General features: G+C 42.1%; 1 protein-coding gene across 6 annotated transcripts; it reads right to left on the bottom strand.

The window, feature by feature from the left end:
* Positions 1-59,438: 59,438 nt before the first annotated feature.
* FSTL4 (follistatin like 4) lies at positions 59,439-285,448 on the bottom strand. Of its 6 annotated transcripts, none has more exons than XM_042014623.1 (16): positions 285,408-285,448; positions 280,748-280,883; positions 268,647-268,680; positions 217,698-217,946; positions 165,202-165,392; positions 160,684-160,804; positions 100,016-100,182; positions 88,914-89,034; positions 80,654-80,815; positions 79,496-79,630; positions 77,951-77,977; positions 72,651-72,769; positions 69,633-69,782; positions 68,926-69,033; positions 65,878-65,987; positions 59,439-62,731 (listed from the first exon to the last, which is right to left on the bottom strand). In XM_042014623.1, the coding sequence occupies exons 2-16, from the start codon at positions 280,874-280,876 to the stop codon at positions 62,029-62,031; spliced, it is 2,526 nt and encodes an 841-aa protein (XP_041870557.1). In that variant the 5' UTR covers positions 280,877-280,883; positions 285,408-285,448; the 3' UTR covers positions 59,439-62,028. The 6 variants fall into 6 exon arrangements, with proteins under 6 accessions (XP_041870557.1, XP_041870560.1, XP_041870558.1 ...); XM_042014626.1 differs by lacking the exon at positions 285,408-285,448 and adding an exon at positions 285,189-285,210; XM_042014624.1 differs by lacking the exon at positions 285,408-285,448 and adding an exon at positions 283,497-284,130.
* Positions 285,449-288,358: the final 2,910 nt, after the last annotated feature.

The raw sequence follows: 288,358 nt of genomic DNA, 5'->3' as shown, positions 1-288,358 counted from the left end.
TAATTTTGAATTCCACGACTTCTCCATCTCCCAAGCTTGGGATGCATTTTTCAGGGTTATTCTTTTTAATAGCAGTTCTATGCACGAATATGTCTTGCTGGTTGTCACACCTTGTTATAAAACCATAATTTTGCTTAACATTATACCATTTTACTATCCCTAAGGTCTTAGTTACTATGATCTTTTCCTTTTTCCGAGTGGCTGCTGTTTTCTGTCTCGCTGCATCTTTGCTCTCTCTTTCGGTCGCTCCCGTGTTGGAATTGTCGGGGCTGCTGGTGCCTGCGCACTCTTCCCGGGGTCGCGTTCGGGGCTGCGTGGGCCGGGCCGGGCCGCGCCGCTCAGTTCTCCGTGCGTCGCCTCCTCTGGTCGCAGCTTCGCTGCCGATGCCGGGCGCTGTACCCACGTCTCGGCCGGGTCCCCGAGCGATGACCCCCCCGAGCCCTGCTCCAGCGCACGTCTCGGCTGGGCGCGGCTCTGCTCCACTGCCACCGCCGCTGCCAGCCGCCGCCCGCGCGCCGCCCCTCTCGGCCGGGCATTCACGGCGCTCGCTCCACCACGCGCTGCACGCGGCCGTGCGGGCACCGCCGGATCCCGCCGCTCCCGCCGCTCCTCGCTCCGCCGCCGACACTGCGGCTCACGTGGCTCCGCCCGCGCGCGGGAACTGCCTCGCTGCTGCTCGCAGAGCGCTCGGTGCACGTGGCCTGGGCCGCATGGTCCCTGCGCCAGGCTTCCCTTCGCCAGGACACAGCTGACATTGCTCAACAGTCTCGGTAACTAAATAATATTCACGAAAATATTCTTCCATCGGCATATATTTTGACTCCAGTATTAACTGTGTCCAAACGGTTTTCCAAAAGCCCTTGGTAAGAATTAAATCCCAAGAAACATAGAAAAAGTTCTTAAACAACCATGCCAGGAAGTGTTTCAGTTCTTTTTGAGCTTGAATCAAGCTAAAATTCACAAATCGTTGTTCAAGAATCATTTTAAGTTTAAGATAGATGTCCATATGCGGCTCTGAGAGCCAAGAGTCTTCCCACGGTTCCTCCATAGTTTAGATATGGAATAGCAAAGCAAAACCAAGAAGAGGAATCCAAAGTTTCCAGGGTTTACTCACACAAATCAGTCGCTTAGGGATCGGAGATCATTCTGCTCTCAATTCTCCACCATTATGTTGCAGTGGGGATACTGCAACATGCATCTATCAAACCAGGAGTCCCGTGGAAAGGAAATATATACGGACAGACAGATTCTTGATAGCTGTTTCAGAGAGATGTTTATTTCTCCAGCCGCATGGCCGGGGCTCTGCCGAGGAACTGTTCCAGTCACGGGACCAAGGGTCCTTCTGCCCGCGCAGGGAACACAAACCAACCAATGGGAACGAGGCTGAGCAGGGGCAGGGAAACCCCGTGTCTGTGCCCTCAGGGCCCCTCTCCCAGGGCTACATGGCAGGGGAGGGACCCCAACAACTGCAGAACAAAGCAAAGTGAGAATGGGTTATTTTGCTATTAGAGCAAACCATGGGTTACTGATTGCTTTTTTATATGTCATTCCAGCTGTCCTAGAATCATGGAATGGCTTTGTATTGGAAGACGCCTTCAAGATCATGCAGCTCCAGCCCCCCCTGCCATGGGTAGGGACACCTTCCACTAGACCAGATTGCTCAGAGCTCTATCCCCAGAGAAGCAGGAGTCTCTAGTAATTAGAATATAATAATAATAATAATAATAATAATAGCAACAACAAAAAAGACAATGTAATGTTTTCTGCTAAACAGTATTCTAATTACTTTGAAAAGCTTGTTAACAAGCATTAATTACAGCTTTTAAAAAACATTTTTTCATAATTGGAATTCTCATTCCAACAGTTCACATTGCTGGATTCCATTAGGAGAACAAGAAAAATCTCCTGGTTTAGTCCTGTTGGTAGTGAATGGAAGGAAGCCAGTGGATTGCAATATATCAAGAAAACTGATCCCTGGAGAAGTGTTTGTTTTTTGCCAAGACAGAAAATACCACTGGATGAGGTGTCTATGGGCACTGCTCCTGTTTGTACAGGCATTTTACATGAAGCTGGCCAAACTTTGTTTACTGAGCACTGCTTTTAGAGCAGTTATAGATCTCAACTGCTGTGCATCAGTGCTGGACAAAACCCTCTAATAATTATGATAATTTAATATTTATTACCTACAAGTCTTCCATTTGAATGGACCCCCATCAACCCCCCATGTTGATTCCACATACGAATTCTTTAATCTACAGAATTACAGGTAACAAGACCTTTGATTGCATTGAAGTCATAATATTGTCCTGTGAATCATCTTTGCATCTTGTGCTTTGGACAGCTGGAGTTGCAGTGAAGGCCCATGGCTTGGCTGGAGTGAGACAGTGACACCATCTCAAGGTGGAAAACAAAGGAAAAAGGAGCAATGCAATGAGCTGGCCTAAACAAGGGGTATCTCTTCTGTGACTATTAACTAAGTAAGATTGTTGGCTTGATTGAGAAATCTTTGATGGGGGGATTTAACCATGGAAATTTGATTTCTTGGTTTAAAAATCCTATACTTAGAGATTTAATTCAATCACTTGCTCTCAGGTGTTTCCTAGGTAGCACAGTGAGATGCTATTGCTAGTCAGCATGTTGTCAGAATGCTGCTGCTTCCTTCAGAAGGTTATGCAAAACAGCTACGTTACCAAAATTAAGAAAACTGAAATGTTAAAATGCAGGGATTGGACTCAGCTCCCTCAGAACGAGATTCTGAAATGCTTTTTATAACCTCCTGCTTCACTCTCTTCATATTGACTCATATCATTATGCAAATGCCATAAATTGCAATGAAATCAATTACAGGGCTGTTGAGTCTCATAAAAATATGTACCCATTAGTTTTGTGCTGACACAGTATTTCTGCTCTGCTTGCTTTTGGCCAAGGCAGAGAGGAGTGCACAGCACTGGGAGCGCTGGGTACCATCTTGCCACAGTGCCAGAGCCCAGGTGACCAACATCCTGCTCACATCCTCTGAGCTGAGAATGCACAGCTGGGGAGAGGGCTTGTGTTGGGTGCCAGGGAGTTTGGAGAGGGATATTTAATAAGGGCATGGAGTGACAGGACGAGGGGGAATGGCTGCAAACTGAGAGAGTAGGTTTAGATTGGATATTAGGAGGAAATTCTTCCCTGTAAGAGTGGTGAGGCACTGCCACAGGTTGCCCAGAGAAGCTGTGTTTGCCTCATCCCTGGAAAGGTTCAAAGCCACGCTGGAGGGAGCTTGGAGCAACATGGTTCAGTGAAAGGTGTCCCTGCCCATGGCAGGGGGTTGGAACTGGATGAGCTTTAATGTTCCTTCTAATCCACATCAGTCTGTGATTCTGTGATTTCCAGACCTGCTCCAAAATCCGGCCATGCAATCTCTTCACTTCTAACCAAGAAACTGCACCCCAAAGAAAGGACCTCAAACACCTGCCTGCAGGCTGCAAGACAAGCTGTTGTGAGCCATAACTGGATAGAAAATGTGGATTAAGAAGTAAGTCTTCAATATTTGTGTTTCCTGGAGAATTGTATCCTGGCTGTGCTTAGAGGTTTCTTCTGATCCCTTCTCTGTAGTACCTTTGTCACAGAGAGCCCTGATTAATTTCTTAGGTTTTTAGGTTTTGGTTTTTCCTTCATTGTGCAAGGGAAAACTCTACCTGCAAAAAAAGAGGGCTCTGCAGGATACTGTGCAGTGTCTGGGTTTTACATCACTTTGGGGAGAACCCCTGTAGCTGAAAAACTTCACTGCCAGGCCGGGAAGGCTAATGCCTTTTCCTGCAGACCACAAGGACTACGTCACAACAACATAAAAATTATGCAGCAAATCACTGCAGCCCTCTGCAGTGCAGAACTGGTGCCATTTTTCTGTGAAAATAAGGTTTGCATGGACCCAGTTGGTACCTGAGCTCAACAAGATCCCCAGATGAACTCTTCTAGTCAGTATTACTGTGGAAAGAAAGGGAGTCTGGTTTTGTCCCATCATTTTGAAAATGTAGAGGTCATGATACATTAGGAAATACCATCCAAAAAAGGCAATAAAAATTAGATGAAGGGAGGTTTATGTAAAATATGTATGTGCCTCTAACCCAAGAACCAAGTAATGTCATTCTCAGAGTGCTACTTTGAAGGAATTTTACTTGGACATGATTTAATGTAAAACTGGTGTATCTGCATTGTTGTATACAACCTTATCTTATTTGGATTTAAAAAGACCTTAATGTGAGTGTCCAAGGCCTGACCCGTCTGAAGGGTAGCTTAGGAGAAAGTGCAATTGCACTATAAATAATTCACTTTGGTGCCTTGGCTACCAGTCACTATAGCCCTTTTAATATCCCATAAACTCAAATGTACCATGCTATTTCTCTCCGTTTCAAACTGCTCTCCCAGGGACAGCAAATGGTATAGCACCATCAGACCATATGCTGTGGAAACCAGGGAGCGCATGAAATTGCAGAGGTACTGACACATGCTGGATTTTTCTGGCTGTAAAGTTCACGTGATAAAACACAGCTCATCCCTATACCTCTGTGTGATATGCACTGAGTAAGTTTTAATATCACAACTTCTGTGTGGGATGCAATGTCATCTAGAGTGAGGAAGGAGAGTTCTCCCTGGGTATTTTGGTGAGCTAAGAGTGTGCTTGTCCTTCCTCATCTGCTGCTGAAACAGGGAGAAAAGGAACCAGTCTCACCCTGTTGGGCAGCTGTCCTTGGCTCAATAACTTAGGCATGATTATTTCTGTAGTCCTGGTGTTGCAGATCTGGCAGAAGTTATTGGGAATGATGAGTGCTTCAGACAAAAGATGCAGCTCTCTTTAAAGCATTGCTAGTGTCCTTGCTCATCCCACATGGTCATGTTCCGTGACGGAATTCTGGAGGTGTTAGACCCAGTTCAGTGAGTGTCAGGGAAAGAGAAGGGAGAGCTCAAGCCCTGAGCTGGTGTTTGCATCAGAATCCTTTATCCATCTACATTTGGATTTAGTTAAAAAAGGGGGGGTTCACCACAGCCCCTGTCTGCAGAGTCCCAAAGTTATCACCATGACCTGTTTTCTCCTTGTTCTTTCCCTCCCTTCCTCCCTATGGGTTAGTGAATGGATTTTGGGCTTATGCTGGAGTGAGAGGACTCTGGATTGTGGGCACCTTGAATCTACCTATAAGGAATCTCAAATGAGTTTTTCCCAAGTTATGAAATGCATGGCACCTCTAAGGCTATTGTCCCATCTGGCAGGAGACCTGGAATCCCTACTCTGCCTTGTACAAGCTTCCATTAAGCAGTGTAAAATCGGTCTATTTATAATTCATTTTAGGGTCTAAATCTCAGGATGAAGTTGAAATGACTAGAGCTTCCTGGAAGGTGGCCAGGATTTGTCTTGCCCTTTTCTTTTTCCTCTGGAAGAATAAAACCCTCAATTAGGACAGAAAAAGTAAAGTAGAGCAAGGGGGAAGAAACAAGCTAGAGCTGGAGGGGGAGAAATGCTGCTCCTGGGCCACAACATCTTTTTGAAGGTTTTGCAGATAAGAAGTTGTGTTGGGGCCTGGTGTGAAGGGGACGTCTTGAAGGATGATTTTGGTACCAAATTCCAACCCCTTTCTAATCAGGCTTGGTATTCCTACTCCTAACTGTACATTGGCCTCCCTTCTCTTAGTGTTAAATTAATTATTTTCTTTCCCAATTTCTCAAGTTATTAATTATTGCTAAAATGAGGTGTGAGAGCAGAGCTCCATGTGTGTTATTTGGTGGCAAATTCCAGGTTAAGCTGAAAGCAATTTCCAATCTCAATGAGGTTCCAAACACAGCAGTGACTCAGTTTCTTGGGTTTGCAATAATTTCAGTTTAGTTTTTCACTGCAGACTGTTTTCCTCAGCTGATTTTCTAACCAGGCTCTGCCCTCCAAACCCTGAAAATCACATACTACATCACAAGACCCCTCCTCTCTCCACTGCAGCACTTACATTTAATGCAATTCTCTCTGAAGTTACTCATTTGCCTTGGTTATTATTGAATAAAACCCTCTTTTCTCACCACCAGCTCCTTCTGCTTCCTTCTGCCAACAATGACAACCCAATGTAAGGTGATTGCAGCTTCTGTGACCTGTGATGTGGAAAAGGCAATGGCAGCATTGTGGAATGAAACTAAGAGGATGAATTGGGCACTGAGAAGGGAAAATGCACCTGTTTGCAGACAGTCAAGTAACCAAGAATGGATAGTAATGAAAAAATTGGGGGTTTAGTAGTCTGGTAGTGTGAGCAGTATGGAGATGAGTCTCTGTCCTCTGCTGCAGGTTCAGGCTGGGCTCCACCAGGGTCCCTGGCACCTCCCTGGCTTTGAGTGGTTGACTCTGTTAATGTCTACACCAGTTAGCTCATCTTTAGAGACTGATGCTTCTAAAGGAAAGCAAACGCTGGGATGAGTGGCATCCCTATAAGGGACTTGTGAATTCTGCAAAATGGTCCATCCCGCTTCTGAAAACAGCATCCCTTTTTATCACGTTGCTTGCTTTACTGTAGCTTTCCTATAAGTTTTGGGGTCAAATGGGCCCCAAATGTCCCCTGACTCAGTGTGCTTTTCTCCACTTCGTGTCACAAGCTGTGAATATCACATCCTTCTATTGCGAAGTGGTAAGTCACTGCTGCCTTCTGACCATGGAGACAGTGGAAGACATGACTAATATCCTGCTGTTGCTGGCTGGCAGCAGGTTTTTGGCATGTTGAAGGAAGTAAGCTTTGTAATGGGTTAATGCCCCCTTGTTCATAAGCTTAACATTAAACACATGCTTAATAAATTTGTTTTCTCAAAGTGGGGCCTGCAGCAAGTGACTGAGAGCTGGACTTTTCTAGGCTCTGTGCTTTCACTGGCTCTTTCCATAATGCTGTGGAAAGTCGTTTAAATGTCTCCAATACGTAAGTTTACCCAGCTGTAAAATTGGGTATAATAAGGTTTGCTTACTTTACAGCTGAGGTTTAATTCAATAATGTTTGTTGTGAGTGTCAGGTCTCGTCTAGGAGGTATAATAGCAAAGGTGTTATAAATGGGCGGCACAGGGGGATGGCCATTAGCAAAGTCATTGTTATAAGAAAAATCTCACTGGAACAACACACAGAAATCAAACAGCAGCTGACAGAATCAGATAATGATCTTTCCTGTAAAATGTAACCTTCCAGATAATGAGATGAAGGTGTTAGGAGGGGAGTTGGTATGACAGAATGAAAAACGTCACTAACCACCTGGAACCAGTCTGTGTGCCAAACACAACACCCATCCCATCACTGTCACTGTTGCGATGTACCTGCCTGGCACCTGCCCAGCCCTTTGCCCTCTGCACTTCTTCAGGTCAATGTGGCAGAAAGACTTTGCAGGGTAAAGCAGAAATCACGTGGTGGGTTGGGAAACCTGCCTGCTGCACACACATCTAGACCACAAAAATGCCAATAAGAGCAATACATTTATTTTAGCTCAGCTGCCCTCCGGCAGCTTTGTTATGCTGAATAGCCCTGTTGAGCAGAGCATGTAGTTTGTTTTAAGTGCACATTTATCACCTTCATGGGTGATTTATAATATGAAGCACATTCAAAGAATAAGGAACGTGGTTTGTCCTGCCATATAGGTTTTTGTTTGTTTGTGTTTTGAGTTCACTGCAGAGAGAATCACTGGGGGGTTTGTGGGAGGTGGTGTTTCACTGAAGGCTGTTGGTTTTTATTAAACTCCTCTGTGTTACGTTAAAGGCTGGAGAAGAGCCAAGCTGGGCACTGTCTTGGTTGGCACATGGAAAAATTCATTGCATCAAGGTGCCAAAAGTCGAAAAAGTGGTAGTAATGGAGTGATGAGGGATAAATTGCTCTGAATATAGGTGAGAATAGAAAAAGATCATCTGTGGGCAGTGTTCACTGGTTGAAATCCAGTTGTGCCACACCCAGAATCTGGCTCCAGCAAGGACAGGCAAATGATTTGGGAGTGGTTGGGGTAGCCATCCTTGCTTTTCTTCATCGCTCAGGTGTAATCATTAATCTAAATAATCTAACTAATGATATAAGGATCCAATTTGGCTGTAGCAGGGATGGTGTGGAACTAGTGCTGTGCAAGGCAACGTGTCTCCCTATGACTGCTGCCTGCAGAACCAAGGAGGTTCCATCTCTAATTTGGCCAGCAATTACTTTGTAATGTGGAAATCCTGAGGCCAGATAGGTCTTCCTTATCCTCCAACACTCTGTGGCTTTCCTGCCTTAAATGTTTTATTTGTTCGTCTGGTTTTGCAAAAAAATTTGCCTTAGTCCAGCTGAGTATTTTAGATGTATTTGTGGACCATGTGGTGTTCAAAACACTTGGTGTGAGTTGTAGTAATGTCCAGAGGCTGTAGCTGTTTAAATTATAATAACAGATCAATCAGGCAGTCTGGAAAAGGTGATCCCAGAGAAAAACATCCTTCTGGTTCTGCTTTTCCAAGGAATTCAACAGCTACTTGCCGTTACTATATATTACCGTCCTTTTCTTGAGTTTTATATGCTTCCACTACATAGCTCTTTGTTTTCAGTGTTAGGAAAATGTGGCCCACTTCTCAAAAATTAAGGGCTTCTGAGGGCTTCAATTAAATCTGACTTTCTAAAGAGCTTCCTCTACTAAGGGTCACATCCTCTGCTTTTCTTTCTCAGCCTCTCCACAGTGGAGAATTCTGCTGGGAAAGAACTGTATTACTGACTGTGATATTTGTTATGTTACTCTTATAAATACCTCCTCTGTATATTAATCTTCCCATTGAACATTGACAGAAGCCAGGGACTCACTGCCTGGGATGGAGGGGGGAGTTCCCCTGTGCCTGGCTTTGCACAGGGCTGTGATGGGGATGTTGCAGAGACTCCTGAAGGCTGCCGGCCAGGGACTTACTGAGGGGCTGGACTCAGATATGCATGACAGATCCTGTGTAAATGTCCTTCAGCCAAGCCTCCCTCTCACACACAGAGTGGGTAAGATAAAACATGGTAAATGGATAAGAGAACATCTAAATAAGCAGACAAAAATAAAAAGTTTAAATTCAGCCAGGGCTCAGTGTGGGAGTGTGTCTTGTTTGGTTCAGTCCGGGTCTCCCCTTTGGGTTTCGTGTTACTGTACCATCCCAGTTTATACCCCCCTGGTTTCGTGTTCATAACCCTGCTTTCTCTATTTGTCTCCTCCCAGACCCCTGCCAATCGCTCCAGCACCCCTCCCAAGCTTCTAGAAAGTTCTGGCAGGGGCGTCGAGTGATTGGTCTTGGAGGGAGGATCCCTCCCTTCCTTTCCCAAGATAGGTTCCCTTGTGTGTCCCTCATCCCGCAGACCCGTCCTTCTCCTTCCCTGATTCGATGCCGTTGTCATCCCCCCCCTGTCACCACCCCCCCATAAAACCCCTGGCAGGCGCGTTCAGGGTTGCTCATTTCTGGACACCCCCGGGGGGTGAGGTCCTCTGTTCGGAGACACAATAAACCTTCCGGATTTCATCCACAATGGAGCCTGCCTCCTTCTTCCACCACCTGCCTCTATTGCCGAGGTCCTGTGGAAGGACCCACGAGCCAGACCTCTGGTCTCCCGGATTCCGGAGGCTGGCCCCGCAGCCTGCTGCGTCCAGAGCTGACCGGGCAAAGTGGGAACTGCTCCAAAAAGGACGCAGAGGCAGCTCAGATTTCAATCTGAGAGCACAATGCATTTCATTGCACTAAAGGGCAAGGGATAGAACAGGTCTCACCTCTTTCACAAGTGTAGCACACAGGACATGGAAATCAGTCAGCCCCTCTGTGTGTGAAAACAGGGCTGGACCAGCAGGGCCCTTTAGTGACACACAACAAGACCCACAACAAGACCCAAAACTGGACTATTGCTACAGAGACTTGGCACATGTGAAACCTGCCCTTTGGGGATGATGCTGATGGTACCATGAATGAGGAGCTTCATCTGTGTCTGCAGGCAGAAAGCGAGCAGGAATGCCTGGCTGTGCCAGAGGCATGGTGCCCAGCCAATGTGATTCCAAAGAAGATGGCTTAAAATTGAAGATAAATCAAAGGTCTTGGACCTCAGGAATGGGCTGAATAATATTGCTGCTAAAGGGAACACCACAGAGCTCTGACCAACAACTCCTTACGCTATTTCTCCCAGCACATTGCTTCTACCATGGCAACCTGTTTAAAGTTGCTGCTGCTTCTCATTCTTTCTCCCTCCTCATTTATTTTGAATGTTGCCTAGTGTTTATCTCACTATCCAACTGACCTTTCACTTTTGCTCCTCATCTTAAGACAATCTCTTAAGAGATTGTTCAGTTTGTCCTTCGCAAGTGGTATTGGAAAGCCCACATGTTCATCCTGGTCTGTCTGCTGCCTGTGCTCTTCATCTCATTCCGTGGGAGCACTGAGGAGTCTTCGGCTGCCAGCCCAGCTGTTTCCTCTTCTCACCCTGGCAAGGACCAGCAATGCCCATGAGCAGGTTGTCAGAGGTGAAACACAAACTTTTATGCGCTCTCTGTAAGTGTTAATGAAGCTTGTAAAGCAAAAGCTCAGTGAAGTATATCGAGCCCCAGCTGTTCTCCCTGGGGAAGAGAACCTTGCAAAAATTGCATTGCTATTTGCTGAAAGATTCTTTTATTTCTAAGGCTGGTGTGGATATATAGGAGGTTGTCACGGGTTCGGTTTGTAACCGGGCAGAAACACCAATTTAGTGTAGTGGTTTGGTCCAAAATACTCATTACTGTTTATCTGCTGTGAGATAAGAGTTAGGAGAAATGCAAAACAGGCACCAAACTTGAAAGAATATAAAGAAGTTTATTAACAGACCTAAAAGAAGAAGGAAAAAAAATTATACCACCTTCAGAACTCTCCTCCTCCCCCCACCTTCCTCCCTTCTCCCACTGACAATGTGAAAAGACAACCCTTAAGATGTTCAGTCTGTTTACCACTTCCATAATAACCTTGTTCAGTCCATTTAGAAAGAGAAGTCTCTTCTTGCTCATGCTATGAAAACATTATCACAACGAGACAGCCGCCCACTTCCAAATATTGTTCAGTCCATTTAGGAAGAGGAGTCTCTCTGCCTGCGTGTGAGTCCTTTCCCCCGACTTGCAGCTTTTCCCGCAACTGCTTTCGAGGGTCCACTCTTGAAGTTTTTTGGGGTACAATTTTAAGGTTGAGCCGTTCAGAAACAAAAACAGAGGCCCTTCTCCTTCCCTGGGAGCAAAGGGTCTTCATCATCTTCATCTTTAGGACTATCTCTGGGAGCATCTCTACGGACTGAGGTTTTCTCCTTTCCCGTTCGGAGCAAAAGTCCTCATCTGGTTCATCTCTACGGACTGAGGTTTTCTCCTTTCCCGTTTGGAGCAAAAGTCCTCATCTGGTTCATCTCTCCCTGTCCAAACTTCTCATGAAATTACAGCTGCGTCAGCATCTGCCTATCTCAGCGCAGGTGCTTTTGCTCACGAGTTGAACACTCCACCCCCCATATCTTCATGAAATTACAACAGGATACTCTGATATATCATAGCTTCACAACAGAATTTCAGCTTTAAGCATCTCCTCTCTCTCTTCCCTCAGGTTTTCAGCTCTTCACAGCAATAAAAGGGTTAATCTCACCTCGGCCTTGCAGCTTTGCAGCTGGAATGTTGAATTTTTCTTATCGCAGTGGAGAGGGGGGAGAGCCGAGCCGCTCCGGCTGCCCACGGCAAGGCAGTGGGGGGGGTTTCACAGCTGGAACAGGTCCATGGCTTCAGGATGGCCGTGGCCCGGCCCGGCCTGGCCCAGGCAGGGCCTGGCCGGGCCCGCTGGCCCCCACACGGGGCCTGCAGCCACTTGTCCCAGCGCCGGAAACGAGAGAGAGCTTGGAGGGGGAGTTTGCCTATTCTTAAATGTGGATCACAGAGGTGATCACAACTTTAAGTGGCTTAGAGAATTGTCCATATTCAAACTGGCCAGCTGATAGGTTCTATCAGTTCCCAGAGGAAACTGTAAGCACCCCTTAGCAAGGACGTCCCTTCCGGGACTATGCTTGCTAACCTATGACAGAGGTGCTTGCAGAGAGAGATGCTTGCAAGGAATTGCTACCCTTGGAGCACTAGGTTCCTTCCAGCACGATGATGTTTCCTTTTAAAAAAGTCTTCTTTTCCCTCTTTCTCTTTTTTTTTTCTTTTAAACTCCTATGCCTGGTCACTGCCCTCAAACCCCCTCCAGTATTCTTTCTGATGTTCAGGAGGGGACCCAGCTTTATCCACCCCAGAGAGGCATACTCGCAGAAACACAGAATGGGTCATGGTAGAAGGGACCACAGTGGGTCATCTGGTTCAACCTCCCTGCTCAGGCAGGGCCTTCCTGGGGCACACTGCACAGGATTGCAGCCAGATGTTTCTGGAATATCTCCAGTGAGGGAGACTCCACAACTGCTCTTCCCACAGTCAGGTTTTGGAACTGGTTTGTGAGTCTTTACTGGGCAGAATCAGGTTTCCAGTAGTGCATCTCAGTGCGCTTTTGGAGAAACAGAGAATTTTGTTCCCTCGCTTGTTTGACTGGAGCTGACATAAACACAGCTGACATTTTTGAAGTGATCATAGGGAGCGCTTGGAGCTGAGCTGAGCTGAAGGGCAAGATAATATCCACTGCAGCAGAGGATGCATTTACCTGCTTCTTTGTCCTAGGAACTGCAAGTCCTAGGACAAAGGCAAAATGAAAATAGAGGAATGGAGTGACACTAAAAGGGAAAATCTCTCTATTTTAAAGTCAATAACTGAAATGTTAAGGCTAAGCAGCTTCTCTGAGTTAGTTATTAATAACCTACAAATGACAATGAATTGACAGTGCTAGCCTGGTTGTTTGCAGCTCTCTTGGTGAGTACCTGTTGCGTAAGTTAAGATGGACAGCTTTATTTGAGTTAAGTTACAGCCAAGGGGCAGGGTTATGCTCTTACAAGCTACCCACTAGTTCAACTCTTCAAACAAAAAATTTTCTTGATTCACTCTAATACTTAAGACAACAGGAAGCCCTTTTGTCCTTAGAGGAAAAAATGCTCCAGCTTTATATAAAATATTTTTGACATCACAAAAGATCTACTATCATCAATTATTCCTTTATAGTTATTAATTGTCACTGTTGCAATTTTTACATTGGATATTTGTAGTGGGTTTGGTTTGTAACTGGGCAGAGACACCAATTTAGTGTAGTGGTTTGGCCCAAAATACTCATTACTGTTTACCTTCTGTGTGATAAGAATTAGGAGAAATGCAAAGCAGGCACCAAACTTGAAAGAATATGAAGAAGTTTATTAACAGACCTAAAAGAAGGAAAAAAAATTATACCACACCTTCAGAACTCTTCTCCTCCCCCCACCTTTCTCCCTTCTCCAAGTGACAATGTAAAAAGACAACCCTTGAGATGTTCAGTCTGTTTACCACTTCCATAATAACCTTGTTCAGTCCATTTAGGACGAGGAGTCTCTCTTGCCCATGCTATGAAAACATTATCACAACAAGACAGCTGCCCACTTCCAAATAACTCAGTTCAGTCCATTTAGGAAGAGGTCTCTCTGCTCGCATGTGAGTCCCTTCCCCCGACTTGCAGCTTTCCAACAACTGCTTTCGAGGGTCCACTCTTGAAGGTTTTTGGGGTACAATTTTAAGGTTGAGCCATTCAGAAACGAAAGTTCTCTTCACCCATCTCTGGGAGCATTTCATCTCTAAGAACAGAGGTCCTTCTCCTTCCCTGGGAGCAAAGGGTCTTCCTCATCTTCATCTTTAAGACTATCTCTGGGAGCATCTGTAGGAACTGAGGTTTTCTCCTTTCCCATTTGGAGCAAAAGTCCTCATCTGGTCCATCTCTCCCTGTCCAAACTTCTCATGAAATTACAGCTGCGTCAGCATCCGCCTATCTCAGCGCAGGTGCTTTTGCTTACAAGTTGAACACTCCACCCCCCAAATCTTCATGAAATTACAATGGGTACTCTGATATATCATAGCTTTACAACAGAATTTCAGCTTTAAGCATCTCCTCTTTCTCTTCCCTCAGGTTTTCAGCTCTTCACAGCACTAAAAGGGTTAATCTCACCTAGGCCTTGCAGCTGGAATTTCGCTTATTGCTGTTGGTCACCTGATCCTTTGCCAGATATCAGTGGGCAGCTTTCAGCTGAATCTTGGCTGCACTGGAGAGAGGGAGCCGGGCTACTCCGTCTGCCCACAGCAGGGCTGTGGGGGGGTTCCGCGGGTGGAACAGGTCCATCGGCTCCAGGATGGCTGTGGCCCGGCCTGAGCAGGGCCTGGGCCGGACCCACCAGCCCCTGCATGGGGCCCACAGCCACCCGTCCCAGCGCCGGAAATGAGACAGAGCCTCTGTCTCAGGGTTTCTATTCTTAAGTGTGGATCACAGAGGCGGTCACAACTTTCAGTGGCTTAAAGAATTGTCCATATTCAAACTGGCCAGCTGATAGGTTCTGTCAGGTCACAGAAGAAGCTGTCAGCACTCCTTTGCATGAACATCACTTCCAGGACTATGCTTGCTAACCCGTGACAATATTTCTAGAGAAATAGAAGATACTTCCTTCTGGTTCTGTTTTGTTTTATTAAATTGCAAGTTGTGATTTAGGTTTCTGCATTGAGGTTTATTTCTGTCTCCCATTGGGATAATATAACCAACAATACCTACTATTGCTTTCATTCTTAAGAGAGGATCGATGAACCAGCTCTCCTACATGTCCTGTATGAAGTTAAATTAAACACGTATTTTAAATACATATTTTGATAGTTCCTTTTTTCTTTCTTTAACAGCAAAAGGATATTATTTAGTACAAGAACCAAAGATGAGAAATCCCAAAGGTGAATTTCTTACCGTAGAAATTCCCAGGCAATAAATGAAAAAATACCCTTTAACTGAGGATGAATTCTATCTTCTTCTGCAGATTGTCTGTGGACTAGTCATGAGACTGAAAAAGGCATCTATGTCCTTCACCTTATGAAATCTTATGTAATATCTGGCTGGGGATCACTAGATGGGCTTCAACACATCTTGAATGCATTTGATGGCCCATATGTTTAAAATTTGCTCATGTAGACATATGTTGAAAACTTCCCCAAATGCTACTACTTCTTATTTTTAGGCTGTTTTTAAGTTTTAAGAAAATGACAGTCTAATGGTGTGACCCCTGTTACTCCAGACTGTGCCAAACATATTGTAGTCAGTTACTCCACAGTGACCTTAAAGAAATGAAAAGTGTAGGAGTGAATGTTAGAGAAGCAGAGAGAGAAGCCTGGCAAGTAACTGCAGGGACGAAAATGAAAACAAGTGTTTAGAAGGTGCTGTGATTATTAAATTTTTATTTTCTTGGTAATAATTGTGCAAAAATTTTAATTCAGAAAGGAAGGACATTATAATTGATAACCAAACTGTAATCTCTCTGTATAAAATGTTGCAGATCACCAGCATACAATTCCCCATATGAACATCATTGTAATTTTACATTCTCATCTTTAGGGCTTGTTCATGCTCTTGCATGAATTCAATCTTTCTGTAGAAATTATTATATTATGGACCTCTTTTAAGGTTATTGCCTTCCTTTTGAACAAAAGAGATGAGAGTTGAAACTCAGAAATTATCAGTTGTCACTTCCAAAATGGCATTCACTGGTGAGCCATGTTGGACCAATGGCAAGACAAACAGATAAATGGGTGGTAGGATCCCCCTCCCATACCTGCATGTGCTTGCAGTGGCTACTGAAGCTGAATGAATAATGCAAAAAAGCGTGTCTTCTCAATTTCCTGCTCAAGAGTAAAATACATTCTACTATACATTGGGTGGGAAATGCCATTTTCCCCATCTTTTTGTGCAGGTACTGAGCAACTTATGCTGAAACTGGAAGGCAACAACCCAAAAGCATGCAAAGGAAATCACTTTATAAACTCAAATATATTAGAATATGAAGCATGGCAATGGAAAATGTCTAATCCCTCTATCAGTGCTGAGTCTTTAGTCTAAATGCTAAGTGGAAATGCCATGTGCAGAATTTAGACTGAGGACTTGAACCTGATAGAGTGATTACCTATCTGATATGGCAAAGAGAAATAACCATTGTTATTAGGGTTAACAGTTAGAAAAACTTTCTGGAGGGAGATTTAAAATCTCATACTTCTGAATCTAAATCAGTATTTGTCCAGGTCTGGGGTAAGCAAACATAGAATCACAGAATAGTTTGGGTTGGAAAGGACCTTAAAGCTTATTTAATTCCAACGCCCTGCCATGGGCAGGGACACCTTCCACTATCCCAGGTTCCTCCAAGCCCCATCCAACCTGGACTTGAACACTTTCGTGATGGGGCAGCCACAGCTTCTCTGAGTAACCTGTGCCAGGGCCTCACCATCCTCAAAGGGAAGAATTCCTTCCTAATCTCTAATCTAACACTGCCCTCTGTCACTGTGAAGCCATTACCCCTTGCCCTGTTACTCCAGGCCCCTGACAAACTTCAGTATAGCACAGACATAGCACTCAGCTGGCTGATGGCTTTGGTTCAAGTGGGACATCACCTGCAATGCAGATTAAATGAGATTTAACACAGCAATCAGTAAATAGTTGAGTGTACTGTGCTCTCTGTGCCCTCTGCACCAACACCAGAGAGCCAACACGCTTTGTTTTTGTGTCTATCTGACGAAAGCAGTCTGAAGGTAATTTTTCAGGAGTGAGTTAGAGCCACCACAGCACAATTAGCACACTGCCTCAACATATGAAGGCCTCCAATGTATTAAATATTTTGCAGTTTTTCTGCTGGAAACAAAGTTTATGTCAAAATACATTTTTTTGATGCTTAGGCACATTTCAAACACTCACCATCAGACTGATACATCTGAACAAACAGAGAAAATTAATTTATAGAGCTGTTAGCAGAAATGTTTGGAAAACATAAAACACGCTTTATCTGCTATTTCCTGTAGCAGATAGCAGAGTGAAGCTCTACATATTCTCTGCTGTACTGTTTTGTCCTGGTCACCTGCCATGGCTCCCTGTAGTTTGGCTGGCCCAGGATCTGACTGTCCAGTTCTGGCAAAATTGGGAAGAAATTTACTTTTAAATTCAAGTCATAATTTATTACATCCTTAAGCAATCCTAGGAGGCTTTGGGGGCTCTTCTGGGGTTAGCTTCAAAAAGCCCAGAATCAAATTATATTCCATGTAACTCCATTAATATCAGTCAAACTATTTAAAGGACAGGTTTTGTTATTGGTTTAGATTTTTATGCTGGATAAACACTGTACAGAAATCTCTAACAAAGAAAAAAATTGTTTCACTTTCTGCTGCAGGTTCATGTCTGTCATTTGAAGATCCATCCCATGATTAAACTCTGCCCAGTGATGGAGCAGGTCAGTCCAAGGGTCACAACTCAACATGTCCAACAACCTAAAATCAGTGCTGTTCTCCCTCAAAGAGCTATAGGTCTGCATGTACCTTTGGAAATGAGAGCTGTGACTTTAAGGACAGAGCAAAAGCAAGAGGGGCTGGGAGCTGGAGGTGAGACAGGAACTCTCCCTCCTTGCTCTTGTGATGCATGGGCTGGCTGGGTGCATGCTAATTTGGCTGAGAATTGTTTAAAATTTGCTCTGTTGACCTGAAGGCAATCTTTTTCTCCGTCTCAGACTTGAGGGAAAACCCCGTGAGAGAAGTTGTGCTGGGCATTATATAATGCAATAAAGAGGTGTGTGTGTGTATATATATATATATATGTATATGCATATATAGATATATAGTTACACAGCTCCTGAAAACTCTTCTGGCCTCAGACAGAGTCTGAGTTGAGAACACCACCCCCCCCCCCCCCAGACAAGAGCTTTGATTTTATGCCTTGGAGAGGCACCCCACAGTGTAGCAGGAGCTCAGCTGGACCCAGAAGATACTTGGCAATGTCGGGGTCCCTCCCCCCGCCGTGTCGCCCTGGGAGAGGGGCCCTGAGGGGAGGCACGGGGTTTCCCTGCCCCTGCTCAGCCTCGTCCCCATTGGTTGGTTTGTGTTCCCCTGTGTGGGGAAGGACCCTCGGGTCCTGTGATTGCAGCAGTTCCTCGGCAGATCGCGGCCATGCGGCTGGAGAAATAAACATCTCTCTGAAACATCTACCAAGGATCAGTCCATATACATTTCTTTTCCACGGCCTCCTTGTTTGATATGCGTGTTACAGTATGCGCACTGTAACATTGCAACAACTTCTTGCCATGGGGGCACCTCATGGTGGGGGGAGCTCTGCAGGTCCCCCCTGTTCATGTGTCTGAGGTTTGTTTGGGCTCTGGAAGCTCTGCCCATCAGATGCTTCCCTGCTTGGTCCCTGGAAAGTAAAGTCCTTTCATGTCTCTGGCTCATTTTACTCAGCCACAGGACTATCTAATACGTCTTTGATAAAGTTAATGCAGCATCAGGAGGAGCTTCCCAGTGCCCTGGGATGAGTGGTGCCACACAAGTGCCAAGTACTTTTATAATAAAGCACTTAATAACTAAGTGTGCCTTTAAGAGAAGAAAATCCATGAGGAGCTCTGCAGTGGAGAGGGCACTTGGTTTTGTATTGTTGTCAGCACTCAGTGAATACCCAGGAGAACTCTTTGAAACGAATGTGGTATCTTCCAGGGAGATCAGAGTACTTCCAGAGGGATTTTGCTCATAAACCTGTGAAGCTTCTGTTCCTATAGCTTTTGATGGCATATAGCTTTATTTCTGTCATAATCATTCATTAGCTTTAGTCAAACTGTTCCAATTGCTGCTACAGCAACTCTAACGAAATCTTGCTCCCTAAATAGCCACGCCAATTTTACCAGGTCAGAATCTGCCCTTTCCAACTAATTTGCTACCTTTTGACGGTATTTTTTCCTTTGACTAGAGAGTTTGCAGTGAGAAGGAGCCCAAAATTATAAAGCCAAATATTTTTTTCTCTTTTCAGCTTAAACCAAATGTTTGCTTTTTTTTCTTTTTTTTTAAATCATGTGTGCATTCTGGTAATGTGTGTGGAAAACCAAACCCTCTGGAGAAGCAAGCCAAAGCCTGTCTCTTGTTCCTGTGATACTCTTGCTGGCTGACCTCAGGATTTGGAGCAAGACAATGAAAATTCACCATCATTACAATCCAGCACATGTGAGATTTTTTTCAAACGCCCTATAAATCCAGGGAGAGGCTGTGGTGTATATTTTATGATAAAATCTCTACTATTTCACTGCAGTGAGATCTGATCTGGCTTGAATTAAAGACCCCAGCAAGCCAGTCTATATTATATGTGCAGCACCCTGAGGCACTTAGTAACCCCTTTCACATGGAAATCCAGGGCAGAATTTTGCAGTACCTTTGTTGGCATGTGAACGGGTCTATAATTGAATAGTAAATGTCCTTTTTGCTGCTTTCCTTCTGGAATAGTGTCTCCTGTGCAAAAGCAAGATTTTCTTCCAGTTTCTGCTACTGAATGAACTCTTTATGTTGTTTAATTTAAAAGAATTTGTTTAACTTTGTGGGTTGGAAGGAATAAGATGAAAATAAAAGATGAGTGGCACTCTCTGCCCCGAGTTTCAGCTGCAGCCAAACAGCATCAGTAGCTATTCCCCAGCTGGACAGAGATGAAATTATTCTCTTTGGCTGGACAAAGAGTTTTTTTGCTAAATGAATGACTGAAGCCATACCTATAAATGACAGCATCCTAGTGATAAAACCAACATATTTCACATGTTTTGAACAGAAAGCATGGAAATGTGGAATGAATTCTGCAGGTGAAATAGTCTGCGTGTTGTGTATGTATTAAGGTACTTTGAAAGGGTATGGTGAAACTTCCATTTTATCTTCCTACATTTTACATGAGCAGACACCTTCCTCTTGCCTAGCTTGTATATGTTTCTTCACAAAAGGAAATGAAAAAACTTTTTCCTTGCTAATGGAGAAAAAGGATCAAACACCCTCTAAGACAGCGCCTATGTCCCCAAATCAGAAAACTGGCTAATAAGCATAATGTTATGAAGTCTGGGCTGAAGTACTGTTTTAATTTTGCTTGCAGTCCCTCATCAATTTCAGCACTGGAATTTCATGAGGGATGGAATTTTTGAAGATATCCAAAGACTGGAATGGAGGCTGAGATCCAAGTTTTGCTAATACTCCATGCAAGTTTCATGCTTCATGTTTTCCCCTGTTGCTCATGTGCTGTGCTGCCCTGTATGCCTTGTTCCCACAGCTTTGGTGGTACATTGTGCTCCTTGTGTGCCTTCTGACCCCTGTGCTAACAGAAGGCTCCGCACAATCATTTGGGAGTGGCGTTTCAGGCTGGATATCAGGAGAAATTTCTACACTAAAAGACTGATTAAGCATTGGAACAAGCTCCTGAGGAAAATGGGGGAGTCACCATTCCTACAGGTGTTCAAAAAATCAGTAGAGATGGCAATTTGTGATATGGTTTAGTGGGCAGAGTGGTATTTGGTCAAAGGTTGAACTTGATGATCTTTGAGGTCCTTTCCAACCTTAATGATTCTATGATTCACCTACCCGGAGAATGGCATAACCCAAATGTCATTGCCATCCTCCTCAGAATCTTGCCCTGTGCTCTCAAATAGGCATGAGGAGTTTGGGAGGCCGGAGCAACACTCACTTTGTAATGGTAAAATATGATCAGAATGCAGCAGGACTCAATAACAGAAGTAAAGTTGGGTTGGAGAAGCAAGGGAATGTTGGTAACCTGATGGAAATGAGGAGTCTCTTGCTTGACAGCAAGAACTCCCCCAGCAGATAACCTTGATGAAGCTGCCCTTGGTAGAGCACTCACTGGCTTGCAGCTGTTTTTAATTTCTTCCACTCTCTGCTGAGATTTCCATCACCCACCCACATATCCTGTATTTAACCAGCACACAGAACTTTCTGGAGATCAAGATTTGTGTTGCTCTGGGGACGCACCTTGTACGTACCATCCAGCCAAAGTCTGACTCTACTGGAAGTGGTGTGTTTGTAGGAAGATGGTGCAGGTGAACATGTGTATTTTGTAGAAGTCCACAGCTTAAGAATTGCCAAAACCATTATTATTTTACATTGCAGACTGGTAGCAACCCATTAAATGAAAGGGGAAGGCTGGAGGCAGGGATGCTCAGATTTCTCTGTGAGAGCAGATGCAGAGAGAAGGGTCTGCAGGGTAAAGTCAGGAGGATCATGTCTGAAATCAAAGCAGGGTCTGAGTAAAGTGGGAATATTTTGATGCTGGGGGGATACAAGCATAGGAGATAACAAAAAGCCAAAAAAGATCTCCAGAAGCAATGTACAGATTCAAATGGTGATAGTTTAGTGACTGGAAAACATGGTCTGCAATGAAAGACAAGAATCTGATTCCCACCCCAGGAGGCTGGCAGTGCCACAATGATTGGCGTGGTTAAGCCAAACTTTGAAATTCTTCTCAGAAAAATACACCGCCCTAAATTCTTTTTCTCTACTCATGTGTTGAATTAGAAATTTGTTCACTAAGTATTTTGTAATAATCTCATGTCACCTCAGAATCTTACAGGAATATGCTGGTACTCAGGAACTTTGCTTCCCTGTGTTACAGAATTTTGATTCCCTTTGTAAGTTTCCTGAGGTTATTATACATTTAATAAGCTGTTCTTGCTGACTACATCATCTGAAATCTATGTAGTTAGCAGATGCTGCTCTGCTGTAGCTTCTGCTGGTCTTGACAAGCAACCTGCTCACATCACTTAAATAACTAATCCCATGAAATAACTCAGAGTCACTCTCTAGAGCACATAAAAACCCCAAACAAAAAACCCTCATCTAAAATGTAACATCAATCACAGAGAACAGTTATACATTAAATTTTAGCTATGAGGAAAGAAAAAGCCCAAACCTCTCAATTTCACTCATAAAAATCTTTTTAGTTGTGAGTTTTCACAAAATGCTGTCTAATTCAATGCGTTCATGATATTAAATTACCATTTACCTGTAACTCTTCTGTTACCCATAGCCATTAAATCTTCCTCAGCCTATGCCCACCTCCTCTGGGAAGAAGGTAATAGCATTTCTTCTTCTCCAATCCAGAAAGCAATAACCTCCTTCCCAGTATTTTTTTTTTCTGAGAAAGGCATTACAGAGGAATTTAGGCAACTCCACTAGTGAATATTACTTAAAAATAAATGTTTTGCTGGCTAAAAGAATTCCCTTGATATTTTCCCTTTGCCAAAGCACATTTGCATTTCTAGTCTTATTTAACTAGAATTTTTCCCATATCTGTTGCAAGAAATTAAGGGTTCATATTCTGGAAACTGTGTTTCTGGAGATAACTTTTGAAACTAGGCACATCTTCCCAGAAAGGAGGGCTCTCCCCTGTACACCCTCTGTCTCTCCAGGAATCCTTTGGGATGTAAAAGCTGTCTGGGGGCAAGATTCTCATCATCAGGATTTCAAGGAACTTGTGTTCAGCTTCTTTTTTCTTCTTAAGTGTCAGCAGCTGAGCACAGATGTCTGGATTGGCAACAATTCTGAACCCAATTAACCCAGTTAATGGCACTACAGCCCTTCGTGAAGTGACAGATTATTGCAAGCAGACAAGGCACAGCCAGTCACCCCTGTCGCATGCTCTTGTGTCACTGAGAAAGTAAGTGGAGGTAGGAGCCACCAAGTGATTAGCTGTTATAATATTGTTAATTAAGCACCAGTAGGAAGTTTGCCATAAAAATAGAACTAATTTTCATTTGTTTCTCTATCCCATGTTTGGCACTATGTTACTATATTGCATAAAATAGTCTCAGTCCAGTATCTGGACAGCAACTTCAGAAGGAGACGTGAACATGAAGCAAGATGAGATATTCAGGAGGCATAACCCTGCCATGGGGCAGTCACTGAAGTGAATGTCTGGCAAATTCAAATCAAACAGCTCCAAAATTTCACTGGGTCATCCATTTCTGCATCCCTGTGATGGTGGGTCTTGTGAATTTTAGACCAGGACAGCAAGTTGGAGCAGCCAGGAGTTGTAACCTGTCTGGACTAGATTACACCTACAACCTGCTATTGCAAAGCAGTGAATGGTTTCTCAGCTTCACAAGGACTGCACAAAGTATGTGAAAGCAAATAGCTGATTTTTTAGGTAGGTCTTCCTGCAATCTCCTCTGTCTCTTCTGTCTGGTTAACAACAGCCGCAGCTTACGTGTGTTACTGATGGATCCCTGCAGTTTTACACAAGTGGTTCATATAATTTTCCCCAAATTAACCAGCTCAGGACTCCTGCCACCCTATTCACTAGTTCAATCTCCCCCTGGAATTAAACCACTTTTTTTCTGTGCTGTACCATGCTGTGCATGTACCATTTTGCTGAGGGTTAACCTAAGCAGTGGAGTGCTGTGGGAAATGCCACAGTTAGGGAGCAAACTGCTGTTGCAGATAGAAATGCTAAAGCTGTGTTTCAGAGGAGAATTTAAGAAAACTACAGATAATATCCTGGCCTGTGTTATCCATTCAGATAAAATTGAATGTAATCCTACCCCTATTGCTACACCACTAAATGTATTTAAAGGAAGAGATTTATTTCCCCTCCTATTATCCTTCTTTCCTCCTTTCCTCTTGCACTCCATGCTACTTAGAAGTTCAGAAGTGAATAGTTTAGCAAGGAACTTCTGCTCTCCCCCTCATCCCTGGGAAATTTCTGAGGTAATGTTCATGTATTCCAATGCTTCCTTCCCTCTACTATTATGATTCAGGACTTCAGGGATCTGTTTTGTAGGCAGGCTTTAAAGGTTACTCCCTTTAGTACCTTAATACCTCTTACTCTAAGGTGTTATTCTGCCATTTTTTCTCTTAGAAGTCTTCAATTTTTGCTTTAAATGACCAATGTCTCTTCCAGCTCTTTTGAAGAGACCTCATTGTTTTGCCCTGCTTTTCCAGCTCATTGTGTTACCACATCCCATTCTGATCACAACTAACTACAGCAATTATTATGAATTCTTTAGATGTTCTGCTAATTTACAACCAGCAATGAGTGTTGGCCATGGTCAAGTAGGTCTTTCTGCATCTTCATCAAAATTCAGGCTTGACCCTATTCTTGGTATTTTGAATAAATTTTTTTTGAATAACTGAGAAATTGAGCCTTTCCAGGACAATAATGCTCATTATGTAAATTCTAATCCAGAACAGGCAGCATCATTTGGATTTTGAGTTGACAATTTTCTCTGATTTTCTGCCTTCAGGACAGCATGACCCATCACCTCCTGCTAAGCTGAAATCTCTGTATCACTTATCCCTGTGAAAAGGGCAGAATGTAATAAATTTAATATTGGAATTCATGATTTGTTGCTTAGTTACATATGTCATGAAGCAAAAGCAGTAATATCGCATGATTTCTGTAACTAACTGACCGTCCAAATTTTAAGGCTTGAACATTGACTATTCATGCCATGTTTACATGAGCTATTATCTACAGGGGGGAATGTCAAGAATAAATTCAACTTCTTCTCTTGAATGTTTTTAAGCAAATAAATTATTATCTAGTCTGAATACTTGGCTGTGTTTTACAATTAAATCTCGAAGTGTGGCTGTGCATAGGGTAAATCTTGGCTTGAAATTTTCTCACTATGGAAATTGTGAGAATCAATCTGTGATGGACAGATCCTGCTCTCTAAATTCTGCATATTAGAGTGAGAGTCTGTACAGGGACAAAGTGTGCTTTAGGAAAGGAGAGAATTAACTATTGAAGCAAAATGCCTTCAGTTCCTCAGGTAATAGTGGAAATGCATTTCTCCTTGTACCAAGTACAAAATGGATCCAGGACAATAGCAGAGGCTTTTCTCCAGAACAGCATATACTTGGGAAGCCGAAAAGAAATGCCTTCACCATGACAAATGTACAGCAGCACTTAAAAGGTACTGTCTCCTGAAATAAGGAGATTTGCAGAATAAAGAGCAAATGCATTTTCTCATTTCTTCGGATGAAAAGGCACTAAGATTTTAATTTTCAATTGAATGTGATAAATTCTTCTTTTTAGGAAATAATCTATAAATTGAAAAGACTTATCAATTCCCCTAAAATGTACACTTTCCCATAATATGCCAACAGGCAGTCTGTTCTGAGCAGTCATCAGAGACAGCTGAACTGCTCTTTTATGTCCATTTTTGCACAGTCTTGCTGTAGTCCAAGAGTATGATGCAACATCTAATGAAGTTAATAAGAACATTTCAATAGAGTCTGTATCAGGCCTTTAAACACTAAATACAGTCTCTTAAGTGCAGCTCTGTGCAACCTCCCATTTATTTTTATTAATTTTAATCTTGTTCTGTCTTGCATGTTAGGAAAGGATTTACACTAATCTGACAAGTACTGAATGATTGACTTAAATTGCTGGCTACTGCTTTAATGCCTGGAAAGAAGACAAACCATGTCAGCTTTGTTATGTGATAGAATTAAAAGATTGGAATTTAAGCGAAGTCCCAACATTTTTCTTGTGATTTTAGTTAGTTTACAAAGGCAAGTACCCTTCTGTGTTTTCATACATGTTAGAACAGTGCAAAGGCCTTCCTTCCTCAGAAATTCCATTCTGAGCTGTGTCATTGAAGAGAATCTCCCTTCCCTTCCCTTCCCTTCCCTTCCCTTCCCTTCCCTTCCCTTCCCTTCCCTTCCCTTCCCTTCCCTTCCCTTCCCTTCCCTTCCCTTCCTTTCCCTTCCCTTCCCTTCCTTTCCCTTCCTCCCTAATGTTCAAAAAACAAGTAGATGGGACACTTTACAGTATGATTTAGTGGACATGGGAGTGTTTGGTCAAAGGTTGGATTTGATGATCATGGAGGTCTTCTCCAACCTTAATGATTCTGCGATTTATCTTATTACAGGATGCTGCCTCGAGCATTTTTGTGCATGAACTGGACTAAATTTTTTCAGCCAAATGTCATTTGAACTAAGAGTCATGCAACAAAACTGAGAATAGGGGTGGATAAAGCAATGGTATTTAGGGAATTGTACATGGCCTTAACCAGTGCAGCCTGCAAGCCACATGAGAGCAGCTCTGCTCATTCATCTGGAATTCACATGGAGGCCTGAAGTAACATCAGGGTTTTCCAGTGACTGACAGCTGACTTGCCCAAAGAGCTGAGTCATTCGACCATAATAATCAGACTTCATATTGACTTCAGGACTCTGTCACAGGGTTGTAAACAATCTGGGAGCTGATTTGAACAGATGAGCTCCACCATGACTGAGCAACAAGGAAATAGACTTTACCTGCCAAAATACACCTTTGCACAGTTTCTGAGCTGACATCATTCAGTATGATGAAAGATAAACTTGTTAGGGGAGAAGGCTGCCGTCAAAGAGCCAAAGAGTTTGGGACTGCTCTGCACAGCAGACCGTGAGCATGATCCGTAGCTGGATTGGAAGGGAACTGGAGAAAAGGAGATGGGCTCCTCCCTCTGGCCTTGTGAAGCAGAGAGTGAAGGAAAGGAGGGGTTGCCCTTTGACAGCAGGAGGTAAGAAGGACAAGCACCTTTTGGACACTATAACCTAGGGTGGAGAGATCTGTTCCAAGGTACCTGTTCCCTCCCTGTCCATCTGAGGGATATTACTTAAGGTTGGAATCAACGAGGTTTCACTACACATGACAGATTTCAGCCTCAAGTGTAGAGTGAAGACATGGAGAAAATGCAAGTTTTCTGGACAGTTTGAATATATTTTCTTGGCCCATGTGTTTTTCCTTGGCTATAGGAATACAGTACAGTATTATGTGTTTTGAGGAAGCTGTGGACCTGTTTGGAAGTATAACATAGAGAAACCATCTGTGAGTGATTTAGGCTTTAGCTTCATTGTCCTCAAAAGCTGTGAATTATGACTTTTTTACTGCACTTCAAGGGTCAGAACTCTGTCCTAATCTCTACCTCCTTGTTAAGAAAAAAATGGTCTCGTACATCTCACCAGTGAAGTTTTCCATTCCTGATTCCATTGTCTTTGGTCTTGTAATGAACATCTGCTCCTTTGTCTCATTTCCTCCCTTTGCTGTTCTCCCTCTTCCAGTGCTTGATTACCAGGGACTAAATTTGTGAAGTGTATTTAAATGCTTAAACCTTTATTAAAAACCTGACTGACTTTTTTCCCTCACTGTGATTAGGATATAGGCCTAAGTGATTAATCTGTCTTCTTGAATAATGACAAAAATGTTGCATCAGCATGAGAGGATCTAACCTTTGAAAAATTCCCCCAGGAGCATCCACTTCTGCTGGGGATTTCGCTGCCAGTCAGAGCAGTTAATAAAAAAGGGAAAGCCAATAACACTGCCAGAAGTTTTTGTGACATACAAGTCAGAGAATCAGTTAGAGGCTGTCAAATGTAATATATGGCATTATTAATATGAAGAATTTCAGATCAAAATGGGGCTTACTGTCCCAGCAACTGGGTCATGTGGAAGTGGCTGAGGAAACAGGGAGTCGTCAAGTGGAACATTTAGAGGAGAGTGCTTGGGCAGACTTTGCAAAGTCATTAATCTCGGTATTTCAGGATGATGAGAAAGTGAAAGATAGGAGAGAAGATATGCTCGCTGTAATGCTGGATGTGTTTCAGCATTTGGCCTCTGAGCTCTTCAGGATGTGGGAAGCCTTTCCCTTCTGGTGGCCAGTGGGGGCTGCAGGTGCCTGGACAATGCTGAGGAACAGGGTAGGAGCCTACCCAATTACCCATCAAGTCATCTTGGCTGCCTGCAGTGCCAAGGCAACAACATCATGAAAGACAATCTTCTCAGCCTTGCCCCCAGTACTTTTTCTCCTCTTTTTTAAAATGTCACACTCTGAAAACATGGGCTTAAACCATGCAGGAATTTGCAGAGCCTGGTAAGAATTCATTATGCAGTCATGATCTTTTCATAAAGCCACAGACTGTGTATTTGTTTAAATATTTGTGTTGTTTGTTTTATATAAACGCTCCCAACTCTTACTATCTAAATACGCTGTGTAAATTCATCTCTCACCTAGAGGGACAATGCTCTAGTACAGCTGCTTGGAAAGCTGGCAGCTTAGAGAAATATTCATAAGACATCCTGAGCCTAAAAACAGCTTGGTAACCTATGGAAGCTCTTCAGCAGTTTCCGTTGAGTGCAAAATTTGTTTGACAAATCCCATCTTACTTATTTTATGTGAATTATCTACCAAAAAAAGTTGCTTTTAAAAGCACTGGTTAGCTTTAAATAATTTCTCAAATCTGCATAGATTTTCTTGTGACTGTTTCATGTCAAGATACTTCTTTGAGTGCAGAAGGGATGCACTCCTGGTAACCCTTCATTCCTTGACTGACCATAACCCTTGGAAGCAAACTTTTGCTGCCGAAGTTTGGCTTCAGAAATGTCTTTGCATGAATATTTCCAAGTTTCCTGGGCAGGTCTGTGGCTGTCCCTGGTACTCTGGGCACCCCAGGCCAGATCCATCCAGGGTGATGGATCCGGGGACCTAGATCCATCACCCTGGCCCAGCTATGGAACTGTGAGTGGATAGGGAGCCACAGGCCCTCACAGTGGGTGAGGCTGAGAACGAAAAGTGCAAAACTTGGTAATGGTTTTGCTTATATAAGCTCAGCATCGGGTCTGTGTAATCATTTTAAAGCAAAATTGATTCTTATGCTGCTGTGTTAGAAGTTTGTATTTAATTAATTTAATTTAATTTTATGACATTAAGGGCAGCTAACACACAAAAAATGATGGTTCAGGTAAGGTTAACTGCTTCCATGTGACTTTTGCAAGGAGCAGTATTGCTGCCCCACTGTAGAGGAGTGAAGGGCAGTTAATGAAGTGATTAGCAACATAAATCTCCATTCCTTTTTACCTCTAATAGCTGTTTATGACAGCAATACCAGTAGATATTAGGTTTTAGTTGGCCATCAGGTTGTGGTTTTTGGTTTTTCTTTTTAATGGACTAGGTTTTATTTCTGTAACTGTATCCCTGCCCCAGCAGTATTAACTGGTCAGCCACAACTTTATTTTCTCTCATTATGAACAGGAAGGTCTGTGACAAAATGCCCATCTGGAAAAACTCTTTAGTACCAAGACATGAATTCATTCCATGAACGCTGTGACCTTTCCCTTTCCCCTCTTTTCCCTCTGTCCTTTTCACCACTGTGTCACTGACCACTCTCTATAATTGAGCTATGAAATAAGAGAAGATTTCTCTTTCCAAGCAAAGTGAGATGAAGTGTTCCTCCCTAGAGTCCAGGGAATCGTTACTTTAATATTTTGTGTTTGATATAGATAATCTCTGAGCAACAGAAGGGCACTGCTACAAGCTGCATGCGTGTCCTGAGCCATCTTCTTTAACTCTCTTAGTGTGAGGGATCATTTGTAAGATAACAGGAAAAGCCCATTTTCCTGCCAGAAGGTTTCCCAGCTCTCTAATTGGTGATTTTTTTTTCCTCATTATGTGTCATAAGCTGTTCATCAGCTCCTGTCTGAATGCCAAGTGATTTTGAAATATCTCAGCAATCCACAGGCAGCATGCCCTTGTACCAGGGGAAATCAGAGAATATTTACTTCCTCGGATACTTTCCCTCATAATGTAATAGTGCAGCTTTTCAACAAGGATTTAAAATACTTGTTGACACAGCAAGGAAGGTCTGTTCTGCTTTTCATCCTGGTGATGCTTAGTGTCTTTAGGGGCTGTTGTATTCCTCAAGCATCCAAACTTTCAAGATTTTAAAGCTCTTTGTGCTAATAATCTTTGTCTTATAACGCTATGTTTAACAAGATAAGATGAAGTACAACTGGGAAAGGTTGTACCTGGAAGATTGCTTCTGCTATGCAGAGCAAAATACTGACTGTTCTTTATGGTGTAAGACCACTTAACTAAAATTTGAAGTGGCATATTGCATTAGATTTTCTCAAGATAAAAACTGTACAGTGTGCTTTTTGTGATGTCTTTATTTCTGTAGCATCAGAGCATCAAAATATTACTGCCTGATCATCCGATAAAAATTATCCAGCATGCCTTGTGTGAGACAATATTGAGTGCATAAAAATGTTCCTATTTTGAGTAAATCCTGCCAGTGATGGAGACACTAATTTGGTTACTTTAAATCTTGTTTGTTACAGAAAGGCTTTGGCAGCAGACCTGCAAGACCCACTCACACCGGTTTTAGTTAAAACCAATGGGGATCAAGATTTTATTCTTCAAAGTGTGATGCACCATATATTGTGTGTGGCTCTGATGTGGGACTGAACTCATCTTGGGTTTGGTGTCAGAATTATCTGGATGATGTATGAACACACTGGGCCAGCTCAGGGCTGTATGCTGGCACTTGGAGGGGAGAAAATGAGACTGCACCAGGACCTCAGCACCACCAGAGAACCTTGCCTGCATAATTTTTTTACAAGGACATGTAGTGATAGGACAAGGGGGAATGGCTTCAAACTGACCGAGGAGAGATTTAGGTTAGATATGGGGAGGAGTTTCTTCCTGTGAGGGTGGTTGTAGGGTATGCCCAGCCACTGCCCTGGAGGGATGTCTGCTGAGATAAGGAGATTGCTCAATCTCCCAGCAGAACTCCCCTGGAAAGGCAACCACTTTCAGTTACGTCGAGAAGAAGACAGACCCAGAATCCTCTGGGAGACCCTATGCAGATCCTCTGTAACCCATTGGCCCTTACCCTCGGACACCCACCCCCTGTATCCCTATAAGAGCTAGCCCCCTGCCCCTGAGAGGGCAGAGAGATGCTCGTCCCTGGCCTCCCCTTCACTGGAGTACGGATTAATAAAGCTACCTCGTGCGGAACAGCTACATGGGCCTCTCGTCTCTCCCTGGTCTGGCCTGGAGGCTGCCCTGCAGAGCCGAGCTGAAATCATGGGCTGATAATCACTAAAGACCTGACAGCTTCTGCACCGGCCCTCCTAGCTAGCAGCTGAGGGAAGACACCGGGCCTCGGGAAGATGATCCTCCATGGGACCATCTCTCCGTACCGGTCACAGCTTCCTCGGTCAGAGCTACTGACCCCTCACCAGCTGCCATGGATGGCGAGGCCCTGGCCCAGAGCAGCTGTGGATGCCCCATCCCTGGGAGTGTTCAAGGCCAGGTTGGATGGGGCTTGGAGCAACCTGGATAGTGGAAGGTGTCCCTGCCCAATGGGCAGGGGGGATTGGAACTGGATGAGCTTTAGGGACCCTTCCAACCCAAACCATTCAATGATTCAATGATTTCCTGAGAAAAAATATTACCTGAAGCCCATGGTCGGGGATCAGTTTAAAATATGTCTATTTTCTCACCTCACAGGCTGCTAACAGTGGCTGAAGAGACATGGAGGTCCCTGTCTCCCTCATTCTCCCCTCATTGCTGTGGAAGATTTATAACGAAGTTTTGCCCAGAAATGACTAAACAGCAATGGTCCATCCATCTGCCTCATGAATCCCAGAGGGAGAGAACTGACTTGCCTCATCCTGTTTTGCTACAGTGATGCACAGAGTGAGATGTCAAGACTGCACATTCACCTTGTGACTCCTAAGATCAGTGTTAAAAAAGGGGGATTTAAAACAGGGATTGCTTCAGTTAATATTGGATTCATGGCTGGAGCGATGGCTGGAAAGATCTACAGTGTATCTTTATGTACGTAGAGGATAATGCTCAGAAAGTACAGGAGTGCTTTTTTTTTAAAGGCTTTCTGGAAATTATAACCAAGATGACCAATATGGAAAAATTAAGGTCTTTGCAGCTGATTGTACCGTACAGCAAGAAATAGAGAGAAGTTGTTTTCACTCTGAAGGTGCAATACCACATTGGGTAACTGGCCCTCTGCACATGGTGCTGAGGTCTGGATCCACAGTCATGGCATTACCCACAGCTGCAACTGGTGATGAGCATCCTGTTTGTCAGAAGAAGAGACAAATTGCAGGATTTTTTCAAATCCTTCCAACATATCTGTGAGCATGAATGACACTGTTGTTATCTCACTGGGTGTTAGAAGCGCTACCTTTTTTATATCTTTTGGTTTTCACCTGTATCTCTTTATTTGAGCAGAGAAGTATTTCTCATGCACCATTGTGCAGAGATAAACCCACTGTTTCTTGTGTGTGTGTGTGTGTGCCGGTTTGGCCAAATCTAGAAATATCCTCTGAGAGAAGGCAGGCTATAACCATCCCTCCCCCACCAGGTTCAGGAAAAAAGTAAATTTTCCTTGAAGGAAAGTGAAAGAGATAAAAATTATTTCTTTAACAAACACACAGGAAAAGGGATAATGATGCTAAATAATAAAACTTCTTGATCTTCTGAGAGAAACCTGGGAAAATTTCAGACTCCTTCCGTAGATCTCTCTCCCCCTCCTTGGAGCTGGGATGGGGTGGTGGGCCCACCTCCAGGGCCAAGGCCTTGGTGGAAATTCCTCCCGGTGTATTCTGATGTTGAAACCGTCTAGCAGAGAGAAAAGGGAAAAAAACCCCAAAGTCCCAGGAAAACAAAAGTTCAACTTTCCAAAGGAAAAGGAGCTGAGGAAAAAAACTGCCGAAAGCTGGCTGGAAAGAAAAGCAAGCGGGGTGCTTCCCTTCCCTCTCACTCTCCTGCCACAGTTGGAAAAAAAAATCTCTATCTCTGTGTGACCTTGAACAAGCTGCAAACTGCTTTGAAAAAGTTTTGCTCAGTTTTTCCCTCCCCCCTCTCAGGCTCAGATTAAAGGCATAGAAAGGCACAAAATTAATTCCTGGGCATGGGGCAGCGATAGGGAATACACGTCACAAAATCACCCCAAGACAGTGGGTCTGAGAGGTACCAGTGTTGCTGGGAGCCTTTGTAATACATGATTTCTGTATTTCTCTGATGAGGTATCTATTTAAAATCTGAATTAAAATATGCCATGCAGGCAATGAACAAAGGAGAGAATAGACTGGAAGCTCCTTCTTGGAGGCAATACTTAAATATTGGAAAGGGAGAAGAAATTGCATCTGTAGTGGTGGGATCCCTGACCTAGTGTTGTTTGGGGAAGGGCAGTGACGCCAGGGCTGACACAGTGAGTAGGGCACAGGAGTGGGCAGCCACACCCATGGGCAGCTGCAATGCACGGGCTTTATTACCGGCTGTGTAGTCACTCCCCAATGACAAAATGGCAGGATTAAAAGAGGAAGCAGAATTAACACCAAATCAAAATATCAGACAGAGAATTAATCAAGGAAGGAAACTCTCTGGATTGATTACACTGAGCATAAATTCCACCTAGATGGCATTACTGAAACCAGATGAGGAGATGGGTATGACTGGAATGTTAAAGTAATTTTTTTAATGATTTATTTGGCAAGATCTGATTGGGCCAAAGGGGAGGGGTAGTGACACTGGCAAAGATGTTGCTCCTTGTTGGAGCTAGTGACCGCTCAGAAGCAAGTGACCTTTTGGCACTAGGGGTTAAAATATGAGAAGATAAAGTACAGCACTGGGTACTTGTTATACCTGCTACCAACCCCAAACCACACCATCAGAATAATCACAAGTGGTTCCGTTTCCCATCCCCTATGGCACAGCCCCTGTCATGCTACAATCACATACAGGCCAGTAAGAATTAGAGTCTGCCAGTTTTCTAATTGTTGAATCCCAAGAAAATGCAGTATTTAGACATTATTTTAACAAACCTGGAGAATACAATCACCAAACCAAAATGTAGCACTGGCTGAATGAACATCATTGTGGTACTGCCATTTCCAAGCTGGGTCCCGTGTATTTATGGGTACAAATCCCACAGCACATGTGTGTGTGCAGGTCTCTGCAGAGCACACATACACAATCACATACACACAGAGTGCACAGGCACAGCTAGGGTCAAGAAGCCAGAAAGGACTTTAAAAAAAATCAGTGTGAAGGAATTTAAACCTTTCTAATTCATGTTCCTTTGGTTTCAAACCTATTAGCAGACACCAGGGAATTAATAATTAGGTGTTCAGAGACTGAAGGATAGGTCAATTTAAGAATAAAGAGGTTGATTTTCCAGCAAAAGATATCAACAGAATCTCATTTAATTCAATTCAAACATTTCATTATATTAGAGGTAGATTTGCTATGGTACATATCTCTGGTTATCCCCATAAAGGGACATTAAGGGCATTTTGCCATTAACTCTGCAACGGTGAAATGGAAAATACAGCACAAGAATGTCCTCTTGAAATTCTTATAAATCTGAAATGTTATATTTATAGATTCCAGAAAGATTAGCTATCCATACAGCAACAAGGAATGCCCACCATTACAACTGAAGGATACAAACACTTGGGAAAGGGTTCATGCATGCCCTTTGGTTTTAAGTTAAATGCCAGAAGATCACATGGGGAGAGTATAGGGCAATACTGGGTCTATGTGTCCTCCTGTGAGTCCCCGAGGTCTGGGCATTCTGATACTGTATAAAGAAGAGAAATCCTGGATTGGATCTGTTCTGTATATATACAGAAAGGTTATATAGATACCTATATAAAGTATACACACACACAAAAATTTGAATATATTTGGTGGTGGTGCTACTGCTGTGCTTTTCTGCCCAGCGCCACTTCCCCATGTCCCACTGGTCCCCGGGCAAGCTGGGGGGTCACTGCAGTCCTCACCTTCAGCTCAGCCCTCCCTGGCACTCACAGTCCTCTGTGGCTGAGCACTGGGGAATGTTCTCATTCACTAAAAATTGCATTTTTGTGTGGAATTTGTTTCAGCTGTTCGTTCTTGTTGTCCTTATTTTCATTAATGAGGACACAGACACCAGCCCATGCACCATTACTTACTGTGCTGAATCAAATGTGAAATGGTAAGTTGGGAAGACAAAAGGCTTTCTAATGCTTTATCAATTCTCAAGATAGCTGTTCCTGGTTCTGTCTTAAGCTTTAAATATTTGCATTAAGATCCAGATTGCAAGTAACTGGTCTCAGAAAAACATATGAAACAGGAATTTTAAATGGAAATGTGGAATGGAAAATGTGGCATTCTGGAGTTGGGCTTATCTGAGCACACAGCAAAGGTGCAGCTGTCTGCTAAAGCAGTGACTCTGCTCAAAGGACATTCAGCAGGGCAAGCTGGATCCTTTTTTTCTGCCTGGAAAATACAGGCTGCCTTCCTGCCTTCTTCCTTTCATAATGCATTTTTATCAAGTCACAAGATGGTGAATTTGCAGTCAATCCAAGCAAGGAATCTATAATCTTACTGAAAATTATTTTATAAATAGAAACGATTTAATACCTTTGTAAAAATTTATGTCCACTATGTGGTTGGGATTTAATATGAAATGTGATTTCTGTGAACCTGGATGGAAAGCAGACAAATAAAAGCTGCAGGAATGATTCAATTTGTTTTTTCCTGGTTGTGTGTGGTGAGTTCATCGTGTTGATTGCTGTTCAAGGCAAGCACATTAATGAAACACCTTCTCTTGCATTCTCCATAGCAAAATCACATTAGTTGAAACAGCTCACACACAAGTGATGCTGTATCATGTATAATGAAATAATTAAAGAACCAGACATTCCCATCAAAATGTGTCATGGTGAAAGAGGAGCCAAAGCTGTTGTGGTCTCTGCCCTCTGTTTCCATGTTTCCATCTGTGAGGTGAGCAGGTAGGGGCAAATGCTGGCGCTTGTCATCCCCAAACCCCCTGATGTGACATCTCATAACCATAATGCACTGGCACCATCATGGAGCGAGTGAATGCGAATGTGTCTGATAAACTCATTTAAATGATGGTGTAGACATGTGGGTTTACTTGCAGCAAACAGTGCTGCTGCAAATGACTGTATGACCAGGGCTTCTTGCACCAGCTGAGACAGGATGCCCTGAGAGGCAGGACTGGACCAAGTTGAGTTCCCCAGCTTGCATTTGCCATTGTAAATATTTTAATTTTGTCTACATGACATTGGTGTTCCTGAGGGAATGGCATGAAACTGTATCAGGGAAGGTTCAGGTTGGATATTAGGAGAAAGTTATTCCCCCAGAGGGTGGCTGGGCACTGGAACAGGCTCCCCAGGGCAGTGCTCACAGTACCAAGCCTTACAGAGCTCAAGGAGCATTTGGACAATGCTCTCAGTCACAGGGTGGGATTTCTGGGGCTCTGGGCTGGGTCAGTGTCCTGGGTTGCAGTGTATTCTATCACCATCCTCATGAGCTGTTAAAATCAGGTGGGGCAGTGTTTCCTTGCCTCCTCCACCCAGACTATCTTTCTGTTAATGGCCCATCATTGTCCTGCTGCATGACTCAGAGATAACTCCCTCCCGACTATCTTCTGTTAATGAGCCTAATCAACACTTGGCCTCATGACTCATTACCCCATTGTGAGATGCTCCACCCAGAGGGAGGAACCAAGCATCCCATCGTGGATATAAGCTGGGACTCTGACCACCAGAGACAACCTTTCCCACTGGATTTCCAGAGGACAGGAGCTACACAGCCACCACTGGACCTCCTGAGGAAGAGCAGACTCTTTTACTACAGGATCACTGCTTCAGAGGACTGCAGCCACCATGCTACCAGACTGCTACAACAGGGAGTCAGGTTGTACCTTGACTCTGTCAGTTTGAACCAGTGTTCTCTTTTTTTCCTTTTCTTTAATTTCCCCATTAAATTGTTATTCTGACTTGGTGCCTCCCACTGGTTTGTTTTCAAACCAGTACAGTCAGGAGCTGGACTCAACAATACTTGTGGATCCCTTCCAACTCAGGAGATTCTGTGATTCTATGATTTTGTGCATGTCCATATTTCCAATCTCTCCTTTATACCCTGGGGGCATTTTCCTGCAGTCCTGCAGGGATGAGCAGCTGCTCCCATGGATCAGTACTTCTGGTGTATGCAGACATGCAAAAATTAGATTTGACCTAAAGCCCAGGAGCTGGGGAGTGAGAGCAGAGGTACCTGCTCTCACACAGCACCCACACAGAGTAATGGGGATTTCTGGGGACTGTGGAAAGGATAGAATGGAACCGGTGAGTTAAAGGTCAGTATTAGGGCTGGGAATAAAGGATAGAAAAATCATGGTAAATAAAAGAACTGCTGACAGCAATGGGAAATGCATAATTTCATACAGCAGGTATTGCTGAAAGCTCTTCCAACGGACTGGTAGAATTACTCATTGTGCTAATTCAAAGTTACCATACCAAGCCCTGGCGACTGCTGATAAGAGTAAGATCAGCACAACTCGCCGCTACCTGAAAGCGCTCAAAAAAGATGTGGAATAGCAAAGAGATGTGAAACTCATGCTGGGGCAATGTCATCCTCCACAGCAGTAGCAGCGTTGGGCCGTGGGCAGAGGTTTGGTTTTAAGGTCCAGGCCAAGTGGGGACATGGTGCAGGAGCTCACAGACTTCACTGCCAGCCAGGGACAGCTTCATAGAGGAATCTGCAGTAAACCAACTTATGGTCAATAGTTACAAACCCAGCCTTTTTATTTCCACCCACTAAGTTTTTAAAACTGTCATTAAAAAACTGTCATTAAATTGCTGCTGTAATTAGGTCATGCTATACCCTTGAAGACAAGCAGTAAACCTAAAAGAATTAGGGGGAATTTTTTTTGGGAGACATTTATAATCATGTATTTAATAGAATCACAGAATGGTTTGGGTTGGAAGGCACTGCAAGCGTATCTTGTTCCAATCCCCCTGCCATGGGTAGGGACACCTTCCACTAGACCAGGTTTCTCCAAGACCCATCCAAGTTGTCCTTGAACATTTCCAGGGATGAGGCATCCTATGAAATTCCAGCAAAATAACCCTAATCATAATGATTTTTTCCATATCCCTTGGTTAGCTCTTCCCTGGGTTAAGAGGCCAAACTGGGAATGTCTGTGCTGGTTTTGGCTGTGCAGTTCTCCAGAGAGAATCAGCTATGTGTCATTCCAAGCAGCTCCAGGTTGTCACAGAAGATAGTATCTCCAGGTTTTATGTAAGTGATTTACTTGTTATGTTTTGGAAAAGTTTTCCACTAAAGAGGCTGTAGTTAGGATACATTACTCTTTGTATATAGACAGATAAACTTGTCATTTACACACACACATATATATATGTGTGTATTTATACACACACACACATATATATATATATATACTTATGCATATATGGAAGTTATTTGAAGGTAATGACTAATGTATATTTATTTTTATTGTGCACTTTTTAACATTTTCAATTTAACCATACAGGAAGCCCAGTAAAAAGAGGCAGGGCTGTGTGCAGAGCAGCTCTTTCCCTTTCCTTTTGTGTTTACACACAAATTTATATTATGCAATTAAAGAATGTAAAAACGCCATAGTATTCAAGTAAAGTTGTATTATTTTTTAGAAAGAACATGCAGTAAATAAAAAACCAATATTGAGACTAAAAGGAAAGTGAGAACAAATATTTCTTTTTATCTGAGATACTATAGAAGTCTGAGGAAATTTTTTTGAGGTTATGTCACCCTCTCCACATATAATCAAGGATTTATGAAATGAGGCAGGATTTGGGGCAGAGCTTTTGTCTCATGTCTTCTTCTTGGCTTTCTTTATCCTTTTTCATGCCTCAGCAACCTATTTTTTATTTAATTTTCCCAGAGCAGTCAAAGAGAAAACATAGATTAGAGCCCTGAGAGCAACTGAAACCTGCACTTGGGTAACAGCATTGAGAGTAAAACTGTCCAGATACAGGAGATTGCTCAAAGTTTTACTAGACACCTGTGAAAAATATTGCTTCAGAGATGATAAATCAATATTATTACTGCTGGTTATTATTAATTTAGGTCATTGGCCTTTAAAGAGGACTTTGCTGCCTAACATTGGATGTTAGAAGGTTGAGCTACAATGAAAAAATGGGATTTGGAATGGTGGTGTATCACACAGGAATTATTATACAGAAAAGTTTTAAAAGCATCCCTAAGGTACACCAATCTTTCCTCTTCTAATCAAAAGTCCTCATTCATGGCTAGACCCTTTCATTACTAGACTGATCTATGTTTACCTTCGTTTGTTGTGACCTTGTTAAGTGTTCTGCAATAATGGAATTGCAGATACTTTCAAAAAATCACATTAATTCAAAGACAACAGATTAATTATAGGCAAATAAGCCCAGCATAGCTCTCTGCAGTGTGGGACAGCTCAGGCTGGGTACCCTGGTTTTCCACTGGGAAGAGAATGCATTGGTTTCTCCTGAGTCTGCCCACACTGCTTGCGCCCAGGGTTGATACCAAGTTTTCTTGTTTAGAAAATAAGTACTGCAAGTTCCTAACCTTTCTATTTTTTAAGTCACTTCTGTTTATTATGCTCGTAACCATCAGAGCAGCTATGTTTGCATTTTGGCCTAGAAAAAATTTGTACATTTATTTTCATTAAGAGGATTATTTTGTTCTTGTCCGAAACAATGCAGCAAAACATCGTAATTACTCTGAGTAATCATTTTGAGTGTGGCCGCTAATGAGTGACTGATTTGAGGAACAAAAAAATTCACTTGGGAAACATGATAATTACCCACGTATTTCTTTGGGTCAGGCAGCCATGTTACATCAAACACTAGATTTATTATTCCATTTAAATCATTTTGAAATAATTAAAATTTTGTTGTGCATCTAACTGAGCAGATCCGAAGTGCAAAATCATACATCTAAATTATGAACCAAATGGAGCATTGCCCAAAAATATAAGTAGTGAAGTACTTTTCTACTTCTGAGGCAAAAAGGAGTAAATATGTATTTTGTACATCACAATTTTTCAAAATAATTGCTGTTTTATTTCCATTTCTTTTCCTGTGCCTGAAAATGTGCTAAAATATAGGTCCGAGCAGTATTGGAAAAATATTAGTATCTCTACGTTGGTGGCTATCTGCATTTCTAGGTATACTTGGAGGCAATATCTGGGCCAGGGACAGCCTTGGCTGATGACAGCATTGCAGGGGATTTAGTTTATTAATGCCAATATATAAAAATTTATATTAATATCAAAGCTGGATGCTTACTGAGTGAGAGCTACAAGATGTGTTCAGTCCCAGAGAGAATCCAGTCACTCTCATGTCACCTCCTAAGCCCTAATTCTTAGGATTAAAGTAATACGTGATCTCATTTCTGTATTTCCAAAGGACAAACAAAATATGCCTGTCTTGAACTCAACAAAACAGCATTTTGGAAAAAAAAAGTCACTTCTAGATACCAATCTGACAGCTCACTGCTTTAATCTGCCATCAGTAGAATGGCAATTAATTTGGAAGGTGTCCCAAATTTTCTTCTCTCATTTTCTCTTCTTCCTCAATATATAGCAAATCCTCTGAAGATGTTTTTATAAAATATGTAATTTTTTTTTCTGGGTATAATCTGATGAGCTGGAAGCAGTGATTTTTTTTTTTGCCTTCAGTGAAAATTGTATCAGTAAGGTTCGCAGGAGAGAGCATGTGACACATCTACTCATTTTTTGAACGTTACCAGGGAGGGTGACTCCACTCCACCACTTTCGTGTGGAGTCTGTTCCAATGCTTAACCACTCTTTCTGTGATTAAATTTTTCCTAGCATTCAACCTGAGTAACAGGAAACAAATCAGATGAAACAAATATTATTTTAAGTTTGTAAAATGGCTATCTGTTAGTGGTTTTACAAACACTGCTCTGGGGGGGGACACACACAAAGCAGGCTGGGCATGGCATCACCCACTGTACCCATCTGTGGTGATGAATCCATCCTGTTTTCAGAAATCAAGCAGGGCAGAGGGATGGTGTGAAGAGATGAAGACAGCAGAGCATCACTGATACTCACAAGCTGGCTAGTGTGCATCTGCCAGCAGCGACCCCTGTGCTCCCGGGAATGATCTGCAGGGAAGGCGCAGCAGCATCTTTCTCCCATTTCAGTACTTCGATGTTTTCCCCCCAGTTTCCAGCAATTCCATTTTTCTGCCACTCTGCATCTCCAGAGTTTTTGCTGACAGAACAGAATGCTGGTAACAGACACATTATTCATTGTGATTGAATGCCTGGTAATTACGTTATATTTTTTTCATTTCTCAAATTAAACCTCTTTGCTATTAGGAACAGATGTTAAATTTGGGACTCTTGTTGATTGTTAGTGTGACACACACATGAAATGTTTTAAATGAGAAAGCTGATTGAATTTTAAATATGCTGATCACACTGGTGGAATTGAAAATAATTGAAACTGGGAATAGCTGAAATGTTTCCAAGAAGAGGAGACAGAGGTGGAGTTTGCTTTTCAAATTCCTGCTCACAAAAATCATGTTAAATTCTGCAGACTAAATACAATAATTTGCTGTATATTATAATACCAAACATGAGACTTCATTGGTTGTTACTTCAAAATGGCAGTAGAAAAGAATTTTAAAAATAAGGGAAAATATATTTTCAAATCAAAACTTCAGATATTACCCATGTTCTTGTTTGGTTTGGTTTTTTTTTCCCCCCTTAGCTTTTTTATTTACATTTTTACATTATTGCTACCAAGGAAATAGTGCCCACCATGCAGGCTGAACTGGCTCTTGCAATCCTTTCACCTGCAGAAAGCCCCAGGTCCCTTCTCCAACCTGGAGAAGCTGATGGCTTCACTCTGCAAGGGCTGATGCTGAAAGGAAGTGAGGAAATTATTGCAAAGCAGCCAGTCACAAATTCAAACCACTGGGCTGGATGTAAGGGTAACCTATACCTGTGGAACTGTTTTTATTTTCTGATTCTTACTTCTGTGGACAGATTTACCTGTACATGTATTTTGCACAAGAAAATAAAAACCTCATCAATGTATTTAAGAGAAAATCGTCTATTTTATTCACAACCAAAGATTTTGCAGCATTACATTTTCCAGTCACCCTATTGATTTGACACCTTTCTGCTGGACCAGTGAAAACTCTGGTGTGCACATTGGGAGTGATGGATGGATTCTGCTCCCACACTTGCCCTCATGTCCCCCGAGTTTTGGCATGAAGTCTGCAATATCAGTTCCACCAGTCTATGATAGGGGTTTTCCAGCTATTGGAAGCTGCTGAGTGTCTGCAGAACACTTTCGTATATTTGAATTAGCAAGATGCATGTGTTACATGTAGAGTTCTCTAACCTGACTTTGCAAGATTTATAGCATACGAGGAATGAAAATCTGAGTTTGGAAAGTGATACAGTAACAATTGCAATTAACCTTCAGAATTCCCAGGTAACCTCTGGGTGTTTAGGTTTAAATCACATAGCTTTTAATTAAGTTTAGTAATCAAGTACTGCTTTTTCTAAAACATTTCACTGGCATTTCTTCTGCAACAAATTGCTTTAAAGCGTGAATGTTGGTGCCAGCTCGACCCCATGTGATCTAATGCCAAGAGGTAACAACTTGGGGAAAGAAAATCCAGATTGAAAAAGCCATTTCGAAGCAGGGAAAACTTGTATTTGTGCCAAACCACTTTTGCGTATGTGGTTTCCTCTTACATCTGATATAATTTATAGATTTATAACACTTGTTGAACTTCTCAAAGCAAGAAAACTCCCACTGAGACTGTAAATTGTTGTTGCATCGAGTGATCCTTGACAATCTATTATCCCTATATGTGCCACATTAAAGCAGCCTGGCAGCAATACTAGAGAAAGTCTTCTGACACTCGGTGTCTTCTGGGGCCGTCATGCTTTATTATGTTCATGATCCATGGAGGAAAGGTTGCTAATAGCAGACATTGACCCACTGGTGGTAATTGCTGTGAAAACATTATTCAAGCTGATTATGTTAATGACAGAAGGGTGAGGCACTGCTTAAAGAGTTAGTACAGCATCACCAGAGATGCTTTATTTATTTAACTGATTGATCACTTAAAGGTTTGTAAACTGCCTTCTCTGTATAATAACACTGCATAATCATGTACATACAAATTAAACAATCTAGAGAGCTAAGGCAGAATGGTTGTTGCAGATCTGATTTTCATGTAAAATCTCAAGATTTTATAGGCTTATTTACATAACAAGTCATGGTCTAGTGTCCTTCACCAGCGTCAACCTGATGTGGAGTTGGCTTCAGCTATAAATTTTTATGGTTTGGAGCTAGTGGAATATAAGACAATGGTTCACATATTTTAGTAATTTGAAATACATTTTTTATTGAAGAAAACAGCATCATTTTCCTCCAGCAGAACAATCTCTTCCCTAAAAATGTGATGCTTGCACACTTTCCCAGGGCAAGGTTATGACTTCTCTCCTTCCCATTAATCCCTGCAGACTGCTCCTCTAGGTGTATTCTCTTCTTTCTCAGCAGAAAATCCTCTGCAAACCTCTGGGTCTGAGCATCCCTGATCCCATGGAGCTGGGGGTAAGTACAGCTCACTCTGCTCTCAGGCTGGTGAAATCCAAGTAGATAAAAAGATCTTTACATAGACAAGGTGTAGGATTGACATGTCCTCCAGCTGGAAAAGTGCAGCAGAAATAGTCAGAATATTTCTCAGTGAAAATGTTTCAGTCAAGAGATCTTAATGGTCTGACTTGATGATCCTAAATTTCTTTTCCAACCTAGTGATTCCATGATTTTGTGATCTTGAGGGTCTCAACCAAACTTGCTGGCAGTGGTCTCTGAAACAGACATGGCTGAGTTGGTGAAGAAATTTCAGCGGGGAAGCTCCAAGCAAAGCTGGGAGAGCGACGCTGTGCTGACCCAAAATGATGGTTAAGGCTTCTCTGCTCCAGGATCAGCCTTCAATGTTCCCTCTAGACTCAGCCTTCAGGCTCTCCACTGTCCTCACTACACAATGACTGGACTTGAAATCAAAGGACAGTTACCGCAATCCCATTTGTATAATCTTAAACTCATTTGATCATGGCCAGAGAGCTGTAGAAATAGATTAATAGATTTTCATGTTCAGAAGAGGCCATTCCCCATGTAACCTCTATATATGTTTCTACAGAATTCTACATCTTTTGAATCTATTATTGTGTTTGACAAATCTGACAAAATGGCTAAAACTAAGCAGATCTGAAGAATTTCCCCTCTCTTTCCTCCCTCCCTGCCCCATCTCATGCAGACGCATTCCTGTTCCTTCTGCTTTGCAACCCAAGGCAATTTTTGCATTTGCAACCCCTACAGCGCTGCACAGAGGATACATCACAATACTGCACCATTTGACAAGTTTTCAAACAGCGTGGCAAAAACTTACATTTATGTCAGTCTGTGTTAAATCTTTTCTGCACCTTTTTTAGCTGTTATGACTTTGAACCTCTACAAGAAACAGAAACATGAATCCTGTGCTGACGAAGCACATAAATAAACCTTTGCTTAAACATTCTTCAGACAAATCAGTGTGTTATTACAAAAAGTCCCTAGTTGCACCTCCCTCTCATGTTAGAAAAAAAGACAAAACCAGATGTTTGCTGTCTATTCAAAGGCTGAAAGAGAAAGTAGGTTTACTACCTTATTTTCCATCTTATTTTAGCTAATTCAGAGTAGAATGGGGTGAAACCCCAAAGCAGAAATTAGTGTTTTGACATACCTCAGTTCTCTCCACCTTCCCAGCATCTGTGTTACTTAATACAAAAGCAATCAGATGGACAGATGAGTTTTCATGGCTCTCTTTGTTCTGTGGACTGCAGGGGGCAACATCTGTTTCTCCTGATCCTTTTTCCCCTTGAACAGGAAATTAAATACAAATTACTCAATTAAAGTAACCCAAGGAAATAACTTAACTAAAAATAAGGAAGTGCAGGCTTGACTTTCTTCTCCTCTGTCCTTTGGAAGGTTTACATGGCTGAAGCTGAGCCGGTAGGAGTGCAGTGCAGTCGTGGCCATGCCGATAACTGATGCTCTGACAGAGCCTGTGCTTGGCTGCATGTCTGCATCACCAAAGCTATTCCAGTGCTGTCAGCTACTATCGATTAAACTGTATTTGATATTGCTATTGGTGACTGAACGGTGCAAATCAACTTCATTCCTGGCTTTGAAAAGGCAGTGATACCGTTGCAGCTCCCCCACCTGGTCCCTTGCATGAATACTGACAAAGTCCTCTCAGTTTAGACAAGAGTCATTAAAAACCCAGTTGAAATGTTGGTAATTCGAGTATTTCTGGGGAGAGTTTGCTTCTCTGAATATCCCTGTGGGAGTACCATGTTCTGATATTCGGAGCACAAATCATCTTTCCAAATAAAAATTCAATAGCTCTCCCCAGAACTACCTGTTAAAACTCAGACAATAGATTAAATATTTACTTGTTCCTTCTCAGGATCTTCTGGCTCACCAGAAGAATTTAAAGTGGTACTAAATGCTGAGGAGCAGCTGGACAGCAGCCACAGAGAACCCAGAGCTGGAGCTGTGGGCACGGGGGTGGTGGTGGCTCCTAGCCGAGCCCCACAGGATCCAGATACCACATTCCCGCATCCTCTCTTTGCACTTAGACATTGTAGATACTGCATAAACCCTTTCTTGGGATTTGGCACTACAGACTGGAAATCCAGAAGATCTGCTAAGGGCTGATTTAGCAAAGTGCTGAAGACTGCATCTAAATTCCCCTTAAAAATCACTGCAATGCGAACAAGTGCTCAGCTCATGTTGTATGAGTAGGTTTAGGTTTGGGTGTGGGGTTATACCTTGGGCTGAAGTGCTTTGAATCAGAGACTGGTTTCCTACAGTTCCTGCAATGAATTTTTATAGACTTGAGTACAAGCAGTGTGCAGGCACCTGGACTAGTAATTTTGCTATTTAACAATCAAAAGAACTGGGATTACAGACTTTCATGCTTCCCGCCATTTATTCTCAAGTAATATCTATGCAACCATTGAATATTTTGTTCTATTTCAATTCATTCAAAACTGATGTGGCCAAAGTAATTCTGTTTTTACTGTTAGTGGCAGCTAACGTTTCCTTGTGTTTCGTTATTCATTGCATTCACTTGGACTGAAATGGGTGTTTGATTGTCACGTAAACTACTTTTCAAATATGCTTCTGAAGTGCAATAATATTGGGGTGGCTGGTACAATATATTCCGGTAGTGTTAGTGCAAATGACAGAGTGTGTATTAATAAGGTCAGGCTTTCAATGGTAGCCCACCTGATGGGTGCTTTTTTGTGTGCCTTGTAAAGATGGATTATAAACACACACAACAGCATTTAAAAAGCAATTTAGACACAATGATCTGATTTCACTCAACCATATGAACTTTATATCTCTCACATCTTTTATTCCACGTGAGGTTTCCTTCTCTCTTGAAGGAATGCTTACTGTAACAATTGAGCAGTGTACAGAAAAGCCTGAGATCTGAACTAGGCAGCTCTCTGAGCTTGCATTTGCAAATAGATATGAATTTATTACAGGAGCAGGGGATAACTCTTAGGAGTTTTGCAGGCTTCTTTCTGCTTTGGAAATGGCTGGCTGAAGGTCAGTGGATATGTCGAGAGATGGTATAAGTGAACTTTGGCAAAATTGCTTTGCAACTCGCAATTTTTATGTATTCTATTTAATTAAAAAAAAAAACAACCAGAAAAAGGAACTTCAGTGCAATGTACTTTGGAATTTAATTGGAGCAGACATTCAAGTCTTAAGTAAATCAGCTCTGTATCATTTGACACACAACATTACTTCAATTAGTATGACTTTCACCATTATCTAGACAGATGAAACGATGTTCCATGTTAATCAGAATATTAAAGTGACACTAGCACTTACATATTATGAATATTTACTCAAAAAATGAATGCATGATAAATGAGATTGGTCTAGAAATCTTTCTCAGTAGAGAAGATGTGGATTCTTGCCCCCTCAGGAAATTCTCTCTTGTGCCTAATCCAGTTATCAAATTTTAAGTGCATCTTAAGCTGCTCCCTCCTTCCCCCCATAGAGCAGTTTGTGTCACAACTCAAACAGGGTTTTCTGCACATATGGGAATCGTATGCACTGTTCTGAATGGCCCATGAGTCTGAAAGCTGTTTTGAGGCAGTTCTTTTACGTGTATTTCTATACCACTTGACCCAACCACAGATAATGGAGCCAAATCTGGAGCATAAAGCCCCATATTCAAACCAGTTTTCACAGTCAGAGCATTATGATCACAGGGTTAATATATGGACTATTTAAAGCTGGACAAGTTCAGGTGCAATGACAGTACAGATGGGCCTGTGCGTAGGGCTGTGGATGCACATCTTCTAAAATGACTCAGGTTCCCTTCCCTTGGGGCTCTTCCTGGATCACACAGCAAAGTACAGATCAACATCTATGCATAAGCCTCATACTCAGTAACAGAAGTGGCTGCCATCCCTCAGAGTGTTTACAGTTGTAGGCTTTCTGTGAATTTTTCTTGATTCGGTTTTCTGGAGAAGAGGCATATTTCGCTCAGAGAAGCTGTGGATGCCCCATGCCTGGAAGTGTTCAAGACCAGATTGGATGGGGCTTGGAGCAACCTGGTTTAGTGAAAGGTGTCCCTGTCCATGGAGGGGGGGGGTGTTCAAATGGGATGACCTTCAAGGTCCCTTCCGACCCAAACCATTCTATGATTCTAATAACAATGTGATTAAAAATAGCCTGTTTCTTATATAAAGAACATCGACAAATGCTGACCTTGAGCTCCACATTGAGATGTGAACAGAATTTTACTTTGAAAATTCTAAGTTTTCAAAATGAGTCAAAATGAATTGTCAGAGTCAAAGTGAATCTTGCACAGTTTCTCCATTTCCTTCTGTGAGTACTTGCCTGGAGCAGAACACAGGACACCACAGGGTCTTCCCATCCATCAGGAAAAGGGGGAAAATATACAGGGATTGGTTCCTTGGTGCTGAAAACCCTAGGAATTTCTACTAATTCTGGTCTAGCATGGAATAATCTTCAGGAGGTAAAAAAAGAGTTTTTATAGCTCATTTCTGGGTATAACACTGAAATATGACCAAGGGCTCTGGTCCATAATCAGGGCTACAACTTCCAAGGTTTCAGTGCATCATTCCCTGGTCCCTTGGCCATCGCAGGCCCTTGTGCTGCATGTTTAAGATGCAGTTGGCTCCAATGTTGGTGTATAGCAATCACAGTGACCTTGTACTAGCATTGTCATGATCATTCCTTGGCCATCCTTCATGTCAGGATCTCTGTGTCCTTACATAGAGCAGGTGACACTTTCCAGCAGCCGAAGAACTTGGATTGCATCTTATCTAGAGCTTTACATGAAGGGTAACTCTCTAGAAGTTCTGTACTGAAGGGTAAATCCAGTGTCTGCTGGATTTTTCCACCACGTACACCTTAGGAAGGAGCTTTGTTGTGTAGCTGACTGTGATGTGACTCCTGTGTTGACTTACTTATCTTTGCTTCATGATGTTCAAGTTTGTTCTTCCCAAAACCTTTAATCTTCTTGAGGGGAAGACATTGACACAAAGTTGAAGGTGTTGACCCAAACCATCCATACATTCAGTGACCCTCACTGAAACTTGCCCCAGAGTCTACAAAGAAGAAAAAGGGGATTGTAAGAGCCCATGATGGCAGTGAAAGTGCAGGTACAAGATTCTTCCCAATTAACCTGCCATGGACCTTCCAGCAGTTTCATGCACAGCAAATACATGGATGGTTCAGCCCCGTGCTCCTGCTTGGTGCTATCCCTTTTTCCCACAATTATTACCAAACTCCTGCCCATTAATCCTATCTTGTTGAATTCCTCTTAAACAGGAGAAGTCAGCAACTGCAAAATTGAGAAGCAAGTAAGGCTCATTTTTTGCTTTGTGATGACCATTGGCAGGGTTTGCATGTGTGACTGACATGGTAGATTAATTTATAATAAAAATGTAACTTTCACATAAATGACATCAGGCGATATCTTTAGTGCTGTGCTCATCTGCCTGAAGGGACAATGTGGTTTTCCATTACTGCTAAAATGCACAATAGCATTGCTTGGCTGATTTGGTTTTATTTTTAGACTGCTCTGCCAGATCAGTTAGAAATCTAGGCAAGCTGTGTCAATGGCAATAAGGCATCCATCTGCCAAAAACCAGGTTTCTTCACCATTCAAACCATGAGGGCACCTAAGAAATCACTGGTCACTTCTGGACACAATGCGGTGTCATGGTAACTTTGAAAAAGGTGAAGTGGATTAACATGTGCCCTTTAATACATTCTTTTTCCCAACTGAAAATGTATTTGCTGATCTTTCATAGCACCCTTTGGATCTAGAATAATAATGTCACGCCCATGGCAGAGTAGAACTTTTTATGAAGAACATCCCTTTCTGTCACTCCTATTTGCCTAATTTTTGTGTTTACAAATCTTTGGAAAAACTGCAGTTCTCACAGACACAGTTAAGATATTGAAGAACTTTTAGAAGTCATATTAACTCATGTTTTTGCCTACAGGCCTGGGATGCTCCCTGTAATTTCATCCCTGTCAGCAGTGAGTATGGGAGGAAGACTGATGAAGAGGCTTGATTTTTTAGGGCTTGATTTTGTGACCTTTAGGATACCCTTTCAGCACAGCTTCTGTTTTGCCATTCCTTTGGATGTGTGTGGGGCTGAAGCTGTATTTCCCTTGCCACATGTAGGAGTGACCTAACTTCCGTGCTCTGTCTTACCCTTTTTATTAAAGTTATCGTGCCATGGGACAGGGGCTGCATGCAAGACGAGTTGAGCACAAGTTGATTCTCCTTCTATCTCATTGGCTGCAGTACATAAATCTTGAAAAGTGTGCTTTGAATAGGAAAGGATACCAACTTAATGATACATTTACTCTAACTACGGCTGGGTGTGCACAGAATCCTTATGCCTGCTGCAGACTCTTCATGGTAACAGATGTTGCTCTCTGCTTATAAAGCAAGTGTATTGCATTAGCTGCCTGTAAGCAGTTTACTCTCTAGAAGATTCATAGAGTCAATTAAAATTATCTAATTATTTGTTATCTAATTTAATAGAGAAATGGTCTTGATCTTCAGATATCACACATATATTATTATATTACAAGGCAGTATGGCAGAGGTCCCTTTCTGAGCTCTGAGCTGCTACTGAACAAGAAGAGAAACTTCTACTCACACACAGACATATCTAGAGATGGGCTGCAACAGCCTTACCAGGGAGAACTCCCTGGGCTGTGGCTTTTATTTATCGATATTTTGCTGTGCATCCCTGTGCCTCGGCCTGCTCACCTGTCACCAGGCAGAGTCCTGCTGCTCCCAGCAGGCCAGCTGGCCCTGGAGAGCCCTTTGCTGGGACATCTCTGATGTGCCCCTTATCACAAGGTCCATCTCCTGCTGGGTACCTGCAGAGACTTTGCAGCACAGAGCAAAAGGAATGCTCCAAGACTAGTCCAGCCTTTGTAGGCTTAGCTGATGGATAAAATTTTATTTATTAATATTTAACTAATTGTCCTCTCCACACATAACTGACCTTCCTTCTTTCAAGCTGAAAAAGTGCCACCTCTCTCCTATTCTCACCTCAGCTTGAATTGCGGTGAAGGAGGCTGGGTCCATCACTGGCGTTGCTCCACAAACCATGCTCAGTGTGGGGTGAGAGGGGAGTAGGTTTGGGGCAGAAAGTCCCACTTGCTTGATGGGGAGAACAAGTGAGCCCTCCTCCTATTGTCATGCTAATATGTACATCTTATCCTGTAATTTTCTGAGTCATTATGACAAATGGCTCATGCTGATGTCACTCATTTCCCCAAGGATCTCTCAGCTCTCCAGCTAGCATGTAGCAAGCTGCAAACCGTATTTCAAAACGAAAAATTGCAGTTTTTTTCTGGATGTCATCCAAAGGAAAATCATGGATTTCAGGCAGAAATCAAATCAGACCACATGGAAAGATCCCCCTGAACACCCCAGACAGTCAACAGATGGTAGTTGTGACATTACGAGTCAACCTGCTCACCTGGGAACCATGGCCAGGAACAGCAGAAGTGTACATTTAAATTAAGTCTTCTGTAAAAAGCTTTTAATAAGGTAGAGCTAAAACAGCAGAAATGCCTTGCCACAGACTTTGGTGCTGTAGGAGAAATAGAGGAAAGACTATTTTTGCTGCATGGCATATCCTGCCTGCTAAATGTAACAAAAATCCATATCATCTTTGGAGAGCCACTTGATTATCTATCAATCAATCTATCTATCTATCTAATCTATGCTATTATTAAACTACACTAATGGCTTTTGCTGGCATCTACCAGGGGAACGTCCTGGAAAGGATCTTTTGAGGTTATGTTAGCTATAGTTAATATTTGCATTGTCTTAACCAGTTAATTCCATTCTGTCCCTGATTTGCTTCAGATGTTGGGGAAGTCCTGCGTTTTCTCCTTATCCCTCTCCCCATCTGACAACCACATTTATGTATCCTTAGCAAGATTCTAATGTCTTTGGTTAAGCCTGCTGGATAAATATAATTTATATAGCCTTCACTGACACTATCTTTTTCTGATGATGGAGACATGAATAACGCAGTTATGAGAGAAGCTTACTCATGGGCTACCTGTAACTCTGAGTGAGTGCCTAAATGCTACCCTGTGTTGGACCCAGGACTGACATAAACAAAAATTAATTTCCAAAACTGAGTATTTGAATGTTTGGGTAGATGTTTGCTGATTATCCAGCTTCTTTTCACCACCAAAATGTAGCTACTCATAAAAACCACATGAAAATCTGAAAATGTATATATGAAATAGCAGAAACATGGGAGGTTTTTATTAGGAAACAAAGAGTAAATATTATTTGAATAAGGATTTGCTTATATTGAGAGACAACACTTCCCCTTTGCTGCTTCTTTTTCTTTGCAGTGACTACGGTTCAGATTCATGCGTTATTTGTGAAAACACTGTCAGAAGGTGTTTTGGCTTTAATACCGCAAGAAACACAAATCCTACATTTGTAGGAGAATAGTTTGTGTTTGGCTTGGAAAAATAGCTGTACGGAAGCTGTGGTGCTGGATTTTAATGGACCTTGTTGTTAATGACAACTACTTAATATTTTGCTCGTATATTCCTTTGGGTTCATTTAAACAGCAGCTTGGCTAAGCACTGCAGAAAGACATAATATGATAAATTAAGCTAGGTCAAAGAGGAGAAATTATTTTAAATGAATACAAACATCTAATTTGTCTGGACTTTTAATGAATTGAAATGCCAATATTACTAGAGTTGACAGCATTGTATATTCCATTTAAATTCTGTACTAAACTTTCCTTATTTTTTCCTACTCCTTTTCATGTGTTTATACAATGCATCACTGTAGTGAGACTCACTCTGCTGAAGTGGAGCCAGTTTTCTTGTCCTGGGGTACCTATGGACCACCTTTGGGTTTCAGTCACACACATACACACACCCTTCCTGGTGACAGATGTGTCTTTGGGACCACCATATGCCTCATGCAGAGCAGGATCCCAGGTTTCCCCCTTGGTGCTGGAGCTCATGTGCTCCTTCAGCTTCCAGCTCCAGACACAGCTCCAGCCAGTCATAAAGTTCATTGAGCAAATATTTTTGCTTTGAGGTGAAAGGACAGCAAACTCCTGAAGATGCCATATTCCACTTTATTGATGATCTGAGAACTGGCAGCCTGGACCCAGGGCTGGGTGACTGACTGCTTTTTCTGACATTGAGTTTTCAGCAAACTCACAGCATGCTCTGGATCATCCCAGCCTTCCCAGGGAGGTGTGAAAAGAAGTGTAAATCTTTCCATCTGTCAATTCTGCCCATCAATTGTGAGGTTCTTGACAATGATCTGAGGGGTTTCATGAGTCAGTTGCGCTACACAACCAGCATCCATTAGCTGCCTCTCTCCTTCAACACCACAAATACATTATTTTCCCCTAGTGAGCCTTTCCTTCCCAGCTTGCATTAACACCATTGCCACCACAGCCCCTAATTTACTGGTCAAGGTGTGCTTTCGGTGATATTTACAGCCTGGCTTAAAAGTGTGTCTGTTTTCTGTTTGCTGCAGATGATAATTCAGGGATTTGCTTGGCTGACTCAAAGAAACACTTGGAAACCACAGACGGAGGGTTTGATTTTATTGCTGCAAGGATCTAAATAATCACAAATCACTTCTGTATCCTTGCCTGATGTGTGATGACTGTATCAGCCTCCCTCCTGCTTTGGTGGTGTTTTTAAGGATGTTTGACACAAACCTGGTTATTATTTCTAAAATATGTGCTTCATTCAGAGTCATAGAATCACATAATCATTTAGGTTGAAAAAGACTTCTAAGATCATCCAGTCCAACCATTAACCCAGCACTGCCAAGACCACCACTAAACCATGTCGCCAGGTGCCACATCTGCATGCTTTTTCAGTCCCTCCAGGGACAGCATATTCCCAGTTTCTCTGGGCACCCTATGCCAGTTCCTTGCCACCCTCACAGGTGGTTATTTCTTCCTAATAACTAATCTAACCCTGCCCTCTGTTTGTTGGAAGCAATTCCCCCTTGTAGCATGTTAGGAGTCAGCCTGTAGCTGAAACTGCAGTAATTAAAGCAGCACCTTCCCTGCTGCCCTTTTTCCTCCCACACTTGCCCTCTGGTACATCTGGAAAACTGGTGGATGAAGTGCTGTGTCCTTTGCATGATAGCTGTTACTACCAGACATTTTTGTCCTGCTAACTTACAAGTGCTGTCACAGAACGTTGTAAGAGCTGTAGGTATAGGGTGTTTGTTAGAGCATCCCAATATCCCTGAGCCCCCAGGGCCTCAAACAGGAGAAAACAAGTGAACTGTGCTCGTTGACCATTAACACAAATTGACTGTTACTTGTGCTGATGTTTTCAGCATAATTCATTGCAGCTTGAACTTGTTGACTATCTGCATAATTTCTCCTTGAATAATTTTACTGCCATATGGGATGCTGCAGAGCTTGAGCTGCTGGCTCTTCACACAACCCCTCCACACATTAACGAGTCTCAGTTGACGAGTGGTGAACAGCAACCTCTGCATCCCTGGGATGAAACCCATGGTTTCTGCTGATGTGCTTCAAGGAGGGATGGTTTTTAACCTCCAACCTGTTTTGAGAAGAACTCAGAAGTGGTGATGGTCCTGCTGACACAGACCCTGTGCTCCCACATGCACCTCTGTGGGGTTCAAGGCTCTCCGGACCTTGGGGCAGGGCACACAGAACTGCCTGTGCTGGTGAAAGGAGTTTTTGGGATACAAAGAGGATTTCAGCCTCCAAAGTTGTCAAGTTGGGTGTTCTCATCAACACTGATTTGTGCTTCTAAAGTAAAATACTGCTCAAGAAAATGAGCCAGCTTAACCTTGTTATACAGGGAAACCAGAAATTTTTCCAAAAGGTCCTGTCCTTTACCACTTAGCCTTAACGCAAAACATAACCTCTAGCAGTATCTGCTGCAGTTAATATTGTTGATAAGCTAGGCTGTGTTTCAACCCAGATTTCATATCTTAATTAAATGGAATTTGTTTCAGCAAATAGTGCTTGTCAAAATTTTTTGCCTTAGGACTATTACAAAGATGCTATTAGACATTTTGACAATTAGCAATCTGTGTCTCAGCATTACAATAGCTCCATGTAAAGACAGACTAATTTTTCCCAGACAAAAATTATAATTATAAATTAAATACACAGACATGTCCAGCTAATCTTAAATATAAACCCACAGAGCAGTAGTACAATATGCTTGAGAACACTGGGAGCTCATCTAGTTCAGCCCTATTGCTTTTAGGAGAAGCTCTGACACCAGAACGAGCTGTAGAGGGACCAGTGCTAGGAATGGTGATAGCTGGTTGCACCGGGGAAAGTTTAGATTGGATGGTAGGGAAAATTTCTTAATGGAAAGGGTTGTCAAGCCCTGGAAGAGGCTGCCCAAGGCAGTGGTGGAGACACCATTCCTGGAGGGATTTAACAGACATTTAGATGTGGCACTTAAGGATACGGTTTAGTGGTGGCAGAGTGGAGGAATGGTTGGGCTTGATGTTCTATCTGCCCTATTGGTGTTAGAAATTGCTACCCCTGGGGGTTTTTGCCAGTGTGGTCCACATGTGAGGGAAGAAAGGGCAATGCCAAACCCTTTTCATGTGAATGCATCCCGTTCCTCCATTAAAAAAATAGAAAATAGGGAAAAATGAAGATATGAAAAATAAATTTAAAAAATCACATTGAGAGTTTTAAGGCTTGAGAAAATACCTTGCTTTGAGAGAATAAAATATACTTAACAAATCATAAACAAGCTAATGTATCTAGTGGACTGAAATAATTTTACTGAGAGAAAATACTGAGTAATTTTGGCTGTGGGACAAGGCTGGCATCCTATGTGCTAATGATAGGATGCCAGAGCCAGCCAGCTTCAAAGCTGAAGTTGTGTTTTACACAGACCTGACGTTGTGCTGTGCAAGCTTGGGAACGGGAAAAGTGCTGAGGGAGCAGGACTGGCTGGCACTTGCTGTCTGAGCCAGTGCAGGACACCTTCCTGGAGGAGCTCAGCTGTGCTTGACACAGCACGCGATGCTGTCTGCACTGGGGTTTGATGTGCTGATGGGCTGGATAAAGACAGCAAGCTGAAGCTGAGCTGTCTGGCAGGAAAGGGACCATTTCAGAACAGTCACTAGGAAGAAAGGGGTGAGGAGAGGGTTGCCCAGAGAAGTTTTGGGTGCCCCATCAGGGCCAGGCTGGACAGGGCTTGGAGGAATCTTTTCTAGTGGAAGGTGTCCTTGCCTGTGGCATGGGATTGGAATGAGATGAGCTTTAAGGTCCCTTCCAGCCCAAATCATACTATGATTCTATGATAATAAGCCAGTAGTTAGGCTCTCTTTGTGGTCCATCAACTCTTGAGACATCAACATCTTTGACACTGTATTTTAAAGTAATTATGTTGGACTCAGTGTGAAACTAAGAGTGAAACCCAATGCGACACTCCAAATACAGATAAATATAACACAGCAGCTCACATGGAACAGTCTGCAAAATAGGGCTGATTTCCAGCTGTGGAAAATTCATTGTTAATGGTCAGAACAGCTTCGACAGATACAGGAGGTGCTGGCCTGCAGGAGCAGCTGTGCCGAATAGGATGAGGATTAAAAGTAGGAAATAGTACAGTTGTTCAAAAACCCCTACCACCCCAAATTCCTAGCCATGCCTTATTTAAAGAAGAAAAGGGAGATGCCAGACTGGTTCTCCTGCCTGACCCAGCTCGGCTCAGGCTTTGCCAGCCCCCAAGCAAATCCTCTGCAGAAATGATGAGCTTTCCTCCACAGAAACTCCAGTTTGTGAAAGCCCATTAACGTTGAGTTTACTGTAGCCTTAAATAAAACATTAAAAACTCTCCCTCTGCAATACTCCTTGCAGTAAAGAAAACTCCTCTCCAGATAACTCCACGCCCTGCTCTTCCATGACTACAGGTGATTGCAGTGCCAGCTGTGTCTATACTCTCTTCTAATTAAAGAGTAGCTGAAGAGCGCACAGCTCCAGGGCTGGGCATCCAATGGCGCAGGAGCGACGTGGTCATTGGGCCATACATGGCATTACCCGTGTCCAACAGTGGGAGAAACCTGTGCTGAGAACGGGAGCTACACTTCTGGAAATGCCAGTGGTCTGACCTTTGCAAATTGGGATGGGCTGCTCATTTGATTTAGTCCTTGTCTTGTTTACGAGGCACAGCTGGCTCTCTGTTCTCGCTGTGCTCACTGCCTTAATCTGATGGCTTTGGACAAGTGTCAAAGACACCATAGACTGCCAAGGGTTAGTGCTGAAGTGCTTAATTAAACAAGCCTCTGGGATGTGGGATTTGCTTGGTAGAAGCACCACAGCAGAACTCTTTTTTTAAAAATTTTTTTCTTCTAAAGTTAGTATTGTGAACTGGAAAAATTTTTTTTTTCTTTTTCATGCGTTTTGTTTTCAGCTACAAGCATTTGGAAAATAAGACCCATAATCCCCGTATTTCCTAAACTCAAGATAAGACATGCAAGAGCCTTTTGTGCCACTGAGTTTTCATCTTTTCTCATGAATTTCAGGAATAAGGGACAAATAAAATCACAAGGGAAAAAACCCCAAAGGTAGAGAGCTTCTTTAGTAGCCAGTCACGTCTGTGAGGAATGTAAGTCACCTAAGCATCGTGTGCCAAGGCACCGAGGGTCATTAACACTGCTACATCTTCCCCCTGGGCTGCATGGTGATGACCTTTTGCTGCCACGGAACTGAGTTATGGGCATTAATTCAGCTGGTGCAGAGAGTAGATTGGGCCAAGAACTTAACAAGTTGCACTGGTCCTGCCCAAACCATCCTGCTCTGCCTGTACAGGCTGTAAATCTCACCCCAGTGTACTGGGAAGTCAGGGGGTTCAGAATTGAGGGTATTTTGGCCAATGCATTAAGCTGGGCTACACAGCCAGCTCACATTGCACGGGATAAAAAAATAAATGAATAATGTCAGGTCTGTCAGCCCCTTCATCAGATGGCCCCAGCCCAAGCTCAGCTCAGCCCCCATCACTTGTGCATGACCCCCAGGTCAGCACCTTTGCATTTTCGGGGCATCCTGATTCCTAGCAGATGTGAATAGATGTAAGATTCCTGCCTGCCTGTCACTGTTTTCAGGCTTATTAAAAAAATCTTTATAGACTTGCTATCTTATTCTTTTAGAAACAAGAGTTAAAAATCCAACCAAACTAACCCCCAGCCCTCTTGTTGGAGGCAGGTTAAAAAAGGGTGACATTTCAGGTGTGTTTTTCCTCCACTAGCAGAGAGGAGCAGTCCATTCCTGGGCTTGCACTGCTTGGCTGGGAATTTGTCTGGTCTTCAACACCACACACAATCACACCATCTCATGTGTGAAAGAAACACATGAGTCTTCCTGGTCTCCAGATGGAGAGATTTCCCTGTGTTTTATTTCAGTCTACTTCCAAAAGTCAACAAGGAAAGAAAAGAAAAGAAAAAAAATCTCTTGCTGTAGAAGCAGTTGGCAGCAGTGGGACACCACAGTGATGGGCAGGAGTTGTGCCCACATCATGTCTGGAGTGCCTTGTGCTGCAGATGCACAAAGGGTGAAATGTGTGAAATGTGGATTGTGCATGCTCCATCACTGGATGTGCTCAAGGCCAGGTTGGAAGGGGCTTGCAGCAACCTGGTCTAGTGGAAGGTGTCCCTGCCCGTGGTAGGGCTTGAAACGAGATGAACTTAAAGTCTCCTCCAACCCAAACCATTCTCTGATGATTAACTCTAGAAACAGCAGCTGCTGGTACCAGTTGTGGAAGTCCATGGCTGGCAGAGGAGATGCACTTGTGTAGGTTGGAGGTGAGGGTTGCCAGGCAGGGGGAAATGAGCTCTAGTGAGCAAATAGCAGCACTGAAAGTGCCAATTGTAACACTGATCTCCGTTTCCCATAACTTAACCATACTATAGGGGCTTTTTTTTTTTCTTTGCTTTGTTGGCCGATGAGAAAATGTTCAAAGCAGTGAGTCAGATGATCAGTGCAGGTTTCAGATGGGAAGCAGAGTGGGAATTGTAATCCAATACAGAAAGCCAGTGCTGCTGCTTGCCTTGCAGAATGCACTTCATTGAGAAAAGCAGGATTTACCCCCAGGTTTTCTAAGAAAACAATTATCTGAGGATGAGGTGGTGAATAATAAGAGTACATGGCAGATGGGGAAATCTCTGGGTCCTAGGGGTTCAGTGAAGGGTAACAGCTATACCTGTTACCCAAGAGATGGTCACAAAGCCTGATACAGGGAGGGACAAAGGGGATCTTAGGGAAAAAAATACAAAGGCATTATGGCATGCCCACATCTTTTATGAATAGATTATTGCACACATGTCTCCCCAGCCTCTGTTCCTGTGTTCCTGTTCATTTTGTTGACCTGCTGTAGGGTCATACAGGGAATTAGCCATTAATCTCCTTACAGAATTGAGATCTTGACCTTTTTATCTGTTTTACACAGCACCCAGCACACTACCAGGCACTCTGGCAATTAAGACCTGATCATGGTATAAATCAAGTAAGTAAGTACCTGTCAACAGGTCATCAGGACTGGTGTTCCTCTTGGGCAAAGCTGTGTTCATGGAGGTCAATCCAGCAAAACGGGCCAAGGCCTTCAACAGCCTCTCATGAAGGCTCTTTTGCAGGGGGGACTGACCCACACTGCCAGTTCCTATCTCCCACCCATTCTGCAGACAAGCCCACCAAAATACTTTGGTACTTTAGTTGATTTTTTTTTTAGTGGTATAAAAAAATAAAGTATTTAATGATAAGAATACATTAACTTTCACAGATTCCAAAGAAGGGACTTGTGAGTTTTGCTTCCAGTTTAAAAGTGGTTGGTTTCTGAACAGGCACTTCCATTCAGAAAGTGAAAATATTGAGGGAAATACTAAGACAAACCAGTATTTCCATCATACTGCTGTTTAACCTCAGTGATGAATGGCAAATGCATCTGATCTTTGCATTGGAGACTTATTTTTCCCATGATTCTAGTGTCAGAACACCCTGACATATGAGTGTATAGGATAATGAAAAGGTCATTAATTCAATTTAGATCAATTTCAGTTAATCATCATGATTAATTAGTAATTTATTAACTAGGAATTAAGTGTGAATTGGTGGAAAACCAAAAGGATAGGGGAAGAAACTGCCCACAAGGAAATATAGTCTCTTTTTGACAGTTGAAAGGCAAATATCAGTTTAAACATTTTTTTGAGTGTATATAAAATTTCTGTGTCATAAAAAAAAATAAAATCAGAGTAACAAATGTGCAGCACTTTAATGTCAGATTTGACTGTCATTGGAACTGTTCACAAGTAGTGTGGACAATCTAAATTATACTTCATTTTCTAAGTATGATATATAACCATTAGGATAATTTAGAAAAACACATCACCAGAACTTGGGCAGGAAAGGGAATAAAGGGAACATCTTTGGAAGGTCCAAGTGGGATTTTTTCAAGTGAACGCTATTCCAATATTTTGCAACAAACAGGAAAAAGTGAGGTCTGTTACACATCTTTCACAGCCTATATATAAACCAGCCTCAAGAATATTTACCTGAACAGATATATACAGGGATTTTTTTTTTAATATTCTTAAAAAAGTAATATTTGCTTGATCTATGACACAATGAATGTCTCTACAGGGAAAACTTACCATAATAAAATACTCAAGAAGTCATAAAAGGTAACACGAAAGCAGTGTTTGGCCTTGGTAAAACACATCTAGGATGGCTGCAATGTATGGATACAGCTTTGTTCAAGAAAGGAGCTGTGCATATTTAAAGGTACTTACAAAGCTGGTCTTCTCCTTTCTTTGACATGGAATATGTTTCCTAATGGGATGAGTACAAAATCATGGACACCATGCATTGCTAAAGGAAGGCTATGCCCATCTGTTTCACATGTCTGTGTTGCAATGATGGAAGAGTCTCTTCTAACCCCTATGGCTCGTAAGTGAAAGAAATGTAGGATTCAGCATATGGGTGTTGAAGGACAATTTCAAGGACTTCACGTTTAATGAATTCATAGGATTCAGCTCCCCTCCTTCGTCTGTCAGAACAGATTTTTATATTCTCTATAGAACTGAAATGGTTTAAAATACCTCAGGTCTACAGCCATGCTAAAATGCTGCTCTTCTGATAAAGTTAAACATTTAAAGCAAAGACTGTCAGTGTTATTCTGAATTCTTCTTGCTTAAAATCCCTCTGTGTGTGTTGTGAAATGGGTGACTTAAAGTATCTGTGGAGGAAAATGATTACAACACCACTACCTATCACTGTATGCGTTCAAGGGCAGCTTTCTACAGACTCTGGGCAACAAGGTCCTCGGCAAACCATGCTGGGTCTTTCCAGAGGCCAATGGGTGGCTCCAATGCTACTGATATTTACCTGCAGAGAGCTTTCACCCACCTCAAGACCCCATTTTTCAAGTGGTGGTTACAACTGCTCGGATGGCACCACTTCCCTGGCTCTGCTGTCACAGTGGCTTTTGCCTTCATTACGTCATGGTGATGGAAAAAGAAAGTTAGAAGAATGCAACTAGAAAAGTTTTTATATCTTCCAAGTGTGCAAATAAATGGCTGTATGTTTTTATGGGAACTTGACTGAAATTTCTCAATGCCAGCTGTTGCATTCTTGGATAATTCAGCTGCTTTTACATGAATGTCTTTGCTCATAACTAAAAGATAATTGACTATAAACAAGTGTACTATAAACAGAAAGGGGAAAAAACCACAAAGAAAAATTGTTTCCTGGTATTTCTGAAAATAAATAGGCAAATTAAGGCTATGACTAGAAAATTAGTGAGTTTTCTATTAAAAATAACCTCTGTTATTTTAAGAAAAACCAAGTGATTTCAGTGCTCCTAAATGTTTAATGAGAGTAACCAATGATTTCTAGAAGTGTTGCTGTCTTCTGTGGGAATAACCATAACTAATTCTCTGCCTCCAAAGAGTAGATTTTGCATATTGTGCCCAAACTGACCATACTCAGGAGCTGTTGAAAGACTAATGCCACCTTCTCAATAAAATTGTTTACATAAACTCTGACCCCCCATCAGTATTTTCTGGCTTCTACCCAGGCCTGGATGGGTAATGGCCTGGATATTTCATGGCAAATTTCTCAAATACAATCACACAAATATGCACTGGAAGAGGGTGGACTCAACCCATTGCCTTCAGTAGGACCAAGAGCAAAATGAAGCGCAGAAGCAAGCGAGCTGACAGTTACTATTTCTGTGATGCCTCCTTCTGAAATCACATCTGCGAATCCTCCCAAAGCCATCCTGCAGAGAAAACTGATCAGTTTTCATTAAATCATTCTCCTAGGTTTCTCTGGGTTGAAAACTGTTCTGATGTTTAGTTCCCCTCATCATCCAAAGGTGAATATTCATTGCAGTCCTCGCTGCTGCAGTCACCCTGTGCTGGGGTGGGGTAGTCAGTGCAGCCAACAGGCAAGGGATACAGGGAAGAAAACTGATGCTTGGACATAACATAAAAGCTCCTCAGTATGGAAAGTCAAAATCTGTTTTGTTCTACAGAATCACTAGGTTTCGTGGCTTATATGATATCTCAGTGGAGATATTATTCACTTCCCAGCATTTTTCTCATAACCACAAATCACACCCACAAATGAAAAATATCCCTTCAAAACCACTTCCTATTAGCAGAGCATACCTTATATTATAAAACTTGCAAGTAGACCAGTGTTGTACCATGAAGCCTATACAGGGATTTTTTGTCTTTTTTTGTTTTCCCAGTGTAAAAATGTACAATGCTACTGCTCATTTGCTGCAGTGTAAAGGTCCAACTGGTCCTTGCCTGCTGAAGGCCCCACTGCTACTACACTTTCATACCTCCCCAACCCAGACCACTGTGTTACCCCTCCTTATACCTGAAACCTCACAGCGTAATGTATTTTGCCTCCCATTTATAACAAACAATGAATCTTTAGCTGGTGTAATGAGATACTGTCCAAATAATCCACTGTCTTTCATAATTCTGTTGTAGCTGCTCCAGGGCCAGTCTTTGGATGTGATAGGGTCCTTTAAATTCTTCAGTACATTCATTCTCCCTGTTGACAGCTCTACAAAAAGCACATCTGTTTGCAAATGTGAAGTAGCATATATATAGTACTGATTGCCATCAGTGAAAGAGGGTTGAAATGTCAGATCAGATACACGTATGTTTGTTTTCAAGTCATAAATCAACTTGATTTCCCCTCGGACAGTTAGAGCCTGGACTCTGATCCTGCCACTGCCTTCATCTGCACTGACCAGGTACTGTCCGTCAGGTGACACGTGGGGTGTGCCCGACACATCACCGTTGGGGCCAATGACGGTGTCGGTGACACTGTCGATGACGAGCTGCAGTGACGCGGCCACCGAGCGGTTCCTCCTGCACTGCACGAAGTAGTAGCCACCCAGGTGTGTGTACGCCATGGCCTGTGGCACGCAGCTGTGGGCTTTGAGGTTGATGGTCTTGATGTGAGTCACGGTTTCCAGGTCAATCTTGTGAACCGCATGTTTTGACTGGTTAAAAATGAAGCCAAACCTGAAACAGAAAACAAGACACTGAAGTCACCTCTGCGGACATGGTTACATGCTTGAGCAAAGTCAGCAGAATCGGAAAGCTTTTATTCTGTTGGTTTTGGAAGCATGTGCAATAATGCTGTCTCTTTTTGTAAGAAATGTCTTGTTTTAGTGCTTCTAAAACACCCTAGAATGAGGGATATATTTCAGTTCAAATTAGCAACCTGATCCTGGAAATTCGAATATGTGCTTAGCTGTTTGAATCTTTAAAAGCTGAAATCTTTTATTGGGAAGACCAGTTTACTATAGAAATGATATCAAGGTTTGGGTGTTCAGTAGGCTAACACTGACCAGGTTTGTATTTAATCTGTCTGAGATTGCAGTCATGAAATTCAATATATACTCAAGCCTTCAATCTCAAAATAGAAAAGCATTCAAAATAAAGCATATTGCTGCCAGGTTGGGGCCAGAGAGTACCTCTATATAATAAATATGGCTGTGTACAATATAATGTATAACCACTGAATGAAGACCATGTCTAACCTCATCTCTTAACTGACAGCACCAGAGGGAAGCTGTGGTGTGTGTTTGGTACCCGTGGTGCCTGGGAACCACTGCAGGAGATGGCAAGGCTGAAGTGCAGACCAGACTCTCAAACACCATCCTGCCAGCCCAGGGAAGGTGTAAAACATTTCTTGAGGAACATAACCAGGGTGCCCTGAAGATAAGGGGTCTTTATTTTCTGTCTCAAGACAAGGCAAAAGACAGTGAGCAGAGAATAAATGTTCTGTAAAAGATATATGCTACAGCACATCTGACCTTTGCTGAAGACAAGAAAAGGTCAAGAATAGCGAAGAAAGGTTTCTACTTAATTTGAGAGGGAGCCCTTAGAAACAGCCTGTTTGTGTTCCCCTGGATTCACAGGTCACTGACACCGACTTACAAAAACTAATTTTACATGGAGTATTTTTTCATCCGTTCAATGTAGACAGAAGGAAATTAAGTGAGTGCTTAGTGTTGTATCTCTTCCGCAAAAGATGTAAAATTGCCTTGTGAAATGTGGAGGACAACATGCTTGTGTGCAGATAATACATATTTTGCTTGAAACACTAGGTTTATTTCTTTATTCTTAATCCATCTGTCAGTGAGACACTCAGCAACGATTTAACTTCTAAAGAATGAGCCACTGTAGTGTGTGATCCCATGAAAATCACTGGGCTAAGCTTTTCATCTCCCCATTATACTCACATCCATTAGAGACTTCACAAAGTATCTGCAGTGGAAAGTCGTAGCACACTGTGTGTGTAGAAATCAGATATGACACTTGTATTTCTCCTGGATGAATGCATTTTAAGTACACTTTAAAAAGTGCCTTCCCTTACAGCTTTTTTTTCCCCAAGACTTCCTTAATACTTGGCCAAATGCCTGAAGAAGTTAAGAAATGGTTTTATCATAAACTTTCATTTAAAGAAGTGGGTCAGGATATATTTTATGCGCCCACAGTTGCAGAAGAGGCTCATCCCTCGCATGAAATCTGTGATCTGAAATCTCAAAGCAAACCTTACACTTAAGAGAGTTCTAAATAGACAACAGTCTACCCTTGGAACTAATAAAAATGGATGCATTTCTAGATATCCATCTGAAATAAGAGGTAGCTGAAATACATATGCAGGAATATTTGCATACAAATATTACGTGGCTCATGGAAGAAATTACTTAAATGTTCACCTTCCTGGGAAATGCTGGTACTGCCATTTATTGTTTCTGAGTGGAGAATTTAGAACATCATCTCAATGAATCTCATTAGCCTGCAAAAAGTTATTTTTCTGTGCTGAGGGTGAGAGAGAACAGACGATGATCTGTCCCTGAACAAATGCAATAGCAAATAAGGCACAGCATTTGCAGCTTTGCACATGGAAAACTATAGACAATAATCCATATTTATTATTTCAGCTAACTAATCACACTGCAGCAAAAGGACAATTAAATAAACAAAAAAGTGTAACTGTTCCACCTTCCTGTCTTTGAATGCAATTCTCACCTTCTCAGCCCAGGCTTTAACATTCAGCAGAGTCATCTACCTCCTGGCACTACTATTAGTCACAATGAAATTGTGAAAGAAAACTGGAAATATGAAGCAGAGAGAAATTACAAATGACAGCCATGAGGCATGCATCATTATTTTGTGTTTCAGCAGGCAAAGTTATTTATTTTGGAACAGATTCAACATATAATCATTTAAGTGTAACCCCTCTCTCTTGGTGTTTCCTGCAGGAAACCTAAGATGACTGTAAGGAGTTACATTATGTTTTTGGAGTGTTTAACTTAGTTAAACTATATAGAGGACAGAAGATGGTTAAACAGTTGTTATGTTGTAACATGGACAGAATTTTGATAATGTTAATGGGAGGCTTCCTCTGCCTGCTGGGAAGCAGCCAGTATTACTCCAGGTTATTAGTATGTTAGTTACACAACCTCATTAACCACTACATCACATTTAAAACTGATGGTTCATGGAGTTGTTTGTTTGGTTTTTTTTTTTTTTTATGTGCAGTGCATACAATTTTTCTGCTCCAACCATACATCCCATGCAGAGATCCAATACTTGAACAAGTTGGAAATGTGGAAGAAACACACCTTGTGCTTCAGGCAGAGTACACTTTTACCACTTCAAGCAATATATCCTTGACACGGGTTTCTGCCCAGATCCATAATGGTTTTCTGGCAAGGAAGGTGATTTTTGGGCCATCAAATTCCTGGCACAAGGAAGCCAGGGCAGTGTGCCATAAGCTGCAAGGAGGGAAGGCTGACCAAGGTGAGATGTGAATGCTCATGTATGGTCTAAGGGAAGTCCAGGATTGTTTCTTGCTCTTTTATTGATTAGCTGAATAACTACTGGCAATTTCCTCAACCACTTCTCCATTTCATCATTTCATGTGTGAACATGGGGATAAACATAGTTAAGATTCCTTTCCTTCCTTCCTTCCTTCCTTTCCTTCCTTCCTTCCTTCCTTCCTTCCTTCCTTCCTTCCTTCCTTCCTTCCTTCCTTCCTTCCTTCCTTCCTTCCTTCCTCCCTCCCTCCCTCCCTTTATATCTGTACAGTCCTTTAAGGTGATGAGAAAGGAGCAGCATGGTCACCATTATTATTCATTAAAATAATTTCTCACCTAACATGATTAATAATAAGATTTGTAGGTGGTATAAAAAAATCATCCACTCCTTCAAAGGGTGTGCGGATAACACGTGGATTCTCCCCTGTGCTCGCCTCTGGAATTACCTACAATAAATACACACAAGGTTGAGCACAGGATAAGCACTGAGTAAGGCAGAAAGGTAAATACAGATTACATGCACGGTACCGAGTGGCTCTTTCCAGGATGTAGTAGACTCAAATTGATTAATGACTTCAAAACACTGTTTGGTGTAGTTGTCTTCAAAAGGTGTGCTAGCAAATAGTATTTGGGGCTTGACATTTGTAAGGTAAGTACACAACTTGACTTTCATAAGTTGTTTACATCTTGAGAAAGAGCAGTCAACAGGAACTGAAGCTGTATGACAACACTAGGACCATAATAATTTATCCCTCACTGTCTAAAGTAAACATTTACTTCATGGTAATATTTATTAATCTCACATAAATGCACAGTGATAATTTACCACCCTGAAGGATCAAACACTAACTCACAGCAGTTAATTATCACTTTGAAGGAGAGAAACTGTTCATCCATCGATATAAAGTCCAGGGAGGAGTGGAGAAGCGCCCTTTGGCTGTCCCCTGGTCCTGTCCTCCAGCACAGCACACATCTCCATGGACAGGGGAACTCAGCTCCTCCACTGCTCCGGAAAGGAAAAGTTTTCAAAAATTAAAATGTTAAACACTTGAATTGTTTGCTGGGTCCAAGATGACTTTAGTCCATTCATTAGGACCTTCTGCTGCTCCAATATGCAGCAGTCATTGCTTTGAATTTACAGCTACATAATTCATTAAAGATATACTAAACCCCTAAAAAGTTTAGACAGACAGCTGTTCTGGTCATGCCATTTAGATTTCTTCCAATTAGATTGCTCAAGAAGGATGCCCACCCTTGCACAGTGCTTTCGAGAGGCCAGATATTTGCTTCCAACTAGTCAGTAATGGCCAAACAACAGCATCCCATTAGCTGGTTGCACAGGCAGTTTGATAAATCCCTGACTTCCAGAGAATGAGTGGAAATTTAGATCAACTTCTGCAGCAGCATCTTTGTAAAAAAAAATATTTTACTGCATCTGTGCAACCAAACACTGCAGGTTTTAAGAAGGAACTTTGCCCAATTAGCTACTGCCCACCTTTTGGGAAAAAAAGTCAGAAAAAATAAAGGATCTGCTGATGCTAATCTCATCTCTATGTGTGTAACTGCACATCATAAAGATAACAGAAAGGACTATCTGAGACTTGGAGCCTTCTAACAAGTTTCCAGCTGTGCAGATGGTGTGTTCTTCCTAATAATGACATGCTTGGGCCATCTCTCCTTTAATTACAGAAACTTCTCACAGCTGGATGGAAGAAATTAAGTCAGAAAGGGTAAAGAGGGCCCATTTTGTCTCCTTATACCCGGTACAGGAAATTCGCATCCCCAGGTGAGACAACCTGGTGCTGCTGCCCTGGAAACCTTCATTTATTTGCCTCCATTCTGGTTTTGGCATCTTTTCCTGAAATAGCCCATGATGAGTAGCTGGTCCAGTCTTTATTATTGACAGCACTGGATGGAGCATGTGGATGGTGGGGATGGCTCATCTGGTCTTCATGGGGCAGCATCTCCAGAGGCAGCCTTGGGTAGCCCCACAACTAATGTAGATTCCAATTTGTTGGTTTTTAGGTCAGAAAACACAGCCCCCCTTCTTCTCTGCCTGCTGGGGAATGCTTTAATGTAGACTTACCAGCAAACACTTCTGGCAGAAGGAATATTCACATGACACCTGTTTCCAGAAAGGTTGGGCAGCAAGTGCCAGAAAACAACTACCAGAGAAGGGGATGTCTGTATTGATCAAATCATGTCAACTTTGTCATACAACATAGAGCAGTAGCAAAATGCCCCACTAGATGACTACTCTCCATGTTCTCTGTACTGTCAATAGAAGAGTAAATCTGCCAAGGTCATCTGGAAGTGGAAGCTAATTTAGTTATCCAAACTCATGTGTAGTGCTGTGTCCCAATATCACTGTGGGTCTGATGGTGCTGAGCATGGAGGAGCTCCAGGGATATCACTGGCACCCCTGTAGTGGAATCACTAACACCCAGTAACACAATTTGTCCCCCAGGTTTTACTTCTGATGGTTTGGTTTTTTTTCATACCCTAGAGAGCCCCTTTTTACATTTTACTGTGAGAGAATCACAGAATCACAGAATTGTTAAGGATTGAAAAGCCTTCAAAGATCATTGAGTCCAACTATTTCCCCAGCACTGCCAAGCCCACTCCTGAACTATGTCCCCAAGTGCCACATCTACATGTCTTTTCAATCCTTCCAGGGACAGTGACTCCACCACTGCCCGTGGCATCCTGTTCCAGGGCTTGACAAAGTTATCAGTGAAGAAATTTTTCCTAATACCAACCTAAACCTCCCCTGGCATAACTTTTGGTCATTTCCTCTTCTCCTATAACTTGTTACATGGGAGAAGAGACTGACTTCTACCTGGCTCCAACCTCCCTTCAGGGAACTGTAGAGACTGATAAGGTCTCCCCTGAACTCCCTCAGCTGCTCCTCATCAGACTTGTGCTCCAGACCCTTCCCCAGCTCTCTTGCCCTTCTCTGGACACATTCCAGCACCTCAATGTCCGTCTCGTAGTGAAGGCTGAACACAGGATTCAAGGTGCCTTACCAGTGCTGTAGAGCACAGCAGGCTTGTCCTGCTCACAGCCAGCTGCCAGCCCTTGCTGTACAACTTTATGGCACTTGGCTCTGTCACCAGTCTTAAAACAAAACAGACCTTGGCACAAAGCAGCCCTGCTGTCAGCCTGCGGCACAGTCATTGCTCAAAAACAAATTAAACAGCAGGAAAAATATGTGAGGATGGACAGAGGAGGGATGCATAAAACACACTGGATATGCAAATGAAACAGCAGCTTTATATCCAGACCATTAAATGCTGTTAAATACCTGCGACCCACCGGCCACCAGTCTGTAACCAGTGATGCTGAGCCCAGGAAGAGCAAAGGCTCCAAAGTGTAAGGACTTACCTGCAGTGTGGGTGATGATTGCCTCATGTCCCCCCAGCTGAGCACCCACACTTGGTCGTGGGACTTGTCATAATGTAATTTGGTTGGTAATGGGTCCACATCCAAGGACTTAAAAAAACCCGGAGAGAGTTATTTACACAGTGACCCAAATGCACATGACAAATACTACATCAGCTCACTGCAGGCAGTCCCATGCACCACTATTATGTTCCTTGTGCAGCTTTGCCTTCAAATCAAGTGGGGGACCAGCAGCAGTTGAAAAATTTGGCTGTTTGGTGCCATTTTCTGTGTAGACATCACTCCATCTTATACTGTTACTTATAGCCAGTAGATCAAGGGCCAGTTTCTGTCTGAATTGTACCCACACCAGCTCATTATTCCCAACCTGCTTATAACCCAGGTCAGGTAGCTAAGCCAGGAATTCATCCCAATGTTATTTTACCAGATTCACTGTAAGCTCGGCTGCAGATGCAGTCTTGAGACTGTGATCTCCCACCCATAGAGGAGAGGTTATAGAACCTCTTTTCCTGCCAATGAGGTTACAGAACAGTGAACCCCATGTGATCCCACTGGCGAAAGCAACACAGGCCCAGCTCTTTAGTGATCAGCAGATCTTTGCCCAGCAGATCCACCAGGCAAAGATCTGTTTTTTTTGTCCTATATCAAGTCTTTTGCCATCAGCAAATAATGTGTTCACTTGTAAGTACCTGTATGGCTTTCTGAGTCTGGATATCAATTATCATTACTCTGTTCTGCTTTGGCTGTGTCACATAAATGTACTTGTCTCTGACATTGACTGCTGAAGCCCAGAGGCAGGACTGAGTGTCTTCACCTTCCACTCTAGGACAGATCTCCTCCTGAGGGGTTAAAAAAGAAAAGGTTTAATTTTTACAATTTCAGGGCCTGGAGCAGCAAGAAGCTTAGCCTTGAAAACCGCAGGAAAAAATCCCTGGGGATTCCATTAGGATGATATTTCTTCCCTTTCTTTCCTGGAAAACATGAAATAATTAATTTATCAGGTACCACACTTCAGCCTGGCGCTATGCAATGACATTAAGCAGCTGGACCTCCTGCAAACTTATATTGAATTTAAATAACCACAGAGCCTATGGATTGATCTTTTGAAGCACGCTGTGGTTCATCAAGACTTGCAGTGCTGTCAGTGTTTATTAGCAACAGAAATATCACCCTAGGCTTTGAAAAAACAGTGATTTACATTAATTGACTCACTGCTTTATATTTTTCATAAAGTCTTCATTTTCTGTGCAGGACAGCATGCTCTAAAACACCTATGCTCAAGCAAACAGAAGCAAAACAAGCACGATCCTACAGCTACAGAAACTTCCCCTGTTCAAAAGGAACCAAGTTCTGCCGCTTTGGGCCAAATTCTGTTCACAGCTGCCTGATGCCATATTTTGTCTCTGATACTCCACTCACTGAGTCCTGTGCAGAACTGGTACAGCTACCCTGAGTTTGAAGAGTCCCTTGTGGTCTCACCAACAGCTCTCTGCATGTTGGCTACTCCTCATCGATCTTCCTTCTGTCGAGATGCTTTATTTGAAAGAGCATTTGTGTGGGACCAGGCTGTGGGGAGGAAATGGGGTAAAACAAGAATGAACACATATATATTTCAGTGAGCAGAACTGCTGATTTTAGATCTTCTGTTGGTTAATTTTAAATAATGGCCCAACTTCCCTAAGGGAAATGTGATTGGAGCTGCATCAGAGCTTGCTCAGGGAAAGAGGAGGTACAACAAAAAGCAGTGTCAACACTGTGTCTGTATTGGAGGAATAGAATAGAATAGAACAGAATAGAATATCCTGAGCTGTAAGGGACCCACACCATGTGCAACAATTATGGATAAAAAGCTGTCACCTCTAAGCAGAACAGCTCTGCTGGCTGAGTGTCTTGTTGGAGACCACGAGCAAGGGTTGAAGATACAAGACTCAATAACTTGGTTGCATTTTCTTTTCTGTCCCTCCGGCCAGGCTGGGAATCTATGCTACAAGCTAGAAGATGATACAAAAGCTCAGGCTTGGGCTTCCAGCAGCCATTCATGCAGTCAGGCACCTGCCAGCCTCCACACTGTCCTCCTCATCCTCGGCTCTAACAACACAGCATCCACCCAAGCCAAGGGGAGCAGGGAAAGGTCACCAGTCTTTCTGCTACAGGGCTCAGCTGCAGCTGCTCCACCTGCTTTTGTGCCCTCTAAGAGCAAATGAAGAAACCTTTTTTGTAGATCCATTCCTAAAGTTGGGCTTGTGTCACTGTCTATGTAGCAAACACTCAAGATAGTAAAAGGGAAAAGGGAGGAAATAAATGTCAATCCTCCCTGGACCAAGGGAAGGGCCCTATGAGATCTGTAGGAATCCCCCAGAGGTGTCTCTGAAGAGCAGCCAAGTGATATTAAAAATCCCTCTTATGTGCACCAACGTGCTGACATTATTTCCTTAAGTGCCTTCTCTCTTTTGTTCTTTTCAATCTGTTTTTCCAGAACCACCTCTTCAATATTTACAGTTCTTTGGAAAAGAAACACAGGATTTCTGTCTTTGTAAAGCAACAGCTTGGGTGTGGGTTAATAATATTAAGTCCATGTTAAGGATTAGCCTTGGGGTGAGCATCAGTCTGGACTTCTTCTAAGGTATATTAAAATCTAGTGGAAAAAAAAAATCAGTATCAACCATGAATTTACTGAGATTTAGAAAATATTTACTACAGATGTGTAAGATGATCTTGACCCATAGCAGCAGAGCTTGACCCAACCTGCAGGGGTCGTGAGAGTGATTCTCCCCTTTGATTCCTCCCAAAACTGAAATCAAGACTGAGCCCTTTTCTTCAGAAGAGCCACATTCTTGAGCCACATTCTCAACTTTCCCTTTTAAAAATTAGAAACTAAGTAAAGGAGTGACTAAAAAAGCATTTCTGGATGTATTTCAGCACCTGTGCTTTTCAAGAACCGACCGTGTCATGAAGATATACCTGATGTGTGTTCCTGTGCAGGAGTACCTAACACAGGTAACTGAGAACACTGACCTCACAGAGCCTCCAGGCACGTGTTATCCCACTGGCCATGTTGAGCCAGTGCTTGACATTCCTGACACCTGAAAAAATTTTCCTCGTGATTTCCTACAGCAAGGGTTAGGTAAACTCAGTGCTGACAGAAAAGTGCCAACAGCAAACACAGACAGTGCAGTCTCCCTTTCAGTGGCAGACGATGCAGAGGACCTCCATGGCACAACCATTTTCTGGGCATTCTTATTTGCCTCCCTGCTGCAGTTTAACATGGCAAACTACTTCCAAAGAGCAGAAAGTAGCCCAAAGTAGCTCACTTCTTTGCCTATGGAGGCATCAGTAAAAGGAGCACCAGTGAATGATGTGCACATCTCTGTGCTATTGACTTTTGTACCTTCCCCAAAGCCCAGTTACAAATTTGGAGCATGGATAAGTAAACAGATCAAACAGGACAAATGAAAGTCTTTGCTCATGTGATAACTAGCTAAATTCTCTTCAGTGTGTCAGTAAATCCTCCATTTCTAAGTCAGCCTTAGAAGTTACGTGGATCCCTTGATTTTCAAGAGAAGATGCTATACCTCAGGGATGCTGCATGAAGCCCACCAAGCCCCAACACCCCTGTGGCAAACGGGTCCTTTAGCAATAACAACCTTTGAAGAGATTAAGAGAAAGTTTCCCAGCTGTCAGCTGTAGCTGCTGGGTTTAGGACTTACATAACTTGTGAAAATCCTCTCTTCAGGCCTCATATGTCTCCGGATTTCACATTCGTTTGGCTGAAGGACTGTGATCCCATCATCAGAAAAGACATAGAACATATTCCCAACACTCAGGCCTTAAAGAGGGATAAAGAAGAAGGAGTTGTATTTTTTTTGGTATGTATCCCTAGCTGTTAGGACTTCTTTTAAGAACGCATCCTCCTCTCCCGACAAACAAAATCTGCCTTCCATAAAAGTTGGTCATTTGGATGCAGCTGGAGCATTCACAAAATCAAATTTTATGTCACAACAAGGGCTTCAAGGAGTGAAGAGGTACAGACACATTCAAAAATGCATTGCCTTGGTGGCAGTGGTTGTACCCAAATAACTATGGCTGGGTCTTGTTAATAGGTACCAAAGCAGGATTTGATCCCAAGAAACCCCTCTGTTGCACTGCTACCCCTCCTCAGATTATGAATTTGTTTTTTTCCTATGAGTTCATGAAAAACAGCTTGACAATAATTTGAGAACTGAAAGAAAAGCTTTAGTTAAAGTGAAGGTCATCCTGTCACAAGCAACTTGACCGCTGGTAACTGTGATGTTAAATAGAAGTGTTTAGCATCTGTTTCCATGAATGAAAATATATAGATTTCTCTGTTTTCTTAAACTATGTGAAAGAACTAACTACAGCCACCAAAATAAATACATTTTTGAAATCTTGCAAACTGTAATTCACAAATATGGAGTAGTTCAGCATCGCATTAGCCCTCATTTATCCAACTGGGGTATTTCAAGACATTTGGAAAACTGGCTGATTGTCACTGCTTTGCCTTTAGGAAATTGTATTTTATCACTTCTGTCATGCTACATGGAATAGCAGTGACAAGATCTTTAAGAAATATTCAGGATCTTTTCAAACACTCTAGTTTCAAAGATCCATTCATTCTATTTTTTCATACCACCACCAGTAAATGTTTGCAATGACCACTGTCACCCCTAGTAGTGTTGATAGTGTACTTTATCTGCCAACGATATGGTGATACTATAATTTGTATCTTCTAATTAATTCCATTTTCCCATGGAGAAATAAAGTCCCCATTCTATGGCTCTGAACAGTGTTCAGTGTTAAAAATACCCTTTTCTGGTCCTGTGGTGGCACCTCTAAATGCTGCTCACAGAGATAGAGTTTCTCACATTTCTTAACTGTTTGCAGCATTGAGATCTAAATCATCACAGGAAACTTGACAGTAAAAATATGGATAATTTGGACAAATGCATTTTTGGAAAATTTGTAAAACACGTATTTAGTAAGGCTAGAAGGGTTTTTTTGGTGCTAAGCCCCCTTCTTTTGATGCCAAGTAAGTCGCTTCAGAGTATAATGTGTCAGCATGTGGTGTTTGCTGTACTGACAAGGTTCAAATTGAGTGTCTAAACTATAGCACAGAAATCCCCCAGTTAGGGCATCAGGTGGGTACAAGAACTGTGATCCTCAAATGTGATGCCACAGAGCAGGATCATGCATGTAGGAAAAAAGCTAACAAAGCTCCATCAAGAGTTATTTCATGGACTAAGGGTAATTTTTTCCCCAAGTATATTGGTAAAACATTTCATTCAGGCACTTTGGACCAAAACCTGTGCTCCCAGCATCCACACAACTCCCACCTGCTTTAGTGGGAATTGAGTGAACACGTCAGAGGGCAGAATTTGACCCTGGCCTGGAATGAATGTACATATTCCATGGGTAAAGGATTTTAATCCTAAGAAGTGAAAAGAGGCAGGCAATCAATTATGACTACTGTGAAGGTACTTATTATTTTCATGCACAAGAGTAGCGTGATTTTGTCTGATGATCCTATTACAATGAGGGTGTATTTAGGAAGTAAGACCTTAATTACCCACAAATATACTTCGATTAAAATTTTTACCCCAGCAGGTTTAGAGTCAGAGACTTGGCAAGTTTCACTACTTATCTTGCAGTAAAATGAGTCCAAGTTTTTCTGCAGACTGATTAAAATATACTACAAATTATTGAGAGCATTCAGGTACTCTCTTTTTTAAAAAAAGCTTGTCAATTTAAATTAAACCACCTTTTTTCCCAGAGATTGATCTTCACACTGATATTTAGACCAAGCAGGTTTTTTACTAGACAAGCTAGGTGTTTTATTGTGACTCATGAAACATTTGCCAAATCTTGGTTGGGGTACATCCTAAACAATCTCATGGACATCAGTAAAACAGACTCAATTTTTGATTATACTGCTGCACCTACTTAGTGCTGGGAATTGGGAATTATTTCAGAACAGAGGTGGGCAATGGGGTATTTTGTTTTTTACAGTAGTGAGGCAGGTATTAAATTGGGAACTGGGGGACTAATGAGGAGAATCAGGAGGTTTTTTCTTTTTCTTTTGAATTGAGGACATTTCAGGTTAGATGACACAACTAGTTCAAAAACTAAAGGCATTATGAAAGGCAGCATACCTCATCTGTATAGCAAAAAACCCTAGTATTAAAAAAAAAAATTAAGAATGAGGATTTCCTAAACATACCAGTTCTTATTTGATCCACTCCAGATAAGTTGGCTCTAACAAAAAAAACTTCAGGAGGACACCTGATATCAACAAGAGCTTATTTCAAAAATACAGCGTCTCCATCAGTGTACATCTATACATCCCTCCTTTGAGATCAAAGGGCAAATTTTTCACCATGGAATACTCTCTTCTGATCTGATAATTAAATAATTTTCCTCAACTTAATCTAAATACTTGGAAGTATTTTAGAAATTAAATTTGGTAATGAAAAGGCTTTCAGCTTTTTAAGTCCATACATTCACATAACTGCTGATTGCCTGCTGGCATGAAATGCTCCTTTTCTCCGGGTATTAAGCAAGCAGTGCTCGCTACAGAAATGAACACTGGCATGAAAACAAATCTCTGCTTTACATTTGGGCGACTCATGGTTTTCTCTGGACAAAATTAAAAACTATTTGTATAAGTAAATACTGCACATACTTCCAGCCCCAGGTTTAACTGGCTGGTTGCCCTATGTGCACTCATTTCTTGAGGCTTTGCTTGTGCGTGGTCTGAAAGGTTTTGAGAACAAACTGACAGACTGACTTTTAAAATGACCAAATACTTATGTTAAAAGTTTGACTTGCAGCAAAAGTTTTTTCTGTACCATATTTTGTTTAGGTATTTCCCCAAGGTTTTAATTACTCCAAACCTTGGGGGGATGAGGTTGTGATCATTTTAAAGGAGCTCAAATCTACCAATGCATTTGTTAATATTGCTACTTGCACATAGTAAGGAATTGAAAGAATACATTAAAATGTAAAACCAAAAATACCATTCCTGTCTTCCAGCTTTCTCTGTGCCAAGATTTCACATGCTGAAGTATGTTCTAGAATGAATGTGTCCATGAAATACTACAGAACAAGAAAAGCAGGGTAATAAACCTGATCTACAGATACTGAATCGTTTAGGAACATCAACAGCAAATCTGTTTTACTGGCCATGTTTTGCCTCAACATTGCTCATACTTTTATTTAAAATGTGCAAGGTTGATAAGCAGTAAGTCCATTTATTTAGCAAAATTATAAGAAGACTTTCTGCAACCAACTTCTCAGCTGTTCTTTAAATATTACTCTACTTCTACATCTGGTAGGATTATCCAACTGCTTTCTTTAAAAAGGAGCGTAAGGGACACTGTATATAAACAGCCATGGAGCACCATGCAGGTGATGCTGGACTGATGAGAGATGCATTAGAGATTTCATTTCCAAGTAGATATAGCAATTCTTAGTGCCAATAATGCCATTTACAGGAATGTCAGCAGTGAAGACTCCTCACAGCCCTGCACCAGACACCTGCAGGTGGGGTATTTGGGAAGAAGTGCTGGGGAGCTATCCTAGGTGACTGCACCACCTCTCTGACCTCCAGCGAGCTGCATTTAGCTTGGGTTGGAAGGGACCTTAGAAATAAACTAGTGTACTTGCTATGTGTCTGTGGCCAACAGTGGCACCAACAGCGTGCACCAGGTGTTTGCACACCTGGACCAGGCTGCTTCGGTCACCACACCCTGGCACCTTCCTTCTGCCCCTGAAATCCTTTGCGCCAAGCCCAAGCTACCCAGAAAGCTTCATGCTGAGGGCAGGAAGCCCAGCTATTGTTTTGGGTACCTGGAGGCACTACTTACAAAGGGGCCTTTTGCACCCTCCAAAAGCAGAGTGAGCCTGAAGCCCTTCTTGGACAAGCAGCGTGAGGGAGTTCGGGTGTTTGCAGGGGGCAGGGGGATCTGGCCGAGAACAATTTTTCACTGCGCAGCAAACTTTCCCACACAGCTGGAAGGACACCAAGGTCTCAGCTGCCTCATACGCAGCTGGCAGACGCAAGAACTGTTTTACACCTCGGTTTCAACCCCAGAACCTTCCTCCAGTGAGTGGATGTCCTGCTCACAGCCCTCCAGGAGCCCAATGTCACAGGGTCCCCTCCACATACCTGGGCTCCACACCTACAGAGGCAGATGGACAACCTGTGTGAGAGCCCCTGGGGCTGTTGCATGATGCTTCTTACTGGGTGTTTTGGAAATTACGACAGCACAAGCATGTACAAAATCAGGGGATTTTTCATTCAAGTGCCTCCGTAATATCGTTGAGTCAATTAGATGCTCAGGATGGGTTTTTTCCTACTTTGGCTTCCAAGATAAACAGTTGTTGACCTTGTGGAGGGCACACTGTAACTTTGATCAAACTAGAGATCTTAACTGCCAATTAAAACAAGGAGAAACTGGGCAACCTTTACCCTGCATCGATTCAAAAGATAGAGGGAAGAAAACCTGTTGTGGTTTGGATTTCTGTTTTGCCTAACAGTCAAGAACAAAATTTCTGTTGCTTACCTAGAAAACATCAATACATGCTACTGAAGAGGAAGAGCTTGAATTGCTTGCATAAAATGCAGTATATTGAATTTATGCCTTACTTGTTCAATTATGGTAATTTGGGAGCACTTCTGACACTTGTGTGATTGCTAATGCAGCTCGAGAATCTCAGGCTGATCACACTTCTGGCAGTATATAAAGATTCATATTTTTATATATTTTATGGTAATCTATTATTTCATAGTGGGAAAATGCAAGAAGTTATAGGTACAAGAGTGACATCTCTAATTTGAAGAACTTAGCTTTTAAATGTCTGGTCTGTACTTAATCTGGTAACTGTGAAAGTTGATAGGGTTAGTGGCAAGTCAGTGGAGAATGGCCCATCACAGAATTATTAAAGCAGACAAGCACATTATCACTACGACAAAAGAACTTTACTGCAGTACCTTCCTCTCGCCACAGTATGTTTGCAACTGCAGCATCAGAATATTGGGAAAGCCAGAAAATAATCAGGAAAAGAAAAAAAAACAACAAAACAATGTCAAAACTTTCATTGTAGCAAGTAACTGAATAAATACTCATGTTTACATGAACTGTTTAATTGGTGAAAATTTTGTAACATTCATTCAAATAAAATACCAGGAAAGACAGAGAGTTCTAAACACATTTGCTCCTTCTAGAGACAATTCAGAAACTTTGACATGGGAAAAATCCTTCCTGAAATGAAGGCAGCTGTTCAAACATCAGTGACCTACTAAAGAGAAGCTGTTACCTTCAAATGCAGCTGGAGGTATGGTACAGCCTGTGATTTTCTGTGCAGGTTCAATGAGGAAACACAACATGGAATTATAGAATCATTAATGTTGGAAAAACGCTTTAAGATCATTGAGTCCAACCATTAACCCAGCACTGCCAGGTCCACCAACATCTTTCAGAAGAAGCCTGAGACTGGCAGCTACAGCAGCTACACCCTTGGCTGCGCTTTTTCTTGGAACTTCATGCAACTGCATTCTCTTTCAGGATTCACATAAGCTCTGAAAGTACACCTGCATTTGAATTTCTGTTCCAGATAGATCCAATTATTTCTCAACATACTGCAATTTCCCTTGCTCAAGTATTCAAGGGAAAACGACCAATATTAACAAGAGTACATAAATCTAGTTAATGAGAAATAGAATATATTTTCCAAAGATTCTCCTTGAGAGCCCATATTTATGGGTAACTTAGCTACCAATTCTCGCTCTATATTTGCAGCCAGAAAAGCAGCAAAAATCCCATTTGCACCTAGACTTTTAGCATCACCAATAAACCCAGGCAATCTCCTAAGCAGTTAAGATGGCAGAACTAGGAAGGATCAGGCCTCTGGAAACTTTTCTACTGGGGCAACTGATCACCTCCTTCAGCGATTGTGTTTTGGGGTCAGTGTGGTCAAGATAACACAGCTGCACTCCTATAGGAGATGTGGGAAGAGTAGCTGGGAGAGTATTTGTCTTCCAGGTGGAAGATAATTTCACACTGAGGGAAACCTCTTTTGCCAGTCAGTGATGCAAAAACAGGTAAAATAAATAGTTTAATCACAACATTTTTCAGACGTCTAAATATTCGAGAACTTTGACTGGTAACTGTCTTCAAAAGAAGTCTTGCACAGAAATCAATGAGATTTATAAAATTTGACAAAATATTACATTTTGGATTCCCTGATATCTGAAACTATTGTTAATTTGTTACTCTAATAACGCTGTTACCCATCACACACCTGGTATACTTCTGGCACATGAAAGGCACCATCTCCCTGGACAAGATTTTACCTTGTCTGCATGATTCCTACCCCAAAAAGTGTCCAATCTTCTGATCAAAGTGCAGTCTGAACTGTCATTACCTTATGTAGGATCCAACTGACTGCATGCAATAGCCTGAACTATCAAATTACATGTATATCATTACATTCAAACACTATTTAAAGAAACAGATACATGGAAAATTGAGCTTACGGGTCTTTCTCGCTGAATCTTCGATGAAAAGGGAAGATATGTCCTCATCCACTCCCACCTCATTTTTAGCAATGCAGGTGTAGGCACCAGTGTCTTCATACCGAACACTACTGATATGAAGTTCACTTCCGTTTGCTGTAAGAGAGACACTCATAAAAAGTGCTCCTCACTGCTGCTAATTGCTTTCCCTGCCTTAGTTGTCTTCCAGTGCCATAGCTGCCCGGTGATGGCTCAACTGGGTGGTTCCACCCCACTGTGTTTCCCCCTATTTAACTAGAGGTTTTTGGGGAGTCTTATGGGAGCCGATGTCTTGTCCTTTCCATCAGCACGTACACACTCCACACCAGAAGAGAACAAAGAACAATCCCACGTCAAACAATAAATTACATTTCATTTATTTATTATTCTTGTTAGAAAAAGGCTTTGGCTTTAGTGAAGAGAAATTAATTTCAATTTTGCAAACTGTTTTTCATCAGATCACCAAAACCTTCGGTTTAAAGGGGTCTCTCTACAGTTCTTCCTACTGTTTTGCTTTTTGCAGTGAGACCACTGCCTAAAACCTTTGGAACATATTGAGATATTGTATGTGACATGCAGGGATACCTGTGCTACCAACACAGGCTGAGGGCTACAATCCACCAAAGCCAGACTGGGGCATGTGTTGAGGATGGGATTAATATTTTTACACAGAAAACTACAAATAAATACTTTTGCCTTTTGCTGTGCCTGTTGCACCCTCATTTGAACATGGACCAAGAGGAATTAAGAGCCCGATTCCTTCAGCAGGGCTGAATGGCAGACTGATTCTCAGCTGACTTGCATCCAGTGTGGGCTTAGACCTGAACAAATAATTTAATAAATTTCTCTTCAAATAATCTGATGCGTTTCTTTTCTGCTGTGCCGTACACAAGAAGCAAGGCAGTGAAGAAACAGACAGGCTGTCTTTGAACAGAATGCCATTACCACTTACATCAATCAATAGTGCATTTCCTGGGAAATTCACAGGAGAAAGAGATAAAAGGGAAAAAAAGGGGTTTTATAACATGATTTCCAACAACTGTGGCTTAGCAAAGTACAAGAACTTCTGGTTTAAAGTGCAAAATAATCCTCTGTAATCCCTGTCTACAATACTTTAATTAATCAAAATTCTGTTCTTACCGAGGAGCGATAGTTGTTTGGATAGTTTTGGCATGATATCAATGCCGTTCTTTAGCCAGGTAATTCGGGGATTAGGGATGCCTTCAGCGTGACATTTCAGGCTTGCTGACACGCCCGGCTCCTGCGCTTGCGTTTCGGGGTAGACGCGGATCACTGGCGGCACTGCGGGAAACAAGGAATTGGGGACTTGAAACCCCCATGCCAGGGCTTGAGAGCTGCTGCTGTCCTGCAGTCCCACGAGGGGCTCTGAGCTGAGAACCAGCAAGATAAGCTCCGTCTGGCTATCAGTGCAAGCTACAAGAATGATTTCTCTACAGCTTGACTTTGGGGGCAGAAAATAGAAAACAGTAATTTTCCAAGCACTGGCATATGAGAGAAGGTGAGGATGCCACATCCATGCAAGTGTTCAAGGCCAGGTTGGACAGGGCTTGGAGCAACCTGGTCTAGTGGAAGGTGTCCCTGCCCATGGCAGGGGATTGGAATGAGATAGTGTCTAAGATTCTTTCCAACCCAAACCAATCTGTGATCCTGTAATTCTGTAACAGAAAAGAGTAAACTAATATACCAATGCCAGGGAGCAACCTTGAGATCCAATTTTGCATTTAGACTGTTCTTGCTTTCATTGAGTAATTAACTGAACTTAATAGTTGGATTAAGACCTAAGGTGGGTACTCACATATTTAAGAATTAAAGTATTGTTGGGGTTTTAGTTTAGTCTTAGTTTTTTCCTGTTAAAGGAATTTTCTCCCATATGCATGTTGCTAGGGGACAAATAGCTGTACTTAAGAAAGACAAAAAGGGAAGTGGGGCGGGCCTGGCTACTCCTTTGTCTACACCTGGGTGTGGGGTCAGTTTGCTCTGAGCGTCCGGAGAGAGAAGCTGCAGAGAAAGGAGCTCCTGCTCCTTTCTTTTTGGCCGTTCTTTCTTTCTGCTGGAAGCAACGCCGGGACCCCAAAAGCCGCTTTCCCTGCCCTGCTGGAGGCCGAGCTGTGGCTGCCCTGCCCCGCTGCTGCTTCGAGTTTTTCGCTACGCTGTAGCCCTGCTCGCCCTGCCTGCCTGGGCCTCCGTGGGGTTTTCCCATCTGGATACATCTCGCCTGCCACCCGGGATTTGCGTTCGTCCCTGCCACTCCAGCCTGCCGCTCTAGCCTGCCATTCCAGCCTGCCGCTCCAGCCTGCCGTTCCCGAGAGTCCGGGATCGGCTGCCCAGGGGTTTGTGAAGCCTTTGTTCCATCCCTTCCCGGGATCCCGGGGCACCGGTGCCGCGTGCTCCCCGAGCTCGCTCCGGAGCGCCCCCTGCAGCCGCGGGGGAACCATCGCACCTGCCCTGCTCACCGGGAGCCGCCAGCGCCCCTGCCGGCTGCGAGCGGAACTGCACCCGAGGGAAAAGGGCCCGACAGCCGAGAAGGCTGGGACTGGGTTTGTGTTTGCTGTTACTGCCATAGTTGTTGTTGTTTTGTTTGACTGGTTATATACATATATATATATATATATATATAGAGTAAAGAACTGTTATTCCTATTTCCCACATCTTCGCCTAAAGGCCCTTGATTTCAAAATACAATAACTTAGAGGGAAAAGGGGTTATATCTGCCACTTCAAGGGGGGGCTTCTGCCTTCCTTAGCAGACACCTGTCTTTCAAAACTGAGACAAGTATAAACTTCAGATCTTCACTGAATCTAGGAGGGAATTTGAGTTCTTGCCTACGAGAAGTAACTTAATATTCAGTATTTAACTGAATATCCATCAGGAAGTAGCCTGTGTATTCACTAGCTCTTATTCTGAACAAATGAACTGTTTATCAATTACTTCTTTTCACTGAGAGGTTTTCAAAACATGACTTACCTCGTTTCACGAAGGCCCTTCTGAACTATTTAATACACTCAATTGGCAGAACTACTAATTATATTACAATTTCAGAGATGTTAATTGATTTTCAATCATGTTGCCTTCACTGCTCAAACCAACAAGGCTTAATACCACCCATTAACTATTTCTTAACAATTTACTCATGTACTTTCAAAAATATTTGCAATATTGCAACATCAGTGAAAGATACCAGTGAGAGTTTTTCACCTCGAGGGAAAAATAAAAGGAAATGTGAGGATGTCTCATACCGTGGCTGATGGTATCTATATTTCACAATGAAGCAGCCAACTTTTGTACCAGATTAGGAGATTTTGGGATTCATGATGTAGCTGCCGAAAGCTGCACAGTTTTGTAAAACCATGGGCAGAGTCCAATGTGGATGTGATATGTGGGGAGCCCAACTTCTTCCCCAAGAAAAATGAATAACTGTTAGTGGCATTGGTGAAAGACAGGAAAATTTGTGGGTTGTGTTTGGCTTTCTTTTAAGAAAGCCTGAATGATTTAACAATAAACTTCTGGAAATCCCTGGCTTAAGGTATCTAACTCACTGCTCTGTTTTTATATAGTGCATCATTAGGCTCCATGATTATCAAAATTAAATTGTCTTAACAATTGCTTTAGAATAAAATGAAATCTGGGTTTGCAGCTTGTTATATGTCTATATATCCATGTGGGGATAGTTTAAATAAATGCATTCACTAGCATACACTTCCCATCTTTCTGTATCTATTTTTTTATGGGCCTTACCAGAGAGAGATGTATTTCACTTCTGTTTTCTGCACCAACTGCCAAGCGTGAACCAGGGCTGAGTTGTCAGCTTGGAATCAGCCATGACAGAAAGCCCTCAAGTCTACTCAGGGTTTATAGCTTTAAAAGCGAGAGATTGTTGAAGTGTAATCTGAGAGAAAATACCTACAGCCAACTGCAGAGGGAAAAAAAGAGGGACTTCTAGTAAAGGAATGGCTTTGAACTGCACCTCTGCACTGGACCTGTGGGTTTAGCTCCCTGTCTTCTATTTCCTTGAGAAGAAAAGATGTTGTAAGGTGTAGGGCAGTGAAGGAAATATCATGCAAAAACTTTTTAATCAGGGGGTTACCAAAAAGACGAGGTTTGTTTTATTGAGTTTTCAATTTCTAAATAAAAGCATTTAGGAGCATTTTATCTTCTCTTTCCCCCATTACTGTTGGGTTTGCAGTTCCTCCTGACTTCAGGAGGTGCCAGATCAAGGGGAAGGCAAGCAGGGGAAGGGACCTGCTGCCAGAGATGCTGGCAGCTGTTGGAACCATCCCTGTTCTATTTAGGAGTCAGTGCCCCAGCAATTCAGCAGAATAAGACTGAGAGTCAGGAGCTCCTCATTTCATCAGTACCTTAGAAAATTAATTTAAATTTCTCTGAGTGTCTCCAGGGATGATTGGATAAAGGTAGTAATTTTTGTCTACTTTGACAGAATTTTATGAAGGTCCTGCACTCAATGCTTGTCTTACCTATGATTTGCTTGCTACTAGTAACATTTTTTGAATGAAATGATTTAGTAAGTGAGCTCCATTGAAAGCCTACATGATTTATTTAGAAAGACAGTGTGCCTCCTACAAATGTAGAGGAAGAAGATTTACAATATCCAAGGAGGTCTGATTCTCAAATCCTGGTGAAATCAACTGACTTGGCAGAGATCTCACATGGCCAAAGGCATCAGAGCAATTTTACTCCAAGCCAAGTGTCTTCTTCTCACCTGCCAGCTCTCAGAGACAGAGCCCATCCCAGTCATCACCTATTTAATGCTCTCAAAAACATTATGGGTTGTTACTTACTTATTATTGTTTGCTTTAGGTTTTCCTGTTCATCTGGGCACCTGTGTCAGCGCTTCCCAGGATGGCCATGGCCATCAGCTCCCCAGAATCAGGGCACCTCTTCACCAAACAGACTGTACTTTCATCTCTCAGGTTTTTACCTCACACCTTGATAGTCTGCACATGAATAAACCACCTATTTTACCTTCAGGGCTGAAAACAGAATAGATTTATACTGCCAAAGGTAGCTCACAGGTCCTAGACACTGAATCAAGGCTCTGTATGAAAATTAACTTAAAATTATAGCAAGGTGTCTTTTCGAGAGTGATTAATAAGGAAACTGTTTGTTTTCACCTACAAAAAAGATGTGCTGCACCTCCATTCCTCCTCTCTTATCATTTTCCTTCTCCTTCTATTTTTAAACTTTTTATTTCTTCTCCCTTGTCTTACATAATTCACTGCACAGGTAAATTATTGCATACAAATGCTTTGTGATAACAGTAAACTGCAGAATGTATTTTTATTGTCCTTGCTACAAATTAATACATTCCAGGTAAGCACATTAAACTTGCACAGATTTCAGTTCCAGACTTTGGGATATATGGATTACCCTTTGCTTTTTCCCTTGGTGAATATATATCACTGCTAACCATTACTGTGTCTGCAGCCAAGGGCAATATAAAAACGCCATTATCTTAAGCAAAGTAGGAAAAAAAGGGCATTGAAACAAGCATGAGATTGGGTAGATTGCCTACTACTGCATACTGAGCAGCACCTCACTTGTGAGCAGACCAATTCATTACTATAAAACAGCTCAGGTGATAAAGCACACGATGAGCACAGATGGTGGCACCAAGGCCCAAAGACATTCATTGCTGCTGTAGGAGCTCTATACTCCAGGGTGTAGCAATAATTAACAGATTAATCATTTACTTGAGATGTTTTACTCTTTCCATTTATGATATGAAAGGAGTTTGCAGCATTTATGTTTTCTCCTGAAAAGCCACATTAACGAAACATCCATGTTTGTAACATCTTGCTTACTGGAAAATTTGTCTGATTGGACTCTTATAATTGGGCTGAGGATCAAACAGCTTTTTTAAAACTGTTTTCAAGGAATACAATATTCTGATTTATTCTGCTGTTTTCCTGAGTGCAAGGACCAAGGAAAATGATGCCCTACACTCAGCAGTCTCTTGATTTGCCAACTATCAATTTTCATAGTTGATTACTATTTTATGAGATCCTTTATCCTCAGCACCTCTTCTTTCCTCTTGAAAGTGATAAACTGCTTCCTCTCTACAGCTAGTGTATGCTGTACACATTTCCCAAGCAATATCCATACATGGGAGAGAACATAATTTTCCTACTGTTCTTGGCTTCTCCTGATCAAAGATACCAGAATGCAAGATGAACTTTTTGTTCTTAAACTGTTTAAATATTGCCTTTCAGCACTTTCTTTTCCTCCAAAGAAGATTTTAAGGGCAAGCTGTATAAATACACTGACTCAAATTTTACTAGTAACTGTGAGTCCTAAGACTGATGAACTCAACCAAACCTCTCACATCAAACAGGCTGCATTTCACATGTGCTTCATGCTTCCTGCCCAGATGTGAGCCAGCACGTCAGGGCATTCACCTGGTGATCTTCACATTTTCTGCCTAAGAGGATTCTCACCTCTGCTTGCCAAAATAAGCATCTGGATCTAACCATCTTATTTGGGATATCCTGAACCAGCTGGTACAAAGGGAAACACTGCATAGCATTCAGCAGTTGAGCGGTAGTAGAGCTCCAAATCTCAGAACCTTTTAATGTTGTGAATATTGGGCTGCAAACTTTCTATTTAAGCTTATATTTCCTTATTTTCTTTATTACCTAATCAATGTAAGAAGCTAGTGTCATGTTCTAAAAAGAGGCAAAGAAAAAAATAAAGAGCATCTAATATGTTGGATAAAAGCAGATTAAGAGAGCACATGTAAGTAGGATCAGATTCTTTTAAGAGCTGGACTGTTGTTTCTCAGTGGGAAAAGTAAAACAGGGCCCAGGTGGTACAAAAAAGGATCTTAGGATGCTGGAAGAGTTACTGCAGCTTTGAAAATACTGAATTAACTGAAGAACAGTCTAAAAATTAGAACCTGCTTGTACAGACACAGCAAGCTTGGGAAGAGTTAGGGATAAACCTGTTTACTTCCAGTTGGTTCTTCTTTCTCTGTTCTCTCCCAACAGACAAACTTGGGAGGTGTGAAAAGAAAAATTCTGATAATTTTCATAAAATAAAAACCCACCATGCTTTTGATGTTGAAAGTAGATCAGTGCCTCCCTAGAGGAGACAGGCAAGCACATACACCCAAGTTCTGGCTGATTTGGTTCTGTCACATTCTCTTACCATTTTAGTCCAACACAGGAAAGCAACAAAACCCTCCCATGCTGAAGATGGAGTTTTTAGTTTGATACAGACAGACAGAGAAAAGCCCCAGTGCTGAACAGAGCCCATCAACTACACTTAGATTCTCAGCATCTTAACTCAGTTTGGCTCAGTTTCTTCTCTCTACTCCTGTCAAGAAAAATTCCTCAATTTGTTCTTTCAGTTACTAAAACCCGAGGTTTCCTTGTGAAGGGCTCTGCCTTGGGAAACCCTCCAATGCATTTGAAGGCAAACAATGTTGTCCTGCCATCAGGGCTGTCACCCCTGCATCAGTTGCTGGAGGAAACTGTGCCACAGGCAGAAAAGGAGGAAATTTAGTGATGTGGGCAGCCAGCCAGCCACATCAAGAACTGCAAAAACCCAGCTTTGCAAAGCCCAATGGCTCACATGGGAATATCAGATGCTGTAAGACAAAGATTTCTAGACCCTGCAATGTTTTCTAGCAAGCCTGAGTTGATACCAGAATGTAAGGCATTTTATTCTGTATTTAGTGACTATATAACACATTAAAAAGCCCACATAGACAGTGGTTTTTGTATAACAGCATTTTTCTTTTAGTAAGAAAACCCCCATGCAGCTATGGTATGAAACTTCCACTTAAAAAGAAAATGTGGTCTTTCAACAACAAGTTAAATCTAAGTGGCAGGCGTGAGTGTGGAACAGATCTCCTCCTCCCCACACTCCATCCAGCTTTCCTCTCGTTCTGGTTTAAGTTTCAAAGCCTTTGGGCCCTCTAGTCTTAGTGATGATAAAGTCTATATTGTTGTCTGCCAACTAAACTCCATTCAGGCGTCATAATACATCACATAATAGACATAGGATTAAGTTGTTAGCTGGCTTTTCTTTCAACTGCCATTCATCAAACAAACAGCACTTTGAGGAAGGAAACCTATTTTCTCAGCTGCAGCATGCACAACTTAGTTATCCACACTGCTGAGATTTACAGTTTACTCTCTCAAAAGATGACAAATTATTATGGAGAGACATTAAGTCAGCTTTCATTCAGATCAACCAGATACTTCATGCTCTCCTTCAGGTACTCGCTGTAGTGGGGGGGAGCACTTACACACGTCCAGCAGACCTGAGCTGCAGTCAAAACAAAACCTCATGTCAACCACAGCTCTTCTTAAAGTGCATAAATATCCCTCTTTACTCTTTTTCCTCTCGCTATTAACTTGTGTGTTGATTTTCAGCTCTTACCAGCTGAAAGCTCTCCTTTGTGCAGGTCTGCACACACCTAGAGAAAGGACTAAATATTAATTTTCTTTATAATACATATATTCTGTAATAAAGTAACTGAATTTTCCTTAAAAATAAATACTTTCATACCAGAGTACATCAGAATGTACCCAGAGTTAGTAATGGGTGACCCTGTCCCCTGTTCTGGAGACACTGCTGGGCATCATCAGCACATGTAAAAATGGGTCTAAAGTTGGAAAATGCTGGTTGCTGGTAGGGAGGTGGATATTCTGTGGGCTGGTCCCTTGATGAAATGCTGGCTTAATCTAATGTAATTTTAAACTAAATCTGACTGAGTGAGTTTGAGGTCAGGAGAAAGACAGTGAGCACCTGAATAGAAGTTCCACCAGGCACAAATGTGGTCCAGGGGACGGATGTGAACGAGAATGCTGGAATATGGACTGTGTGATTCTCTCATCTGTGAAATGGTTTCCCCTCATTTTGCAACCCAGTGAGCCAGTGTAAATAGCCCTCAGCAAACCAAGCTCAGTACAACCAGGTAATATTCTGGATATATAGCTGGGAGTTAGCTGGTTTTGGAAATACTGCCATATTTATTTAAATATCCTGGGCTATTTCACGCAACAGAAATGATTTTCGGGAAGAAGAAATTATTGAGGCAACACTTCTGTTGACGAAAGTAGCAATTACTTCAAGAGATGCTTGGAAACACTGCTCTTAACTCTATGGAAATGTCACTGACAGCTTGTTTTACAGTGAGGATACCTTCTGAAGCCCAGGTAATTATACACATGCCCCCTTGATACTTTTATTTTTGACTGCCTGTGTGACAGCGCGAGTGAGCGAACCCCGAGCTGCATTTGCTCTCGTGCACAGATAATTTGGGCTGTGACTTTACACATCTCTGTGTGAATGAGGTTAACACACAACTTTTCTTAGAAAACGTTTTCATGGAATGTCATATAGGCCATTTACTAACCATTCACCTGAAGGATGTGGGTCTGATACAGCTCTTCATAGCCGTAGGCATGACAGGTGTAATTGCCCATGTGAATAGTTGTTACCTTGGTGATGTAGAGGGAATTGTCTTCTCCAAAATCCTGAATGGAACAAAAGACAGGAAAGGTGCCTTATTATTTAGTAACAATATTTTAAACACTACATGAATGGAGACTACCCGTTCAGTGGTTTTGATAGCAATGCATCCTGGGGACACAGCTTGAATTTTGAACAGTAGGTTATAAAGTTCATAAATCAACATGCAGGAAGAAAATGAGCAGCAATTTAAGAGTAAGGCAAAGTGACTCATCTGAGAATATGAACTTTTGTGCTCGTTGCTAACAAGGCGCTCTTTGCACATAAAAAAGATGGCCATTTCCAGCTGTTTCATTTATGGGGGAATTTAGTATCTACCTGTTAACCTCAGATGTGTAAAATGCTAACGTTTGGGTAGGTTAAGGTTTCCTTTATCTGTGCTGGTTCTCAGAAAATCCACTGCAGCCTTGAGACTTGATAAGAAAGAACTGAAGCTCTTTGTCACTTAACTCAGACAATATCCTAGGCAGAAGACAAGGAAGAAGACAAAAAGCCTTTTCTCAAACAAACCTGTTTAGATCTGCAACTGCTTAACAAGTATCTGTCTTCATCCCCTTCATCTTCCTAGACCTGCTCTTGCATTGTTTCTATTTTTGATTACAGATGGGAAGGATTGAGTTAGTAGACACATTTTTGGCACTTTAGTAAGTTGTACAAGCACCCTGCTTAGGAATTTATTTCAATTAATTATTTATTTATTAATTTCAATATTTGTTTACCAGATTATAGTTAACAGAACTGCAGCAGTGATGGCTATATGAAGCAGCTTCTCTTATTACTCCACCAACATTTAGACTTTCTGCAGCTTCAGAGTGTTTGTGTTTCTATGCAAACTGTGGAGGATACATTTAAAAACAGTTCATGAGCTGAAAGAATGATTTTTCTATAATCATCCCCACATGTCAAGTATGCTAAATTGAACTCTTTGAGTAATTTCACTGCAATATTATGGGAAAATTCAACTGAGTCAGGGTGGCACAAACCCAGTACGACAGGGTGAATGTTGGAGAGTGGTTCTGCTTATGAAAACACAGGACTCATTTTCAAAACTCCAGTGTGCAGCCAGAAGGGTGTGCAGGGGAAGCCCTTCCAGGAGGTCCTGCCTGCTGCCACCCTTGTGTCTGGGACATGCAGCAGTGTGTGTGGTGAGGAGTTGACAGCTCATTGCCTCCCCTGCCATGGCAGAACCCACCACGGGGGACAGACTGAACAGAAACATCACTTTGGTCTGCTGGCTCAGAGTCAAGAACTCCTGTCCTGATTTCTTTGTGCTGGAGGAAGGGAATCCACAAACAGAGCTTCTGACACTGCTCCTTCCCTGCTGCACCCATGGCAGCTCTGGCACTATAAGGAACCATCCACATCCACCTGCTGCTGCCAACCCCTGCCAGGTGCTCAGAGATTATAAGCATGAGTTGTTTGATCACTGGATGGGCTGACTTCTAACCCCCAGACCTTTTGGGCCTCCTTACATCTCACATTTCCTGCCTCTTCAGGATGCACGTGCTTTGCAGTTTGAACCTTCCTTTCCAGACACCACACTTTGAAAATTTTTTGAAGGAAGCTGCAATTCTGCAGCAGACGTGCACTGCCAGCTGGCACCCTTCAAGAGAAGTACAAAACAGCTCATCTCTTGCAGTATGGATTGATCTGGCACTACTTCTGTCAGCTCTTGAATCTTCTCCAAAATCTTTTGTCTGGCACTAAGAAGAGTCTTCATGCCTCATCTCTCAGTGGCAGGTCAGCATTGGCAGAGGGGAGAGAATTTTAAGAACTTGCATAGTTTTTAGACATGCTTTAAGGCAGATTGAAAGTGAGCACTGAGAAATATGGAGTTTACTGATAGGGCGCAACCCTTCTCAGAGCACAGACGTTCACCTGAGAGGGTGCAGACATATCCACAATCATAACCTGGTTCTGCTGGCTGTACTGCCCCAATGGGCAAATGTATGAACAATTAAAAAGAATCAGAGTAAATCCATAGATGATCTGAAATCCATTATCTATAATCAAAAGCATCTCAGATATTACTGTCACCTTGGTGTCAGGCATGTATACTATGGGATAAGTTGGTTAAGTTATCCATTACATTATTACAAATATCTACTCAAAAATCCCCATTTCAAGCATTTGCCTGTTTTCTGGTCAGTTAGATCTTTCCTGATGGAAAGCAAAGATGCATGAATAACTGCTAATAGAAAAGACACCAACCCTGTTCAAATGGTACTTGCATGAGATAGAGAAAATGCTTGCACTGGAGGGGACTTAATAACAGTTTTTGTAAGTTAAAAGAAACTAAAATTGAGTTTAGATCAATAAAAGCAGGATGGCTACTTTAATGGAATGATTTATAAGAAATTGTGGAAAAACAGGACAATATAATCTCTATTTAAGTATGTTGCTTCCTTTAAAATGTCAAAGAAAAATATTCTGAATGCTTGGTTTGTGCTCTCTAATTGTGTTTTTAAGGATGATCTGCTTTTTTCCAATGCATACAAATGTATTAATATAAGCAAAGACCCTTGCACAACCAAACAGATGCAACACTACTGTATTATTCACTTCCTTTCCAAATGTGTTTTTCTTGAAAAGAGGGGCTTATATTGGTAAAAGCACAGTTTATGACTTTTAAAAACTATTTTCTGACTTCTAATGCTTAAAGAAAGTTATAAAAGATGATTTAGGTTAACACCATTATCACCCTGTTAAGCATAGAAGGGAATTATCAACCTGAATTAGAACCTGCACACACAGTAAATTCATATATAACTATAGTATTATTAAAAGTGTTAGGTGTGGGAAGGAAAAAGTGATTGTGTCTTTAAATGTATGATACTGAACCTTTTGTTGCCAAAAAAAGTAGACTGAATTCTCTAACAAATTAATGACTTTCTGTGTTTATTGCAGCTCATGGTTTCTCCTTGTGTATCCCTGTGGATATAGTTAGTACATTAGGATTTCACTGTTACATTTTATATCTATGGATGCATTCTTATGCCCAAGCACTTTCTGTGTGTATTTCATAAGAGTTTATTTGGAAGTGCTGTAAAAACCCAAGCCCTGGAGCATTAGGAAATGATGAGTCTTTGATTCCTTAATAGCCTCTAACTTCACATCTTGCAGTCAGGAGTGCTGCGTTGCAGTTGGAACCTGTGAGATGTATTTGGGATGTGTCCCACTACCCCCCCACACCCCCCCTCCACTGCACTGCCTTTGGGAGCTCTGAGGAGCTGCTCAGCTGCTCACAGGCCATTGCCCTGTGCTAACAGGGTGTGAGTGAGCACTGACAGCTGCTGGGCTGCATGCTCCAGTTTGCTGGGATGTGGATCGAGTGGGCAGAGGAAATGGGAAGAATTCACAATGGAAAAAAGCAGAGGAAACATTTTCACATATTTTGACTTAGTTCATATAGCTTTTGCTTGTTAAGCCAGTTCTCCAAGTCACCATGAACACGAAAGCAGTCAAAACAGAACAAAAACATCTATAAAACTGATGCAACATAATTCTTCTATCCCAGCTTTAAAACTGAGTATTTCAGGGCTGTCCAGGAGGCTCAGCAAGTGCTGCACACCCCAAGGAGCTGTTACTGCTCTACTCGACCCCAGTAATGCCCCACAGTGAATTGAAAAGTCATTTAAATGTACCATCCCATGAAGAAGAACAGGCAATCAGTAGAAAGGCAAAAAAAGCAAGTCCTGAGACACGGTTTTCCTCATTTACCACAGAAGGTGAATTACCACAGAATCATAGAAAGGTTTGGGTGAGAAGGGACCTGTAAGCTCATATGGTCCAATCCCCCCTGCCATTGGCAAGGACACCTTTCACCAGACCAGGTTGCTCCAAGCCCCATCCAACCTGGCCTTGAACACTTCCTGGGATGGGGTGTCTCTGGAATGGATGTGGGTGCTCAGGGATGGGGTGTCTCACCATTTTCTTGTGAAGAGGAAGAAAGAGAAGTGATGAAACTAGAGGGAGTACCCATCTAACCCCACAGAATCATGAGCCCTGCATCAAGACAGCCAGATAAGGGCAGGGTGTTCATCACCTCTACCTTATGAATTTCATTATAAAATAATTCTTCTAATAAAAAATTCAGAAAGCTATGCTTATAATTTCTCATAATTGATAAGGTCAACTAGTGGCAGCTGATAAATTGACTTCTCCAGCAGTTCATATCACCTTTTCTCTCCCTTTTTCAAATAAAAAGCTCTCTGCCCATCAGGAGCTTCTTTCATGTCTTGCACTTACTCTTCAACCAAAGGATTGATTAAATGACCTCAGAATATGTTTTAACTTTTCAAGATTAAAAAAATGCACCACCCTGCATTTTACATTGATAACAGCTTGGTAATCTATAAAATATATATATAAAAAAAGTTGCTCTAAAAAAATAACAAAGCAGATCCTAGAAAATGGATATATACCTTTTTTTTTTGGTATAGTATTTACTTTCCTTTCCATCACTACTGATTACCCAAGGCATTGGTCTCTCCAAACACAAGATTTTTCATATTTATTTATCCCATTCCCATTCTAATGCATTCCCTGGTCATGCACTCTGCCGCGGTTCAGAGACACCACGCTCAGAGATGTGTAAAACGTTGCATATTGCTTGTAAATCTTGCTCACATTCTGTCTCAAGTGAATTCCAACATGTGATTGTAACACTACAAATCTCCTGCTCTGACACCTAGGAAGGAGCTGGCAGAGAGAAGCCACATTAACCCTGGATGCTGAGCTGGCTGTGATGCCACAGGGTGCAGGGCACTGCCACCCACCTTTTGCCTGTTTCAGATGCATTTTCATGAAGCTTTCTAACGTGCCTTGGGGTTGTTCCAACATTTAAAACCCTTTAAATTTTTGTCAGTTTCTTGGTTTTCAGGAAGTTTGAAGAGGAATGAGCATAGACGCTTATTATTTGTTAGGTTAAGTTCCAGTTGCTTGAGAAAAAATCACAAACTTGACTTAAAACTACAAATAGGAAGAAGAAACAGAAAAGTTAATCCCAGTGACATGAAGCCAGAGATTCCTCACATCCCCAGCTCTCAGGGAGGGCACACTGGCACCAGTGACCCCACAGTATGACACTATGAGGTACACACTCCTTGGACCAAGCCATTTAATCCCAGTGATTTTAAACCATCCAAGTTAGATACTGAATGCTCCTAATAAATACTGGGGGGGAGCACCAAAGAGAGTTGATACCTCCCACCATGATGGTTTAAAAGTGTTCATAGCAGAAATAATGGCAGAGGGAATGAAGTTCCCTGAGTGGTTCTTCTCCTGGGAGATTTGCTTTCCAAATACTATTACTACACCTATTACTAATAATAATTCACTTAATTTTTAACCCCTTCCATTTCAGCCCTTTCCCAAGCCCAGGCAAGCTGGAGACCTTCTCCATGTGGTGTTCAGTGCCTACTGATGAAACTAGTCCTGGCAAAGGGGCTTGCTGGTGTCACCGGTTTTCCACTAGAATCCCATAATAGTTTGGCTTGGAAGGACCTTAAAGCACATTTCATTCCAACCTCCTGCCATGAGCAGGATCACCTGCCACTAGACCAGGTTGCTCCAAGCCCCATCCAACCTGGCCTTGAACACTTCCAGATGAAGAAAAACACCATCCTGATCTCACAATCACCAGGAAAGCAACTAAGATGTATTAACTAGTTCAGACTAAAAAAGCTTGCCTGATCCTCAGTGTCCTAGAAATCTCTCTCTGATAATGTTTACAGGATTTTAAAATGAAATGTACCCAAGCATTTAATGAGATTATTATTATGCAAAATCTACAATAATGGCTATCACTTTGGAAATGACTTCTCCTCACTAATCAAATGTCTCTGATCTTTTTTACAATATATTCATGCGTGATTCATATAAAAATAATAAAAACTAAATTAATCATGGGTCCTTAAATCACTTTCTTTGATGCTTTTAATAATTCATTTCTAGAGACCAGCTGAGAACTTATGCTTCATTAATATTGTTTGTTCTTGGTTTTACACATCACTTTAGTCATTTACAAGGAGAGAAATTCAGCCTTAAGCAAATGCCAGAATGCTATTGCAAATACAGCCTGATGGGGTATTAATTTATCTTTTCTTGTTTTTCTGCTCAAAGAATTTAACACAACATAAGACTGATGGAGAGTCAAAAAAAGTTTTTGCCTTGCACATATGGAATGAACTTTTTATATAGTTGTGTAATTACAATACATGTGAAAATGTGTGAGATTTATATCCTGAGAAACTCAGAGATAACATGACAAGGAGAATTAATAGTAGGTGCATTCCTCTAAAAATACAAGTGGATACAATTTCTGTAATCTTCATTATGACAAAATGTGAGACTATATATTCAGAATATACTGTCAGTAGTAATTTTGCACTTAACCTCTATTTTAGAGCCTATAAAAACCTTAAGAAACTATAAGCAATTTCTTAAACTTTGATTTGAAAGAGAAAAAACTTGGTTCTAAATATGCAACTTTTTGTACCTTGCTCCCATCACTGCGTCACTGCAGTATCTAGGACGGCCCAGGGTTTGATCATTTTAATGGCCCAAATTCTATTAGCAGGGAATTAATGGGGATATTCACACATGATCTTTTTATTATTTAACAGAGAATCTACATTAAAAACATCAACATGAAAATATTGCCTTCATACAGACTGTTTTAATGAGAAAACTAATCCCAGTGACTTGCACTTTAAAGGTTGGCTGTTTGCTGTGGGTTTCAAATACTATACATGTAAAATGGACATTTTCATGAATATACATGAAATGTGTATCAAGGCAGGTAGGCACAGCTCTTGTAAGGGCCATGAGATGTACATGGAGGTGATTTCCCAGGTGGATGTGGAATACCAGAAATCAAGGTCTGGAGTTCCGTGCCTGTCCCTGGGTGGGATGTTTTGAGAGAGCAAGGCCACGCCATCCTACCTGACATCAGCAGAAATGAAGAACTCTGTCTTTACGCAATTGGTTACGTAAAGCCTATTTTTGAACTAATGATCCGATGCCAGTGTGAGTTAAAGTGTACAGATTAAAATGAAATGAGTAATGAAAGACACTAAAGAGCTTAAGCTATAGCTACCTGCATTACACTTGGTAATTCACCAAATTCTTATCTACCTCTACACCATATTTGTTTTCTTATGGTAATCTTCTCTTTCACCATGCTTCTGAAGGAACAGATGATATTTATAAATTTTACATTTACACATGTTTCTCTGGAAATAATGTCAAGTCATGTGAAACACTACCCTATAAATATTATATACATTTGACTCCATGAGGAGTTTATTTTATTTTCAAATTGAGGAATGCTTTCCTAATCACATACTTGAGAAAACATATCACTTGTCCCTAGGAGGCAAAAGTATATTATTTTGAAAGATGACACATTTTTACCACTTCACTTTTGTAGTCAGAAATCAATTTATAGCTATAACAATTTTATCAGTTTCAGCTACATTATAGTTATTTTCTGCATGAGAAAAGTTGATGTGACTTTAATAAAGTGGAACTGCAAAGGGACTTCTAATGGATAAATAATATGGATGGGTAATTTATGGAGAAATAATATTTTTATGCTAAAAGCAATCTTAAATGTTTGCAAGAGAAATTGTTTAATTACATGTACCATTAGGATGGCTCTTTTGCAATAGCTACGTGACAACTCATTAACAGAGCTCCCACAGACAGGACAAGACAAATTATTACTAGTTGTTTATGAAAGCTTCTGATTAAGAGAGCAATGAAAAATTATAAATATTTTGTTGCCAATCAAGATACCACATAAAAATGATTTAACTAATGCAGTTAAACTACTAGGCTTTATAGTAATCTTCAATCTTTCAGTTCTATGCACATTTAGTATTATCTAGGTTTTTGTTGATTGTCTGTCACTCCCAGTATTACCCTGGAATAGAGGTTACCTTCTCAGATCACATTTGTCATGAATCTGGAGAGAATAAAGCAACAAAGGACACTTCAGTAGTGCCTTTCCTGTGCTGCTTTCACACTTAGTTGGCATGATTCTGTTTTTTTCAGACTTGAGCTTCTAATTTCATCTGACTTCCTGAATTAGCATTTAGAAGAGAAAGAGTTTAATTGAAATATAATACCAGGATTTTTCCAAGTGTGTGACTATCCTGTAGGTCTGTATGTGATTACCATTGTGTCAAGAGCAGGGAGGATTTTCTTGAAGTTAAAAAGGTACAATTAATCTCCTGTTGCACTTCCAATTAGCCAAATTGCCAACCTTATTGTGAAAAGTAGAAATGCAATCGAGTTTCTGCTTGAGGCGTACTAAAGGAAAACTGAAGTAATTTAATTAACTGCCTTCAAGTACATTAAGAAGCACACTGCCTTTACTTTCTGCTGTCAATGCCTTTAAATAGATTATTGTTTTATGTGAGTTTCTGTACCCATGTAAGGCTGAAGCTTTGAACTGTCTGCTGCCACCCCCTGACCTGAGCTGTTAGGTGTTTAAGAAAAGACCACGATTAATAGAGCGATGGAGCACCTCTGCTATGAAGAAAGGCTGAGAGAATTGGGATTCTTCAGCCTGAAAACCAGAAGGATTAAAGGTGACCTAATTGTGTCCTTCCAGTACCTGAAGGGAACCTACAAGAAAGGTGGAGAGGGACTTTTAACAAGGGCATGTAGTGACAGAACAGTGGGGAATGATTAAGAGAGAGTAGGATTAGATTAGATATTAGGAAAAAAATCTTCTCTGTGAGGGTGGTGAGGCACTGACACGGCTCCCATAAAAGCTGTGGATGCCCCATTCCTGAAAGGTGGAATGGACACTGGACAAGGCTGCATGAAGTTTTTTGCATCCTGGTCTAGAGGAAGGTGTCCCTGCTCATGGCAGGGGGGTTGGAATGAGATGAGTTTTAAGGTCCCTTCCAACCCAGACCATGATAAATAAAAGGCCGGATTTAGCAGCTGAAGGACTGTCCTTGCTGCCACCAAGTGCTTCAGACATGCAAGTGCCCATCCTCAGTAGCCAGAAGAGTAGACATGCCTGAGGTCAAGCATCCTACATAACGCCCACCACAGAAGAGGAAAACCAAAAAATGGCAATCCCCAAATTGTGCCTCCTCAAGCAACCAGACCAGAATACAGATGGCAGTGTATATACAGAACATAAAAAAATTTACACAGTTTAATTAAAGATGAAAAAGGTGTGGAGGTTTCATTAGACTAAAAAAAGTTGATGTTCACTAGTAGTAGGTGTTATATGACAAGGTGATAGAGGTCATGAACTGGTATGTGACACATTAAAATTGAGGCATAAATCTTGTTTTTTCTCCTTGTAACAATCTCAGAGTGCTCTTTTGATATAGTTTCTCAGTGGTATACTAGTTGAAACAGATCAAAAAAAGATTTTTTTTCCTGCTGTATTACACTCCATGGGGGTGTTCAGTCATTCAGGAACCAGTCAGCTCATGCGCAAAGACATAACCCTGCCTCTTAACACAGAATCACCAATAAGAAACAGAATTACTTGTAAGCAAACCAGAAATCCACTTGGGCCAGTGCTAAATTATGTGAGGAACTGGCATTTCAGTCTGAAAACATATTCAACGTTCTGTTTAAAATAGTAGGAGTTGCAAATGAACCGTCAGAGCCAAGTGTTATCAGTCCTTCAATAATGTGCTTCTACTTTGATTCTTGGACTGTCATTTTGCGTCCAGTTCACACAGGAACTTTAATTCTTTAAGATTAATGTCATCATAACCAAAATTTCATAAATGTAAGGTAAATACCTGGAATTTTCATTATTTTTATTTATTTTTTCAACAAATCCTAAGACTGCTCTTGAGCCTCCAGAGGCTCTGCTGCATTTCCATGTCAAGCTCGAAGCAGTGACAAGAAATACAAAATATTTTAAAAGGGTAATACTTGCTGTGATAAAAAGAAAAAGATGTTTAGAAGGTTTTAATTACTGAGTTTGTGCACACAGTAATTACCTATACATGGTGCACATGATTTTCCTGCTAAGGAGGAGTCAACAAATAAAGTACTGAGATGCTGTGTGTATTTCTGTCCCATGTGCTGTAATTTTCATATTTTACTGCAGAATAATGAACCAAAGATTTTTCCCATTTCAGCAATCCTGGATACACAACAATTTAGGGAGCTATAGTATTGACTGCAACAACTCTGAACTGAGTGGTTATCAAATTAACAAGATCTGAAAAAAAAATATAAATCAACTCTTACCGTAGTGTAATTAAAATAAAACCTGATTTACCATGTACTTTAATGCAAAGAGAAATGAAATACAGACCATATTTTTTGTACACTACTTTGCACTCTCTCAGTAATTAAATGTTATTAAATAAATGAGTAAGTTTATATCATCATTCAGGTATTGTCTTTACTATCAACTATGAGTCACAGATCAGACCAGCACTGTGACTTAAAAGAGATTCATCTTTCTTCCTGCGAGGGCATTGCCACACCTTGCCGAATAATTCCATTTTTAAACTGCTTGTCAGAAATAACAGCCAAGGAATGAGAGAAGAGAATTGGCTCAAAGGCAAGTGAAACAGGAGGATCGGAGATAAAAATGGATTATTTGGTTTAGAGAAAGGAGAGATTCATTGCCAACCATAAATGTTTTGTTTCATGTTCTTGATGAACCTGTTTTGTTGTACTGGGAAAGACACCCCTGAAGAGTGAATGGTCTGCAGAGCTGTTTTCCCCTGAGTTTCGATGTCTCTGGCCCACAGGTTGCACCAATGAAAGGAGCATAATTTCATATATTCCAAGTACTCCTGCTCTCCTCTGCATGCACGTTGCTTTGCTTTTTTTCCTGAGACATATTCACACATAATCTAAATAGCACACCATCTTCCACTTTCCATAATAATAAGATAAAAGTTGCACCCTTATATCTGCCATCAGTTAAATGAGGTCATACTCAATGCCCCGATCAGACAATAACAGGAGTGGCTCAGGACGTACGTTGATGTCCTCCAGGTCGAGGAAGTTGAGGATGACGCCGTTGCGTTTCCAAACGATGGGAGGCCGCAGCGCCCCACGGATGCTGCAGGTCAGGACGGCGCTGAGGCCAACGGTGATGGTGGTCACAGTGACCCTCTGGTCCTCTGGCAGGCTCAGCCGAACCACCTCTGCAAAAGGCAAAATAACAGGGATAACATCAAATACCACAAAGGGAAGCTATTCCTCTTCTCCCCTCTCTGCCTTCCTTTCTCATTTCAGGAGTAACTTTGGAGGATTTTGGCAAGGAGATGGGGTACCTATGCTGTACAAAAAAACCCCATAAACAGTAAAGCCAAGTAAGAGACAAATTGAATCTGTCTCAATCAAACTCGCTGCATCCATTTCCTGATGCATCTTAGCTGTGGCATGAGGGCACTAAGATGGTTTGCTGGCCAGCCTGGCTGCAGTAGTTAATACAAAGCAGTCAGTAACAGGAGGACAAGCAAAGGCTCTCTGGCTTGAGGTCATCTGGGCTTGTTTCTCTAGAACACTCCTGCCAAAGTCCTTTGAAAAGGTACAAGAATAGGTCTGTTCCTTGAAAAAGAAGAATTAAGGTCAGACTGCTGCCACTGAAATGTAGATAAAACCAGTTTTTAAATTGCCCAAACACTGGAAGTCACCAAGCATGAAAACTTGTTTACCAAACACAGTCACATATGGCACCTGAGATAGAGATGTCCTAAAAAATAAATGCTTTCTAATATTTTATTTAAATAAAAACCCCAGTTATTTTGACTTACATGTGCCACACAAAAGAAACTCCTGAGGCAGCAGACCTTACTGAAAACCTTACCACTCTGAAACAACACTATGTCACATAGTTTCCTTCTGGCCAACACCACCAGATGTGGCTGCATCTTTTGCCATGTGTGGCCACACAGAAAGGTCAGATGTGATACCAAAACTACCCTGAGTGCAGATTGCCATTATGGAGTATTTTGGCAGCAGTGAGACAGTGACTGGGCAATCAGGCCACATTGTCCAAGCTCCTGTAGCCACAGCTTTGTAATTCACATGATGGTTTTTGCTTCATCTCATTCCCAAGCTCTGCAATAAGAAAACTATATTGCATATAAATGATGAAAATTCAAGGTAATGGCCCATTGAGAGGAATGGGGAGTGTTCACAGCTGGTGTTACTTTGCTTCAGCCAATTCCAAAACCTGGGCTGGGGAATGAAACAACCTCTCCCAGCACCAAGGCTCCTCCTTCCTCATGCCCACTGGCAATAACAGCAGTAAAACATAGATCAAAGAGACAGACACTACCTCACCCAAGGCCATGTGCTTTGGGAAGAACCACTTCAAGCAGTGCTGACACCATAAAACAACACATGGGGTTTAGGTTACTCCCATCAACTAGTAAAGTTACTCTTCATCCTGTCCACTTACCTCACAACTCTGTCCTTACACCCCATACAAGTTCTGAATGTTACATACATGGAACAAAAATGAAAAAAACTCCAGTATCGACATTTGCAAGCACAATTTTCCATCTCTTCACATATTGTCCAATTGAAAAATTGTTTTAACATCTCTTGAGTAGCAAACCTCTTAAATCTGTCACTAAAATATTCAGTCTATTTCAGCAGCCTTGGGCAGCCTGGACAGACTCAGGGCTCTGGCATAGCAACTGATCCTGAAGAATTAGTGCAAAACCTGCTTGTGAAAATGTACTCCAACAGTTCTGTACCCCTTCTCTTCTGCTTCTTCCACCTAAGTGAGAAGCTAATGTGTCACAAAGTATATTCACTACTGTGGATCTGAGCCTGACTTTGGGCTGCAAGGTCCATATAGCATTGCTGTGTCTGCCAGCAGTGAGCATTTCTCCCACTCAAAATTCCCAGTGCTATTTCAGGAAAAGTACAAGCTCTTTTAAATAAAAAGTAACTATAGTTCTGATAGATGGTTGATGAAAATTAGGAATGTTTGACCAACATGGTGCTACTATTTGTGTTATGGTGGCTCCCAGTGGCATTACATGAGAAGACTGACACAGTCTGGCCATCAAACCTTAAAAATCAAAAGGGGAGATGAGGGAACATTGGGAAGGAGAACATTACCCTGATCAAGATCACTGAGCAGGTTAGCAGCTAAGCCAGGAAGACTAAATCACACTGCCTTCAGGTACCTGCTGGAAGAGATCAGGGATGTGGCAACGCAGGGGCAGAGGCCCATAGGAATAGAGATGTCCCAGGGAACCACTGAATGGTTTGGGTTGGAAGGGACATTAATGACTATCTTGTTGCAACCTCCCTGTCATGGGCAGGGACACCTTTCACCAGACCAGGCCGCACCAAGCCCCATCCAACCTGTCCTTGAACACTTCAGGGATGAAGAGTCCATCCCACCACCCTCATCCAGCTGCCTGAAGCATGTAAACAGCACATAGGGGCTAGTAATGTAGTTACTTTCTACATAATGAAGAGCTTCTTTTAATGAAAAAAATATTTGCAGTGCACTTGACAGGACAAAGAACTGATAATTACAATAATTTGTAGCATGCAGTAGGCTAATGAGGACATCTCTTCTTTAGGAGAAATGAAATAGAGGGCCACTCATACAAGAGAATTGGTTTTTTAATCTTACTGCTGTTTTCCTTAATTCCCTCTACTGTTTTTCATGGTGCCTTGAGTTCCCTGGCTCATACTGGGCTCCCATAAGCTCCTTCTTCAGCAATGTTTTTTCAGTGCTCTCTTGCAGTGTAATTTAAGGCTTCCTGCCCATCTTCCAAACAACTGCTAAAAAGGCTTTGGCTTTTCCTTTTTAGAAGCACAATAATGAAAAATACATTAACTTCTAATTAAGAAGAGACCTTGCACAACTGCCATTCTTGGATGAACCATACGATGGCAAGAGATGAGTTTTTTATGTTAAAGCATGTAATTAGCACAGACCACTTTTACAATACAAATGCACTCCTTTTTAGATTATTTCTATGGAGTATATTTGAGAGCATCTTATTACCAGTACATTTGAGGGACTCTTATTAACATCTAAAAGCCTTTCTACTAATACAGAATTATTTTGTATGGTTTCAGTTATTGCTTTATTGTTTTCAATAGAAAAGATTTCCTTATACAAGTAGGTGTATGGGGAGGAAACAGGATTCCCTAAGATGATGTGAGGCCTGAGCTTTTTAAAAATTTTTAAAAAACCCCAGAATCTTGTATTAAGTTATAGAGTTTAGACACACTGCTGCTATTGGTTTAGGTGTAAAAATTATTCAAGTCACCATAATGATTTTGTGTAGAGCTTCTAGATTAAGTATTGAACACTATTCATTTTCTTTTTAAAAATCTTTAGGAAATAAAAGGATTTTTACCATGGGTATAAAACTGTACAGAACAAATATGGCAGTATTCAAAGGGTGCTCATTTGCAGAACACAAGCTGGAATAGAATTTGATCCTAAAATCAAGCAATGTTATGTTCATTTGGAAACTCTGCAGGATGATGCATACAAACCATTTTTCTACATTCCATGGGTTCGACCAGTATCAGTCCTTGCTGACCATAGTTATCAAGTTGTGTCAAACCTGATACTCTTCTCTGGGATTTCAGCTGAAGCTTATTCCAGCTGAAAATACTAAGTTCCTGCCAACTATTTTGCCATCAGAGAGAGATGGTATCATCAGAGAATGGGATGCTATCATTTTTCATTCAACTTTTAATGGTTCCAGACAGGGGTAAAGCCTTTGCAATGATCCTCTTTAAGAAGGAATTGGTGTAAGCATGTGCCTATGCATCAGAGGACCAGAAGCAATCCCTGATCACACAGATGAAAGACACCAAATGTGGAACAAAATTAAGGTCAATGAAAGGCAACCAAGACACCACAAACTCTCCATTGGTGATGGCAGCAGCTCAGTGCCTGAACACTGTGGTTCAGGAATTAGGACAGTGCCACCTTCAGACCCATCTGCCTCATTCAGGAGGGTGAGGGATCCCTCCCTGTGTGCCAGGGGTTAGTGCCAAGGGGTTATTCTGCAGAGGGATCACTCTTGTCCTGCCTCTCCCACCTTTCCTGCCTGGTACGATATTCAGCCTGAAGCACTGAGCACCTCTGGTGACTCAGCTGTCACCATCCTGATGTTCTTACATTAAATTTCTTGCAATACCAGGTCCCACGGTGACACGCGAGAATGTGAAGTCTTAATAATTCCTTTTCTTGTGAAAAAATATAAAGATACTGCTGAACATTTTCCTCTGTCCCTTCCCTTCTCCAATGTTATTTAAGGTGCTAAGCTGGAGTTACACAGCAGCTTCACAAGCTCTGCATACTAATGCAGCAGGTATTACCTGTTGTGCTGGTTTATCACAGAAATCTTTTTCTCTGCTGTCATTTGCAGCCCACCAAAGGCAATCATAATTTCACAACAAAGACATGTGTAATTGAGGTCATTACAGGGAGCAACCTGGAATGAACATCTATGGAGAAAACTTCATTGACATAGCACTGCATGGAGATAATTTACATAGCGATGTTGGACACCTGCCTTTGCTCGTGCTGCACTACCTACAGAAACAGATTTCACACTTTAAATAGTGGTTAATATTATTAATTATATCTCTTCCCTTAAATCTAAAGAAAATACATATTTTAATGTGTTGTTGCCACCTTTAATCATTATTACAGTTGTTCATGGCTATCTTGCCTTGCTGAAACAGTGTTGGGGTCCCTCCCCTGCCATGTAGCCCTGGAAGAGGGGCCCTGAGGGCACAGACACGGGGTTTCCCTGCCCCTGCTCAGCCTCGTTCCCATGGGTTGGTTTGTGTTCCCTGCACGGGCAGAAGGACCCTTGGTCCCGTGACTGGAACAGTTCCTCGGCAGAGCCCCGGCCATGCAGCTGGAGAAATAAACATCTCTCTGAAACAGCTATCAAGAATCTGTCTGTCCATATATATTTCCTTTCCACGGGACTCCTGGTTTGGTATATGTATGTTGCAGGATCCCCACTGCAACAAAACAGAGTATTGTAGAATTAAAGAATGGTTTGGGTTGGAAGGGACCTGAAAGATCATCCTCACTCCAATCCCTTGCTGTGGTCAGGGACACCTTCTGCTAGACCAGGTTGCTCAGTGCCCCATCCAGTCTGGTCTGGAACATTTCCAGGGATGGGACATCCACAGCTTCTGTGGGAATCCTATGGCAAGGCCTCGCCATCCTCACAGGGGAGAATTTCCACATAACATTTAATCTACTCTGGTTATTTAATCTACTCTGTCACTTAGATCCTGCTTATGAGACAAGGCAATACTTTTTTAATCCTGTAACTCATCCTCAGAAGGGAGACAATGAACCAAAACATACCCTTGTTTGATGTTCAATAGAAGAACGACTTTCAAAGAAAGTCTCCAGCACTGATTCTTCCCCAAATTATTGCAGAGAGACCTGTTGTTTGTGAACTGAAGCATGGGTAACACAGCTCTAAATACATCGTGTTTCTCCAGCAATAGTTCAAGTCAGGGTTGATTTAATAGGATGGAAACTTTAGTGTCTACTGAATTCCCCAAGTCCTGCAGCTGTGTTTATGCACTGCATTACATTAGTAAAATCTGTTTACTGCCTTGTGGCCATGAAGGTCAGTGGTGATTTTACCATTTGTTTCAACAGATAAAAGAGTTCTCTAGCTGAACACATTCTCAGGTGAGGAGCTAACTGAATCAAGAAAATAAAAACAATTAATAGAACACAGTTAAAAACAGGATATACCTTTTATAATTACCCTTTTCCCCAATAATTTTGATGAGATGTATCTGGCTTTACATAGAGTTTGGAGAAATTTTAGACCCTCTTAAAGCTGAGCCAACTGCAGCTAATTGATTTTAAAATGACCGTGTTATACGTGAGATGTATTTCTAAACATGCAATTGAAGGTGAAGTTTGGCCAGCCACGGAGGGACTCTGGTGATACTGCTGGGGACACACTGGGATGGGATGTCATCTGGTTAATCACAGCAGGGAGAGTCTAAAAGCAAGGAAGGGTGGTTCACACTGGATCTGAATCTGTAAAACACTGTATAATGTGCTTAAAAATTACTCATATTAGGATTTGATTTAGTTTCTACCCTACTTTATAGAAAAAATAAATTAATTAATAACAACCTCAGTACACAAAACAGCCTGGGTTTGCATGCCTTTGCAAACCTCTCCCACCGCCTGTTTTTAGGACTATCTGCAGAAGAAACATTGCCATGACATCACATTATGCTGGTTATTAAGGTTCAATAAGTTGGTCTTACCCAGACACATTTGCCATCTTCTCACCTGCCCTGAGTCAGGTGGAAGGATTATCCATCACCCAGACAAAAAAAACTCCATTTTCTGAACGCCAACTTAGAATTAGAGGAAAGCCAGTCATGCTACTAAAATTGTTTATGTTATTAATTAGTGACCTTAGAGTTGTTAATGAACATGATTAAAGTTGTTCACAATTAATGAACCCAGAGAATTCCTACAGCTCCCACATCAGTTCAGTGCAGGTGATTGGGATGAGGTTTCCAGCTTTATAACCTGTGAAAAACACCACCAGGAACTGGCTCTGTCTCTGGCCACCCTTGGTGTGACCCACCAGCTGCCACTGTGGGACATCTCAGGAGCTTGGTGTCCCTCAAAAAGACATACCTCTAAGGACTGCAAGCTTAATTAATGTGAGCAGTAAAATGATTTCTAAAGCTAAGTAGAAATGTTCATATCTCAGCTTTATTTTGCAACTGCAGTAATTCAGGTTCTTAATGTAATTTATAAATCCTCAGGACCTAGTGTGGGCTATTTCAGAAAGCATTTTATTGTAAATTCTCACTAAATTAGTAATGCTGTTTTCTAAGTCATAAAAAGGCATAATTATATTTCTAGCAGAATTTAGTACCTGAAGCACTCTTCTGTCATTACTCTTGATGGCCACAGGCTATGACTCCCCGAGGTAGGTCCCAACCTTACATTTGAAGCTATGCCCTGTCTTGTTGTAGAATTCAAAACAAATGTGTGCAAGTCCTCACGACACCCGGCTCTGGTGTGGTGGTAGAGGAAAAGACCCCACCTCTCATCCCTATCTAGTCCACGTGACCGTGACTTAGAACAAATATAAGAGAAAAGCAACTGTTGAAATAATTAAATATTATTATATTTTTTACTTTTCTTCATCAATTGTGTCCATAATATGCTACTAATGACATTCCATAGAATGGTTTGGGTTGGAATAGACCTTCAAAGCTCATCTTGCCCACCCCCTCCCACAGGCAGGAACAACTTCCACTAGACCAGGTTGCTCAGAGTAGTTGATTATTTATATAATGAGAATATGCAGCATAAAATAAAGCATAACTTGAAAAAAAATATTTACTGTAGAGTTTGGGTCATCTTCTAAGGGGATTAGGACTTCACACAGACCACACTGTCCTGTTTCTATGAAATACCTGCATGTTCCCCCCTGGAAGAGTGAGGAAATGCCCCAGGGGAAGATGAGCATCATTTCCAACAGTTGGATTTGAGAGCATCTGAGGATCAATTCAGATCTCCTGAACCTCAGATTTGGAGGCTGGTATGTCAGTGATTGAAATATTATAGTTTATGACTTAAACATTTTCATGAAGGACTTCTAAAAGTGTATTACAAAAGCTGCAGAGGAGACTACCACATCTTGAATGGGGAGCTGAGAGGCCCATAACCTCTCGCTGATGAAGATAAGATAAAGTAACAACGCAGGGCTGGGGACATTCAGAAAGCACAACCTTAACACTCAGGAGTGGAGATCACGGCCCCAGGGCTACCAGCTGCCAGGCTCACATAGACCCTCGTGCCAAAAGGTGGGGGAGGAGAGGCTTTGGGTGTGTGTTGGAAAAGCGTCTGGTTTGAGGCAGCGAACCTCCAATGTGCAGAGGAGCCCAGCTGAGGGCCCCTTCACCCGGGGAAAAAGCTGCATCCATGTGAAGGACAGCAGAGGAGGTGTCATGGCCCATCAAAGGGGTCCCCAGACCCTGCACCAGAGACGATGCAACAGACCCTCAGTGTTGCAAGGGACAGTGACAAACTAGCCCCTTCAAGGGAGGCACGTGGGTGTTCCCACCTGCCCAAAGAGTATGTTAATCCAGGGGATTCTGTACTCTTCAGCGTGTGGTGGCGTGTGGTGCAGCGTGGCGACGGGGCACCCTCACCATCCAGAAAACCAGATGGAGGGGAGCAATGAGACATTGTTGGGACCTCTGGAAGGGTGACATGCTTCCGGTCTCTCCCTGTCCCCTCACCCCCCATACACACTTCTTTCTCTCTTTCTCTCCTTCTTTTCTCTTTCTTTCTCTTTGTCTCTTTTACTATTAAATAAAACATACCAATTTTTTGGCACCAACATCTAACCTCGTTTGGTTTTAATCATGTTTTTTGGGTATATTTTGAACCTTCTAATGTCTTTCCAGTTTATACACAGAGACTTCGTTTTCTTTGCTCCTCTGGGTTTAAACCGGATTGCAACATGTTTGAGAGGGTGCTTCAATCCCCTCCTGAGCCCACCTGGGACCCTGCGTCACCCTGCCTGGCTTGGTGATCTGCTCCCAAGAACTGACTAGAGAGAATCTTAATTTGAGTAATTCTGAGCCACCTGCACTGGAAATGTCACATCTGGAGAGCCAAACTCTGTTCAAACAGCTGCTTAAACAATTATCTAACTTATACACAAAGTCCTTCCAAAGATCATATATATTTAAGAAAAGAAGTCCAGCTCTCCCATATGAATTTCTATCAAGCATATTCACTTTGCTAATAAATTTGCTAAAAACTGTTTATATTGACTTTTAACCAAACACAGCTTTTTTACGTACTTTATCCTAATGATCAATTTGTTTTCCTTTTTTTTTTTAAAGAAAACAAGCAACACACTTTCCATCACAAAATCCCATCACTGTCCTCCTGCTACTAATCAGAGGGAGAACATTGAGTTTGTGCAGGAAGGGATAATTAATTCATTCTTGAAAGTACATGAATAAATATAAGTTGTTCAGTGCTTAATTATCTAATATCCTGAGGGTAGTGATGGATTCATTATGTAAATAGGCATAAGTAGTCTATTTTAGAGAATAGTTTACATGAAAGCATTTGTTTTTATTTTAAATTCCTATTTCCCACAGATTGAGAGCAATGTTGATATGATTAATATCTGATAAAATATTCCCATGTTGTACCAAGAGTGTCCTGCCGAGTTTGTAGCAGCCATGCATTTCCCCAGCCAATTTATTAATCTGAAAAGTAAAATTGTTAATGGTCTAAGAGGCTCTCAGAATTCCTTCTGGGAGTCACAAAATCCCAGAATGATTTTGGTTGGAAGGGACTTTAAAGTTCATCTCATTCCACTGATGCCTTGGGGTGGCTAACCTGAAAACAGAGACTGGACAAAAATAAGAGAATAAAAGTAGGTATTTATTTGAAGGGCCTTCAAAGGTACACCCTGGGAGTCAAAAGCCTCCACCCAAGATGGACCCTGGGTCACGAGTTCTTTACACTGTTGTAAGTTTGGTCCATTTGCACATCAGGGTTAATTCTCTAATTTTAACTTTGATTTACCAAAATATGAATATCGATCTAATATCGATATCCACCTGAGACGGACAAAAACTCTCTAACAGTTTAGAGTTAGAAAGTGTATGTTTTATTTGGCGCCAGGCACTGCGTGGGATAGTTCCCTAAGACGCAGGGCCCTGATCCAAGCAAACACGACACTTTTTATTTCCAAATATGATGAATATCCAAAATACAAATGTATATTCATAACATTAACACCTGCCATTATGTGCTTCATATGGAAATGAGCTTAAATGTCATTAAGCATGCATAGTGTGTGTCCTGAATTGAGTCGGTGGTCTTGAATTGGGTCAGTGGTCCCAAAAAAGATGAAGTAACTCATCTTCCTCATTTTGACCTTTTCGCCTCTCTGACCTTTAACAATCCTAATTACTTTAGTGACTTCTAAGTTTCCTCTTGCATGACTTTTGAATGGGTTCCCACTGGGAGGAAATTGGTAATTGTCCTTGATCCCTACACCAACTTAGCAATGTTTCTATTCCTCGTTCTAAGCACAGCTAAGCAAACATACAAATGACAGATCATCACTTATTTGGTAATCAGTTACTAACATCTTAAAACCCATTTCAGGTCCAGCTCTCTTAACTATTTTAATTAACTCTAGCTGGGCCCAAATTCGTTCCTATTCTAACTAATTTCAACACAGCTAGCCTATAACTAAAATCTTTATGTTTCTTCTAAATCTATGTTTCAACTTCAGTTAATGATGTAATTACCTCAAGTTTGCGTCCCCTGTTAGAGGCTTTAGTTTACATATTTTGGGGCCTGGGACAACAAGGTGCCCTTGAGTTCAGGCCCAGAGAGGGTTTGCTTTGTCTAACCAGCATGAGAGAACAGCACCTAACAGGCTATATGAAGTTTCAGTTACATACTAAGCAGTACAGGATTTGAAAAATATAAAAGTTAAAACCTAAGGCATCACCACCCTCCCTGCCCTCGGCAGGGACACCTTCCACTAGGCTAGGTTGTTTCAAGCCTTGTCCAACCCGGCCTTGAACACTTCCAGGTATGGGGCAGCCACAGCCTCTCTGGGCAACCTGTTCACATGAGTTTAACATGAGACTCAAAAGACTTGTCTCTTTTTCTTAAAAAGTCAAAATCACACTACAAAGTCCTCCTCTGCCTCTCTCCAAATAATTGTGGGAGAGCAGAATTAAAATCTCTCACTGACCCCACCAAAAAATAAAGAACATTATGAGTTTTTGGGGACAGATGTGAGGTGTTGCAGCTGCTCTCTGAGATTCACATTGTCTATCCTACTGGAACTGTAAGATACAATTAACTGTTTCACATCAGTTGTTTGATTGCCACAAAAGCAACAGTTGTCTCTTTCAGAAGGTATACTTCAGCATTTTTAGGAGTTAAAAAGTTTCTCCCAATCCAGAAATTCCGTGTCTTTGAGACTGAGAACTCTGGCAGGTTCTGTCAAAGCAAAGAGACTTTGAACAGCCACTATCTATATTTAAACTACAGTATTTCAGAGTTTCAGAATGAAAAAAAACATATGAAACCACTAAACTTATTTTTGTAACTCTTCTAAGTTACAACAGCTGAACTGATTTATACCTGATTTAAGGCGGAAGAAGATAGCTTCTGGTGGAGGATGTGGCATGCCAAGTTTCTCCCTGGAGTGAATTTTTATGGATTGTCTATAAACCCCTAGGGTTTATCATGGGAATACTGTCAGAACATTAAGTTCAGCATGACTTGTGGGAACCACTAAGATGTGTACGTAAATTACTTCAAAAATAGAGACAAGTCAGGCTACGGGATATCTGGGGTTCAAGAAATATTCACATATAATTTAAAACCCCTGAGTCATCAAAAATGGCCGTATCAAACGGCTCCAATCTTTCATTCTCTGTCCATTTTCCTTTGAGTTCCTGGCCAGCATTATGCAATGAATGTGATACACAGAAACATGAATGAACCAGGAAACAAGGATCCTAGAAACTAACCATGCGCTTCTTCTAAACCTCAGATTAAGGGTTTGTAAAAAAAATCCCAAGCATTTAAAATCAAGTATACATATTTCTTTCATATTCCCACATTTACTGCACTCATAAACAACCAAATCAGGGAGAGCACACCTTTGGAGTTGTAAATAAGCATTAGTAATGTTTTTCATGAAGCTTTCATTGCTTTCTATGGATGACTGCAAATTTAGCTGTGGTGATTATCTGGATTTTGCATCTTTCCTGACTTCAGCTGCATTCAGGGATGCTTAATAAATGCAAGGATTCTGCTCTTCTGTGCTCATGCCAATTCCGAGACAGAACCTGAGATGCTTCAGGTTGGATGGGACTTGGAGTAACCTGGTCTAGTGGAAGGTGTCCCTGCCCATGGCAGGGGTTTGGAACTGGATGATCTTTGAGGACTCTTCCAACCCAAATCATCTGTGATGCATTTCTTCTCATCCTGAGGTGCTGCTGCTCCTGCCCTGGAAGGTGACCAGTTTAATGTGTGCTGCAATGATCTACCAATCTGGAGATGGCACAAACAGCACAAATTTGGCTAGTGGGGATCCTGCAAGGTTACAGCAAGGTTGCTCTGCAGCAACATTATCCAGATAACATCTTGCATATTCGAAACACATGAGTTGATAAAAACTTCAGCATCAGCATTCTCACTATGTCCTTCCCTATTCAGAACCACCTGACTGAAGTTTAGGAGAAAGTCAGGAATGAGCAGGTGAACAGCAGTGAGTTGCAAAGAACCAGGTAATTCAATAATATTTCTTTCTAGAGAGGACGGTGCAGGGAAAGCAGAAAGCGAAGAACAGTTCCTAAAGAAAATTCCTGGTTTCCTGCAATCAGCAGGAAACAGCGCACTGTTAGTTGTGGGCAGGTTTTGTCCTGCTTAAACCCTTCTCTGCAAAAGCCCTTGCAGAGAAGACCCTTTACCTGGGTCATTCATCAGAGCTCCAGTGCAATGCTGGGCAGGCAGCTGGGGCGTTGGAACAGGATTTGGAATCAAGATGGACAACAAAAGATTTGGAAGGGACCAGCAAGGAATGGGTAAGTACAGACACCAAGGTGGCTTCTTCGGTGGAGTGGAAATCTCTGCAGGGAGCTCCAGAGAGCGTGCCAAGCTGTAGTCATAGCAGGAGAAGCAGATTTAATCTGTGCCTACACAGTTGAACCCTACTCTGCCTCTGTTTCCCCCATACAAAATACCTCTCCAGGACATTCTAGGAATAAGGTGTCTGAAAAGATTTCTTAGAACCATAATAATAGGGATCACACAAATACCCACAAGCATGTTGGATTTCTCATTAAAGCCCCTCTGAGGTTCCCAGATAAAATCCACATATAAAACTGAAATTTAATTACACAAAAATACTTTGAAGCTGAGATTTGAAGCTTCTGCTGTAAGAAACTTGAATTCCAATAAAAAAATGATAAATGCTGCATCCTTGAAAGTAACAGGAAAAAAAAAATCACCCAGACTACCATATTAAAAAGCATATTGAAAAGCAAGATATGCTGGCAAAATATGGCCAGTTGTACTTTGTGTACCCACCCAACAACAGCGTCTTGAAACTTTTACATCTGCAGAACAAAATGATTTATGAAAGCTGTTCTTTATCATTCAGGCTTATAAGTCTTATGTCATATAAAACCCCCTGGCACTAGAAGAACATTCTGATTGTGACGGGAAGCAGCTGCAGAAGTGGGGAGTGGTGACAGCCTCCATCACCTGGGTTGCCCAGCACCCTTCTCATTCTGTTGGCGTACACCAGGTTTGCACAGAACAGACAGGACTTATTTAGAGAGCAGCTATTCAACAATTTTATTTTTCTTATCTTATATCCTCAACCTTATTTTCAACTATTCAAATGCAGCACTGAAGGCAGAAATGATTCATTGCTCCCTGGATTTTTCTGTAACACCCTTCACCATTAAATTGTCTTCAGAAATGCTCGTGAGCACCTTTGACATGTTTGCTTTAGCTGAGTTATGCGGCCTCAGAGAGGGATTATTTGCCATAAAGGACTTTCTAGCCCTTCTGCCTCGTTTCTGCTCAGCCTGCTCCCAGCTCCAACCTGTCCAAAATCTCCCATTCCTGCCGAGCCTCAGTCACCCCACCTCACTGACTGTAACTCTGACTGACAGTCCTCACCAGTCATCCCGTGGAGAGCTGGTCCCCATCTCCCTTCCCCACAGCCACAGCACAGCTCTTGCATCACCTCTGGATTTGATGTCTCCCAGGTCCAGCAGAGGCTGACAGAACAAAGCATGGTCTGGTACTGCTCCTGCCTCTGCAGGGATAACCTCCACCACTTCTCACCAAAGGAATTTCTCTGCCAAAACCCAAGAAGCTTTTCCCTGAGTCTGTGCAATCTGTACCTGAGTTTGCAACTCAGAACTTGGCCCCACCTGGGCTGTGCCCACCCCTCCAGTGCTCAGCCCACCTCTGCTCTCCAGACCACCAGCCTCCTTCAACATGTGTTTCATCAACTCTTCCAACCAACAGTATTTAAAAGAACCACAGAATGGCTTGGGTTGGAAGGGACCTTAAAGGGCATCCAGTTCCACCCTCCCTGTCCCGTGCAGGGACACCTTTCACTAGACCAGGTTGCTCCAAGCTCCATCCAACTTGATCTTGAACATTTCCAGCGATTGGGCAGCTACAACTTCTCTCTAATGGGCATATTTCCATTCCTTCTTCCTATGAAAATGGTCTTTTAATTTTTTCCTACTTTTTAATTTTTCCCTTCTCAATTGCCATCAATTGTATCTCATTATCTCTTTGTGTGTGACATTAAATGGCTCTGTGTTACCCACCACCTTCTCCCTGTACAAGTGATTAAAGACCACAGCACATAGATTTCTCTTGTACTGAAAGAATAGGATCCTAGATCTCACCATTTTGGTGAGAGCTGTTAATACTGACTTTTTAGGCTGATTGCAGTAGATACATAATTGTTTACATTTAATGATCACAAATTAAAATCAGCTCAACGAACTGAACATTTGAGGAATACACAGTGCACTACATATAATGAATTACTGTTGATTAAGTCTATAAATTAAATAGAAACACAATCTTTAAATATATATTTAATTTAAAACAGACCAGAAACCCAGTGGGCCAAATGAAACTGTTTAATGCTAAGTTATTTGCCAGCATAGCCACCATATGCCAAACACCCCAAATAACAATATTCATCACATCAAGTCTGGGGACAGTTTCTTTTTAAGATCTTTAGCACAGCACTCATCACAAATATTGTTGACCAGATGCTCTGTTTTTCCAAGAAATAATGCATGCTTAATGTGAAGAAGAGTCCAGAAATTCTCTCAGAATGCATGGCCATGTGCACATCACAACAACCGTATCACAGAAATGGTTAAATGGTGTCCATCCTCAGAGATGGTTCCTGCCTGAACATGAGCATTCCTCACCTGCACCAACCAGGCCTTCCTTTGTGTTGCGTTTATGCAGAGACACAGAAACAACATCCACAATATATTAATTTACTCACCAAAAGTCAGATACAAATTAATACATCATAAAGAGCCACTACCTTGGACAGAACATCAGCACTGATGGCTCGATTGCTTTTGTAATATCTTATTTAAGTAAAACCTTGGTGGCAAGAAAACTACTGAAATCAACATTAAAGTGTAGTTACTGCTCACTATGGTAACGCCAAAGTTAAAAATTTCCAATGCAAAACCCTCAGCCAACACAAATATTAATAAGAGCAGTGGTTGGCTTGTAGATGCCAGTATTTATTATCCATTGTGTAAATCACGGCCTTGCTAATTAAATGATTTTCACAAACATAACATGATATTCATTCACTAAGATATAACACATACCTGCAGGGCATGCAGTGAAAAGCCTTCTGCTGTATTTTTATTGATGTACAGTCCTTTGTGGCTAATATACCTTCAAAGTAATCTTAAATTCTACATTCTTAATTGGCTCAACTGTGTTATTATTAATTTGGGTAAACAATTAATGGTAATTTATGGAGCTATTATTTCATTAGTCCCAATGCTCTTACAGTGCCACACATGATGCCTGACAAGGTCTGGTTTGGATTTTACATGTGAGCCACAGACATCAAAGGTCAGGGCTTCACAGGGCAAAGCTGTGTTCAAAAATATATGAAAAATATTTTAGAAATGCAGCTCATGAATGAAAATATGCAACAAAGCCAGAAGATGGAATGGGAAATCAAGGCATAGCTAGGGAAAATAACTTGTGTTGAGCAGAGCAAACCTTGTCTCCCTGCTCCTGAGCTGTACTGACAAACCCCCAAAAAAGTCACAAATCAGTGTGGGAAGAATTGTTTATATATTCTTGCTGAATTCGGCTTTCATGTCTTTTCACTCTGGTGACCAACTCAGCTACAAGTATTTGGGATTTTTCTCTCTGGCAAGACCCCAGGTGCATGAGTGAATGTTCCTGTCTGTGGTTAATCCTAGGTGAAAGGGATTTAACCAGCATTAGCTAGATTGTGCTATTTAAACAGGTGACATAAATATTCTTTCATTTGTCTTACACTTATGCTTCATCTTTTGCCAAAACCCTAATTTCTCTGTCTTTTCTGCTATTTTCTCCATTCCCCTTATTAAGACTACATTGAGCAAGGCAGCAAAATGCTAACACATGGAATAGAAAAGATTGCTTCTGATCCTATAAAAAGGGCATCCTGTAAGTGAAAATGCTTCCAGCTAGTGGCAAAAGCCAAGAGACACCACTTTTTAGTCCAGGTCAGATTAAGGAGGATGTCATTTTCCACCCCCGTTTCATTACAAGAAGGAGATGACAGTGCTCCTGCCATGAGTCAGGAAAACCTCACCTCCAACCATGGACAAGATGAACTTTTCAGGAAAAATCCCTCAGACATTCTGCAAAACAGTGCTTGGATTACACCGGCTTACAGACCAGCAGGGTTGTGGTAATGCTTGATAAACCTCACCAGATAGGTTGGAGCAGAAGTGTAGGATCAGGCCTGTACCTACTCCTGAAAATGAAAAGCATCAGTGGTACCTCAAGGTGTGCACCAAAGGTTGACTTCCACAGGCATTGCTGTTCTTTGCCCCATCCAAAGCTGTGCCTGTAATTTTATAACCCGCTGCCAAAGGCATGACTGTCTCACTTAATGTACTGCAAATCATCAACTCTCAGTGTAAATCAAGAGCAATGTGAATATAGGAAACATCAAGGATGAAGTCAGGGACATACTGTGAAAAAAGGCTCTCAATGACTCAGAGTAATATATTTCAGATGTTTGAGCAAACGAAACATTCATAAACTGCAGCAGAACTGCTCCTTCCAGGCTGAATGCAGCCTCTCTTTCCAAGTTACGAATAATAGTGATTGAAGGAAGGAGAAAAGCCAAGGACACTAACACAGGTGCAACAGTGCTTCCCAATATTCTCATGCAGAGAGACACAGAAATGCTGATCTTTTGTGATGCTGCTTACTGTGGTGTGGACACTTGGTTAACCTATGTTTTGTACCTTCTTCCCTTTGCAATACCTGAAGGGGTTAACTGCTCACCAGAATTTGTTATGTGTTTAAGGGTAAAGCATCCTTATCTTCTGCAGGGTTACAGAGGTTGGATGTAAAAAGCAAGGAGATCCCTTCTTCCTAATCTCCCATTAATGTAAGGCACGTCACGTCAGTCCTGTACATCCTTGAAGACCACTCCGAGGAGAAGTCTGGCTGTCACATCTGACAGAGCACTACTTATGCAGGGGAGGAGAAACCTCCATGGGACAGTCTCTTGAGGACACAGTCTTGGGTAGACTTCAAGTCTGAAGTGGCCTCACTTCAGGACTATGTGGATCATATATATCACTGAATCTTATGGTTTGCTGCAACTTGCAGTGGGAGACACAAACCTGCACTTGCTCGAGGTGTGAACAGCATCCAGTGTCCAAGAACTCAAAAGAGTATTTCATGAGAGAAGAGGATGGGAGTTGTTTATGCTTGATGACTGACACTGAGTGGGAGAAGCTGGCATTTGCCCAGGATGTCAAGGTTAACAACCCTTCTATTACAAAAAATGTTATGGGTGAATCTTAAATGACTACAGATGGTCAGGTCTTGATTTTGCATGTCCTTTGAAAGACAGTACTGTCAGCAAAACAGTGCCTTCTAACCAAATTTTGAAGTTCAATACTCTGTCAGCAAGGAAGACTGTTGGCTCTTTAACTGACTCATCAAAATACTGTTCCTTTAGCTTCCTCTAGTGACTTTCCATTTGAGTACTGCTCTGTGGCTGGCTCATCAGGACAAGAATATCTGCACAATTCATAATTGTTTTTTTTTTCTCTCCCCAGTAATATTCCTTTATGGAAAGAACATAAAAATCCTTGCTTTACAGATGGTGAGGTGAAGCAGAGACAGACGTTATTTAGCTGCAGTTACAAAGTATATCTGAACCAGAACCAGACACATGCCTTGTTTCCCAAGGTTACTTCTCCATCCTCTCTGAGATTACTTTAAAATCCCATTATGGGTGGAAGAGCTATGTAAACACAGCTGCCTCCTTGGGTTGCTCCTCTTGAAATGTGAGCAAGGTGTGAGTTCTCAGTGATCATCATGCCCTGTTTTGGCCATGGCTTCTGTGGGGGTTTGCACAAGGGCAGAGTGGGGACAGTTACCATCGAACCTGAAAGAACAGCCCGAGAGGAGACTGGGGGCCAGGCTAAAATACACAACCACTGAATTTACAGCCTAACAGAACAAGAAATGTCAGCTTAAGATTTTCTGCACCTTCATGATGTTACATTACACTGTAAGTCATCTGAGCTGGTATTGCTGGAATCTTTTGATCCTTGCTCAGCTTTTCTATGCGCTCTGTAGACAAGCTCCCCCCCGCAAGCGGAAAACAGGATGTGCCACCCACGGCAACATTGTCCACAGGATGAGGACAACAAATCACCTTCTTTGTTGTGCTGGCACCTTTCTTGCCTAATTTCTACTTCAGCTAGAAGGTTTCCTTCAATCCCATTTCTCATTGAGAAGATGGCCCTGTGTCCTAGGGAGGGTGGGGTCCCAGCAGCACTGCTGCGGGGTGCTCTGCTTCTCCTGGGCTCCCTCCCAGCCTCATCATCCCAACATCACTGCCACATTTATCACTGAGTGATGCACACAAACAGAAAATACAATAGACTAACTCATTTATTTCCACTTGTTATTGATGACCTTTCATGACTTTCATAACTCTGCCTTGCTCTAACACTCATGAGTTATGGGGTCATCTGTAACTCAGGGAAATAAATGAAGTTTCCCATTACCCTTTTGTATATCCCCATTTATTACCTTTTTATGACCAACCTTTAAAATTTTATCCCCTAGTATCTTGTTTTACAGTGGTGTAACATTCAGATGCAGGGATGTATATGACTCAGGCCAAAACATTTCAGTTCAGTTGGGTTTCACTGGAGAAGAGCTATGGTCACCCACAGGTACAAGGGCTGCTTTTTCCACACCATCAGACCATGTCTGAGCCTCTACAATGAAATTATGCCAATGCTCAGGCTCCTTTGTTTGTACTAAATGAGCTACAGTAGTTTTTTATGACTAATTCACCTCAAGATCATTTGTGGAACAAGCTTATCCACAGAAATAACAAGATGCATCACACAAATTATTGGTTCAAAGGTTTGGAGATGTTTGAGAGCTACGGTTAGAGGGTATTATGTGCGTACAGTGTTGTCTACAACAGGCTGAATAATAATCCTTTAAAAAGCTTCAGCTACAGCATTTCTGAGCAAGTGCAGTGCTGCTTTACAGAACACGTTTTGTCTTTGACCTGTCAGTAAAATACCAGAACCCTTAAATCAGATGGTGTAGTAAGTCTCAAGGTAATACTTAAAATTCTTGGAATTTATCACAGGAGCTCCTGTGCTCCAGGTGCTTCAGCAACCAGTTTTGTGGGACAGGGCTATCCCTGTATCCACCATTACGGCTGTGCCAATTCCCACAGAGGTGCTGCAGCTCCCTTGGGGTCCTTGGCTTCATAAATCATGATTTGAGTGGCCAGTGCTGTCCTGGGGACAGCCATCCATGAGGTTGTGGGGAGAAATGTGGAGCTGGACTTGCTGGACTTGGGGCAAGTGATGTCCCTTCTCCATGCAACAGAAAACCACTAAGGTCTAGAATCATATAATTGTTAAGATTGGAAAAGACCTCTGAGATCATCAAGTCCAAATGTCAACCCAGCACCACCACATATTCACCACTAAACCATGTCCTCAAGTACCCTATTCACATGTATTTTGAACCCTTTCAGGAATGGTGACCCCACCACTTTCCTGGGAAGCCTGTCCCAGGGCTTGACAACCCTTTCCATGAAGAATTTTCTCCTAATAACTAATCTAAACCTCTCCTGGCACAACTCGAGGCCAAGGGGCTTCCTGAAGAGTGGCCATTGATTAAACCATGAAGAAGATTAGAGCTGTCTTCCAGAAGTCTTGTGTGACAAAGAAGCTGCAGGTGCAGAAATCAGGTGCTGCTCAGTGCAGGCAAAGGTGAAATAACCAGCCCTAAGCACAGACCCTGTGGTGGGATCAGCTGCTGACTGAGGCATTTGTGCAGCTCTCGGCAGGACGTGTCAATTTATTAATCTATTTTGAACAGAAACCTGTAAGACCACCAGTCAGTACACAGCAAGAAAGTCAAAGAAAAGCTATTATGCCATAAGAAAACAAACAAAACCTTGTGACTTCTCTTTTTGATTGCTATCTATACGTGGTCACAGCAAGGAGCAGTGTCACTGCTCTATCAAACAGATACTACAGGCCTAGAACCAGCCCAAGACCAGAAAGGTTGAGGGTAGGGCATAAATAAAGGACATTTCCTCTTAACTTATGAGGAAAATACTGAAACTGTCCACTGAAGCTTTCAAAAAGTTAAAGAATTGGAGACCTGATAATACTGATATATTGTCACACTTCCAAGGAGTAAGATAGTGCTATAATAAGGAAATACGGGCAGACTTCAGAACTCAGAGCAGCTTCACAAAATAAAACAAACAGATCTAAAAAAATATTTTTTTCAGGCAATTAACTCAAGTCAAGAATATGGAAAGAGTACTGCCTTGTTTCTGAAGGGAAGGCTAGAAAAAAAATTGAAAAGACAAGAAATTGTTTCTGAATCAGGACCAAATTCCACAGCTCAGGAGACCCCTTCTACTGACTTTGTGGAAAGTAATTTACTCCACAAATTCAAATGTAATGTCCTTCCTTAGACCCAAATGAAGGTTCACCCCACCTGGACTGCAGGGAGCTCCCCAACCCCAGTTCATGCTGAAGGGCTTATTCCTCACAGATCAGAAGGTGGGGGAAAGAGGGGACAGGGGACTTGTGCCAACCTTGAACCATGGCTGGGACCTGATCCTAGAAAAAGAGCAGAAGAACGTTGATCCCTTTCCTGAAAGGATGCTCAAACACATGGAAAAAAAATAATGAATACCATGTGCTTAAACACCTACAGCTCTTGGGAACAAAGATCAGGAACATGATCCTCTGCTCTTCACGTAACAAGTTCCCATTGCAGATCACACTTGTTTCACTTGTACTGGGAAAAAGCATTTCCTCAAGTACCCTTTCTTTGCAAAACTATTCCTTGTTTTGCAAACCAGCACCTTCCCAATTAACATTTCCCTGCAAGTCCAGCTAGGAAGGGTCTGGAGGAGCTGAGCAGCAGAGAATATGGCTTGCTGAACACTTTATTGGCAGTAGGATAAAAGTCTTTTACAATCCTTTACAGGTGAAGGGGGAAAACTCAATAACATTCACTATCATTATTGAGTATAGTTATTAGCTTTGAACATTTTCTAAAGTAAGCCTGTCATTAAGACAAATTTCTCATTAATGGTAGGAATTTCCCAACTGAAGCATTAAAAATCCTGCAATGCCTGCATCGTTAGCTGACTTGGAAGGCTCCTCCACCCTCTCCAGCTCCATGTCACAATGATGAGTGCCACCTTCAGCTCCATTCATCCGCTCCACATCCACCCTTGAGCCTTTCCCATCGTGATTCTTACTCTCCACAAAGCCTCTCATGGCTCTGCCTGTGTGGGTCCTTTCTGTCTGCTGACATAGAGGATCTCTGCACTAACCTGGAATGGAGCAGAACAACGTTAGAAAAATTATATGACCCCCACAACTGAAGCTCTATGTAAGGAAAAGACAACCAGAAGAAAATGGGCAAAACAATGCTCTCCTGAAAATACAGCCCAATTACCAGCCAGATCTTGCCCAAGTCTGTGCCCCTCCACAGCTCTTGCCTCTTCCTCAGCCTGCTCCCGCAGCTGCCCATAACAATATCCTCAAAACTCCCTTTTCCATATCCCAGCTCACTCTGCCTTCATCTGTTATCATTTATAATACACCAAAATGACACTATCCAAAACAACAGAGTAAGTGACTCGTAATAGATGTGATCTACAAGTCAGGACTTTGAAACTGGAGGTGTCCTCCATAATGAACACAGAAAAAGTTGGAGGTACCTGTCTCTGACTTGTGGAGGTAGAGAAAGCCCAAAGTGATCAAGGTATTAATTTAAACCCCTCAGTCAGATGTCCTGGATTAGGTGGGATAAACAGGTGCCTCAGGACACACTTACATCACCTTTCTGTAAATAAAAGCCATGTTTTCCATTACAAAATGCAATAAAAGTAAATAAATATTTTATAGCCCTGAGGGGAGCTGACATTTTTTTCTCTCCCTGCTAGGGTGAAGCCAGCTTTGTGCTCTCTGTTTCAGTACAACAGGAGTAAATATTTTCAGTATTTGTATATGCTATCCATGGAATCCAGGTTCATACCAAGTGTTCACCAGCATGTATCATGGAAAGGGTCAGCATTACAATGATTTATCGAAAGATTTAACATTTTATGTCTGTAAGTCATGATTCCTGTTTACCGTAGCTTGACTTTTAACTTTAACCTGATAATCAAAACTTTAATTGAGACAGAGGCATCACTGAGCCTCTGCTCTGGTAATACCACCTAGAGACAGCAAAGATCATCCTGCCCTTGAAATTACCTTGGCAAAGTAACTTCTATTAAAATAACTGGGCTTCCCAAGTTCTTCTCAAAATAACAGAAATACATCTTCTGTAATGTAATTTAAGAACTAGCTACTAGGCTGAGGGTAGTTTTGATTTTATTGATAATAGTTTAGTGAACATTGTATATTGTAAAACTGATAGAGTGGGAAAATTACTTCACTAGATTATCAAATTTGATGGAGCTGGTAGCTGACTGCAAACGTAAGTATGGGAACTATCACCTAAGGAGGTACCCAGTATTTCATTGTGGATTTTTTAATGTTTCATATTCAGAACAACCTAAAACAGTGGCCCTGAAAACAATAAAATATGCTTGTGCAATACTGCCATTTATGTGCAGTTACACTTCATTATCCCTGTAATCTAACATGGTGGCTCAAAAGGAGAACACGAACATTTTCTGAGTGATTTAGCAGGATGCTTTAATGATGTATTGAAAATGAACATTGACCCTGTGTAATAGGTGCTAAACTGACACTCTTAAAGCACTCCATCCGTTTCACTCAGCCTGACTATCCTCCTTAAATCATTGCTGTGTCATTTTTATGATGCAGATCCATCTATTGAGACTATGGGACTGTGAAATGTCATAAAAAAAGCAATAAGAAAAAAAAAATTAAGTTGCAGATGGCAAGTATTAGCATTTCAAAAATGTTCTGTTGCATTACACTATCATTCCATCTCTGTCAAGGGGCAACAAGATTCAATTCTCACCTTGAACAGCTCGTGTTGTTGAATGTATTAGCTCAGAGCATGAGGAGCTCCTGTGCCAGCTGAAGGGCATTTTAAAATAAAGGTAAAACATATTTAGGACTAAATTTGATAGGACACAAAGGTCAGCCTCCCCCTCAGAGGACAAAGCCACAATTCTTTCTTTTCTTCCCTGTTGTGTTCCTTAGCTCCCAGGCTTTTTACAAATTAAAGCCTTGAAACTTCTTGCTCACTAGAAAAGCTGAAATAAAAGGCAGAGGGTCAAGGAGTTAATTGTAATCCTAAAGGTCAGGCTCTCCAGCTGGCAGGGCTCTCTGCTGTTTATGCAGTGCAGACCGAGGACATCAGGACAGCACAAAAGTGGGTCCCTTCAGCTCTTTTCTAAACCCAGCTTTAAGCTGAAGTGAGATACCTGACTCCAAGTGTAGACCAACTGGCATGCTTAAATCCAATACTGCGAAACATCCCATATTAAACCTTCACACTGTAGTACTAATAAGATTTTTTTTTCCGTAGCAGGAACTAAACACTGGGCATTTTTCTAATCTTGTTACCACAAGCTGCTGAGCAATTTTTCACACAGTTTCCAGAAAGCAAATAAAAACTAAAAATTCATTTTCAGCAGGTTCCTGGCATGGAGCATTTCAGCTCCAATGGATTTGGATTGGCAAAGGTGGAACTGGAAATAAAGTCTCTATGGGAAGCAATGAGTGGATTCTGCTCCCAGCCTCATGCACAAGGCACAAGGGCAGCCACAGTCCCACAGTGGGTGGGCAGGAGTGGAAAGCTTCATCTTTTTCCCAAACTCTCCTCTTTTCTTGCCTCATTTGCCCTTTCATGGCTCCTTCTGAAACCATATTATAATTTCAAAGCCTTGTCCCTATCTCCCTCCTATGAAGTCCTCTCCTCCCATCTTGAGTTCTGCATGTCCTCTCTCCATGACCAATGCTCTGTCCATTCCACTAAAGCCATCACAGGCTGAGAGAGCTGGGGTTCTTCAACCTGGAGAAGTCTCCAGAAGACCTTAGAGCCCCTTCCATTGCCTAGAGGGAGCTACAAGAGAGCTGGAGAGGGACTTTGGACAACGGCCTGGAATGACAGGATAAGGGGGAATGGCTTTAAACTGAAGGAGGGTGGATTTAGGTTTTATTGAGATACTTAGAAGAAATTCTTCCCTGTGAGGGTGCTGAGGCCCTGGCATATGTTTCCCAGAGAAACTATGGCTGCCCCATCCCTGGACGTGTTCAAGACCAGGCTGGGCAGGGCTTGGAGCAACCTGGTCTAGTGGAAGATATCCCTGTCAATGGCAGGGGTTTGGAATGAGATGAGCCTTAAGTTCCTCTCCAACCCACAACATTCTGCAATTCTGTGATCATCAAGGAGGCAGCTGGACCACAGTACCCACTGCTCTCCTCTTGGATCTGAAGCCTCCTGCTGCCCCTCCAGCTCCAACAGAGGCAGCTTCAGTGATCTGAACAAGGATTCAAAGTCTGTTGACAACCAGGGGGTTGGAGCTACTACCCCTGCTCACAATCCAATTTATTTAACTTATTTCTTACTACAAATCTGGCATACAATGATTTTCAAGTTCTTGAACTGGTAGCCTCTGATGTTCCCGGTACATGAATGTGTGAATTCCTGTATCTATAGATGCACACATGGTTACACACTCCTGAAGCACATGTCAGTTTAGGCGCTTCCCCCTAAACCTGTTCAATTCCCAGATGGAAATGCACAATAAACACTTTTGCTTTGCCTTTTTGTGCAATGACTGACTTGGGAGTGATTCACTCCTACAGTAAGGAATTTGCAAAACACATTCTAACTGTTTACTATATCAAACGGCTTAAATTATGACTGCATTTTATCTTTCCATTCACAGAAGGCTGGCTCTTCCTTCACAGGCATTCATCTAACGGGATTCTGAGTGTGCTGCTTCTCCTGTGACTGGGAGCAGGAGTCTTCAGTCAGCAATTTCTCTCCTGGAATAGGTTTTATTTCAATGGGTTCTGGAGTACGAGTTACTCAGCAATAAATAAGAGCTAACCAAGCTGGGACGATTAAAGATCAATTAAGGCACAATAAATTTTATAATAGATTGTGGCAACAGAAGGTTGTTGTGCTTCTTGGCCTAAGGACTGAACCTCATAGCACTGGAAAAGTCAAACGATGAACAGTTTTTCTTGTTTTTCTGGACTACTCAATGGAAGATGGTCTATTTGGTTACAGTGCAGAGGTAAAATGTAAAGAAGGAAGGTGGAGAGTGGGAAGAGACCAGTATTCTCCAAGCTGTGCTACTAGCACAGTATATTGTCCTTGAGTTTCCTGAGGGATGCAGTTGAAGTTGTGCCCTTTACTCCTGCTGAAGTCAAGCAGGAAAGTCCATTTCAGGACCTACATAAATATAAAATATTACATATTTCACATATAAAATCACTGACTTCAAAGGCAGTTGCATTTCTGCTAACAAGAAGCTGACAACGTACCAAGCACAAAGCAGGTTCAATGGGCCAGTGTGATATTTTTCCTACCTGAAGCTTTCCCAGCAAATCCTTTACCTGCCAGTAATTAGCATGATGGGTGATCATATGAGCTGAGCTCTACAAAACCATAGGGCAGGGCTGTTTAAGCGAGTCATCAAATCTCCAGGGCCAACAAAAGTATCTCCACCACACTGGAGTCAACCTGCTGGCTAACTACATCCCCTGCTGCTCAGGTAAGTCACTCAGGGAGAGTCATCAATGCACATAAACTAGTTTAACTAATTCACTAACACCAACAAAACCCTCTCACTCACTCCAGAGGATTTTAGCTCTGATGCTGAGTACCCAGTCCTCTCCCAGAGGAAACTGGGAAGGAACTAAGGTTTTTCCATGTGACCATTACCTGTGTATTCTGGTAGACTTATGCAAAATATATCATAGCTAATGACTGTACCTAAGGTGGCCCCCAGTACTGCTGTTGTTGGGAAGAAACATTTAAAACTGACAACAAACACTTCATGCACACATCAGAGAGGAACTTTATGACACCACAGAGCCAAACAACACCAAATTACCTGCCCATTTTTGAGAATCAAAAGGACATATATACATTATGGGCCTTTTACCCAGCACTAGATCTTAGTATTTCAGATGACTTAGGTTTTAAACATATTTTAATCATCCTAATATTATTGTAATATATTAGTGAGATATTAGATTGCAATTCAATCAAAAATTTCATCTGGAGGTAATTTATTCCATTCTCATTACTAATGGTATGTTGTAGCCTTGTTGGCATTTTCATACAGCAATGCAACTTGCAGTACTACCCCAGAGAAATATAAATTGTATTTCATTCCTTGACAGTCATTGGAAGAGCTGGATATATCTTGCTTTGCGTTTTTTCCTGCCCTGTGCTGAAGGAATATTTAAACTGGGCGTTTGTTGATGTATCAGCATCACTGTGCTGGGTGATGCACCCAGGACCAGCATCAGGGTGAAAGCAGAGTGGATGGACATTGGGTCCTCCTAGTCAGTTTCATAAAGACCCCAGGGAACAGCAGGATGTGTAGGCAATAATAATAATATTAGGATGATAAAATGGTATTTAAATATTAAATGCTTAAAACCAGTAATGGATAAAAGGCCTTCAGCAAGTTATTCCCAGATTTTCAAAAGTCTGCTGGTTATACAGGAGCCTGAGGGACAAAGTTGAAATTGAAGATAGGTGCCTGCTAGGAAAAGGCTGCTGATAGTAGTCCAGCTGTGATAAGCCACAGCAGCAAATCTGCCTTGTCTGTATGCCATTTACAGGGCCATAAAATGAGCTTTGCTGCTACAGCTTATACCAGCCCTCAATGAAATACCTATCCTGGCAAAACACAAATGTGCTGAGTCCAATGCATCAATGCTGGGGTTATTTAAGGTATAAAAATATTACAAAAAACCTTCTACCCCGGAAGGGTGGAACCTGTCCTGATCAGTGTTCTCACTCACTGCAATGAAAAATAATCAGAGACAGTTTCTGTGCCTGAATAACTTTATGTAAATTACAGGATGAAGAAAAGTGCTGTTTTTAATTCTACTTAGCAAGTCAGTGGCATCACACCATGTCATTCAATGCTGGCTGGACCTCCACAGACATGTGGAGATCGGACAGAGGGGTGAGAGATAGCTCTGGTCCCTGATTTTGAGAACACCAGGTTGCAATCACCCAAAATTTCCACTTAGTCACCAGCAATGCACATTGCATCTTCATTCTGAGTGTGACTGACTTATGCAGTGACTGCCTCATGTGACAACAACTGCCTTGTGTGGCAATGCCTCGTGCTCCTCCCCGGGACCAGGGGGCACAGAGCACCCGACAATCTCACAGCACACAGGGAAGCCCAGCTGCATCCCACATCAGGTTTGGAGGGTGAGGATGTTGCACAGCTTGAGCAACAAGATGCACACACTTGCTGTTCTTAACAGATGAAGGGCACTTCACAGCAATTTGCACCAGAAATTTAAAAAATGCATGTTAATGAGTTTCTGTAAGTTGGAATCTTGCAGGTGTCAGGAGAGAACCATATGGATTGAGCAGAACAGTGTTATTTCTGCTGGTGGGGTTTAGACAGAAGGTTAACCAGATCTCCTCCCCCTGCCACCTCCCGCCTGCTGTGGTGACCAGTGCTGAGAGGTTTCCCTGCTCTTTCCTAATTAGAAGCAGATAATCACTGTGACAGTGATAAATGCTATCGAACACAATAAATTTAATATTACAAATATTATAGTGTGGTTTTTACTGCTGTGTCATAGCCCTCTGTAGCACATTCAGCACTTAGATTATGAAGGAAGGTTTTAAAGATCTTCCTTGTAAAAGGCAACAAACTGCAGAAAAGGTTACTCCAAGGCTCAGAGATCTAATTAGAAGACTGCTGCTTAAGCAGAGTACACCTCCAACTTTCTGGTTATGGTTCTTGCATCGTGTTTAAATTCCAGCAATATACATACAGCAGCAATTCAGCATAAACACCCTGCTGGATATTACAGATTTATTTTCATTTAGTCTGCATGAACACAGAGAAACCCCAAATCCAGGAACAAATATTGCACATTACTTGATAGGTAAATTACAGCTTTTTGGAGTGTATTTTTCTTAATTACACAGCCATGAATAAAACGATTTTGTAACAAAAAGGGATGCAAGATCCCACAGCATTTGAGTAACACTGATGGTGCCAGTGTGATGCACTGGTGTTTTGCATCCCACAAGAAGGCTGTGGATGTTTCTTATAGACATACTCAATCCATATCAGAGAAGGATAAACTCTCTCTAGTTGTTTGCACACAAAAAAGCCAGACACCGGCTTGCACAGCCCAAGAAAGACTGGGAAAAGTGTACACTGAGCAAAAATGGAGTAAAACTCCAAATTAACTGCAGGAAAATAGCACCCAGGGGCAGCACAGGATGGGAAAGGGAAGTGCAGATAATGGTTCAGTAAGGAAAACATCTCAAAATCCTCTCCCATATGGAAAACAGGACAAAGCATGGTATTACTTTTACAGCACTGTATCAAGACCCACAGCAGGGATCAATAATATTTAATTAACTAGCAGCATTAGAACTCTAAAATTATTAAAGTTAAGGTTTTCCTTGAAATATGGGCAAGGTCACACTTCCAGGAGTACAATGCCTCTTACTGCTTGATGTTCCCAGCTTAACAGTCCTAAATATCCACTTTTCTGTCAAAATCCTTGAATCATAGCTGAGCACTGATTAAGGGACTAGTTTATGTCCTTCTCTACATTATAGTGCCATGTATTAGACTGCTGGAAACAGAGAGAAAAGGTTACTCAGAACCTCCTTAGGCTCTGCCGATGTTACATACAATTTTGATTTCCCAGACTCTAAGCAGTTTATTTCCTCTGACCAGCACTTCCACCTGGGTTAGCAGCAGACCCCTGAAAACATCTAATGAAGGATCATTAGGAAAACGACATCAAATCTTAGCAATGATTTCCTTTTTTACTGTAGTTACACTATTAATGTCACACTATTAATGTCACACTTGTTGGAAGGGATTGTACATGCTACTTGAATGACAATAAGGTAATATAATTAAATTGACAGCTCTGTGTGTGGCTCTTATAGACTAGAATAGTCTAATTTTAAATTATAGTAATTTAATGTAGACATTGCCCAAGCAAGCTTCACATTTTATAGTTATCTCTTCATTTTACATTACTGCAAGGTAACATGCACAGATGTTACCTACATGCTACCTAAAACATGATATTTGAATAAAATCTCCTTGTGACAAACGTGCACTGAAAGTTGGTGTAACAGAGAATAAATCAGCAGATTGATTCCTCACAAGGCCAAGTCCACATCAGGTACCTCTTTGTCTACAGTTTTGCATTTTTAACTGAGGTACATCATCAGCCCCCCTCACTGTTGCCTTTTTACAACAGCAGTGGAAGTGACCTGCCTATTGCATTCATTTGAGGTCCCATCTGCTTATTTTCTTAGGAAAATAGAAGTTTCCTGGTCAGTACAGCCCTCCAAGTGAAATCTGCACCACAGCATGAATCCAGCAATGCCCACAGCAGGAGTGAAGCAACCTCAGGTCGCCAAAGAACATACACAGTTATTCAAATTATGGTTTGATTTTAAAGTTTTAACTAATTTCCCAGTTAAGTTATGCACATACAAAACATACCAAAAGGCACTGTTACATTTTGGGATGGAAGATAACAGTGTGAACACATCTACGTATCTTTTGCTTCGGAATATATTTGCAAAATAATTATGTGGCAGGAAAGCTAATGTAATTAAAAATAATGCAATATAAATTGTTGTGGAAATTTAATACTCTATGCACGCCTTATTTCTTACTCCACTGCAAGTGGTTTTTTCTTGATTGAGATCCAGATGGCACAAGGTTCGCAAATAAACCAAAACACACAGCACTGGTATTTCAATAAATAGCATGATACAGAAATAGTACTTTGGGACTATTAATACTGTTGAAACAAAAATATTAATGTTGGTATTCCCTTTATTTTTTCTGGAGTACTTTAATGATTTCCAGGTTGTCTGTCATTTTATCTTTCTCTTTTTTTGTTTAACTACCACATTGTACAAGATATGTAATAAATATGTGACTCTCCAATTAAGTCCCTGTCCAGCACAGAAAGATGTTCACTTAGAATTAGTGAACTTAGTTCACTTAGAATTCAATTTTCCTTAGACAGCAAAAGAAGCAGGAAGGCACAGCAGTATCCTCAGACTGGTCTGCACTATCCAGTTCAGAGTGTAATTTTTTTACCCCATCAGCCCTACTGGCAAAAGCTCTCAAGTTTATACTGCCTATACTGGTATAAAAATCACTGATACTGGAGGAGAGCACTCATCTTCGCTCCCCATGGCAGGTTTTTGCCCCAGGCAGCTTTTCCCACTCTTCGCAAGAATAGTCTTGCAGTAGCAGCTCTTCCACTCCTCAGTGTAGCAATGAAATGTTGGAAAGGTCATCTTAACTGTAATAACTCTGCCATGTCCTTCAGATGTGCATGCTCCTCTCAGCCTTTGAAGGCTTTTGAATTTTAAATTACTACAAGCCAGATTTTATTGAACTGAAGGAATTAGAAGAGATTTTAAGAAGAGATTTTATGAGATTTACAAAGGGACCTCAACCCACTGGAGAAATGAGCCACCAGGAACTACTTCTCTTTGCTTTGAAGTTGAGCAAAGAGAATTGCCAAAGATGGAATAAAGGATGTTCATTCTCAGAGGATGGAAAGACCTGACGCCCTCAACCCAAAGACTGTGCTCTCTTTGGACAGCTTCAAGAAGACACAGCTTAGTTATGGACTCATGGAAGCTGCTGACAAGCTCTGAGACCTTGTGTTCCCCTTTCCACAGGCAGCTCCATCCACATTAGGACCCACTGCTTCACCAAGAGAGAACAATGCTTTTGTCCAAGCTTGGAGCAAACTTACCTGCTTAAAAAAGAGGAGATGTATCCAAAGGTCTCTGCATGCGTTTCAGATATGCAATACATTTCCCATCAGCGACTCCATCCATCTCTCCCTTGCCATAGAGCTGTGTGCATTGTTTACAGATAAATGAGAATGAAATGTAAACTCCTCTCAGATGAGTAAGATATATAGGCTGTCTCACTGGGGCTCTGCAACAAGCATTTGGATAAAACAACAGCCTACGAATGGATAGAAGAGCAGCTACTTCTATTTTGTGGAGACACTCTTCCCTGTCTGATACAGAAATATTATTACAACAGAGCACAGCTGGAATTGCTTATAAAGTTCAGGATTTTATTTTAAGTGCACCAGTCTAATTTCACAGATGTACACGTGAGTATATGAATTTCTGCAGAGACATGATGTTACCCCAATGATACTGAAATTTATTAAATAGAGGTTCTAAAATAGCAATTTTAATATTGCTATTCCTGCAGGAATGGTATCAAATGTTGTCAACATGAATCAGTTGGTTAATCTGTAGATTTTTGTTGATGAAGAATTCAGTCATCTTTCACTGATGAAAGTAAAAATGTTCATCCCCCACCTCATCTGCTGAGCATTGTGCTCCACATGCTCAGCACCTACCACCAGATGTAGGGACTGAGATTTGGGCAGCTATGGACACTCATGGATTTGGGGAGGGAGCACTCTAAACGCCTGTTGGAGAGGTCCCATCAGAAAAAAGGATGCATAACTTAAATAATCAGCAACTGAGTCCTTCTCAGAACTTCAGAAGAAAGACAAGCAGGGTGCTAAATAACCAAACTGCCATCTCTCCACTCCTCCTGTTGCAAATTGAGAGCTTTCCATGACAGCCCCATTATTAATGCTATAAATCTGTTACACATTTTATTCAAACATGCAGACAGGGATCCACAACCCTTGTGACAGGTAATTTACTTTAAGGGACTTAGAGGAAAAACCTTGTAAATCAGTTTGCCATTTTAAAAAGGTAAAACTCTCAGCTTGAGATGAAATAAGTTAAATTATCTTTCTATGTATCTTAGATTGGTGAAGAGTTGTGGGTTTAAGAATTGTGTTGAGATTTTATTAGTGCCTGAGACACTGAGATAGTTTGCTGCACTTGAGTGCTCCCTATGCTTTGAGAAAAGATATCCAAAATAATTTATCACCTGTAATGTTTGCAGCAAGCATTTGTTCTCATTGATCCTTTTCATGCACAAATGAAAAATAAAGATGTGAACACATTTTTCTGACATGCATTTTTTTTCCTTCTGATCACTGAACAAAGAAATCAGATTCCTCTCTTCAGCCTGCAGAATAAACCCCTGAACACCAGGATTTCATATTTGAAGATGGCACAGCTCTTCATCATGGGCTGGGATAAAGACATCCTGGGCATTTTCCTTGCTTGTCCCCGGGTTTGTACCCCCAGAACCTACACCTGGTTTGCAAATTTCATCTGTGAACTGCACTCACACACCTACAACTTTGGGTCTGTTTTCAAGTGTACCACAGCAGAAGATCCATATATTAAGGCCCTAAACAGGATTTGATAAACTTTCCATAAATCGACAACAGCTAAAAAATGGGCAGAATTTTGTGGCTTCACTCGATGCAGAATTACAAATCAGGATGGTCCTTCTTTTTTTTTTTTCCTAGATCTGGCTATTTATTCTCATTTGGCTATTTATTTTTTAACATCACTTTGATTTTTATGAAACTTCAGGGACACCCAAGCAGTTCTCCATCACCCACTGAGAAGCCACTTAAAATCTGCTCTCACACTTCTGAACTCCCATCAGGTATTTATATCTTTTTGAATGTTTAAATGCATGTGACAACATGATCTGTATCACGTGGTGTTGTCCTCTAACTCTCCATGGAGGAAAGAGTGAAGACCAGCAAGATGTTCTGGTTTTCAAAACTACAGTAAGAAACAGCTTGGCAGGCAGAGCCAGGCAGGTTGCAAGAAAAAATGGACATAAATCCATGATCTTGAGAAGAACACCAAGGTTGTTCATTGCAGAGTATTCCTGTCTCCAAAACAACTCCCAGACACATCACCAGCCATCACCTAAGGTCAGAACTTGGATAGGCCATTAGGGACCATCTGTTTTTTTACCTTCTACATAAAACAGTAGTGGTAGGTACACATCACGATCTCAGCCTCACAGTAAAGAAGAACAACTTTCATTTCAATAATTAAATTTGTGGGTTTACATGGAAAATGGAGAAGTAAAACCTTCTCCAGCTCAGCGCATGCCCGTGAACAGCTCTGCTCTCCGCAGTGTCATTTCACATTCATGAAATAAATGAAATATGTAATTGGAAAACTTGAAATGAATTTTAAACCCATTAGCAACAGCATAATATTTACCCTAAATGACAATGTTTCTTATGAGATAAGAAAAACACACAGGGTCCTATGGCAGTGGTACTGTCCTGGAATGAATGAGTAGGGAGGAAGCAGCTGTGGGTTACACTGCAGGCTCTCAGCGTCAGGGCTGGGATGAAGAGGAGAAAACAGCTTGCAATTCTTACCTGGAAAAGAATTCCTTACCAAAGAAAAAAGCAATTTCTTTCTACAAGTTCTACAACACTTAGTTTATGAAATGACAACGCCACCAGATTGCTAGAGAGTGCTTTGGGTCTGTCTCCAGATTGCTAGAGAGTGCTCTTGCCTCTGCACCACCAAATGTTTCTAACAGAACATGTGATACAGACACTTGCAAATAGATCCATGTTTGTGTAGAAGGTTTAAACAGGCTGACTTGGAATAATATGGAGGATTGCTGTATTAACATTATGAATTTTTAAAATACCATAAAAATGTACACACACAAATATATATATACACACACACATCCATGGACAAATTACTGTGCTGCAGCTGGCTATAGAGCATCCTAAGTATTAATTCAGACATCCAGAAACCCAGAACTTATCACTTCCATTGCTGATCCTCACATAACACAATCAATCTGCTTCCTGATTCAACAAAAGAGGCTTAAACCACTTTTTTTCCCAATCACAGTAACTATTTTTGGTGTCCAAAGTAGGCCAGGAGGAAAAACAAGGCTGGGAGATGGAAAAAGAAATCTCAGAAGAGCTGAGATCTTACCAGTCATCTCAGAGTAGGAGTCTTTGGTCTTCAGTCCTGTGCCAGTGAGGAATACAGTGCAGTCCAATTCAGCACACACCAATAAACCAAGTAACACTATCCAAAAAAACCCAAGGGGAGCGCTACTCTCAGAATACCCTGTCCAACGCCAGCCACTATCATTTAACCCCATCTCTTCAGGATTATGTTTTCTCTCTCCCCTGCTCAGCCCTGTATTAGATATTCCTGACTAGCACAGACAAAAACTCAACACTGATAGCTCAACAAAGGCATGTGACAGACTCTGACTCTATTGCTGTCTTATTATTTACCAGGTACGGGCTGTTACAGCACCATGTACAAAATCACATGATGCTTCTCTCCAAAACAGAGGGTCCCTGCACACTAACCTGTTCTTAGATGTCAGAAAACATCTTTCCTAAACTGTCAATCCCCTGTTCAATGTCCTACTGGAAGCCACAGGCTGAACTTCTCCAAAAGAAATGTGTAACTATTCTCATTTTCCAAGAAAGAAGTCTCTGCCAATGTCCTGTGAGGCACCACCTGGTCCTTTTGCAGCTCCCAGGAACACATACTGAGCCCTTTAATTAATGCACAGAGCATCCAGTTCTGCAGCTTCCCCTCATCCTCATAAATCCCTTTGCAACTTGGGAAGAATATGTTCCTGCTGGGACTTCTACTAACCACCTTCTCTTAATCTTAAAAGATTTTTAGCACTATGCAACATATACTGCCACAACATTTATCTCCCACAATTGTTAAAGAGTAAAAAAGGATGGTGTAATGTTGAATGAGACAGGATTTGAATCTTTATCTAGTTTTCAGTTCTGATATAAGAATGCTTCTAAGCTTCCTTTCCTGCAGCTTCACAGTCATTTTCTTTCATGTAAAATATTTGCAGAAGAACCCCACATGCTGCTTACTAAATACTATCTTCCACTGAATCAAGGCATTACAAACAGCCCAGTGCTGTGTGTAGTGCAGTGGATGTGATCACCCTGCTGGAAATAGTTCACATTTGTGCCATGCACAGAAGGAACTAACAATTCCACTAATTACATCAGGTAATGAATTTTAAGATATTTATAGTTATTAACTGTGGTGTTTTCTGCAGGTCAGACCACCTGGGAAGAGAGTGAACATCTGTGCAGTGATGAACTGGGAACACTCGGATCCTCTAAGCGGTGTACACTTGTAGCATCTGTCAAGTGATCAAGGGATGTGCCCATGAGTAAATACACACCAGCTCACATGACAGATGGGACAGTCTCCAGAAAAGGCGTGACAGGAGTCAGAGCCAGCGATGCCAAGTATATGTGAATTCTGCTGCTGTGCATCAGAAATAAACCCCACTACACAATGACACTCAAACGTGGCGCTCAAGGAACCCCCAGCTGAGTCTGACAAAAGAAAGAGGTGAAAAATGAAATCTGTCTCTTCTGAAAAGATATCTGACCTTTTAGACTGAGAAGAAGTTTGGATGTTTGGGTTGCATGACGAAACAAGAAGACATGAACTGTACATTTGCATAAAGAGGTATGGATATTAGGAGACAAAAGGGCGAAGGCTAAGGCAAGCCATATTTGTAAAAAAACCCTCATTTTTTCAAATTAAAAAATATATTTCAATCTTTTAAATTAGATCTGGTTTATGGGTGATGGGCAGTTCATGCTATATACTCCTAATAATAAATACTCCACAATAATGTTAAAAAGAAAGGAAGAAGACACATGCTCCAGGGCTGCATCTGAATATCTTAAATTTAAGACTAAATCAATTCTCTGTTTACAGCAATCAGCCCATTCCTGGAGGGACAGAAGTGTTCTAGTAAACTACAGCTGACACACACAATGAACAATTCAATTTCTTCAAGATTCAATAAACGATAATCTGAAGGGTGAAGTTCCCATTGCTGACAGCTGCCAGGTGAGAAAAGGGATTTGCTTTTATTAAAGACAGAGAAAGAATCAATAGGTTTTTATTCATTGGGATCTAAACAAATACATGCTGACAAGTTTTACATTTTGGAGGGTTTTTCTGTTGTTAATTTTTGAGTATTGTCTTGGTTAATTTTTCTTTTTTCTGCAAGGTTATAAAATGACAAGGCCAGGTTGGATGGGGCTTGGAGTAACCTGGGATAGTGGAAGGTATCCCTGCCCATGACAGGGGGGTTGGAATGAGATGAGCTTTAAAGGTCCTTTCCAACCCAAGCAGTTCTGTGATTCCATGACTTTGCTGTTGACAGTAATGAGTTGCTGTGCACAACAGATCTCATGGCTTTGACCTGTCATGTTTACTACTGTCTTACAATGAAATGACAGGCCTTCCCACACAGGTTATCCTATTCCAGGCCTACACAAAGGGCTACTTTTATACAATCAGGAAACTCATGCAAACGTTAAGAGTTTTCAAGAATTTTTTCCTTCCACTGCCACAATGGAGAGGTCCTCCCTCATCACGGCCCCCGAGCACCCAAACTGCCAAGCAAATCCCTGCAGAGCCAGCGAAGAAATAAAATACCATGAGGATGGGCAACTTTGAACTGCGTTAGGCTGTTATTAATGTTAAGTCCATGAAAAATCCATTAAGTCCTGTAAAGCTCCATAAATAGCTTGCCAGGCTGTAAGAACAGAATCGTCCAAATATCTTGTGCAGCAATTTATACTCCTATATAGAAGATTTGGTTTTTGTAAGTGTTAAACCTGTGACTAGAATATTTAAAACTACGTTGCAAAATACACTATGTTCTTCCCATTTCACGGCTACTAAAAATATCATTTATAAGCCATTAATCCCTAAGAAAAAAGGCAGATATTTTAAAAGTTTTCCAGCAAAGGCTGTGTTTGCATCAACTAAAGAAAAACCCCACAATCAAGCAACCAGCCAAAAACAAATCCCCACTTTGAAACTGATAATATATAATGCTTGGAAACTGGCACTTCACCATTTTACTCAAAATATTGCTGGACATCTGGAAGTTATTAGATACAGTAATAATTTCTACTTTGCCTCCAGTCTACATTTTTCCTCTGGGTCACTCATGAAACATTTTTAATCCTATAAAATAGAAGCCTAAATCAGAAAGTATTGATTCCAGGTATCTTTTTTTCTCTCCCTGACACAAAGCACTCTCTCTGTTGGGCCAGTTCCCTGCACGGCTCCATTGCATACTCAGATAGGTGCACACCATGATCCCAGATGTGCAAGACACAGAATCCTTGGATTGGAAGGGACCCTAAAGATGATCTCATTCCAACCCGCCCACCATGGGCAGGGACACCTTCCACTATCCCAGGTTGCTCCAAGCTCTGTCCAAGCTGTCATTGAACAAGTCCAGGGATGGCACAGCCACAGCTTCTCTGGGCAGCCTGTGCCAGGGCCATTACCTTTTTATTTTTACCACCCCAAAAAAATTAACTTGGCTGAAATGTTAGCACGTTAAACAAATGTCTACATTTCACAGACACAGAAATATTTGAAAAAAGGTAAAGTTTAAAGGTAGGAGTCACAAAGGAGTCCTAAATCAGTCCTACAGTATTAACAGTGAATGAAAGGCAAAATATCATCATCTGGATGAATGTGGAACTTGGGTAGTTCTCAACGAACTATAAATATTAAAATCCTCATACATCTTCTCACTGTCCAGGTATAAATTATGACTAGTTGGCCAAATTCCAGTTTAGTTAATTACAATCTCACATAAAATAATATCCTGTCTAATTTAATTGGAGTATGACATAATAGGGGATTTATATTAATCAGAAAATTCTGGAATAATAATTCATTTAAGGAACAATTTCATTGCAGAATTCTATTAGTGGCATTTTTCACCAAAAATGTAAGCTGTAACCAGAATCTTACTATATTTTTGCAGTGACCTGTCTTTGGGTTTTATACGATTTGCATGCCTGTAGCACTTGAGTATCTTCTATGTGAAATCAATAGCAATATCAAACCCCATAACTGGATAATGACGTTTCTAAAATGACAACAGAGCTGAGATCTCTTCTCTAGCACCCTTGTTCTCTTCTGCAGTCGTTTTAACTTCAAGGTTTTGCTTGTGTGGTTTTCTTCATGTTGTTTTTGTAGATTTTTTTTACAACCACACAAATACTTGTAAAAGAAGTCTTGCAGAATATGACATCAGATCTGATGCCTGGAAAGAGTCAGGATTTTCTGTCACAGAGCTTTTAAAAAGTGGATCAAATCCTTAAACAGCAACCAAATAATTGCTGAAGCCAGGAGAACAGGGTGATGGGGTGAGAGTTTAATGGAAGGAGGAGAACACATGTTGACAGTATGAAACTGGAAATTAGTTCACAGCAGCAAAACATAGCATGGAAGAGACCACCTGACATCACTGCTCGTGACAGCTGTGTGGTGGCCACAGATGCTTCCCATCTATTGGTCATGGTGAGCATGGCAGCCCTATGTCCATTCCAGACAGACACTGGCTGCACACTACAAAAACTCCATTGACTCCAACAGCATTGCCAGTCCAGGGATGTTACACGTCCCTTTGCATTTAAACACGTCAAAACAGCATCAGTGCATCAAGTGATGCTCTTTGGGCTAGAGGCTATGGGGATGGGCAGATGGATGCCGGCCCTGATCCAGGGCAACACCTGTCTGAAGAACCCAAGCCTGTGATGTTCATTCTGCTTCTGGGCTGCCTGTAATACACCTGACACACAAAACGGGGGCGCCAAGCTAAAATTCTGATGCACATAAGGTTATCACCCTTTAATATATCTTGCCAAGGAGTCCCTAGTGCTTCGGGCAGTCAGTCCCTTCTGTGCCCGGCTGGGCACAGGCATCCAGCCTGAACTATGCATAAACCACAAGCTGGGTAATAAAAGCCCAGGATTTGTGTGGCTCAGATAAATAAATGCAACCCAGAAGAAGTTGCTGCTATGGAAAGTTCACAGCTAAAACAAAAGCTTGGTGACAGCAGGCAGCAGCACGGAGCGTGCTGGGAATGGCATGGCTTCCACCCCAGACACACATCCTCCCCTTTTATTTAATGCTGGGAAAATAAACTTTATTCTAGGAAGAAGCTTAGATAATTTCTTCACTGAGGTTAGACACTTCTTTGACTACACTGACTGCTACCTCCAGCAATAATGCCTTAAATCTCCCTGGGCAGGGTTTGATGGCCCAGTAATAAAAATATCTGTGCCCTGTTTATACCTCATGTGCTCCCCCTGCAACAGCGGTGATGAACAACGTTTGATTTTTTCCTAGTATGGAAACACTCTTGCCTGCCATCCCTATTTGCTCTTGGTTTCTTTCCTTTACTTTCATTGCTGGAAAAGCAGATTTTACAGTTTGCTGGGTGTGGCTGGCATCTCCTGGAGGGTTTGCACACAGCCATCAGCACTCTGGGTCACTGAGGTACCTCCTTCTGCAAGGCTTTCTGCATTTTTGCCCACCTGAAAAGGCATTCAGACCACGTCTCTCCAGTGAAGAACCCTGAACATCATTTCTCCATCTTACACATGATTACACAGCTCAAATGCCCATCTCATATACATCAAGTATGACAAGAGGATTCTGGCCCCCAGGGAGCCCAAAGCTCTAATTTCATTTAGCCTGCAGTCATGAGATATATTTTTTTTCTGTTGAATTATTACTGGGTAGCATTAAGATATATGGCCTGCCAAATATGTTTAAATGACTTTTTGGTCCCCATCATCACCAGGAGAAAGCTAACAGGATCCGTCCAATCTATCTAAATAGAGATGGGAGGGAGCTGGGAGGAGACTGCAGCATTTAATGAAGCAGTAAAGTACCAAGGCTTTCTAAAGAGGTGTTAGACACTAAATAAGTAAATAAAAAATGGCAACAATGGCCTGAATGCCTAATTAAATTGTCACCATAGGCCTATTTAAATCAGTTGTATGTGCTTATTCTCTCTGGTTTCTACGCAGACACAAGCAATCCTTCATCCTCAGTCCTCTGACTGAAGCAACTACAAAAATTTATTAGAAATATAAAAATCTACAAAAGAAGCTGCACAGGTCCATAGGTCACATGTTACCTGCCACCAGAGCAGAACAGTGCATCTGAAACATGTGATGAAAGATGTGGCAAAAGAAATCCCACCTCAGCCTCAGGGCACGTCACACCCTGCAGGTTCTCACCATCCCCTTAACTTGGATGTCCAAGCACAACCGGTAAGTATTTACTTTTTCTTGTGAAATATATACCTTATATATTATGATTAATTGAGGCCACAAAACCTTGATCGGAAAGCTGCTGTATTTTTTGATGAGATAATGGGCAAAGCGAAACAAAAGATAGAGGAAACAATCTACTGCCACTGGAATTGTAGAAGTAATGTAATTAAGAAAGAATGGAAAACATTCTTGAATTTCCTTGTGCTTCAGACAGCCCACACCCCCACTGTGTGCATTCTTTACCAAGATAGGCACACAGACCCAATCTTTATGCAAGCACGCATAAAATGGATCCTGGGAAAACCACAGGAAGTTGTTCTACCTGAAATCACTCAAAATAACTGGTTTTAGCTTAACTTCAAGCTGCCAGAACATCCCACGCCTGTATTTAAGTGTCGTATTAACCAAAAAGAAGTAATGAAATAAGAACTGTTTTGTACTCATTTCGGTTAGTCCAGCCAGGCTGAATCTATCCAAAAGGTTCATGGAACCAGATTTCCAACTTTTGTTCTTTACTTCCTGCATGAGATGATGCAGAAATTGTGAATGTGCTGTCACACAGCACTTAGCACTGAAAAAATTTAGATGACTCAAAAATTTCAATCATATTCCAAGAACACAGGATAGCATTGGACTGCAGTGTATAGTTTAGCTTAATACAACAATACTCAGAAGTCAACTGGTTTTCCCAACTCCCAGTTTTCTCTTCACCATGTGAACAACCAGGGCACAATTCTTGCCCTGAGGATTCTGTGGTGTGAAAGACTTTGGCATGTTACAACATGCACCAGTTTAACATAACCGTGTCTGTTTAATTTTTCCCTTTGAGGAGAGAAAATACAGAAAAACGAAATAGTTTGAATTGTATTTTATGCAAATGCAGTAAAGATAAACCCTATGTCCTCTCTTAACATATTTCTGCTTGCCCACAGGTGTAATAGAGAGCTGACTACTGAAAGCTTTTGATGCCACCAAGAAAGGAATAGACTAAAAGAGAAATTATTTCTCTAAACCATTATAAGCAGTCAATTTGTTAAGCAACAATGCAAGTTCCCTCTGCTTGGAGCAACAGAGCAATATCAACAAGGCTGCAAGCTGCCACACAGGCTGCATCAGGATTAATTACTTTATATTACAAAGTCTGGAAGTAGGGAGAGCAAAAGAATTAAATGGGACTTTATGTTTTCAGCCAGCAAGGGTGCTGTTCAGCCTATTGGCTTCTGTAAGTGAAGAGACAGCTTAAAGGGAGATGAATCTTCCTCCCTGGCCATTTGTAACCTCTTGGAATCTGAATGCTCAACAATGAGCAAAGCAGAGCTGAATGGTTTGAAACACAGCTGTGGTGAGACGTTTAATCTGGACTGGGTGAACTGATCAAACCCTTATTTTCAAAAATCTTTCAAGAAATAAGAGCAGATGATTAATAAATATCCTGTGAAAAAAACATCCCCTACCAGGGAAAGTAAAACATGGGTTATAGCGAAGTCATTCTGCTCTTACTGCTACTACAAATTAATACAGGGAGAAGGTAACTTAACAACAACCATCTGAGCATCTGTTTATGCATATGAAAGAGCATCTCTCAGCACTGGAACTGAAGCAGTTTTGTTTTATCCAGCAGCAGCCCAAGGTAGGTTGACTTTGGCATCTAAGATAATGTGAGCTCCCAAGGAAGCTCTCTGCCCGTGGGAGGTTTGGCAGGACCTTCTCACCAGTGTGTTCTCCCATGTGTCCCCAGGCAGTGAGCTTATTCTTCAGTGTTCCCCTCGGCTGGGACAAAAATGCAATTTTTTGCTTCCTTTTCAGTTGCTTTTAATGATATTTGGCATGTTTAAAACTTTTGCCTCTCATGAAACGTGACTGAAACTAGTACACAGACCCAACAATTTTAGGGGCGGTGGGAAGGAGAGATGAAGCAAATAGCTACCTGCCAAATGCATGAAAATGATCAATACTGAAATAGTGCCATCAGATCCCAGACTGAACCTTTCCAGACAGCCCATCAAGTCGGAGATGAGGGCTCCTTCCCACCTCCTGTAGGAGAGTTTGCTCAGAAAAAAATAAAAACTTTCCATATGTCCTTATTTGCTGTTTCCAGCCAGGTAACATGATGGAAAAAGGCCCATTGTTTGTACTGCCCTGACATAGTAGGTAATGTAAAGGAATGTTGCTGCTTTTAAAAAAAATCCCCTACAAGGGAAATGACAGGTGGTTCACTTCTATAAATCCAGGTTCACTGATTTAAGGACACAGAGCCTTGGATCACAGATGCTACTGCATTCTCTTTCTTACCATGTTCTGCAAGAGATGCTATTTTTCTGGGAGATAGTCAGGCTGGACAGTTCCATATTCTGCAGGGCAGAGTTACTCAATTCTGCCTCAGAGGTTTTTTTCACAGATCCTTTCTTCATCTGCTCCTGCCACTGTTACAGCAGATTTAGCTTCAGAAGAGGGCAATACAGCTGTTCCCAGATACCACAAATATTACCCTGCAGCAGTCAGGGGAACAAGGCAACTCCTTAGTGGCTGCAGCCAGCTGCCACGAGTACCCAGTGCAGGTGTGCCATCAGCTCACCTTGTGCTACAGCTCTGGTCCAACAGAGTCTTGCTTAGTTATGAAAACCAGGACCTGCCTCTTTGCCTTCTTCCACGTGACCAACCATCCTCTCCTTGCTCTAACCTGTCCCGTGAGGCTGCTCCTGTCCTTTCCTGCAGGTGTTGTCTGGAGGCAGCAGTCCCCACATCCTCCTCAAAGTTCCCAATCAGAGAGACATGCCCTAACTCTTGATGTCCATCCAGGACCCAACACTCCTTTTTCTGCATGCTCAGGAAGATGGTTATAAACTTAGTCTGTATCCTCCCCCATCAGCAGAGCTGCTTTGTTACCAACACATGGTAAACAGTTTATTCTTTTCTATAAAAATGAAACAATATTGTCTCTTGTAAAAAATTTCTTTCATGGTCCAGGGTCCTCCAACCTTTATTGCAATGAAATGATGGAATTTAAATAATTGGAAAATCTGGCACCTCTGTCCTAGGGTTTCTTTCTGTATCTGGTGAAAGGGGTCTTTGAGAGGAACCACCTACAGCAAATACACTGCTTTTAAAAATCCAGAGCATGATAGTTTACCCACTTTGCAAATTACTCCTCAGCATTACAGTCATCTTGGCTTTAAAGTCACTCCAGTCCCTGTGTGTGATACATGAGTATGGCTGTCTCACTTTAGAGAGAGATAAATAGTGGCTGGTGGCAGCGATTCCCCTGGACACCCAGCTCTCACAGCAGCTTCACGTGGAGACAGCAAGGTCAGATTCTGGGGAGAAGTCACTCTGAGGCACAGTGAAAAAGAAGTATTCTTCACAAGTTTCATTTGAAGTAGAAGGCAGTTGGGCTTTAGCCAAGAGGGGAAAAAACTGCGATGCTCAGCATGAAAACCCTTTGCAGCAGTGAGCAGCAATGTCCTTGTGAGGGGATCTGTGTCTGCCATGGCCATGGCTGGCACTGCGCATCCCTGGTCACAGCGGGAGCTCCCTGGGCCAGGGCCATCCTCAGGCACTAGCCCTGCTCGACTCCACTGACAGATCCTAACAACCGCCCGTTTGGTGCTGGCTGCAGGAAGGGCATCTTTATGGCTTCTAAATTCATCTCTGGAGGGCAGAAAAGCAAAAAGTTGAATACTATTAAAAACCCACACAACAAACACTTGCTTGAAAACTGAGAGCTTCAGTCAGACTGACTGGGCACCCAAACGCACCTCCTTGTCCGGTCCTGCTGTCCTGTGGCACAAAGGGAAGCCTAAATCGCATTTTACAGAGACTGACTACTCTCAATTCTAGGAAGGCATTAGGCTCAGTGGAAATGTGAAAGTAGCTATGACAGAGAAGTGGTTGATCCCTTTGCTGCATTGAATAAAAAAAAAAAACTGAAAAAGTAATTCACAAAGATAGGAAGACCAAGAAATTTCTTGGGTAATGTAATAAATAATTCCCAGTCATAGTTTGCAATTTTAGAAATTAAATCTTAATAATAGAAATTGCAAGCAAGTTACCCATGCAGGTCTTGCTATTTCCAGAAGTTCTTCAAATTCATTTCAATGTGTTTGCTCTACAAACTCAGACTCTAACCAATTTCTTCAGGTGATGGGTAAAGTCCAAAGGAATTTCTTGTCATTTTATTTAACTAAAACCCTGTGATCCGATGAGATTGTGATGTTGACATTGTACCAGTGTTCAAGCATACAAAATCCTGAAGACTTTATTGAATATATGGATTATTCTCTCCTTCACCTTGTGAGGACACATATTCCTGCCAGGAAGCACCACTCCCATGGCTACAGATCACACAAATCAATACTCTGACCAGAAAGACCCTGTTTTTGGCAGGGGCATTTCCATGTGGCTGACACCAACCTCCACCAGCATGGGACAGGCTACCTATGGGATGAACAGTTGTAAGAAAATCACATAATGTGAAATCTGGATATAGTCCTTGATGTGTTGCCCAGCTAATTCTGAGAAAAGAAACTCCTGAAGTATTGACACAGAAGGGAGATGCTGTCCATCCACTGGAGCAGGGATATCTCCCATCGGAATCCCTCCTTAGAAACCAGCAGAGCTTGCAACACCCAATTCAATTGGACAAAATCCCACCATTATTTCCACATCTAAGTGTGATGTGGACATGTCTAAGAAGTTTGTAGCACAGGAATGAGCAAACGTGTAACCTTTTCATATGCAGTGCCAATGTATTTCCTTCTGCACTGGACACCACAGGGACATCAGAGACAGCCCACGACCAGAGGAGGAGGACATGGCAAGTCCTGCAATAGGTAGGTTTAGAAGGATTTAAAATGGTGAAAAAATGGTTTCTTTCTTACTCTAGTTAGAAAGAGATCTGTGAGATAAGAGACAAAAGTTACCCTTGACTCTTCCAGCTTTTCAGTGTCTGTGAATTGAAGAGAGATGTTATAGCCCCTGACGTCTGGGACCCATCTGCTGTTGATCCAGAACAATTTCTGAGCAACAAAGAAAATATCTCTTGGACACCTATAGTCAACCTTTTCATGAGTTACACAAGGACAAGGCTTAGAAATACCATAATTTGCCAAAATAGGAATTGTTCATGTTCCTCTTGTGCCTTAATCTGAAAACCTTTCCCTTTATTTCCATCAGAGTAGAAAGAGGCAGGTATGGAAAAAAATAGTCTAATTGAGAAGAGGAAGCCAGGCATGTAAAGATGGGGGTGGAGATGCTGGTGGCCACGGGCAGTCACCTTCTGTGGCCCTGGACGGCAGTGAGCAGGCACAGGAAACCAGCAGGCTGCAAGATGGAACCAGCAGGCTGCAAGATGGGATGGAATGCCATGTGGAATCCCAGCTCCTGCACTGTATTAACCTGCTGAGGGTAGGAAGAGAGTAAAAAAAATGTAAATTAGCAGCTTCTGTTCCTCCTTGGGCTGTTTTTCCTGCAGGGCTGTTACTGGTTTATTTATTTATTTTTAAGGCAGACTGCACTGGTGATTGATGTTTTGTTGATTTTATGGAGTGGGCAGAAGAAATGGGTCAAAAGAGACTGCAAATATTTATAGGTAGGTGAATTGTGACCCAGGAACAATTCCACTTACAAGTAAATGAGCTCTTAAAAAATGATTGAAGTTACAGGCAGGGACAATTTCCACCAGACCAGGTTGCTCCAAGCCCCATCCAACCTGGCCTTGAACACTTCAGGGATTGGACATCCACGGCTACTCTGGGCAAGCTGTTATTCCAGCTTACCACTGGAATAGGCAAAGACTCTCAGAGTGTGCAGAATTTGTATTTAAAACACAAACCTGATACGTAACGGATTTACAAGAAGTAACACACTTCAAAGTCAGACACTGCTGGGTTTGCTGGAGACTGGGCACATCAGCTGCACAGTCCCTGCGCAACCTGGGGCTCACCCAGGCTCCAACAGCAGAACCACCCAGGAGACCAATTAGGTAAAATTTCAGCACAGCAAAATCATCTTGGTTACTCTGACACTTTATTAGGTAATTTTTCACAAGAAAATAAAAAGAGAAAGAGTAAGGCTCAGACAGCACTTCCACTGTCTCCATACAGGTGTTACAACAACTGCAGCATTTCATGGGCTACTTCCAGAGCTCAGCACCAGTCACCTCCACTGCACTGAAATAAATCTGTTATTTCAAGCAACTTAAAATGGACTTTATCTGACAGCTTTTGATGCTGGAATTTTAAATTAGCTGGGCCTCACAATCCAATTCCTATGGGGCATCGTCCACAAAATCTAATAACAAAAGCAATAATAACCATAGGAAGTCAAACATCCCCACAAGTCGTATAACTGCTTCATAAGATATTTCAACCTATTCTATGAGCAACTTGTATCTATTCCTCAGAGTAAATTATCCAGTGGGCTGACATGAGACATGTAATGAAATTGCTTTGCCACTGGCCCTGTTGATTTCTTCAAAGTTTCTTTCATTATAGTAAATTAGTGGATCACTAACACTTACTAAAGCACTTTTTGTTTCACGGGGTGCTTGCAGAACCTGATGGAAGATCTGCCCCTCAGAGTGACTGCACAGGAGGATGAAGGTGATGGCTCAGTACAGTGTGGTACAAAGTCTCGCAGCCTTCCTTTTCCCTTCCCTCCTGCTTTCTCCTTAAAGGAAATTACACCTGCCAAGTCTTCCCTTGCCTAATGTTTAACAAAAGGAGTGCTTATCAGTGATGCCTCAGAGCTGCTGATCCCCTCCCAAGAGCCAGAAGAATGAAGCTAACCTGCCACTCTCTTTTTTGCTACTTGTAAAGCTCTTGGACACATGATGCCTGGTGCAGGGGAAATCTTTCATTCCTCAACGTCCGCTGTTAAAGAGCTCTCACAGAGCAGGAATCCAACAGTTCATTACTTCTATCTGCTCAACAGACTTTTGACATAATTGTATTAGTGCGTCACTACAGGGCTTGAAAAGTGAAATCTGAAAAGTAGATTTTTGCCATTGGTTTATGTGTTTGCTGAAGCCCTGTTTATGTGCTGGAATACAAACCGCATTATTCGCAGCTCATATAATTTGTTTAATGCATTGTGTTCAGAGGCCACCTGTGCTAATGCATCACAGCAGTAAGTGGGTTATGCTCACCATGATTGAGAAAGGAAAAAACCATATTTTCTGAGCCAAAGCCCTCCCTCAATGCACTTGTTTTCACCGAATTCAAGTCAGAGAGGGTGCAGGATAAGGGAAAGGTGGAAGGGGGGAGAAGGAGGAGACACCAGCTGTGCTCACCTGGATGGCAGCAGCCAAGTTTGTTCTTTTATGTCCTAAGCATCCCTCTCCTTCATGGATAATGCCGGAGGGATGTGCTGCTCTCCAGAGGAGTTCATGCATTAGCAGCACCCCCAGCGCCCACACTGTATTTCTGCCGTGTCAGTATGTTTTGCAATTGCCAAAAAACTCCCGCTTGGCAAAGAAAATGCATTTCCATTCTTTTTGAGAGCTCTTTGACTCGGTGGGTGTCCATGTAGCACTGCAAGATGAATGCACACTCTGTCCATTCTAAACTGCTTTCATCTTCCATTCACCTACAGTCACTGCATGTCAATGTATTAATTACAATCCACAGTGCCTGTTCATCCCATTACACTGAGGTACTCAATAAATACCGATTAACATATTGGAGTCTTTCCATGAGCGCATCTTGGACTGAATGGGTTCATAAAAATACATCTTAAAACAAAATAAGGAGGATAATAGCAATTCTGTAACAAATTTAGCCTCATATACATCTCATATTTTAGCAGATGATTGCTTAGCAAATTGCATTAAAAGCCACACAACTCTCTAGACCTGCCAGAAGACACATTACGCCTCTGAGCAGACTCCAAGCCAGTCTACCTAGGAGACACACTTGTATTCTTTGTGCTTAATACTGCACTGAATATACATTAATGGTGAAAAACCCAATAATAATTAGAATTAGAGTAAGTGGAGATGTGCTAAAACAGCCAAAACATATGTCCATTTTATACCTTCTTAAGCCTGTAAATTACCATATGGACTGTTCCAAAGGCTGGAGATGAATTTGGTGGCTGTCAATGTTACAGGAATTAAGGATAGACTGGGCAGACTTTTATGCTGTTTACTGTGGGAGAATCTGGCACAGGTTTTTTTTTTTGTTGTTGTTGCTACAATGAACTGCAGTCCTCTGAAGAGAAGAGACTGAAGGCAACTGCCTCCACTATCCATAATGACCAAATGCAACCAGATGCTATCACTTGTTCTTTCAGAACTTTGCCCCCAGGTCCTACAGGAGTGTAAACCCTATCTAGTGATGCCTGCATATCAGCTACAGATGTCAGGACTGACAAGTTCTTGTTTGGGTATTTAGGACAGAAAAAGGAATTTTGGTTCCAGCTGGTTTAGTTTGTAGATGAATCTGGATTTCCCTGCTGCAGGAGGATGGGAGGTCCATGCCTCCCACCCCAGCCAAGGTGTCCTCAACAGGAAACCAAAGCGTCTTGCTGCAGAACTAGCAGACTAAAGAAAAACACATCAGCATTCTAAGAATAATAAAGAAATGAGATTCCTGTCCTGCAAATTAGGTCCTGGACAATGGTTATTTTTTTAAGTCCACTGTTGTAAACTGCAGGAAATTTTAAGTTTATACGTGAACTTATACCCACAATAGTCATCCTCTAGAGGAACCCTTTCCCAGGTGTGTAAACCACCACGTTCTTGGGAAGATGCTGAGTAGCAGGTGACACAGCATCTCATTCTGTTTCACCACACAAACATTAACAAATGCTTTTCCTCTAGCTCCTAATTTTGTTACAGGATGTGCTAATGGACAGGTTAAATACCAACAACAACATTCCACACAGACCAGCAGTAGCAAGACGCATTTCCTCTCATCAGCTTGCTAAGGGCTCCATGCACATCTCCTGAATTTTCCTGGAGAAATGATGTCTTCTCCCCACAGCAGCAATGGGTTCCTTAGATCAACAGCCTTTTGGGAGTGAGCAGAATGTAAAAGGGAGACATTTGTGAAGCAAAATTTTTACGAGTCTAACTGTAAGAGCTATCAAATAATATCTGTGAGACGTTATATTAACATATGCATATATATGTATTAAATATATGCACGTATTGCTGTAAAGGTTGGATCTGATGATCTTGGAGGCATTTTCCAACCTTAATGATTCTATGATTCTGTGAAAAACAAACAGTGCCTGACCTTGGCCGTACAGCGTCCGGACCAGTGACAGCTCTTGGGTTTTCACAGATCAGGGTCAAACTAACTTGGGTTTTTTTTTGCTCGTACATTGTGGACAGCAGGACAGCACCCTGGCTGCATGCAGAGCTTCAGCAAAGGGGTGTGATGGATGACTCTACTTGTGGTAGCCCCAAACACCGGAGAAATCTGAATTTTCTCCATGTTTACAGTGAAGCATGAATGACATAGAGAACCAGGTCAGAGCCAGACAGGAGAACAAAACCACAGGAAGAGTCTGTCTGGGCAGCGTCTTTCAGGAAAAACTTCAAAATCAGTCTGTACCTGAAAGCATTTCCAACAGCCATTCCATCAGTCCAGAGCCCTGCCCTGACACTACAGGAAATCAGGATGTGGGAGAACCCTGTGAAACACAGTTCATGTCAAAATACAGTGTGAAAGGGTATTTGAAATGTTACTCTGGTCTTTCAAGCTCTCAATTCTTTCATTTAATTTCATATTTAAAAGATGCATATATACCCTATGAAATCCCAGGGTGAGGATATTTTCATTCTCTTTTCACCCCACTCTTTTTTGGGGCTTTGCTGTGTAATCATCATCATTCCCACTCCCTGTTCCATCACCCTCTGCACTCCCCCCGCCTCAGCAGTTTTTGGGGCTCTGATATATGGTGCTACTAATCAATGCTGGGCTTCAGCTGGCCACAGAGTAGGACACTGTTCCAAGTGCTTCAGTGTCCAGGACAGGACCTGTGATCCTTACTAGTACATTATTCAGGTTTGTATGATGAACAGAATGACAAATTATAAAGAGACATATACTTAGCATATTTCTTTTTTTTTTTTTTCTTCTATTAAATCATGGTCACAAATTACTTCTCTAAGCAGCAAGTTTCTAATAATACTGCTGGAATATCAGTGTCTGGACTGTGATGAAAGCTACAGGAATCTAATTGTGGCATAAAGCATGAGTTCAGTAGTGCCTGTACTTGTTTGCAAAAAGAGAAACAAAAATTCTGCAGCTGAATTTTATATATTGCAGATGGAAAAGCTGACAACAGGAACAGTGCTTGGGAGGCACAGCAGGGCTGAGCTCCCCCTTATTTAAGTCTATCGATGGCTCTTGATATTCTTTCTGAAGTTTTGATCATCAAGAATCTTGAGAATGAGTTTTTTATGGTGGTGCTAAAGACAGATATTAACAACAGCTGAGTTTCACCTCAAATCCTGATGCCACTGAAGCATCTCTGAAGCTTTTTACTTTTTTCTAAAGGCTAGCACCCTTTTTTATTCTTTTTGGAAGTATTAAAGCAGAACCAACCTTTGAGTTCAGCTTATTCAATTTTCTACTGCTATTTTTTTTTAAAGTTTCTATCTGGGCATCCTGGATTTGTCAAGGAGACTTTCTCCTGTGAAGAACATGAAATAAAAATATCTCAGCTGTGGCTCTCCATAAATTGTATCACTACACTGGGGATATGTACTGTACTCGATAATTTTCTGATGGCTGCTCTGGCATTTTAAATACAAAATTAGCACTGCAGTTCTGTAGTGCTGTACAGTGCCAATAAAGTCTGTCCTAAGTGAACTAAGAACTGGCTGATGGACAGATCTCTAAAACCATTTCTCAGAGGGATCCATTCAAACAGGGCTGTTCCTAGAGCCATCCAAAGCCCAAATCTGTTCAACATCTCCACTGAGATCTGGAATGAACACAGAAATTCCAGCTGACATTTTGGACACCTGAGAGTGATGGAGTGGGAGGCAGGACTGTTGTGCTGAGCTTTTGGGGTTAGCCAGTAACCTGCATCTGAGCATAATGTAGCATTTTAATATAACCATGTATGCAATTATATATAAAACAGTCACCACACGACCAGGAACAAGGAAAGCAGGGCAGAACTACAAAAACTAAAACAGATGAGGTCACTAATCCTGGGAAAAGGGTCAGTAAGTGACAAATCACAGAACAGCAGCATGATCCCTGCCTGGATGGTGAGGAAAGGTAATATGGGAGGGGAAGGGTAATAAAGGAAGTTTTACCCTCTGCACTAACTCTGGTGGGACTGAGGCTGTGTTACGTAATTTTTTATTTTTGATAGATCATAGAAACTTTTTGGCCTTAAAAGCTATGAATCTGCTCAACCAGTGGAAGAAAAGATGAAGAACACTTAAATGGAGAAGCAATTCAAAGCATCCATGAGATGCCTGAAAAGGCAAAGAGACCATCCACAGCAGCTCTCCTCAGATGAAGGCAGATTTTGAAAAGAAAATAAAACTCTAGCAATTACCCACTTGGAAATACAGGGAGGAAAAATAAGAAAGAAGAGGAAAACTGCAGCTAAAATGTTCTGGACTGTATGTAATAAAACAAGATCTAGGAAAGCTTGCTCAGGATGCTACCATATCACGACTTCATGTAAAGTCTTAGGCATTTAAGTGTAATTTTGCCCATTTTTAAGAAAAAGACATTTTTGCTTCATGAAAATATTACATTTGCTTCAACAATTCCTCAGAAAGACAGAATAAGACTAAAAAGTAAAAAAAAAAAACCAAAAAACCAACACAAAGTTTGGGTCCAATTTTCATTCAGAAATGGCCTCTGGTTTTGCAACACCATACGGAAGCCATAGGAACTCCTGCAATTCTTCATTCCCAGCTCATAGAAAATGAAAATTATACTTTTTAGACCCTAGCTATATGACATGAAGGCGCACAGAGAATCATAGAATCACTTAGGTTGGAAAAGCCCCCAAAAATCATGAAGCCCAGCTGTTACTCCAGCACTTCCAAGGCCACCTCTGAACCATGTCCTCAGGTGCCACATCTACACGTTTGTTAAATGGTTGATGGTGACTCAATGTGTCTCTAGGACTGTCAGCCATTCTATGATTTCACCAATATTTCTATTTGCTCTTCACTGACATAATTTTGTGTTTGCAAGTAACCCAAAATACTATTATTTGTGCATGTGAAATTGCTTCAGTGAACATTGCTGGTGCAGATCAAATAATTTTTTGAGAAATGGTATTTGCCTGGTTTATGCGCCAGTGAGTCAGTCATAAATACTTATAAATATTTAAATATTCTCGTCCTGCAACAGTGTGTGTAGACATTCGACATGGTTTGTACTACATCACTTCTGAAGCACTATTCCACATGGCAATTTCTTGCATTTAAAACCAAGATTAACAAATCAATGCACCCTGAAAAACATTTTAAGATCAACAGTACATTGTCTTCTAGTGAGTTTTCTTTGCAATTTGTAGACAATAGATTTCCAATAACAACTTGTAATTAAATCACTTTCTCTTACTCAGTTCTTGCATATTAAACCTGTTGACATTTTATAGATGGTACCTTTGGAAATGAGAGATATGAACAACGGGGAACAGCTTTAAACTGAAAGATCCTGGGTTTAGATTAGATATTAGGAAGAAATTCTTCCCTGTGAGCATGGTGAGGCCCTGGCACAGTGTCCTGGGTTGCAGTGTATTCTATCACCATCCTCATGAGCTGTTGAAACCAGGTGGGGCAGTGTTTCCTTGCCCCCTCCCCCCCAGACTATTTTCTGTTAATGAGCCCATCAACGCCTGGCCTCATGACTCATCATCCCATTGTAAGATGCTCCACCCAGGGGGAGGAACCAAGCATTCCATCCTGGGTATAATCTGAGATTCCCAACACCACAGACACCCTTTCCACTGGGTTCCCAGGGGACAGGAGTTACACAGCCACCACTGGACCTTCCGAGGAAGAGCAGCCCCTTCTACAGGATCACCACTTCAATAGAACCACATCCATCACTTCAGGAGGACTGCAGCCACCATTTTATCAGACTGCTACCACTACCCTGACTAACAGGGTGTCAGGTTGTATCCTGACTCTGTCAGTTTAACCCAGTGTTTTCTGCCTTTTTTAAAAATTTCCCTATTAAGCTGTTATTCTGACTTGGTGCCTCCCACTGGTTTGTTTTCAAACTAGTACACACAGGTTGCCCAGAGAAGCTGTGGATGCCCCATCCCTGGAAATGCTCAAAGTTGAATGGGGCTTGGAGCAACCTTTTCTACTGGAAAATGTCCCTGTGGCACGGGGTTAGGACAAGATGAGGTTAAGGTCCCTCCCAACCCAAACCATTCTGTGCTTCCCTATTTGAAAAAATACTGGAGTTTGGCAGTTGACACTTGTGTGTGTGGGTTCTGACATGGGAACAGCCAAACCAATGTCAGGCACCCTCCTGGCTTTCCATGAAAAAAATCTGGCCTCTACTCTTGACATGAAACCACAATCATTCTAATCACATTTTTGTTTACCATTAATTCTGCTAAAATTTTATTTGAGGAGACTCTCTTAATTGAAGCTATAATGCCAAATATATAAAGTGGGTAGGCTACAAAGCTGAGCAGCAGCCCTGGTTAAATGAATTAATGTCTGGCCTGAACATGGAAACATTTCTCTTTTTAGCCCAAGACAAAACCATGTCCCTCTCTCCACTGGCAAGCATGCATCCACATACAACATAATTATTCCTGATCTGAGCACTTTTAACTTTTTCTCTGGAACCACATTTTAGCTTTTGAAGCCTTTTTGCTTAGATTAAACTTGTCTTTCTTCCTACAAATTAATTCTGATTTTTTTTCTTCTTCTGAGATGATACCTTTTGCTTTGTTCAAAATACAGCAAAAAAATTGAGACTACACAACCAACCTGATTCTGACGGCTGTTTTGTGGAACTGCAAACAATGCAGGGCACTTTGGTGGAGCCCTGAGATATATTTTAGACTTGAAGTGCAAAAGGTTCTCACAATGAGAAGAGCTTTAGAAGAGCTCAGACAGAAAAAGAAATCAATTTTTTTCTTTGCAGTGTGTTTCTTTGATAGCAAGGGAGGAAAAAAAAGAAACCCCAAGCAAGAAAATTTTCCACATTCAAGAAATAGCTGCCCACTAAAATGCAGTACAGATGAACTCACTGTGATATCCCCAGCTGAGGCATCCTACCAGACAAAAATTACATTTCCAGGTGCAGCAGGATCATTCCTAGTGCTCAAGCCAGGCATCTGACACTGCATTTATGAGTGAGGCAAGGAGTTAGGTGCTTCTGAAAATGATCTAAAGTCAAAACATATGGAGTAGGGAGATCTCAGGAGCTGATCAAAGGCACCTCCATCCTCGAGTGTGTGCCCGGAGCTCAGTCTTGCCCACTCATGAGCCTTTGGGCACTCTCTCCTGTGCTGAGCTGCTGTGTCTGCCTCCAACACACACACCAGCTCCATGCTCAAAATGCCTAAAAACCCAGCATGGGCCCATGGCTCAGCTGTGGGAATGCTAGTGACAAAATGCTGTTGCAGTGACTTAGGTGCTTGTTGGGTTCTTCTGTCATCCCTGTTCAGCCACTTGGCACTTCCTGCAGGAATCAAGCTGAATAGTTTTCAATTTCTGCTTTTTTCCTTGATTTTTTAATCTTTTTGTTTTGTTTCTGCTGTAAGATTGCATGACTAAATTAGTATTAATATACTATTAATAATAACAGTAAAAATAATAACAACAATATTATTACTACTACTACTAAATGCCCAATAAGTTGCCTTCATCCTCAGTAGCACATCTGCACACTATTCCCCAAGGCAATCAAGAATGGACTGCTTTGGCCAACTAAAGGAAACCTCATTTCTTTCCTGAGTAGCTCCTCTAACACTGCCTCAAACCAAAAGCAGAGGCCGTCGCTCCCCTGCTTGCTCAGCCGTGTTTGAAGTTTGGATATCACATCGCTCACAGGAGAAGCAATCAATGCTGGTAAGCTCATGAATTATTTCCAAGTTTGTACCAATATCTGCAGCAACATGAAAGAAAAATCACAACCCAGGGAGATTACAGTGGGAGAGGCAGAGCATGGGGCACGAACTGTCAATACGTCAGGACTATGATTTGATTCTGTAGGTAACTGTTGCTACAACATTGCTTAAGGAAACACTGCAAGCAAAACATTTTACCTCACAATATACTTGTCCAATATAATTATCTGGGCTTGACCAATCCAGTTGGAAGGAAACAGCAACAAATACCTGACCCTAGGTGCTGTGCCATCAAGAACAGCTTCATGAATTTGTGAATGAACACTTGGATTTTACAGGTGCAATTACTGCTGGAACAGCTGGCTTGCCACTTGTATGTGGAATGCATATATATACACACACACATAGACAGCAAATAGGGGTATTTGTTTTCCTCAAACAGTATTTATTTACCATTATCACTTTGTTTATTATGAGATCATAGAGTTGGATATGCTGGTATATCTACCAAGAACAGACACACTGCTGAAAGCTTCTCCTTCACTCAACATATTCCTCTCCCACTTGACCCTGCAAGCCCCTTTTTATGTTTCATTCCCTGTTTCTCAACATAGAGCTTTGCTTTTTCCTGGTCAGCACCAATCCCCACAATTTTGGGACAATTAAAAGCTCTGCCCTAAAGTAGTTTCTAGTGAATCAGAAACATGCACAACTCAAAAATAAATCCGTCTTATACTACACACTTCTAATGAGCCTCTGGAGGATGGTGGAGGAGCAGGAATGGATTTCTCCCTCCTCCACACCACACGTCTGTGGGGAATACAGCTCCTGGAGATTTTAGGATCACTGCAGTAAATCTGGAGCCAGTCCAACACTACTTCTCTGCACTGGCAGTGATTTACCTGACACCTGTGCTCAGCCCAGACCCTCAATTCATTTTTTCACCCAGTTCATTCAAATTCACTCTGGTCTCCCAGTCCCTGGTGGCGGTGCTGGGAGAGCCCCAGGGCTGGCACCATCCACCCTCCCTGGCTGCTATCCAGCATTTCCCTGACCTCCTGCTGAAAGTGTATATGTCTCATTTTCATATTTCTTCCTTGTGCTTTTTTTGGTTAATATTAAGGACATGTTAAAAAAAGGAAGATCTGACCTAAAACAGAATCAAGGAGGAAACAAAAACATCATCATGTACTCCTTAATCGGAGTTAAGAGCACATTAATCCTGCAGCTGCCGCATTCATTCCTGCATGAAAAATGTCCCTACTAAAAACCACTTGTGTTCTTTAGATAGCAATATACCCATAGATGACATGTCTCTCATCTTAGAGAAACAGCAATTTTCTGTCTACATGTAACTTACATGCAATAGACCATGGCACATAATGACTGCACTGAAAAATAACAATTCAGTATTTTTCTTTCAAACTTCCTTTGTAGGTTGTTTTGGTCCAGATACGACATCAGGACAGTACTTTAATGGGCCATGAGCTAGAATTTAAGGGGATTTTATTGTTGGTTTAATGACTCGTTATTAGCTAAACAATGTTGACAGGATAAAGGCATTTTGATGGAATGCATCTTTTCCCTCTCCCTGATTTATCTGTATTACAAACTGACCTGTCCTTATTGATGATGATACAGATCTAGAAGATTACATGGATTTTTTTTTTCTTAAGCTGGGCTTTCATTGCCAACCTGCCACTTTCCCATTAGGGAAGACAACAGGAATGCCAGAAGTGACATGCCTAATTCTAATGACTTCCAGTCAGATACAGTTCCAGAAGTTATATCCAGAAACCACCCATCTGAGCATTCTTAAAGGTATGACTCAGCTGGGTGATGTGCTTGCCAACTCACCAGACTATCTCTGTGCTGATTAATTAGATGCATGCACTGCTTTAGCTCTTATGATAACTAAGCCTTTCATTCATTAGTCATTTATTGAATCTTTGTGACAACTTACAGAAAAGACAACAGACAAATAATCTTTCTAGTACTCTATTTCTGGCATGTGAAAAATCTCAAGATCATCACAGCAAAAATTATTTTTTTAATTATGGTCCTGAGACTCCTTATCTAATAAAAATTTATTAATGAGGAATTAGAAGACACCTACAAGTGGTTCTTACCAGAGCTGCCAGGAGAGTGTTTCATCTGTTTCATGCATTACTTGTGTATGATTAAGGCAATTTGAAAAGCTGAAACTTTAATCCTGTGTTAACAGACATTTCTAGTCATCCTCATAGATGCAAGAATCATCTTAACAGTTCTATTCTTGGGATTAAGGAACAAAAGAACTTTCAGAAAATCAGAAGAAAGATCATAGGTTTAGAAGGAAGGCCACTGTTTCTGTCCATAATCCAAAACTGTGCATTAAAATGTGTATGAAAATGATTAGCATGGTTAGAAGTTATGATTGAAAATAGCACCTATTAGATGTAGTGCTTGTACTGATAAAACCACATTTCAGAAAATGTAAGACATTGGATTTCTATCATCCATGCACTTTTCATTCATTTACAGATGACCAGTGTGATGGGGAAGAAAAATACCCTTTGGGTCCCTGAGGGTCTTAGAGAGAGAGGATGGATTAAGGGAAAGCAACAGATACACATGGAGTGAAAGAGACCATTTTGTGGCTCTGTGAGTTACAACAAAGACACAAAACTCTCTAAAATGAAATGCAACTTCTAACGCAGCACAAGAATGTCAAATTGGGAAGCTCTTCACATTATCAAGGTCATTTCCAAACCTTTCCAACACTGTGACACTCCATCAGAGCACAGAGCACCAAAACAGATGTGACAGAGTTTTTGAGAGGATAAATTAGATTGAGACTTTCTCACGTCACTGAATTCTGGTAATTATGTTACTCAGCTTGCTGAGCAGCCGTGCCCATATCTTGCTGCCAGCCTGTGGCAGCCACAATTCATGGCTTGGGTGAACTTGAAGCAATAAAAGGATCTCTCTAATGGGCAAAAAATAGGAGAAATGTGCAGGATGCTGTACCTTTAAACTACTGCTGCACCTTTAAACTACTGCTGCAATCCAAATTCTGACTCATAACAAAGCAAACATCTTATAAACAAAATTTTCATAAACCAAAGTGTGCCCTTAAGTGTTTGATGTATTTTTGAGATTTTTTCCTACATCATTTAATAAAGTAAAGGGAAAATATATACTTCAACCAGGCACTAAATTTGCTTCCAGGTTCCCCAAAATTTCAAAGCAATGAACTTAGCTTTTAAATTAAAAGCTGGTGAGCCATTATCTGCTCTTGATAAAAGTGGAGATTCTGGGAGAACTTAAAATGGAGAAGTCAGTCTGGTTTTCAGCTACAGATGGTGAGAAATTCTGTTCAGATACAAAATCCCTTTGACAAACAGTCATTGCTACACCTTGGGTTTTGTTATGATAGTTTTGCGGTTTATCAATATAATAGCTGTTAATTGGCTAATATTTTGTACTTGTCTTATTTTCATTGCCTGCTTAAAATTCACTGAATCAAAAACCCATATAAATAATTCTTGGAATTTTAGAATTTAGGTTCAAGTTGATGTGACTTTGAGAACCCATTGATCCAAATATGCTCCCAAATAACTGCATGTCAAACCTTTATAGCTGGTTTACTACACTTTAGGCCTTCTTAATGTATGAGATTTTATGTTTTACTGTATATCTGCTGGTTTGAGTGCGCTGTGTTGAATTAAATGCATGTGTGATTCAAACAGGTCCAAGCTGACAACTGGGGCTAATCTTAAAGCACTTTAAATAGCCTTCCAGTATTTAAAGGGGGCCTACAGGAGAGTTGAAGAGGGACTTTTGACAAGGGCATGGTATGACAGGACAAGGGGGAATGGCTTCAAACTGACAGAGAGCAGGTTAGATTGGATATTTTATGAAGAAATTCTTCCTTGTGAGGGTGTGAGGCCCTAGCACAGGGTGCTCAGAGAAGCTGTGGCTGCCCCATCCCTGGAAGTGTTCAAGGCCAGGTTGGATGGGGCTTGAAGCAACCTGGTCTAGTGGAAGGTGTCCCTGTCCATGGCCGGGGGATCAAACTAGATGACCTTTAAGGTCCCTTCTAACCCAAACCATTCTGTGATTATTATCTAAAGTTGGGTTTCTGTAAATGAAAAGCTGTAAATCAAGAAAACAGACATTACCATCTTTAAAATGAATCCTGCTTAAGAGGTAACCAGCTGGTTATTGGCCCTTTCCCTGCACTCAACAGAGTCAATGGTTGAATCCTGCTTCAGTTTTAATGTCTTAACCACACCCACGTTCTCTGTAGCTCACTATCCTGATTACTGAATAACCCTGCCCATTTCCCTTTTTCTTTAGTATCACAAAGGAACAGGCATCAATACAACTTTCTATCACCCAGATGAAGGAGACAGTGTGGGCCTTGTCCTGGGAAGGATTTCAACAAATGCTTAACTGAAAGCGAGAACATAAATTTATGAAGACAAATGGGATAACACAAGTATTTATTATATCCCACTGTTTAAGTAGCTCTGTGATCCCCAGATCCTTGCATAGGATGCTGAGATTTGTATCACGATTGCACACTGTAATATACTTATTAACATGGAAACAAAATGCAGAAAACATAATTCCCAAGCAAAATATTCAGTAAAACACCTTCTCCAAAGCAAACTAACTCATATTACCACAGGACCTTTGGACAGGTTTCCATCCTGTTTCTTTACGCAAACCATATACTCTACAGACCTGGCCAGGCCACCATTTCTCCCTTGCCATCAACAAGAAGCACAACAAAACACAGAAGAAAACAATAAACTTGACACACCTGTACCAACCTCCTGCTTCATGCTTAGCCTGTGGAGCACAGACACCTTTGGAAATAAGCCTTCCAAAGTATTTTCATGGCATTAAAGACAAAAAAGGGATCATCTTTGCTGACCATGTGTGGGAAGACAACAGTGCCCTCACAGATATTCACATGCTTCAAACACCCAGGACAGACCAAAGCAGGGACTCACGGAAGGCCGTGTAGAGCTCCTGCAGAGTCAGGCGGCCGTCGTTGTTGTAATCATCAAACTGGAGAAGGTCTTCAAGTGTACAACCCAGTAAATCATCTTCCAGGTCCTCCTTCTTCATTAGCTATAGCAAAGAGAACGGGTAACCATACATTTAATGTAATCCTACACACTGCTGGTGTGGCTCCCCTGGCAGATTTTCCATGACATGACCTTTTTGGGAGATATCTACCTATCTATCTATCTATCCATCTATAGATATAGAGATATATAGACATATACAGATATATATTATCGTATCTATCATTACATATTTGCTTTCTATCAAGATATTTGTATTCCTGCAGCATGTCATGGACCATGGACTGAAGAGCCCCTTCCTTCATCAGTAGCACAGAAATGCATTTTCACTTTGAAAATGGACGGAAAAATAAATATTCAACATGGAAAAAGGAAAATCTGCTTCTCCTTCTCCTCTGTAAGTAAGGACAAAATTGTATTCCCTGCTTTTAGGACTAGAACAGGCAACAGTGGACGGTGTACTCAACACTAATGTGCTTTTTCAGCCCCTGACAGTTTGTTTCTTTTGTTTTCTCAACACTTCATTTGGGTTCTCTGAATTTATCATAGAACATGAAGAAAATTGCTGCAGTGTTGCATCTTCCAGACAGGAAAGCTTTTTCCTGTAGGCCAAGGACTCTTTTATTTACTATTCTAGTCTTGACCCATTATATTGAAGCAATTTAAAGTAATAATGCTAAAAAAATGACCCTTCACCTAGCAAGTAAAAAATACTCAATAAAAGTGAGATCAACCATAACTTCCAAGATCAATCCTCTATAGATGGAAATTTCCCTCTGTCTACCCTTTGTATTGAAAATTGATTAACTTTTCATAAGACTGACAAGTTTTTACCAGTCCTTTTGATTTAACGTCAGGAAAAAAAACCAGTGGAAAACACTTCAGCTGTGACACATGTAGGAGATTTATGAATCTGACTTTAAAATACATTAAATATTTAAATGGAAATAACATTCCAATTACCACCATTGTTAACAGCCTTATATATCCATGGTTGCAAAACCACATGGGAATTTCACCGTTGGGTCCAGAGGGAGAATACTGGATAGGGTCTACCAGTAGACAGGAGGCAAAACGACTCTAAATAGTAGGGGATGGGCCATCTGTTGCCATATTTTTGCTCAAAGCAATTCTGTTGTGGAGGACAAACAAATGGGTGCTGCATCGATGAAGGACCATTCTTTCTGGAGAGATTCTCCTTTGGGGTGAATCCCTCTGCAATGAGCCTCCTAAAGATCCACCTCCAGGTCTTAAAAATTACTTTTTACTGCAGCAGTGCAAGTTACCTGCCTTGAATTTTTGCTTGCAGACAAGGTTATAGTGCTAGAGAGACTATTTTTCTTTTAAATAAAACAAAGCAAAGGCACAGCACCAGCTCATCCAGCAGTCAGAGGGAACAAGATGTCACTGCATCATGTTCAGCTCAGCTTCCTCTGCCCATGGGCAATGAAATTCCCATCTTTGGAGGAAATTTAAAGTTGCAGAGAGCTTCAAAATAGAGAGCTAATGCAAATCAATCACAAATCTACCTAATGAGGCAAGAAAAGTTCTGTTAAGACTATAACCTGGGTAATTAAAAATTGCTCATTACCTAAAAAAATGTCTCTTGAAACCTGGGTGGATAAACTGGTCTTGTAAGAGCACATAAAAATCATCTTGTTAAAGAGAAAAATAAACAACTGGCAGGCTACACATTAACTGTGAATCCTGCTGCTGTGAGAGTGCAGAGCAGCCCCACAGATGTGTCCCCAGCCCAGCTGGGACTCAGCCGTGCTGCCACCAAGGGGCCCAAGACCAGAGCCACTCAGCTCAGGATTGAAAGCACTCATGGCTTATCTAAATTGTGCATTAATAGCCAATATTTTGTCTTTTGAGAGGTGATCTCACTGTCAAACCAGCCATGCTGGTGGTCAGATTGTGTGGAGAATGATTGGGTGAGAGGGCTCCTGTCTGAGGCTGAACTTATTCTGGTCCATCAAACTGTAGTGGGCTCCAGATGTTCAGGCACATTTACTGATTTGGTAACAGTGAGAAGAATTAAAATAAGAGTAGCCAAGGTCTGTGTTTGCACTTGTGAGAGAGACCTGGGCTCTAGGCACCTCTGCAAACAAAGCCCTGAGGAACTCTGAGGCAGACCTTACAACTGAGTCTGTGCTCCTTTGCAATGACAATGGCTTCCAGGGTGCCAAACCTTTATTTCCATGAGAGTTTTAAAATCACAGTGAAATAAGTTTCATGTAAAAAGGGCAAAAAAATTTAAGAGTAGAACAGACACTTAGATGTCACTATGTAAAAGCTGGCTTTGAATTCAGATAAAGGTGTTTTCTTATAGCTACCATGTCTTTATGAAAAAAATATTGCCTTCAGAGGTAATATTGGATATATTCATAGCCCCGAGATAATAAGGAAATTTACACTGACACTTTGCATTGTGTGGAAAGTATCGAGCATCCTGTCAACAGCCTGAGGACTAAAATGCAGCACAAACTGTCCTGGAAAGGAGTGAGCTCAGGGAGCAGCAGGCTCGTGCCTGCAACATGCTCTGTGTTCCCTGGGAAGTGAGAGTGCGGATGAGACACTCAAGGGTGAACTTACTCTGAACAACCTGGTCTAGTGGAAGGTGTCCTTGCCTACGGCAGGGGTTGGAATGAGATGAGCTTTTTAAGGTCCCTTCCCACCCAAACCATTCCATAATTTTGTGATGGGACGGCTTTGGAAACTGGAATAGGTCCCAGATAGGACCGGCTTCCAAAAGGCTCTTAAAAGGCATTTGCTTCTAATTCTTTTCCTGGATGATATAATGAAATGGAAAAGACATTTTACAGGACTGTTTTCACAGGTCTGCATGTGCAAAGAGCAAGTTGAAGACACAGAGTACCCAGATCGAGTGCCTGGGATGGCTGTTTGGTTCACTTTACCAATGAGATGAATCCAACAGCATAGCATGCCTGCAATTAGAAATAACAGTTTGTTGGGGTTTTTTGGAAGTTCCCCTTCTGGTTTGGTTTTTTTTTTTCCCCCTCTTGAGGAATTTTCCCATATGTGTTGCCAGGGCGACAAATTGCTGGGTACTTGTGGAGGACAAAGGAGCTAGCCACTGAGGGTGTGGTCCAACAAGCTACTCTCTTTCACCTGGGTGTGTGGGCGGTGGGTGCTCCGGTGTTCAGACTGAGAGAGAGGCTGCTGCCATCTCGTCAGCACTGCAGGCTTTCGGCTGCCTTCTTTCTACCGGAGAAACCCCGGGATTCCCAAACCCACCTTTCCCTGCCCCCGCTGCTGCGTTCGAGCCCTCGCTACTCTGTGGCTCCGCACATCCTGCCTGTCAAGACCCCCCAGGGTTCCCGCTGCAGCTCCAGAGTTCGATCCATCTAGTCTGCCACCCGGGATTTGCGCTCGTCCCTGCCATTCCAGCCTGCTGTTCCCGAGGGTCCAGCCGGACACCGGGATCGGCTGCCCAGGGGTTTGTGAAGCCTTTCTTCCATCCCTTCCCGGGATCCCAGGGCACCAGAGCCGCGGGTTTCCCGAGCTCGCTCCGGAGCGCCCCCTGCAGCCGCGGGGGAACCATCGCACCTGCCCTGCTCACCGGGAGCCGCCAGCGCCCCTGCCGGCTGCGAGCGGAACTGCACCCGAGGGGAAATAGCCTGACAGCCGAGAAGGCTGGGACTGGGTTTGTGTTTGCTGTTACTGCCATAGTTATTATTGTTTTTTTGCCTTGTTATACACATATATATATATACATACATACATATATTAATAAAGAACTGTTATTCCTGTTCCTCATATCTTTGCCTGAAAGCCCCTTAATTTCGAAATTATAATAATTCAGAGGGAAGGGGGTTGCATTTTCTTTTCCATTTCAAGGGAGACTCCTGCCTTCCTTGGCAGACACCTGTCTTTCAAACCAAGACACAGTTTTTTCAAACTCTCACCTTTTCTATCAAGTTCTGCTAATCAACATTTCAGCATTTGCCCAGGGATTTTGGGACAATAAACCTGTTGAAAAACATTCCAACTTTGCTGTCACATTACTCTGTGCTAATGCCCAGTCCAGAAGGCAGGGAGGAAGAATTAAGAGATTTCTGCCTAACTTACATGCACCTAAAAAATCTAAATTCATTCTCCCCAAGCCAGCTAACCGGAAATACTTCAGATGTCAGTTAGCAGAGCAAGGATTAGTATCTATTTTGAGAAGTATGGATGGGGCTGGAAAACTGCCATGGTTTTTGTTTGGAGATGAGCTTCAAACGTTTGAGACAACACTGACTCCTGGGAGATGCAGAGAGAGACTCACTGACTGTGTTAGATTTTCCTCCTTTACCTGCTGCTGACTGGACAGGTACAAATGACCATTCCCACACGAGTGCTGTTGTATTACATTCAATTCACACTTCGAATGAAAATCCACTTCATAATTCCATTTTCACTGAACAATAAACCCACCTGAGTAAGTTCAGAGCTGCTGAGATGCCCGTCACTGTTTAGATCCAAGTGCTTAAACAGCTCTTCAATTAGGAAGCGCTTCTGGGCTACTCTGTCCTTGGCCAAGCTGCTTGACGGGCTCGGCCGGCGAGCCTGCAGGTCCAGCAGGATGCTCTTGAGCCGGCTGTAGTCTGCCATTGTGCAGGTGTCACCTGAGAGATAAGACAGCATTACTGAAGCACATGCATTTACCTTGATCTTTTCAAAGGACTGAGGTCCTAAGGGGAAAAATTAGGCACATCTGTCTGCATATTCAGCCCCACTCAGCTCTGCACTTGAGGAGCTCCTGTAGTCGATACCTTTTGTAATAGCTGGCAGATTTTCTAATTACTGCTGTCAGGGATACTCTCCAGCATTTTACCTTCCAGATTTTATAGGACTTCAGTTACAGACTTCCACACTCAGGTTTGTAACTCCCACAAATATTAAATTGGCTTTATGCTTTTCTATATGAATAAATTTATCCTATAAAGTAAAAAATAAACCTGCACAAGCTGATGTTTAGAAAGTTCCACTAATGTAAATGGTACCTCAGAGTGTCACCCTATGCCGAAAATGGGGCTGATCTCAAGGAACCCTTGGAGGCAGCCTGGGGTGGTGGAGGTCAGAGGAAGGACAGTGAGGAGTGCAGGGCTGCAGGGAGCCCCTGCAGCTGGGGTGTCACTGGTGCCTGCTCTCATCACCCCACTGCAGGCTGAATTAAACACTGTCCTCAGCCCCTGAACAGGGGAAAAAGGTTACTATCAGGGAAAAGCCCTCAAGCCACTCTCCCTGAAGTGATTCTGGCTTGGCTGAAGAAATCAGATTGAACCCTCCTGACCCTGAAAACTCATGCTGTGCCTGCAACATCCAGCTCTCCCACAGCTCTTCTCCTCAATGAAACACATTCACATGCATGGAGTGCTGTAAGATATTATGACCCTTTTCTGCTCATCTGTTGTCTGGCAGAGTTCAGCAGAATGAGAAATGGCAACTGTCTTTTTGTGCAAATCTGTTTGCTTTAGTGCAGAGCATAGCGGATGGTGCCTTGCAGGAGCCTTGGAGCAGACCTCTTGAGCACCCTCAGGCTCCAACTGTCCCACACTCTATTGGTATCAACCATATCCCACCAACAGCATCAACACGTTCAGCTGCTCCCCTCAGATGTCCTTATGTCCATAATGTAATTTCCCTATAATGTAAATAGCCTTATTCTCTGCAATACTGGTTTTAAAACAAACTTTTTAAAATCCCATCACTGATCCTGTTGGATTAAATCTAAGACTTTATCTTAAATCTAAGAGAACATGGTCCTGCCTCAGTTTAAGGGATAATGCCCTTGTAGATCAGCTCCCCAAAGATTCTAAACATTATTCCTCTGAAAAATAACAAAGACTCTGGCACACTGACAACTAATGTTCCTGTCCTTTTCTTGCTGAGCTGCAACATTTTGGACCTCTTGGTCCCACTCCAACCAAAACCCAATTAAAATTCCAGGTGGGAGGCATTTCTCTGATAGCAAACCCATTTACTGTCAAGTTGGTTTTTTTTTTTTCACCCTTCATATTTTGTGCTCACAACTTCAAAAGCACCGTGACTTGAGAAGGTGAGAGAAGACACAGGTTGAACATGTGCTCATGCTCAGGTCAGTGCCCTCCTGCTAAATGAACAAGAACTGCAAGACAAGGCTTATTTCCTATCCTGAATTCAGTTCCATCTAGTTTGGAGAGTTTCTTGCTGCTCAGGGATATTAAGTAGCTGATAAATTTTTCCTTCCCTCTAAACAACCTCCAAAAAGCATTGGGTCCCACATGGGATCAGTCTTGTTTTACAGAAAAAACAAGGCTATTCAGCTACTATTAGTTGTGTTTATTATTCTTGACTTCTTTTTCCCAACCATGTCATTTGATGGTTTGTGAAGGCAGTATGAATTTTTTTTTCATTCAATCACCAGCTTATTTAAGAGTAAAACTTATTACTGTATCCATTTAATCAAGCTATTCTGTTGCAAATACTGTTTCAGCTACTGCAATAATATTTCTTCTCTGAGCTGGAGTTTTATTTTCAGTTAAAAGTTAATCCCAGAAAAGTATCTAGGGCTAATGAAGATAGGGAAAGCGATTTAATTTGCTTCCACTTCTGTTTCTGCTTTGGAGTTTCCATTAGTGAGCACCAGCACAGCTACAGGCAACATGCACGGTGACACCTGGGTGGGCTAACCCACTTACACTGTGCTCCCTGCAAGCACACACCAAAGAAATTCTTCCTTTACACCCTCCAGAAGTTTTGTTTTCAGCACCTGGGACTATCTTTGCACATATTTGCTGTTACCTGGGCAGGGCTTTCCCAGCCTTCCTCCCTCAATCCCAGCACTAAACCATGTCCCCAAGTGTCACATCTACATGGGGTTTTTTTTCACACTTGCAGGGATCGTGACTCCACCACTATCCTGGGCAGACTGGAGTCAATCCTTTCAGTGAAGAATTTTTTCTTAATACTCAACCTAAGCCTCCCTGGTACAACTTGAAGCCATTTCATCTCATCCTCTCATTTACTACTTGGGTGAAGAGATCTCTTGGCTACAATCACCTTTCAAGTAGTTACAGAGAGTGAGAAGGACCCCCTGCGCCTCCTTGTCTCAGGCTGAATCCCCCAGCTCCCTCAAGCATGGTGTGAGCCAGGAGACAGTGAACTCCTTTCACTAAATTACAACCCTCCTGGATTTTTCCACGCTCAGAAAACAAAGCTACCACAAAACTGCTTTTCTTGAAAAAGTACACACTGATCTGGGCTGCAAGCCAGCCCAAGGTAAATGTGTGCACTTGGGGATGTTCAGTGGGTTACAGCCATGCTGCAGCTTCCAGGCAAGTGTGATGGGCACTAAGAGTGAAATAAAGGAAAGCACAGAAGGACACAGCTGGTGACAGCCACTGGCAACAGTTCCCAAATCCTGCTATAAACACACAATACGTTTTTCCCCATCACACTGTTGCTGTGTTCAGGATCACGGATGCAGCAGACCCCCATCTTGCACAGGTGAGGCCAGTCCATGATGAACACATCAAAGAAAACCAGCAGTAAGACAATTATGTCTCTTATTTAAAAAATAAGTCCAATTTCACATGTAGTTAACATATGCTGCAGGCAGAAAGTCAGAAGGTGCTTCTGGTCCCTGTCAAAACTGGCCCAAAATCTCATTACCTTCACTTTCCTCTGGAGAAAACCACTCTCCAGCTCTGTTGGAAGTGGATCCCAAGCCTCTCTCCACAGTGTGGATGTGACAGACTGAATGGGTCTCACACCTTTGCACGTTTTCCCTGGCATCCCAGACATCTGAGGGCTGCAGTGACGCACAAGCAGTTGGTCAGACCAGCAGTGCTGAGCTGTTTAGCAGCATGCAACGAGTAAAAGCAATAAAGTTCTGTCCCAGGGTGTGAGATTGATAATTTGCTTCTTTGACTGAACTAAAAGATCTATAGAAAATGCACTACAACTGTAATATATATATGCATATAAATATATATGTATAATTTATATACTTATTCTTACTGTAGTGGAAGAACAGAGGGAAAATTACTCCAGGTGAAAGGAAGTACTCTGACCTGAAACTGTAACTTTATCCTAAGTCTGGCCAAAGTGTTAGCTCAGAAATTATCTATGCTTGGGACATCTGAGCTGATGTGTTGCTGCACAACCCAGATCTAATGCTATTTATTTCAAACAAATTAAGACACTGCAGTGACCAGACATGGATGCTGGGGGCATCCTAGAAAAGACACTGCCTGCTCAGCCAAGTTAGGGAGGAGACACATTCAGGCAACGTGAAACATACAGGAAGCCAATGCCAAAGACAGCAAGATTCTTCTGTAGCAAAGATCCTCCTCCTCATTTACTAGGCATTATTATTCCATCTTTTAACCTATGTTTCCTAGAGACTGCTGGCACTGAGCTGGTTTACAGGTCCCGGAGCGCAAAGCTTTGTATTTTCTCTCCTTCCCTTCCACCCTCTCCTGCTGTCCTGACATGTGTAATCTTCTTATGCTGTGCCAAGGATCTACCAACTTTATCTACTAAATACTGTCTCTTTAGGCTTCTGCCACCTCTTGTTCTGTTCTTCCAGGTATTATAAACATGACTGTTAAGCAAAAAGAATGTCAGAAAAGCTGTCTGTGTGCCCTCTCACTTATTCCCATTCTTCTCTCTCTCTGCTGACTGCCCCCAACAGCTTCCTTTGCAACATAAAGAACAAAAAAACCCAGTTTCCTTTGCTCATCATTAGCAGTTTATCTCATCTCAGGCTGCTCTCCTTGGTAGGTCCTGCTAATGGATGTCTCTCAGCTTGGTTTCCTTGTTAGGGCTTCCTGGGGACTTGGATTCTGCTCACCATTGCAACCCGCGTTGGGAGGTTTAGGTTGGATATTAGGAAAAGGTTCTTCCCCCAGAGGGTGGCTGGGCACTGGAACAGGCTCCCCAGGGAATGGTCACAGCACCAAACCTGACAGAACCCAAGGAGCATTTGGTCAATGCTCTCAGGCACAGGGTGGGATTTCTGGGGTTATCCTGTGCAGGGCCAGGAGCTGGACTTGATGATCCTTGTGGGTTCCTTCTAACTCAGGATTTTCTGATTCTATGATTTTAGCTGACCATCACTGCTCTTCAGAGATGGGTTTTGAAGGGTTCCTTCCCTTTCCTGTTTCTGAATATCAGAAATGCCACCACATGCGTTCCAGGTGCCTGTATGGTACTGCCAGCTGACCCCCTGCGTGTACTCAGGCACCATCCCCACCCCACAACTGGGGAAGCAACACACAGAGAGACTCCCATGCAAATTCTGGATGAGCTAAAACTGCTATTCTGTCATGCCCTAAACTGATTCTCCAATTGTAGTCCATTATTTCCCCCTTCATGCTGGGGAAGATCTCCAAAGAAACAAGCCCTTCTTATCAGTTTAGAGCATTTTCAAACCCAGTGAAGCCTGGAACTGTTTGAATTAAAACCAACAATAACAAAAAAAAACCCAACAAACCCCCAAAAAACAACAACAACAAAAAAGGAGACAGGGAAAGAAAAACAGTAAGACAGAAGATGAGTAAAAGAAAAATCCAGCATATGAAGGTCTGATTGCTAAAATGTGGCAAATAACTGTCACATTTAAATGCTCTGCTCACTCCAAGCAATGCTGCTTCTTGCTCTGTTTTGCAGCAGCGACGTAATTCATCCTGTTTAGCACTTCTGCATGCTTTGGCAGATAAAATATTGATCAGCTTGCCAAGAAACACAGAATGCCATTCCGTTTTTATGTCAGAACTCAGTAATGAACTACATTTATCAAGAGCATCCTCCCTGTAAAAGGTCAGTGGTGAATGTGGCTAAATTGTGATGACAGATCATTAATCCAGCTCCCTCAATAATTGTCCTCTTTAAAAATTTTACTCCTGGTTTCTGTGAATTGCTGCAGCATTTTGCACTTGGATCCCACAGCAATCTTCAACCCAGTTCTGACTAAAAGCAGATAATGGAGGAGCAGCAAGGCTGGAGATGAAAGTGTCCTTCAAAGGAATGTAGGGTACAAAATAAAAATAAACTGAGGAAGTGCAGAGCTTGCTTTGATGGGGAAACTAATCTCCCAGTGAAATATTACTGTGCAAGGTGCCTTACAATGCAATGATTACTCGAAATGTCAGTACTTCTTTAAATATCAAAAATAATTTGATAACACCTACAGAGCACCAATTTCTGAGACCTTGGTGTGCAGATCACCTGAGAGTAGATGTGAGCCTAAACACACACAGAAGTCTTCAGAGGATTTGAGTCCAGTCAGTTCCTGAGCTATTTCTGAGCTAAACTACACAGGCTGCAAGAATGGCTGGTGGCACCTGCAGCTCTTCCTAAAACCAGTGAGAGAAGCTGTGCAGCCATTAGCATCCAGGCTGAGAGTGTGCGATTATTAAGACACACACAAAGAGGCATACACAGAGATTCAAACTTCTTGTGACTCTTCAAAAACTCTGCAGAAGTTTCCCTGAGTGGCATCTCCACACAGCTGGAGCACGGGTACCCAGTCCATATGCTCTCACATCTGGCCTCCAGACCTTGAAAATCTGTAAATGTGTTGCCAATCCCAACAAAGGATTAGACTCAGTGTGTTATCACTGCAAGTGAGATAGGACATAACAACCAGGCATCCCATGCAGAGCTCCCAGCCCTGTTTGGCTCCTGGATCCCACCATCACCTGCCTGAAATCCACCCACCACAGCAGGACAGTGCTCCTGCTCACTGTCCCCATGGATGATAACAACCCAGTACAAATAACCCACCACTGAAGAGGGAACTCCAGTGGCACTAATTTTCAGGGCAACCCTTCACCACCACCAAATGGGGTAACAAAGAGCAGTTTGGAGCAGGCTGAAGAGTGTAATTTCCAAGGCAGGAAGCATTGGGGGTGTAATTTTATTTGACAGTTCCTCTCAGACCATGCTGACTATTTTCAGCTGTTCCTATGGCAGTTTTCAAGCTTCAGGAAGAAATTCAGTGCAGGAGATGAGAGCACTAAGCTTTGTTTTCTCATCCATATCCATAGGGCAAAAAAGATATGGTTACTGAAAATAACATTTCTAGAAAAAATTAAAGGGGTTGGAGAAAAGTTCTGTTTTCAAAACAGCCCATCCTTTACTGTGCTTCACTCAGGCTTTATCTGGCACTGTTAGAAGGATCAGAAAATTACTAAACTAAAATGTTATGAATTTATTTCTGAGTGTGGCTCCTTAATTCATGTGCCATTTATGGCAAAATTCCTCATCAGCACCAGCCCATTTTCCTGCATACAAAATGAAAGTGTTGGCATGCTGAACAGTGGAAATGTGGTCCCAAAACATCAGACTGCTGAACCTGAGTGAGACATTATGTGAACTCTTTACCCCAATGATCTATTGCCTCATGGCCTGTTTGACATGACAGAACAGGTTTACATGGGGACAGGAAAATTAAAGATGACTTCAGTTCTTCAGGGGTCTCCTTGCAAATCCCCATTCTGCCATGCAAATTTTTTATCTGTCTCTTTCTATCTGTCTTCTTCTTCCTTTAATTGCTTGTTTCTGCACATGCATGGAGAAGTTGGCTAGACTTGCCTCCTAATTTTCCTGTGTAGTTGCAAAGAAGCAAATAACTGCTTTTCTCAATAGTTTACATGAACAGACTCCTCTGAGCAAGTGCAGCTGCAGGAGGAGAACATCAAGAAACCTTTTTGGAATTGACAATTTCTTCCAATTGAGAGCTATCTGTGAGTTTTGAATCTTCCCAACTCTGATTTTTATAGGTTGTAAGTACTACAGGTTGGATATTAGGAAAAAATTCTCCATTGAAAGAGTGGTTAAGCCTTGGAAAAGGCTGCTCAGGAAAGTGGCAGAGTTACCATCCCTGAAAGTGTTTAAAAAATGAGCAGATGTAGCACTTTGCAATGGGAGAGTGGTAATGGTGATATTTAGTTGACGGTTGGACTTTATGATCTTGGAGGTCCTTTCCAACCTTAATGATTCCACGATTCTATACAAGGTCTGAGCAAACCAATTTAGGATGAAGAGAAATTAACCCAAATCTTAATCTATAAAAATTCGTGATAACAACCATTTAACTTCTGATCATTCAGAGAAAGCTTCCTATAAAATACCAGGCTGTGTTCTGCAGCAATTACACTGCAAGTAACCCCACTGCAGTCTTCCTATAACACCTGATAATAACACAGGGAGCGTTCTGCCTCCAAACATCACTGAAGACCATCACTGTGCACAAAGGAAGCCACACACCACAGATGTGACATTTAGGCAACGCTGCTAATTACATCCTGTTCTCTCACAGCACTACCTGCCTGCCTCCTTTACACACAGCCAAACCCCTCAAAGGCTGAGTACCTGTTTTATTCCTGATCTGAATTTACAGGTTAAATGAAACTCTGGTTAAGTTCCCACTAAGAGGAGCAGATGTTTAACATCATGCAAATTCATGAACATCCTTCAGCTGCCTCTGCTGAAAAAATTCAATTAACAATAAAAATCCAAACTAACTTGCTTATCTTAGGGATGTGTTTCAGCTAATAAGATGTACATTTATCAGGTATCCATATATAATTTAGCAGCAATTGGGAGCTCACCAAATTTATCACAGAAATGGAATGGAATATATGCCATGAAGTAGATACTATTAAACAATAGACATTTACAATCTGGAAGAGTTAAAGCTTGCCTCAGTGTATATTTGTTTCAATATTTCATTTTATTACAAGAAAAAGCACCCATCTATTACTCTGTGAGTTTTAAAAATATATTAAAAACGTACAGCATGAGAATATTAATTCCCAGGTCTATAAACAAAAACTCTATTCCTATCTTAAACAATTACCTTCCAAACTGCATAAAGCTAAATGAATAGTATGCCTCAGCCCCAAATGCACAGGAAGAGGTGGACAGATTTGCAGCCTTTCTTGGGAAGCCCAAGAATTACAACTTGGTTTGCCAAGTCCAAAGGCAAGTTCTAGATTTGTGTCCTGCCTGGAAGGGAGTAGGAGCAGCCCCAGGAAGGGGGGCAAAAGGAAGCCTGCAGGTGGGAAAACACATGATAAATGTAATTTATCAAGCACCTATCACCACCTAGGCAGTGTGCCACAGATTTATAGATTTTTAAAGCCAGGAGGGATTATGTGCACACTCTGACCTCCTGCACCGAATTCAACACGATTTTCCCTGCAGCAGCTCCATAATTTGTTTGCTCTATAACACACCACCCAGGAAGGCTACCAGGCCTGATTTAAGCATCTAAGAGCAATTTTTCAAATGATTGCTTAGTCTCAGTGGGCAAACATAATTTATTTTTAATTTGTTTAGCTTCAAGTTCCATCCACTGAATTTTGTTACGCATATATCTGGTACATCAAACCGTAAGTCTCATATTCCACATGTCACCATCCCAGGTCTACTCTGCTGTTGTGCTCTTCTCATGTGCTCTTCTCATGAGGAGCTGTGGGATACAATGGCTCTCACTAAGGCAGATCACACTCTAAATGACTGGGTTTTCTATATTTTCTGGGAATTTTATCATCCCATGGTTGGCAACAAAATGACTGTGGCCATGTTTGCAAGAAGCTTTGGCTTCTCGTCAGCAGTGGGTGGCTTTTCCACAATTCAGTGCCTACCCCCTGGGCTGGCTCAAGACCCTCCCTGGTACTACAAGGTGAGGCTGCACTGCCCACAAAGAGCCCAAACACATTCCCAAGCCAGGGATTTCTAGGTGATTTGATGGATGATTGCTCTCATTCCACCAGAACATCTCTCCCAAAGATCCACTCAGACAGCACTCCCAAACACTATTTAGCATAAAGATGTAACTAACAGCAATGCCTGGGCTGGGAAAGCATAAAAGCAAACAAGGCTATTCTGATTATATTTGCTGCCTGCTGAGTATTAACCCTTACTTTTCTGTTAAAAATTTAAAAATTATTGTCAAACCAGAGGGAAGAAACAATGTCATGAACATCAATGCAGATGAAGGAACACCATGCAGTCAAGGCAAACAACTTGTGAGTAACTCCTATACTGCTTGTCTCAACTATTAGGTGAGTGTAAATATAACAGAAATCCTGAGTGAATTATTCATGAGTCCTATACTGAAAACTGGCTGTTTCTAATGATTAATTTACTCACAACACAGCCTGCTCTGCTATAAATCTATTACTCCACACAGAGACGTGATCTTACCTACACACTCAACTCTCTGTGACTGTTGTGTACTCTCTCTAAATTATGTTTTGTCTTCAGATTGTATTGTTCTGCTTTTTAAAAGCTATTAAACTAAATTAGTGATGCTGCATTGTAAGGTGCAGACAAGGGAGAATGGGAGCAGGAGAGAAAAATGTCCCTTATACAGGTCTTTTAACAATAACAACAAAATTAGCTTAAGCATGTCTAATTACTTAAGATCCCAACCCAAAAAAACCAGTGTAATGAGTTGCTTCAGTGATTGAGAAACACTCAATTGAAAGAGCCTGGGAAAACAGTGAGGTTTTTGTAAACGGTAAGAAAGAGAAGAAAATAAGACAAGAGAGATGACTGGGAAGGTGCAAGGTGGGTGCTGGGGATTCTCAATTGGACTCATAAGGGATACTGTATAATACCGCTTTCCAACATGGAAAACAAAACAACATAACAAAAAAATAAAAATACCTATTTGTGAAAAGACACACTCCCAGATAGTAACAGCTGAGCAGCACTCCTGAAAACAGGGGTGTTCTCTATAAATCCAGACTTGAATTTCTGTTTCATCACTTCAGCAAATCAAAGGTAACTAAAGGCAAACCTATTGTGTATGACTGACATCTCCATTTGTATGATCTGTACTTCCTGGGGTCAAGTCATCCATCCCAGAGCCCTGATGTTCTGTGTGCTGCTCCACAGCAGCACAATGGGACACTCAAGGAACCTCCACACTCAGTCTGTATAGAGTGGTAAAACTAAATACTCTGCTTTTAGTGAGAATTAACTAGATGGTATTAATTTTACATATTTCCTCATGCTTTTGCTGTAAGGATGGTTGGGTGATGGGTTGCTTTCCATGGGCAGACCCTTTGGGCCACCAGCAATAGCAGGAAGGCTCTGTCAGTGTGGTTTCACTGTAATGGGCTATGAAGGACTATTTGTGGGACAGCTGTAGGTCAGCAGGGAATTTTGGGGTGTTGGGGAGCAGTCTGTCCTAATCTACAGACTTCTCCCTGTCCATGTCTATCCAGTCCATTTGAAGGCTCTGAGATAAGGCTCTCGCCGTGCTTTCAGAGAGCTCCTGGCAAGTGCTGCCAAAACACAGACAATAGCATAAACACAGCTCAACAGATCTGTTGGGACCCTTCTATCTGCACACACAGCAGCATCAGATGCTGCATCAGTGATGGATTACAGCCTCAAGTACAGAGGCAGTGAAAGCAGGAGATGGACAAAAAGTTAAGAGCTATCACCCTTGGCTTGATGCACATGGCCAGAGACAAGGCAAAAACCAAACCAAATACATCAAGAAGAGGAGTTCTTTGAAAGCCAGTAATATCTTTTGCAATTCTTCTGCTGTAAGCACCAGTTTACACCTGATGCTGTGCTTTAGCTTAATTTGTTGCACCTGAGATTGTTATATTTAAATGAGGAGAATTAACCTGTCAGACCATTAGTGTCTGGGGAGTGCTGCTTTGTTTATAGTGAAGCCAAATCTTCCTGAGCAATCTGCAGGACTGAAACAAATAAATGAAGTCTTTCTGGCCATTTGAAGCACCTGAAACCATATATGACAAAACCACTTGACATCATGAACTAGAAGAGTTAATTACTATACAGTGATGATTAGCTTCACTCACTCTTCACTTCAGCTGTTCTGTGAGGAAGAGTCTTGGTCCATCGGTCCAAGTGTGCAGGAAGCCAGGCCTGCCTTTCACTGTAGCCAACTCTTATTCCTCATTTCTGTATGGAAAATGTCTTCAGTACTTTAATGCAGACACCCTTTAATTAAAATTAACCAAACCAAACAGGCTTTTGTTAGATAAACAGGACGTTTGCTCATTGTGCCTCCTTCAGTTGGTGATGCTATGCAAGCTGCAGTTTGACATTTTACAAACCTCTACCTTATTCCTATTAGAGAAAGCAAAATTGTCTGGATTCCTCTGGGAAGTAACCAATGCTCGCTTTTTTATGGCTGACTAGTACATCTATCAAATACTTCTAGATAGCAAATGTGTTATTTGGAAGCTTTAATAAACGTTGAAGTCCTTTGGCACTAATGTAAATTTTGCTGAATCTGTTCTGCTCTGAAACACTTACCTTTCCCAACAATTCACTGGCTCTGCTGTCAGAAGGAATGCTTCACTATCACTCAGTGCTTGGGATTTCATGAATCTGACTCCCTGGTAAAGGTATTTTTCATTTTTACTGTCTGGTTTCTTATCTGCATGGAGTATGCATAGGAAAAGTGGCCAGCAAGGTGTATTACAAAGGCTACCGCACACCATCCTTGGTGATGGATGCAATCAAGAACATTTTTTCTTTTCCTTGGGTATTTGTGTACACAGGTTTTCCTTGATGCCTTCTTGGAGACACTCATGCTTCTATTGCGAGACCACAGGACAGCTTCATCCTCTATCGCAGAGTTTTTTAAGCAATTCTGAGCCCACTGCCTGTGGTTACCTGTTCTCTCAGGAACATCCCTACTCAGAAGGTGTGTGATGTTTACAACAGGGAGAGCAGAGGGTATGTGCACACACAGGGAAATAGTTCTGGTGACATTTTCAATCCAAAAGCAAGAGGAAAACACCCTAATTCTCCCCAGATTGTGTGTCCTTCCACATCCTCAGGCTTTCAGAGAAATCCTCTGTAAAACACTGCTGATTTACAGCACTTTCCCACCTTGCACTTGAACTGTGGAGTCTCCCATATCCTCTTGCTGAGCACTAAAGGACAACACATGTAATTACAGTAAGCAGGAGTATTTATTATTGTTAAGGATGTGTGTAATGGTCTGATAACGATGTGCTGTGCCTGTTATTCAGATGTCATTAGGAGACCTCTCAGGCATCTCATTAGTAGACCGTAACATACACCCTAAGGGCATTACTGCAATTATGAAATGTTAACTTCTGAAGAGGAAAACATGCACAAGGGAGAGAAAGCACTTCTAATGGGGAAAGAAAGCATTAAAAAGGAGTAAGAAACTTCACACAGAAAACTCTTAAATTAGTCCAGAAACAACAGATTAAAGGTAAACATTTACAACCTGCACATGTAGACATGAGAGTCTACCTACATCTCCAGAATTTAATGAGGTCAGAAGTACTCCATTTAGTAGATCCAATGGTTTGCAAAAGAATAGTTGGATTTTTTGTTTGTTATAATCACACATATATAGAGCGTCATACACATACGGCACTCCAGAAACCAATACAGTCTCCCATTACGGAGAGTCAAATTGTGCCACTTAATGACACAGTGTCCCAGCAACGTAAAGTGATAAACTCAATTCTTTCCATGTGACAAACAGTGCAGATGAGGATTCCAATTCCTACTGCACCAACCTGCCCAATCAACCAGAGCATTCAACGCAAGCTCTGAATACACCTTGACCTGCCTATACAAGGCAGCTGCAGCATTTTCAACTCTCAGCACTCCAACAAAGAGAAAAACACAAATTCATCTAGTCTAACTTCCCATTTACACCACAAATCCACATCATTGCTTCTTGTCCTCTCCCTTCGGAACTCAGGCAACAGAAACAACAAGATTTGTATTTCTACTCTAAATCCACGTTATGAACAGCAAATATAGCAGATCAAGCAACAGAATGAATAAATAAAAGTGCTACAGGCTGAATTTTGGGGATGAATTCCTCTCCTCTTCCTCTGTGGGATTTTTTTTTAGTATATTCTCTTAAGCACTATTATGATGGATGATGAATGGGACAGTTATCTGAGCACTGGAAGTGCTTTGCTACTGACAAGTCAAATAACCTTTCTGCGGTTCAGGGTTCCAGTTCTGGAGTAGATCTGCTGGAGGCCTGTCAAGATAACAATATCCCCACACCAACTGTTGGCAGTGGGATTTTCATTACATATGTCACTAAAGTACAGAGGGAAGCTTCTTACTGCAGAAATAAGGGGATGAAAACATGTTTTTCCTGAAGATTTTCAGCACTGAGAGTGACATATTCCAGGGTAAAGCATGAATGACAAATCACTGTGTTTTGATCCATGAGAGCACTACACTGAGAGGGAATTAGCACAGTTTAAGAGCTGGGACAACAGGAGCAATGGCCCCAAGGGAGGTGCCTGCCCAGGCACAGCACAACTGGTGCTGCCACTTCTGTCCCCATCTTGCAGGCCTTCAGCTCATGCTCTGCCTCAATAGGGTAGACCTCCCTAAAGAAAGGGGCTCCCCAAATTTCCACCTCTCATATGGATGAGAAATGGCAACACATCCCCAGCATCAGAGAGGGTTTGGGGGTTAGAAAAGAAAGATGGAAGAAGATGAAAGCACATCTCTAGATTCTCCCAAAAGAAGGAGTTTAAGCCATTTACAGGACAGCCTTCAAAATATTTTCCATCTATACCCCTTCCTGCCCAAACAGCACTGCAGCAGACTCCCAACTATGAATTTGTTTCACATCCCAGGAAAACTTTTCATTTCATTCTCTGCTCCACATTCACAGCACTCAATATTTATTTCAAATGCATTAACTATAACACAAGTGACAGATCCAAATGATGCATCCTTTGGCTCCCAGGGCTCTGATGAACTGACATGACTTCATGCCCTTATGCTCACAGTAACCCTAAAGTGTCAAAAGGGTTTGGGCTTATTCCCAATTTACAGCCAACCTTCATTGCCACAAAAATCCCACCTATCTGTGTCCAAACAGCACAGGACCCAAATGAAACTCAAACCCCTGGAGAGGATAAAACTCTGAGGTTTATTACAGTGGAGATTAAAATTCAATATTGCAACAGAGCAAATTGTTACAATGCTGCACAGCTTTAGCTGCTCTTTGCTCAAAAAATCAGTTAGATAACAGTAAGTTGGGTTCAACACAGTTTTATTGACATAAATTCTATTTGTTGAGGGCTCTGAGGCAGGAATTGATGCTTATGCCTTGCACTTCCACAAACTGGGTACCCAAAGTGATTTTCTTTTTTCTTCAGGAGACTAATGAAGCTCAACCTGCAGCACGAGGCATGAATAAGTTATTGCATTGCTGAGCGCCTGTGCTGGCATTACAATGACAGCAAAGGTCTGGATACCAAGTGCTCTGAGGAAGTGATGTAGTTAAGTTTTATTTAAGGAAGCCTTTCCCTCATGGCAGGTTCTGTAAGATAATAAGGCTTGTCGATAACACGCTGGTTTTCTCAGTGAAAACCTCCCCATATCATCTGGGTCTCTTGCTAACACACCCTGCAAAGCTTCAATGATAATGAGAGTCAAATCAGCTCATACATGGTCTTGTACAAATGCTTCTCTCCTTGTGTTTAGCACCACACAGAAAACAAGTGAAAGTTCCTGCACTGGAGGGTGAGCCAAAGAACCTAATGCTGGGCCAGTCCCTCAGTCATGTCAGGTCTTTCTCATACACCATGTGGTTTTGTGATGTACAAACTAAGATGTATCCTTCTAGGTTTCTTCTGCTAAGTAAAAAAAGTAAAAATAGAAATCAATGTTCAAGCTTTAATTGGAATTTAGCCAAAGCATGTGGAGGCGATGAAATCAACTTGCACACCATTGCCCCCCATCAACTTACAGCCCTGCCCAGCTTTTATGCATCTCAAAACCACAGCAGGCAATCAAAACAGCACCAAAAGTCTCCCATGTCTTTATCACTTTGCCTTTAAAGGAAATGAAAGTTAACATAGTCATGCTGCAATTACAGGGTGATCACGTTTTTCTCCCCCTGTCTGCCCTTTTTACAGGTCCCACTCTCCTCACCCCAGTTTTACCATGAGGGAATATCACTGAGTTTGCTGGACTTGCTGCTCTTCATTTGCAGCACAGAGAAGATGACTGGAATCAAGATCTGTGCTTATTTATTTCAAGATCTCTTTCTTGCAGCTAATAACTCACTCACTCACTCACTCCATTTTCTGTGTTTAATTTCCAACGCGTATAAGATACAAGTTTGGTAACTTCATCTCCCTGAGCTGGAATGACGTCTGTAAGAAAAACAACACAACATTCAGACCAATATTTGACAGCTTTGTCTGCATCCACATCAACAGAATGAAAACAAATTAACCATTCCCTCTGCTGGCTGATGCCCTCTGATAAGCAGTGGCCAGTCAAGTTAATGGGACAAAGCTCTCAGCTCAAACTTATCCAAGCAAGTAAAGCAACCTCTTGAGTTCTATTATTTTTAATACAATGGCAGCCAAATATCTGAAACTTTTAAAACCAATATTCTAAAATTTGATGCTTCATATGCTAGAATTTGTAAAACCAAAAATGTTTTGAGCTGCAATCACTGAAGTAAATATATGTATGGCTGTCAGATAAATTTATTTTCAGCTGTGAAAAAAATATATTGCTATCTCACATAAGGCAGTATCCTGGCATCCCAAATATGCCAGCCAACAGCCCGTTGGTCTAATTCATATTTCAAAGATGGTGCAAGTGACCCATACATGAAATGTGATGGTGGTATTTGTGAGTAGATTTGCAGCAGCAGTGTCCACTGGCTTTTATAAAAAAGAAATAGAAAGATTACACATCTGGATCTCTGCTAAGGGGTGCCGAAGGTCACCAGCAATGCCGCCTATGCAGTTGGAGATGTTTGTACCACAGACACAGTGAGAAACTACAGAAATGCATTCCCACACGGTTGTTTCCTTGCAAATCAATGTGCCCACCACTTACTTCCCACATCCATGGAAAACACAACACACCCAAGGCCCTGAGCAAACCAGCAAATGTCAGAGGAGCAGCATCTTTAATAATGCTCGTTAAATTCTGAACATTGTTTCCTATGACACACAAAGAACCCAGACCGTTCTCTGGCTGTGCCACTCCTTAGATCACCTTTTTTCCATGTCTTTGAAAATCTTATTTAGTCCCTTTGACTTCCAGTTCATTCACTCCCTTTAAAAAAAAATCTGCTGTTCCCTCCATACATCCAGGCTTGAGGAAACTATTACAGGAAACCATGGGCATTTGAAGCTTCACAAGAAGCCAATCCCAGAGCCTCCCAAACCCTGCCCTGACTATGGAAAGCCATGCATGGTCTCCTCCTACTAATGAACAGCCTTTTCCTGCAAGGCTTTTTCGGGATCTTTTGTCTCATGGCACATTATGGCATAATTGCCTTCTTATTGATATTCAAATGTCAAAATTTAATTCATTACATCCTACAAAAGAATTCAATTTTCATGTCAGGTAGGAGTTCTCCATGGTCTTTCAGGTTCCCTACCCATGGCAGGGTGTTGGAATGAGATGATCTTTAAGGTCCCTTCCTATCCAAAACATTCTGTGATTCTTTGATTCTAGGTTAAAAAACGCTTCAAGAAAGCTAAGCCTGCACTTTAAAAAAAACCAACCCATTATTAGAAACCAGAGAGACACAGAAATAAATTTGTTTTCCCAGTTTTAATTTGTTAACTCCTCAAAAGCCATTAAGGAAAGCTTTATCTGAGAAGGGGTTATGCTCCACGAGCACACTTTTTCCATGGATATATATTTGTAATTGAGGGAGGTGTAGTTAACACACATTTGGCTAATGCCACATTCCACGGTACTTCCCTTCCCTCATGCTCCCTTGGCTGTTCCTCTGCGAGGGAGGGATGCAATGATTACCTCAGATAAAAACCAAATAGCACCGTTCAAGATGGTGATAATGGCACATTTAAAACAACACCTGGCAGAAGTACCTGCAGATGGGACAGAGTCAGGAAAGACTGCAGCTACAGTATTTCCTTCAAGGAGTGAAATGCTGACAAAGTACAATTGCAGGAGCCTTGGCACTAAGAAGGTTGACAAATCAGGACACTTTCTAAAGAAGGATGTCACCAGCAACATCCTCCATCATTCCACCATGATGGCACTGCTGTGAGACAGTGTCAAGCCTTGTGGACGTTGCACTAGTAAACAAAAAATGGGAGCAGTCCTCAGCATCGAGCATGAAACTAATCCCTTGGCTCCGACATTATCAGCTATTGCTTATCTGTACCTCAGCTTTTCTAAATACACTGCCTATAAGCTTGAAAATATCCTAAAATTGTGTCAAGAGGTAGAGGGGAAAAGGAGTTGAGGCCACCTTTTAACAGCACTTTTTCACAGCCTTTAGGAGACTGCCTTGCATTACGAGACTGCAGTTGAAGGTTTTGACTATAAAACTTAATAAAATGAAATAATCGGCTGCATCTCTTAGATAGAACCTGGAACATACATTGATCTGTATGGCTGGGATTATTTTTATTCCTTAGAAGTTTAAATATGAAGCTTAACTAAATGTCACTCAAACACACATCATGATTCAGACCATTAAATTCCATTATTCCTTCTATCCGCTAAGGCCAGAACTGGGGTTGGGGAGCATCAAGACCTAGAAGTCAGGAATTCTTAAATCTAAACTATCCTGACCTTGGTGGCAGCACATGGCCCCAAATTCAACCATCTCAGCAGGGCATGCATATTATGTAATACCTTGATATAAATTTATGTATATAATGCACACACAAGGACACAGTGCAGCAGTCCAGACTCTCAGTGGGTCTGAGACAGGAGGACATAGGTGAGCTGCTTGCTGACCAATTCAGCACTGGCAACCTTATGGTCAAAAATCGTGCCCTAAACTGTGTCAGCCAGGTCCCTAATAGGTGTGAAACTTGGGACATACATCTTCTTTTGCAAGTGAGCATCCACTGCATGGAAAAGCTTATGCTCTCAGAAAAACACATTCCAAATCAGAAAATAAAAATCCTAGGAATGGAACTGTATTGCTCTTCCCTTAATGCTGTATTACAAAGGAAATAACAGTATTTTCTGAAGGGGAAAAAAGGCATCTAAGAAGTCAGAGCCAACAGCTTTCAAAACATTCCCACCACCTGGTTTGGATTTGTTTGCTTCATTATTTTCTTTTCCTTTACAATGTGTAAATAGTGTTCGTCAGCAGGGATCCATCCCTTCCAACTCATTCCAGCAGGTAGCTCTACTCATGCCATGGGGTGATGGTCACACTATCACCCCTCCAGCCTTAAACCCTCCTAACCTGAATGCTGGCAATACCTGGAAATGGATGTATTGGCAGAAGAACTATTTATGGTTGACACTTGCTTTAAATGCAGAGCCAAAAGAAATTTCCTTTCATTAAAATATATTAAAAATAATCTTTCTAAACATTGGAAAAAAATCCTGTCTTGTTTTAGACGAAGAGTTTCTGCTTCTTTGACTTGAAACAAATAGCGTCTGTTTTGGCAATCTCCCACCACAATCATACATCAGCTGTTAAAAACATCTTGAAAGGCACAAAATTAAATTAATCACTTCTGGAGCCAATTTTGACATGTATTTGTTTTCTAAACAGTATTAAATTCAAATTAGTATCTTGAAATGATAATATAAGCACATTGAAGTCAATAGAAATAATGAGAAATGGCCTTATTCATACCATGATTACTGTCTCTATATTCTTACCAAAATACTGGTGATTGTAACTCCTAAATAACTTCATGGAGCTAATAGGTCACAGAATCAGACTTAAATTAAAACTAAATATAAAGCAAGTCCTTCAGTGACTCTATCCAGCCTACCTGTAAGAGGTGCAATACTTCAATGTCCACCCAAGCCATGGCTACTTGGAGCAGACAGGAAACATCCTTTACTTCTGTAAAATCTATAGGTTATTGATTCCTTTTTAGTGCAATTATTCAGACACAGCAAACATGCTAGTCTGTAAAATGCAGTCCGTAGAGCTGTGTTTGCAATGACAAGCTATGTTCTCTGCACAGTCCCCAAAACATAAACCAGGTTTTTATTTGACTCTGAGCACAGCACAAAGGCAATGGCTCAGCGGGGGGTGCCTGTCAGTGTAACCCTTCCTATCTTTGATACTCAAGTAAGCAGGTGTGTACATTGCTCAGTTTCAATTCCACTCTTCTCCACCACCCTCCTCAACACTGCTCAACAGGCTCATGTCCTGAGGAGGAGGAGGTTGCAATTGGGGCCACAACATGGCACTGGGACCCACCACCACACTCATGTCCACATACACAGGCCCTGCTTCCCCCAGCCTGAGCTTTGGGGTATCTTCAAATCATCAGGACCTTCACAGAGAGATGCCTTTGGTTTTAGATGGTCATGATTTTTTGAAGTGGAAAAAGCACAACTCATGGGTTGAGTCATTTCTGGTGGTTTAGGAGAAAGGTGGGATGCTGTCAAATGCCCTTTCAAGGTGCTGGAGATGTGGAAAGCATAAAACAAATCAAAGCATCCCCCAGTAAAAAAACCCTTTCCTGTGATGATGGCTCCTGATGAGGTTCAGAGCCAGACAGGGTGCCAAACACATTAGAGTGAAACCTTCTCTCTCACAGTCCCCAGATCACACTAGGCTGACTGAGAAATAGAGATAACTCAAGTTCATAATTTGGTCTGCAGAAAACAGCATAGATAAAACAACAGGACCATCAAGAAGGGCAAAATTGCAGGTAAGATAACAAAGTTTTGGAAAACATGGTTGGGAGTATAGAACAAAGCACGACAGAAGTAACTAATATTGCCAGCGACACTCTCTGGTGGCTGGATACTTCCTGCAGAGCTTTTTCGCACTGCTTACAAATAAAACATTAAATTAACAGAAGAAGAAAAACACCCAGTTCAATTAAATATCTGTTCACATTAATCCAGGAAGTTAAGACACGTAGGGATTCAGATGATCTGTGTGGACTAAGACAGACATTTCCCAGCACAATAGCTAGACTAAAACTTACTAAAAAAATGCTCCAGTCTTGCAGGGTAACAAACTTCTGGCAGTCTTTTTATAGAGACTTTTTCCTCCCAATTATCCCCAGGGATGTTGGGCTTTCCCGGGTGCAACCAGCCACCATAAAAAAATAGAGCATCCCCCTGACATGGCCCAGCATCCACCTCGCTCTGTTGCTGGCACATTCGTGCTAGAGCAGAGGATTTTACAGATGCCAGAAATGAAGCAAAGCAAGATCAGGAGGATCTAGTCCTCATACTAAAAAAGTCTTCAGAAAAGTCTGCTGCTTTTTCACCTTTATTTCCAATTCAAGAGCATCTCTTTTATACAGGCAATGAATAAGGAGCCATATAGTAACTCACAGCTGCCCTTTCCGACCTCTGAAACAAATCTGTCATTAGAGGAAATCGGATGCTGACTTCCAGGGCAGAAAGCAAGAGCTTGTTAGAGGGCAAGTACAAAGGACCCAGAACCTGGCAAGCTTTGAAATGACCCTGTCTCACTACAAGGAAGCTGCTGGCACAGGCAGTGAACACTGGGCCCAAGGAAGAGCTAAGGCCAATGTCACATAGGACTTCCAGTGCCTTCATGAAATCCTCAGAAAAACACACTTCATGCAGTCACAGTTTCCAGAGGACTTGGCATCTCTCTCTTTCCTGAACAGGAAAAGTGTTAAAAATACAGAATATAAAAATATTTTTTTAAGATATATCCATTTTCTAAATAGGTAACCAAAATGCTGTTTCTCTGGGGCTCAGAGGAATCAAGCAACTGATATCCCTGGTACAGACAGATGATCTCATCAAAAACCCAAAAATAATGTCGGCCTTTTGAGAGAAGACAGAGCAACATCCTCAACATCTGTTGAGGATGAACTGCCCATGTCACAGGCTGACAAAGCTCTGTGCTGCTTGAGTGATGATTGAGGTCTTAACACTGGCACAGGTTGCCCAGAGAAGCTGGGGATGACCCATCCCTGGAAGTGTTCCAGGCCAGGTTGGACAGGGCTTGGAGAAACCTGGTCTAGTGGGAGGTGTCCCTGCCCATGGCAGGGGGTTGGAACTGGATGGTCTTTACAGGTCCCTTCTCATCCAAACAATTTTGTGGTTCGATGATTAAGAGTACAAAAAAAGATTACATAGCAGCAGGACAAAAAAAGGTGCTAAAATGAACAATAAAATGCAGAAGGGAAACCTGAAAGACATTCTCAAAAATATTAATTCATATGAAAATCTTAAAGAGTGAAACACCATAAATCCAAGCTTTACAGTTGTCTGATTAAGGTTTGCTGCATTGTATCCTGCAGAAGAATGGAAATGGTTATGGTCTGCAAATACATTCAGAAGGTGATAATACAGTTTTGCTTTCGAAGATAAAGCAGGAAATAATTCAATTTAATAATCAAATGGGAGGTGGGGACCCATGCTGAGGCTGTCACCAGGGACAGAGGAGCCTGGCTCAGGCACTGATCTTTTGGAAAAGAGATAAAGTAAAATAATTTTAAAAGGTTCAATCCTTCTATGCCTTTAAAAAAGAGAGCACCCATATTTCCTCAGCTACTGCTGCTGACATGACAAAAGTGTGCCCACCAGATCTAGACCAAAATTATAGAGAGGTGAGAGGGAACAAGGAGCAAAACATCTGTAGGTCAGGAGGGCCAGGACTTGGCTTCTATTTGTCCTTTGAACTCCCTGTGCCCCAACATCCATCACTCCTCCTCTCAGGGCTGGAAAACCAAACGTAACCCAACCAAGCAGCTGTGCAGCAACAGCTACCGCAGAAACTGGAATCTAGGACCAGTACACAATAAATGCTGACCTTCCCTGGGGACAATCCAAGAGAACAGAGGCCTTCCATCCCTCTTCCAATTCCTGGCACCTAAAGTGGCTGGCTCCTCCTGTGCAATGGCACAAAGAAGAAATTGTTCCCAGAGCATACTGGAACATACTGAGCTAATCTCCAAATCTTTTCACATATAATGGTCTCTCTTATATCAGTTCTCCAGTGTCTCACAAAATTCAGCTCCAGTTTTGACCTCCCACAGACAACCACAACAGGGTCTCAAAGTTCATGAAAACCGCCATCCAGCTCTGCACCACTGTTTGCAATTTGGTTGAAATTAGTCAGAAAGTTCGTAACACGTTTGAAAGCATGGGCAACTAGCAGAGACCACAATGCATCGGTGCCCAGCTACTGAAAACCAGCTGTGAATGATCCACAATATTAGGAACACATTTACTTGAACAGTAGTGAGGCACTGGCACCTTACCCAGAGAAGCTGTGGATGCCCCATCCCTGGAACAGATCCAGGCCAAGTTGGGTGGGGCTTGGAGCCACCTGGTCTAGTGAAAGGTGTCCCTGCCCATGGAAGAGGGGATGGAACTGAATGCTCTTTGAGGTCCCTTCCAACCCAAACCATTCTAGAATTCTCTGTATCTGGCCACTGAGAACTACAAACCAAGGCCACACCACTCTGAGTCCCATCTCCCTGCACAGAGCAGAGCACAAGTTATTGAGGGACTGTTGTTTCCAAGCTGTTCCTTGCACTGGTATCTCTCCTGGCAAACCAGTGAGATAAAAGGCTGATGGGGATATGGTTTCCATATCAGTGTGTGCATTACCCTGTGCCTGCAAGGAGCCAGCTACTGCTTTGTTTTCCGCTTGATCCGGAGATATTATCAATAACTTCATCTACCTGTGGCACCAGAAAACAATGGAGGGTCAGGCAGGGCTAACACTGAGCCTCTTCCATTGATTATCTGTTCATGGGATTGTAAAGAGAAAGTCACGCAGATGGGAAGGGAGAGCACTTCTCCGGACATGATTAGAAAGATGCTATTTTCAAAATGACTATAAAACTGAACAGCAAGAGAAGATTGTACTTGATCAAATAAATAAAAGAAATGCTACTGTGGCCATTCCTTCTGTGTTTCAGAACTCATTTTATTCACAAGAAGCCACACTTTCTCCAGCGATTATGCACGCAGGCTTTACATGTGCTTAATTCAGATAATCTGGAGAGATCGTTCTTAAAAATAAATCCAACCCAAGATTTTTTCAGAGTTTTCAATTTAGTGAAAGCAGCTGCAGGTTGGCACTACACGAAGCACATGAAAACTGCCATTTCTCCCCTGAAACACAGAACAAAATTCAAAACACTAAGAGCAAAGTTGAGTTAAAACCATGTTCCTTGAAAGATGTATCATATGCATGAGATATATCTATTTTTACCCAGCTTTAGCACTTGCATTCAAAGAATTAAAGTGTCCAAATCTCTTCAACAAAACTAGCTTTGCACAAAAAGGGTGGAATTTCCTTGAGGGCTATTCTCCCATTTCCTGAATGCTTATTTTTGTTTGTTTAAAATCATAGGACAGCTCCAAGGCAGAGAACATTGAGAGACAAGGAGTCCTTCAGAGCAGACTCTGAATTTTCAATGTAAAATTTTAATTAGCCCATAATTCTCTTCAAAGTTTTTTTAAAACAAAAGGATAGTTTTTTATGAGCAAGGTTACTATTTAGAAAATAAAAATATAATCAGACTCCAGACATATGCATGAACTTCACTGAATAAAAACATCTGCAAATTTAAAAAAAAAAGCTATCACAAACCACCAAACAGGTCAAGTGCTCTAAAATGAAAAGAATTTTGAATCTTTACTTTGTTTTGCAAACAAAGGCAACATGGTATGAATAGAGATGCTTTCACTATCAGTAAAACCAGGCAAAGTTCTACAATCAAGCCAACATGCTTCTTTCCTTTAAAAGATATTAATAACACCCCAGGGCTACCTTACTGTTCAGATTCACAGAGCAACCCATGGCAACCCAACCTTCCCCACATCAAAGAGTACCAAGAAACGTATTAACAATTAGGGTGTTGATTAAGAAAATCAACAGATGAGACAATTGATGCAAACCATCCTGTTCATAAAATTATATAATAGTTTGGGTTGGAAGGGACTTTTAAAGACCATCTGGTTCCAACACCCCTGCCAGGGCCAGGGATACCTTCCATTATCCCAGGTTGCTCCAAGCCCCATTCAATCTTGACTGGAGCACTTCCAGGCATGGGAAGTGTGGATACAAAAATGCTGCTAGCAAGGATTTTCTTGCTATTTTCTAAGTCTGTGAGAGACTTTTCTCTCTCACAGAAGAGGTAGCAGAGTTATGTAAACAATGAAACACCTGCAACCTTGAAAAGTCTTGTTTATAGTATAGTAGACAAATATTTTGTAAATGGATGTTTTAGGATTTTAGCCAATCACCCCCAAGGGGTGGCTGATCCTTGTCCAATTAGACTATGAAGAAAAAAGTCTATAAAAGAGTTTGTAAAATAATTAAATAAATCAATCTTGCTGCACAATTCCTGCCTGCTGGATCTTCTCTCCTCCTCCCTATGGCTGTGGGACACGGTGATATACCGTAGGAACCAGGCCTGTGGTAATATTTGGTGCTGCCCGACGTGATCTGCACTCTCTGATGTGTCCTGCACGCTGCGAGCCAAGCCGAATTCCTGTAGAGGTACACTGTTCCTTTTACCCCCCCGGGACCGGGAGGTCCGACAGAACTGAGAAATGGCGAACAGCGGCTCACAAACCGACGCTGTTGTACTGGTCTGGAAAGGTGTGTTTAGCATATTGCAAACCTCCATTCCTGAAAACTCACTTTGGGAATTATTAGCTTGGGCTACCTTAAAAGGGATTTCCATGGACAGAGATACTGCCCTGGACTTTGGATTGTAGCAGGAACTTGGCTGTGCTGTCCGGCACCAGCTCCCGTCTGGGAACCCAGGAGCGTTAGAATTATTCTCAACTTGGCGTTCGTTATTTATGCTGCTGACAGACCTTGACTGTGGCAGCAAAGCTGGCTCGCCTATTTCGGTGATGAGTGATGGAGGGATGTCCGAACAGGACCCTGCTGACCGGGCTTCAGGGGTGCGTGGTGCTGGATCCGAAAAACCCCCCCCAGCTTCACGGGCAGAGCCTGCGCCGCCTCACCCTGCACAGTCGCAGGACTCCGCGGCCCCCAGGGAATCCACGCCGGCAGAGGCGGGGTGTCGGGGCAGCAGGAGGGCGCACAGCCTGCCTTGCTGCTCGGCTCAGCAGCGGCCACGGCTTATCCAGGGCCGCGAATTAGCGGCTTAGCAAATGGGACCCCCAGAGTGGCTCCTAGCCCGTCTGCACATGCATCGGCTGCGCCAGGAACGCCCGGATCTACCTTCTTAGCCGGCGTAACACCAGGCATGACTGCACCGAGACTGCCTGGGTGTGGTCCATTGCCCTGGTGGTCCATTGCCCTGGGTGGTCCATTGCCCTGGGTGTGGTCCATTGCCCTGGACTGTTCTGCACGGCTGCAGAACCGAGCTGTCGACCTATTAATACAGTATCTGCCTTTGCTGACAGTTACCAAACATATCATGGCAGCTGGAGGAACTGCTCAGCTTGCAAAAGCAGCTGCTGCAGATGCCAGAGGCACCCCGCCATGCAGAGTGCACCGGGCCCGTGCCGCCCACACCGCCCGTGCCGCCCGCGGGACACGCGGCTCTGAACTAGGAAGCGGCGCAGCCAGCGGCGAACCCGGAAGTAGCGCTGCCATGGGAAAACCCAGAGGCGGCAGCGGCGGCTGCGGTGTCAGCGACTGGCGCAGCGCTGGCACTCCAGCTGCCTGTGGAACTGGGACCAGTGATAGAAGCGGCGGACGTGGCAGCCATGCCCTGGCTGGTGGCAGCGCTGAACACGGCCGCAGAGCAAGGGCCAGCGGCGGCGCTGGGTGCCGGCATGGTGCAAGAGACGAGCGCGGGGCCAGGCACGGCTGCAGTGCGGGGACCAGCGACGGCGCCGAAGGCTGCCGTGGAGCAAGAGACAAGCGCAGCGCTGAGCGCGGCTGCAGCCCTGGAGACGGCTGTAGCAGCTCCAGCAGCTCCAGCACCAGTTTGGTTGGAGACGGCATCCCGAAAAGAGGCTCCTGTTCAAACTGCAGTGCAGCCAGCTGTAGTCTGTGCTGTCTGTTCTGCCTCTAGCCAACCTCGCCAATGTGCCCCTCCCCGCCCACCTCTGTTCGCTCCCAGAGCCTCAGAGTTGCCTGTACCTGATGATTCCTCACTGGGAAGTGAGGTAGACGAGGTTTTGGCCCTGGGGCGTAAAGCTGCCATAGCCAGGTGGCGAAGGAAAAGGCTGTGCCGGTCTCGCCCCTGGACCTTTCCAGACTGCACGGTAACAGTGCGTCCAACCCACTACAGTCGCTTCTTAGAGTCAGTTAAAATGCGAGCGTTGGAGGAGGGACATTGGAAATTATTGGAGACCCTGGGAATGCCAAATAGATTTGAGGATTCTGGGGGTAATCGGGAAGCTGTTACACCCCATCCACAGGCTGTGCAAGCAGTTCAGGATGGTAGTGACTCCCCAAAAGGGGAGATCCAAGCTTTCCCAGTGTATAAGGCTCTCCCAAATTCAGGGGAGCATGACAAGCATGAGGTAATTGCTTGGAAGGTTGCACAGGATTTGCAATCCAAGGTGGCACAACATGGGCTAGGTTCTGCTGAGGTTATGCAGATAGTAAGGGTGATAAATACAGGTTTGCTTGCTCCATTTGATATCAGACACTTAGGTCAAATCCTATTTCAACCTATACAATTTACAGTTTTTGAGAAAACCTGGAGAAAGCTGGCCGGCAAGGCTGCATTAGGGAATATCCAGCTCCCTGCTGCCGATCCTAGACGGACAGCGGGAACATAGGCTTTGATGGGGACTGGCCCTTTCTCTGATCCCAGCCTACAGGGTACTTTGTCCTCTAGCGTCCTGCAGCAAGCTCAACTGGTTGGCATGGCTGCCCTGCTGAAAACCATAGAGTTGTCAGCACCCAGAATGCGATATACTGAAATAGTTCAAGGGAAATCAGAGTCATTCCTCTCTTTTGCAGAGAAAGTCGCTGCTTCTCTCGAGAAGCAGGTTGAGGATGACGGGTTAAGGCAGATGTTGTAAAGGCAGTTAGTGAGAGATAATGCAAACGAAGAGTGCAGAAAAATCACAGATGCCTTGCCAGGAGAACCTGAGGTAACAGACATGGTCAAGGCCTGCGCTAAGATGGGATCTGGGAACCAGAAAAGGTCTGCTTTGGCTGCGTTTCTGCAGCCTGTTCATGCATCTTCTGATCACGAACCAAAGCAACCCAAACACGCAAAAAAGCGGAAGCGGCCTAAGCTGAGCCAAAAAGAGAACACACCGATCCCCCAGTGCAAGAGGTGTGGCAGGCCAGGGCATTGCTCAGACTATTGTAGATTCCTGACTCATGCCAATGGTTGGCCGTTGTTGGGAAACTTCCACCGGGGTACAAGAAGGGGGAATTGCTCTCTGATGTAGTTGCTCCCCCAGAGAGTGGCACAGGTACAGGCACAGGCCTACCCAGCCACCCTGGAGACAGCAGCCAGGGGTCAGACGGTTTTGACGTCCACACTGCAGCCGCAGTCGTCTTAGACTCTAGCGGTATTTATAAGGTTCCCTTGGATGCATATGGACCCTTAACCCAGGGATCCAGTGCAATGCTGGTGGGAAAACCTGATGTTGCCCATCAAGGAATCTTAGTGCACTCAGGAGTTACAAACGCTGACTTTAAAGGTCAGATTTGCGCTATGGTCTCCATGCAAAAACCCCCTGTAACTATTCCTGAAAAGACCTGCCTTGCTAAATTAGTGCCTTTTAAGTCTTGTGTCCCCAGGATAGAACAACAAACTGACAAAGATAATGGCAGTGGATCTACGGGACTTCCGCAGGCCTTCTGGACTGCAGACATCTCTGACCAAAGGCCACAGATGACATGAACCCTGATCCTGCCGAATGCCCCGGATTCAGCTTCGAGGTTTGATTGATATGGGTGCTGATGTAACTATCACCTCCTTCTCTGCGTGGCCTCCCTCATGGCCACGTGGGATCAGCCATTGCAGGATTAGGAGGAACCACACAGAGCTATTTGAGTGAACGGCCTGTGATGGTGAAGGACTCAGAGGGGCACACAGCTACAATTAGGCGTTATGTTGCTACCACTTCCCTTAACCTTTGGGGACAGGACACGTTGGCAGCTTGGGAGGTACGGATTGGGACAAATTTTTAGCAGGGGTCACTGTGTGCAAGGGCGCACAGTATCCTACACTGCCTTTGCGGTGGTTGATTAACACACCAATCTGAGTCAGACTCCGCTCAGTTAGTTGAATTAAGGGTTGTTATCATGGCTTTTCAATGATTCTCACAGGAACCTTTGAATTTGGTTACTGAATCTGACTAGCAAAAGCTTTGTATACAATTAATCACCTTACAGTATCACAAAATTCAAATAATCCTGTTATTCTGAATCATTTTCTCTCATTGCAGTCTGCAGGTGAGACACAAATGCCCCGGGCAAAAGTCTGGGTATGGAATTTACTTATTAACCAGTGGGAAGGCCCACATGAGCTTATCATTTGGGGTCGTGGGTATGCTTGTGTTTCCACAGATACTGGAGTACAGTGGCTACCTGCAAAATGTGTTCACCCTGACCTACAGCACCAGAGGCAGAACAGGCAACCTCCAAATGATGACCAGAGCACCAACCATCCAAATGGCGACCAGAATGTAGATCATCAGCCTAATGACTCTTCTGATGATGACCAAGATGTCAACCATCAGGTCCTTCCACAAGCAGAGACTGAACTTTAAATTTCTTGTTATGGAGTCAGATAGTTAAAGCCTTAAGGACATATTTAGAATTAATAACTGATGTAAATTTCTATTTAGGATTAATAGTAGAGTTGTTATCTTATAAAACAAAAAGGGGGAGTTGTAGATACAAAAATGCTGCTAGCAAGGATTTTATTGCTATTTTCTAAGTCCATGAGAGACTTTTCTTTCTCACAGAGTTATGTAAACAACCAAACCACCTGCAACCTTGAAAAGTCTTGTTTATGGTACAGTAGAAAAATATTTTGACAATAGATGTTTTAGGATTTTAGCCAATCACCCCCAAGGGGTGGCTGATCCTTGTCCAATTAGACTATGAAGAAAAAAGTCTATAAAAGAGTTTGTAAAATAATTAAATAAATCAATCTTGCTGCACAATTCCTGCCTGCTGGATCTTCTCTCCTCCTCCCTACGGCTGTGGGACATGGTAATATACCCTAGGGCATTTTAATAGGGAAGTCCACAGCTTCTCTGGGCAACGTCTGCCAGGACCTCACCAGCATCACAGAGAAGAATTTCTTCCTAATATCCAATCTAACCCTGCCCTCCGTCAGTTTGAAACCATTCCCCCTCATCCTGTCACTCCATGCCCTTGTCCCAGTTCCCTCTCCAGATCTCCTGTGGCCTGTTTAGGTACTGGAAGGTGCTCTAAGATCTCTCTAAACCCTTCTCTTCTCCATGCTGAGCAACCCCAATTTTCTCAGCCTTTCCTCATAGGAGAGGCAAAAAAGCCCATCTGGCTGCTGGCATCATATTCAGGTACACTTGAAGGGCTTCAGTGCCAGCTGGGAAGCTCAGCACTGTGTGGATTCATGGATGGAGCAGGGATTGAACCTCCCCACCTGATCAATTCATCATCAATACACTGCAGCAGTCCAAAACAGCTTTCCATTATTTCACTTTTGCCTTATTAGACTTCACAAACAAATGACAAAACTCTGAAGTAAAACAGCCACTACCCTCTGCCCACAAATACAAATGCATTTAACTGAAGACAGAGTCATTCTGATCGTGCAAACATCCCCCCCAACATCACCAAGAGCTCCCTGCGCCCATCTCACAGGGACCAGAGCATCAGTGCTGCCCTTTTCATTTGGATAGGCCTTTATTCAATTAGACCTAAGAGCCTGGGAATAACCTTTTTTCATTTTGCAATATGCTCAAAGCAGTATTTGCCCTGACACAGGTTCTGAATGTTCCCGAGCTGAGCAGCAAGCAGGAATTACATGCTAATTGCAGTCGCTCTCTCAGACACATCGTAAGACAAATCTTTGTGACTAAAAGGTTTATTTCTGTCAGCAGTCTTGAGAGGGTTCATTATAAGTGATCACCAGATGTCACCAATTCTTCATAAAATACAACAGAAAGAACATTTTTTCCCAGCAAAAAACAACCCACAACCATCAAAGTGTACTGAGAGCCATAAATACATTGTTCTGGAGTAACTTTAGCCATAGTATAGATTCCCTTTTTCTGTTATGTGTCTAAAACAACATCTACTGAAAAAGGAATGAGGCATTCTAATAATGCCAGTGCTAATGACAAGCTCTCATGAACAGATATTGACTTCACCCCCGCCTCCAACACGATGATTAACACATCTACAGCAGCACACACAGCTCCAGCCCCAAGCACTGAGAATGAGCCCTCATCCATGGAAACGGAAAGGACCAGAGGAAATGGCCTCAAGTTGCACAAGGGGAGGTTTTGATTGGATACTGGGGAAAATTTTTTCATAGAAAGGGTTGTTCAGCCTTGAACAGGCTGCCCAGGGCAGTGGTGGAGTCACCATCCCTGGAGACATTTAACAGATGTGTGCACTTGGGTCATGGTTTAGCAGTGGGCTTGGCAGTGCCGGGTTAATAGCTGGTCTTGATGATCTTGGAGGGCTTTTCCAACCTCAGCAACTTTATGAAGTAACATGATATTGCATGATATTGCAACCCAATAGAGTAAAGGGACAGCTGTGAATAGGATGCATCTTCATCTCTCTTTAAAGAAAACATGCAAGATGGTCAAAAAAAAAAAAAAAGGAAAATAAGTTCGTCACACAGACCTGTGTGCTTTACCAGGGGAATTCCCCAAGATGAATTTATGTCACACTGGTGCAAATTAAAGGCAAACTGCACACCAAATGTTCACTCTGAAGCCCTGGTCACATCCTGGCATCTCCTGTTCCAGGGTGGTTAAGCTGAAGACTGAAAGGTGTTTTCTCTTGCTAACTTTCCCCTGGCAATTTAAGCGAGGAGCCTTCCTGAGGTAAATGATACACTTCAGTTACTTATATTACTTTTCCCATTTTCAGATCTCAAATCAGATTTGGGCACTGTTTTCATTATCAGCACAGAAAAGTGTCTGAGCGACTGCCATCCCAAATCCATCAGGATATGTGTCACTCATCCCTGCGCACAGTGACACGTGCTGTGGGTATGCAGGCTGTCGCTCCAAGCATTTCATCTATTTCTGCCTCTGGGTTGCTTCAAATGAAAAATATTCTGTGCACAACCGGTGCATTGCTGCATGCAGAGCTGCCAGTTATATTTATTTCACAAGCAGTTTAAGACATGACGTGAACTGAGTTGCTGGTAAGATTTTACTACAAGCTATCAAAGACTGAAGCAGACACCATCTATAACTACTCCCTTTCATCCTCACCCCCAGTGACTCACACTCCCTGTGCCAGCAGTGAGCACAGTCACAGCTTCCAAATTCCCTGCAGCATCTGCAGAGCCATTATTTGGGCACCGACAGAAACCAACTCTCACCAGGAGAAACCCAAACTTGTGATGGTCAGTCAGCAAACCCAGAAGGAGCTTTCACTTCACAGGGGACACCAGACTCAAACCCATGCCCTTCCTCCATGTGGTAACCTTTGGCCATTGGAAGAGTAACAGATACATCAATCTGAGGAAGTACTAAAGTGTCCCCAAGAATTTAGGAACAGCTACTAGGACCCATCAGTGTACTGGAAAGCCAAGAGCTCCCCAGACTTACTCCTGCCAAATGTCATAGGTTAGCAAGCATAGTCCCGGAAGGGATGTCCTTGCTAAGGGGTGCTTACAGCTTCCTCTGGGAACTGATAGAACCTATCAGCTGGCCAGTTTGAATATGGACAATTCTTTAAGCCACTTAAAGTTGTGACCACCTCTGTTATCCACATTTAAGAATAGGCAAACTCCCCCCACAGCTCTCTCTTGTTTCCGGTGCTGGGACAGGTGGCTGCGGGCCCCGTGTGGGGGCCAGTGGGCCCGGCCAGGCCCTGCCTGGGCCAGGCCGGGCCGGGCCACGGCCATCCTGGAGTCGATGGACCTGTTCCAGCCGTGGAACCCCCCCACAGACCTGCTGTGGGCAGCTGGAGCGGCTCGGCTCTCCCCCCTCTCCACTGCGATAAGAAAAATTCAACATTCCAGCTGCAAAGCTGCAAGGCCGAGGTGAGATTAACCCTTTTATTGCTGTGAACAGCTGAAAACCTGAGGGAAGAGAGAGAGGAGATGCTTAAAGCTGAAATTCTGTTGTGAAGCTATGATATATCAGAGTATCCCGTTGTAATTTCATGAAGATATGGGGGGTGGAGTGTTCAACTCGTAAGCAAAAGCACCTGCGCTGAGATAGGCAGATGCTGATGCAGCTGTAATTTCATGAGAAGTTTGGACAGGGAGAGATGGAAGCAATGAGGACTTTTGCTCCAAACGGGAAAGGAGAAAACCTCAGTCCCTAGAGATGCTCCCAGAGGTAGTCCTAAAGATGAAAATGATGAAGACCCTTTGCTCCCAGGGAAGGAGAAGGGCCTCTGTTTTTGTTTCTGAACGGCTCAACCTTAAAATTGTACCCCAAAAAACTTCAAGATTGGACCCTCGAAAGCAGTTGCGGGAAAAGCTGCAAGTCGGGGGAAGGGACTCACATGCAGGCAGAGAGACTCCTCTTCCTAAATGGACTGAACAATATTTGGAAGTGGGCGGCTGTCTCATTGTGATGTTTTCATAGCATGAGCAAGAAGAGACTTCTCTTTCTAAACGGACTAAACAAGGTTATTATGGAAGTGGTAAACAGAATGAACATCTTAAGGGTTGTCTTTTCACATTGTCAGTGTGAGAAGGGAGGAAGGTGAGGGGAGGAGGAGAGTTCTGAAGGTGGTATAATTTTTTTTTTTTTCCCCTTCTTTTAGGTCTGTTAATAAACTTCTTTATATTCTTTCAAGTTTGGTGCCTGCTTTGCATTTCTCCTAATTCTTATCTCACAGAAGATAAACAGTAATGAGTATTTTAGACCAAACCACTACACTAAATTGGTGTTTCTGCCCGGTTACAAACCGGACCCGTGACACCAAATAATTCCATTTTAATAGAGGTTGATTTGGGATAAGCCTTCAGAATCAAATGGCAAAGCTCTGTTGTAATACTGAGGCTTACAGAGATAATAGGAATTATCAGTACCCTGTCTGAGCTCACTGGGCATATGGCACTGATTTCCTGAGCAAAATACAACACATCAGTTACTTTTTTTCAGGCTGCAGGGACTTGGGGTGCAAAACCCAAGGGCTCCTCCATGAGCATCAGCCCACAGCCCCGGCCTGCAGCTTGGTTTGCTGGAGCTGTACTCCTACTCCAAATGTAGGGAAAATGCTTAGCAAATGTGTTTTAGCTTAGGCTATGGCCCCAGCAATTTCTCAGGATATCAACAGGTCCTCAGAAGAACCAGGACAAACCGCCTTCAGCTGTGGCATATGAGCAATTAAACCAGAATCCGTTAAAATGATGAAGCATTAGACAGAGTGCATGACCCTGTAGAATTACTTTGTATTAAGAATATGTTTGGCTATTTCTACACGTGAATCAGTCTGAAGATAAAGATTTATTTATTTAATATTAAGGGATTTCTGCAGATGGTGTTTCAAAGCAGCTCCTTAAAAATGTAAATTTGCCTGCAAGATAAGAGGACACATTTTATACAAATAAACATATTTGCATTTCATTTTCTAAGTTCTATTTACATTCACTTTTTCACATATTTACTGCAGTAAATATTGTTGAGGACTTCGATAATTAAGGTTTCATCCAATCATAATAAAACTCAAAACCAAAAAATCAAATCCCAAATTTTGCTAAAGTTGTGTAAGGCCCCAAAAGTCCAAGCACAACAAAAACCCTACATCCTTACAGTATGTAAAAATCTATGTATTCATATTGTCTTTTTCCCCTCTTACTCCATGATGTCTCTAAAACGTGCTCAAAACCAGCACCTGAGAGTCCTATGGGGGTTATTTATATAAAATTTTGGGTGCGGTTTGTGTGTCCAGTAGATGATGGGCATAGAAAAGATACACTCCTCCTGAAGAAGAATGAAAGCATCAACTTCTATAACACCCCACTCTTGCCCTGTGTGTCTCCTGCATGTACGCGAATTCCTTGCTCCCTGAGCACATGCCTTTGGCAAGAGACAGGCAGACTTTGATGTCAGAATCAGCACAGGTGATTTCCCAGCACCCTACGGATGAACTCTGGGTTTCCCTGCGCACGCTGCTCCTGAGGCTCCCCACAGCCCTGCTGCTTTCAGCACCAGCCACACATCTGCTGCTGCTTGCTGAGCACTGACAAATTTGGCTGTGCTGAGCCTGGCAAGGAGCTTTGCTTCCAGCTGAGACATCTTCAATTGCTCCTCACATCACAGATTGGATTTCCTGTTGCTCCCCAGTCAGCACATCTCTGCTGTTAAGCTTCCCCAGAAAAACTACAGCATCTTGAGTTACAGAAAAAAAAATTAAAAAACAGGGTGAAAAGAAGGGGGAGAGAAGGAGTGAAGAGGGAAGACAAGAGGGGAAAGAAGGAATCAACCAAGCCATGTTGGCTCCTCTTCCTTCTCTACTCCAAGCATCTGGGATACACCTTCTTGTAGATCATTTCTATAAATCAGGATGTATGAGCAATATCTAAAGGACCCAAAGTGACCTGAGACACTTGTACATGGTCTGTGGGGGCTCTGCTCAAACCATGTGTGGTTTGGAACCAACTGGAATAAGCAGTTGCACACACATTGCACTACATGGCATTACTTTACATCCAGTCTTTATATTACTCTGACTTCCTACCTGGAAACTTTTACAGAGTGGGTGGAAGTTTGGACTTCTGGAGGTTGTTTTAAACAGATGGCAGAAAATTGGGAAAAGTGCCAGCTTCCTTTTCAAAAGCTAGCTGCTAAAGCTTCCAAAGACAGCTCTGAGCATCTTCACTTGCAACTGTCGCAGCAAGAAATTACAGGAAAGGTACATAAACGAGGTTATTGAAGTATGCAAGCTTTGGAACTCACAAAGGAAAACATACATATTTTTAGAAACAATAAATAGGATGTTTTTAAGTTGCAAAATTCACAGAGCTGAGGTGCAATGCTCACCTACAGCTGTTAGAAGCTTTTTCATTGGCATAAAAGGAGAATGTGCCTCCTTGTGTTCCTCCTCCTCCCTTGTCCAAAAACTAAGGAAATTTTGACTTTTGTCTTAAGAAAAGCTGTAATGCCTCAAAGACCCCTGCTGGGGTCCCCCAGCACAAGAAGCTGAAAAAAGTGGCAAAAGAGAGAAAAAACTGGAGATGGGGAAAAGAGGTCAATGAGGTAGGAGGAAAGCACGGGTTTTCCATGGTGAGCAGCAGGCCAGAATGCCACCTGCCGACCAAGCTGCTGAATCCTTGCCACCTGTCTGCTTACATAATGCTTCCTCCAGCTTATATCTAACAGCTTGAAAACTGGTATAGAACATCAAACTCTAAATCAGTGCCTCATGCTGACACACCATATGTCAGCGTGTGCTTAGGTAGTCACCAAAAGTGTTAACAGCAATTACTTAAAAATTACTACGGTTTATTCATGTAGAGAATTCCTTCTTGTATTGACTCAAATCCCCCAAGACAAGACTTTTTTTATAAGCTGCATTTCCCCCTCAATTTTCAACCTGATTTTGTGGTCTTTAACTATTTTAATTTCATTTTGGTTTAAAACAATGTATTTTATTACTGAGGTATTCATTTACAGTGCTGTTTTGAGGTGAAGTTACTTAATGAAACTAAAATTAAAAGGTTTTCCTCCCAAGCATGGCACCGTCTAAGTGTTCCCTTGGTTCTGCAAAAGTAAGAAGACTGTCCTGTCTCCTGGTGCTGCTGTTTAGAACATCTGACCACCACATATGGGAACAGCATCCACAGAAAACCAGTACAAAACCCCCTTGGTGCCATAAGGCCTTTCAGCAGAGAGCCAGGTGAAAAAAAAGCTGCACATAAGAGCCTTTTTTTAGTGTGTAAAGTCTCCACCACTCAGCTTGATGCTTATAAGTCAAATGCTAAAGAAAAAAAATAATGGTGCATAAATGCACACAAGGAACTGAAAATAAAAATAAGGGAGCAGAAGGGAGAGCCCATTCCCATGGGCTTTTCTCCAGTGGCACAGGCAGACCTGGGAAGCTGCAATCAGCACTGACACAGGCTCTCCCTTGGATGAAGACAGCATAAATAAAGAAAAAGTAATTAGATTAATCAAGTAGGGAACTATTTAGCAGCTAATTAAAATACCCAATTAATCATAATTTCTTCCAAACAGTCTGCTAAAAATGGGTCAATAACACCCAAGAAGAAAAGAAACAGCCTATTTTGTCTTTATTTGATGCCTTGCACTGCACATCTAATGCCACCTGCCTGCCAGGGTATCCGTGTCGCAGCTGGATCCCTGAACAGGATTCCAGATCCCTCAGAACAAAACTTCAGACCGGTCTTGCATCTAAACTGCTGATCCCTCATCACACAAACAGTATACAGAAAAGTGTAAATCAGCCTAAAACAGGGGACATGACAATTCTCCCTGTTTAACACTAACAAAATCTATTTTTCCATTTGTCTGCACCTTTTGCTGTGTGGATCAGCAGTGCAGGGCTGGGGCAGACTGAGTTTTTATAGAAGTCAGTGGGAGCAGGGAGCCACATGTGGCACTGGCTTGGCAAAAACCTGCTTGTGTCATCCATCATCCTTATAGCTCCTCACTGCTTTTAAAATTTTGGGACAATTCACAGTACTAAAGGGCACAGAGGGAAAAATACCCCTTCCAGTTTCTATCTGTTACAGGTACTAAATTCCTACAAACAGCCCTTACTGACAAAAAGCTCTTTCCATCATTGAGCTCATGATTTCCTCATCAAAGATAACTGTAAACTGATGGTCGAAATATAACAGCAATAAATCAGTAGCTGATGTTTTACTTGCTCTGTGCTTTTGGTTATGAAACATCTGGGGGGTTGTTTTTTCCTACTGTAACAAGCATCAAGCCAAATGCAATAATGAAGGAAAGTTAAGACCAGCATCTTCCAAAGTGCTTGAGAGTTTCCTCACATAGAATCACAGAATCATTAAGGTGGGAAAAGATCCCCAAGACGACTCCACAGTATTTACCATTAATGTCAGAGTAGAAGATATACATAAATAATATTCTTTTTTTTGTTTGTTTGTTTTAAACCTTTAAAAAAATATGAACTTGGGTCCTAACATGTATCTTAGAAACATGCACAGCTTCAAGCAGCATAGAAAGGCAGGACTTATCAGAGAAACTAATTCATAAATACAGCTCCTGTTTCCTCAGTATCTGAACTGTCTCAAGAGGGATAAACCTCACCTGGCTTGGCTTTAGACAGCACCTGCTCACTCAAAAGCTCATACAGACCAAAACTCTAAATTAGAACACTATTTTTACAAGACTGTTAAGTATTTTCTTCAACACACTAAATTAGATTATTTTTTTACCTTTCTTTGAACAAGTTTTTAGAAGGTTTTCCAACTCTATAATTCAAAAGCCACGACAGTCCTGCCAAAGGATGTGAGCTACAGCCATCTGCAGTGCTGGAATATAATTTCCAATGCCTCTAAAAAGGCTCTTCCTGCATTTTAACTAAATATTGGTAATTCCTTTTTGAAAACAACAAACATTCACAATCCTATTCCTAACTTCCTCTGAATTTATTGATTGCAGATGCCTGTTGACATCAGGCATATTTCTGAATTTGGGTAAAGCCACTGTGGGTTTTCACACTGCAGAATACAGCTGAGGAAGACCCTGAGCAACCTGATCCTTCCACTGCTGATGCTCTCCTCTGCCCTGCACTGATTTTTTAAATTCCAGCTTCCATTTGCAGTTTATTTTTCCTGACTGGTGCTCCAGCAGCAATGCTGAGCTGTGTCCTGACTGACCGGCCCCTTTACGGAGGCACATGAAATATGGCTAAAAATATCTGTCAGGGTCCCTGCACTTCACATGGGCTGATTCCAGTTTATGCTTGGTTAGGAAATCCCCTCAAAGAGCTTGGCAGCCTCCTGCCTGACACTGAGAGTATGCAAATGTCTGATCAGTGACCAAAAGGAGGAGAAAATTAGAACAAAAAAAAAAGGGGAAAACCATAGAAGCTTAAAAAAAAAGTCAAGAAGTATGATATCCCATTCAATTACTGCATAAGTAGCCTATACTTTATCCTATACAATGATTTCACATTCCCAGATCAAAACATTTCATGAAGCATTTTGCAGATGTGGCTCCAGGCTGTTTTCTGATCCAATGAACATTATGAGATGATGTTAATGAAATGTCACTAAATAGGGTAAAGATATCTGGAGATGCAGTAATTCTACCTGATTACTTTGAAATGTCAGAGTTCTCCAGCTCCTTGTTGGGGATGATGGCTTTCTCTGGAGCCTTTCCAAGGAAGAGGAAGACAAGATTTGGGGATTCAATGCTGCTTCTTTTCTAAGTATTGTTAGCATTTTATGTATGTAAAGTGTCACTAAAAAAAAAAAAAAGACTAAGTTATTGCAAAAGAACACTTGCCCATGGGAACCTAACTTGAGAATGACAGGATTCCCCGAGCTCAGGTTACCAAAGACTTTCACTTGTGTGAACAAGGCAGTACAGATGAGATGCCAGTACAAACTAGATCCACATTCATGGGTGTAACAGGATCAAACAGGATAATGAAGCATTTCTTTAACAATTCTCCAATTCTTCATCTTTTATGAAGGTGACTGCAAGGAAGTGTTAAGTAATAAATGCACCAAGATTGAAAAGATGAAAGAGAATAAAAAAAGAGATGTCTGTTCACATAACATTGTGAAAAACATCTCAGCCCAACGCAAAAAATTAAAAAAAAATTTAAAAAGACATAGTGTTTCTGAAAACATAAAAAGAAGCAATTTGAAGAAATTCGATCTATTAGGAAATTGCCATCAATTTAAGAAAGTAGTGCAATGTGACTTAAAAAAAAAAAAAAAAAAAAGCCAAAAATCCCATCAGGCCAGAAAGAAGATGGATTTGGGAGAGAACTGCTCAGGAGGGCAGGGCTCCAATGATTTTCCTGGGCTGGTTGTGGCTGGAGCAGCCCCATGCGCTGCCTGTGCCACCTTCCGCAAAGGAAAACAAAGCATTTCTGTTTTAAAAGAGCCAAAGGAATTAGATATAACTGACGAGCCCGGAACAGAATCCTGCAATCTGTTTACATTTCTAAAGTGAGCCCAGAGTAACTGCACTCCAATTTTCCCCAACTCATTATGTAAAATAAAAGCCAGCTGAAAGCCAGTGTGGGGCCACCAAATGCCTTCATTAGCTTTCAGTTCTGTTCCAGTAAAAATACAGCCAAAATCTCCTGGGTTCAGAGAGGCTGAAATTCTAGCCTTAACAGCCTTTTACTTCCTCAACACTGTACAGCTTCAGCAAGATTTTCTGCCAGTTAGTTTGGACCTAACAAGCCATTTCCCCATTAACACAAAACACAGTGTGTCCAGGGGTATTAAGCATTTTCAACAAGGCCCTGTTTTACAGTCACTCCAAGAATGACAATGCCAAATTATGAATCTAAGACAGATGTTTTCCAGATGTGCTGAGCACCTCACTTAAATGCTGGATGCAGAGCTCTTCCAAAATGCTGTAAGGGTTGTACCAGCTACATTTAGATAGGCTGATCCCTGAGTTTCTGCTTATGGGAAACTATTCCTAAGGAAAAAATTCTCCAGAAAATGGGCACATCTCTCACATACCTATAAGAGAGTGAAGGATGAAGTCTGATGGTAACCACTGAAGGGAACAAATGGGAAAGGAATGGGAAGCCGTGGATGGAGAGGTGCAGTGCTGGGAGCATGACTTAATAGAATCATCATAAAATGGTTTGGATCGGAAGGGACCTTAAGGCTCATTTCACCCAGTTCCACTCCCTGCTATGAGCAGGGACACCTTCCACTAGACCAGGTTGCTCCAAGCCCTGTCCAACCTTGCCTTGAACACTTCCAGGGATGGGGCAGCCACAGCTTCTCTGGGCAGCCTGTGCCAGGGCCTCATGACACTCACAGGGAAGAATTTCTTCCTAAAAATCCAATCCCTGACCTCACTCATGGCATCGAGTCCATGGGAAAGAGCATCTCCCTCACCACACACCACTGTGATGTGTCTGTACAGATCAAACAATGGAGTGTTTGAGATAGAGATGAGATTTTGAGTGGACCAAAATCTCTCCCTTCCCTTCAAGCCCCTGCCCAGAAGCACCTGAGAATGTAACACCCACCCCACAGTCCCACACTGCCACAGCCTTTGCACGGCTCACAGCGAGTTCACAGCACTTAAAGTCCTTGAGCTGAATAGGTGTTCATGCCACTTCTTTTTTGTTCTATATTATTCTAGAATTCAAGTATAGATACTTGAACACTGGCCATATGAAAATAGCACTGCAGCAATTTTCTTTTAAGACTGTTTTACAACTCAAGCCAGAAGGACGCAGCAGAACCCAGAGTACACTTACTCTTCAAAAACTTACACAATACATGGGACGCTCCAACCAAAAATATATATTTCTAAATCTTTCCCTCAGCACAGCTTTGATCAAAAAAAAAAAAAGACCAAATATCAGAGATTCCTGCAAACCCTCAAGAGATGCTGCTATTGCTTCCAGTTTACCTGCAAGGCACCCAGGTGCTGTGCCAAGGGGGAGCACAGCTGATCCAGCTGTCAGTCTTTATTCAGAGATAGAACTCTTTATATCAGTTTACTCATGGGCACGTTATGAGAATCACATTTCCAAACAAGATTTGCTTTAATTGGCTATGCTGGTGCTCCCAGAGGACTGTTAAGATGGGGCTTAGATAACACTCCCACAGCAAGTAACTGCAAACCTAAAGTTAAATCTGCTTTTCCACAAATATTCAGGAACATTTGCTTCCTGGCAACATTCCTGTTAGTAAACCAATTTGCTAAAATATTCATGAATAGCGAACTTCAGGGCCATGGATACAGCCAAATGCTTACATATGACAATACAACTAAATATTCACCACAAATGTTTTCACAGTATTTGGCTTGTTCTAGATTAAATGAAAAAAAACCCTATAACAATGACTGGCATTCAGCATCCTGGATTCCACTGGAAAACCTCTAGTGAGGAGATTGTCTGGTGTTCGACAAGGACTCCCAAGACTGCCCTGTGCCCTCAGGGTCCTTGTACGTGTCTAAACACTGCAGAGAGACCATAGGGCACTAACATCTCCAAACCTGCCACAAAACCACCTGGTGAGCTGCTGTGCCAGAACAGGTAAATAAGGATCAATAAATAAAACCCCACTAAAATTTCATATATTACTCTGAAATAATTTGAAAAATAAAATCCCCCCCATTCTTGAAAACCAGCAAAACTCTGAACTAAACTGCCAGCGTGGCAGACTAAAAGCAAGGAAGGAAGAGGAAAGCCTTGACAGATCCTGACAAGAGACTGCAGTCACTGCAGGAAGAGACAAACCCCATGCACCCCATGGCAAACCTCTTCCAGGTGAGCCTTTGCTCAGCCCATCAGGCTGCTTGTATTGCAAACAACCCTCATTCAAAAGGTAAATAAAAATGTCTTCCTTTGGATACATCACACCAATCAACTTTTTACAATGAAGGTTATCTTTAAATATTTAAACACTTAGATACATTTCAATTGTGACCTCCCTCCCCATTGCATGGCTCATTCCTTCTCAATTTTTAACCTAAAGAGCAGAAGAGACTGAGCTCTGTTTTACTCCATCACAGGGGTTCATTACCATGGGGATATTTTTTTTCAACCAAGACCATTATGAGATGAGGAGGCTGCAATTGCACTTGTATAATTCCAGTATTTCCTTTCCCTTCCAGAGATGCAAATCCAAACATGGGTCATCTCTTTATACCAGGACAGCAGCTGGACGGGTTTCAGACCCTGCTGTCCTGCATGCCAAGGACAGCACAATCCCACACTTAAAGACATGGTGCTCCTCTTTGGACCACTCATTACCAGTTTCATCCCTGCTCGGGCACAAGGATTCTGTGTTCTGTAGCCCTGGCCCAACCATATCCCTCCTCCACCCCTGCAAAAACCTATAGAAAAACCAGCACATGCCAGGGGATTTTATAGGGACTTAGAATTGGGATGATTTAACAAAGAGCTCTGATGCCTTTTTCTGTGACCTTGAGAAAGTCTCTGGCTCTCCTCTAGACTGCAATTCCTCTTCTGTAATGGGTGGATTACTATTTTCCTGGCATGCAAAGGTGTTGTGAGGTCTAATTCGTTAATCTTTGTAAAGCATTCTAGGACACTTTGATGGAAAATGCAAAATATTATCAGTAAAAGCCTTCAATTTAAATCTCACCTGGAAGCCTTCCTCTTACTCCTTAATTTGTGATTGATCCCCATGCAATTAGAGGTAATGGGATTTACATGTAGACTCCAGCAGTGGAGCAGACCCAACAGGAAGGTGCCAGCAAGAGCAGCAGTGCTAATCCACAGGAAGGAGCTGGACAACCGGTGCCTGCACTGTGGGATCCATGGCTGAATGCCGCACCCCTGGACTGCACCAGGACAACCTGAATCAGCTCTGGGCAAAGGGATGGGGCACAGAGGCCCCTGCCACCGCAGCACCCATCCCTACACCACCACCCAGCAATGACAGGACAAAGAGTAATGGCTTCATGCTGTCAGAAAGCAGGGTTAGATTGGATATTAGGAAGAAATTAATCCCTGTAAGGGTGGTGAGGCCCTGGCACAGGTTCTCCAGAGAAGCTGTAGCTGCTCCATCCCTGGAAATGTTCAAGGCCAGGTTGGATGGGGCTTGGAGCAACCTGGGATAGTGGAAGGTGCCCCTGCCTGTGGCAGGGATGTTGAAACTGGATGAACTGTAAGGTCCCTTGCAACCCAAACCAGTCAATGATGATTCTATGATGCTCCTACACAACCCTGTCCCCCATTCCTACAACTGCACTGATAATTAACTGTGTGCTTTACTTTTGAAATTAATCTCTATTAATTGGGTTTTTAGCAGAAAAAAAAGTTTCTACCCAAAGAGATTTCAAGCCATGAGCAGACACAATAAATCTGCACATCACTCATTACTTCCCTATGTCAAGTTTTATTATTTGTGGGAGCAGTTCCATTTCAGGCAGGAGAGGAAAGACAGATAACCTCACCCCTGGCACTTTGTGAGCCCCTGATGAGAGAAGAGCTTCAATACTACATGCAAAAAAACAACTGGGAAATTACAAAGGGCTTTATCAGTACCCCATGCTGTGAAGTGCTCATTTTAACTAGTATTCCCATGACTTCAGGACATCTCTGGTAGGATTCAGCCCTCTCAAGCATATTAGCAAGAACTGCCTGTTAAATCCTGGAGCAGAGAGGCAGGAAAGGAGCCAAGGTTGGGGGAAGCTGGACCAGCTTTTTCCTTGCAGCCACCTAATTGAATCCAGACCATCCAGCCTGTTGGTATTCCCAGGCACTCAGAATTTCAATTTGCTCCATGGATTTTTATACTGAGCACCCAGAAAAATTAGCATTTGTGCTGAATAGCTTTTAATCAACTGTTCTCAAGTGTCAATCCTTTTTATCTTTAAAGCACTTCTAAATCTCCCTGCCTCAATCTTCCCTAGCCCTAAAATTTATTCTAGGCATTTGTTTTCCTTCATTCAGCTTCCAGCACCCTTTACCATGATCTAATCATCTTAATCTTTAATGCTCATCTTTCCCTTTTAACCTTTCCAGTTTTCATTTAAAGCAATCTCTCCATCTCTCTCAGGTTTGGGGCTTTTTTATTTACTGTGAAATTAAGGTTTTCCCTGGCCTCTGTCTCAGCACAGAGCTGGAGGTTTCCTATGGAGAGTCCCCTGCCATCAAGCTGCATGTCACTTCTCAAAAGGTGACTTGTGGGGGCCTTAAGTAAATCAGCAATTTTTTTCTACTGATTCAATTTATGTAATTTTAGAGAAATGACAGTGACTTCGAAAGTGTTACAGTATTTGTTTTAATTCATTTGAAATTACTTGGGCAATGGCATGTGCTAGCCTTTCCTTCCACTGGGAAAACTATGGATGTAGACACTTCATAGAATATTTTAGTTTGGAAAAGACCTTTAAGATAATTGAGTTGGGAAAAAAAGCAGATAAAACTTTTGAGCATCCAAGCTCTTTTCAGGACTGTGAGAGGTTCAGCAATGCAGAAGCTCAGTAAATGTGTCACTTTTTAATCATGACTTTGTAATATTATGCCCCACTTTGCTGGCATTTCTCCAGTTTTATACCACTTGAAGCATTTTGGAAAATTGCTGATGGAATGGTGAGAGCTAGTACTAGATTTAATACACTAAAAAAAGCAAAAACTTTCTTTAATGTTTCCTACATAAGGCTCTTCAGTATTTCAGTATGGTTCGAGCTCCCAAATTAATGTACAATAAACATGAACCTGACTTGCAAAGAAAAGCAATGTGGACACAGTGAGGTCAGACTGCCACCAAATCACAACAAGCATGTGTCAGATGCAAAGACCACACAAAAACAGATAGAAAGACAAACACCCCCGACATAATGAACATTGCAGATAGCAGCACCAAAGTTGGCACAGGAACTTCCACTGGTAAATACAAACCACCTCCCTGCTTCTCTTCCCACACTCTTTAATTTGATTCTCCATCCTCCTTCCTCTGTTCTGTCCCCCACCACAACCGCTAAGACTGTGCATCAAAAAAAGCTTCATTATAATCTCTCAGCTTTCCTGAAAGCACTGCAGTGAAGGTTTAGCAGATCCAGGCTTGGAGCAGATGCCACCCTAAAGCCACCTGCATCTGATTTCCCTGCCCTCAAGAACATCAAGCTGAAACTTAGGGTGCTTCAAACTGAGACCACCTCATGCCAGCATTGTCTTCCTCCACACCATGGAGATTTAGGCTGAGCTTTTCTATTTTCAACATGTAAGCAGTTCCTCTCATACTTTACATTCATGGAGGGCAGGGATTACTACACAGTACTGGGTGCTGGTGTGGTCCTCCAGCAAGGGAGCCAGGCTGCCCATTCCATTAACCATGGGCTGCAGTGACTCCAGTTCAACCACTACATCATCAAGTTATAAGGGAGAAACAAATTAGAAAGAATAATTCTCACTTTTCTTTTTTAAGATGTTAGTATTACTGCTGAAATATCCTTTAATTCCTTTGTTCATTATCTGATACCTAATATGAAGCCATTTGGTTTTATGGGAGATATTATGACCATACACATCAACACTGGCAACTGGACAAGATTAATAGACAGGCCCATAAGTAAGACGAGACAGATAACAGTCACCAAATAAAACTGTTCATGGGGGTCATGGTCATGACCGTTGTAAGCAGATCCTACACAATTTCATATTAAAAAAAAAAAAAAAAGCCACATCACAGTTACTCCTGCACTCCCCAAATGGCTATTGCCTCAAATTGGAGCTATAAAAACACCAAGAATGCTGGATAGGGATCACATTAGATAACACCACTTTTTCCACTAGCTTCATCCACGGTGTGTGTTCCTCCATTTCAGCTTCACTGACTAGAACTAAAATCTGTCACTGGTCTATGTAGAGTCCCAGCACCAGGGAAACAGAGATTTAATTTTGGCCAAGCAGAAGCAGGTAATGGCCCTGCTATGAGAAGTTCCAGTGCACATAATTCACCTTTTGATTGACTATGTCAAATTCAGTGTCCATCACAGTATTCCAGTCCCACTTTCCCTCCCACCTGTGGGATTCCCATTATGGCCATGAGGTCCCCAGCAAAGGTCTTCTGTTACTAATATGTAATGAAAGATCTCTTTTTGTTGGACTTCTTTAGGATCTCTGCTACTTTTGATTCTTTTTCTTATGCCTAAACTTTCCCCGCTCTTGTTATCAGCATTTAATTTCTAGTGAAAGCCCACCTATACGAGGGAGTTCCACAACTGACTCTTAGAGAGCCAAGATTTCCCTTCCATGAATTTCAGGAATGTAAGCATTCCATTTTCTCTTAAAATGGAAAATACTTTTCAAGATCTTAAACCTATTCCTAGAAAATTCCTATTACCAAAGCTAGGAGCAGACTAGCAGTCCCATGTTCACATCCTCACATAAATCAATGGAATTTCCATAATTTACCCCAAAGATTGATGCACTCTGTTTATTAGGTGTGAAGCTATCAGTCACATTTAAGAGCAGTCAACCTGAAAAGCCAGGTAAAATTGATCCCTCCCCAAAAGACTAAGTGGAGGGAGCTGAAAAAGCAGTGTGGGAATAGAAAGGAATCCCTCTGGAATTCAGTTTAATAAGAACTGTATCAGCTCTACTGACAGCAGACACATTCCTTCATTTTATATAGCACTTATCTCTCTTTATAACACTTCGAACTCCTAATATATTTACACTGGACACTGAAACGATCATTAGAGGCTCGACCTCCATGTCAAAGCCCCCAGTCTCCTCTCAGAGGGATTAACTGCCTTCCTCCCAGCAGCCCTGTTCCCAGCTTACTACCACTGAAGCAGTCTGTCAGCACTGCTGCAAAGTTAAATCAGCAAATATTAATTGCCAGCTGGGAAAAGTGCCATTAGTTCACACTCAGATTTTTTCCAGCTGGAAAGACAGAGAGTGTTAAATGGAGCAGATTTCCTTCCAGCCTCCAAACCAGCAATGGAGCGGGTCTGCCTGTTCTGCAAGCACACAACGAGCAAAACATTCAACACCTTCCCAGAGATGTTTTGAAATGCTATTCTGCAGAACAAATTACTCCCGGAAGTAACAAAGCACAGATCTAACACATGGACAACAAATAAAGTACAGAGGAAATAAACCACCACCACCTGAGGCTGAATTCATATGCATTTGAGATTACTGCAGTGATACGAGTTATCAGCCTGCTTGTTTGCTTTTTTCCCAGGTTTGTAATTTATTTACACTCAAGCATAGAAAATTTTCTGTCAACATGCAGAAGATTATAATTTTCCTTAATTAGAAAAAAACTTTTTCAGAACTGGAAGAAAGATAGAGTAGTTGAAAATGAAAGATGCCATTACCTAAGGTCAAGAAATCATAAGATTATGGGATGATATGGGCTGGAAGAGGCTTCCATCAAAACATTTAGTGCAGGGTCAGACCGGGTTGCTCAGGGCTGTTTCCCAGTCAGGTTCTGAAAGCTCTCAGAGATGGAGATGGCACCTGGGCAGCCTGTTCCAGCACTCAACCAATCTCCAAGGGAAAGCAATCTCCTTATATCAGGCTGAACATCTTGTTTCAGCTGCGCCCTTTGCTTTTCATTCTCTCTCCATGCAGAGCCAGGTTCCATCCTCTACTACGCTACCTGTGCATATATGTCCTGAGAGAACACATTATTCTGGCTCTTTCAATGTGCAAACACACTCACATGTGTGCACATGCACACTTTGGAAGACTTTATTTATAAATTAATGGCATGAAATATTGTTCTGAGCAACAGTGTAAGCCTCAAACCAAACAGTGGGACTGTATTGTGTAACAGAAAGGAGAAAGACAGGTGGTTTTCCACAGAGATTTCTTTTGAAATTATGTACAGAATTTGTGCAAAATTATTATTTACTATGGGGCAAGAAATGACCTTGTATAAGGAGGAAAATTACTGTCAGATACTTGCTTAAAAAAGACATATATATTTTAAGCAATGGGACAAAATTATTGAAAAATTAGTACTGACATTTCAGCAGAGAAGAAGGAGAATACCAGACATGAAGATGCTTTTAAAGCACACCGTCTCTCTGCATAAAATTCTGTCAGATTTCATAAAATTAGAGCTTTAGTACAAGTTGGACTGAATGGACAAAAAACAATACATTAAGTAATTGATACAGGTACAGTGCACTTACATAATGGAAAGTTCAAGAATTTGGTCAACTAAGTTGGATCGAATTCATGCCAGAGCACAAACTCAATCTGACCAGCTGCAGCACAAAGCTGCTGTACAGGCTGGCAAGAAAAGCTGAGATTTTTATAAAAAACTGAATCCACCTGGATAAAGGGAGGATGTCAGAACCACAGAAAATAACGAATGAGCTTGGGCAAGCAAACATGGCTGCCTTCCTCTAGCAAGGGCTTGGCTGATGCACAGGAGCTTTGAGATTGCTGATCAAGCAGAAAAAAGCAGGTAGGGAAAGAAAGAAAGAAGGGAAAAAACTACTCCCTAAATCCTGAAAATGGAAAAGTGCAGCTCTAAACAGAATTTCTCTAATGTATGTGAACTGCTAGGGAAGTGCCTTGCTGGTATTTCTGGAAGAAAGGGAAGAAAAACTATTATACAGTGTCTGCACAGCTTTTGCTGGCCAAAAATAATGAGAGAAAAGTGAGTGAAGAGACAGAGTGGGTGTAAACAGTCAAAAGGAAAGAAAAATGAACAGAAGAGGAAAAAAGGGGACTAGTGCCATGAAAAAGCAAAGCATAGTCCAAAATACTGTGCTAAAATGATATAAACTCATTATCCAAGACATTTATTCAAATAGGAACATCTTCAGGCCAAGTGCTCATTCTGGACATCTGTGGGACAGTTGTCATTATAAGCACAGCTATCTTTCCAGTGTTCATGGGTACTGGGAGAGCTTTTGGGGAAGAAAACCTTCCTTGACCAGTCTGGCACACAGTAAAAGCACTTTTATCTTTAAGTAGTTTCTTACCTTGAAAAATTCACCAACACCTAAATCAAATGACTATGGAAACTCACAAAACAGTGAAAACATAGAAAATGAAAAGAACCTGCCACATGGTAGAGAAGTCCTAAACAGAACATTTTCCTATGGGAAAACCAAACTGTATTTCACACCAGGAAAGACAATCAGATCAACGAGAATGTGAACGGCTATGAGTGGGATTGACATTTCTCCTGAGATGTCTGGATTTAGGACTTCTGCTTCACAGTATTTCCCTTGGGACTTCAAACTCCCAAGTGAAGTTTCCCACCTATTTATCATTTGCTTTGTCAACTGAGGAAAAGGGACTGCATTTATAGTTTTGTGTATGGGGAACTGTGTTGCAACAGAGGCTATAGGATAAAGCCTGGGGAGATCACTCCTGCTGAGATGTCTCATTGCTTCTTCCACATTTCTGTAAGTTTTTTCAATGTTTTGGACTCTCGGGATTTCAAGGAGCTATTTCATTCTAGGCCGGGCCAAGGAGAAATCAGTCATTTTCCCAGGGACAAATTCTCTTCTGCTCTTCCTAATACTGTTGCTGGTACAGAATGCAAATTTGGGCTACTGGAGCAATGCTTCTACTCACACAGGAGGTATGTGCTATCCACTAGTATTTACAAAGCACTTCATATCTGATAATTATGCTAAAAGACTAAAAAATCCTTTCCCAAAATACACAAAAGAAAACAAATCTCTGCTGTTTGCTTTATTATCAATTTACTGTGGAGAGACCTAGCTCAGACAATGTAGAATCAGGTATTTGATCTCTGTCATACCTTAAGACCATCCAGTTTGTCACTGATAACTGGGCAAACTGGCAGAGCACACACAAACATCCAGTCTGCAGTGCCCCTCAGCTCTACACAGGAATTTAAGTCTTAATTGAACAAGTCAACTGGAACAAAAAACCAAGAAGCAACCCACTCATCTGTCTGACTGTACTCAAATAATTAAATTATCTACTTGATCGGAAGCAGAAAGAAAACATGTGATGTACACCTGAGCAACCTGGTCTAGTGGAAGGTGTCCTTGACCACACCAATGGGGTTGGAACAGGAGGCTCATTAAGGTCCCTTCCAACCCAAAACATTTTGGGATTCTATGATTTTGCACCTTTAAGATTTTTCTCCAGTCAAAATCTTACACTTCATGTTACACTTATAATGGTGCTTAAAAACCTGTACCTTAATTGCTGACTGAAAATTTTGATTTAAAAGAAACCACTATCATTCTTGATTTAGAAATAGGAGACTAAAGTACCAATAAACAGAGTGATACACAGAAGGTTACTCAGGAACTGCATGTCAGAAAAAAGGGCTGAAGCCAAGTATTTCTATGGAGTCCCACTCTGTGGGATTATTCCCCACTTAAGGTAAACTTTTTTCTGTATGTTATCTCTGCAGACAGAGGTGTGAAGTACATTTTTATTTATTCACGTGGGAAGAGAAGTGAGCTTGTTTCTTTCTTCCCTTCCATAAAGCTGTTATTCTGCTGAAAAACAGATTTAAGCAGTGCTCCCTGGCAAGAGTTCGAGGGTTACTTTAAACTGGGACACAAAACTCCTACTTTCTGACATCATTTCATGGTGTGCTCAGGGAGGTATTCATGCGTGACATTGTATCATTAGGTATAATACAGCCACTGCAGGGGCTGATTACTGCAATAAGAACTCATTTTCTTTAACACTATATGCGATAAGGAATGAATAAAAACCCAGGCCAGAAGCACTGTCATAAAAAGGTGGGTAATGTCAAGAATGTAAAACCTGAAGACTGTTTTTTGGTAGTCAGGGGAAGAAAATCCCTTGAATCGAGTGGGGGGTGCTGAGCATCTCTGAAATTAAGACTTCCCCTTTCTTTGCAAGGTTTGTCATGATGCAGAAGCCCGCCGGCATCTTACTCAGGGATGGACACTGTTTCCAGCCTGATCCTTATCCTGATCTGACTTGATACCCAGAGGCAGAAGCACAGCAGTTGGAGCAAGGCACAACTGTCCTTTTTAAATGCTTTTTTTTAATGTGACAAGCAAAAAATTCCTCTTTGCCTTGATATGCTCGTGTGCTTGAAATATGCCTTTGGGTGACCCCTCTCTATGATTAACTTCATATAAGGTCTATTGATTCTAATTACCCGCTTTGGTAAATTTAGAGGCTGCCTGTGACTAACTAACCCAGGGTGTTCACCAAGTCAATGCTCTGACCAGCTGTGTTGTCCTCTCTACATCCAGATCTTCAAAACAAATGAGACTTCACAATGCCCTGCAAAGCAGTGCCTACATACCTCTGGAAAAATTTTTGTCACAGTCTCCAAGTCTTCCCCAAGACACAAGAAGAACAATGCTTTTCTATCTCCAATGGGTATCACAAGGACATATTAATGAGACTCTTCAAATGGGCTCCTGTTTCTTAAACAGGCTCTTCTAGCATCATGTTAGTAAAGAAGAACTAGTGATGGGTAGCTCTATATACAGCCAATCTCCTTGGGGGCTTAAGTGAACTGAAGATAAAGGAATTATTTTCATATTTGATCACGTAAATGTCACTGAATATACTTGCAACAACCCACCTAAATATTCCTGTAGGTGTATGGAGTCATATTTGACAATGAGCTTTCAAGTAAAATAATTTACAACTTCTTCCATTCCCTGGCATTTTATCACACGCTCCTACTCCTGCAGTCTCTCTTGATGACAGGATGGTACATGGCATACAAAATATTAATGGGAAAGACATGGACTGGATTTGGTGCAATGATGACAAAGAAATTTGCTATTGAACTGGTAGAAGAGCTCCCGATGTATGCATGCCACTGGTAACCAGAACTGTCTATAAAGTTATTTAACATCTGTCCCCACTCCTCTAATTTCATTTAAACAGATCCTTTCTTTTGCCTGTCATTTGCCTAACTAGGTTTTTGTTTCTTAATGTTGCAGCAAAATTTTGTTTATACCATCTACTTTTTCTGAACATCTTTGTCTTGTTCAAAGCCTTTTCAAACGAATTGGATTGTAAAAAGTTATTACACTGGCAGCTGAAAGTACTGAGCAGCACACCTACAGTGCACACAATGCATACAGTGATGTTAATTATTTACCAGTTCCCGGTATGATTACATTTTGCATGGTGATGGCACTCAGGGGCTTAATAGCTGCATAAAACATTGTGTATGTTCTCTGCTGTCCTGGAATAAATCATCCCTGAAAAATTTAGCTGTTAGAAATAAAACATGCCATTCAGCCATTTACGAGGATTACGACAAGTGATGAAAGCTCTACAGAAGTATTTATTTTCAACAATGGCCTACCTTTGAAGAAACAGTCCTTGCTGTGGATAATGTAGATTTTCTTCCTCTGCAGACACGAGGCTCGATGCAGCTGACAGTGATTTTCATAGAACCTGCCATCAGATCCACAGACGGGCATGTAGCTGGACTTGCAATCCTCGACACACCTGCATTCAGGCTGGTTCGTGTCCCTGTTCACGACACACTTGCTGCCCCGCCCGCAGTACTTCTTCTCACAGGATGCATGCAGACCATCCTGTCCATAGAGCACTGGGAAGAGCAGAAAATGCCATCGTGAGCCACATTTGCCTCAACAGACCACACGTGGCTGCTGCAGCACCACAGCCCTGACAGGAGCAGAAGCGACAAAGGTTTTGGAGGTAAAAAATGCTCCCCTTTGAACAGCAGCAGCTTGAAGGGAGTGCTCAGATCTGCACTCCCAGACGTCCAGCTCTCCCTTATCACAACACTGAGCATGTGCTCGAAGTGCTTTACTGGAAAGTGGTGGACACATGGCCCTCTGTTCTTTTAGCTCTTCACGATGCTAGAGCCTAGAATAAAACCCAGTGAGAGCACTTCCGTGCTCACACTTTGACTGTGAGTTACATTCAGAAAGCAATTCTGAAACCCTACACTACTCCAGCCACAAAACTCAGCAAAGTGCCCAAGTGCCAGCACTCAGCTCCCGTCCACATTTAGAGTCCAACTCCCACCCTGGGAGTCTAAAGCTTCCACCCAGAAGCGGAGTATCCTCCAAGCTAAAATTCACACAGGTTTCAAGGAAAGCTCAGACAAAAAACTGCTGAAAGCTTTTGAAAAAATAACCCCCAAGAAAGACCATTACTGAAAGGAATGTTACTGAATACAGTGAAGGGAATGTTATGGGAAAATGCTAGTCATTGTAAAAACGACCATCGGTACCTATTCCTACACTCTGAGTAATGACATATAGTGAAAAATAACTTTCTACTACTTTTAAGAATTCACTGGATATGATATTCTGAATATTACTGTGCTATCTGCTGTTTGATACTATTAAAAGGGTAAGGAAGCTGCCATTGTGCTGTAACATTTTCTGCTTATGAAGTTTCCTCACTTAAAGGCTTACGGAGAACATTACTATAATTCACACAGGACAGGGTGCTTCCAAAAAAGCCACTCAGAGCAATAATTAGCATTACACTCAACGAAGAGAGTTTCAGGAAATTAGATTATTCTATGTTAATTGGAGTACACCAAGTTGAGCATTACAAAGCGGAATTGCAAAAGGCATAATTATAGCAGGAATAAGCATTTCCTTGTCCAAAACCCACTGCCAGCCTTGCACAGCCTTCCAACAGCCAGAGACACTGGCTGCCCCTGAGCCAGGGACTCAGTCTGGACCAGCAAGATGGTTTGGAAGCAAATCCCTTTTCTCTACATTTACCACATGCAGGTTTGGCTCTTGGAAAGGTTTTGGTTGTGTCAGCTCTCAGAGGATGTTCAAGTGCAAGCACTACTCCAGATGTGCTGCAGCACTCAGTGGAACACATCCTGCAACAACTGGAGCACCCAGGGCTCTCCCCTTAACAGACTTTTCCAGCAGCCAAACAGTTCAGCGTAGGAGCACAGACCAGATCTCATCCATTGCACCTCATCCCATGTAAAAGGAGTGAGGAGCATCAGTACCAGCTACTTCAATCCCATTTTATCATGTTAAATTCCCTGCTAACATCAACACAGCCCCTGCCTGCCCAGCAGTTCATGCCAATATAAAATGCCTCCGTGTTGAAGCTCTGTTTCATCTACTCATGGTCAAGGGGTTAAAGCATGTGCACAGAGACAAGCAAGAGTTCCTAACAAAACCCCATTTTTCCTCCTCCCCAATAAGCCTTTGTTTTTATCACTGTAAATCTAAAAGGGAAAAAAAAGTCTGTTATTGGAGGATTAACTATTTGACTCAATAACTCATTAAAATTCCTCCAACTTGGCAAGCTAAGAAATATTGACTTTTCCTGACTTGTAATAAACTAGAAGGTCAAAGCATCTCTGAGCAGTGCAAAAAGTACAGTCCGTGGAAAGAGTATCTGACTATTCTTTACTTACTTTACTAATTGTTCCAGAAGTTTTGCAAATTATCCTCAGAAATGGAAATTTGTGACCTCAGGGAGATCTGTAAAGGCCATATTTTGTATTAGCACCTGCTCTAAATCAGAGCAGCCCAAAGCATGAAGACATGAGGAAGCTCTGGTCAAGCATCCTGTTCCTCTCAGTGGCAGGACCTGCATCTGTACAGGCACTTGCCTTTTCCATCTCAATGTGCCTCAAAAGACATATTTTGGAGACTGTTGTTGATATGAGAGCTATTTAAAAATCAAGATTCAGGAGCTATTATTATCTGTATAAATGTAATTGAGGTAAAACTACAGCAAAGACCTTTGTGGGCTGCCTTGATCACTAAAAATTGATCTCTCAGAGGTTGCACCAGCCAAGGACTGTGTCACGCATCTCACTGAATGTTATTGCTGCCTCCTCATTCAAGGTGGCCTGCTCTGATTTAATGCACCAGGTCACATCTGAGCAGGTGACAGCTGCACCCTGCCCTGACAGCAGCAAAAACGCTCTTAGGAGACTCAAGTATTTTTGGTATTTTGATTTTTAATATAAAATTTGCATAACTGAAGACAAACTTTTTTATTAGAACCAGCTTATAAAAAAATATAAAATACTTATTCTTTCCTTCATCCATCCTGGTTACTTTGGAAAAACCCCAGAAACCCTGGCTATATTTATGCCTTATCCATTTTGTTCAGAGTTTAATTTACTCTGTGTTCCCGGACAGACAACTCCTGGTTAAACAGATTAGTTTGGTAAGGAGATAAGAAAGATACCCCTCGAACAGCCAGGAAGGAAATATTCAAGTATTCGGGAATCCTGATGTACTTCTCCTAGTCCAAGTCCTCTGAAATCTGTGTGTCTGCAAGCAGAGTGCTAACATGGGTTTTCTTTGCCAGAACCCCGTAATGTTGACAGCAGCTCTTTAATGCAATTATCTTTTGCATAATCCTTTGAAGAACTGAAGTTCCCCACAAGCTCACTCAGCTGTACCAATGGACCCTCTGCCCAGCAAGGACAGCAACAGGGTGTGAAACAGAACAGAGCAGTGTAAATGGAGAGGAAAGGAAGTGTTTGACTGTACAAGCACTGTTATCTTTATCCAAGTAACTAATTAATCTGGAGCAGCACCAGGAGCCAGGGAAAAGGACTTTCCTTGATTGCATCAAGGTGGATCCCACAGGCAGGACACTGGTGTGCACCTCACAGGCATGAAACATGCCTTCCACTGCTTTTTTTTAGAACTATTAAAAGTGTCTGAATTCCTCACTCTTACAAGGATTATCAAAAACAGAAATGGGAAAGGTAATCAAGTGAAACTACCAACTACCTGCACAAAGTATTTATGAGCCCCACTGTACTGCATGGAAAAGGCATAATTTATTCAATTTATTAGTTGCAAAGAAAGTAATTTACATAGGTTAAAAATTTATCATCTTGCAAAACAAGCCACTCTTCAACACTGATTAACTATACTCAACATGGCTAGAGTCTGAGGTGTTACACTGTATTAAAGCCAGAAGGATGGACAGAGGAAGCCCAGTCTCATACATCCATGAACACACTTGACTTTTCAAATTAGCTCTCAGTTGCCCCTGAGAAATTTGGAGTTCCAGTGGAAAACTGACAAGAGTTTGGTACAGGAAGGAAATAACTGAGTTCAGGAATTTCATAAGGCTGGCTAACAGGCTGCCTGCATCTCAAAGACTTTAATGAGGAAATTAAGATGTTCCTGCCACGCTGGAGAATGCACATCCTCTAACGGCTCATTAATTCTTACAGACAAGGACCTCATCTACCTTTTGCACACCACTAAATGTGTTACAGATCAAACTAAGGCTCACGTGCTTTTTTTTCTTCACTCCCAAATACAAACCTATTCCTTACTTCCTCAAAACTCCCAAAGGAAGGTTGGGTTCAGGACAAGTACTGGTTTCACTTAGGACCAACCAGACAAACCCACCACAGATAGCAAACTCAAAAACCAAACAGCTCTATCATATCACTGCTCATTTATAGCAGAAGTGTAAATTACTACCTTTACATGTAAAAAGCGATTTTGCCCTCAAGTAACAGTGAGCTCCAGCAGGCAGCTGGGCATCCAGGTTTATTGCTGAAGGAAGAAGTTCAGACATTACATCAGAGCCAGGGCTAAAACTAGAAATTTTAATTATATATGACTGAAACTGGAAGCTTCTGTACCAAGTCCTTCCAAGGCAATGCTGCACCTTACAAGCGTTACATTAAAATAAAAATAAAATCAAACTCTATGACAGTGATACACACAGATGTATAGTTCAAGTGTGTATTTACATACATCTATTCACACACAGATTATACACAGCCACACACTTCCCTTGCCAAAACTCATTTTTGCTGATGACACAAAGTCAGATGCTGCAGCACAGCTTCCTAAACCTTCCTTAACAGCACATCTTAAGTAGATCTTGAGTACCTCATGGTTGGAAGCAACCAAAGTTGAGCTGCATATTGAGCCTGGCTTATGATCAGCAAGCAAATTGTGTGCTGCATTTGTTGCTGCTGCCACAATACAGTAAGAAAGGAAACAAAGCAGGAATTTCATAATTGTCTGCTCTTGAGCTTCTGGGTTTTTCACTGCATGCCTGACATGAGAGTGGAGAGGCAGAGAAGCCGTGGTAAATCACCTGGGCAAGGCAACAGCAATTTCATTGTCTCTGTTATAAAGCAAAAATGGTGACTTGTCCTGGAGAATAACACAGAGAATAAAATATGTTTCAACCATATGATTGCTACAGATACAAACTATTTTCTTTCGAGATGCACGAGACGACTCTGTGTGTTTGTGCACATTTTGGAGCAGGATGGAGAGGGACACATCAGCCTTGGAAGAGGAAGACAGAGAATCAATCATTTCACCATATTAAAGGCTCTACATGAAACAAAAGGCAGGATAATACGGAAATCCTCCTCGCAACAAAAGTTAGCAAGACTTCCCACACAGTCATGTGATTTCAGGAGGATTCACAGAGTTTTAAAAAATAAAACCAACCCCAAAAGGAAAGGAAAATAGACTCTGGAAAGAAGGGTTGTGACAAATAGTTGCACCAAGGACACCACAATGAAGGTAACTGCTTAATCTGTCTCTGCAGTTTAATATCAAATGAAAACAAATTGTAGTTGCTCAGCAGAAGCTCAATAACAGCAAGCAGTTATTCTGCAAACAACACCAAGGAAGCACTCAATACTATAGAAAAATTTTCTGTATCAATTTTTACATCTGAAAATGGGAACTAATGTTACCTTCTGTATCGGTTAGAACTCTGAAAACCATTGGAGGTCATATCATGAAAAGGCATTTGAAAATCAGAAGTAACTATGCTATTCTTAGTGTGATTAGCCTAATTTTTCCCCATTTCAAATCCATCTAACCACTATGAGATCAAAAGCTTAATCAAATATTATTTTTGGATGGTATTGTGGTCTGCGAGGGTACTAACAGGAAAAAAGAGACAAAAGACACGTAGAGATGAAAAGATCCAAACTATGTAAAACATACACAGAGATTACTGAGGAAGGAACACCAACCCAGGTATGAGACCATATATATTTAGATCCTTGCCATGCAACTTTACCATGCACAATTTTCCTGATTGTTCTCTTCTCAAAAGAGCTGACAAAGAGGCAATTCATAGAATTGCTCTCTATTAAATGTTTATCTTAATTTATCTTTGATAGGTATTGCACACTGAAGGCAATTTTACTACATTACTCCTGTGCAGCAAGTATAGACACAAATATAAATTTGTGCAGTCCTCATTGGCATCACACCTCTCCCTGCGTTTGTGAGCTGCTTAGCAGGTCCTCACAACCAGCTGGACAAGAAACAGCACAATTTTAGCAGAAGATTAATATATTTCCTGCATTTATCAGAAGGATTAATGTTCAGGGCCAGGCTGGACACTGTTTGGAGCAACCTGGTCTAGTGGAAGGTATACCCAGCCACGGCAGAGGAGTTGGAACAAGACGAGCCTTAAAGTCCCTTGCAACCCAGACCATTCCATGATTCTGTGATTTAATTCAATGTTTCCTTGGGCACCCATATTTCCAGTGCTGTGAGAAACCCAGTGAAGCATAGTAGCAATGTGCTTATGCACGTGCACATGTGCACTCACATGTATTTTACTTGATTGTGGTTTTCATTTTCTCAGTATTCCACAGCCCAAAAAAAGGCTGAAAATTTACAGTCTCAGATCTGGAGGGAATAGATCACATTAATACTTTGGTTCCTTTGGTATGATACTCCATATCAAATGAATAGATTCTTTGGAAGGAAGGCAATAAAATTCCCATGGGTCACTGCTCAAAATCAGTCTTGCTGCCTTTAATCTTGCTCATGAATCTTGTGTCTGTCCCATTTCTTCACTCCTACTCTCAGGACCAGCCCGGCTTCCCTTCCTTGTTTTCAGTGGGCTTTTATCCTTTGTGTCATGTATCTTTATGCTATTCCTTCAGTGAAATTCTTGTGACAGAGACTAGGGGGAGGTTACAATCCAATAATAAAATAACTATAGATGGCTTGCCTGTTTTCATGTCGATTTCTCCAATTACATTACCAGTGGAGCTCCTGAAGGGAAGCTGAACAGCCTGGATCTTTCCCAGCTGTTAACCATTAAATCTGGCCATGGATGTTGCCTTTGGTTTGCTCCCCGCTCCCCTCTCCTCCTGGACACACAACCCAAGGCTTTCCCCCACAAGATGCTCACACCTCCCCTGGCTCCTCCACCATCACCATGAACCCAGAGACCTTTGCACAGCTGCCCCCAAAGCTCCTTGGAACCAAGCAGAAGTCTCTCGCTTCCACCTACTTTTCAAAATCTGATTCCACAATTTTCACAATTTTACCCTCATTTGGATAATTTCTACTTGGAGGAGGGTGAAATGGATAAACTAAGTGTAGTGGGACATGCTGCAATGGCAGGGAACATGCCTGGCCATCACTTACAACACCTATGTAAAAACATCTGGTAGTATTATCAGTGGTTCAAAACCAAAAGACACCTAGGTCCCATCTGAGGAGCATTCTTCAGTCTCACAGAAATCTCTTCATTTCTATTTTTTCACTCACTACTTTGTGATAAGACCATTTATCAGAAAATAAATAAATTTTTTTATTGTATGCCTATTTTACCCTTATATATGCACAAACATAATGTTATTTCAGATTGGATAGATAGACCTTTCTATTTTCCTACTTATTTTCTCATTCAGACATCAGTTTATAATGCTCATTGAGGCCCAAGAACAGAAGCAGAAAGACAGCTCATCACTGTGTTTGTATCAAAAAAAAGAACATTATCCTGATTATCTCTTTTTAATTGGAAGATATTTATAATTAATACCCATTCAGTTTCCTTATTACACTACTCTTGAATTCAGCTCTACATAAATTAAAAAATCATCTGACTTGCACCAAACTGTTCAAATGCCACTGCAGGAGGTTTCACCATGACAGGTTAGAACCCTCCATTAGTGTCACCACAGTGTCAGCACTTCCAGAAGCATTTCCTTTTCTTTAAGAGGTGCATATCACACACTTCAACCTTACAAATGAAGACATGTTCTTGATGAACATCTTTAAAGCTTTGTTTAAACTCAGCCCAAAGCTGTATTAAGAGGTAGAAACATGAGATAGAAAAGGATGGAGGTTGGCAGTGGCTACAAGCTCAATATAAAGTAATTAAATCACAGGATCACAGAATGGTTCAGGTTGGAACCGACCTTAAAGCTCATCTTGTTCTAACCTCCTGCCATGTGCAGGGACACCTTCCACTAGGCAATGTTGCTCCAAGCCCCATCCAGCCTGGCATTGAACACTTCCAAGGATGGGGCAGACACAGCTTCTGTGGGCAACTAGTGTCAGGGCCTCAGCATGCTCACAGGGAAGATTTTTTTCCAAGTATCTAATCTAAATCTGCCCTCCTTGCTTGATCCCATCACTGGAGATAAGGTAGACCATACTATGAAGGGGGAAAAAAATCTTTAGGATGGTAATTTCAAAGAACAACTCAGGTGTATTGAGAAAATGAATCTATAGAGTCTTTTACTGTCACTTCCTTCTCCTGTCCCTTCATCCCAAGCAGATTAATTTACAAGGGTAAAAGCTTCCAGATGGAATCTATCAATAGTTGCATCTATGTACAACTTGCAACACTTCTGTCATTTACTACTACACATAAAGGAAGGCAGACAGCTCTGAATGAAAATTAGGGACTGGATTCACTTTGTGAGTCTGTTTCTGAGAACTGATGCCTTTCTGTAGAAGTTGACATTTCCTGGAAATAAAAGGGGACAAAATATTAAAGCTATTTAGTTGTAATGGGATTTGTATTAGTGCAGGTGTTTTGTGTTTGGGTGGTTTTTTCTCCTGGGTAAAGCAAAACTTGTATTTTACTCATGGACACTTTCCTTGACTGAGGAGCAGCCCCAGCAAAAGGATTAGTGCCCCTCCTGCATCACACCTAAATCAGCATAAACCTCCAGCTTGAAACATTTGAGGCTGCACAGTGTCTTTTCACATTTTTTTCCCCAAGACATTTCATTTACGTTTTCCCAACTAGATGCCTTAGAGCCTCACCGATTATGAGTGCCGGAGCGTTACCATATAGCCCAAGTGTGAGGCAGGAGCCAAATAGGTCCATTATGGGGAGAATAACAATCACACAAATACTGAAGAAAGATGTTTTATATCTGCATTGGGACACAGAAGAAAGGATATCTTATAAAATAGTTTTCCTAGAATCATAGAATGGTTTGGGTTGAAACGGACCTTAAAGATCATCTTGTTACAACCCCCCTGTCATGGGCAGGGACACCTTCCACCGGACTGGGTTGCTCCAAGCCACATCCAGCCTGGCCTTAAACACTTCCAGGGATGGTGCAAGGCCGACATGTGAGGCACACTGCTGGCAGCATGTCCAGGACTGCATCCCACCTTGGGATTGCCTTTAAAAATTAGTAAGAACAGGATGTGCCTTTAAAATGTTCTCTATATACATTATGCAGTGCTTGTCTGTTATGGTTCATAAAAACTCAGGAACAAAACACATTTGAATGATAGCAAATCCAAATAAACTCAACATCTTCCAATGGGACAGTCATGAAGACAAATGTACATATTGCACTGAGACTGCAGATAACCCTAAAATGAACCCAGTTCTGCTCAATGGTGGCATCTGCTCAGCAACTCAAAGGTTGTTCTCAGATCATTGCTCAAGCCAAGCCATGGAGCAAAAGCTGCACTCAGGTGTGTGCATGGCTGGGCAGAGCAAGTTGCTTTTAATTGCAATGTTACCAACATATATTAAAAAAATACGAACATCCCCCCCAAATTCCTGACTCCAGATGTGCCCCAGCAGTTCCCCTTGCTCTAGCACAAGAGACTGCAGTGTCCCAGGGTTTAATTCAGTGCTGGTCAGTGAGCGTGAGCAGGATATGCTCCAGGAGCTTGAAACCAGACCAAAACATCTCCACAGGCCAACACCGATCAATAACAATTTGCAATCCTCTTTCCCATTCTCTGTTATTGTTAATGAATTTCTGTTCCAAGACTAAGAAATAAGGAGAAACACTATTTTTAAAGCAACTGCATGCATGTCTTGTGCACCTAGTGCTACTTTTGTAATTCTCCACTTGTTTAATTTTCTATTTGTTGTCTAATCCAGCACGCCATGAAACTCCAGAACACCGGTATTTTGTGGACACACCATTTTCTTTAACTCCATCTGAAGACAATGTTAACACATGGAAACCTTCATCTCATATAGGATAAACCCCTTGAGTCTGTCAGCAAGTGCCCGTCAGACCTAACAGCCATTGTTAATACCCAGCCTTTTGAGGCTCTCTCCCCAGGGCAAATCTATTTCTCACCCCCTCCCTGAGAATTTCACTTTTGCATCAATAATGGAAATTACCCTGACTGTGATTAAAGATTTATCTCCTCTGAATATGAGATTTCAAGATCACTTCCTACTCCTGAAGTAAATAGCCCAGTACACCTTCACAGTCTTTTCCCAGTCCTGCCACATCACCCCAACCTGCACCAAGCAGTGTTAAGTATATGCATCAACATCTTAAACTCCTAAATTCAACAAAAAGACATCTTTTTTATCCCCACTTACCCTCCAGCAGTTACTTTTCCCTGTGCTCTTCTACAAAGGACAGCAGAATTAATGCCATTTCTCCTGCATTACAAACCTTTTACTCTCTCTGTATTTGCTCTGTGCTGAAGAAAGCATTTTGAAGTGCATTTACCTGATGGAAGAGTTATTGGCTACCAAAACTACTGAAAGGATAACACAGTAAGATGAAAAAAACCTACTAAAAAGCTATTTTGAAAGTGAAAAGCCTTTAAACTTCATATAATGTTAAAACTGGCTCTGAAGGTATCAGTGCAGAAATGGAGCATTAGTACCAAAATGCTAAGATTAGCTGATTTTTTTTTTTATTGTTAGGAGTAGAATATATCACTGGGTTTTCAGGTTGAAACTCACAATCTAAAAAGAAAAATTAAGAGGAGATAAAAAAATACATAAAAATCCATAACTGATTAGGGGTTTCTGCAATGGCTGTATTTTTGTTTCAAACAGTTTTAATTTAATCAGAATTTTCTTAGTTTGTACAGCTGGGCATCTGGTTTGGGAAATTACCCAGGAGGGCAGAGCCCCTTCCCCTCACCCCACAATGAGCTTTTTCCTTTCCATGGCATCAGTGCTCATCCACAGCCATGCAAAGAGTCCATCCAGGATTTATCCTGCTGCCAAACAAAGACAGCAGCCTGAGGAGTGTGGGAGCACTCCTCAGTCACCCACACCAGGAAAGCGTGGGGAGAGCTGGATCTGAAAGGGTCGATGTAAAATAAGAGTACATGTATTCACTCCCTTCCCTTTGAAAGTGCTCTGTACACTGAATAAAAATAGCAACAACTGATAAAATCAACTGAACACTGTTTCCCTTCAAATACAAAGGTACCAAAAGGAAACAAGAGGGTCACATTTAATAGCAGAAGAGGAAAAGCTTGGGATAAAAAGCTGGAATTAGGAACAATCATCAGTCATCAACATCAGAGTACACTGGGCAAAGGCAGCATTATGGGGCTTTTTATTCCTTTAAGAAAGGGAACAGAACAAAAGGCATTTTGGTGCAGGGCATGTTGTTGGGCTGACCCACATGGATATGGCACAACTACACCAAGAGAGGAGCACAAGGTGAGCACAGACACCTGGGAGCTCAAGACAGTGGTTACATCTGAACACAGGTGAGATGGTGAATGCCATGAAAACCCCAGAAAACCAGTGGCACCAGTTCAAAGCGGAGAGATGAGATGCCTGGCACGAGCCAAGAACAGGTAGGCACCATATTTTTGATAGGAGACTGGAACTGGGCTTTTCTACCAGCTTATAGTTCAAGCTCCTTCCTTGATGCCTTAGAAAAATGAAGTAAATCTCCTCATTGTAAAAAGGGGGGACAATTCAAGAAACTCCGTGGTCTGTCACTCCAGTCTCTGTCATTGCCACTTGTCCCTTTGGATCAGCACACAGAGCTCTCAGGCAGCTTGGAGGGAACAAGGCAATGATGAATCAGACCAAAAGAAAGGAAAGAGGGGCAGTGTTTCCACCAATCTCTTTGGATGACTGACCAGAAAGGAAAAAAGCAGTGAGAGTCACTACATTTGACTCTACAGGAGTAAAGGCAATAAATAAATACATACATACATACAAATAGTAAATAGGAACATCCTATGCCAAGGACACAGCTCTTTTCCATAAGCACATAGAGCTCAAGTGATGAATTTATCAGCAGAGAAGCAGCTGGTACTGCCCTTTGACAACACACCCAGGTCCCCCCACTCTGCAGATCCCATCCGGGACCTGCCAATGCCTCCCCGCCAGTCTGGCGTGCTGGAATATTCTGCAGCTCAGTACAGCAGTACAAGAGCCCAAAGCTTGCAAAAGAAATACACGAGCAGCATGGCAGGGATGACTGGAAATGCCTGGGGAAAAAAGTTCACTTCCAAAAACATTTGCTTTAGAGACAAAAATTGTGTTTGATCCCCTCCTGCCTGGCTCTTCCCATCACACCATGGCTTGGAAAAGGCTGACAGTTCCCATCTATGGCTGGGCAGTGCGTCCCCATGTGTGGCTCCATCAGACCCACTGCAGCACAAAACTACTTCAACCCATTCATAACAGAACATCACATCCAGCAGCCAAAATCCAGCTGGCATTTTGTGCTCACAGTAAATAGGATTACTGGCAGCAATGAAAAGTGAAGTCCTCTGCTGAACAACACACTGGGGATGGCAGCTGCTTTCCAGCCTTGGACTGTAAATACCACCTTGCCAAAGCTTTCTGTACTAATGGGGCCTATTTTCTCTATAGGAAAGGAAAAGGCAGGAGAGAATTCAATTTTTATGCTTCCGAGTCTCCTATTGATGTGCATGTGTTCAGCTGCTCCTGTTCCCATTAACACCCAGCATGTGAGATTCAAACAACTTCAGAGCTGCTACAAGCTGAGGTTTTTCACGATATAGAACTCATGTTAAAAAAAAAAAAAGGGAAAAAGGTGTTATTTGAAAATTTTCTGCACTAAATAATGTAGCACAGCTTTGACTTAAAAACTTGCATTTCTCAATGGAAATATTTGTGTCTACCTAATGGACAAACCAGAGCTGCCAACTATTAATGTTCATAATCCTCACTGACACCAATGGGAGCTGCCTTTGCAGAGCAGGTCCCCACAGGGATCCTGGAGGGTGATTTACCGACTCCAACATGACCTGCAGGCGCTAAATCGCTGCCTCCAGGTTACTCAGGCGGAAGAACATGCACAGTGCCCATTTGGGGGAGAAAGAGGTCTGAGACTGTCAATAAAAAAAAAACCCCTTGGGTCTCACAGTGAAATAGAGTGAATGACCAGCTGGCAAGGAGGGGAGAGGGGATGAAAAAGGAAAATGAGAAAAAGGCAAATTGCTCTCTGTGTGATGGCAGGAGTGATCCTGAACTGCAGTCAAGTTTCCCAAAGTTCACTGAGTTAAAGTCTTATTTGCCTCAACAATGCCCACTTTAGTGGCTAAAACATATAAAACAATTAAAAATTACAACATCTCTTCCCATGTAAATGTCTCTCCATTAGAAACAGCGCTTGGATTCACAGGGATGGAATTCAGGGGTGAGGAGAACGACCATTTTTCTTGGATATTTTATGTCAAAACCCAGTGTGTGTCCCTGATCAGCAAGGAAAGGCACAATGTGGGACAGGAGACAGCTTTGTGGGTTTGAATTCCCTTGTGAGACGAGAGCTACTGGGCCCCAAAAGCTGTCCAAAACTTCCTCCTGCTGGATTTGTTACACACATTTGTACTGGCAATTCCAGTTGAATTTATACTGAAAAATTGCTGTGGGAGTAGATACCACTGTGTGAGGTGCAAATGTATCTAACACAATCAGTAGCAAATACGTAATTATTAAACAGAGGGATGGGAGTATGAAAGAATCATAATTCAATACTCTTAAAGCAAATACTGTTTTTTGAGAGGAAAACCAAGGATCTCATTTCTTGCCTTCCTGGGCATCTCTCCCAGCACAACTATTCCACATGTGCAAATTAAAAAAAAAAAAAGCCTGAAAGTCTTGGAAGGCATAAATTGGGATACAGAAAAAAACCTGCCAACACCGAGTTTTGTACCAGAGGGTCCAAAGGGAGTCCACAGCAGGGACATCACAGAATGCATTAAATCTCAATTAGATCATAGCACACAACAAAGCACAGAACGTTCCTATCATATTTGCTCACCCAAGGATTAAGGGATTTTCTTCAGAGAGGTCTGTGCTCACAAAGCATCTTGGGGACCACATGGCTCTTGGCAGGGAAAAGAAGGCACCCCTCTCTCCTCTCTTAATGAACTGCACCAATTAAATGGTCTCATAACAGTATTTTACATGTATGTGTGCCAGTGACAGACTGCAGCTGTGAAGAGACACGGCTCAATACTTTGGAAATGCTTCCACAGTACTTTTGGTAAGTATATCTTATTGGTGACTGTCTGCATATGCCAAAATGTCAAAAATAGATGCGTGGAAAGAAAAAGAAGAAAACAGGAGGATAAGGAAAATATTAAAGGAAATGAAACTTTGATGGCATACTTCAGATTTTAAACATTACTCTAATAAGGTAATGTTCTAGCCACTTTTAAAGCAATGAGGCAACATCATGAAGTCATTATTTGTAAAAGCGTTCATTATACAATGCTTGCTATTAATAAGACCTCATAATTATGCGTGTAAATAGTATTACAGTATAATAAATGTAATATTGGCAGCCAAGTGCCCACAGAAGCCTGATGTGCAGCAGTGGGCAGCAGAGCTGGAAGCAGTGTCCAGCCCAGACTCCCACTGGCTCCTGCTGGCTGGTCCTGCTGCATGAGCTTCTATGGCAGGACCTCATTCTGCAAAAGGATCTGCAGGAGGATTCATTTGGCCACATAAAAGAATTTTACATCCCATCTCCATCTCCTCTGAGCTAAACCAGGATTTGCTTCTGTACGGCTTCACAAGCCTAGAAGACTTTTTCTGTGAAATCACAGAATCATAGAAAAATTTAGGTTGGAAAAGCCCCCAAGGCCATCAAGTCTGACTGTTCCCCCAGCACTGCCAAGTCCATCACTACACTGTGTCTTCAAGTGCCACATCTACATGTCTTTTAAATCCCTCCAGGGATGGTGACTCCACCACTGCCCTGGGCAGCCTGTTGCCTGACAGTGCTGTGGGTTCTCCTGTAGTAACACTTGCCACAACACCTGACTACACTCATTTCTTCCACCCAGCCATTTCCACAACTCTGAGCTCTGCTGCCTCCACTCCAAGCACGACTCATGCCTAATGTCTTCCAGCACGGGGCATTTCGAGTGCCATCAGCAAGGACAGGCTTCACCGAATGCAAACAGTTTGCACTTTCCTCCTAACGATCAGTTAATGAAGTGCAACACTTCAGAGCTGTTTGATTAAAGTGCTAATGCTTGTAAAATCAATATGCCAGGGAGTGAAGCTTTCTTCATATTTAAGCAAGAAAAAAAAGAGTCTTAATTTAATGTTGAATCCAGATGCAGCAACAGGAGTGCAGACACTGTTTGTAGCTGCCCCATATAATTTAAAACCACCTGCTGTTTGTACACCTTAAAACACACATTATTCAATAAATGCTGCAGAAATTATCTTAAAAGCAGCACTGCCTTGACTTGCTTCTACAAAAGTGCTACGATATCCACACACAGCACTGATACCTTTTAAAAGGTTTCCCTTGCAGAGGAGCAGTACCAATAATCAAAATCACAACAAGGCCAGCAGCTTGGCAGGTCCCTATCACCTTTGGAGTGTGCTGCTTTAATTTGCTCCAGGCAAACCCATTCCCTACCCACACAAGAGTATTCAGTCAACTAAGTGAATGACTTGATGAATGCACTTCACCGCCACACATTTGGGCTGGAAAACTTCAAAGCATGGTAATCATAATATTTTCATTACAGACAGGAGCTATTATTCCTCCCCACAATGAAGGCTGGAAGACAGGCTCTAATCCCCACAACGGAGGACTCTCTTGAAAGGGAACATCACACTGGCTTTCAAAAACCCATCAGGGACGCAGAGTTCACAGCTATGAAACCTTCCAGCCTCGGTGGGTCAAACCTGGCATCAAAGCACCCACCCTGCCCCAAAATAGCTCTGAGTTTCAGATGTCGTAACTCCCTAAATGGTACGGGTACAAGCTATATGGTCATAGCCCAAATTATATTACACATCCCCTGACTGCACACACTGAGATTATGATTGTTCAGTGCACTCAGCACACACACAGTCACAAGGGAACACTAAAAGCAAATTCTGGCCCTGTCTATCATCCATAATTCAAGAGAAATCAGGGTTAAAAAAAGTGCATGAGCAATTGACATAATTTATATGCTGCAAGTGGGAGAGTTGGCAGTCTCTCGCATCATAAAGTTTAAATAATGGTAGTTTAACATCAGATGTACCCACAGCTGTATTGCCATTAGCTCCATTACGCCATGGAGCAACCCCTCCCTGAGCTGGGTACCCCCACCTTGCCCCACCAACAGCTTGCTTCACACAGGATTTCACCAGGAATGATCAGTCAAGCACAAACCACTTTGTACTAACAGCAGGAAAAAGAAAAAGGAAGAAAGAACCAACAAAATTCCCACACCTTGAAAAATTTAGTGATGCAGTGGGTTTTGAAAGGTACCTTTATAATGAAAGGCAAAAGAAAGGAAAAATGTATCGAGCAGTGGCAACAAGTTTTGGAGATGCTGTTGCCAATTTTGATCAATATCATGACATTTACCATTACAGGATATGATTTCTTCTTGTTGTATACTAACAAAAAATATTCTTCTTTACACAAGGGATTATCAAATTAATTCAGTGTGTGTGCATGCTGCGGGGTATTAATTGATCATTCAGTCTAAACCAGTCAATATTTCTTATGGAAACAAAAGAAAGCTGGAATAGTGACTGCTTTGTCCCACCATTCTCAGGCTCACCCATAGTATACTGTTTTCAGTGGAAAACCTAAACTCACAGAAATGAGGGATCCCATGAGGGTCAGGCATTGGGAATGAGGCTGCCAAAAGTCCCACCCGCAAATCAGCTTTTTCAACCAATCCATTCTCTGTCTCATCAGTCCCTCTGCAATTAGTCATAGCAAGACTCTGAAGAGGCATAATATAACTTATACTATCCACAAATGCAGAATTAAACTGGGGCAATGCACAACCTAGAAACAAGCCAAGCCTACAGTCTGGCTACAGCTCCTGTTCTTCAGAAAAACTCTTCTCAACAGAGGAATTCTGCAGAAATCAAATGAGAACTTGAAAACAGGAATCCTTAAAGTAAAAGGAGTTAATGAAAATTCACCTGGTTTCACAGCACCCTGCACTTACCAGGACACCATCACCACTCTAAGTACCACTTTTCTGCAGTTAATGCTGTAATACCAGATTTTCAGGGATTTTTTTTGCTTCCTTCCTGTTGTGCTGAGCTGACAAGTCTGGCTAAGCTGTGCCAAAAGAAAAAATAAATAAAGCATGAGCACAGAGCCTGAATCTTTGGTCAAAAAGTTCTTTTTTACATCCCATGTGCAGATTCAGCACATCCATGTCCATGGCACAAAGATGAAGAGACACGTCCCAATTTAATCTTCAAACACAACCTGGTAAGCAGAAAGCAGCAAGAAAAGGTGCTTCCACCCCCCCCCCCGCCCCCCCACCCCCGCCATGATTCAGCTGACAACGTCAGCAACAAAGTGGAGCAGGTATGGTGGCAAGAGGTAACACTGACACAGCTCCTCCCTTCTGTCTCTCAGAACAGAATATGGAAGTTCAGCGGAGAGCTGAAGCCTCATGCAAGAAAAACCCGAAGGACCTCAATCTCTCTTTCTTACCTTCAGCAGCACCAGCACTTCTTAATTTCACTGCTTCCCAGGAGATGGGTCTCCATCCCCAGGTGTGCTGAGCATGCTTCATATTATCTGAAGGAACCAGAATCCCTGAGTTACTGGCCTCTTTTACCGTTTTTTTTCTTTTCTTTTCTAGGACACGATATTCTTATCTGAGCTTGCAGAGCGCATCATCTAGACAAACTGCTGTCTTTCTCTCCCAGTTGCACCCAGGAGCACATTTGTGTGAGGAAAATAAAAGGTGTCCAAGATTTGAAATATGGCAGTGAGCATCCCTTTAACGCAGCCACGGGAACTGCCAGCAGAAAGCGCTTCACAGGGGATTTACAACATGGATTTTTCTGCTACATGAGGTGGGGAGAGAAATCTGCAAAGAAGGCAGATCATAATTTAAGTTTATTTATGATTTATCTTCTTTATTCCAGTACCTGGCGAAGAATTTAAATAGGCATTTCCAGCGCCTCTCTGAACACCTGAACCACTACATGCCCATGAAGCTCAGTAAAAGCCTGGACTACATTATCCTTGACTAAGAAAACACAGTGTATGCAACCCTGCTGCCACCTTATACCGACAGAGTGTTAAAATGAGTGGCATATGTGGAAGTAGCAAAAAATTTCAAGGAAATTTATAAGATGAGCAACTTGATAAAATCTTTCTCTCTGAGCTAGACAGCCTAAGGCCGAGTCAAGAAAACAGCGGAAAAAACCACCAAAATCCTGTATTCCAACTTGAACATCCAAACAGAGGACTTCTGCAGCTTCCTTTAGGCACAAAAGGGTATCTCTGCATGAAGGTTTTAAAACATTCCTTAACTTGTTCTCTGTTGAAGGATCCCATCATCTTTTCCCAAGTCCTCTCACAGCCATGTGGAACAGCAGAGCAATGGATGCCTCATTATCAACAACAGCTGATAGTGTTGCAATGATCCCCGTGGGCTCTTCAAGGGCTATGGATGGTACAGTCACTCAAAATCATGCTCAAGAGAGAACAAGGCATCCCTGCTACAGAAGCACTTCTCACTCACCTGGGGGAAAAGAAGTCCTTCATTACAATTACAATCAGAATTACTCCACAAAGTATTTTGATCCCACTTGGATGTGCCCCCACCACGAACAAGCCAGGCTCTGTCTCACCTGCTTGAGGAGCACAAGGGAGCGCAGCCCAGGATACACAACTGCTCCTCCAGCAACTCTGAGCTTCCAGTCCCAGGCTTATTTTAGTGTTGTATTTTAGGGGGAGCAAAATTGATGCTTTCCAGCACACACAACCCGTTTCTGTTTTCCTCTGCCACCGTAAGGAGCCTGGCATTGCCTGTCCCCCGGAGCACAGAACAAATGCACACTTGACCTTCCCATGCTACATGTTTTGGGTGAGCACCAGCCCTTGGAGGGGATCCAGGACCCACACTGCACCCCTGACAAAGTCCTGCTGGGTCATGCCAAACATCAGACCACATGAATTGTCTCACCAGAGCTTGCTCACCTGGGACATCCACCCCTGCCTGGTACATTGCCTCCTGCTCATGATTCCTAATCCTCTTCCATACTGCCTCAAAATGACTAGAGGCACACCAAGGCAGCAACTCAAGGGAACAGAGACTTACCAGCACTGAAGGTTCCCCACCCCACCTTCCGTCAGCACCAGCAGGTGCAATGCAGCAGCAGGACTCAGCCTTCCTTCACCTATTCCCACCCATGCCTCAGCCCCATCACATTAATCCGACTGATGTTCCCAGGAGTCAGGGTGTAGCCAGGTTACATGGCAAAAAGGGTTTTTTCACTTCAAATGAAGCACAAAAAAATTGAAACTTCAGAAAAATTTATACTTTTCCTTTTAAAAAATTGTATTTAAAATTTTTGGAGCTTTTAAATCCACAATATTTTAGGGACAAAACAATTCTACTCATGAAACCCTTCCTTCTAAAATGGGTTGTCTGAGAATCACCTTATGAAGGCTTTCCCTTCCTGAGCCTTGCAATGCCTTTCCCATTTAGAACACCTGGGGATCACAGCCCTTACACGAGGCCTCAGCACAACCCCCTGCCCAGCAGAGCTCGATGTTCAGATACTGGCAGAAAGCAGTACAGCAGCACCAGCAGTGCCTTCAAAAAGAGTGTAGAATTCTGGTTATTTATATAAGACTGCATTTAATACCTCTGCTCATCTTCACCTGCATTTTGCCTCACATAAAAATCAAAATTTGCAATTTGTAAACTGCAGAATTTGATGACAGTGGCGTTAAAGCATGAATGTGGATAGCAGATGCTGCATTTAAACCTACCACAATGAATTATAGAATATCCTGACTTGAAAGGGACCTATAAGGATCACTGAGACCCAAGGGAAACTAAGAACCCCATTTTTTTTTTTTTCTGGAAGCATTATTGGTGTCCCAACCTTAATAATAATTTCAGAATCCCCTGAAAGTAGTGTGGGAGCGTCACCATTAAGATCTGTGGAAACACAACTCCTGGTTGTATGTATTCCCTCCAGACTGCCAAGATATATTTAAGTCCCTTTCCTCAATCAGAAGCAACTTAACCAACCTGGAAAACAACAAATCAATGCTACTTGCATTGTTTTTCATGTCTGACTCCACATTAATGCTACGTCAGACACTATCAGCATCAGACGAGGCTGCACCAGCCTTTGCCAGAACTGTTGCATTTTCTCAGTGAAAAAGGGAAATAGGTAAGAGGGAAGAGAAAATTATTAATTTCCCAGGATCTTTTTTGTGTTACATCTCCTCTGTAATTTGGGCAGGGCTCCTGCCCCTGGAAACAAGAACTAGGAGGGAGAAGCTGTGGCTGCTCTGTACCTGGAAGTGTTCAAGGTCAGATTAGATGGTGCTTAGAGCAACTTGGTCTAGAGGAAAGTGTCCTTGCCCATGGCATGAGGTTGGAACAAGATCATCTTTAAGGTCCCTTCCAACCCAAACCATTCAACGTATCCACACTGAGAATAGGGATTTCCTTACAGCACAACTGGTAGATGGAGAATTAGTTTCCTCATCAGTGAAGATGATCCCAGCTGGGAGACTCTGCTTTCTGCACCAGATCAGGACATTTCCAAGCAAATATTGAGCCAAAATTCAACATTGTGCTGTCAAAGAAAATTCTCCTAAGTGCAGCAGCCACTTCCCCACAGTATTCAAAAACCTGATAGACTGTGGCATCTATTTGCCACTGTTTAATCAGCTCTGGTTAATGGGTGAGACTTGTTTGCAGCATTTTCATGATCAGGTTAACTCATTTCAGGAGAATACAACTGCACTTAAAAGGAAACATCAAAAACAGACAGTAAAAACATAGAGGGTTTATGCACATGTTTTCCTGATGTGTTTAGTTGCATTTGAAACTGCTTTAATTGCAGATCTATACAGTTATGTGAGCTGCTCACTGCTGGGCTCCCTGGGAATCCTGAAAGCCAGAGGGACAGGTCAAAGTGTCACAGTCAAGAATTTATAGACAGCAACAGCAGAAGCCATGTGAATAGAATGATGTAATCCCTTGCTGCTGAAAACCAATTGGATATAGGGAGGGAGAAGATGTATACAGCTGTATGGAAAGGGAGATGAGTATGGAAAGGCTCCAAAACCAGTGCATTTGGTAAGCAAATGTTATCCCACTGAAATTCAGAAAAGTCTGCAAAATTATTTTATGTCTTCTCCTGTTGGGGTCCCTCCCCCGCCGTGTAGCCCTGGGAGAGGGGCCCTGAGGGCACAGACACGGGGTTTCCCTGCCCCTGCTCAGCCTCGTTCCCATTGGTTGGTTTGTGTTCCCTGCGCGGGCAGAAGGACCCTTGGTCCCGTGACTGGAACAGTTCCTCGGCAGAGCCCCGGCCATGCGGCTGGAGAAATAAACATCTCTGAAACATCTAGCAAGAATCTGTCTGTCCATATATATTTCCTTTCCACGGGACTCCTGGTTTGATATATGCGTGTTGCAGTATCCCCACTGCAACATTCTCCAATAAATTTTCAGTAGATTATAAGGAATAAAATTAATCCCTTTGTACAAAAGATGATTTAAATACATTCTATTACTAAAATTTTGTGCAGCTAAGAACTTGTAGCAAAGATTGAAAAGAGTGTTCACAAAAGCAGTGAACATTACATACACAGAAAAAATACAGTGGAGATTTGCAGACTAAGGTCCTCTATCATACCTAAATTAAAACATAAACCCATGGCAATGTATTCTCCCTGTTAGCTCTCCTAAAGCCCTAACCAGAGTACACTGCAATAGGCTGTGGAGAGAGAAAGGAATGTACCTTCGAATACAACAGAAACAGCTTTTCTGAAGGACAGGAGAGCTTATAGCTGTTTCCTGTGCATCATGGACCTTAAGGATGCTGATATTTAATAAACCTTAAGGACCAATAAAGAATGTAAAATAATTCTTAAAAAAAACACCTACAGGGCCTTCAAGAAACCATAAATAAAATTCCATGCGATTTTCACAGGTTTACAGCACATCATCTTGGCTGTGCACTGAGGGGAATCCCTCTGGCTGCAAGCCAAAACCTCATCCCAAAGGCCCAGCATCCAAGCAATGCTCTCACAGGTCCTGCTCCTGCTGAACTCACACCACAGACGCTGGAGGAGCTGAATGCTGCAGCAGCAGGTTCACTCATGCCACAGCACGGACATACAGATTCTCTGGCTTGGAAACACGCTGCCAGGCTGAGGTCCCTGTACGGGCACAGCCACGCTGACAGCAGCACTGGCATTAGCACTGCCAGGACCTGCTAAAGCCCAACTAATTCAGACAACTGGGAATGCATTCTGGATGGGTGAAGCTTTAATCTTCTCCTTGAAGCTCTGCCGCCCAGTCACATTACAACAGTTTGCAGACTATCAAAGCTCTGTATCTGAGCTGGATTATTAGAGGGATGAGACCAGGCATTTTAACAATTGATTTTTGGGTGGCATTCTTTAATTCTGCATATTTGAGCAGTGCTATTTTTTCACCAGGTATGCTTTTGTAGCCAAAAAAATGGCTTGAGTGCATTACAGCATCTTCGTTCACATGCAGTACTGAACTTCTTTGAAATATTCAAAGTTTAACAGATTGATTTTGCTTCTGGCAAGTCTCGCTGTGTGTAGTTTTGCTGAGTGTGTAGACCTGCACTCTCAAAGAGCTACTTATCACCTACATGATCTATTTATGGAAGAATGGACAAATATCCATTAATATAAAGTCTAGGAGACAGAGCATGGTCAATATGGAGCAAAGAAATCAGAGTAAAGAGTAAGAAACTTTCTTTGATGTAGAATCCCAATTTTCACTGCCTTTGCTTTGCAATACATCAGGAGTAAGAAGGATAAATGACAGAAGGGATAGGGATGCAAAATGCTGATACCCATTCACTTTGTCTTGTTTGTGGCTTGTTGTTTATTCATGGATTTCACATTAAGTTTACCTCTGGAAAATCACATAGGAATTTATCACCATGCCCCTTCAAAATTCCATGTAAATATTAACTACCCTTAACTGCTGTGTGGTTGGTGTTAATGAACATTTTCGTTGATGTAAAGAGGTTTCTGTATGCAGCCAAAGTGAACAGATCCTTCTAAATCCTTCACATTTTCCTGTCACATAATCAAAACTGTTATTCGAGGCTGTGCCAGAAGAAGGTGGAGGAGCAAGACTCAGACAATGTCAAGGAGGGCTGATTTTTTGAGACAACAGACTTAACCTCACAGCCCTGTGCATAAACATCTCATCAAAATTCAGTGCTTAATAGTAACTGGGCTCTTGGCACAGTGATGAGATTGGAAATCACGATCTAAAGCATTACGTGTGGATTGCTTCTCTCATCCCAAACTATTCTAGTGCCCAGACTTTGGGGTTTTTTTTCCATGTTGAAGCAAGAAAAAAACATTAATGACAAGAAGTAAACAGAAACACTGTCCTTGCCAGCTGAAGGAACAGGTCTCCATACCACATTTTCTACTAATGCTGTAAGACTTAGCTGTCTCTTAAGATGTGTTTTTCTGCTTTCCAATTCCACTATGCCCAGTGACAGTGGATGGCAAATGTCATATAACTGACATTGCTGGGTCCTGACACTGCAAAGTACGGGGACAAATGAAACCTCCTGCAGAAGGGTGTGCACAGCTTCCCTGCTGGTTTTATGGGAGAGATTCCCAAGGCTGAGCCCTCCCCACTCCCACGGTTCAGAGTACAACCAGACCTCCCGCAGCACAGGTTCCATCGGTCAGGTTCGTGTCAGCAACCTTGGTGCAAAGTAAGCACAGAGAGTGAGACCACGTCACTGAGTGTGTTAACTTCCAGAATACAAAAAATATCACAAAATAAACCCGACATGCTGATCATTCTTTTTAGTAAGGTCTTTACAAGATAAATGATGGCTCTGGTTTTTTTCTTAATAAAAATAGTTACATGAAGAGACAGCAGTATTCATATTTATGATGGCTTAAACAGACCCTACAGGTATCCTGTCTTCAATTTAACTCAGCCTCTAATAACCTATTAGCACGAAAATGACAGTCAAGCCAATATAAGCTTAGATGCCTTTTCAAGATACAATTTCCTTTCACGTTGCAGAGATACTCTTCACATCAAGCCAAGCTATGAAAAAAAACAAGCCACACCTTGAAGTGCTCCAGAACTTATCAACATATTTGAATGCTTTTCAAAACACATCTTGGCACTTTTCTCTGAATGTAATTAATACCTTTCTCTTTCAATTAGACACATGGATGCACATACCGAAGTATAAAAAAAAAAGTCTTTGCATGGGTTGTCCTTTTCAGAACTGTACCCTCCTTGCTCTGCTCCTCTGTCCTATCTTGTCACCTCAGCCTTGTGTTTCTGTTGCTGAGGCTCTTCTCTCTAGACTAGGTGACAGCAGTATTTATTTCAGCATGGGCACCTCTTCCATCCCAGACTGATCCTGGAGGCTCCTGGTCACACCATACCTTGGGTTCAGTTTCCAGCACAGCTGGGTACTGCAGGTCCTCCCATCACAGCTTCATCTACTCATCCCAGCTCATCCGATGCTGCTGCTCTTCACAAGGCAGGAGTGTTGGAAGCTGCCTGTAAAGCTTTTTTACTGTGCTTCCATGTCTGCTTTATTAATTCTCACAATTCTGATGCAGTTAGATGTCAAAAAGAAGTTATTCACAGCCCTACTGCAAGGTTCACAGCAGCAATAATTTGTATCTCCTGAAAGGTTTCTAAATAAACACAGCCCTCAAATGCTGATGGGTATGAATGCTCCTCATTCTTGGCAGACTTTGGTATTACTTCAGCAGCTGAACTGTAGACATACAGAACAAAATAGGCAACAGGTGACAGGACGAGGAAAAATGGTGTCAAGTTGCACCAGGAGAAGTTTAAACTAGATATTAGGAAAAGTTTCTTCATGGAAAAGATTGTCAAACATTGAATTGCACAAGGAAGTGGTACAGTCACCATCTCCAGAAGTGTTCACAAAACATGTGTATATGGCACCTGGGGACGTGGTTGAGTGGTGACCGTGGTGGTGGTGCTGGGCTGATGGTGGGACTTGATGATCTTAAAGGTCTTTTCTACCTTTAACGATTCTGTGATTCTATGAAAGTGATACAAGCTTTTTCCACAACAATTAATTAGCACCATTGCGATTTACCATCCTTTTATTGCCCTGAACAGATGCAGCAGATACATTCCTGAAGGAGTCATGTAAAGCCACACAAGGCAGAGCCCGGCTTCATTACAGGGATTTTGGCAACCTGCAGTCCCAAACCAGGAATCTGAAGCTGCTCACAGGCTGCCTGAGCTGCAGCTCTGTGCCAGCACCATGAGCAACACCTCGGCCAGACTTGCCCTTTCATTTACCTTTCCCTTTCAAGACATTAACTTTTCTGCTAAACCAACATGTAGATTAACCCCCCAACTCATCACCTATCTCAGCTACCCCTAGGACAGCCCACACAGGATTTTCTTCTCACCAGAGGAATCCATATCCTGGGCATGTTATTGATCACCACCACAGCTTTTCCTACAATGCACACCCAGACATCCTTCTGCACATGTTGCAGTTTGCTTTATCAATATGTTGAATCTGTGCTTGACTCTATTAATGCCCTAGAAAATGTTTGTGTGCCAGCTTCTCTACTTACTTGGAGAGCTGGTGCCATCTCTCAAGGAGAAGGAAGAGACTGTATGCATCAGCAAAGAGAATAAATGATACATTTTCAAGCCTTACACAATTTCTTCCAGCTCTTTGAATGCATTGCATATTTAATTGCAATTTCTTCTGTGATTTTCTATTTTGAGTTTGTAGTTAGATCCTCTGGGCCTACGAGGAGCAATGCTGTGTAGTTACCTAGTAAGAATGTTGGAATTCATGTCCTGAAGTTGCTTCATTAGTTTACTTCATGCTTTCCAAATGATCAAAGCAGATCTAAATTTTTCATTAAGAGGAAAATTGCACCTTTTGCATGGTAGAACAACTGGGTTAATTGCCAACATTAATATTGTATTTGTTTCTCAAGAAGCCACCAAGAATTTCTATCACAACTGAATAAATATGAATCAAGGCATAGTCAATTCAGAGAGCAAGGAAAGCTGGGTCCTTCCTTTAAGCATTTATACACATCACCAGCAGTTTGGACCTATTTCAGTTTTACATTTTGGGATGATCAACCACCTATCTCCAATAGCTCATTTTTGCACAGAATGGGAAACCTGAGACCACTGCAAATATGGAAGTTTTTATTGGTAAGAGGCTTTTATCCAATTTTCCACATTCAGCTTGATTGTTTTACGCTTTAGAGAAAAGCAACTACATCTTCCTTTACACCTAAAAAACATGTAGCGTATCTTGAAGCATTTAATTAAGCCTGAATATCTTCCTAGGATTTTCCTTAGTAGTTCAGTAGCCTATGTGTCATCACATTGATGTGCAGATTAGAAAAGACACTATAGGAATCATCAGTTGAAGTTTCACAGACTGGCTTTAAGCAAAGAACATGACTCTAAACAAACCTTCCACTACAAACATGTAGTGAATTTGAAATCTGGCCTTGGTGAGGTGATGTCCACAGCTGCTTTCTGGCAAGTCAAATGGAAGATGTGGGTAGGGAAGAGAAGGATGCTTTGGCTCCACAGAACCCACAGTTACAAGCTCAGATGGTTGGTACCAGTCAAAATTGCTGAGGGGTCTTAACCTGTGGAGTTTTAATGTGAACCTGAATGAACTCCAGCAATGGGAGGGAAGCATCAGACAATGTGCTGATATCACCCATTTTTTGTGAATCGACATCATCAAAATAATGCAGCAACCCCGCTCCTATAGATACCCTTCTTCTCACTTGGGCAGAAGTGACACATTATGTCTAAACAGGGAACTTTAATGAACTGAAGTGAACTTCTAATGAAGGCAGTATTGATAAAACGTCAAGTGCAAGGGCTCTGCTCCCAACTTATTTAAATACACTTGGAGAGAGAAACAAGTAGCTATGCTTTCCAGCTTCCCCAGGGGTGTGGCACATCTTCCTCAGCCCATGTCCAGGGGAATGGCAGGAAAGGAGCACAGAAATAGGAATCAATTGCTAGTCACAAGATCTATCTGTGCTGCAGAGTGTGTGAGGCTGCACAGGACAGTGCAGTGTGCCTGCACACACATCAATGCCATCCTGGCAGCATCCTGCATGCTTTGTATCTGGAAAAAGAGAAAGAATAGAAAGGATGAGTCCGGTTCCCAGAGAAGAGGTAGGAATAATGGGAAAAGGATGATAAAACCGTGGGACTGCAGTCATGGTGCACTGCATTTCAAAGCTCCATTAACACCATTACAGATGGGGATGTGCAGCGAGGGATTTAATGTACTTCTATCACAAAGTACACTTCAAGAGATAGGGCTTTTAATGGTCTCTGGTTTCATCTGTCTGTGCAGTGTACTTGGTGTTGCAACCTCAACTCCTTTCCACCTTGTTTTATGGAGAAAGTCCTCCAAAAGCACAAAGTCAGACTTACCAGCTTGGTACGTTGATGGTTCTGACACCTCTCCCATGAATCCTAACTCCCAGCATCTATTTTGTATGTAATAAGGAATTTTGACATTTTTGATGAACACAGCTCTGTAGATGGCATATGGGATTCCCATTAATTGGGCACTGGTGTGGTTGGAAAAGCAGCAAAGAAATTTAAGCTTTGCTCTCACTGCGAAAGGCAGAGGTGTTTGAGAGTCAGACTCATCAGTGTGCCCTGAGAAGCTCCTCTGTGGTGATTCTATAAAGCCACAGGACAACAACAGCTTGTCCAGTGGGAAAATGCAACCTGAGCATGAGTGACTAGATCACCCTCAAAAAGTAAAAAAAGGACACAAAGGGAGGAGGGATTTACATAGAGGCAATGGAGTAGTTTTGCATGGTGGATACAAGTAACAAACTCTACTGCAGCAAGGCAGAAGACATCGGGCTTTCATCAGCTCTTCCAAATAACACCTCTAACAGGAACTGCATCGTAGACAAAGTTTCCTCTCGGTGGCACAGGATCCTCATTTCTGGATCCAGCAATTTCAAAACAAAACAGAAGAATGGAGCAGAACCCCATAAGCCAATATTGGATCAATTAAAATGTATTTTGATGTTTTTACAGAAAATATCAAAAAGAGAAAAGAAGCAATCCTCAGAAAGATTTACATCAAGACCATAACCGTTTTACATCTGTGAAAATGCACTCATTAATTCTTCCAATGCAAGCTGTATTTTATTTTATGGAATTGTGGGTATTAGCCAGGTTTCCTTATGGAAAACATTCTTTACTTGCAATGCTTTAACTGAAAATAAGAAGGACAACAGCCCTGACAGAGGCTGGGCAAGGTACTGTGGCACTTGGACATCCTTGAATCAGTTTGAAGGCATTCACAGATGTACTGAAAGATTCATCAAAAGGACATAGTTATAAATGCATTTTGGAGTCTTAACTATGTGGTCTGCCAACACATTAATTTTCTGTTTTCATTGCTATGTGATGTTTACAACACTCCTTCATTCAGTTTAATTAAACGTCTCCCATCATATTTACTCCAATCACACTTTATTTAGAGATCAGTAAATAAATAGTGAGATTTTGTTATTGATGATAATGTTTGGTTTTACTGTAACCTCATTACAGGATGTATTTTACAGCCTTCTGTCTCACAAATGATTGAACATAACTGCTGCAATATTAAAGACCAAGTAAAATTAACATCCCCTTTTACTTCTGATCTTTTTATTAACCATCACGTTTTAAAGTTATAATCAAGCCACTTTACAAGCACAAAACTTCACCTGACTTTAATCACCTGTTTTTTGCTTACAGAAAAAAAACCCTTAAAAATTACCTTTATCAAGAGGAGTACAACACAGTGTGCAATGTCATGAAGGGCACTATCTCACCAGGTGTATTTTAAAGCCTTCTTTGCTGCCACACGCGGGGACTGCAGTGACTGACAGATGTTGCTATTGGTTTCCAAAGTCATTATTCAAATTTTCAGCAACATCCTCAGTCCTTCCTTGAGACATGCAGATGCACAGAGGAGTTTAAAGTCATTGATTTCAAATGCTCTTGATGGAATTGGTTTAAAAACAAATAAGAGGCATAACAGGAGTTCCTCTGTTTTAAACAGTGTTAAATCATTGAATTGCTTCACATATTGTACATGCTCTTAAGTTTGTGACTTTGACAAGATTTGAAATGGTTTTTCTAGAAGAATGAATTAGCCCAATGTGGAGTCACAGAGATGAGCTTGGTGGAATCAGGTTTGGTAATTACATTGCCCCACTGAAAAGTAAGAAATGCTTCTTAAACACTCCTATCTCCAAGGAAAAGTGTAGATTTGGCATTTGGAATTGATGTTACAGTTAAATCACAGAATCATTTGTGTTGGGAAAGACCTCCAAGACCATTAAGTCCAAACTTTGAATTCTTAAAAAAGAAACCCCTGGCTTCCACATGGCTGAACAAAGTTAGGGATGCTACAGCAGACTGCACAATAGTATTAATTAGTAGAGGTTAAACATTTGAGGAAAGAGAATGTGTTAGTCAGTTCAACTGCAGGTGTAAATTGATTCTGTTAATTAAGTTTACCTTTGTAAAATAATTAAGTTTTAAAAGTCTGCCAAAAGACTCCATTTTATCCACATCTTCTTTGTGAAAAGATCATTAAGATTTAAGACACCGAGACCTGAGGCTGGTTGAGACCTTGGAGTAAAGCCAACAGCCTTAAGGTGTCTTTCAAATGTGGGCAAGAAATAATGAGAGGTCATATGCTCAAATTATATTATATGCTCATATTGCTCAAATTATTTAGAAGTTTGTCCTTTTTCTGTCATTCTTTCTGCTTGTACTGTACTGTTTCTATCCAAGAAGAACAGGGAGAAACTTCTTATTGAACTTTCATTCTTTAAGACTCTCTGGAGTATCCTTATTCCCAAGTAACCTTGCTTTGCCTGCTCCTCCATCAGTATCTCCTGTCTTACCTCTGAAAACAGGAAAGCAACATCTAAAGAAAAACTTGTAATACTCTTAAAACATCCTGTGAAAGGATGTGATTTAAGAGCCTTATGCACTGATCTAATTTAAACATGCTTGGCTGACCAGAAGTAGATTATTTTTGCAAAAAAAATTATAAGCCTACCATGGTCCTTCCCTGGTAGGAACTTGAGCATTTTCCATTACAAGATATTTCCACCACTTTTACACTTGCCTGGTCCCACACTCCCAAAAAGCTGCTACCTCTTGAACACATCAGCTTGATCCCAGCCAAGTGTAGAATTTGCACCATCTCCAAGTACCCCCTTCCCTTCCCATTCTCACACTATTTACCTCTCTCTCCTCCTCTGCATCTCCTTTCTAGTAAAGTTCCTGAAAATGAGGAGCAACAACCAGGCAGCTAAATTGATGAAGTCTTCACTCATTTTAAATTTAGATGCTTTGGTTTTGTCTTTACTGGGCTTTATTCTAATAGAAAAGTCTAAGACCAGTTTTTGTCACAATAGCAAATAGCCTTATAGTTTGAAAATCCATACTGGGATGAGCTGTCCTTATCTGATAAAAACACGTTCTCATAGTGACTTGACTGTATCACTTATCTTAAAATCCAGCTGAGGAAGCACTTCCTTCATAAGCAAAATTTTCAATCACCAGGACCAGAGACCTCCACAAATGTGTGGTCAGAGCTGCTGGCTAGACAGTGGGACCTGCTGTCAGGGGTTTAGAAGGGAATTCAGACAACCCTTCAGTGAAAGTACCAGTGCGTAGTTGCTATTGCATTTCATACTGAAAATATCATTCATGTAAATCACTTTATCAGGTGATTTTTCTGAGTCAGTATGGTTATTCCGAAACTGATTGCACAAGAAAGTACTTTGCCACATCAGTAAACTCCTGCACACATTGTCAGATCATTTTTCAAACTGATCATGGGTAAAGCTTCTCCTTATTTTCCCTGCCATCTGAAGGGAACCATCCCAGCACATCTCTGGGGAAAGCCATGCAAAACCCCCCAGAAGGATGCAGAGTGAACTAGAGATGCACATAATTATACAAACATTTGCAGGAATACGCAACAGGAAACAGCAGCAACTAATCCCACAAAATCCTCTGAGAGAATGGGAAGATTTTTTCACTCTCTAAAACGTGATAATGAAAACACAATTCCCAGATGCTCCACCAGATGAAATCATCTTGTTTCAAAGTTTATAATCATATATGTTAAATGCATTGGTCCACTTTCCAGATTAGTGATAATGATTTTACATTTTAATAGAGCCCTTCATCCACGGGGATTTGACGTGCACTTACACAGGCACTCCAGGCCTGCTGCAGTTACCTCCGGCTTGAGACGTAGCAGCTGTTTAATATCACTGCATATGCTGTAAACAACACACTGTTGTACAGAATAAGGATACTTATCAGAGTAAGGAGGTTACAGAAAAGCCTCCCTGAGCCCTTCACTTTTCCATAGAAGAGCTCAAGAAAATAAAAAAGGATGATGCGCATCTCTAGGAGACAAGAAAACCACAAGGGCCCACAGCATTTTATATCTGTTGGGAAGCACATGCTGCATTTGAGGCAAAGACCTGAAACTGCAGCTGTGCAGACCCAGCGCAAGGACCATGCAGTGGAGCAGAGCCCCAGCCTCCACTGTCTGGGCAGCAGCACCACCTCCTTGGCTTGGCCACAGGAGAGATCTGAACTGGCACATACTCAAATTGCCTGTAAACAAACCCAATGTGGTGGCAATGCTGTGGCTGACCACCTGAAAAGTCCCCCCGACCTTTGGACCATGTTGGCTTTCTTCATTTCCAAAGAGAAGGACTGTGATCAGAGAAGCTACTGTAGAGCAAAAGAACTGACATTGAAGTCTTCAAGATCATTTCCTCACCTCTGGACACAGCCTTGCAGGGTCACAGCAGGACTGGTCACCAAATACAGACTGTCACTATGGGATGAATGGAAAAGCAGGATCAAGAACACTCTGAAAACTGGCCTTGAACTCTAATTTACAAACAAGACCTTTGTTTTCTGTTCTCAAGTATAACCCTTGAGCTTTATCACAGGTAATTGGAGATGGTAGAAGAGAAGCCATTTAACCTCTTCATCTTTAAATCATGAAGAGTCAGCAGAAAGTAGCAACACAGAGAAAAGCCTGGGAGTCATTATTGGAGCTATGGTATGAAATAAAGTACAAGAGAAAGAGGAAGCCTTACAATTGATTTTAATGGTCTTGAATTAAGCTCTTCAAATTGGAGAGCAGAACTGAAGAGATACACAGACGAACAGACTGAATGTCACCACTACAGGTGATATTACTAATTCCCAACAAAAAACTCTGTAGTAAAGGGCATGTCTGAACACTGTGATTGAGGTACAAAAGTGGGAGGAGGCATTGCAGTTATTCAGTTCTGCATTCTTTACTTTATTCTTTTTATAAAGCTAAGCTCAAGCCACAGAAATTGTTGAAGGGCTTTGACTTTCCTCACATACCTGCAAGTCTTCATACACTTTCCAAAGAAATGTTCCCAGAAAAATAACTGCAGCTTGCTGTTAACATTCTGGGCTGAAGGCTTAGCATGGCACACAGCCACTATTTCCTCATCACACAGTTTGAGGCCAAACTAATCAATAACAGGTTCTTAATGCCAATGAATTCAAACTAGCAGTTTGTTTTTAAAAGAAAAAGTTACTGAAACAGAATTCAATATTGTCTATATCAAATTAGCTGTAGTAACAATAAATAATTAAAGTAATAAACTAGCTCATAAGTAGAGAACATAATTTAATTAATTTTACCACCATGGATAGTAATATCAATACTGCAGTGAGATGGAGTGCAGGGAGCTAAGGCAGTTTTGCATCCACATACAAGCAGCACAATAGCAAAATGATTGTGTATATATATAAACATCAAATCCAAGCAGTAATAGAGTACTTTGGAAGAATAAGTAGCTGTTGAGAGGCAGATAACTGGCTCAAGCAGGGAGACACTGTGTATGTGAAATACATTTTGCAAGGCCTAAGGAGAGATAAGAAGGACAGAGCAGGATGAGTTACTTGTGGTAAAATCTTCACTAGCTCTAAATAAAGCACTGTGCTCATGATCTATTCCTGCTGATGACACCATGCGCCCTTTCCTGTGTTCCCCATGACCACAGATAAATCTGTAAAGGCTTCAGTCTTCTCTCACCTCCTACAGGTAAGCAACCAGGAACAAAATCCAGGACAGCCAGTACAGAAAATGGGATGAGCTGGTGGGTTGCTGCCATGCCTGGCTCAGGCATTACTGCATTTACACTAAATGCATGCATAGGTTCCTGATCCCTGGTTTCTGCACTCCCAGGGTTTGGGGTACCTTGGTTTAACTGAATGGAGGATTACAGATAGCCATGAAATTAAGACCCTTTTTTCTGTCTGAATCTTCTATTTGTAAGAAAAAAGCAAGTGTGCATACCCATATTCTTTTTTCATGAGTCTGGATCACATGTACACACATCTGCTCTTCCTTTACTAAAGCAGAACCTTTAGGGATGAGTAAGAACTGTTTAAATAATGAAATACAAAACGGAAGAGATTTTGCAAATGTCAGCTGCAGAGTATTGCTCCAGTACTACAGTATTAACAAAGTCTCCCTCTATTCAAAGAAAGTTCTTACAAAATATCAGGATAACACTTAGTTACCTCAGGCTGTTGAAATGTTTATTTGTTTTTAAGGGAGGTAAGTGCAGCCCTTACAATCTCATCTCTCACTCAGTGGAAAGCACTGCCTTCCCCAGAGAGAGCTCTAAGAAGCTGTTTTGCAGAGCTGTGTATTACAGAGTCACTGGGGGCTGGTCCATACCACAAAACATCTATTCAAAATAATTCAGCACAGCTAAACAGAAAAGTCATACCCACTCTGACAGCAGAGTTCTCCTCTAAAGATAATTCACCTCCAGCATCCTTAGTGCTACTTGTTAAAGGCAGGGAGGGTTTCTGGAAGGGGCACAGTGATGTCTGACAGACAGAGGGGTGCTGCTCCTGGAGGTGCTGGCTGGGATGTGAAATTCTGTCAGCTTTTCTTTCCCTTTAAGCTTGCCCTTGCTTCAAGAGAGTCTCTGAACACAAACACCATGAAGGTTCTCTTTCAAACCGTGCTCAAGCAGTAACACAAACCAGGCATTTCATCATTATTCACGGCACACAACCACATCTCTCTGTATGTTCTGTATGATCTCTCCAGCCGTCGACAAAATGGGAGACCAAGCAGCTAAAGGCCAAATTTGCAAACACAGCCAAGCACACAACTCCCACTGCTGCTGCCGGAGACATGGAGTGAGCAGCATGGGCTGAGGGAATTGAAGGCAGCTCAGCCAGCAGACCCGGCCCACAGCAATGCCACAGGGTCGTGGTAAGGAGGCCATGGCTTCCAGGGATATTTGGGGCAGAAGGACAGTTTTCCATGCAGAAGTGAGGCCAGCAATACCCTGTGGACCAGAGCACAGAGCAAGCTTTCAGCATTGAAAGCATGCCAATATCTGTCATGGCATGCCATTCTAAAATTCCCTGTGTTTCCCTTTAGAGTGAACCTAAGGATGTCCAGCTTTATTCTTTTGAGTTCTTCAACAGGAAAACCACTGGCTACAAATATGCACACAGGAAAAGCACTGGAAAGTACCAGTAAGCACCAGTAACTGCCCAGCAAATAGTTTTTGCAGAAAGCAAATCCATCTCCTAGGGTCCTGGAAGTCACTGCCTCACCTCTATGAATAAGTAAGTCAATCAGGGTTTTAGGTTGGTAAACCAGATTAGACCTGGGGCTTTTGCCTTCCCAAGTACTTGCTTCCCCCTTTTGTTCCAGTCACTCTTCCCTCTCACCCTTTCTAATTGTTACAGGATAGAAATTGAGATCTCCCTCACCTTCCTGTACCTCCCTCCTAGTTTTCCTCCCTGCAGCAAGCAGAGTCCCTGGCAGCCTTTCCACTTTGCTGCTGTTTTCATTGGGGATCCCATCAACTTTCCTTTAGCCCTTAAGTTTCCTTCCAGAGAAGAGTTTTGAAGCTCTTTCTTAAGGGACTTGAAGAATCCTTTTCACTGCCCACCTGCACACGATGCAGTATTGCAGAGCAAGGGCAGCGGGAACCAGAGACATTTTAATGAGGTTCCCAAAGATGTAATGTCTCCATATAATTTTATATTTAACATCTGACAGTATCAGGCACACTTCGGTCTGAACTATGTTGCAGAAAGGAGCCCTACTGGATAAAGGACCAGAGAAGCACAGCAGATGATGCCCTCACCAAGCACAGAGGTCCCCACTCCAGGCTTCTGATGGGCAAGTCGTGGTCCTGCTACAGGCCTTTCCTTCTACACATCCATCAGTGGGGGACGACAGTCTGAGTGACAGCCTGTCCACCCCTCCTCTCTCAGTAACTTAAGTAAGAGAGAGATGTCCTGCAGACCTTGCAAGGGATGCTGCTGAGGAACACTCAAACCCCACACATCAATACCAGGCAAGTTCTGACCCAACTATCACAGTGGCCCTCAACCCATCAGTAATTTTAGCAGCTTTCTGTACCTGCCTCTGTCACTGATCCACAAAGTGTCATCAACTGAACCTGGGCAGAAAGCAAAGTACATTGCTGGCACACATGCACACAGCTTTATTTTAAAGAGAGCAAAATACTTCAACCAACCCACGCAACATTCCTAAGTTTACCCAGTGTTATCCCCATTTCACCCATGATAAAGGTTACTTGCTGTGATTAAGATAACACTGTGACTTTAAGGGTAAAAACCCAAGTCAATAAAATTCAATATAAAACGCTGAAACCCATCTGAGAACATACATACAGTCAATATAAATATACAAAGAATTCCTGTTATTTTCAAAATGGTGTGACTAGAAGTTAAATTATTACTGCATCCAAGTCACCCAGCTACAGGTATTAGACTCATGATAGTCAAGATACATCTTAGGGCATCCAAACCCATTAAGACCAAATAACGGGTTTATCAGTTACACCCTGACTTGCCAAAGTAAAGCAACTAATTGATGAATTAATGCAAACAAACCCATACACTCAGCACAAGCAGGGCTGATACAGGACAAAGCACTGGAGCACCAGCATCCCAGAGGAGCCAGCATCTCCCTGTTGCTCTTTCCAAAGCTGTGCCTGCTTTTCCACTTACAGGTTGTATTTAGGTCAATTGATAGTACCTTTCCATTACACTTGCCTCACTGAAATCATGACAAAGGCAGAAAATAGCAACTGAACGAGGTTTGCATACAGAGAAATCACTGAGACTAACTAAGCTCCAGGAACCAATAGGACTATTTTTAACCACTCTCATAAAATTTCTTCTTTGCTTCTGCTACTGAAGTACCAGAATAGATGGAGCCTCTCAGGCACCAAGAGAGTCTAGATCATGGTATTTTGGTTTGCTTCCTCAAAAGCTTTAGTAAGACATGACATGTCAGGGATGGGGTCCTGGCTCATGGCCTTCAATGATCGGCCACTTTGCTGATCTTAAAAACAAAATACAAACAACAGCAAGAAAGAACAGCAGAAGCTCCTTCCTGTGCATTTTCCTCCTCCAGGTGAAACACTAAAAATATGCTCCACATTAGTTCCACCTAGAGAGGAGAGCTTTCTTCTCCCCATATAAAAAACCCTCACTTTTTCAGACTAATAATTATGCAATTACACAAATTACTGTGGGACTGCAAATCTCACTAATACCAGCCCATCTCACTCAGAGGGTCACATCTTCTTGCAAACTAAGACACAGCAATTACAGAGGGAAGTGCTAAAAGCTGCACTCTAGTGTTGCAGAATATTCTGCTACTGACGTTTCTTGCCTTTTTTTCGTATCTAAGCACACAATTTTAATTATTTAGAGCTCAGAGTCGATAGAGGTGGATCAGCAACAATGACAGACTGCCACTGTCAGGGAGCAAGACCTAAAGGATTCACTAGCATTCTGTAAGGAACAAGGCACCTCATGACTATCAGATTACGGGATATTGACTCTTGTGACAGTATTAGAAAGTTAAATGTTATGATAATTAGTTTTCAGCTGATTTTATCTCTGAAATCACACCAGCTTTGGTGATGTTTGCACACCAGTGAACCCTCTTTTCATGTTTTTTCCTACCAGAGGATGCAGAAGAAGGAAATCTTGAGGGGAAAAATGCATCACTGAAGTGATCATTACTTTTTAACTTCTTCTATCAAAATGAATTCCTATTTAATCCTGAACAAGGTCTCAGTGCAAGAAACAAATAGGGAATTGCAGCTAAAACCCTCACCTCTCGGTGCCAGCTGGCAGCCTGGCCAGCCTGGCTGCACCCACAGGCAGAGAGCTGGGATCTGGGAATGCAGCATCACACCCTGACAAATGTCATCTGCTCCATGAATTTTAATTTCTAACAACCTAGCTCTCAAATAAGGTCTAGCTCTGGGCAAAATAATACCCCCAGACAGCTAATGCAGAGATTGTGTCACACACTGGGCATTCACCTGCAATCCCCATGCTGTCATCCAAACATGAAGCATAGAAACAGAGAACTGTTGAGGTTGGAAAACATCTGTAAGATCATTGAGTCCAACCATTGATCCAGCACTGCCAAACCCACCACTAACCATGTCCCCAAGTGCCACATCTACATGCCTTTTAAATCTCTCCAGGAATGTGGGCTCCACTGCCCTGGGCAGCCTTGACAACCCTTTCAGTGAAGAAATTTTTCCTAATATCCAATCTAAACCATTTCATGTGACAGCATGAAGACAGCAGCACTCCTTATGGCACACATTACTCTTACATAGATGGGAACCCTGGCCCGACTCTCAAGAGGACAGAATGAACTTCTATCAGGACCACAGGGGACACTCACAGCAGGGAGGCCACATCCATGCCACCAAAACCAAGAAAATTCCAAAATATCAAATCTAAATTGTAAGCTAGAAAGTAAATAAATTAGAAAGAAAATATGCCCATCTCAGACTCCACTGTCATTCCCTCCTCCCATTACAGTGTACCCCCAAAGCCTTTGCTGCCAAATCACACTCTTATCCAAGTCCTACAGTCAGCTGGCATCACAGGAAACACTTTCCAAAGTTAGCTTTAATTTTTTCCTCCAAAAAGAAAAGACAAAAAAAAGTACAAAACCAAAAAACCAAGAAAAAAACCCAAAAAAACAAACCTGCCAAAAAAAAGACAAAGGAGATAAGAACAGTAGACCTGAAAGCCATTTTTGTCCTAATAGCTGGCAAACACACATCATTAGATTCTGATAGACTGTGTAAAAAGACTGTGTTTACACTAACTTTAAAAACAGCAAATTCTGTTTGAGTATAAAGGGAGTGCATTCACCATCTGACAGTTGCCATTAACATTCTAGACCTGACAAATAGTTCCTGTGCTCAACAGTTTCCCAGATTTCCTTTTCTCTCAGTTGGCCTAGTAAAAGATACTTCCTACAAACCATGACCTTCATATTCTAGTGCCTGATAAATAACCAGCACAGAAAATAGATTTTTATCTGACCTTAAAAAAGAAAGTTTGCGTGTTCTCTCAGGGACTAAATGAGTCTTATTAAACAAAACCCAACCCTTTGGCTTTAGAAAACTTTGCCTGTAGCTCACGCATACGTTCCTGGAAACCTCAGATCTTCTTTTTGTCAAACAGCATTGCCTGTAGGAAACCAGGGGTAGTACCAGCAATCTTTCAAGTAATTAAAAAGAAATACTAACATAGGTGGTATTTGTGGGAAATAACATTTATTTTTGCTGCAGCATGTGTAGCATCAAATAGTGAGGAATTTGCTTCACTGCAGATCTAGACAATGCTTAACTTCATCTCTGTTCATGAAGAGGCAAAATCTGAACTCACTCCTTCTTACCAGAAGTCAAAAAAAACCCCAAAACCCCAACTTTGCTGTATTTAAATCACCACAAATCCCAGTTTTCATAATTATTAGCTCATCTCATTATTGCTCAAATAGACTTTACCTGTAAATAATGCTAGAGGGTGCCCGTTTACACATTGGAGATAGGATTTTTCAAGTGAGCTAAAAACATCTAGTTTGCCCGTTTATTTCAATTGAAAACTCAATAGAGCAGTTCTGACCAACCACCTGTAACTACTTAATGATCTAAAGCCCTTGGAGCCATCAAAGACACAAAGACCCCTCACCCCAGCAGTGACCAGCCAGCACGGGTCAGCACATGGCTTGGGAGAGCTCCCAGGAACATGGCAGTGCCAGGTTACTGCTTGGATTTGACAATCCTAGAGGCTTTTTCCAACCTTAGCAACTCTATATTTCTGTGATCACCTCCCCCTCCGAGCCCTTCCCAAAAGAGCAGACTTGCAGACAAAAGCTCTATCTGCACAGCTGCTGAGGAGAATTTTAAGCCAGCAAAGGAGTGTTTGTTTGTGCTAAGAAAGAGATTTAATGTCTAAATTAAATAAGTGCACTATGCTTAGCTCCCACTGAAAGAACGGCTGGATATTAATGGCTCTCCCGCTGGAGCTGACTCTCTCTGGAGAGCCCTGCTCACACCAGCCGTGTGCTGATCAGCACATCAGCAACGGGGGCACGCGTGCACCGAGCCACGCGCCCCCTCCCTGCTTCCAGTTAGCTTCCTGAAAGGAATTGTTCTGCTGTTTTGACAGAAATCCTCTTGTCCCCTGGGAATAGACTGAAAGAACGAACAACAGGCTCGGTTTAAGGAAGGCCTGAAAATTATTGCTACAAAATCAGGAGAGTGAAGTGGAAACTCCACCGGTAGAGGACTGAGTCAAAATTACCTCCTCAATGCAAAGGAAAATAAGTTGGATACTTCTAACGATTTTCATCATGTTCCGGTTCTTAAATGAGTACAATAAAATGTATTTCAGTTATGTAATTCCAAATATTAATTGGTGTGACATTTGAAACTGAAAGTAATCCCCCAGGTTTCCCAAACAGAGAGAAAGCCGTGTTTGTGCAGAGGCGTTCAGCGAGGCCAGCAGTGCCATTCTCCCAACAAGACCAGCCTCTCACCCTCCAGTGAACAAACAGCATCCTGAGAAATAATCACATTAGCGCTTCTGCCTGCTGGAAAGGCAGAGGGGTGAAAGGAAAGACAGACGGCTGCAATTATTATTTCTGTTTTAGAATATTAGAGGGTGCTCAGTTAAAGATGTCTGAATGATGATGGGACCATCTAATCAGAGGGAACACAGCTCAGATGTGATAAGCAAGGCCTGATGAACACACTTCCTTTGAAGAAGGAATTGCAATGCAATCACAAAGTCACCCCAAGACACTGACAAACAGATCAGGCAGGACTCGTTCTGGTGATGTTATTTATATTGGGTGAACATTAAAAGGGTGAAAGAGTCATTCTCAGCATTGTCTCAAACAGAAATTTTTTTGAAGTTCACTCAGGGCCCAATTACTTCACCAGCACCTCCATGCTTCCCAGGACACGTTAGGATGATCCAGTGATAACACAAACTCTGTGACTCACCAAAAATGATCACTTAGCACTGTCTCTAATAGAGCCTGCTTGGAATATATTCAGAGGTGTCATCCAAATGCAAACTTCCCCATGCAGGAAGCATTTATTATACACCCAAAAGGAAAAGAGAAGCTTTCTGCTGTCTCTGCTCCTTTACTGCTACCTTTATGTGAAGACTTAGCTTTAATGAGGACACCTTGTAGTACTGAGGAGCAGTCAGGGCTTTCAGGATAAATTATTGTACTGGTAAAGGCTATGAATCCTCTGCCTTACAGTAAGGAGTTGCTCCTTACTGGTTTTGAGACCCCCAGCCCACTGGAAGCTGTTACAGTCCTATATCCAGCACACACACTGCAGCCCTGGCTGGCCAGTTCACCATTGTGACAGCAAAACCCAACTTGGTTTTACAAGCATGTAAAAACCTGTACTTCTCTCCAACTTTCCTAAGACTCCAGCTGCTCATTCCAAAATCAGCATCGGGAACAGGCACACTAGCCCAGTCAACCTGAGCAGTGAGACCATGAGCCGCTCTCTGACAGACCCACTCAGGCTCATCCTGTCTGCTGATGAGTGTCACTGCTTAAAGTATTATGACACAGTTAGGAGACTGTACTTCTTTATTTATCAGAATTTTCTGTGGGTCACACAGTTATTTCATCGTTGCACAGTGTTCAGATGTCGCCTGGATCCCAACTTCTGCACACCAGGGAAGTCCTATCAGCATCTTGGGGTGCATACACAGGCACCTCACAGGCTGGGACACTGCTCAAAGCACAGCCACCCTCTCTTTTCACAAACTGGTGTTTTCCCATAAAAATGTCTCTGGCAATGAATCATCCCTCACTGCCATGGGTGCCAACAGAGTTGGACACGTTGATAACAGCAGAGAAGCTGCATAGGGCTGCTTCCAATTTCTGGCTTCACTGATCCTATTTCCCAGGGAATACAGGTTGCCACAATGTTGATTCTGTTAAAAGCAGCTGATGAACTTCTGCATTTAATGGGCAATAGGAGTTCAAAGCTAAATATGACTATTATATAACTTAGGGAAAACTAATAATTTTTGAAAAACAAGTAGGGGTAAAGGAGAAATAATTCTATGGAATAAAAACCAGGATAATAAAAAAACCTAACTTCAATAACTGAGAGAAAAGTTATTCTTTAAAGCACTCAGATATGAAAAGTAAAGGAAAAAGATCTTATTATAGGCAATTCACATCACAGAATTTCAATGGGAAAAGCAAAACAACTAGAAGCAGGGGTACTGCATGCCACTGTCACCTACTTTGCAGTTGCAATGAGAAACTAAATTGAAATCTTGTAAGAAGTGACATTTTGAAAAATTTCCAAATCTTCAGATGGAAAACACAACACTTTTTTCTTGTATTTTTTATTTTCCAAGCTAGAGCATAATTTGATGCTATTATCTGCTGGCTGCGCAAGATAGATTTCAGCTTTTGCAACAACTATTGTGTACACAAACCCCAGGAACAGATACCTTGATAACCTCAACAGAGCTGGTCCCCTGTGCTGAACAAATTTAAAAGCCAAAATCCAACCTATGCCTTTGGAAGGAATCAGGTTTGAAGTCTATAGGTCCAGAATCACTTTTCACATATGCTAGTTTCATCCTGGTAAAACATGTGACTAGATGAGTTTCATGATATACAAAATGAGTCAAATAGTTTTACCCTCAATTAGAAAAAGCATCTGGGCTGATATTCAGCCCTAATGACTGTCACATTGTTGGAGACACTTTATCAAACAGAACTCAGAAGTTCAGCAGAAAGAAGGCACATCTTAACCTCACTAAAACTGAAAGAGAACAAAAAAGAATGACAAAAAGACATACCACCTATGAGAGAGAGGCAAGCATAATAATGAGGAGGAGACAGGTACAAAATACGAGGATCACTCTCACGCTACTTCATAAATACACAGTGCCCATTATGTTATATGTAAAACAACAAACTTGTCTAGTATTCTTCAAAAGATCTCATCAAGCACAAGCAAGCAGCATAGCATGGATAAATAATTCCTTCCTCATGACAAACAAGGAAATATTTATGGAAGGCTATTAAACTTGGATTACTGAGACACTGGAGCAGTTGTGGAGTGGCCAATCAGCTCTGCTGACTAAATACATATTTATAAATGCTTTAGCTCTTTTATTTACCCAATGGACCAAAATGGCTTATTCATTCTGTTTTGGTTTTATTTGGGTCTATCAAGTACAGTAAATGTGCAGTTAGGTGCATAATAAAAACTCCTTTAGAGAAGTAATTACATTACCTTTCACAGAGCAGATTTTTCTTTCCCAAGCACCAAGAACAACTGGACCATTTCACAGGCTCCTAAGTTCTTATTAAAAAATATACTCACACATGCTAATTACTGAAATGAAATCTTGCTTAGAAATGTAAAGTCCAAAAGAACCATTTACGTGCAAAGCAGGGCCCCCTGAAAACCACTAATTTAAGCAGAGTACTTGCTATGGCAGCAGCCAGGGACATGGCTATGGCACCAAACACCTGAATGGTTCATTCTTCATGTCCTACTAGGAAAAAATTCTTCCCTGTGACGGTGGTGAGGCCCTGGAACCCAGGTTGGCCACAGAAGCTGTGGGTGCCCCATCCCTGGAAGTGTTCAAGGCCAGTTTGGACATGGCTTGAAGCAAACATGAGATAGTGGAAGGTGTCCCTGCCCACGGGAGGAGGCTGTAATGAGATGACTTTTAAAGTCCCTCCCAAAGGGTTTGGCTAGAGCTGGTGTGGTGGAAGAATATAATAGCCCCACAGATAAGCACTGGAAGGATCGCTGATGGTCTCAGGCACTGCCCTGGTCACCTCCAGGAGAGACCACCACAGCCCCCTTAGAGCCTCCCCTGCCATAAACCACCACCCCCAGCTGGGCTAACCCAGTAACAGGCTCAACACCTGCATCTTCCACAGGCCAAGGCCATGACCACCTGGGAGTAAGTACCTGAACTAAGAGAACACAAAGATGGTTATTCCTCTCTTATTTTTAGCTCATATTTGAGCAGTGAGTTGAAGCTCTGAAAATATTAACCTAATTGCTCTACCTTAAAGTAAAGCTCAGTTAAGGAAAAAATGGCATGTGGAAATCTATTAAGTCTGAAATTGAAAATACACCATGCTCTTATACATATTAAGTAGGCCAGTAGCATGTTCAAAAATCATGACTCAAAACCCTGACTGGACCCAGAAGCAATCCTGGACTTTGGGTCTTTTGTCTCAAAGTCCAAGTTTACTCATTTTTCTAATATCTACGACATGCCAAATAAACTGATTTGTTGGAGAGTGTTTGCTGCCATTATCAGAAACATCTGCTGCCAGTTTTTTATTCAACCTTTACAAATGAGTTTATGTTATAGCTCTGGGGTTACAGTGCATTTGCACCTTTCGATATCATGTGCAAGCATCACATGTCTGCTTCATATGAGAATGGCTTCCACATCATGCAATGCTCTCTGTAACAATAGCATTTCACCAGAGGTATGTGGCTGGACACAAAAGCAGTATTTCATAGAAAGAACAATGCACCACTGAAAACAACCAAAACATCAAATCCAACATGACTTCGAGTCTCACTGTATTTCAACCTGGCTGCTGCTAATGATACTTAAGAAAAGCCCATTTGTCTGAAAACATGTTCTCTTATTCTTAAAGACAGGTTACCTTAGAAGACCAGTGCAAACCAGTCCTGCTTTACAGCTCCGCGTCAGCTGGAGAAAAGTGCTTTGGGGGGGGCTGAAGATGCAGCCAAAACAAGGTTTGTAGGACAAAGTGGCATCTTCCAAAAGACTGCCCGGTTTCAACGGAAAAAGTAGAGAAGCTTGTGGAGTCGAGGGATGACGGAAGCCAACAGCACAAGCAGTTTTTTCAGCTGCCAAATCAGCACAGTTTGTTCTGATTTCAGATAGAAAAAGAGATGCCTTCAGGCACATACAACTTCAGCACTCTGCACTGGGGATACTTATTTATGATGTATGGTGGGATGGAATAAATATATAAGTTATTTTGTATCTCCAAGTCCTCACAAGGCCTCATAGGTTTCTGGTTCATCCCCATCTTCTCCCTCTTCCCACACTGGGAGCTGAAGTCTGTCCACTTCCTAAGCTTGCCTACAAGCTCCTTGATCCGACCTACTGCTGGAAACAGCTTCCTGAACAGCCACTCAAGTTTTCACTTCAGCTCCTTCAGGTCCATCAATCTGCTGCTCTAGCAAAGCCACACTATTATATTTACTTACTAAACAGTCATGCCCATTCTGCCATGAAGAGAATTCATTCCTCCTCCTGCCCCAAAGTACTTAACTACAGAAACTGATGGATCTATTTACAAGAACCTTAACTCTGCAAAACCACTCTGCTTCCACCAGTCAGAGAGCTGAGCATGCAAGGAGTTTGCTATGGCTATGGCAAAGCTGGGCTAAACCACAGCTGCATTCACATTTTCAGAAGGAATCCATCTCCATGAACAGTCATTTGTCAGCCAAATGTGACCACCAGGACCAGCCCTGTTTGGTTCAGGAGCTGTCCAGAAACTCCCTGGTTAAGCTGCAATTCTCTGCTCCTCATCCCAGACACATGTGCAATACCAACAGCAATGTTAAGACTGCCCAGGAGCATTCACATTCCTGTTTAATTTACTACTGTGCCTACTGGTTAATGTGTTGATTATTTGAGGTTCTTCCCCCACCACATGGTTTTACTCCCTCTTTTAATTCTTGCCATTTGAAAGCACAAAATATGCCAAATTATAATTAAACACCACTGCTGATAGATGTGTGGGAGCAAACAACTTTGCCCCTTCCCAACTAGGGCTAGGCTGTTCAAGTGGGATGAAGTATAAAAAAAGCTGAGAAACTGTGGTTTCACAAGCTTAGAAACACAGGCACTAAACATCAGATTAATATTTTGACCCAAATGTCCTTCCCTGGGTAACAGATTTCAAAGCATATGTTGTCAGTCAATGGCAAAGCCAGAGATAATAAAACTTTCTATGAAAATAAGGCATCTGAGATGGACAGAGACAAAAAACTTTGTTCAAAGTAAAGACTGAGTAACTGTTAAAACCAGTCTAAAGAACATGGAAAATATTCCAACTTGTGATTCAACAAAACAGGTATTTTTAATGTAAAAGCTGTCCTTCAAACTTTGGAGGAATGTCCTGAAATACAGCCAGTGTGTTTCTGAACATCCAACACTATACAGAGCATATACATACAAATATTTCTTTTTATATCGTATCATCTGGATGTAACTGAGATAGCCAGACAACCAAGATCCTTTGGGTACAGTTGCTTCTAAAGAGCAACACAGGCACGGCTACTGATTTTTTGGTAGGTTGTGACCAAGTCATAAGAAAAAAACCACAAAGTTTTTGGACTCCAGTAATAAGGAAAAAAACCAACATAATGGGAAATTAATAGGTGATTTACTACAAAAGTAATTACAGCTGACCACTTTGTGTTCCTGAAGGATTTGAGGAGAGCAACTTATCATTTATGCCAATTTTAGAGTGCCTGTCATCCTCCATGGAGTGGCAAAAATTTGAAGTGGGCAAAAAGAAAGGACAAAGTAAACAGAATTTCTGAAGGGCATTATTATTTTATAACCATGAGTCAGTTTTTCATGTAGGACATAAAAACTGATGTCAAGTGGAAAATAATGAAATATTTCTTAAGCTGTTGGCTAGATCCTCTACCACTGCTAATTGATGCAAAGATTTTTCAGTAACACTGGCAACTTGAGAAAGCTCAGGGTGTACTATAATATTCTATTGTTCCTCATTGCGATTAGGAATCACAGTGTAACAATGAGGATTGTGTATCTGCAATAAATATATACAAATACAAACAGTACATCCACAACACAGAGCTTGTGAAAACTTCAGAGAAGTGTCAATTCAAATAAGTTTTAATTCAAACCAGATACTTAAACTTTGTATCTTTATGGCAGTGTGATGTCATCTGTCTGAATAAATCTAGAGTTGCATCTCATTTAATAAGATTATATGGTCAGAGCAGAAGCAATTTGCTTGAACATTTCTTGGCTGAATGGTTTCAAAAGCATCTTTTGACACTAATTTGTTGAACAGATGGTTGTGAATAACATAAAAACAAATTAAAAGTTTTAAGTGCTTGGGTGAGAATCTCAGCTAATAAAAAGCAAAGGTGGTCCATTAATTCAGCAGAGCTTTGCTTGTTTGTATCTTCTGAAGACCTGGTTCTTTACGCTTAATGTGACTATACATATGCTTGGGCATAGTTCTACACAGCAGACAATTTGTTCTAGTACTCAGCATCCTTCAGCCCCACAGTGCCAACAGAAATGGGAACATTTGTCAGCTCCAGAAGTTGCAGAATTAGTTCCTGTGTTCTTGCCATTAAAATAATTGGGAAACCACTGGAGGCTCTCTTCTGCCAGACATGGGGAATTCGATAGACATAAATGTATGTGGCTTCTACATATATAAGCTGTATGGTGTAATTTACAGCAACAGGTAAGTACTATACATTCATGTACACTCATTGGTGACTTTTCACTGTGTAATCTTTAAAATTAAACACTGCCACTGTCCAGCCTAATGTTTGCAGGTGCTGTCTACAAGCTTGGCCCTGTGTTTCTTCCAATCTAACACACACCCTTCAGTCTCCCAGTTTGCTGCACAGGGTCTTCTCCTCAGATTATGTAGATTTTTAGAAAGGAATTCTCCTCTGTGAGAGTGGTGAGACCGTGGCACTTGTTGCCCAGAGAAGCTGTGGCTGCCCATCCCTGGAAGTATTCAAGGCCAGGTTGGATGGGGCTTGGAGTAACCTGGGATAGCAGAAGGTGTCCCTGCCCATGACGGGGGTGGGGTGGAATGGGATGGGCTTTAAGGTTCCTTCCAACCCAAACCATTCTGACACTTCAGCCTTTTCACTAAATGCCTGCTGTGTCCACATGATCTGCACAAACTGCTGCTTTTCTCAGCTCCCTACTCCTGTTTTGCTCTTCCCCGTCTGCTCTCCTGCAGTATTACACTGCCCTGGACAGCTGATAGGACTGTGCAGGTTCTTCACCTTTTGGCTCAGTTCCCCTTTCCTGTGCACTAATGGTAGGAAAAATTACGAAAAAATAACAAAAATGGGAAAAGAGAAAATATTCAGTTAGTGGAAAAAAGGTCTGCCTACTCAAACTTGCCCCCTGATCTTAGTTCAACAGAGCAATATAGAGGGGTGGTATTCAAATCCTGTGCTTGTTTATCACATGCTCAAGTTTCTTGAGTGTTTTTTGAGGTTTTCTGGCTGGTTGGGAGTTTGTTTGTTTTCAAAGCACAACACAAAACCTACCCTATTGGCACCCTACCCAATATTCTGGTTTCCACTGAATGAGCATAATTCAGATGGATGACACAGTGGGTCATATGTATGACCAACTCTGAGCCAAATTTCAAGTGAATTTAGGAAAATATTCCTGCAGCTTCTAATCAAATCCTAGATTGAGGGTTTTTTTGATTAAAAAATTATTTTTAGTCAAAAAGGGTAATATTTGCACACTAGTTAGGGATCCCAGGAACAAAACAGTTCTGCAGCCATTTTCATTTCAATTGAGAAGAAAATCAGTCTCCAAACATCACTGAGAGGTGGCTGCCAGCTGCAGTCAGGGAAGCATCTCTCCTCCATACCACAGCAATTAAAACATCATGTAATTACTGCTGATCTCATGCCATGGACGTCAAAGGAAAACCATTCATTGACTGTAATGGGCTTTGGAACAGGTTCAAAATTTCTCCAGTATATGTAGTCCTGACACCTTGGAAACCAAAAGCATCCCAGTCTAACGACACTCATCCACAAGTAAAATAGGAAAAAAGTGTTTTCATGCTCAACAAAAATCAAGGCTTTGCTCCCTCTGAAAGAAAAGGGTCTGCTTTAAATCAAAAGGACTCAAACCTTTTGTCCCAAAATAAAGAAAAATTCTGAAAGGTGTAAACCTGGATTGCCCCACCTTTCACCAAAAGCTCTTTTTTTAATCACCTTGGATCATCCATGAGCCTGGGATTATAAGAGCAGATACAGAGTTAATCTGCTGAGCTCTCACCTTTGTGGGTGTTTCTATAAGATATTTTTTAGTTTTTCAGCTTTTCAAGAGAATGCGAAAATTTCCACCAAGGGAACAGAACAAGGATAAGCCCCCAACCCCCGATCTCTTCCAATCATCTCATTTCCTCAGGTAAAAACCATTACCCACAAAAATTACCATTTTAAGGGGGAAAAAGGCCTCAATCTTAATGTCACCTCATACCATATCACAAAATTTATAAAAAATCCTTTTGTGTGCATAATAAACATTCTGACCCTCCCGTTATTTTTTCCTGGCATGGAATGGTACCTGCTCCATGCACATTTTAATACTGAAGAGGTTTCTGAAGGAGCCTTTAGTTGAATTATTTTATAGGCACTATTGAGGAATAACTCCAGAGAGGAAGATACTTAAACATTGCTGAAAATCCCCAGGTAGCTCTGCAAATCCACAGGCTTTTGTGATCAAGAGGTATTTACCATGTTTGTTAACATTTTCTTGACTTCTGAGGAGTTTGCAGTTCTTCAGACAGACTTGATAATTCACATATTATTGCCTTGCTGGGCACAAGCCAAATTTATCTATATACCTCAACTCCCTCAGTTGCCATCCCCTTCACTCCAGCCATGGGTCTAAGAAGCATCTAACAGAAGTCCATAATATTGAATTCACTTTTGAAAAAAAAATTATGGTTTTAGCCCTCCAAATGAAAGTTAAGTCTTACCCATCCTCTGAAAGCAATGAGAAATCAGCCTCACTTAGCCTGGAAATTTGGTGCCTTGAGGCACTGATCACCAAATACAGTTATTGCTCTGAACAGTCTCCAAGCACCCACATGATCTGTAAACTCAATCCTGATTTCAAAAATTGCTATCTTTAAGCTCTCATATGTGTTGGTTACTTTCTCTGGGAAGAAAACTTTGGAAATAGAACTCATATCTGAAACAGGACTAGAGGTACATCCACGGGACTGGATTCAGTCTCCATGCCTATAATGAACTGCACCACAAACTACAGCCAGAGCATGACTGAAATGTGTCCCCATCCACAATGCCAAGATGCTTTTCTGCATCTCAAAGCAGCCTTGACCCACCCAAAAGCCTTCCTCAGTTTGAGACTGAGGGAAACACAATAAAACTGGATTTCTTCATGAAGAGTGGCAGAAGTTTGATAAAACACACACGTGCACTGGACATCTAAAGAGATTTCACCTTTAGCAATAGATGTATTTTTAATTCATTCAAGCTTCTCTGCTGCCTTGGCCTCACAGAAGAAAAAAAAACCCACAAAAACACAACCATAAAAAAAAAAGGAGATTTGCCCAAATGACAAGTTACCCTTGGACCTGACCTTCTTTTGCTTATGCAGTAAAACATTTGTAGTTATAACCTCTTCCCAACATACAGGATGCCTGAAGCAATTCAAGAAGCTACTGGAAGGGAACAGGGAATGCATTAATCCATTGAACAGGAGAGTGCCACCCGCTTCACCTTCTACCAAGACAGATGAGGAAAGCAATGGCCTGATTCAGAAAACATCTGCTGAAAAAAATCAAAATTAATGATAACCAGAATGACCTCTTTGATGGCCTATTCTCCCCCAGCTGCCAGGAGCCATCAAAGAGCCACTCCAGGCAGCAGCCAATTAGTTACTGAGGCAGCAGAGTTCCCAGGAGCTGGATCTGAGCTGGGAGCATCAATGCACCTTTGGATGGATCTGTGGTGTGCTGATGCATGGAAAGCCTTGTCTGCATCTTTTTCTCCCTAAACACTCCAGGGTCAGAGTTTATCACAGAATGGTTTGAGTTGGAAAGGACCTTAAAATTCATCCAGTTCCAACCCCTGGCATGAGCAGGGATGCCTTCCACAATCCCAGGTTACTCCAAGCCCCGTCCAACCTGCCTTGGACACTTCCAGAGATGGGACAGCCACAACTTCTCTGGGTGGCCTGTGCCAGGGCCCCAGTGCCTTCACAGGGAATAATTTCTTCCTAATATCTAACCAAAATTATCTTCCTTCAGCTTAAAGCCATTTAGATGCCCTGCCAGCACCCAAACCTTGAGGTGCACACCCAACACCATCATGCAATTCTGTGCTAAAAGAGCAGCTTTTCATTGAAAAAAAAATCTACAATTTGCAACACTAAGAACTGTCAGACAACCGCCAGGCACAGACTGTTGGAAATCCCACAGCAGCACAACCTTTCAAGTGTGTGAACTCATGCTCATTTTAAAAAGTTACTGCAAGAATACTCAACACCAACACATACACAAAGAAAACTGGTTTTCCTACCTTTTCTTCTCGTAACTTCAAACCTTCTGGAGTCCTATAAGGGAAAAGAGAATTTTTTGTGGTTTTTTTTATTAAATATAAGAATTGCTCAAAGGCAGGATGACCAAACCCCCCTAAAAACATTAGCCACTGACCCAGGGAAGCATCTCTGAAGCTCAATACAATAACCGAGGAGTAATTACAAGCTCACATTTCAGTTTGTCCACAGATATTTAATGGATAAATATAACACCTAGAATGATTCCTCACTGTGCAATAAATTACATTGTAAAACAGGACATTTGTCTTGAAAATGGATTTTTTTTTTCTCTGTTGATGTAAAAAGGGAACAGTTAGGAGCATTATTACTACACCAAAGATTTAGGGTTGAGGAGGGAGGAGCCATTACAGATATTTCTAGCAGAGACTTCTTCAAATATCTGAATAATTTCAAAGCCACTGGACTACCCATGCTTAAAGCTGAGGGCTCATTTCAATCCATACACACTACATAATTTGCCATATTTTTTGCAACTCATCAGAACCATCTCTAATATAGAAACTTGTATTAAGATGACACTGTGTCAAAAGGTATTTGTCAGGGTCCCTCCCCCCACCATGTAGCCCTGGGAGAGGGGCCCTGAGGGCACAGACACGGGGTTTCCCTGCCCCTGCTCAGCCTCGTTCCCACTGGTTGGTTTGTGTTCCCTGCACGGGCAGAAGGACCCTTGGTCCCGTGACTGGAACAGTTCCTCGGCAGAGCCCGGCCATGCAGCTGGAGAGATAAACATCTCTGAAACATCTAGCAAGAATCAGTCCATATATATTTCTTTTCCACAGCCTCCTTGTTTGATACATCGTGTTACAGAATCCTCATTGTAGCAAATGGTGGAGAATTGCGAGCAGAACGATCCCCTATCCCGAAGCGACTGATTTGTGTGAGTAAACCCTAGAAACTTTGGATTCCTCTTCTTGTTTTTGTTTTGCTATTCCATATCTAAACTATGGAGGAACCGTGGGAAGACTCTTGGCTCTCAGAGCCGCATATGGACATTTATCTTAAACTTGAAAAGATTCTTGAACAACGGTTTGTAAATTTTAGCTTAATTCAAGCTCAAAAGGAACTGAAACATTTCCTTTCTTGGTTGTTTAAGAACTTTTTCTATGTTTCTTGGGATTTAATTCTTACCAAAGACTTTTGGAACACCGTTTGGACACAGTCAATTTTTGAGTCAAAATATATGCTGATGGAAGAATATTTTACAAAATTATGGTTTTATAACGAGATGTGACAACCAGCAAGACATATTCGTTCATGGAACTGCTATTAAAAAGAATAACCCTGAAAAATACATCCCAAGCTTGGGAGATGGAGAGGTGGTGGAATTCAAAATTGTACAAGATAGAAAAGGGTTACAAGCATCACAAGTGACTGGGCCTAATGGTGTTTCTGTAAAAGGCAGTATATATGCTAAAAAAATTGTAGTCATGTTAGACAATATCTCCACTATGAGCCCCCCCCACAGTCTCCCTTTCCTAATCCCACCTTTCCCTTTTACCCTATATACTATTACCCCCAGTGTATTCCCAATCCGTTTTTCCACCCACGGTTTCCCTCACAAAACCATGCCTTTGCCAATTGTTTCCCCAAAAATCCCTTTCCAATGCCGAGTGGGAAGGAAGAAATTAAACCCTCTCCTGCCTCAGTTTCCCCACAAAGCATGCTCAGAGAGTTCTGTCTCCCTTCTGTCAGCCCTAAGATGTTCCAGGGAATCTGTTTGGACATTTAAGGACTCAGGAGGGTGGCTTGTTTTGTTTTAAAACCGTCCTTGTTATGTTTATCCAGTTGTTTTCAATGTTAAGCTTTAAATCTCTTTTGTTAAAAATAAGCAGGTGAAATGTCGGGGTCCCTTTCCCCCTGCCGTGTAGCCCTAGGAGAGGGGCCCTGAGGGCACAGACACGGGGTTTCCCTGCCCCTGCTCAGTCTTGTTCCCATTGGTTGTTTTGTGTTCCCCTGTGCGGGCAGAAGGACCCTCAGGTGCCGTGATTGCAGCAGTTCCTCAGCAGATCCCGGCCATGCAGCTGGAGAAATAAACATCTCTGAAACAGCTATCAAGAATCAGTCCATATATATTTCTTTTCCACTGCCTCCTTGTTTGGTATATCATGTTACAGAATCCTCACTGTAGCAGGTATTGCATTCCCAGACACCATCTGCTTATACTAATGGTGAGACTTCAGAGGAATAAATATTTAATTCCACACAGTAACATTCTTTATGGGTTAATTACAAATATGTCCAAATTTCCATCTTTCGAATTACTTCCTGCAGACAGTATTAGAAATAGTGGAATTGTGAAGACCATATGGAGTACCTCTGTTGTGGAGATAGGCCAAGAGAGGTGGGGTTGCTCAGCCTGGAGAAGAGAAGGCTCTGGGCACCACACACTACAGTGCTGTAGGTACCCATTTACTGCCTACAGAAATGCTCCTTTCTGCCTCCTGCCCCCTCCCAGAACCTCCTGGGAAGTCCAGGGCAGGACAGAGCCACAGCTGAGGTCTCCTCCAGCCCAGGGGCCACCTCACATCACCCACGTCCTGGCCCAAACATGGTGACAGTTTATACTGTCCTTTGTCACCACCTGTGCAGGCAGCAGATGCTGCTTCTCCTTCCTTCACACGACCACGAGCAGCCTTCCTCAAAACAAAGTTTTCACCAAACTCGAGAAGGATCAGAATAGCAGAAATGGTCTCCTTGGCAGCCTTCAAGTCAGCTGAGGGGGATAAACCCAAAATGGGTATTTGCTTATAAAAATACTGTCATTATTCCCTGTAGGATACTACCTCAGTGATCTTGAGCAATATGTAAAATGGCATTCAGGATTAGTACAGACTTCAAAGCATTTATCCTCTTTAGGCAGCAGAGCTCCAAGCTGTGCAGCCAGTTAAACTCCAGGGACCTCTCTGAGCTTTTCAAAATATTAGAGAGGTGGGGCACAGGATAAAAAAAACTCAGCTACAGCTGCTATTATTAGGCCTATGTACATGCAATAGATGCAAAAGGGAAGAATACTTTTTAAGTCCCCCAGAGTCCCTCACACGAACAAGCTGTTTGAATTCTCTGCAGTTCAAAAGCTTAGAAACACTAAAACTAATCACAACTATTATATTGATCAAAAGGAAATCAACTATCAAGACTCTACTAAAAAAATCCAAGTGTAAGCTCACTTTCATGAAACACCCTTTTGTTATTTCCATGTCTGCACAGACATCGTGAAAGACAAAGGACGGTCTTCAAAGTTTCCCTTCTTTTACTCTGTTCCCCTTATAATTGTAAGCTCTGATGAATATAAACTATCCCAAAAAACACATGAAGGGTTCAGAAGAAAAGCCTGTTAGAACTGCAATGGGAGAACATGAGGTCAGGCTGCATGCCATCACTTCTCATTCTGGGGAAAACAGCAGCACTTGGTACATCCCCCAAAACATCCCTTCCATGGAGAAAACTCCAATGAAACTGAGAATGCTCAAGATTTCAGGAAGGTACACAAAAAAAAGGAAAAATACCTGGCAATCACAGTAGGGCTTAAAGTACAGCACAAAAAGGTACCAGCTCCAGGCAGACTTCTCTTGAAGAGGATGATACTGATCTCAAGTTAAAAAAAGAAAAAATCACACAGAGGTTTCAAAGGTTTTAATAGTGTTACCAGTAGAGAACTAAACTATTTTGATAAAAATGACACTAAAGTTCTTGAATGCATTGCCTGAGGAATACTTTTCTGTAGAAGCCATAAAGCAGATGGTTATAAATGAGACTTATTTCATGGGCACCATTTAATGACTGCAAATTCCTTTAACTAAAAATCTAATTTTATCAGAGCATAAATCATCTGCTTTGAAGGGAAAAAATTGTTTTAGATTTTCCATTCCTTCTAAAAAAGCTTCCTCATGTACTGCTTTAAATGGCATTTCATTAGTGCAATACAACAATTTTATTTGTCAAGGTTCACTTTTAGCACCTATTTCCTACTTTTTAATGTTAGTCAATTGAGTACAGAATGAAAGGTCCTTCTGTTCTGTATCTGAAGTGCCTAATCATTATGTGGAAATCAATGTAGTATGTTTGCTTCAGGACTGCCTTTCACCAGACATGTAGCTAAAGAAAAACTGCATCTCCAAAAGACCAAGCACCCCAGTGTCATCAAGTATGATAAATAATTCTACCTGGAACAGGAGGGATGAAAACCAAAATCAAACAGAATTCACTACCTGCTGTCACACTTCACTCCCCTGTAGCTGCAGTGTGTTGTACCAACACCTGTGTCAATATGATGCGATTTAACAACTGGTTTTGCACAAAGCCCTTTTCTGCTCTTACAAAAGGAATGCCAAGGCATAATAACTAGTTTATGTTATTATCTCCTGAGTAATGATGCACTAGTGATAAATCTGATTTCGTTCAGAACAAACACAGAGCATTGGGAACTTTGTTGTGCAGAGTTAAAACACAACACCATGGAGGGAATACACAACGTAAGACAGAGCTTGGTAGCCAACAAACAGGTTTACCAATGGTCATTAGCAACAGATGCAAGCAGAAAAACCACTTTCAGGTTGTTTTGTATAGAATCACAGAATGGTTTGGGTTGGGAGGAACAATAAAGCTCATCTCATTCCAAACCTCCTGCCACAGGCAGGGACACCTTCCACTAGTCTCATCCACCCTGGCCTTGAACACTTCCTGGGATGAATTCAGTATTTAGAAATTTGGACATGGCTATGCATCTCCCATCCCTGTTTGTTACTGGCCTCTGATCCCAGTACAGAATGATGCTCAGCATAGATCACCAAAGCAGATACCAAACTCAAGCACCTCAAGCACTATAACCCATTGGATAACCTTGCAATGGTTTCAGCCTCTTGCCCTTTAATACTGATTTAGATTTAGTCAAAAGGCACCCCTTTTTATGACCAAAATTTAATATAGCAGACTCTCCCAAAAGACCCCAAAACTTTTAAAAAACCAAGCAAACCTAAAAAACCACCACCATCAGCGGCAAAACAACAATTAATGCAGCAGATTAAGAGATGCAGAAGAACAGGTAACATTCCAGATCCACAAGTTCCCTGCATTGCTGACCTTACCAGACCCTTCGTGGGAGACACAGCAGTGCAAGCAGATAAATCAAACCCAGTCCCTGCAGCTGGGCTCATGCTGGGTCTCGCAATAAATCAGATGTTACCTCTGCACACTCCAGGTCTCCAGGGACCTGCTCTCAGGATCATCCTAACTGCTGTACAATTTGTAAATATACAGTCCTAACTCGTTTAGCAAATTAATAAAGAAGTGGCTGTTCCTATTAATAGACTACCATGCCATGGATTTTTTTCCTCCCTTCAGAGCCTTCTCCTCATCTACAGTGAGGGGTCAAGCAAAGAGGTAGATTTAGATTAGATACTAGGAATAAATTCCTCCCTGTGAGGGTGGTGAGGCCCTGGCACAAGCTGCGGCTGCCCAGAGAAGCTGTGGCTGCCCCATCCTTGAAGTGTTCAAGGCCAGTTTGGACAGGGCTTGGAGCAACCCTGGTCTAGTGCCACCCATGGCAGGGGGGTGGAATTAGATTAGTTATAACCCAAGCCCAAATCATTCTATGAAATGGCACCCAGTACAGGGCTGGTGAGACACTCTGCATGGGGACTGGAGCATCAGCACAATGTATGACTCTGACAATCAGGATTTTCTGTTTACAGCCATGAATACAGAATATTTTTTTAAAAAACCCATGTTAATCAGGCAGAGATTATCCACTTTTTTTTTTTGATCAGGCATGAAAAAAATAGATCACATGCTACTGTTTAGAGAAAGCTTGATATCGGTACAGACACTGGCAATTTAGATTTGTCCCGTCTAGTATAAACACTGAAATTCTGATGTCTCACATCACACAGTATCATCTGCTCATCCATACGGTAGCTAATTGAGATAATTGCTGCATCTCTGATTTACTCACTACTATTTCTGGACTCCAGATGAGAAACCCAGGTACAGCTCCATAAATTTCCACGTTGTCATGGGGAAGCTTGTGGGATGGCTGTTTTTAGAAATCCCAAATTTGTCGATGTACCCTTGCTAATCTAAAACACTGAGAATTCCCCTGCTTGGCAGTCAAAAGTACTTCAAATAGAACTGTCTTCCTCTAAAAACTAATGCCACAGCCTTTGTTTCAAAGGGAGAATATGCTACATTTGAAAGAAAAAAAATGCTCAACATTTAGTCTTTTAAGGCTGAGTGGCTTCTAAACAGAATATCAGGAAGTTTAACCCTCTGCCACATCATAGCCAAGTAAAGATTGCCTTGATTCCTTTTATAATTGCAACATGGTTTACTCTAGTCCCATTCTCTTCTTCAAAATCATACCAGCATTTCCCCATCTCAGTACAATTTTTCACAGTTGCTCAACTGTGACATGAGAAAAACTTACTGGAATTTGATCCCTGCAGTCAGTTTGTGCCACAGCTCAGCACAGAGCCAGGCACCGCGAGCCCACGTCCCTCTGCTCCCCAGGGCCAGCATCCACACACCCAAAATTCAAGGTCATTAACATCCAATGCACCACAAACTGCTCCCATGCAGCAGGGGGGCCTCTTCTCTTGGCTGGAAGGTGACAGTCCCCAGCAAACTGGGCAGTGCAGAACCACCACGAGGTATCACACACCACATCCTACCAGAAGTTTAAAAATCATAAAGGAAGCAGGATTTTTGTTCTGTAGGGGACTACAAACAAGTGGGTTTCATCTTCATATTGTGCTTTAGATGCATCTTGATGATCCCTGACACTCACTATTGAGCCATAACCATTTATGTAAACCAAAATTATTCTCATTTTCTGGTGTTATTCAAGTATACAGTACCTGCCTTGTTCCAACATTCACATTTTCTAGTACTTCAAGCACAAGAGCATCCCATAAGATACAGCATTTATTAAGCTCTCTGAGTACACAGAAGAAAGTGGAGGGGAGGTTGGGGACACAGAGGAAGGAGTTCAACATGCATAACAAATATTATCAAAACATTCCACAGCACCTTGAACTGCAGATGCTCTGGTAGCCAGCACTCAGAGCAAAAGCTTCTCATCTCCACAGAGACAATATACCTGTTAAGATTTAGGATGCTCTACAAAAAAGCAATTACTGCCGTTAGAGATACCACATAAATGCAGGTAACAAGGAGTGAATTATCACTACATACCAAAGTGATACAAAAATACACTTAAGTCTTGTCTCTCTGTACTTTCACTAATGCTTGAAACAGGAGCAGGCTGTAGCACAGTATAGATTTAAATTAAAATCTGATTCTTTTCCTTTCTCCAAACTGAAAAGCAGAGAGAACACTGACATGGTAGAGAATATACTACTACTATTAAGAATTAAAATAAATACCAGGATATTAGATCTTCAACTGTATATAAAATTGATACTCTGTGCCTATTTTATTCCAAGCTCATCATCTGAAATTGTGTCTCTATTTGAATTAGAAGCAAAAAGCTTGTATCAAAAGCCTTTGCAATTTTTTACCTTCCAAAACCAATTATTTCCTAGTCTGTCAGATTAGGAAATATTACTTTTCTGCTGCTCTGAATAACCTACTGTGGTGCTCAGATGCAGCAGTAAGTGATGCAACATTTAAGAATCTGACTATAACTAGGAATTTCGGCAATAATTGATACTCTTAGACAAGCAAAGTTGAAGCTGTGAGTGGACTCCACAGAAATGATTTATTCTGGGCAGGAGGGCACTGAAGGGCTGGTCTGATCCAGCTGTTTGCAGTACATTTATACTTGGGGATTTTAAGCAGTTCAGGTGCCATAGAAACATAGAACCACAAAATGGTTTGAATTCAAAGGGGCCCTAAAGATCATCCAATTCCAACCCCCTGCCACGGGCAGGAACACCTTCCACTAGACCAGGTTGCATAGAGCCCTATCCAATCTGGCCTTGAACACTTCCAGGGATGGGAATCTACACTCTCCTTCAAGTAATAATGAACAATAACAATAGATAGCCAACAGAGCCAATACCTGCCAAATGCCAACAAGAAGAAAGTTATGGTGCCTTGAAAAATGAGCACATGGAGCATCACCTGTGAGCTCTGTACAGAGGACCTTGCCCAGGGACACAGCTATTCTCCCCACAGGAGCAGGGGGCACTGTGCACAGTCTCCTGAGACTTCTCAAGTAGGAGGATGGGTGGCAAAAAAAGCATGGCATGAAAGCCAAATTAAAGCAATTAAGTATTTCTAGAAAACCACAGAGCAGTTCTGTAGACCTGAGCAGACCACAGAACACCTGCCAGTCTTTACTGTCACTGCTCAGGAGTTTGGTGACATTCAAATACTTAACAATGCAGCACAAAACAATTCTCCATGTACCACAACACAGGATTATTCTCCACTTTCACACTATCAAGCCAGGACAATATTATTCAAGCTACCCACCAGCAGTGCCCCAGAAAACATAACACAATTTAAATTTCCAAAATGCAGCTCTGTGATGACTTGTGTTAGAGGAGCTCTGCTGCTGGAAGGGCTGAAGAAGACCTGCAGCACTGCTCTGTTCATTTTAGGTTCAGAAAAGGAGATGCAAAGCCTGCCCCAAGAACCATGGCAAAACCAGCCTGGCTTCAGCATGCACAGGAAATCAGCTTCTCACAGAGAAAGCAGGGAATGGGAGAAGGGAAGCTGGCTGTCAAATTTCAGTATTTATTAAGATGCTTTGCAAATTACCCCAGGAGGCTGAAAAAAAAATCAGCCTGAGCTACTAGTGTGGATTACCTTGTAGATATTGAGTGGACGAGCACCGTAGGCTTTCATCAGAACCTCCTGGCCAAGTTCTCCTCCAAACCCAAACTCCAGGGTTATTTCAGATCCAGATTGTTTGTCTCTTTTCTGCTCACACTGGAAACTTTCTTCACTACCACTGACAATGACTCAGAAAGCTATGTTTTTTGAGAATTCCTTTCTAGAAGGAAGAGGTGACCCCAGATCACATCACCTGGTGTACCATGGACCACCCAAAGCCCTTCTGAGCCAGCACAGAGCTGCCCATGAATTTTAGGCACCTCTAGAACTTCCAACTTGAACATGCAATCAGACTTGCTGAAGGCAGAGGAAAAAACTTGTCCAAAAACAACATCCCAGAGTGGTGAGCTCTATATATCTGGTATTTTGGCATATATTCCACTGAATAGGATTTAGTCCCATGATGGTTCAACCCTGAGAAGATGCACCCAAGTTCATTTGCAATGCCCAGAAGCTTCAAGAGCTTTCTGGCAACCCCTGGAAACAGCTTATGAGAAGTTTCACAGAACACAGCAGTATTCTCCAAAATTAATACAAACCAGACAAGTTGCAGCTTTCCAGTCAAATACTAATGCTGTCCTTTTTTTAATTAAGTGTTCTATTTTAGCTCTTTCATTGAAACTGGAATTTCATAATGCATATACACATTTATCAACTATTCTAATCAGGACTAAAAGTAATCCAGAAAACAAACTTCTTCTCAGGAACACCCCATAAACTTGAGGGACAAAAAGCTGTGCATCAAGAAAAACACACACCATTGTTATGTTAAAGGGTTGATTTCTGATCAGAAGGACTTGTAGTCTTATTTTCTTTAATAAATTCAAAGCACAACTGCAATAATTCTCCCACATACCATGAAGAAATCGATTTAGCAATACGAACATAAATTAAGCAAAGTTTTTGATTCAGTAAACTTGTTCCTATGTAGATCAGAACAAGTATTAGTGAAGGTCAGTGACCCATACCTACATATTTGCTTTGATGAGGTTCACAAGAATTTTCCATCAGAGCACACTTCAAAATTACTTGACCTGTAAATTAGCACTTCACTCATTTTTAAAGCGGTTTTAGAGAATTGCTAGGAGCATTTCTAGTTGTGACTCAATATTTTTTAAATGCATGTTAATGGATCTACGTATTAATTAAACCATAAAATTTGGAACCTAACAAACTTCTCACGGATAAGGAGCTCCAAATTGAACAAAGCCCAATACTCTAGAAAAGGGTTTCAGTAACTGTTATTATTAAAAAAGAATTATGGCTAAGTTATTTTCTGCAAGAGAAAGTAACTTCTGTTTACTCTCAAAAGGTGCTTATCTCAGTTTTACTGACCCTACCTGAAAGCTATGCTCACGGCTTTCAGATTAATTTTGGTGTTGGGTGCCACACTGTATAAACACTATTTCTTGTGGAAACAAGAAATATTGCAGAGATATTTTTTCAAGAATCTGAATTATAACTTACAGTTCTTGAATCTATTTTAACTGCATTCTTTGTACATTCATAATTTTAATATTCACACTTGTTAAATTCTGTGCAAACCTGAGTAAATACGCTTTTAGCTGAGATCCTTCCACCTCAAGCAAGATCAAGTAATTGGTACAATAACATTACGGTCTTTAGAGAAAGATCAAATGAATTAGTGTCTTTCAAGTAATATAATAGTTCTATGATTAACATTAAAGTAAATTGAGTAATGAATTTAATTCCTCGGCGCAACTTCCTTAAAAAAAATCAAAACTAATGTGCATTAGTGAAGAATAAGATTTTTTTAACTGCACAAGAATGCAAAATATTTAATAATTTTTAATAAAAAAGCAAAAATGATCAGAGATTCTGCAAGAACAGGTTTAACAGAGTGCCAGTGTACTACCTGAGCCTACACAGCAGCAAAATAACTGTGTCGAGTTATTTTGTGGAGTGGAGGTGTGGAAGGGAACTGTTTCCCTTCTCTTTTACAGAACAGAGGTTGGATACCTCAAGGACAAAATACACCTGAAACAGACCTCAGAACTGCAGAACATCCAACACGATTGAAATTACTTTTGAGCCCTGCTAAGCAGCAAAAAGCACCTTTTTAATTGGCTTAAACTATAATGCAGATAACTGGGTATTTGTAGATGGGATGTGACTGGGAGAAATGGGATTCTCCAACTAGAACCAAATCCTAAGGCTTAAATAGATCCAATTGCAACATGAATCCATCAAGGGCTTATCATTAGACTGGCACTGACTGATGTGTCTGCCAGCACATAAGTGTTCAAGGCAATGGCAGCTAAAAGAATTGCCAAGTGTCCTTTCCCTGTCCTCCTGCACCATCTCCCACTTTCAGACATTTGAGCAACCATTTAGCAAACATACAACAATAAGGAACTAATTAAATAACTAAAATTGTTTCAGCATTCATTCATCATTTACAGCTCAAAGTCACAGTTCTAGGTTTTTGTGTCTTTATTCACATGTCTCAGACTTGTGAAAATCTCAGTGTACATCTGTGCCACAAGCAGTGTTGAGGTCTGCTTCAGAAATCCAGTATCCTGTTGGGACAGCCTGCTCCAACACTGCTGAGACAGGGACTGCTCCATCCATACCCCTGTGACAGCAGCCAACACTGTCACCCCTCAGCACTGGAAACAGGCTCAGCTGCTTCTCCACTTCCAGAGCCAGGACTGAGCACTGAGGAGGCACTGCTGCCCTGCCCCAGTCCCAAAGCCCTATTGAGACGGGCACTGGGGTGGAAGGAGATCACCCCTCGCTAGTCACTGTTGCCGCTCCCTTTTCTATTGTTCTGTGCTTCAGAGAGGTTTCACATCAGTAAGTCTGGAGGGAAACACTTCAGGCAGTAATTTTGCTGCTTCTCTCCGAACGGCCTATGGCTCAGTTTTCCTTCAAAAGAGCTTTTTTTAGGTTTCACCTAAAGGTCCACTGACCCAAGTGAAGAGCCAGGACAGTTTGCTTGTTAAATTTAGCTTCACTGGTGTCAGCAGCCCCAGGACACAGCATACTGTAAAGTCTTTGGGGCAAAGACACCATCTCCACAACAGCCAGATGCCCAGTTTCACTTCCAGATGATGTCAGTATATACAAGAAGTGTAAGAATTTCTGCTTCACTGTTTTTCACTGACCTGCTCAGCAGGTGTTTAATACAAATATACATGGATAAGCCCACACTTGCTTTCTGTTTGCAGTATGGAGAGCCTGAACACAGCCCAAGAACAGAAACCCAGGAACTGTAGCTGCAGCAGCAGAGGGAGTACAGTACCTCTTGATGCAACCTCCCTGCATCCGAGTACAGCTTTCTGCTCCGGTCCACATCCATCCATCCCCTTGTGACCAATGGGAAAACCCCCAGCAATACAAGAGAGCACCAAAAGCTCCTTGATGTCATCATTTCAAGTCTGTTGGGAAAAAAAAAAAAAAAGAGAGAACAGTTATAGAACATTCATCTTACAATAAAACCCAGCTCCAGTTCAGTAACACAGAGGCTTCAGCTGACAGTGTCCATCCACACTCAGTCAATGCCAATGGAGCTCTACACTCTCCAGTGTATTGGCAATGAGTTCCCATACTGTAGTAATTTCACCCCAAAACTATCTTCCTCAGGATGTGCTGTTCCCACCCTGTTGCCACACAACACCTGCAGAACCAAAGTCTTGGGATTTCTGTAACTACTGTGGCCAAAAGCAAACCATATCAAAACACGGTCTTATAGTACTGCAGGAAGCCAAAGGGTGAATTTTATCCCTTCTCCAGAGCCCCAGCAGCACAGGGTCACTCACGGTCAGGGACTCACACCTGTACCCTCAGCAGATCTTCAGGAAAACACCAGACACCCACCTTTGCTTCTCTGACCACTAGAGGCTCCCAGCAATGTGACAGAAAATATCATTACTCTCCTCTGACTCAGAAGGTGACATTGCCTTGAGCAGACACAGCCACTGCCACCCCCCTCAGCTACAATCAGGTGTGCAGGGTCAGCCAGGGCTGATGGCTGGCACCCAGCACACAGGGACAGTCATTCGTCCTCCAGATGAGGACATCTGCCCAGATGGTCACCAAACATACCCAAACTTGAAAGACATGAAACAAACCCTTTGCTGAAGAGGGCTGACATGTTTCTTCAACCATAATGGAGGTGAGTCCTACCTGCGGCTGTGATTTCTGCACTCATATTCCTCTGTCCCAAACAGAGACATTTCCAATTCCTCCCACACTCACCCCACTCAAGAGCAGCAGCACATCCCTGGCAACAGGCTACCACAGCCCACATCACCTGTAGGGAACTGGAGGGATTTCCACTACATCGGTATCCACTTTGAGCAGTGGTTCTTGTCATGTGTAGTTTTTTAATAAATTTGGAAAGAACACCAATGCAGTTACTCAAAGTGGTGTCTGATGGAACTCCTGTGTTTCACACATCACAGCCCTGTGCTGGTGCCCTGCAAGCTAAGCCAGGAGCTGTCCTTTCTCTGAACTTAAAATAACACAAGATTGTGTCATTACTTTTTACAATTAAAATACCAAAGGAATATTCAAGCCTGGAACCATTTCTGAGATGGCTGAGGAAGGCTAAAATGGACCGTTAATGATGCATAATGACCCTTAATGAAGCGACAGCATTTCTATAGGATGAGGGACAGGCTGCTGCCTGGCTTGAGCCATACACATCAACAAGGAGGGTTACCTGCTAATAGCAAAATTCAACCAAGCTGAATTAACTCACCATGACATACCTTGTCTTGACAAGACTCATTTTATAGTGTTTTCCTGCCATGTATTTGCTACGGAGTTTATCCAAGCCTTGGTGCATCACTCCTAATTTTGGAGCCATGACCATTTACACCAGCAGTGACAGTCTCAGGTTATTTTGTTTGCCCAAAGACACCCCATCACTAGATTGAGCACAGTATACAGCACCCACAGAGCTCAGGCAATGCCTTTTCTCAGCACTAATATAAACGCACTGAATGGAAAGCATTCAGGATGAAATCAAAATTTATTAGGCTTTCTAAATTCCAATTATGAACCTCAGATGTAATGTTACTGGGACTACAAATAAATGTTTCATAAACCAAAGTCACTCTATCAATAAGCGACAAGTACATTGTTACTTTATGAATTGCTCTTCCACAGCAACATTGTTTCTCACAGGGTTTTGGTTTTTTTTTTCTTTAATAGAGGTATTTTGTATGCTCAGTTGATGCCCTCACAGCAAATAACATCACAGTTCTAGAGACCTCTGACTCATATCCTGCTTGAAATTAAAAAACAGGGAACTGAAACAAAACAGGGAACACAATAGTTTAATGTATATTTAGTAAACAACTGACAGAAAGCATGAAGGTGTTTGGATTACAATCTGTTACACTGATGAAACTGAAAGGGCAAACTCTACCTGATAGAAACTCTGGTTGCTTTATAACTAGAATTTCTAGAACATCTTTAGACAGTTTAAAAGTCACTTATTTTTACTGCACGCTGACAGTACACTAATTGCTCTCAGTCACAGCAAGAGGAGGACACATTAATATACGTTTTATATCTTAATAGCCTTATCCAAGCAACAAACATATACCATAAATATCAAGTGAGAGCTTATTCTGGAGTCACACAGCATTTTCATGTCACTTGGCATCCTAAACCACAGCTCAGCACTGCCTTACCCTGAGCTGAAGGGAAGGCTCCTTGCAGAACCCGGTCTGCAGCTACACCACACAATACGGCTACCAGACTGCAGGTTGAAAGTCCCCTGAAGTCAACAGAAAAACTCAAATTGATTGAATAGATCCAGACCACCACTGTAAGCTCAGACAAGTTTTACTATCCATTTCCTTTCCTCGCTTGCAGAAGGGACAGATTTGCTGGATTTGAGTTTGTATGGACATCGCTGCCCAGATAAATCAAACCTTGCACAGGAAAGGTTTGCATACAACAAGCAGTTGTACCCGAAAGAAAGAATAAATACAGGCCTTTGTGATAAAGAATATACTATGCAAAGTCAAAAAGTTTACCTGAAGGTTGTGGTTTCCTCCTTTGAGCTAGAGCAGCCTTCCAGCTTTCTTTCCAGCTGACACTGCTCTAGCAAGAAACACTCCACAAGTACAGCAGCACCAGGCTATGCATTGTTATCTGAAGCAGCTCAAAAACAATGGCAACAGCAAAACACCCATGCCGAGGCCAGATGGGTCTGGGCAGGCACCAACACACAGGGAGAGCCCCAAATTTAAAGCATATGTGTGCAGTATCCCCAGTGGAAGAGGAAGACCAGCAAGCAGATGCAAGATAAAGACAAGCACAGGTTTTAGGGTACAGGTTTTGGACCTGCTCAAGCAAAAAGGGTCACCTTGAAAAAGGACAGGGATTAAGCATCTTGGCCATTTGAGTGGAGAACAGCACAAACTGTTTAAAGCATTTCTATGACATGCAACAGCCAGATCCTGCAGTGAGCCCACAACTTTTTTCTCCACAACACAAAAGCTTTAAGAATTCGATTATGGTGATTGTAATGAGATTAAAGAATTTGCCGAAAGCAGTTATTGGTTTTGTTTTCAGGGCTACTTAAACTGCAGCTTATTTGAGAAATTACTGGTTTGCAATAGCTTTCAATAATTTCCAACAGGCTTCACATCAGAAAGAGGCTGAACTTAATTAGTTGAAGTTCTGACTGTTGCTATAGCAAAAAGAAAGCATTTGGGCATAACTGTTACCTCTATACAAACTGGCCCTATTAAAATCAGATAAGAATCTGGTCCTTACTTCCTGCCATCAACCTTCCCAATTGCTCTGGCCTTATCTAAACAGCATTTCTATTGCTGGCAAAATAATTTTGACATCCATAATTTCTTGTTAAGTGCTACAAAAACAAGCGACAAAACTAAGTAGAAAAGCCATTCTTTCAGCAAAACATACAGAAACCAAATAATTATTTCAGTCATCTGTCTGCAGTTAAATACGGAAAGTTTGGGTGCATTAAGAACTCATTAGAATCAGCTTTGATGTTTAAGTACAAAGCGGACTTTGCATTTGAGCAAAAGCTACTTAAAAATATTTCATTTGATTATGAAATTCCCCAAGACACTTCAGTGCTCCAGAAGAAATCTGGGGAGCATCAAACCAACAGGGATGCAGGACTACCAAGAAGCTCCTGAACCTCGCAGAGATTACTCCTCGGTTTTCAAGGCTGCCCCCACGACACGTTTCAAACACAGCTTTGCTCCGAGATGACAACTCGGAGAAGTCCCATTCTAGCCCTTCCGTGACCCTCCGCTGGGCAGCGAGCGGCCAGCACCGCCGGGAAGCCGAGCATTCCCAGCGTTTCAGAGGACTGGAGAGGCCAGCTGAGGATGCCATCGCCAAGCCCAGGCCGGCTCCCGGCGCGGCTCGGGGGTCCCGGCCCCAGCCCTGCGCGGGCCCCGACGGGCGCTGCGCGGCCCGGCCCACGGCGCCACCCAGCGGCCAAGCCGGGAACCGCCGGTCCCACGCGCGACCGCGGCGGGACCCGCGCCTGAACCGACGGCGGCCCCACAGGGCAGGCACTGCGGCACCACGGCCCCCGCGCCCCAGGGGCGGCAGTCACGCCCGCTCCATACCACCCCACAGGTGGCATTTCCACGGTGCGAGATGTGAGGTGAGGAGGAGGTTCCCCGCTCGCAGCCCGTCCCCCCCACGCCCCGCCGGCTCCCGGCCCCGCGGCGGACGCACACCTGTTACACCGCCCGGCCCGCGGGCGCGGAGTGCGCGCTCGGCGGGGCGCGGCGGGCGGCGGCGGCACCGGGAGGCTGCCCGGCCCCCGAGGCGCCCGCGGAGCGGACAGCGGAGGGAAGCGACGCGGATGCCGCGAGCGGGCGGGGATGGGAACGCAGCGCTGCGCGGGACAGCGGAGACGCAGCGGAACCCTGCGGGGCGCTCCCGGTGGCACTCACCTGGGGAGGAGCCGGGGCGGCGCGGCCAGTCGGGGCGGGGGCAGGCGGAGAGCGGCGGGGCCGGCGCGGGCAGTGCGCGGCGCGGGCCGGGCCGGCCCTATTTCTGCTCTCCGGGCCATAGCCGCCTGACGTCAGCGCTGCATTTGCATATTCCGCCCAATCCCGGCACCTGAGCGGGCGGCGGGACCGCCCCCGGGGGGTGGGGGGCAGCGGGGACGCCCCCTCGGGGCACTGCGGGGCGGGGCGGAGGGGACGGGACGGGACGGGACGGGATGGGATGGGGGCCGTGTTGGAGCGTCCCCGCGCCGTGCCAGAAGCACGGGGCCATCGCGGGGGTCAGGAACACGGGAAGATCCTCGTGGGGCCGGTGGTACCTCGGGGTGCGGCTGCTGAGCCCCTCGTTCTGAGCTCCCCCGCAGCCCCCGTGCTCGGGAGAGCTGCTACGGGGCAATGCGTATCCCGGGCGTATGCCCGGAGCTGGGCGAGACGGGACCATTGGGCCCTCGCCGTGTGGCCGTCAAACGGGGATGTCATCGTGGGACACCCGATTGTCTGCGGTGGGACTCCGTGACCCGCCACAGCAGGCACTGCACGGCATTGAGCTGTTCTGGAGGTGTGTCTTCTATTCCCACATAACCATGTTTATAAAGAGAGGCAAACATTAAAATTCATTCACTCTCCTCTTCCTCTTCATCTCGTTTCCAAAAAAAAAAAAAAATCAATATAATAATTTCTTACCTAGTTTTTAACAAGGATGTTTGCACAAGCAGGAGGCATGGCAGGACCACAGAACCAGAGTATGTGGGGTATTTGTTCCAAAGGCTGTGAGGAGGTTTAGGCAAAGGCGATGAAGCACCCAGAATTAGCAACAAGAGAGGAACAGTCTAAAAGACCTGATAAAAGATGTCAAATTTTGTGTTTCTTCCTATAAATAATCTTACCGCTGGACCCTGCAGAATTAAATTGGATTTGCTATTGGCTTCAGCATGAAAAGAACAGGACCCCTTAGTTCTGATGGTTAAAGAAACACGGGCTACTCTGGGAAACTGGGTCTAAGTCAAGGAGAAAATGTGTTTCGTAAAAAAACCTTCCACAAAATTAGGCATGAGGTTGCAGAAGAGGCTCTTTCATGACTAAATTTGGGGGATTTTATTTTGTATTTTCTCTTTTCTTGGCAGGAAATACCAAGTGATCAGACTGGTTGGTTTTCCAGAACCTTTGTTTCTGGCCTGTTAAATCCAATACCACTGAAATATTTTCAGTGTTTGCAAATAAATGGAGCTTGTTCTACCCAAACCATGCACAAAGGCTTGTAGGGATTTGGTATTTCGTGGTTTCCTTCTTTAGGCAGATCTGAAGTTGCCGAGTTAAGGTTTGGATTTTAAAAAGAAATCACAAATGCAATTCTAAAAAAGGAGTATCCACTGTGAATTGTGCCCAGGCAACTTAACAGAGGTCTTTGCTGAGTGTCCTGGAAGAAATGACTGTGTATTTCATAGGTGCCCTGTAGGTTTAAGAGATCTGAGGTTTTAAAAAAATAACACTGAAATCTAATCAGTGACAAATATGATATCTCCAGTGAGATCTTTTTCTTTTTCCTGGGAGAAAAAAAAATTGGAAATTATATCAGTGGACACAACTCTTCTCCATTTCCTGAAGGGAAGGAAGAAAAGTCTCTCCACTTACCAGCATCATTTATTCTATAAAAATATGTCCATGCTGTCAATTTGAAGTATTTACTAATCTCTCTGTATCTCTTCAAGTCAGACATAAATACAAGATGCATTAGTAGACATCTGAAGTATCTGCACAGTCCGTGTTTATTTATATCCACACATGCTGGAGGATACAGAGTTTCTTCCCCACCAACAGCTTGCCTGGGTGATATTTGCCACCTCACTTTTGTAGCAGGAGGAACATTTTGCTCATTTTACATCAACTGACGCAGTTTTCAATGCACAGGCATTTTTCTTCAAGACCCTGGCAGCCAAGGCAGGTGGGAGATTGAGCCTGCCATGACCTCCCTGTGCCATCAGCTGTGTACCCCCAAAGGGCTGTGGGGTCCCTCTGTGGAGCTCCTGGGGCTCACCCACCTCCTGCACCAACAGTGCTGGTCCTGCTGCTTTCCCACCTGTTCCTGAACCTCTAAATAATCACCCTGAGCATCTCAACAGCTAAATAAGGAATGTATTTACTCTGCACAGTGTAAGTGTTGGACAACTTGGCCCATGTAAAGTCTGCTCTTCCATCAGCTCTCAGGTGCTCAGGGTGTCCATGTTCCCAAGCCATATTTCCCTTTCCCACCATTTACAGAAGTAGGTACCAACAGGCATTTTTAGTGCCTTCTCTCACACCTTTGGGTCCTGTGCATTTCTGTAGTATTCTGGTTCAAAATCTTTTGATGTTTCCAACCTTTTGAAAATCTTGTTTATAAAAAGCAGATGGAGGCACCTCTCCTCGCACCCTCCACTCCAGCAAGCTCCATCCCCCCGCTTCTTCAAACACTTTCCATCTGTCCTGAGACCTTTAAAAGCCCTGTGGAGGTGTGTCTACATCCCAAGAGGTGTTTTTGAACGGATGCTGTGGGAGCTTTTCAAGAAGGGAGTCTGCTGTCTCCCCGCTCTGGTTCACCCACCTTTGTGAAGTTGAGCGAAGAAAACAGCTTTCTCAGAGAACTGGAGGAATAAACTGAGGAGGCTGGCAATGAAAAAGTGATAAATTCCTCATCTTCAGGGCTGGATGAGTTTGAAGCAAAATAATTGTTGCTTTCTTTTGAACTGGGAATTGAAGAGGCCCAAAAAAACCCACATTGTAGTTAAAAAGAAGAGAAAAATGGATGGTTTTAAAGACAGACTTGAGCACCTAAAAATTCTTAGGCAGAGAAAAGGGAGAAATGAACTTTTTTTCCATGGAAACACAGGACAACCTGTTCACTGTAATGGGAATTAAGC

The sequence above is a fragment of the Corvus kubaryi genome, unplaced genomic scaffold (genome assembly GCF_017639235.1).
Source record: "Corvus kubaryi isolate FWS band 111438036 unplaced genomic scaffold, C.kubaryi_AGA036_p1.0 split2-37374, whole genome shotgun sequence".
Classification (NCBI taxonomy): domain Eukaryota; kingdom Metazoa; phylum Chordata; class Aves; order Passeriformes; family Corvidae; genus Corvus; species Corvus kubaryi.
This window is presented reverse-complemented; position numbering and strand designations above follow the sequence as displayed.

Bases quoted from the DNA above. Each gene is read 5' to 3' on its own strand.
- FSTL4 (XM_042014623.1), bottom strand. From the start codon at position 280,876: ATGATGACATCAAGGAGCTTTTGGTGCTCTCTTGTATTGCTGGGGGTT. The intron at 160,805-165,201 runs GTGGGTTTATTG...TCTTTGCTATAG, and splicing joins GCAGCTCTGAACTTACTCAG to CTAATGAAGAAGGAGGACCT. The intron at 77,978-79,495 runs GTAAGCTCAATT...CTGATGCTGCAG, and splicing joins AGATTCAGCGAGAAAGACCC to TTGCAAACATACTGTGGCGA.